At 40.4% G+C, this 284,115-nt stretch overlaps 15 protein-coding genes and 3 long non-coding RNA genes across 32 annotated transcripts; 12 read left to right on the top strand and 6 right to left on the bottom strand.

Moving 5' to 3' along the window:
• The first annotated feature begins 8,681 nt into the window (after positions 1 to 8,681).
• Positions 8,682 to 10,279, top strand: LOC120720899. Its single transcript, XR_005693086.1, has 2 exons — positions 8,682 to 9,039; positions 9,228 to 10,279. It is a non-coding gene; the product is annotated as an uncharacterized LOC120720899 (long non-coding RNA).
• A 5,291-nt stretch (positions 10,280 to 15,570) lies between these two features.
• On the top strand, positions 15,571 to 22,414 carry LOC120720876 (interleukin-1 receptor accessory protein-like). Its single transcript, XM_040010721.1, has 10 exons — positions 15,571 to 16,094; positions 18,353 to 18,608; positions 20,280 to 20,463; positions 20,578 to 20,722; positions 20,807 to 20,869; positions 20,966 to 21,089; positions 21,206 to 21,348; positions 21,446 to 21,592; positions 21,713 to 21,865; positions 21,976 to 22,414. Exons 1-10 carry the CDS (start codon positions 16,037 to 16,039, stop codon positions 22,293 to 22,295), a joined length of 1,593 nt encoding a protein of 530 aa, XP_039866655.1. The 5' UTR covers positions 15,571 to 16,036; the 3' UTR covers positions 22,296 to 22,414.
• An 8,571-nt stretch (positions 22,415 to 30,985) lies between these two features.
• LOC120720896 lies at positions 30,986 to 37,174 on the bottom strand. Of its 3 annotated transcripts, none has more exons than XR_005693077.1 (4): positions 37,063 to 37,174; positions 36,215 to 36,315; positions 35,584 to 35,725; positions 30,986 to 33,205 (listed from the first exon to the last, which is right to left on the bottom strand). It is a non-coding gene; the product is annotated as an uncharacterized LOC120720896 (long non-coding RNA). The 3 variants fall into 3 exon arrangements; XR_005693078.1 differs by having other exon boundaries at positions 30,987 to 33,205; positions 35,584 to 35,696; XR_005693079.1 differs by lacking the exon at positions 35,584 to 35,725 and having other exon boundaries at positions 30,987 to 33,205.
• A 5-nt stretch (positions 37,175 to 37,179) lies between these two features.
• Positions 37,180 to 44,361, top strand: LOC120720869. 2 transcript variants are annotated; one of them, XM_040010708.1, is made up of 19 exons: positions 37,180 to 37,267; positions 37,365 to 37,427; positions 38,349 to 38,604; positions 39,356 to 39,539; positions 39,621 to 39,765; positions 39,864 to 39,926; positions 40,022 to 40,145; positions 40,256 to 40,398; positions 40,580 to 40,642; positions 40,738 to 40,861; positions 40,971 to 41,113; positions 41,296 to 41,358; positions 41,454 to 41,577; positions 41,687 to 41,829; positions 42,003 to 42,065; positions 42,160 to 42,283; positions 42,390 to 42,532; positions 42,667 to 42,798; positions 42,914 to 44,361. In XM_040010708.1, exons 2-19 carry the CDS (start codon positions 37,385 to 37,387, stop codon positions 42,970 to 42,972), a joined length of 2,139 nt encoding a protein of 712 aa, XP_039866642.1. In that variant the 5' UTR covers positions 37,180 to 37,267; positions 37,365 to 37,384; the 3' UTR covers positions 42,973 to 44,361. The 2 variants fall into 2 exon arrangements, with proteins under 2 accessions (XP_039866642.1, XP_039866643.1); XM_040010709.1 differs by lacking the exons at positions 40,022 to 40,145; positions 40,256 to 40,398; positions 40,580 to 40,642 and having other exon boundaries at positions 37,244 to 37,427.
• A 3,278-nt stretch (positions 44,362 to 47,639) lies between these two features.
• On the top strand, positions 47,640 to 56,861 carry LOC120720872 (interleukin-18 receptor 1-like). Of its 3 annotated transcripts, none has more exons than XM_040010714.1 (11): positions 47,640 to 47,867; positions 48,703 to 48,778; positions 51,007 to 51,247; positions 53,401 to 53,584; positions 53,700 to 53,844; positions 53,927 to 53,989; positions 54,086 to 54,209; positions 54,326 to 54,468; positions 54,631 to 54,774; positions 54,893 to 55,045; positions 55,144 to 56,861. In XM_040010714.1, the coding sequence occupies exons 1-11, from the start codon at positions 47,853 to 47,855 to the stop codon at positions 55,500 to 55,502; spliced, it is 1,647 nt and encodes a 548-aa protein (XP_039866648.1). In that variant the 5' UTR covers positions 47,640 to 47,852; the 3' UTR covers positions 55,503 to 56,861. The 3 variants fall into 3 exon arrangements, with proteins under 3 accessions (XP_039866648.1, XP_039866649.1, XP_039866647.1); XM_040010715.1 differs by having other exon boundaries at positions 47,641 to 47,867; positions 48,671 to 48,778; XM_040010713.1 differs by having other exon boundaries at positions 47,642 to 47,867; positions 48,671 to 51,247.
• Positions 56,862 to 56,985: 124 nt separating this feature from the next.
• On the top strand, positions 56,986 to 73,827 carry LOC120720873 (interleukin-18 receptor accessory protein-like). Of its 2 annotated transcripts, none has more exons than XM_040010717.1 (12): positions 56,986 to 58,082; positions 58,221 to 58,413; positions 59,522 to 59,672; positions 59,754 to 59,922; positions 66,314 to 66,376; positions 66,524 to 66,635; positions 66,722 to 66,897; positions 67,298 to 67,435; positions 67,672 to 67,779; positions 67,858 to 67,998; positions 68,074 to 68,189; positions 73,471 to 73,827. In XM_040010717.1, the coding sequence occupies exons 1-12, from the start codon at positions 58,001 to 58,003 to the stop codon at positions 73,621 to 73,623; spliced, it is 1,602 nt and encodes a 533-aa protein (XP_039866651.1). In that variant the 5' UTR covers positions 56,986 to 58,000; the 3' UTR covers positions 73,624 to 73,827. The 2 variants fall into 2 exon arrangements, with proteins under 2 accessions (XP_039866651.1, XP_039866650.1); XM_040010716.1 differs by having other exon boundaries at positions 73,399 to 73,827.
• Positions 73,828 to 75,126: 1,299 nt separating this feature from the next.
• Positions 75,127 to 78,089, bottom strand: LOC120720892 (PEST proteolytic signal-containing nuclear protein-like). Its single transcript, XM_040010749.1, has 5 exons — positions 77,963 to 78,089; positions 77,150 to 77,376; positions 76,361 to 76,435; positions 76,211 to 76,266; positions 75,127 to 76,124 (listed from the first exon to the last, which is right to left on the bottom strand). The coding sequence occupies exons 1-5, from the start codon at positions 78,006 to 78,008 to the stop codon at positions 76,013 to 76,015; spliced, it is 516 nt and encodes a 171-aa protein (XP_039866683.1). The 5' UTR covers positions 78,009 to 78,089; the 3' UTR covers positions 75,127 to 76,012.
• Positions 77,290 to 85,525, top strand: stk16 (serine/threonine kinase 16). Of its 2 annotated transcripts, none has more exons than XM_040010743.1 (8): positions 77,290 to 77,403; positions 78,517 to 78,642; positions 79,619 to 79,838; positions 79,922 to 80,055; positions 81,280 to 81,367; positions 81,964 to 82,092; positions 82,212 to 82,333; positions 83,764 to 85,525. In XM_040010743.1, exons 2-8 carry the CDS (start codon positions 78,557 to 78,559, stop codon positions 83,900 to 83,902), a joined length of 918 nt encoding a protein of 305 aa, XP_039866677.1. In that variant the 5' UTR covers positions 77,290 to 77,403; positions 78,517 to 78,556; the 3' UTR covers positions 83,903 to 85,525. The 2 variants fall into 2 exon arrangements, with proteins under 2 accessions (XP_039866677.1, XP_039866676.1); XM_040010742.1 differs by lacking the exon at positions 77,290 to 77,403 and adding an exon at positions 78,038 to 78,144.
• Positions 85,526 to 106,551: 21,026 nt separating this feature from the next.
• Positions 106,552 to 110,680, top strand: mnx2b (motor neuron and pancreas homeobox 2b). The gene is made up of 3 exons (XM_040010737.1): positions 106,552 to 107,333; positions 108,491 to 108,651; positions 109,533 to 110,680. The coding sequence occupies exons 1-3, from the start codon at positions 106,901 to 106,903 to the stop codon at positions 109,947 to 109,949; spliced, it is 1,011 nt and encodes a 336-aa protein (XP_039866671.1). The 5' UTR covers positions 106,552 to 106,900; the 3' UTR covers positions 109,950 to 110,680.
• Positions 110,681 to 115,733: 5,053 nt separating this feature from the next.
• atic (5-aminoimidazole-4-carboxamide ribonucleotide formyltransferase/IMP cyclohydrolase) lies at positions 115,734 to 123,320 on the top strand. The gene is made up of 15 exons (XM_040010712.1): positions 115,734 to 115,926; positions 116,116 to 116,242; positions 116,368 to 116,511; positions 117,765 to 117,853; positions 117,956 to 118,107; positions 120,467 to 120,623; positions 120,703 to 120,828; positions 120,920 to 121,027; positions 121,140 to 121,225; positions 121,316 to 121,405; positions 121,650 to 121,775; positions 121,849 to 121,941; positions 122,023 to 122,205; positions 122,678 to 122,833; positions 122,954 to 123,320. Exons 1-15 carry the CDS (start codon positions 115,908 to 115,910, stop codon positions 123,071 to 123,073), a joined length of 1,776 nt encoding a protein of 591 aa, XP_039866646.1. The 5' UTR covers positions 115,734 to 115,907; the 3' UTR covers positions 123,074 to 123,320.
• Positions 123,321 to 123,693: 373 nt separating this feature from the next.
• On the bottom strand, positions 123,694 to 142,148 carry fn1b (fibronectin 1b). 3 transcript variants are annotated; one of them, XM_040010665.1, is made up of 46 exons: positions 141,800 to 142,148; positions 141,459 to 141,584; positions 141,103 to 141,234; positions 140,729 to 140,860; positions 140,258 to 140,395; positions 140,028 to 140,174; positions 139,762 to 139,929; positions 139,384 to 139,566; positions 139,032 to 139,208; positions 138,489 to 138,644; positions 138,243 to 138,371; positions 137,963 to 138,106; positions 136,687 to 136,808; positions 135,772 to 135,940; positions 135,506 to 135,682; positions 135,271 to 135,399; positions 135,091 to 135,180; positions 134,807 to 135,001; positions 133,712 to 133,990; positions 133,339 to 133,602; positions 133,151 to 133,245; positions 132,749 to 132,917; positions 132,437 to 132,523; positions 132,068 to 132,259; positions 131,076 to 131,354; positions 130,672 to 130,863; positions 130,498 to 130,587; positions 129,680 to 129,946; positions 129,442 to 129,558; positions 129,192 to 129,353; positions 128,949 to 129,104; positions 128,720 to 128,836; positions 128,270 to 128,539; positions 127,989 to 128,176; positions 127,823 to 127,910; positions 127,550 to 127,729; positions 127,375 to 127,464; positions 126,614 to 126,802; positions 126,426 to 126,515; positions 125,605 to 126,041; positions 125,385 to 125,523; positions 125,126 to 125,287; positions 124,914 to 125,039; positions 124,711 to 124,817; positions 124,521 to 124,613; positions 123,694 to 124,389 (listed from the first exon to the last, which is right to left on the bottom strand). In XM_040010665.1, the coding sequence occupies exons 1-46, from the start codon at positions 141,939 to 141,941 to the stop codon at positions 124,312 to 124,314; spliced, it is 7,359 nt and encodes a 2,452-aa protein (XP_039866599.1). In that variant the 5' UTR covers positions 141,942 to 142,148; the 3' UTR covers positions 123,694 to 124,311. The 3 variants fall into 3 exon arrangements, with proteins under 3 accessions (XP_039866599.1, XP_039866601.1, XP_039866600.1); XM_040010667.1 differs by lacking the exon at positions 131,076 to 131,354; XM_040010666.1 differs by lacking the exon at positions 141,459 to 141,584.
• Positions 142,149 to 152,800: 10,652 nt separating this feature from the next.
• LOC120720898 lies at positions 152,801 to 159,844 on the bottom strand. Of its 2 annotated transcripts, none has more exons than XR_005693084.1 (3): positions 159,703 to 159,844; positions 156,612 to 156,697; positions 152,801 to 155,985 (listed from the first exon to the last, which is right to left on the bottom strand). It is a non-coding gene; the product is annotated as an uncharacterized LOC120720898 (long non-coding RNA). The 2 variants fall into 2 exon arrangements; XR_005693085.1 differs by lacking the exon at positions 159,703 to 159,844 and adding an exon at positions 156,914 to 157,577.
• Positions 159,845 to 170,492: 10,648 nt separating this feature from the next.
• On the bottom strand, positions 170,493 to 174,160 carry psmd14 (proteasome 26S subunit, non-ATPase 14). Its single transcript, XM_040010741.1, has 11 exons — positions 174,031 to 174,160; positions 173,187 to 173,249; positions 172,898 to 172,969; positions 172,684 to 172,803; positions 172,449 to 172,519; positions 172,088 to 172,238; positions 171,824 to 171,931; positions 171,191 to 171,265; positions 170,982 to 171,107; positions 170,799 to 170,861; positions 170,493 to 170,669 (listed from the first exon to the last, which is right to left on the bottom strand). Exons 2-11 carry the CDS (start codon positions 173,232 to 173,234, stop codon positions 170,571 to 170,573), a joined length of 933 nt encoding a protein of 310 aa, XP_039866675.1. The 5' UTR covers positions 173,235 to 173,249; positions 174,031 to 174,160; the 3' UTR covers positions 170,493 to 170,570.
• Positions 174,161 to 178,101: 3,941 nt separating this feature from the next.
• On the top strand, positions 178,102 to 194,509 carry rbms1a (RNA binding motif, single stranded interacting protein 1a). Its single transcript, XM_040010733.1, has 14 exons — positions 178,102 to 178,701; positions 180,639 to 180,778; positions 183,375 to 183,433; positions 184,433 to 184,524; positions 185,492 to 185,649; positions 186,341 to 186,420; positions 186,558 to 186,658; positions 186,891 to 186,940; positions 187,041 to 187,131; positions 188,572 to 188,622; positions 189,434 to 189,535; positions 190,144 to 190,212; positions 190,471 to 190,545; positions 192,480 to 194,509. Exons 1-13 carry the CDS (start codon positions 178,651 to 178,653, stop codon positions 190,537 to 190,539), a joined length of 1,113 nt encoding a protein of 370 aa, XP_039866667.1. The 5' UTR covers positions 178,102 to 178,650; the 3' UTR covers positions 190,540 to 190,545; positions 192,480 to 194,509.
• A 5,298-nt stretch (positions 194,510 to 199,807) lies between these two features.
• Positions 199,808 to 213,082, top strand: itgb6 (integrin, beta 6). Of its 4 annotated transcripts, none has more exons than XM_040010704.1 (16): positions 199,808 to 200,049; positions 202,146 to 202,215; positions 202,541 to 202,620; positions 202,799 to 202,997; positions 203,097 to 203,343; positions 203,476 to 203,641; positions 203,742 to 203,903; positions 204,039 to 204,134; positions 204,386 to 204,475; positions 205,636 to 205,770; positions 207,377 to 207,791; positions 207,879 to 208,101; positions 208,578 to 208,672; positions 210,809 to 210,925; positions 211,008 to 211,174; positions 212,543 to 213,082. In XM_040010704.1, exons 2-16 carry the CDS (start codon positions 202,161 to 202,163, stop codon positions 212,639 to 212,641), a joined length of 2,346 nt encoding a protein of 781 aa, XP_039866638.1. In that variant the 5' UTR covers positions 199,808 to 200,049; positions 202,146 to 202,160; the 3' UTR covers positions 212,642 to 213,082. The 4 variants fall into 4 exon arrangements, with proteins under 4 accessions (XP_039866638.1, XP_039866635.1, XP_039866637.1 ...); XM_040010701.1 differs by having other exon boundaries at positions 202,538 to 202,620; XM_040010703.1 differs by lacking the exon at positions 199,808 to 200,049 and having other exon boundaries at positions 201,990 to 202,215.
• A 1,095-nt stretch (positions 213,083 to 214,177) lies between these two features.
• Positions 214,178 to 243,588, top strand: pla2r1 (phospholipase A2 receptor 1). The gene is made up of 30 exons (XM_040010688.1): positions 214,178 to 214,755; positions 215,869 to 216,249; positions 216,334 to 216,507; positions 216,643 to 216,807; positions 217,252 to 217,365; positions 217,711 to 217,857; positions 218,359 to 218,553; positions 218,649 to 218,812; positions 219,212 to 219,322; positions 223,303 to 223,415; positions 223,515 to 223,690; positions 223,802 to 224,010; positions 225,010 to 225,155; positions 226,864 to 226,948; positions 227,030 to 227,165; positions 227,268 to 227,303; positions 227,605 to 227,765; positions 229,697 to 229,761; positions 230,770 to 230,873; positions 230,958 to 231,094; positions 234,715 to 234,832; positions 234,950 to 235,089; positions 235,869 to 236,010; positions 236,196 to 236,431; positions 238,736 to 238,928; positions 239,054 to 239,188; positions 240,141 to 240,263; positions 240,339 to 240,515; positions 242,410 to 242,445; positions 242,687 to 243,588. Exons 1-30 carry the CDS (start codon positions 214,608 to 214,610, stop codon positions 242,902 to 242,904), a joined length of 4,485 nt encoding a protein of 1,494 aa, XP_039866622.1. The 5' UTR covers positions 214,178 to 214,607; the 3' UTR covers positions 242,905 to 243,588.
• A 1,260-nt stretch (positions 243,589 to 244,848) lies between these two features.
• On the top strand, positions 244,849 to 270,977 carry ly75 (lymphocyte antigen 75). The gene is made up of 35 exons (XM_040010687.1): positions 244,849 to 245,201; positions 246,577 to 246,948; positions 248,285 to 248,458; positions 248,954 to 249,115; positions 250,133 to 250,252; positions 250,849 to 250,989; positions 252,173 to 252,361; positions 252,637 to 252,797; positions 252,932 to 253,039; positions 253,458 to 253,546; positions 253,650 to 253,819; positions 255,243 to 255,442; positions 255,707 to 255,849; positions 257,686 to 257,764; positions 257,850 to 257,921; positions 258,185 to 258,308; positions 258,535 to 258,570; positions 258,685 to 258,854; positions 260,126 to 260,193; positions 260,289 to 260,365; positions 260,735 to 260,868; positions 261,220 to 261,328; positions 261,490 to 261,650; positions 262,863 to 262,992; positions 263,396 to 263,616; positions 263,699 to 263,861; positions 264,439 to 264,603; positions 264,685 to 264,807; positions 265,564 to 265,749; positions 265,859 to 266,082; positions 266,227 to 266,419; positions 266,658 to 266,819; positions 268,784 to 268,900; positions 268,985 to 269,164; positions 269,443 to 270,977. Exons 1-35 carry the CDS (start codon positions 245,105 to 245,107, stop codon positions 269,613 to 269,615), a joined length of 5,193 nt encoding a protein of 1,730 aa, XP_039866621.1. The 5' UTR covers positions 244,849 to 245,104; the 3' UTR covers positions 269,616 to 270,977.
• Positions 270,978 to 271,939: 962 nt separating this feature from the next.
• Positions 271,940 to 280,906, bottom strand: marchf7 (membrane-associated ring finger (C3HC4) 7). 2 transcript variants are annotated; one of them, XM_040010695.1, is made up of 11 exons: positions 280,690 to 280,906; positions 278,771 to 278,985; positions 276,578 to 276,721; positions 276,259 to 276,430; positions 275,847 to 276,038; positions 274,607 to 275,738; positions 274,243 to 274,412; positions 274,041 to 274,144; positions 273,537 to 273,641; positions 272,781 to 272,829; positions 271,940 to 272,644 (listed from the first exon to the last, which is right to left on the bottom strand). In XM_040010695.1, the coding sequence occupies exons 2-11, from the start codon at positions 278,960 to 278,962 to the stop codon at positions 272,553 to 272,555; spliced, it is 2,352 nt and encodes a 783-aa protein (XP_039866629.1). In that variant the 5' UTR covers positions 278,963 to 278,985; positions 280,690 to 280,906; the 3' UTR covers positions 271,940 to 272,552. The 2 variants fall into 2 exon arrangements, with proteins under 2 accessions (XP_039866629.1, XP_039866630.1); XM_040010696.1 differs by lacking the exon at positions 280,690 to 280,906 and adding an exon at positions 280,277 to 280,482.
• Positions 280,907 to 284,115: the final 3,209 nt, after the last annotated feature.

Raw genomic sequence — 284,115 nt, 5'->3', positions numbered from 1 at the left:
TGCAGTTACTGACGGTTCAACATGTCCTCAACATTTCATCTCAGTATGGCTGTCAATGATCAGAAACAGTGTGGGATCATCTTGACAGAGACGAGAACAAAAGCCAGCCAAGATCCAAAGGAGAATGTTGAGTGTTCTTCAGGAAGACTAGAGACTTCTTACAGAAATGACAACAAAGCTTGCCTACGAGAGTTCAAGCTGTGGGGAATAGAGAATAAATGTGGTCAATTGATCAAATATTGACTTTTAAGCTTGTTAGATTTGTATAAACTCTGTTTTTGCCTTATGTACTGTATTTTCATGTTTGTTTGTGCATGTGTCAATGAATCAGGCATAGTAACAATCCATTATTTACACATCAAACAGAACCAGAGTTGCATAGTGATAAACTGGTCCAGTGCAGCTCTCTTTTCACTCCGTTTATTCTTGGTAACTTTTGAGGGAATATCCTCTTAGAAATGATAATATCCAACTATGTGTTATTATTATTACAAATTAATTGTCTCTGTCTAAATAGGTAGTATTTTTAAAATAATAAAATCTACTGCCTGAAAACGATGTCATGTGAGTAGTGAAAGTGGATGAAAACAACAAGGTTACTAACAGGAAAAAACACCAAAGCATAAGCAGAAGTGTATCTAGAACAGTCAAGGTGAGACAGTGCTAAAGTTCATGGTTACACAAATGCAGTGTCATGTGCACATACTTGCATAATGTAGCTATTTTCCATTTTCCTATCAAAATATAAAGGAATGAGAAGTGGTTAGAGAATTCTGGTCAATTTTTTCCAAAGGTACGACTGACGTTTTAACTTGTTGTGACATGTAACAGCGGCATAACATGACAAGTTTCAGCTCTCACATCCCATTTTTTGAATGGAGACATGGTTTTGTTTTTGACCACAAACAGTGGTTCCTAAGATACTCTCAAGTGAACTACAACTTTAAAAAAAAGTCATAATATAAAATTCAAAAAGAGAATATCTATTTCTTTAAGCATATTAAAAACTTTAAATGACCTGGGACACTCTTAAAATAAAGGACTGCACTGATCAACTCATGTATGTCTATAAGTGCTGTATTCGGTACTGGTAGTGTATTGGTTTTGCATTAGTTAGATCCCATGTGTTGTTAATTGTATGTGTAGCAGAATAAAGACAGTACTGCCGAGTCTGGTTATGTGCTCATATGATTGACAGTGTGACTGAGCTTTGTGACTTGAGACTTTGTGGCCTGACCGAACCAACGCCATGTTTTCAGTCACCGTGATGATGCTACGTCCATTATTTGGGTGACGCTTCAGTGCAGATTATATTGTCTTACTGAACCGTTGCATGTGTTGCTGAGAAATTAAATGTTTCTCAGAGGATGAGCACTAGTGTCTTTGGTCAAGTTTTACCTCTGGGAAAAGATCAAGTTAATGGATGTAAATGTTGCTTTATGGCAGTTGAAGTGTACACATGCTCCCACCTGTTCTTCCTCCATGTACTGCTCATCCCTCTCTTGTTGTTTAAGAAATAGGAGTTTCTCCAGTGCTCTCTCATCTGCCTGCTGCTGTCCCCTCAGATACACTGGGACATTTCTTTGGGTCCACTGCATACACTGGTAGCACAGCTCCTATAGTCATAAGGAATCAAGCAAGTGACTGATACTGCACAGTGTACACTAAGCTTGCTAGCAAACCCTTATTTACACATCCAGCAGAAACCAGGGAAACACTGGAGCCTTGTTTGAAAGACTAGTGTAATGTAACGATGTAATTCCCTTTTTACTCTATTCTTTAGTAACTCCTTAAGGAATCTGTCTTTGGAGCTACTAATGAGCTGCTAATACAGTCAAGCCCATAATTATTCATACCCCTGCAAATTTTAACTTAAAGTTAAGTTTATTTAACCAGCAAGTTTTTTGTGTGTGACTGGAAAGACATAGGTGGCTCCCAAAAGATTATAAGATGATGTACAAGAGGCATTGTGGATTTAAAAAAAAAAAAATTCTCAGCTTTTATTTACATTTGAGCAAAAAGTGTCATGTCCAGAATTATTAATACCCTTCACAAACTGTCACTGTCTCTGAGAAAGTTCTATACCATTCCAAATAGTCCAAGCTGTTCTAAAACATCCTAATTACCTGGATTAACAGCTGTTTTAATCAACTCAACAGGTGAGCAGCATCTCTCTGCAGTTGGTTTGTGGACAGCAGAGATGGGCAGTAACGCGTTACTGTAATCCGATTACTTTTTTCAAGTAACGAGTAAAGTAAGGGATTACTATTGCAAAAAAGGTAATTAGATTACTGTTACTTTCCCGTAAGCATGCTGCGTTACTGCGTTACTAAAACCATGATTTTTTTGCGAGAGTGTCTCATGACAATGACGTAAGCAAGTGTGATGTTCGTGGCAACAGTTGTGTGCTGATGCTACTTCCGGTGCGGAAACTCCTGTGGGGAGCTTTGTTTCCGGTGTCCTATTTGCGCCTTGTTTACGGTCCAAAACAAGTTAAGCAAATGAATGAATCAAGCGGCGATTTACATTTCTATAGATGTCTTGGGCATTTACCCAATATATCTGTAAATGATGTTGATCGACTTGTCAATGTTTTTTTCCCCGCGCCCCAGAGCAAAACAGAAAATGGATTCAAATGTTATATTTCTCAGTATCTGTAAACAGCGGTCCCTCGTTTATCGCGGGTGTTATGTTCTAAAAATAACCAGCGATAGGTGAAATCAAGTAGCCAATTTTATTTTTTGACGGTGCAAAGCGTTTCGTCGACATCGTGGACATACAGTACTACACTTCAGAGTCACACTGCTAGCGATCGATGCAGCGATTCTGTACTGTACAGGAGAGACGTCATGGAGGAGATCGTCTGCAGCGATCAGGACGCAGGACACAATGTGATGTAAAAGAAAAAAAAGCTTGCACTAAAAATCTGCGAAACAGCGAGGTGAAAGGTGAACCGTGTTATAGTGAGGGACCACTGTAATTTTGAAGGGAAGTCACAACATACCCTTCGTAAATACTAATGTATAGAAACCCTTACCAGCAATCATTCATTTTTTGTGTGGCTTTTTTTCAAGGCTTGTTGACATGCTGTGTAGGTGTGTACTTGACGAGCTGATATCGACATAACGGGGGAAACATCTGGTTTGACTATTCTTCACCTGTAGTTTGAATGCTGAACATTTGCCTGTTTAAATCATAAGACCAGTCACTATACAGAGATGTGCTTCTGAATGTGGACGATGTGTCTTCTGATTTTGTAATGCAGTTCTGCTTGTGTTGAGTGATGTAAACAACTGATCGATCTAAACTCTTTAAACGGCAAAATTGATCCTTTATGACACAACAGTGGTGAGTGTTCCTACCTTCTGCTCTTTGTAACTTAACGTGATCTTTCAGTTTTCAATTTTTGGACATGATTTTGGAGTATATCTTCGCAGTGGCGAACTGGAAATGTACAACCCTACATCCGGTCTCAAACCAGGAAGTTAGCATTTTCTCGTGCACAGGGTCTGTTGCTACCCGATCGGTGCCGGAAACCCAATCGGTACCCTGCATGCGCAAATCTTACGTCACTTCCTCTCTTTGCCAACATTGCGACATTCAATATATTTGAATGGCATTTAAACAATGGATAATCCATATACAAACAAATTCATACTTTTCTGCTCAACAGAGAGCGTCCCCTGATTGAACAACAGCGCCATAAAATAAGAAGAATGGCGCCTAATTACAGAGTTAATAATACAGACTTATTATGTCTATTATGTTAATATGTCACGTGAAGATTCATCAGCCAGATGAATTATTTACTGACAATTGACAGTGATAGCGGACATCATCATCACTATTCCAATCAATCCTCTCCACATAGACAAGCATAAACACACTCGACTGTCACTAAATCAAATTTAACACAGGTTTGTAATGATGCTAATTCAGTTTACAATAGGGTTCATTCGCTCGGTCAGCAGGTGGCAGTATCCTCGTACACTGGGGAGTAAACTGCCATTAAATGAACAGAAGAAGAAGAAAACCCCTGCACATGCGTGGTACGGATCGGGTAGACCTGATTTGTACGGTCCGACTTTGCACATGCCCAGTAAGGATCGGGGAGTCCTGATACGTAACTATCTTTTTCTTTTTTGTCTACATTATATTGAAATGTTTCATTATTGGAAATATTTTAAGAGATACTTATTATTCTTAACATCTTAACAGATACTCTGACCCGTAACTATCGTAAAACGCTTCAACCGGAAGTAGACACCTTTCGCGCATGCGGGGTACCGATCGGGTTTCCGGTACGGATCGGGTAGTGACAGGGTCTATGGGAAATTCACAGACAAACTCGCGGATTCTTCCACTGACCGCTGCGGCACACCTAAACCAGGGCAAACATCTGCCTGCTATACAGGTGAAAATAGAGCAACAGAACCGCTGAGTCTTTGATTTTATCTATTTTCCGCTGTGTTTCACTTGCATTTATTTGAAAGACTGAGTGTAAACACAAAAAAAATATTTTATTTTATGTGCTGGAATGTGCAGAAAATAGGTTTAAATGTTAAACAAATTTCTTCCAGTCAGAGAATGTTGCATATAATTTAATTTTTGCTTGATGCATAAAGTTAAAAGATTAAAACTAATAAAACAAGTTTTAAAAAGAGACTTTTCCATTTGATTACATTTTGTATGACGGATTATGCAGAAAAAGTAGAATTGGACTGAAAGATCTATCGCTTTATCACCTATTCAGGTTGTAAATCGTGTTTTTAAAAAGTAACTAAGTAATTAATTACTCTTTAAAATAAGTAATCAGCAAAGTAACAGGATTACCTTTTGGGGGAAGTAATCAGTAATTAGTTACTGATTACTTTTTTCAAGTAACTTGACCAACACTGGTGGAAAGTCATGGCTAGGAGAAAGGAGCTCAGTGATGACCTCTGGCTGCGCATTGTGGCTGTTTACAAGTCAGGAAAGAGCTACAAGGCCATATCTAAATGTTTTCAAGTTCCAGTGGTTACAGTGGAAAGTATTATTAAAAAATACAAGATGTTCCGCACTGTGGAAAATCTTAGAGGACGTGGTCAGAAGCCAAAAGTAACACCTGTGCTGGCCAGGAGGATAGTGAGAGAGGTGAAAAAGAATCCAAGGATAACCACCAAGGCCATCCTGGTGAATCTGGGCTCTGCTGGTGGCAATTCCTCAAGGCAGACAGTCCAACAGATACTGCACACTGCTGGGTTTCATGGATGCAGACCAAGGAGGACACCACTTCTCCAGATAAGGCACACAAAAACTTGCTTGGCCTTTGCAAATGCTCATCTGGATAAAGAAGAAGACTTCTGGTCAGATGAAATGAAAACGGAATTGTTTGGTCACGATGATGTTTCCTTCATTTGGGGTAAAAAAATAAGAAAGAGAAGCCTTCAACCCAAAGAACACCATCCCCACTGTCAAACATGGTGGTGGGAACCTAATGGGGGTCATTTTTCAGCCAATGGACCAGGTAACCTAATCACAGTAAATGACCACATACCCAATGAGTGGTGTGACTACAATAACCTAACTCTCAACACCAGGAAAACCAAGGAAGTGGTCATGGACTTCAGCAAGATAAAAACTGCACCCTGGACTCCAATGCCAGCACTAGATATTCCTCAATAGCAAGGGCAATCATAAAAGACCGCCTCCATCCTAACCACCATCTACTCAACATCCTGCCCTCTGGAAAAAGGTTCAGATCCATTAGTTGCAAAACCAACAGACTAAAGAACAGCTTCTTCCCAGAACATAAATACAAACTGAGAGTTTCTTACAATTATTCTGTTGATGCTACTTGCTATTTATTATTATTACTATTTGTGTGTGTGTGTGCGTTTGTGAGTTTCCTTTTGTTTCCATACATTATTCTGCTCCTCCTGTGCAATATTTCGGCAGATGTGCAATCCATCCATCTTCTTCCGCTTTATCCGGGGCCGGGTCACAGGGGAAGCAGCTTAAGCAGAGAAGCCCAGATCTCCCTCTCCCCAGCCACCTCCTCTAGCTTATCCAGGGGAACACCAAGAGATGTGCAGTCTCCATCCCTTAATCTCCATAGCCCTTCCACCCTTATTTATTATTAACAATATTTTATTATGAGGTCTACATCGTGTACATAGTGTTCCTACATCGTCTGTTCTTCTTCTTTCTTGTTTTCTTTACTTTCACAACTTTGTGGTCTTGCTTCCAAATTTCAGTGTGCAGACCAAGCGTTTGATTGATGTAATAGCCAATAAAGGCATTTCTATTGATTATTGAGAAGGGATTGAATAATTCTGGACATGACACTTTTTGCTCAAATGTAAATAAAAGCTGAGAAATATTTTTTCACAATGATGCCTCTTGTACATCATCTTATTATCTTTTGGGAGATGCCTGTGTCATTTCCAGTAAAAAACAAACAAACCCTTTAATAAAAGTAACTTTAAGTCAACATTTACCAGGGGCATGCTGCCTGAAAAGAGGATGAATAATATCCATTAGCTTACCAAGATAAGAAAAACATCTGAAGCAGAAAGATAAAATTATACAGTGCACTAGTGTTGTCAAGTTGAGACAGTGCTGAAGTGCATGTTTACATGAAAGCAGCTACACATGCACATACTTGCCTGCCCAGAGCAGTTCACAGAGTGCTCTTTTAGTTTAGGCAGGGCTTCATGGGGTGACTTGGTGGTGGCGGACCTGAAAGACGACAGACGACAATGAATTCTTTGTAAGTATGTGGTTTTGTCATTTGATATTAACCACTGTGGGTTCCTTGTTAAAAGGAATTTCTAATTAAAATAGTAAACTTTTTTATGAAAGCTTTCATCCTGGTTAATATGTTTGCAATCCACATTACTGCCAAGGCACATTATTGAAGTACTTGATGATGGAAAAGTAAAAAAATAAAATAACATCAAAATAAACAGCAGTGGTGCATTTAAAATGACACATAATGAACCATATCTACAATTTAGAAATTACAGGTTTTAAAGTTGCCTTCTGGTGGGTTTAGGATCGTATATCATGATAAATCTTTCACCTTTACAATTTAGCCAGATTACAGGTTTGTGCGTGGAAGGTAGCTGTGCATCATTAATAGACAAGTATACATCCCCAGGGCAGAGACAATATGTGCCAATATACACCAACACTGAGTGCTCAGCTCTCATGTACTCATCAACCTGTAAACTGACACGCACTGTGAAGAGAGAGAGAGAGAGAGAGTGTGTGCGTGTCTGGGCCTGTCTGTGTTTTTGTATCACTGTGTACAGGGTACCTGTCTCTACCCTCCACAGGGGGTTTTGGATGTAGTTTCTCAGTCTTCAGAATGACAGTTTTCACCTTTGCAGGATGCAATGTCTGATGGGAATCAGGTTCTCTAAACTGGGGAATTTCTGTAGAGACACACAACACTGTGAGCAGGTTCAGTGCCATGGGTTCAGTTACCTATCTATTCCTTGTTATCAAAGACGTGTTCATTGGTAGAAAATTTTAGGTCGCTCTATATAGTGTCAGAAAAAGCTGTGGGTGCAACCACTTTATCTTCAAGTGTAGCATATACAATATGCTCATTGGCGTTCTTAAAGAAAATCAGCCAACAAAATAAATTTCCCTTTCACTTCAGTTCAGCTTGTTCTAAAACTGGAAAAGAAGAAAACAAGTCAGTGTAACCACAGACTAATAGTTTTCCTGCATAATATCTTCTTTCTTTTATTTTTCAATACCAAACTGTCATAAAACACATAGGTACATATAGAAGTAATAATCTTTTCCTGTTTTCCTGCATAATATCACCATAAAATCACAATCCTGCAGGCAGTTTGACAGATTTAACAAACAAGACACTACATTTTGCTGCCGATAGTATTTTGGATTTTTCCATCTAAAGCTAAAGCAATCATATGCATGCTCAATGCCATTTATTTTTAATACCATTTAATCTATTTCTGCTTCTATAGTTACTGCAGCTCCAGCTCATCCTGACTGTGGGAAAAGAATTTTGTTTTTTCTCTGTTGTTAAGCCGTTTAGAACAACCTGTATTTGATTCAGTGCACTGTCAAATCCCAGCTCAGCACAGAATTGTTAGGCTTGTGCAAAAGGCTCATTCACCTCCTCCGTTCCTTGGGTCTGGAGCTGATGACAAGCGCCATCCATTTTCATCTCTGGCTTTGTTGCCTGGCTGAAGACAGCGGACAGCTTGCAGGGTGACAGGGTTTGCAGTATGATGGTTTTCAAACCTGGATAGTTCACTGGGCTGTAAAGAAGTAGTGCTCCCAGGTCTCTGCGGGGAAGCAATACCAGAGTACATGTATAATGCATTAATTTTACACTGTAAAACTGAAAAACAAACATTTTAGCTTACCTTGTTAAAGGCTAAAGGCAACATACCGGTTCCATCCATGGCATTAATAAAAGCTCTATTAAATTTCATCTGGACCTTTAAATTGATGAGAGATTAGTTAATTTTCAAGAAAAAAAAGTTGTAATGATTTCACATAATAAGAAATACTATGAACAACCACCTTGTTGTTCTTAAAGGAACCTTTGAAGAGCAGCAGCAGAGTCTCCCTAACGCATCCCTCAGAAGGTTCTCAACTGAATGGAGTCTCCTGTGATACAGCTGCACCACTAATTGATGTATTGCTCAAAGGGACACACAAGTGTCATCTGTGCATGCACAAAATGTCAAAAAAAAAAAAAGTACAGGACAGGTTTGACATCTTGACAAATGTATTTACTGTCTTGAGAGGACTTAAGGAAACTGCAAAAATGCAGTGTCAATGCCTTGTAGTGGAATCTGAAAACAGCAGAAGAAGGAGAACAATTTGCTGAAAAGAGCTGAAGAAGCTGAAGTTTGGTCTGGTCTCAAGGCAGCTACCCATGTCACTGAGCCAAACTGGTTCTCCAGAAACTGAAAAGAGATGGAGAAACTGACAATTCTGCTAAAATGAGCAGAAGAGGCTGAGATTTGTGCTGATAAGAGGTGAAAAAACTAAAAATTCTGCTGAAAAGAGGTGAACTTTTTGAAAAATTTTCCCGAAAAGAGGTGAAGAAAGTAGAACATTTTGCTGAAAAGAGGTGAACTTGTTGAACTTTCTGCTAAAAAGAGATGAACACACTGAAAATTTTGCTGAAAACAGGTTAAGAAGCAGAACATTTTGCTGAAAAGAGATAAAGAAGCAGAACGTTGCACTGAAAAGAGCTGAATCAGCAGAATTTCTGCTGAAAAGAGATAACGAAGCTGAAGTTTCTGCTAAAAACAGCTTAAAAAGCTGAAATTTGTGATGAAAAAAGTTTAACTGTTAACTGAAAAAAATGTTGCCATAAGCGGGATTTCAACCCGGGCCTCCTGCTATGAGAGCAGCTGCTCATCTCACTGAGTTAAAACACAACTAACCCTGACACGCAAAATCAGTGGCCACACTGGTAATGTGCTCAATTCATTTCAATGGGCAAAAGAAATTGCATAAAAAATGTAATATCTCAAAAAGTATAGAAGTTATGAGCACCAAGAGATATAGCCAGCATAAGCAGAAAGGGCAGATTTTTTTAAAGTTTGAATGGCAAAAATCGCATAAAAACTGTGGGGCCAGTTAAGGGCCAAAAAACGTACGGAAGCAACAAGAACTAGAAAAAGTTGCATTTCCTGTGAAAATGCAGTGTGAATGCCGTGTATTGGAATCTGAAAACAGCAGAAGGAGAAATATCTTCTGAAAAAACCGTAGTGTTTGCTGAAAACTGCTGCATTTGAAAGGGTACACTGAACAGTGTCAATAAAGCACAGTGAGAGCAAATGGAGAAGATGTGTGACAGCCACAGATAGGATTCGAACCTGCACCACCGTGTCTCACGGCGGCTGCTCATCTCACTGAGCCAAACTAGCTCTCATCCCAAAGAGAGATATGATGAGAGAATAAATGTTCAGTTTGTGCTGGAAAGAGGTGAAAAGGCTGAACTTTCTGCTGAAAACAGATGAAAAAGCTGAAATGGATATTAGAAAATTTGCTAAAATAATTAAACTTTGCAGAATTTTAATAAATTGGCAGAAATATTGACCAGGCTGCACAACCTAAAGTTCTGCCAGCTTGAAGTATCTGCTGAAAACATGTTGCCATGGGCGAGATTCGAACCTGGGCCTTACGCTCTGAGAATGACTGTTCATCTCACTGAGCTAAAACACAGCTCGCTCCAGCGAGCAAAATCAGTGATCACACTTGTAATGTGGTCCATACATCAAAATGGGCCAAAAATGGCATAAAAAGCTTAATATCTCAAAAAGTATAGCCGTTATGAGCACCAAAAGATATAGGAGGGATTAGCAGAAAGAGCAGAGGAAACATATTATATTAATCTGTCACATTAAAAGCTGCGGATGCGTTACATAATCCTCCTTTGTCTGTTTTAAATCACTGTCCTAAGCAAAGCTCACTGGAGCACTGCTAATAGCTTCAAATACAAACCAAGCATAGTACATATTTGTGAAAAAAAGAAATAAAAGAACACTTACAGTGTGCTGTGATAACAATGCAAGATACATGATCAACAGTATAAAGAGAGGTTCAAGTTTGAGTTATGTAAAATATATGAATATATATCTAAATAATGGATTATGCCAGTCTATGCACCCATATAAAGTGCAAGTTCACTCTGTCTATACACTGATCGATGATGGTATCATAATAACAGGTTATGTGCCAAGTTTGCACATTATTTTTTTAGTCCAGATGCACTGCAGCCCTGTTCAATAAGATAATCCACAATCTGGCAACCCAAAGTCAGTAAATGATGATTTAAGAGATGTAAGCACTTCTTTAAAATTAAACTGCAAAGTTTTTTCTCGTTGGGCTTACCTGCAGCCAGAGGTGTGGTCTCTTTTAAACCCCAAGACTGGAGCAGTTTCCCAGCCAGAAGGACGTTGGGATCACATTGGATCACTTTGAATTTGTTTCCCAAATCCAAGTTCTACTGAGAGATGCTAAAGGTCCACAGTTCTACCAGCTGGACCCCTTTTACAACAGATCAATCAACTGAACAAACAGACACACACACAGAGAGACAGACAGATGGATTTAACTTCCTTAAAGTCGTCTGGTGTTGAATGTAGGAGGATACTTTTGCCCAAATGTAGTCCATTTCTAAAAACAAGCACAAACATTAGGTTAAGATGAAATAGTCACTTTGTAGTATTAACATAAACTACCGCCAGATGAGTCAGTCATTTCTGGGAAAGACACTCAGAAGGTGAAGTTTGCCAAACTGTTCCTGCCTGACTGCAACTCCAACAGATCAAGACAAGCATGTCCTGGCCTCCAGCAAAGCACCCCTGCAAGGATGCTCGAGTCAGGTTTCCAAATGTCCGAAACTTGAGCATCAGGTCAAGCTTCATGAATGTGCAGAAGATAAAGCTGTTGAACACAGTTTAAAAAGCAGGCAATAGTCAGGTGGTGCAGCCACTACAGAGTCAGGTATTTATTTGAACTAAGCTAGTAAACTATCTTAATAATCTACTAACTTTAAAATTTCAGCTTATAATAGGCTAATAATAAAGAACCATGTCTGGACATGCTATTCAAAATGAACCACAAACTGTATTTGAATAATGTTTTTGATGGCCAATCCAGATTAATTTCAGTGTTGACTAGTGAATAATGAATGTGTGTAACACATGGAATCACAAGTCATTTTTTCCCCGCACGCAAGTAGTACTTCTGCAGAAAACAAGACTGAAATCCCCATGCGTCATCTTCCCATTTAAAACTGGATGCTATGTTGTTTTCATGTTGAATAGTGGTCAGGTCACACCGTCTCTTACAAAGTGACGACTATAACTCAGTTTTGCCTAGAAGGACTTTTTTAAATAAGCACAAGTGATATTCTGATATTCTGGTGGTGGTCAGAGGGCCCGGTGGCGCCAGTGTCCGGCAGCCTCGCCTCTGTCAGTGCGCCCCAGGGCAGCTGTGGCTACAATGTAGCTTGCCATCACCAGTGTGTGAATGTGTGTGTGAATGGGTGAATGACTGAATGTAGTGTGAAGCGCTTTGGGGTCCTTAGGGACTAGAAAAGCGCTATACAAATGCAGGCCATTTACCATATGGTTAGTACATGCAGGCACTGGGTTTGGCAGAGACAGGACCAGGTGAGGCAGGACCAGGTGAGGCAGGACCAGGTGGTGCCCTGACGTCTGGTGGCATGGCAGCCACAGGCGGTGGAACTGGTGATGGTAAAGTAGGAGGTGGCTGAACAAACTCACTAGAGCCATCAGCGGACATGAGGATGTGCTGGAGCGGTTTTCCTGAACCTGAACTGAAAGATGTGAACACACACTGGACATGCGCGTAACTACTCTGGGGATGGAAGTCTGTGATCAGACCTTGGAGTGTCCATCCTAAGTGGGTTTTGACCGCTGCAGGAGATCCATATGGACCGTGTCTCAGTGGAGTAGTAGGCATGATAAGGTGAGTATGATCAGAGCCTATAAGCAGTAGTGGAGCTACTTTATTAACAGATGGTAATGGGATACCTTGGACTGCTTGTATTTCCTTTGGAGCGAGGATATAGGGTAGGTGTGTTCTGAAAGTGCTAACTGACTTGTAGCGAAGGCATTATTAATTGTGAAAGTTTTCTCTGGGTGTGAAATGGGCGAGATCTTGAAACTTAAAGAACCTTGAATGCTTTCAACTTCTTGACAGACAGTTCTGAGTGATATGTTTTCAGCTTTCCCAGTTAGGTGGAGATGCTGCGCAGCTGATGTCAGAAGCATGGTACATTGACAATGTCCTCCCTACAGGATTAACTTCAGTTCTAGGTCTCTGAATCACCTCACACAGGATCTGTAGATGTTGTCCCATGCAGGTAGCACAGTCTTTTCCCAGATCGCACTTTGCAGCCTGATGAGTCCTAGCACAACCCCAACACCATTTGTTCCTCTTTATCCAGTTTATTCTCTCATCCTTTGTTTTGTGAATAAACTCAGGATACTTGCTGATGTGGTGTTCAGGTGAGCAGCAATATGCGCATGTTGCCTTAGTCGTTATGATGGGCTGTGCTGGCTGTATCGGATCATCAGATGTATTTGATGTAGAATTGTTGTGAGTGGAGATGAATACTTACGGGCACATGGCTGGTTGAAGGATGAAACAGCACGGTCCTTTCTTGGTTGACACCTGCACTCCATTTGCAACCAGGATGAGAACAAAGGTAAGGTATACGTCATTTCTCCTTGTTCCCTATAAACATGCAGTTTAAAGCGACTAGAATGCTCTGCAGGCAGCTTTTCAAGCAGGCGATCAACATGGGACCCACAATGTAGTTCTGTCCTTGATCACCCATGGTGCTAAGCAAACCAACTAGAGCTTGTACACGAAGAGCGAAGTTATCCAGAGTCCGACCATCGCCTGCTCTGATAGGAGGAAGCTCTAGTGTATTCCATAGTTCTTTCAATGCTAATTGTCTGGGTTGCCCGTAATGCTCATCGAGGGCTTTGATGGCTTGAGTATATGGGTCAGGAGCATAGGAAAAGGCAAGAGCTAATCGTTTAGCTTGGTGTACTTTCAGATGATCGAGAAGGACATGATATTTGAAGTGCTCTGTCTCGTGAGGGTCAAGAAGGTTGGTAAGGGCCATCCGTAACATACTGTATTGCATTTCATCTTCTCTGGTAAGGTCTGGGAAAGAAGAACCCTCAAGCTTATATACATGTGTTCTGGTAGTAACAGGGTGACTAGAACTAGCAGTAATGGGTACTGAAGGTTTCTGTGCATGCAAACCATAGATGTAGCTGGTTGCTGCTTTAAAGGAGGGTGCTGCTTTTATTCTGGAATGCAAATGAAAGGTTCATCTAATGGAACAGCAGGTTGAACACAGGGGATCTGGTAAGGATCCTGCAGCGGTGTGGCTGGGAAGTTAAAGGGAGTGTCATCTTGTGTAGGAAAAACTGGTCTAGGCAAACCATTCGAAGGAACTGCAGCATCTAATATTGATGAATTCTATGAAGGAGGGCTGGCAGCAGGAACTGTACCAGAATGACGACTAATCTGTGGGAGCTGAGAGGGTGATTTACAGGTTGCTGAATCAATCACTGGGAACTGCTCATGTTGCAGATGCGTTTGAGGAATGGAGGATTTGATTTCATCAGATGAGACAGTGCAAATTAAAGATCTGGAGGAACTGCAAGAACGGGGAGGAGATAAATGAATCATGAATTGCCTAATCTTCCTCATCGTAATCAGGAGTTCCTCATCACCTCATCTTGATTGGTGGGTAAAGGAGCAGGGTGTGTCTTGTGGGATTATAATATTATTTTATGCCATGTTAGACCCCTAATTAAAGATTGTGAATTATTATGTAGTTTTAGTTTGCATTATTCTCCTGAATTAGAAGAAGGTGATAACTATTACATTTGTTAAACTGATTTGATGATATTGTTTTATGATGCATTATACTGCTGAGTTATAAGAAATACTGTTCGCAGAAAGTCATCGCCTTATTTGTCTGATTAGAAGAGAACAGAACATACTGGAGAGGTTTTCTGCCCCATCTCAGCAGGAGCAGATAAACAGGGAGCCAAGGTCGTAGCTTGGGCGCTGTGTGAGAGAAAGAATGTGAATGTTTAGGCTTTTATGATTAGGTGGGGGCCACTAGAGGCTATAAGAGTTTGATCAATGCTCCACCATTTTGAGATCTGATGCTGTCTGCGTACGGTGTCCATCTCCCACGCGTGTGATCATTAAAATCATCGTTTGACTCAACCCTGCCGGACCAGTGTTGTTATTTTGGTTTTTCCTCTTGTATCCATCCCCAATATTTGAATCCGTAACAGTCTCTGGCTGGATATCTGCCTGTCCGTCAGGATCCTGCAGGCCATGTGTGTCTGTGTCAATATGCTGGCGTTCAGTTTGACACCCTGTCTCACATCTAGCACTTCTAGCTCCAGGATACTGAACCTCATACTGTTGTAGGTAGGCAGGGGGTTGCCTTTCACGACCAGAACATCTTAAATCTTCAGTTAATGGAAGCAAGATGCATCTGGTGAAGTGATTGTGCTGAAAGGTGAGTCTTTACAACACTAATAATAAAGAACCATGTCTGGACATGGTATTTAAAATTGACAAGAAACTGTACACGCATTAGTGTACAGTGCGTGTACAATTTTGTTCAGTTTTATTTTTCAAGACTTGGTAAATTGACTTTCTTTATAATTTGGCCTGCCCTTTTTATTTTTTTATTTTTTATTTTTGTTTTGGCAATAGTGAGTAATTTTGGGTTCGAAAATATTTGATATAGTATAATTAAGGTAAATGTTGTTATTAGTTGTTATAATCTGATAAGGAATATTTTATGTCATTTTTTTGTTGTTTTATTTTTCAGTTTACCCACTGAGAAAAAAATAATTACCAATAAATACCATCTTACTGTTCAGTGCGATTTATTCCAATTTTTTGCAGGACTGTTGCATATTATTATCATTATTATCATTATTATTATTATTATTATGGGATTGTGTGTGTATGTGTGGAGGGGGGATTAATCACCATTTTATCATCATCAGCCTTTGAAACACGGATCGTTTCATGTTCATGTTTCACGTTTCATGAATTTCGTGATCCGCAAATATTTACTTAACTTAAGGCCACCTACACACTCTAAAGCAGGGAGTCAAGCTTAAAGGATAAGCTTGATAAGACACCTACGAACTGGGATTTTAGGTTTTGTTTAGCAAGTTAATCCAAAGAAAGCTTGGCAGTTTTGAACTTCATTTGCTCCCCAGATAACTGGAACACTGCTGTTATGCTGAACTGACTGCATACAGCACCTAGAAACGAAAGCATGAAAAACAAAATCATTTACGTACACAGATTACGTCACATAGTAGTAGTAGTCCGGGTCTGCGCACTCTTCACTTTTTTTTCCGAACTTTATTTGAAATTATAAGCGAACAGTCAGACATTCCAGTTCAGTTCTCTTCACTTTAGCTCCTAAGAAGATTCGTGTTGAGTTTTGACGTGAGACGATATGAACGGAAAAATAAGCCTTCTCCTTCTTTTTCTCGTCTTCCTTACATCGACACCAGGTAAGACCTCTTCATGTTTTATGGGTGATTTTTTTTTTTATTTAGAACATAAATCTACAGTTCATAATCTAAAAAAACATTGCTCTTTTACATTTACAATGAAACTTATTATTAAACACTGTTGGAAATGTCGAGTTTAAACTGAGTGGTTAACGGTGTTTTGAGCGTGAACAATACAACAACAACAACAAAAAAAAAGACCAAAATATGTTTATTCAAAAAATGAATTTGCAGTGTTGTTAAAGTATACCAAGCTGCTAAAAATACACGCACAATATTAGGCACATAAGCGTGTGTAAGTACTCATTCGCCTGGTTCCTTACAGCCTTGTGAGTAATATAAATGTGATGCTGACAAGTGATGAGATTATTACATTAAAAAGTTATTTTTAAGCAATACTGGTGGAAGATAAATGACTGACATTCCAAAGCTAACATCTATAAAGAAATTAATTCAATCAGAACATCTCCTTCCAACTGACTTTTATCAATTACAAACAAAACAGTGAACAAAACTGATGAAAGTCTGTTGGAATGAAATGTGATTCAATAAAATGGTGACAAGCAAGACAGTGCGGGGAAGTTGTATTTTTCCCTCATAGGCACCTGTTGTTTCTTCAGGTGTGCAGAGATTTTATTTTAAGGCAGTTTAAAGAAAGCTAAATACAGGCAATGTAAGGCATTTTCATCCTCAGTTTCGTTTTTACTTTGTTCCTCTCATTTCTTTCATTATGTGTGATTAAATTATTTTAGTCCCTTCCCTCCCCTTACAAAACATTGCCCCTGCAGTGCCCCCACTTTATCCAAGCACTGCTCTTTGTGTTATGGTTTCATTATTATTCAAATGCGTATCTGACTTCCAGTAAGTCCAGTCTGTTATTTATTAATTCTGCTTCCTAACACCGTGTTTAACAATGTTATCAGTGACATCACGACCTGACCCAGCAGCAGTGGCGGTCCTAGCCTGTTTGGTTGTTATTGATCCCTTTACCCCTAGTCCTAAAGTGTATATTTATTTTCTTACTCTTATATATATTGTTTGTTTACTTGCACTGCTGTAAAAGGAGCCTCGTCGTCTCGTCTCTCTGGACTGTATGTAGCGGAGATGACAATAAAGTTTACTTTGACTTCAGCAGCGAGCAGGCGCACACTTTTCGCATATAGAATTTCGATAAAACATCGGTGCAGATTATAAGTCTGTATTATAATGTCTGGTGTTTTCGTGTTTGTTGTTTTGTTTTATTTTGCGAGTTGGTTATTAGATGCCGCTCCAGCCACCAGTGAATCCCCCGCCACCCCGCCCTCTCCTCCCTGTGCCGCAAGCAGCAGGGCGCCCTTACTCCCAGGAAATGGGTGATAGAAAACCGACCTGTACCATTCCCAATATGCGCTGGCTGAGTACGAGCAATTTTTTATTTTATTTTGCCGATGCCCGTGATGCCGATGTACTGGCAAAAAATTACCAGGACATTTTCCGTTTTTCTACGGAATTCTTTTTTTACAGTGTAAGTCTACAGCTGCCTAAAGCATTCATGGTCCTGCAAATGTGTCCATCAGTGTACATGTGTACATTTGTTTTTTGTTTTTTTTTTGTATTCCAGTTTAGTTCTTTCTCGTGTCCAGCAATAAAGCTGCCCTTTTGAGTTATGTTTCATCTCCTTGTCTGAGTATGCATTTGGGTCCTTTCCTGTCTGCCTGCACACAGATCATGACAGTTATGCGCCTCATAAGCCTTTTAAAACCCCAGAATGGCAGCCATTGCCTGAAGGAGCGCAGTATTCATCAAATTCCTTTTAGGTAGCAAGAGCAGGCGCCAACTGGAAGAAGCGTGGAGAGAATTCACAGAGCAGAACCTTCAAAATAGGACAGCACACAATAACCATTTACATTCTTTTACATTATTAGGGGAATCTAAAACATTTTTACATTAAACGTCATACTTATTTCTCTAATTCTGATTCTTTAGGGAGCCCCTCATTAATTCCTCTGTCTGCAACAAGTTATTATAGCCCCTGCACTCCCCCAATTTTCTTATTACCCAGTTTCTGGAAGCCTGCTAAGGGGCACCAGGGCTGTACTGCCCTCCCTTTGTGGTTATGCTGTGGCATTTAAAGATATCGGTGACATTGGCTCAGGGTAAAAGCAGAATACTGCTAGTGACTGCACTGTGAAGCCCGAGTTTCATTAACCAGACAAATATGATCATTTTAGACTAAAGCAATGCTTTTTTTCACATGTCATTATGAATGTCATTGACAGGTGTGTGCCCACTGAGTTTCCAGGAAGTAAATGTCGAGGCAGGTGAGATGGCGGTACTGCAGTGCCCTTCTTACAGAGGGTACAGTGATGGAGATGCTGAGGTGTTCTGGACCAGTCACACCGTGGATGAAATGAAACTCTTCAACATGTCAACATCAGCTGAGCAGAGGCAGATGGGTGTGCTGGTTCATGGAAGAATCCTTGTTATTCTCAGAGCTTCAGTAAACCATCAGGGGAATTACTCCTGCTCTTTTCGGTAAAATGAATGGTTTCCTTGTCTAAGACTGACATCAAACAAAAGTCGTGCCCACACACTGATGTAAAGTACTATTTCCTATACGACAGGATAGCAGAGCAAGTTTAACTTGTATTATGTTTTATTATAACATTTTAAGGTTGTTATTGAACATCACGGCATCAGAAAAGCACTTTTTATATTTGTACTGAACCAGGTTGCTTGTTGGCATTATGGTATGACAGTTTCCCTAAATGCTGGTAACATATATGTGAGGATCCTGTGTTTGCAAATAACAACCTGCCATCTGAAGTTAGCAAATCCTGAAACACAACTGAGGACGGCGGGTTGTTGTTAAGGTACAGAAAAACTGGGACAAAGCCATATATTATTCAAACTAGAACATAGAAAACATTCATTTTTTTATAAACTTAGATGGTTTAACAATTATTGTACAATTTTAACTAAATTTTAAGAAAACAATCATTTTAATCATTCTTAATAATTTTCAATTAATAACTTTGAATTTGACGGCAGCCGCATGTCTCAAAAGGTGGGACAGGGCCATGTTTAACACTGTGTAGCATCACCTCTTCTTTGAACAACAGTCTGTGAACATCGGGGAACTGGGTAGAGCAGCTGCTGGATATTTGGGAAAGGAATGTTGTCCCATTCTCAACAGTCACTCTTCATTGCCCTATTTTTTTTGTCTAGTGTTTTGATTGGTGAAAGGTCTGAACACCAGGCAGGCCAATTCAGCACCCGGACTCTTCTACTTCAAAGCCATGCTGTTGTAATGACAGCAGTATGCAGTTTAGCATTGTCTTGCTGAAATATGCAAGGCCTTCTCCGAAAGACATAGTCACAGAGTATATGTGGCTTTAAAACATGTATATACCTTTCAGCATCCATTATTACAAGCTGTGTAACACGTTGCCAAAAAATCTTTCAAGTTTTGTTTCGTCTGACCTCAGGACAGTTTTTCGCTTTGCCTCAGTGAATCATAGAAGATGATTACGTTGTTCTTTGCATGGTGGTGCATTAGCCTACATTAGTGGATGGCACAAGTGTCCCTGAGCCCATGCTGTGATTTTCATGATAAATTAAATTTAAACCAGTGCTGCCTGCAGGCCTAAAGTTAAAATCATGATTTTCATGTGTAACACAAACACTTCCTTCTCAACCTTTTATTGGTTGAAAAGTGTTTTGTTGAATTTTGTTGAGACATGTCATCAAATTCAAAATGAGTGTTTTCCTGAAATGGTACGTCTCAGTCAAAACATTTGTTTTCTGAGTTCTGTTGTGAGTAAAATAAATAAATCAGGTAAAATAAAATCAGACAAAGGCACACAAGAAGCATGAGTGTATCAGAGGTTATTAGGTTTCATCTTCTGTGGGTCAGAGAAGAGCCTCTCAGTAATCCAGCGTTAAAGAAATGGATTACTGAAGGCGAAGCTGAGAGGGATTTTTATACAGAATGCCAGATATGTTAGTTTCATTTCACTGTTTGCAGCACAAAACTTTCTCAGCTAATAATAAATCCTGATGGACAAATAGCCCGCTAAGTAGATGAACACCATTTTAAAACTAATCCTTTAAGTCTTCTCTTACTTTCCCATTTTTTTGTTTCATTTTGCTTGTTGCTCAGAATGAAAGTAAAAACTTCCTGTTACTGTTTTCTTTCCTTGGTAGGAATTCCAGCAGACGGTCCTGGATAAGCCTCAAAGTATACATAGCGCAGTCCAGAGACTCTGAGCAAATGAACCAGATCTCTAAAGAATGTTACACAGAGGAGTACTGCAAGTTGTATTGCCCTGAAAAATTTTTTCCCTTTAGCACCCTGAATATCACCAGAAGCGGCATCACATGGCACAAGGTAAACAGAGCAGATTATGTGAATGAGATCAAACTGTAAAATATTGTTACAGGGTTTTAATGTTTTTCCAAATTTGACAGCTGACTACTTAAAAATCGAGCTTATATGTTGTAGGAGGGCAAGTCATCACCAAAAGACGGCTACTTCCCAAGTGTGAAAAAAGAGGACAGTGGCATCTATACCTGCACCCGGTCTTACCTTTATGATGGTCAAATATATAACATGACCTCTACGGTGAAACTTGATGTCCAACCAAACAGTAAGAAAAACACATTTTGCAGATATTTATTTGTAATGATTTTAATACGTGCTTTTCAAAAGGTTTTTTTTTTTATTTCCACAGAAATAACTAAGAAAGCAGTGATAATTTCACCAGAGAACAAGCAGGTGTTTGAGGTAGATTTAGGTGAGTTATTGTCTATATTCATACACCTTCACACTCTTGGCTAAAGCTTAAATGTTAATCATTTATAACAACCTGTGTTAACTCTGCTTTTTCTAGGTTCAACAGTGGTGATTGATTGTAAAGCAGTTATGATGTCAGGCACTGATGACTTGTTTTGGTTAAGTGGAAGTTCATTTGTGGATACAGACACTAGTCTACCAGTTTTCTATAATGATACACGGTAAATATTTCACACACAGGTCCTCTGTGGGTCACACTGATGTTATATGTAGTCACATCAGCTCAGATATGAATTCTGTTTTTAGATCTGCCTCAGTCATTTCCTTCTTTTCTCAGGGTCATCAGCACAGAGGAAATCAGAATGAGAACATCTCTAATCTTCAGAAAAGTGTCAGAGGACGATCTGTCAAAAAATTATACCTGTAAACTGCAATCTGCCTACCAAACAAGCTTTGTCACTATCACTCTAAAACAAAAAGGTATGGCCAGCTGAACATTTTGAGTACTTAATAATACTCTTTAATGTGTTTATTTATTAGATGAGCTAATTTAGAAAATCCCCATCACTCCCTACAGCTGCTCCTTCCTCTTACTTTGTGGCTTTATGGATTGTGGGCTTTGTGCTGATGGTGATGGTACTAACAGCAATTATTTATGCAAAGTTTAAAGTCGACATCACGCTTTTCCTTCGTCGAATTCTTGGCTGCCATCGAACCATCCCAGGTAGTATTCATACATTTTGCTAATTCAAACATTGTCTGTGTTCACATTTTTGTCAGAACGGCAAAAATCTGCTTTTTTCTATCCACTTTTAAAACAACATTTTTATTTTTTTCCATTTAGATGGAAAAAGCTACAACGCCTGCTTGATGTATTACAAGAGTAGCACAGATCCAGGACTAAATGAAGATGACAGAAAAAGGCTGGAGAGTGAAATGAAGTACAGACTTGGTTATAGTCTCTGTTGCTACAGTCCTGATGTTGTACCAGAGAGAGGTGCTTACATTTTTCATATTTTTACAAAATTTTTATTTTAAATTTTGTCCTTACAAATTCAATCAAGGGGAAAACAACACACTCTGATCTGTGCTTGTCTGCTCCTGTAGGAGAGGCTGTGTTAGACTGCATAAAGCAGAGTCAGACAGTGGTTCTGGTCCCCTGCTCAGAAGATTCTGGTTCAGGAGTCGACCTGCTGAACAGTATCCAAGCATCCCTCAAGAAGTTGCAGACTCACGTGGTTTTGATTAAAACTGAGACAGCCGGAGTCTTGAGCACAAGTTCATCTTCAGAGGCCTTAAAACTCTGCAAAGCTGCAGACTGTGTCACCTGGAAGGGAAAAAGCTCGATGCTGCCCTCTTCTGCCTTCTGGAAGCTGCTATGTTATTACCTACCTGCCCCGCAGAGAGCACCCAGAGCTTTAATATGACTGTACAGTATTTAGGACGTAAGACTGTATTTCCTCCACTGAACACACACACATGTAAAGGAAGCTCTTAAAACATGTGGTTATCCTATTTGGTCTTTCATCAAGTCAGCAAAGAGGCACAGAGAAGACGATCAGACAGAAACTAGGGAGGATCAGAAAGACTAACACAACAATATTGTCACCCCCTATGTAGCATCTTTATCAGAAAAAACTCAGGAGAGTCTTCTCCGAGCACAACATCCCAGTGTACTTCAGACCCAGCCACACAAAAACTGGTTCATCCCAAAGACAGAACTCCTAAACACAAACTTAACAATGTGGTGTATGCTGTACAGTGTAGCGAGGAATGCCCAGACCTCTACATTGGAGAGACCAAACACCCACTTCATAAACGCATGGCACAACATAGAAGAGCCACTTCCACGGGACAAGACTCGGCAGTCCATCTGCATCTATGACAAAGACACTCCTTCGAGGACACCAATGTTCACATTTAGGACAGAGAAGACAGATGGTTTGAAAGAGGAGTGAAGGAAGCCGTCTATGTCCACTGTCAATGACAATCTATGAACAGAGGAGGTGGCTTACAACACCAACTGTCTGCCATCTATAACCCAGTTTTGAGATCCCTTCCCAGACGCCTTAACGACCACTCACATCCTGGGCCTTTTGACCTCAGGAAATTGCATGATAGGGTTAGGGCTAGGTTTCACTATGAGTACACCCGAAACCCTGCATGATTGTGACCCACACCCGTTTTCACACCTTGGCTCATGTGATTAGGTAGAGGATCAATAGGGGGCCCATGTCCCTCTTGTTGGGTTACTCCCATAGAGCTTAAATCTGGGACTCTCCATCATTTGACCCTAGAACTGAAGAAGCTTTTCGGTTGAGAGGTGAAACGTCTTCAAGCAACTTTAAGAAGTCCAGACACTTTTCTTTCCAAGCTCCTTAGACTGCAAGCTGGAGAGGAAGCAGCATCTCACTAATCCAGAAGATCTTCATTTAGTCTGGATAAAAGCATAACATTTTAACTATTAGAGGAAATATTTATTTATAACTATCACACAAATGTATCATTATATACAGACACTTTTATTGCTGCTGATATATATATATATATATATATATGTAATACTCTGATAAATATCAGTGGTATTTATTTTGTGTTTTCATGAGAATAAGTCGAAGAGAAAATAACAGTTCATGGTGAGGTTAAGAGTGGTATAAATATGTGATATAAATGTTTGTATTAAAATGCATAAATAGTGTGTGAAAAAATCAGTTACGTAAAAAAAACATAATTTCATGGAATGTGAATGTCTGTTAAAAGAGAAGAAGTGTAACTTGTTTTGTATTCTACGTCACGAGAGGTCATGACTTGCAGATGACTTCCGGGGGAAAGAGACTCGGGAGGGAGAGAGGAGAAAAAGAAGGATTACTAAAATGGCAAAGACAAAGCACTGCCTGAAGACATTCTCTTGCAAGAAGAGGACACTGAACTTAACTCTGAGACTAATCCTGACTTTGACATTAAGGCCAGACCTCAGCGGTTGAAGAGGGCTCCTTTGAGGTTAACTTATGATGAACCAGGTCATCCCAGTGTGGTAGCCGCCACTACAGTGAAATATGTCTCTTGTTTTTATAAGTGGATAGGCACACCCATCTCTGCTTAGTTGTGTGTATAATTCACCTGTTGTGCCATAATGGTTTATGTTTTCAAGGTGCAAAGCCATGAGGGCATGCTTTTCTTTGGTGGGGGGAGAGTGTAATACTCTGATAAATATCAGTGGTATTTATTTTGTGTTTTCATGAGAATAAGTCGAAGAGAAAATAACAGTTCATGGTGAGGTTAAGAGTGGTATAAATATGTGATATAAATGTTTGTATTAAAATGCATAAATAGTGTGTGAAAAAATCAGTTACGTAAAAAAAAACAATTTCATGGAATGTGAATGTCTGTTAAAAGAGAAGAAGTGTAACTTGTTTTGTATTCTACGTCACGAGAGGTCATGACTTGCAGATGACTTCCGGGGGAAAGAGACTCGGGAGGGAGAGAGGAGAAAAAGAAGGATTACTAAAATGGCATAGACGAAGCATGGACTTTGGGACTGCTTATGTCACCAAAGTTGTTCGGCAACAACATATCACCCGTCTGCGGACTTCCCGGTAATCATTCGGAGCGTTTGAGCCGGGCTTCCCGTATCTTTTGTGCTTGGCTAAGCACGAGGCACGTTTGGCTACGTTGGCTAGCTGGAGCTAGGCTAACGGAGATTCCGCCGGAGCGGAGAGACGGAGTTTGAGAGTTGTCTCGGGAGAGAGTCGCTAACCGTGGATGATTCGCTGCTCGCTGCCGCGAGTGGAGACGGTTGCTACCACAACGAGCTAGTTATTCATCGGAGGAGGTGGAGACATCACGGATACTCGGAGGTATTGTTGTTATTATTAAGAGCTCCAACTAAAGCGCGCCAACAACAAAAATAGACTAAGAGTGCACTCTGGGAAAAGAATAACATTGGACAGGTTAAGGGAAAAAATACTAAAATCTATCCCCCGGGGGTTTATTGTATGTTTTGTATATGTGTTTTTTTTATGAAGAAAAAAGGGTTGGATGTGAATTTCCTGCAATTGTTTAATACATTTTCTAACCCTGAGATCCTGTGTTGGGTTTATTGCATGGTGTCTTATCATTTGAGTATTCACATGTATTAGCCTTAATCGGTTAAGTGTATTTCCTTAGCCTCCGCTTGTCTGTGTAGACACGAGAATCATATGAACCCTAGACTGATATTTATTTTTCGAGATGTATCTTTTATCACAGAAAGTAAAGTAGAGTCCCCCCTTATGCCCTCGGGTGCAGTCTTGACTCTACTTTACTTTCTGTGATAAAAGATACATCTCGAAAAATAAATATCAGTCTAGGGTTCATATGATTCTCGTGTCTACACAGACAAGCGGAGGCTAAGGAAATACACTTAACCGATTAAGGCTAATACATGTGAATACTCAAATGATAAGACACCATGCAATAAACCCAACACAGGATCTCAGGGTTAGAAAATGTATTAAACAATTGCAGGAAATTCACATCCAACCCTTTTTTCTTCATAAAAAAAACACATATACAAAACATACAATAAACCCCCGGGGGATAGATTTTAGTATTTTTTCCCTTAACCTGTCCAATGTTATTCTTTTCCCAGAGTGCACTCTTAGTCTATTTTTGTTGTTGGCGCGCTTTAGTTGGAGCTCTTAATAATAACAACAATACCTCCGAGTATCCGTGATGTCTCCACCTCCTCCGATGAATAACTCGCTCGTTGTGGTAGCAACCGTCTCCACTCGCGGCAGCGAGCAACGAATCTCCGGTTCCTTAGATAGCAGCGAATCATCCACGGTTAGCGACTCTCTCCCGAGACAACTCTCAAACTCCGTCTCTCCGCTCCGGCGGAATCTCCGTTAGCCAGGACCGTGGCGTTAGCCTAGCTCCAGCTAGCCAACGTAGCCAAACGTGCCTCGTGCTTAGCCAAGCACAAAAGATACGGGAAGCCCGGCTCAAACGCTCCGAATGATTACCGGGAAGTCCGCAGACGGGTGATATGTTGTTGCCGAACAACTTTGGTGACATAAGCAGTCCCAAAGTCCATGCTTCGTCTATGCCATTTTAGTAATCCTTCTTTTTCTCCTCTCTCCCTCCCGAGTCTCTTTCCCCCGGAAGTCATCTGCAAGTCATGACCTCTCGTGACGTAGAATACAAAACAAGTTACACTTCTTCTCTTTTAACAGACATTCACATTCCATGAAATTATGTTTTTTTTACGTAACTGATTTTTTCACACACTATTTATGCATTTTAATACAAACATTTATATCACATATTTATACCACTCTTAACCTCACCATGAACTGTTATTTTCTCTTCGACTTATTCTCATGAAAACACAAAATAAATACCACTGATATTTATCAGAGTATTACATATATATTTGTCATGTTCTGTATAATATTGTACTTTTCTGTTAATAGTGTTATTTTGTATTTCCTTATGCTGATGGGTTTGTTTATTGTGTTATCTTCTGATATCTGGTATTGGTTCTTTTTTTTCCTTATTTGTGCCTCAAGTTTTTAGTTTGATTATACAGTTATGTTCAAAATAATAGCAGTGTGTTTTAAAATGTGAGTAAAGCTCAAAATCATCATAAACACGTATGCCAGCCAGGATGATTTGACAACCTTTCACAATTCCTCTGAATTTCTTGGTTTTGCCTCAGAAACAGCATTTTTGATGTCACCCAACAAGTTTTCTATTAGATTAAGGTGTGGGGATTGGGCTGGCCACTCCATAAGCTTCATTTTGTTGGCAGCATGACCTTATCAATTATTTTGATATAAGCGAATTGATCCATGATCCCTGGTGTGCGATAAATAGTTCCGACACCATAGTAAGAGAAACATCCCCATATCATGATGCTTGAACTACCATGCTTCACGTCTTGAGAGTGTACTGTGGCTTGAATTCAGTGTTTGGAGGTCGTCTAACAAACTGTCTGCGGTCCTTGGACCCAAAAAGAACAATCTTACTTTCATCAGTCCACAAAACGTTTCTCCATTTCTCTTTAGGCCAGTCGACATGTTCTTTGACAAATTGTATCGTCTTTAGCACATGTCTTTTTTTTTTAGTAGCGTGACTTTGCGGGGGCTTCTTCCTGATAGATTAGCCTCACACAAGCATTTTCTAATTGTCACAGTACTCACAGGTAACTTCAGACTGTCTCTGATCTCCCTGGATGTGATTATTGGCTGAGTCTTTGCCATGCTGGCTATTGTTCGATCCATTCGAATGGTAGTCTCTCTGGTTTGGCTTTCCATTTTAAAGCATTGGAGATCATTTTAGCTGAGCAGCCCATGATTTTCTGCACTTCTTGATATGTTTCCCCCTATTGAATCAACGTTTTGATTAAAGCACGCTGTTCTTCTGAATAATGAATGACCTCACTGATTGGACTCCACATTCTCCGCTTGTACTTTGTTGTTGTCTCTCTAAGCCTTCTGGTTCTGTATCCATATGTTTAATGATTTCTGGAGACACGGGATTCCCAGGCTTTCATTTACATATTCTCTGGTTTTCTGGACTTTGTAACTTGACACAGTATTTCATATTAAACCTTTGCGTTTGCGATGGCACAAATGAAGCGTTCGAGAGATCAAATCATTTGGAACAGCTGTTTTGGAAAAAGATTTGATCTTTTGGAGAATTTGGAACACATTACTACAGCGACATCTGGTGGCCAAATAAATGTGATTTTAAATTATTGCACTGAATAAATGTGAATGTTTTCATGTGTCTTTGTCTTTTTGTCTGTCACCTTTTCTGTTGGTTTATAGTATTATTTGTATGGAAGGATATTTTGTTTGAATCAGTCAGTAATTGTAGGTTGTGCTTCTGCACATAAAGACATCAATCAATATTTATAGGGTGTGTTTTTATGCATGTTTAATTATTTTTATTAAGAAAAACAACGTTTTCAACAGTACTGGGACAATTTTGTCTTTTGCACAAAATCTCCTGCTTTGAATGATATTCTCTCTTGGGAGACTGATGTGGTTGAAGTGGAAAGATTGGCTAGCTGGAATAGATGAGGGAATATGATGGCATGTTGGTCCAGTAATCTAGAGGGTCATCTCCTCTTGGTACATATAGGGCTTAGAGAGTGTGACATTATCTGTGACACCCTATCCATGGTTGGTTCACTTACTCTGCTGTCAAAAACATTGCAGAGCTTGTACTGTAGTGGCTGATAATTTTAGGATGTGCACATCTTTCTTGAGGGTTAAGATGGATAAGCCCTTTTTGATGTCTTCAAGGCAGGCTGTGGCTTGGGCTACCATTATTTGCCTCCTGACATGATGTCACCCTGTCAATGATCCCACTTTACCTGTCAGTAGACATCACTCCTCGATCACGATTTTGAATTGATTACTCCACAAACACAAGCCACAGCTTTTCTGTCGCTGCAACTTATCATTGATCATGTTCTTCATTTAATTCTTAAATTAAATGTCTGGCCACAAATGAAGACAAGTCATTTTAATTCTCCCCAAAGATACTGAGGCTGAGCTTGGGGGCCACCTAGAGGCTGTGGAGGCTCAATGTATCTACAAATTCACCACCCAACAAAATATGGGTCTTAGTAATGTGGAACCGGGTGAGCATAGGCAATGTGTCTGCATCAGAAGACAGAGGAGCTGAGTCACACAAAAGAAGTCAAAGGAACACTGCTTCATACAACATTGGAGAATTTTATCCACATTACTTTTGTAAAGTGGATATTTGATAATATAAAATACATAAGATACACTATGTTTAATTCAAGGTTCCATCAGTTTTTCCCTAATGAAATGAATTTAAACAAGCACCTGTTTGGAAAAATCTGGATGTGGAAACCATGTTGTAGGTCTGGAATCTGTCCTTCATGACCATTGTCTCTCTCTCATTTAAGAAAAATCCCACAAACCTGTTAACATCAACTAGACATGTTTTGTTGTCTTATTGTTAGCAAGTAAATCATGAAAGTGGTTCTCAGAAGAGGAAGGAGAGCAGAGAGAGGATGAGTTTGCTGTCAGGACTTTGGATCTGAGCAATGCTGTCATTGACTTTGCTGTGAGCAAGGCTTGAAAGACGAAGTTCTGATGGGTGAGTTGTTTGCCTTTGTGTCTATGTGAAGGACTGAAACATTGCTACCAATTTATGTTAAAAATAATATGTTGTAATACATGTGTGAGTGCGTGCTACATCTAGAAGCTGGTCCACTGGAAAAGCTCATTGAGCGAGCAACTCTTTAAATGAGTGTGATTGTTTGTCATGATGACCTCATCCAGTCTGCGAAGACCTGTTGTTCTCTCTTTTTTTCTGTGCTTGTAGAGATCACAGTTGTCTTTGTGTTACTTCAGCAAAGCTAAATCTCTTTGGGGGATTTTGGTAGTTTAGTTAAAAAATATGATGTGGGATTAGAGCATAAGCTTAGATATGTATGTCCACTCACCTCACCTCCAGTGTTGGTCAAGTTACTTGAAAAAAGTAATCAGTAACTAATTACCGATAACTTCCCCAAAAAAGTAATCCCGTTACTTTACTCATTACTTATTTTCAAAAGTAATTAATTACTTAGTTACTTAGTTACTTTTTAAAAACACAATTTACAACCTGAATAGGTGATAAAGCGATAGATCTTTCAGCCCAATTCTACTTTTTCTGCATAATCCATTATACAAAATGTAATCAAATGGAAAAGTCTCTTTTTTAAACTTGTTTTATTAGTTTTAACTTTTTAACTTTATGCATCAAGCAAAAATTTAATTATATGCAACATTCTCTGACTGGAAGACATTTGTTTAACATTTAAACTTATTTTCTGCATATTCTAGCACATAATTTTTTTTTGTGTTTACACTCAGTCTTTCAAATAGATGCAAGTAAAACACAGCAGAAAATAAATAAAGTCAAAGACTCAGCGGTCCTTTTGCTCTATTTTCACCTGTAAAGCAGGAGTGAGGTTAGGCGGAGGTTTACCCTGGTGCAGGTGTGCCGCGGCGGTCAGTGGAAGAATCCGCGAGTTTCTCTGTGAGTTTCCCATTATGTCGTAGCGCACTCGGTGCTCGCTTGGAAGTTTAGGGGGGGGGGGGTTTCGCTGTAAAAAGAAGTTTTCTTCCCACGCACAACGGAGACTAATGTTTTTTTTTTTATTATTATCTCTTTTATTGGGACAGCTGTTGAACATAACAGTAGTTTGCCTTTTTACATTTTCTTTGCTGTCACCTTTTAACTTATAATTAAAAAATAAAGAAGACAGAAAAAGAAGAGAAAAGAAAAGAAGAAGAAAAAAAAAACAAAAAAACAAAAACAACCCCCCCCCCCCCAAAAAAACAAAACAACAACAAACAAACAAAAAAAAAACTAGGGTTAGGTGGCAGCAGGGCAGGTAAGTTTACGTAGTACTCAGGGTTGTAACATCATACACAAAATCACACCTCATATGCTTAACATAGTCTGTCCATTTAGACCATATTCCGTAGAAGGTATCCCTCTGAAGTTTAAGAGAAAATGACACTTTTTCCATCGTATAGATCTCTTGTACAGAATGTATCCAGTCTTCTATCGTTGGTGGTTCAGGCTTAAGCCATCTTCTCGTAAGAGGCTTTTTACTTGCGGCCAGAAGGATATACAGGAGTCTTCTGTCGTTGGAATTCAGTTTATCCACTGGTACATTGCACAAAAATATGGTCTCAAAAGTTGAAGGAAAAACAAATGAAAAAACATTTTGTAAATGATCATGGATTAGAGACCAATACTGGCGAATATCTTTACAGTCCCAAAAGATGTGGAAATGGTTAGCTCCATCTCCCCCACATCTCCAACATTTATCACGGAGACTAATGTTTTTGTCACTTTTTATGGAATCAAACTCAAAATAAGGTCAGTACTTCCACGCTTTAAACGCTGCACGCTCATACTCTCTCCCGCACTCGATATATGATCCACTGTTGATCTGCACACAGCTGTTGTCACGAACGTCGGACTCGCTGTCATGAGACATTCTCGCAAAAAAAATCATGGTTTTAGTAACGCAGTAACGCAGCGTTCCTACGGGAAAGTAATGGTAATCTAATTACCGTTTTTGCAATAGTAATCCCTTACCTTACTCGTTACCAGAAAAAAGTAATCAGATTACAGTAACACGTTACTGCCCATCTCTGCTCACCTCTGACTGCAGTTGTTGTCCATGATGCTGATCAAAAGCTGAAATTATACTATTGATTTTATTTATTATGCTACTGCTGTGTTTGCTCCAGAACAATATGAGCCCCAAAATATCTTCACTGGGACCTGTCATACAGTTGATATGCCCGTGGAAGTAAAATGAAGCGCGATGAATTCAGAAGCATGCTCACACATTTTGCTAAAAAAAACAACAACAAAAACAAACCAAGACAAAAACAAAACAAGCAAGAACATCCCACTATTATCTCATAAAACACATGCTCATGTACTGATTTCTTGTGGTCTCATGCACAACTCTAGTGTATCCAGCATTAACACATCTTTGGACTTCATGCTCAGAATTCCAGGGTAAAGTAAACAAATGAAAGTTGAACTCCAAATCTTTTATCTGCTTGATTCACCGTGGAATAAAGCGGTAACAGGCTTCACCTGCACATGAAAATCAACCTAATTCGTAAGTTCACTAAGGAAGCTCTCATCTGTCTGCTTTCCTGGGTCTTCTTTCTGACAGCCTTCTTCTAGCCAGTCAGCCTCCATTCTTTGTGCAACCCACCTTTACCCAAACTCCATCTCATACAAGGATCTCAGAGCTCCATCCAAGCCTCCATCTTTATCTTGACCACCACCAGCATCTAGATTCCAGGGTCTCCTGCCCTAATTCCTGTCACTGCTGGGATTCAGTCTCATTGTGCTGAGCCATATGAGTCCAATCACCAAATAGCTTTGAATTGAACTCTATATATTAGTAAATCGCGCTCAGTTCCTTCTTATGATACCTCCTTATAAACTGCCTTTGAAAATAGTTAGTTCGTTCCACTCTTCACGTGTACACCACTCTGTGTTGGTCTTTCACATAAAATTCCAATAAAATTGATTCATGTTTGTGGCTGTAATGTGACAAAATGTGGGAAGGTTCAAGGGGGCCGAATACTTTTGCAAGCCACTGTATCATGAATTCAACCTGTCCCAAGCTGCAGTTTCCAACTACTAATGGCTTTGACAAAATCGCATAAAAAGCACATGCAACAATAAAAACATTATGATCCAGACACATGCTCTGTCAATCTGATCGGGCTGTTCATAGCACTTCCTACATTGGAATAAACAACATCACGTTGTCAGCACAAACAATCACATGTCTGTCATTACCTGCGAAAAAAGGAAGTGACATCATTTTCATGGGAAAGGTAGTTTTTTTTGTTGTTTGTCTTTTTTTCCTCTCCAGGAAATGAAAGTCATGTTTGACTTTCATTTCATTTGCTAATGAAAGTCATGTTTGACTTTGTGCCTCTTTCTGTATTGTTCCTGGGATGCTTAGGTTTGATTGCACTGTTGGAAATAGTTTATTTTGATGCACATGCTGTTTTTGCAAATTGTGCACAATAATATCCATTTTCATGTTTTGCTGCAGTTAATAAAAATTAGTGCATCTCAAAAATGAAATTTAAAGACACTGTGCATTTTTTTGCATTTGCAATTTTGAGTAGAAGAATGTGTAAAATCAAAAACAATTTTCAGTTTCTTTGTAGTTTATTGCACTCTTTAGCAATTTATTTAGTTACTATGGACTTAATGCATACATATTATTAAGATTTAGGATATAACAGTTGTAATGATGCATAGAAGCTTGAAATGCTCAAAAAAAATGGCACTACAGCATGTAAAAATCTAAAGATGAGATCTGGTGGTTCTATGTTGGGCTTAAAAAGGTTAAATGCCTGTAGTAAGGAGCCTGTTAACAGAGATAAATTGATCAAATTTTAAAAAGGAGTTATACCATTAATTAATGCTATGACTTCTTTGAGCAGTCTTGTAGGGATGGGGTTTAATAGACATGTTGATGGTTTGGAAGAAGTAATTATTGGAGTCAGCTCGGAAAAATCAAGTCCTCTCATTTTAAGCTGTGTTGGTAATTTTGTGGAGCCAGGAGTGTGAGCATAGCACGAGCCACTGGGTCCAAGTCCTCCACCACATCTGACACCAGTTCCACAGACAATTCCAGGACAAGTCCCCTTGGCATCCATCTGGTCTGACCTGTCCATCCTGTTGCTCCTGTTGAAGCTCTGCTGTCTTCATTCTTGTGCCACTTCTGCACATGCTCTGTGACTGCCCGACTGCCGTCACCTCCCATCTTTTACAAAGAGTGAGCACATGTGATGATTTCTTTGATTAAGATGGGGTAGGACATAAAAACCTTTTAAAATAAAAGCATGCAAAAATATATACAAACATGGTCTAAGGAGCTTGGAAAGAAAAGCGTCTGGACTTCTTTAAGTTGCTTAAAGACTTTTCACCTCTCATCTGAGAAGCTTCTTCAGTTCTAAAGTGAAATGGTGGAGAGTCCCAGATTTAAGCTCTGTGGGAGTAACCCACCAAGAGGGACAAAGGACCACCTAATGAACCTCTACCTAATCACACAAGCCAAGATGTGAGAACAAGTGTAGGTCACAATCATGCAAGGTTTCGGGTGAACTCATTGTGAAACCTAGCCCCACCCTGTCATGTGATTTATGAGTTTTCCTAAACAGAAACTTAACAGCATAGTGTATGCTGTACAGTGTAGCGAGGAATGCTCAGACCAAACAGCCACTTCATAAACGCATGGCACAACATAGAAGAGCCACCTCCACGGGACAAGACTCAGCTGTCCATCTGCATCTAAAGGACGAAGGTCCCTCCTTCGAGGATGCCAATGTTCACATTTTGGACAAAGAATATGGTTTGAAAGAGGAATGAAAAAAGCCATCTATGTCCACTGTGAATGACCATCTTTGAACAGAGGCAGCGGTTTACGACACCAACTGTCTGCCATCTATGATACAGTGTTGAGATCCCTTCCCAGACACCTTAATGCCCACTCACATCCTGGGCCTTTTGGCTTCAGGAAATCACATGATAGGTGGGGCTAGGTTTCACTCGAAACCTTGGCTGATTGTGACAAACACCCGTTTTCACACCTTGGCTCGTGTGACCTTAGAACTGAAGAAGCTTCTCAGATGAGAGGTGAAACGACTTCAAGCAAATTAAAGAAGTCCAGACGCTTTTCTTTCCAAGCTCCTTAGACTACGATGACCTGGATGACTGAGAACCTTCACAGATATCTACAAACATGCATAAAACCATACGATAAAACCAAACCAATAAAACACACTAAATAAAACATTAAAACCACTTCCACCCCATAACAAAATGTTGAGGAATATGGACAGTTTACCTATTACTGTCATTTTCTTAAGGTTTCAGGTCTTTAAATCGATTTTTTTTATTCAGGAATCTGGTCTTTTTTCTTAAAACTTAATAAATCGATGAATCACTAGGGATCGTCTTAATAGACTTCATAATGTTCTTGAATAAACAGATCTACTATTAGTGCGTTTCATATGGGGACTTCTGAAATTTGATTTGAGAGTACTCTGGGAACTTGTGGTTTCTGTTTAAAAAAAAGAAACCGTTTCTTCTTTCAAATCTAAGGTAAGATCCACTTCGTTAGATCTGTTATGCTATTAGATGTGACAAAGTGACATGACAAAATGAAAAGTAATTTAAAAAAAACAACTAAATGTAAAGTTAAGGGGTAACAACTTTTCAAGACTAGTTGTCTCCTAGAAGATATATATATATATATATATATATATATATATATGTGTGTGTGTGTGTGTGTGTGTGTCTGTCTGTCGGTCGGTCGGTCGGTCGATCGATAGATATATAAAAATAAAACCACAAACACACACACATCTTTATGTAAAGTAGATAAAGGTGTTATACATATGTGGAAATATGTAGGATCTTTCTCTGGCTTAGGGCCAATGTGCTAGCAATGACAAATGTAGCTTAGACAAGAAATGGCCTGATGTTGGACTGCATGACTAAATTAACCAGTTCCTCATTTTTACCAGAGAATCATTGCTCAAGTTCAGTGATCAGTCATTCCAGAAAGGAAATACAAATTTCCTTTTAAGATCCTCTAACTCGGAAGAACAGCTGACCAACGTATGTCCTCCACAAGTCAATTCCAAAACAAATCCATCTGTAGGTATCTGTGTAAACATGCTGTTACAGACAGGAGAGCCTGGAAAGCATCATCTTCTTCTAACTGACAAATGTGGTGTACGTGTGGTTTGATGGAGGTGTAAAACACTGTAAGAATTGCTTTGAAAAATATCATGCACCATAGGAAACTGCCTTTGTTGTGGCTTTCTACCATTTCTTCATGGTCTCGAAATAATCTAGCTTGCCTCCCCAGCATGCAGGTCACTGCCACAACACGTTACAGGTGCTCCCTACTTTCATGTATTTCAGTGAAACTTGCATTTTCTATCTGATGTAAAACACTGCCTGAAACAGACTTGCTTTAAAGTTGTTTCAGGAAACTACATGTTTTTTAAAGAGGTCAATGTCTTTATCCAATTCTTAACTTTAAACCTTCCTTAGGACCTAAAAATAGCCCGTGGAGGGGAAGGGGGGTCTGCAGTTTTTCATACAAGTTTAACATTTCAGTGGTGAACTTACATATGGCTGTAGCTCAGGAGGTGTAGCAGATGAGATCTACTAATCAGAAGGTTGGTGATTCAGCCCCTGGCTGCTTGGGCAAGATGTTATCCTGAAGTTGCTCTCCTATGCAACTGTTGGAGGGTGAATGTTAGAAAGTAACCTAAACAGAAAAGGTGCTTCTTTGAGAATAGGTGAATGGGGAATGCTGTATAAAGCTCTTTGAGTGCTCAGCTATGAAAGAACTATTCCAGGTTTGTCCTGATATGCTGCATTTGGTTACGCCAAACATCTCTACTTTGGCCCTGCCTGTGCAAGGGACATTGCTCCAGACATCTTGTGGTTTGTTCAGATGCAGTTTTTCTAAATCTAAGCCATGTTGCCATGCTCTTCTTAGAGAGAACAGGCTTTCTCTTTGCAAGCCTGCCAAACAAGTCAGTCCTTTTCTAACTGTGCTATCATGAACTTTAATATTTCACATGGTAACTGAGCCCTGAGATGTAGCTCTTGTTTGCTTATTGTCCCAATCTCCCACCCAGCTTATTTTTTAAGTGTTCCCATCTAAGCATAATTTTTTTTTTTTTGTATCTTTAGTGATTTGTTAATCACAGATGATTTGAAAGGCATCCTTATCTGAATTTATTGCTCTTACTTGTGATGGTATTTTCATATTCTTTTGGTTTTCGAAGGAAAAAACCACCAAAAACCAGTTGGCAGAAGCAGGGATGTTACTGCAGAGGTCACTTTCACGTCCTGAAAGTAAAAGGATATGAAAGCTGATGGGTCAAAAAGTCTTAGTTCTAAAGCTTATCAAATCACAAACACTGCAAAAAAAAAAAAGAAAGAAAAAGAAAGAAAAAGAAAAAAAAGTGTTGCATTACCACTGTGTTACTGGACTGAGAGCTGCATTTTTTAAAGTATTCATGTCAGTGTGAAGCAACTTTATTCACTGGCCAGGCTGCTACTGCAGATTTGTTTGCATGGGACTGACCACGTCCAGTTTTTGTATGCATTCAAAGTAATACGTTTCTGGAACAATTTTCAAACTTCCCATAACCATTTAATTACCTATACAGGACTCTGCACTTCACACATATTAGGTGCTGCACATGTTCTAAAGCCCTTTATGGCCACTTTGTCCCAAGTAAAGCTCTCTCTCTCTCTCTCTCTCTCTCTCACACACACACACACACACACACACACACACACACACACACACAAACAACACACAATCCGGGCAAGCTGTGCTTACAAACAAAGCGATATGTGGGTGGAATCATATCTCTGTCTAACGTTTCGAACAAAACACACGCGCGCGCGCGCACACACACGCACAAATCATTCACCATAGGGACAATTGTCGGTATATCCACTGCTACACCGCAAATAATAACTGTTGATAATAAATTCTGCAAATTGTATTTTCATAAAAGGTGCACAAATACGGTTTAAAACAGGTTTTTGTTGCAGCCTGGGTGTGACAGGATTAAAGGAACTGACCTGAAATGGCCACCAAAGTGACCAACCACATTAGGACCTCTTCCTTTAGGCCTCGCCCTCCACACGGCTCAGTTGATTCGCGCGAAGCATTCTGCTCCCAGGCAGACACCTGACAGTGCCAAGCTCACAGTAGGCACTCTCGCGCCTGCGATCTCTTATTTGTGCACGCCCCTGAGTTTTACCCTCGAGGATCTCATTTTCGCTCGTGATTATGGTTTTTTTTTTTCCTCGGGTGGATATGTTTGTCACTATTTCTTTCTTGGGGAAGTGAAAAGTTTCACTTTCTCTATGTGTCTTCATAGGTGTTCCTCAGACTGACGATATGAAGGGGAAAATACTTCTGGTCCTTTTGTTATTCTGGCCAGGTAAGATTTAGACCTTCACATTTTATAGGTGAAGTGAACTTAAGCAAAGGGTATATAAATCTGTTCCTTTAATAGGCCAGTCATATAACTAGAATTCCAGCACAGGAGGTCACATACTTGATGGCTTAATATCTCAGCTAAGGTTTACTGTGTACTTTACCACCTAGCTTTAAAAGGACAATTAATAATTTTGCCTGAATATAAGCACTGGACTCATTTGGAAGAAAGTGGTACAGAACTGTACACCAACATACTGAACTGAAGATTAAACTGATTGGTTCAACAGATATCTCTAAAATGCAGTAGACATAACACTCACTGAACACAAAAAAGAATTAAATAAAAAAAAAAAAACAGGTCAGATGTTAAAATGACTTTCTTTATTCCTTCAAAACCTATAATGAATATGTTCCTGCTTCCACTAGAGGGAGACGAGTTCAAATATATCTAGCATTAAATGACTTGGCTTCGTTTGTGGCTAGCTAAGCTCTACCATGTAAAACTAAGCTGCAATGAAGCTGTAGCCTGTGTCTACCTGCTAGTAAGAACCTTCCTTATGTTTCTCCACCAAATCACAGTGATGCTCATATGACATCAAAAGGGGCTTATCCCTCTGGTGATGAACAAAAAAAAAAAAAATGAAAAGAAGAAAAGTGAAACAGAAAAGTGCACAGGATAACGGTTAGTTGTACATTCACAAGGATGAGTCTGCACCTGCTTTATGATGTGTTTGTTAGCTGTGCTGCCTGCACTCTGTGGTTATGTGGCATTTAAAGATATCTGTGACATCAGCTCATGCTAAAAGTAGAATACTGGTAGTGACTGCACTGCGAAGCCGGAGTTAGATTAATCGGACAAATTTGATCCTTTTAGTTTACAACGGTGCTTTTTTTCATATGTCTTTACGAATGTCATTGACAGGTGTGTGCCCACTGAGTTTCCAGGAAGTACATGTCAAGTCAGGTGAGATGGCGGTACTGCAGTGCCCTTCTTACAGAGGGTACAGTGACGGAGATGCTGAGGTGTTCTGGACCAATCACACCATGGATGAAATAAAACTCTTCAACATGTCAACATCAGCTGAGCAGAGGCAGATGGGTGTGCTGGTTCATGGAAGAATCCTTGTCATTCTCAGAGCTTCAGTAAACCATCAGGGGAATTACTCCTGCTCTTTTCGGTAAAATTTAATACAATTCCCACATTAACGGTTTAATTATCTAAGACTGACATCAACCAAAGCCACAGGCCTCATTTATGAATAGATGTCGTGCCCACACTGATATAAAGTACTATTTCCTACACTACAGGATACCAGAGCAACTTTTATCTTGTGGTTATTTTTGAAAGCTTGTTATTGAACATCCTTCGGCACCAGAAAAGCGATTTTTATCTTTGTCCTGAACCAGGTTGCATTATGGTGTGAAACATCTATGTGACAATCATCTGAGGTTAGAAGAATCCAAAAGCACACCTGAGGATGCTAGGTTGTCGTAAATGCTAACATCTGCAAAGCAAAGATGCAGGGAGTTGAGGTCATGAACTTGGATGAGTTTAAATACCTGGAGTTAACAATTCAGAGCTATAGACAATGCACAAGAGAGGGAAAGGAGAGAGCACGGGAAGGGTGGAGCGGGTGGAGACTAGTGTCAGGTGATGTGTGACAAAAGGAGAACAGCAAGAGTGAAGGGGAAGGTTTTACAAGATAGGAGTGAGGCCTGCTATGATGCTTGCTTTGGAGACTGTGGAGCTGGCAAAAATAGAGCAGGTGTATGTTTTCACTGGACATGACCAGCATGGCGAGGATCACTAAAGTCATTCAGATTCATCTTCTCTGAATTGTAAAGAATCGCACTAATCCAACATTGAACTGATGGATTCAAAAAGAGAAAGAAATTAAACACTTTATATATTTTTTATTTTCTCGACAGTAATTCCAGCAGGCGTTCCTGGATCAACCTCAGAGTATACACAGTGGAGTCCAAAGAGTCTGGAAAAATGATCCAGGACTCTAAAACATGTTACACAGATAAGTCCTGCACTTTATATTGCCATGATGAAAATATTCTCTTTGATACCTGGAATATCACCAGAAACAGCACTACATGTCACAAGGTAAACAGAGCAGATTATGTGAATGAGATCAAAGCAGTGTTTTACTGTTTTTCCATATACAACATATGTGCTATGTTGTAGGAGGGCGAGCCATCTCCAAAAGACGGCTACTTCTCGAGTGTGAAAAAAGAGGACAGTGGCATCTATACCTGCACCTGGTCTTACCTGTATGATGGTCAAATATATAACATGACCTCTATGGTGAAACTTGATGTACAGCCAAGCGGTAAGCAAAACACATTCTGTAAATTTTTATTTTCAAAGACTTTAATATGTGTTTTTCAAAATATCAGCCTTTTTTCTTTTTTTAAAAAATTTGTGCAGAAATAACTAAGAAAGCAGTGATAATTTCACCAGAGAACAGCCAAGAATTTGATGTAGATTTAGGTGAGTTATTGTCTATATTCATACACCTTCACACTCTTGGCTAAAGCTTTAATGTTAATCATTAATAAAATCTGTGTAAACTCTGCTTTTTCTAGATTCAACAGTGGTGATTGATTGTAAAGCAGTAATGTCTTCGGACACTGATGACTTGTTCTGGTTAAGCGGCGATTCATTTGTGGAGACAAATAGCACTCTGCCCGTTTTCTTTAATTATACATGGTAAATATTTCACACACATATTATGTAACTGATATGCTTTATACAAACGTCAGCAGCTATCAATTCTGCTTTTAGAGCTGCCTCAATCATGTTGTTCATGTCCTTTTCAGGGTCAACAGCACAGAGGAAATCAGCATGACAGCATCTCTAGTCTTCAGACAAGTGTCAGAGGAGGATCTGTCAAAAAATTATACCTGTAAACTGCAATCTGACTATGAAACAAGCTTTGTCACCATCACCCTAAAACAAAACGGTATGGTCAGTTGAACACTTTGAGTCATTTTATAAATAAATATGTCGATGAAACTTGATGTCCAACCAAGTGGTAATAAAACAAGTTTAGTGACATTTTATTTTCAAAAACTTTAACGTGTGCTTTTCAAAAGGTTTTAGATTTTGGCGTTTTGTTTTTTTTGTTGTTTCTTTTTTAATAGAAACTTTTATACCACCAATGATCATTTCACCAAAGAAAAACCAAGAATTTGATGTAGATTTAGGTGAGTTATTGTCTATATTCATACGCCTTCACACTCTTGGCTAAAGCTTTAATGTTAATCATTAATAAAATCTGTGTAAACTCTGCTTTTTCTAGATTCAACAGTGGTGATTGATTGTAAAGCAGTAACGTCTTCGGACACTGATGACTTGTTCTGGTTAAGCGGCGATTCATTTGTGGAGACAAATAGCAGTCTGCCCGTTTTCTTTAATTATACATGGTAAATATTTCACACACATATTATGTAACTGATATGCTTTATACAAACGTCACAGCTATCAATTCTGCTTTTAGAGCTGCCTCAATCATGTTGTTCATGTCCTTTTCAGGGTCAACAGCACAGAGGAAATCAGCATGACAGCATCTCTAGTCTTCAGACAAGTGTCAGAGGAGGATCTGTCAAACAATTATACCTGTAAACTGCAATCTGACTATGAAACAAGCTTTGTCACCATCACCCTAAAACAAAACGGTATGGTCAGTTGAACACTTTGAGTCATTTTATAAATAAATATGTCGATGAAACTTGATGTCCAACCAAGTGGTAATAAAACAAGTTTAGTGACATTTTATTTTCAAAAACTTTAACGTGTGCTTTTCAAAAGGTTTTAGATTTTGGCGTTTTGTTTTTTTTTGTTGTTTCTTTTTTAATAGAAACTTTTATACCACCAATGATCATTTCACCAAAGAAAAACCAAGAATTTGATGTAGATTTAGGTGAGTTATTGTCTATATTCATACGCCTTCACACTCTTGGCTAAAGCTTTAATGTTAATCATTAATAAAATCTGTGTAAACTCTGCTTTTTCTAGATTCAACAGTGGTGATTGATTGTAAAGCAGTAACGTCTTCGGACACTGATGACTTGTTCTGGTTAAGCGGCGATTCATTTGTGGAGACAAATAGCAGTCTGCCCGTTTTCTTTAATTATACATGGTAAATATTTCACACACATATTATGTAACTGATATGCTTTATACAAACGCCGCAGCTATCAATTCTGCTTTTAGAGCTGCCTCAATCATGTTGTTCATGTCCTTTTCAGGGTCAACAGCACAGAGGAAATCAGCATGACAGCATCTCTAGTCTTCAGACAAGTGTCAGAGGAGGATCTGTCAAACAATTATACCTGTAAACTGCAATCTGACTATGAAACAAGCTTTGTCACCATCACCCTAAAACAAAACGGTATGGCCAGTTGAACACTTTGAGTCTTTTTATGAATAAATATGTAGATGAAACTTGATGTACAGCCAAGTGGTAATAAAAACAAATTTTGTAACATTTTATTTTCAAACACTTTATTTGTTCTTTTTGAAAGGTTTTAGATTTTTTTTTTTATGTTTGTTCTTCTTTAATAGAACCGTTTATACCGCCAGTGATCATTTCACCAAAGAACAACCAAGAATTTGAGGTAGATTTAGGTGAGTTATTGTCTACATCCACATACCTTCACACTCTTGGCTAAAGCTTTAATGTTAATCAGTTATAAAATCTGTGTAAACTCTGCTTTTCTAGATTCAACAGTGGTGATTGATTGTAAAGCAGTCACATCTTCAGACATTGATGACTTGTTCTGGTTAAGCGGCGATTCATTTGTGGAGACAAATAGCACTCTGCCCGTTTTCTATAATTATACATGGTAAATATTTCACACACAGTTTCTATATAATTGATATGTTTTGTATCTGTCACAGCTTTGAATTCTGCTTTTAGAGCTGCCTCGATCATGTTCATATCATTTTCAGGGTCAACAGCACAGAGGAAATCAACATGACAGCATCTCTAGTCTTCAGACAAGTGTCAGAGGAGGATCTGTCAAACAATTATACCTGTAAACTGCAATCTGACTACCAAACAAGCTTTGTCACCATCACCTTAAAGCAAAAAGGTATGAATCATCATCGCAGAATAATCTGTATTTTTTGTTTGTTTTTCAATAAAGGGTGTCACCGTCATTCTGACCAAATAAAAGTGTCTTAGTGTGTTGTTAATGTTCTGATTACTCTCCATTACTCCCTACAGCTGTTTCACATCTCGCCATGGGTTTATGCATTTTTCTCACTGTGTTGGTGGTATTACCAGTAGCTATTTATACTATGTTTAACATCATTCTTTGGCTGCAAAGAAATCTTGGCTTCTACCACAGAGCCCCAGGTGGGATACTATTTTAAACATGTGTTACAGATTCATATTTTTTTGTCATTTTAACAATAGCATTTTACTGAAGTGAACTTCAGTGTGATTGTTTGTTTTTCTTTGTTATGCTAAGACAGGGAAACTGCATCGTTTGAAGACTCGCTTCTAAACAGAAACAGCAGGAGGCCTTGAGTACAGGTTCATCACCAGGGGCTTACAGCTCTGCGAGGTTGTGTCACCTGAAATGGCTCCATGTTGCACTCCTCCTCCTTCTGAAAGAAGCTACGCCATTACCTGCCTGTCCCACAGAGAGCACCCAGAGATTTAATATGAGTATACAGGTAGAGGTACATTCAGAGTTTATTTTAGACACCTGAACATTGCCAGGTGCCAGGCATCCGCCTAGCAACAAAAAAAAATTAAACATATGTCTCTCTTTGTGATATATGGGCCTGTACCAGCTCATATAATGTTTATGGACAGCACACATACTCACACATTGCGTGAGTATGTGTGCAATGCATCTGCAGACATCCACTCATGTGACAGCCTCAAAGCTGCATTTCCCTTTACTAAGGAAAATGTCACAATGTTTCCAGAAAATGTTTAATGTGGTATATTAACCCTGGAGGTTGCTCAACTCTAATTCTGTCATGTATTTAACATGACTTACTTGCTTTAATTTATTGCATCGTAAAGAGCAAAAAGGTTGAAGTTTGTATTGCTCTGAAGTCATTTTCATGCATTATTATGCACGGACGCTCCTGGAGGTAAATAACTGGTCAGTTTTGCAACTGTTAATAATGTTCATGTTATGGCGGCTTATCAAACATATTGACTCAGCTTACTTTATGTGCAGGCATTTGTAATTTTTTAATAGTTGATATCATATTTTACTTTATTAGCCTTTCTACTCCTTAGGTTATGACACTGGTATGATTAATTTCCTTATCTAAGAGTAAGGATTAAGCTTGAAACTAAGATTTTTATCATAATCGATTTTTTATTATTTTTTCTTTTGTAGTGAATGTTATTACGGGTACATCGTTATTTAAAGGAGAAGTAAAACAAACAAGCAAAAAAAGCAATCATCGAGTCTTAGGAATGATATAAATGTTTCTTTAGCTTATTATATTTGTGTAGGTGTATTTTTATTATTTTCTTTTTTATAAAACATAAAACTGTGATGGTTGTCTTCAGGCTCTGATGACATCAACCACTGTGCCTTAAGACTCAAAATACAACATACATCAGGAGAAGCAATTGTAGAAGAAATTGTAGAAAAGGGGAAAAAAAATAGTGGTGGTTTTACAGAAACACTAATATCCATTGATATTCGTTCTTGGGTTTATGGAGTTCATTATACAAGTCCTGGTGTGACTCTTTAATAGTGGAAAGATTTACCTATACACTGACCTACCTAGTGTGTTTTTACTGATGAGCACAACTGCAGTAGGAGTAACAAATTAATCAATAAAATCAGATTTTGTAGAGAATAAAGATGTGTTGATTCCCAGCCAATTTGTTTATCCATTTATTATTGTCACAGTAAATGTCTCTCCTCTGTATGTGGAACCCCCCCAAAAATAATCTCTGCGTGGCATCTTACTGGATGTCTAATTTAATGTTCGTGTTTCTTTGTATTTATACATGATAAACTCTGTGACCAAACTTTATGCCCTTCACCATCTGCCAATGTAACATGTACTGCTTTTAATAACTGTGAGACTCCAAAGTTAACATATCTCATTGATGTTGATATCTGGACTCTCTCCTGCTCTGCTCACTTCAGGTGAGACAAACTAAGACTTGCGGAGAGGGACTGGGTGTGTGTTGTACCTTTATTGCAGTTTATTGTTTCATAACAGCATTTTGATTATTTTGTAAATGATTTAATTGCTAGCCACATGTTTAGTGAGAGCTGTTAATTATAGATTAAATTTTCTGTCAAAAAGAGCATTTAATACGTATTTTCATTAGATACTTCATAGAGATGGAAGTTACTCATGTTTAACTAGGAAAAGAAAAGTTTTCAGGAAGCCATTATATTTTGCTCTGATGTCAGTTACTTTATGTGTTGTACACCCTTTTTTTGAAGTCCTATATAAAAACTATCGTTTCTATAACTGATGTCCGACCCATTTTTCGGGCTAAGTGGATTTGCCACAACAGTGTGCAACACTATACCATTATACCAAAAATACCAGTACTTCCACCAGTAACTGGGACAGCTCTGTTACTAAACTGAATCCCACTTGCAGTGTTGTCTTTCATCAACTACTTGGTATCAACTGCACTGCATGAAACACACATTCAGTAATCTGGGGGGGTCATACATATTGGCCAATCAATACATTTTACTACTTGCCAGCAACTTACTTATTATACATGCAAAATTTAGAGAGCATCAAAGACCACTTTTAATATGAGAATCAAAAGAAAAACAAATGGCCCTAATCTTTCAGGATTTGGATGAATCTCTGCAGAGAGTATAAACATGCACACTGGACAGCTCATCCTGCTACTTTGTATCAGCAGTCACATCATCAGTAAAGACTAGTTACCTGGTTCCACTGACAATGGCACCAGGTAACATACCATAACATAATCTCCACAAGTCATGAGGCTGCAGAATGTGTGTGGAGGACAAAAGTGCAGACATACGGGGCTGAATGGAACTGAAAACTGTTATTTGGCTGAAAGCGGTAATTCCAATAAAGCAAAACACAAAGTTCAAAAGCAAAGTGAAAACAATAACTGTAAGGGGGCTGTAAGGGATGTAAGTGTGTAAGAATGCTGCAGAACACGATAAATTATTGTTGCATGGTTTGCTGTCGTTGTGTTTCCATTTATAACGATTCTCTCTTCCAGACTGCAACTGCAGGCCTACGTTTAATGTTTTTGACGTATGGCCTATTTATTTATTTAAAAATAAATAAATAAACAATCATTTATTTATTCCTGTCTATATGTATGTGATTTTCTGATTACAACTAGCATAGTGCGCTTGTTCTGTTGGTGAGTTACACGCAGCAGAATATCATCTCTTATTCTGCAACCTTGCTTCATACTGCATGGCTCTTAGCAGAATGAGCATTTATATTGAAATGAACTCTGTTTCGCAAACAATGCAACTTTTGCAAATCACCTGCAAAACTTACCACACTAACGACCCGTTTTTTAATAGTCAAATGGGACCACAAGGTGGCAGTAAGTCACTGGATGAATGCAAATAAACCTTAGAAGATCATATAAGGGGCAGAATGCTGTTCTTGTGTAATGATGACTTCACATTGACAGTGTTTAAATTAATCTAATGATTGTTTATCTGTTTATAGCTATAATTGTTCAAGCTCATGGGCATTAATTTCTTCCACACAAACCCTCTCAGATATGCTGATTATCGCATTTAGTCTCATGTACAACATCAAGAAAAATGCTGTCATTTCCAACCTTCCCTGCAACAGATTAAAGACACAGTACAAAACAGTGCCGTTAAACATACTCTGTAAGAGTAAAAAAGGAAATTCAACTCAAATGCTTCAGGAGTGGGAGTTGGTGTGGTTCAACATGTTGTGGATACAGAGATGCTCTTCTGCATAACTTGGTTAACAGGAGGTAATTTGAGCCGTTGTTGCCTTCCTATAAACTTGAAGGATTCTAGCCATCTGCCCTCCACACACCAATAAGCCATTTTAACCCAGGATTGCACCATTGACATCCAGGAGTCCGAGTTGCAAGAAAGGATTTTTATTTTATATTCGTGGTTATGGTACATGAAGGTTAGCTATGGCAGGGGTTTCTAAAAAAGGGGGGGAAAACCCATTACAATAAAAATAAGGACTAAAGGTCAAGGTAACTGGATTCAGACACTCACATTACAATCCCATTAAGAAGGTGAATTATCCACATTTTGCTGTACAAAAAAATGCAAATATATATTTTAAACAAGCATTAAGATGGTACTCCAACACAAAGAATGACAGTATCTCTACCTAGGCAGCCGGTCAGTAGTCAAACCTTCATCTTGTCTCTGTAGATCAGGAATATTGTTCCATCTCCACTTAACACTGGCACACAACACAGTGCATTAAACAAAAGTCACATTAAACACTGAAGTTGATTACTAAACCCTGAATAAGGGGAGGAAACTATCAGGTAATTCTACAGGTAATTAGACTAATTAGTAAGTAAACTAAAAGTGTGAAAAAACTGAGTAATTAAACAATACAGTCAAACTCATGTTCAGATGATGTACACTAGGCTAAACAGGATGGACTAGTTCCCAACAGCTCTCTGCTTCTCCCTCTGCCCGAGAGCAAATCACACCAGCCTGTAAGTATAAATACACTGAGTAATGTAGTTGCAATAACAGGATTTTTTCTACAGCACTATTCAGAATCAGAATTTCAAATAAAAGAAAACTCTGGGTAACCATTGGAAATTTGAGCCGATCAAGGAAATTCCTCATGGGGTGTACTTGCAAGTCTGGTAAAACTGTTGCATCAAGTGTGCCTTGTCTAAGTGAACTTAGTCAGCTCTGTTAAAATGTCCCCAAATGGAAAGGTGTAACATCACATGGAACATCTGGGGCAATACCCAGTGGGCAAGAAATGGGAGAGGCCCACTCAAAAAACTGTCAAAGAGGCTCTTCCTCTATTGGATTGTTATATTCATAATTGGACACATAAAAGCTCCATTATATGTGTAAGTCATAGTTCTAAGTCATGAACCAAATCCTAATCCTTTTTATAAACTTTTAGCTGTTATTTTAACTCCACTGGTTATAACAGGAACCTGTTGTGAAACTTTTGATTGCAGAGGGGTATGCTGGGAAATAAATTGCATATACTTCCTGACCTTGTTCCCTGCCATCTATGCAACATGCCCGCAAACTGTGCAACAATTGTTTTGTTTTGTTTTGGGGTTTTTTGTTAGGCATGTGTATCGTTTTAAATTATGTATCGCGAAGCAAATCAATAAAGTGGCGCTAACATGGGGAAGAAGAACCCACCGGGGCTTTGGATCTGAGTGGTGCTGTCGCTGACTTTGCTGAGCGCAAGGACTGAAAGATGAAACTGTTGCAGGTGAGTAGTTTTCTGTGTTTTTGTGAAGGATTTAAACATGACTAATGCTAAATAATGCGCTGAAATTATGCGCTCATACGGAAATGCTATGCGTGTGTCATTAGAACCTAATACACTGGAAATGATCGTTGAATAAATGAGTATGCTTGTTTGTAAATGTGACCCCATACAGTCAGTCTGTGAGGAGCTGTGGTTAACGGGTTTTCCTCTTTTGTTCTTTCCTTGTAAAGATCACAGTTTTCTTTGTGTCACTAAATGTGTTTTGGGGCCTTTGGCAGATTAGTTGAAAACGATGATGTGCGGTTAGAGCATAAGCTTAGATATATGTGTCCACTCCACTGACCTGTGACTGCAATTGTTGTCCACGGTGCTGATGAAAAGAGTTATGCTATTTTTTTCCAGTGTGCGTGTGTGAGAACAGTACATAAACACATAACTGCTAGTTGAAAGAAACAGTTTGGGGGGGGGGGGTTCACACCATGAGATTCATGTCACAGCGGTTACCACCTACCTGAAATGGTGTGAAAAAAACATCGTCCTAGCTTTCGCAATGACATAAAGGCTATGGGAAAAGGCACATGGTAGACTTGCGTTCTTGCAGTTTCTTGTAGTTTGATGTAAACGGCTTTAGGGGACCGCAGCAACACTTGTGGTGAAAAGATATCATACATCATAAAAGCAGTGAAGCTCGCGGGGCTGTTGCACCCGCAACTTGGGGCTTTTCCTTCAGTTTCTTTTTACCTCCCTCCCTTCTTTTCATCATTGCGCATTTTTGGTTTGGTTAATTCACATCTGGAGTACAGCAGAATTGCATCATCCGCTGTTTTCGACGCAGATAATGAGGGCTTGGAGTGCTCTGCCGAAGGATACCGCAATGATCCTGTCGTTGATCTTCATCACATTTTTATCAGGTAAGCGACTAATATCGCTAATTGTCATTGCCTCGGGACAGGAGGATATAATATGCTAATTATGTAATGAGATGGAAATTACGTGTAACACAGCAGAGAAACTAAAACGATCAAATATCAGCTCCTTAACTCTTACTTAACTGTAATAAACTAACAGATGGCTTTCATATCAGTCTGACCGAATCCTGATAAACTTGCGACAGTTTTAATTACAAAGTCATAAATAATGAGCCAATAAGGTTAGTTTTATTTACAAAACTCGTTTATAAGTCAGATTACAGTTTACGGATATAACTTTTTGACAGATCGTCCTCTGACACCTTCTGAAGATTAGAGATGTTGTTGTCCTTGAATTTGATCCTCTGCAGTGCTGTCCCTGACAAGAGAAGGAAAGGACTGAGACAGATCTAGAAGCAGACCTGTGCTGATTGTGGCCACATATAACATCAGTGTGACCCACAGAGGACCTGTGTGTGAAATATTTACTATGTATCATTATAGAAAAAAACTGGCAGACTGGTATCTGTCTCCACAAATTAATTTCCTCTTAACTAGAAAAAGTGATCAAAGTCTGACAGCATAGCTGTTTCACAATCAATCACCACTGTTGAGCTTAAAAAGCAATGCTTACACCGATTTGAATACCCATTAAAATTTAAGCTTTAGGTGTACGAATATAGACAATAACCCACCTAAATCTACCTCAAATAACTGGTTGTTCTTTGGTGAAATTATCACTGCTTTCTTAGTTATTTGTGTGCAAAAAACCCCCCAAAAACTATACCTATGGAAAAGCATATTTTCAAATGTTACAAAATAATCGGTTTTAGAGTAACTGATTCATTGATTTGTGATAATTTAATGTGTGACAGTTTATCTTTGCAGCTGGAAGATTTAGAAGCAAATGTAAGTATTTCTTAAGCCACAAACTCCAATGTTTCCCTGTGACAACACATTATTCTTCATTTAGCTGTTGTTTTCATTATTAAGCATTAAGTAAAATTACTGTGCTTAGAAAAATAGACATAGAGGGGAAAATGCAAAATATATTTTATCTAAATAATAATAATCTTAATATCGATATAACAGATAGAAGAAGCAGAGTATAGTACACCAGTATCACACCCTATCTAAGAAATAAGCATTTGAATGTGTTTTGCATCACTGGCTTGCTAATTACTTTATTTTCTTGCTCCATGCTCAGTTCCGTCAGCTGCAAGATGTTTGTCTATTTTATTGCACGTATCATTGCATTCTCCGTGACACTGCCAGTTATGGTTGGAGGGTGCTTATCTGGTATAGATCACCTTTCATCTTCAAATTTCAGACTCATAGCAAGCATGATTATGTTGTAGTGCCCTGTAACCACTAAAAAAGAGCATGCACGTACATACATAAAACAGCGGTTTAAGTCAAGGTTTGCCTTTGTGACTAATATCATTTTATAAATGAAAGTGATGACATTTACTAATATATATGAGTGACTGATGCTTCTCTATGGTATCGCTGCAATTACAGATAATTAAACAACAAAACCTGTTAAGCTATATAATGACAAAAAACACGTTGAAACATGTTTTCTAGTAGAACATGTTAGAGTGTGAACACTGGGCTCATGCAAAGTAATATTAACTCAGTTTTTGCTCAGAGTAAAAAATGTCATCAATCGTTCAGGCTCTGCAGAGGACTAGGATCAACACCTAGACCAGATGCCCCTCGAGGGCCGGTGCCCTTCAGTTTTAGATGTGTACGTGATCCAACACAGCTGATTCAAATGGCTAAATGATCTCCTCAACATGTCTTGCAGTTCTCTAGAGGCCTGGTAATGAACTAATCATTTGATTCAGGTGTGTAGACCCAGAGTGAGATCTAAAACCTGCAGGACACCGGCCCTCGAGGCCTGGAGTTGGGGACCCCTGACCTAGACTGTAAACGATTCACTAAAGCATAGCCAATAAACTGCACAGCAAAACTAAATCTCTAAATCATGTTGTTCATTTTGTTCATAATGTCTGTTGATATGTTGGCTGATAGTGAGACAGAGCAATGAGTTTACGTGCAAGCTTTATCGATAGGCAGGAAGCACATGTTCCCCGGAACTTTAAAAAAAAGTTTTAAATCAGCCAGATTTCTGTCTGATATACTCAAACATTTTGTTCAAGCAGCCCTTGAGCTAGTTCATGTTATAATTTTAATCAATGACACGCTGAAATTATTTCACTTTGCAGGTGTCTGTCCCCAAAGTACCAAAGAAATACGTGTCAAGGAAGGGGAAATTGTGGCAGAGTTCTTCAAGGAGTGTGATCATAATGAAACACTCTGGAGAAGTTTCACCAAGCAGGGGATGCATCTACACAACAACACGCCTGCAGCTGAGCACAGGCAGATGGGGGTGATGGTTCAACAGGGAATCCTTGTGATTCTCAGTGCCTCTGAGAAAAATGAGGGAAACTACTCATGCTTTCTCAAGTAAGATACAAGCACTCCTACAGTAATAACATAACTGACCTTATCATATGTTAAACTTTCATATTTCAGTGTATTTTCTTAAGCACGTGCATTTTTAATCTATGAGTCATTCAGGCAGTGATTTGTTTGCAGCAGATATCTCATTCACAGTTTTTAAAGAAGTAGCAGTATTTCAGGAAACTGTGTTTCCTCTGCTACTGCTGTGTGTCAGCAAGTTCATGGATGTGAAATTACAAAGTGCAGACTGTATTTAAAGGATGGAATTAGCTTTAAGCTCTGAATATCTCTGTGATAACACTGACAGGAATTCCAGCAAGTAGATTAGCCTCAAAATACACACTGAGCAGATCCAGAGAGCATGAAAATGGACGGTGGGTTGTTTGGTACATGCTGCTATCCTGACCTAGAACATTTGGCAGTAAGATGCAGACAATTCAAATAGGTTAGGGAGTTCTGCTCCATCCTGATCGTAGCTGCCTATATTCAATGGTGGGCTAATGCTAAATTAGCACTGGAGGATCTGTACTGCCTGATCAACAGGCACATGAATGCAACTCCGAAGGCGGCTGTGATTGTGGCTCGTGATTTCAACTATGTGGAACTAAAAGCAATGTTTCCAAACTTCCAAATTGATAAACTTCCAAACAAGAGACAATAGTATTCCAGGTTTACTGTAACATCTCAGGTGCATACAAGGCAGTGGCAGTTCCACACTTAGGCAGGTCAGACCAAATCTCTGTGCAGCTGATCCCAACCTAAAAACCTCTGATCTGCAAAGCTCGAGATGCTACCTACAGGTCAGGTAACAGGCTGGCGTATAACAGGGATGGGAAGGAACTGAAAAAAACAAATCCAACAAGCAAAGTTAAGGTACAAACAGCGTATTGAAGAGATCTTAAAAAAATAGCAACCCACAATATATGTGCAGATGCATCAGGAGCATAACAGACTGTAAACACAGTAACCAACAGGCCAGTCATCATCCAGCTCTCCCCGACACCTTGCACAGTTTCTTTGCATGCTTTGACTCATCCAGCAGCAAAGAGACTGTACATCTCCCCTGGAGGAGCAGCACCAGTCTTTCGTCCTGCAGCTACACCAGCATAATAAAATGCACCACCAGATTGAGAGACAACTTCTTCCCCAGAGCTGTGATGATCCAATTCAGAAAGCTCAGAAAAATGCACAACCGGATTTCCAAAAAAGCTGGGATAAAGCTATATTTTATTCAAAGTAGAACATAGAAAACATTTATTCATTTGTTAAAACTGAAATGGTGGTAGGATGTTGCAATCATATTCTGCCAAAAAGACTTTCAACTTTTGTTTCATCTGACCAAAGAACAGTTTTTCACTTTGTCTCAGTGCACTGAAAAAGAGCTTTGAGTGAAAGAAGATTGTGGCGTCTCTCGATTATGTTCTTCTCTGCACGGTGTTGCTTTTACCTGCATTAGTGGAGCCCATGTAGTCGTTTCCATGGTTAATTCATTTTCAATCTTGATTTTCGTCCTTGTCCCTGGCACACAGAGATTCCTTCACATTCTTAGAAATGTTTGATGATATTATGTAGATGATGATACGTCTCTGCAATTTTAGGAGGGGACATTCTTCTGAAAATTGCAGATGTAACACTAGAAACAATTCATTTTCAACCTTTTATCGTCTCTCTCAATTTTGTTGAGACATATCATCAAATTCAATTTTCCTGAAAATTCACTCAAAATTTCACTCAAAATATTGGTTGTGTTTTCTGAGTTTTGTTGTGAGTAAAATAAATAAGGTAAAATAAAATAAGACAAAGATACATAAAATCACGAGTGTATCACAGGTCATCGGGTTTCTGTGGGTCAGAGAAGAGCCTCTCAGTAATCCAGCGTTAAAGGAATGGATTACTGAAGGTGAAGCTGAGAGGGATTTTTATACAGAATGCCAGATATGTTAGTTTCATTTCACTGTTTGCAGCACAAAACTTTCTCAGCTAATAATAAATCCTGATGGACAAATAGCCCGCTAAGTAGATGAACACCATTTTAAAAATTATCCTTTAAATCTTCTCTTACTTTCAAATTAATTGTTTTTTGTTTGTTTGGTTTTTTTGCTTGTTGCTCAGAATGAAAGTAAAAACTTCCTGTTACTGTTTTCTTTCCTTGGTAGGAATTCCAGCAGACGGTCCTGGATAAGCCTCAAAGTATACACAGCGCAGTCCAGAGACTCTGAGCAAATGAACCAGATCTCTAAAGAATGTTACACAGAGGAGCACTGCAAGTTGTATTGCCCTGAAAAAAATTTTCCCTTTAACACCCTGAATATCACCAGAAGCGGCATCACATGGCACAAGGTAAACAAGAGCAGATTATGTGAATGAGATCAAACTGTAAAATATTGTTACAGGGTTTTAATGTTTTTCCAAATTTGACAGCTGACTACTTAAAAATCGAGCTTATATGTTGTAGGAGGGTGAGTCATCACCAAAAGACGGCTACTTCTCGAGTGTGAAAAAAGAGGACAGTGGCATCTATACCTGCACCCGGTCTTACCTGTATGATGGTCAAATATATAACATGACCTCTACGGTGAAACTTGATGTCCAACCAAACAGTAAGAAAAACACATTTTGCAGATATTTATTTTTAATGATTTTAATACGTGCTTTTCAAAAGGTTTTTTTTTATTTCCACAGAAATAACTAAGAAAGCAGTGATAATTTCACCAGAGAACAAGCAGGTGTTTGAGGTAGATTTAGGTGAGTTATTGTCTATATTCATACACCTTCACACTCTTGGCTAAAGCTTAAATGTTAATCATTTATAACAACCTGTGTTAACTCTGCTTTTTCTAGGTTCAACAGTGGTGATTGATTGTAAAGCAGTTATGATGTCAGGCACTGATGACTTGTTTTGGTTAAGTGGAAGTTCATTTGTGGATACAGACACTAGTCTACCAGTTTTCTATAATGATACACGGTAAATATTTCACACTCAGGTCCTCTGTGGGTCACACTGATGTTATATGTAGTCACATCAGCTCAGATATGAATTCTGTTTTTAGATCTGCCTCAGTCATTTCCTTCTTTTCTCAGGGTCATCAGCACAGAGGAAATCAGAATGAGAACATCTCTAATCTTCAGAAAAGTGTCAGAGGACGATCTGTCAAAAAATTATACCTGTAAACTGCAATCTGCCTACCAAACAAGCTTTGTCACTATCACTCTAAAACAAAAAGGTATGGCCAGCTGAACATTTGAGTATTTTTTTTAAACAATTTAAAATATAAGTTAAGCATGATTAGGACAGATTGAAAAGGCATCTTTCACGTTATTACAATTAAATAAGAGTTAAGTAGCTGATATTTGATCATTTTAACCTCCCCATTATTTCCCTGCAGCTTCCCGTTCGTACATGTCTCTTGGTGTCTGCTTTGTCATCATTGTTGTGGTGACATTTGTGACTGTAGTTACCTATGTGAAGTTTAAGATTCACATCACTCTTTTCCTAATAGACACTCTTAAGTGGTCTGGCAGCATTTCAGGTGAGAGAAATGCTTTTTGTTTCTTTTTACCTGACAACACATGTTTAAGCATTTGTGCTTTTTGTGTGGGCTGCAGACAAAGCAACAACAGTGACGGAGTTTATTGTTCTTTGCTCAGATGGAAAATGCTATGATGCCTTTTTAATGTGTTACAAATGCGACACGGCTGGAGGATTAAATCCTAGCGACAAAAGATGGCTGGAGAGTGTTTTGGAAGAGAAATTTGGTTACAGTCTCTGTCTTTATGATCGTGACGTCTTACCAGGGAAAGGTATGGATTGAGAAGGATCCTCTGCAGAACTTTTACTTACATAAATAAAGATAGAAATTCATGAACTGATTTGCATTCTGAAATCTGGTTGTTTGCAGCAATCGCAGACGCTGTGCTAGACTGCATAGAGCAGAGCCGGGCGGTAGTTTTGGTTCCCGTCTCTCCAGACCCTGATCCAGAATCTGGCCTGCTGAGTGCGATCCACGAAGCCCTAGTGGAGCGGCAGACTCGCTTGGTTTTCATCACCACTGAGACATCAATGGCTTCAAAATCGGATTCCTTTCCAGAGGCTTTACAGCTTCTTAGTAAGGCTGGGAAGTGCATCACCTGGAAGGGCATAAGCTCCATGCCGACTTCCTCCTCCTTCTGGAAGCAGCTACGATATTGCCTTCTTGCACCACAGCAGGCGCCAACAGTAAAGCTTTTACCACAGACAATCCAGGATATTACTTCATGATAAAATGTTTAGCCAAGTCAGAATTAATAACTTCTATCTGGTCTTAACATATGAGTAAGTTTACACACGTCACCAAGAGCTTATATTTTGAGTTTAAGACAAATTAATATTTATGTTTGTTTTTTTTAATTTGGCATTGTTATTTTATTCTATTTAATCAATTTTATTCCTGTTTTTGCAAACATTTCTTCTGTACAGTATGACAATACCAGCAACTGTTTTAGTAAGCTACAGAGAATTTAAATGTATGAAGTTTATGTGTAAAATTGCTTCATCTTGTTGTGTTATTAGGCATCTTTAAATCAGCCTTTAGGCTGTTCCTCCTGATGAGTTCAGTCCAAGTACTGTTTTCATAATGTTTCAGTGAATGTAAATCCTAGTTTTCATCATACCATACTTGAACTTTTCTCATTTATTATTACCAATGCCATATCATCCTACTCTTTGTCCAGTTTTTATCTTCCTTGCTTGTACATACTGCTTGCACTTACTGAAACATAGTGCCGTGCCTTTTGGCCAAATATGTTCAAAGCACATTTCATCTTATATATTAATAAAATTAAAATAAATGTATTTTTATCCTACCTTATGTATGTATAGCCAGTATAATTCCAATAGTGCTGTCAGCGTTAATCTTGTTAAAATGAGGTTAACGCCATAACTGCATTAATGCGACAATTTTCCGTTAGCGAGTTAGCGCGGCTCACCCCGTGGGTGGGGCTGCATGGCACTAATGCATTAACGAGCTAACCACACTAACCTGTTGAGGCCCTGCAGCCCCACCCACCGGGTGATCCGCGCTAACTCACTAACGGAGATTTGCCGCGTTAATGCGGTTATGGCATTAACGAGATTAACGCTGACAGCACAAAATTCCAATTAAAGGACTGAATAAAAACACACAAAAACCTCTACTGCTCCCCTGTTTCTTTTAATAACTGTAATCCCAACACAATAATCTTATTGTCAGGTTGAGGTCTACAAAGGTGGTCATGAAATACTCTGAATACAGCCAGTGTCCATGAATTAGACCATTTTAAATTTTCTTACTGAGAACGTGGCATGTGTAGATTAGGGTAAATACTATCCACAATAAGCATCTAGTTAGATAACATGTTTCTAAGGTTTTTAGGGCTGAGTACAATAACCTCAGTTTTGTCTGAATTTAAAAGCAAGAAATTAAAGGTCATTGAGGTCTTTGTGGGGTGGCTGTAGCTCAGCAGGTCATCTACTGATCAAAAGGTTGGTGGTTTGATTCCTGCATGCCAGATATCCTTGGCCAAGATACTAGCCCCAAGTTGCTCTTTGATGCATCCATTGGAGTATGAATGCGTGTGAATGTTAGATAGAAAGCACTTACGTAGAAAAAAGTTTGCATGAATGGGTGAACGACGCAAGTTATATAAAGTTCTTTAAGTGCTCAAATAAAGTAACGGTTTAACTACTGTCAGCCTGAAGACCTGTGGTACAGAATAGAGAATGGCTGATCATATTTAAGATTCAAGCTTTAATTAATGGTAAGACGTCTTTGAGCAGTTTTGTAGGATTGGGGTTTAAAAGACACATTGATGGTTTGGAGGAAATAATTACTACAATTGTTGTCGCACATAATGCAAGGATAATTTTAGTTTCGAAGTTTGTACAAGGTTCACAGTAACAGTCAAATTTACAGTCAAATTTCTTGAATGTGTATTTCAGGTAGAAATGTGAAAAAAAAGAATTCCCGTTTTAACCACAGATCTTACCTAAATCTCTGTGGCAAGTAGATATTGGTTGCGGCTTGCCTTTTAGCAGCGAACTGTTTCCAGCGCTTTCAAGAATCCATGCACACATAGCAGAAAAGTCCTTTTGGATGTGATTCTTGTCATCTAGGTTTTCCCTAAAGCTTCAAGGTTATCCTTATCCCTGACACATATATCTCCACTATGATGCCCAATAAATATGCATGCCACCACACAGCAGATACCATCATAAACTTGTATGTGCATGTAGCAGCGCAACAACAATGAGCCTGGATCACACCATTTTGCCGTTTTCAACAGATGATGTGTAGTTCTTAACACATCTGTTCTAAAAGATCATACAGTGGTAATTATATATATACAATTGTGTTTGGGGTTTGCTTTATTTATGTATTTATTTATTTTTTGCACTAAATCCTGAAAGGGTCCCCTACCTCTGTCAAACAGGGTTTCCCTTAAAACACAAGTAAAATATAAGCCTACAGACAAATGTTGTTCTGCTGTTCACACAGGAAGTGGCTAAGAAGTAGCAGGAACTCAAATATTAGAGTGAGTTCCAGTGAAATGATGTTCGGGTGTAACTAAACAGGAAATTGTATGACACCACATGCTGCAACATATGTCCTGTGAATTGCTTCAACCGCAAAATTTTCCACCAAAGAAGAAGAAAGAACATGAAAAGTAGGAAATACTAAGAACTCCATCACTGCGACGCCTGACACCAACAACCGGCTTTCTCAGATTCGAAGACGCAGCATGGAAACTGCATATTTCCTGTTTTTTCTACACCTTTCCTTGAAGGGATACTGTGAAGCAAATCATCAAACAAACAAATCAGGTATTTATCATAATACAAATTGTAAATCATACATTACAGCAGAAGTGTTTTAAAATGTTGTATTTTTTTAGAGGAAGTGTGAAGAGTGACTATTTTAGATTGATATATGACAACAACACGACTCATCTGTGTGTCCAGATCTTCAGAAGCACTACAAAGCTGCGGAGGGACAAAACTTTACGATGCCATACTGTAACTGTTCAAAGATGGTGGATATGAAGAGTACAAGTTCCAGTGCTGAAGGAGGAGGAAATGAAGAGCAATTCCTAGACTGTGGAAAACTGTTTATAGCTGAAGCTAAGCATTCTGGAAATTATTCATGTTTCACAAAGTAAATAATGCTAAGTTCAAGTACTGATATGTTGTATACAGTGATATATTGTTCCTATTTTAGGTATGTTTAAAGACACTGCACCCCGGAACAGTTTTTTGTTTTTTGCTGCTGTAATTGTTTCTCTTGCCCATAGAGACCCTAACGAGGACTCAGATAAAAATAGCACAAAATGCCAAATGTTACTAAAAATCACTGTTTAATCAAGGAATCCATGCCCTGACCCTCCATGCCCTGACCAGGGCTCAAACCATTCCTGAACCATTTTGGTTTTGTAGCAGGGAGCATTATCCTGCTGAAAGAGGCCACAGCCATCAGATAATACCATGAAAGGGTGTACATGGTCTGCAACACTGCTTAGTTAGGTGGTACGTGTCAAAATAACATCCATATGGATGACAGGATCCAATGTTTCCCAGCAAAACATATCCAAATGCATCACACTGCCTCTGTTGACTCGACTTCTTCCGACCAGGACCCTGTCGCTGGTTTTACCAGTGATTCCACACGAGCTGCAGGTTGGGAGATGCTCTAACCCAGTCGTCTAGCCATCACACTTTGGCTCTTGCCAGACTCACTCAAATCCTTACTCTTGACCATTTTTCCTGCTTTTAACATCAATTTTGAGGACAAACTGTTGCTCCCTAACATATCCCACCCACTAACAGATGAAGTGATAATCAGTGTTATTCACTTTTCCTGTCAGTGGCCATCTTATGTCAGATTGAAGTTTATTAGCATAGAAAGATGTCTGTGGGTTTCACCCTCATCATTTTCACTGTAGGTGTTTCAGCAAGACACCTCTTCTCAGCCACTAACAGATATACACATGAGAATGCGAAACCTGTTTTCACTTTAAAAGTGTCAAAGTGTGAATCACACCTCTGAGATGTTTAAATGTTATCATTAGTCAATGAAACTTCACATTTATAGTACCTTTCACAAATCTGAATGCGGCCCAGTTCACTGAGTGCAGTAATTTAATCAAAACTTGTTTAAAACCTTTTTTTAAAACTATCTTCAAATGCAAAATAAATTGTTTTCAATGAGTGTAAATGACTTGCTGCTTCACAAATTTCTGTTACATGTTTGTGTCGCTGCTATCCAGTGGCAACAAGCTGTTCTTCCGTTTGCAAGTGGAGAAAATGAGATGCCTTTGGCGTAATGAAAGCATTAAAATCCTGGTTGTGTCTGCTGGTGGTCAAATCTCCTGCCCAGGCTTCGGCTGTAGTAACAACACAAATGTCACTTGGTACAAGGTGAGTTCCATACAAGATAGTAGTAACCACTTCACAATCTAAACATTGAAATCACAGCAAAACAAGTGTGCTTTCTTACAGAATAAAAAGAAGGTTTCAGACCAACACAGGCCGTCCCGGGAAGTCAGAGAGGTGTTATATCTCGAACCAGTCCATGAAAAGGATGATGGAGTATTTTTCTGTCACACACAAATAATTGAGGGAGGAGTGACATGGACTTTGAGGACGGGGGTTGAGGTCATAGTTATACGTAAGTGCTGTCTTCATGTTCTCATATGTATGTGTATTTTTGTTTTCTTATATGATCAAGATATTATCACTATGGTTAAAGTTCATGATATATATACAGGGAGTGCAGAATTATTAGGCAAATGAGTATTTTGTCCACATCATCCTCTTCATGCATGTTGTCTTACTCCAAGCTGTATAGGCTCGAAAGCCTACTACCAATTAAGCATATTAGGTGATGTGCATCTCTGTAATGAGACGGGGTGTGGTCTAATGACATCAACACCCTATATCAGGTGTGCATAATTATTAGGCAATGTCCTTTCCTTTGGCAAAATGGGTCAAAAGAAGGACTTGACAGGCTCAGAAAAGTCAAAAATAGTGAGATATCTTGCAGAGGGATGCAGCAGTCTCAAAATTGCAAAGCTTCTGAAGCGTGATCGAACAATCAAGCGTTTCATTCAAAATAGTCAACAGGGTCGCAAGAAGCGTGTGGAAAAACCAAGGCGCCAAATAACTGCCCATGAACTGAGAAAAGTCAAGCGTGCAGCTGCCAAGATGCCACTTGCCACCAGTTTGGCCATATTTCAGAGCTGCAACATCACTGGAGTGCCCAAAAGCACAAGGTGTGCAATACTCAGAGACATGGCCAAGGTAAGAAAGGCTGAAAGACGACCACCACTGAACAAGACACACAAGCTGAAACGTCAAGACTGGGCCAAGAAATATCTCAAGACTGGTTTTTCTAAGGTTTTATGGACTGATGAAATGAGAGTGAGTCTTGATGGGCCAGATGGATGGGCCCGTGACTGGATTGGTAAAGGGCAGAGAGCTCCAGTCCGACTCAGACGCCAGCAAGGTGGAGGTGGAGTACTGGTTTGGGCTGGTATCATCAAAGATGAGCTTGTGGGGCCTTTTCGGGTTGAGGATGGAGTCAAGCTCAACTCCCAGTCCTACTGCCAGTTTCTGGAAGACACCTTCTTCAAGCAGTGGTACAGGAAGAAGTCTGCATCCTTCAAGAAAAACATGATTTTCATGCAGGACAATGCTCCATCACACGCGTCCAAGTACTCCACAGCGTGGCTGGCAAGAAAGGGTATAAAAGAAGAAAAACTAATGACATGGCCACCTTGTTCACCTGATCTGAACCCCATTGAGAACCTGTGGTCCATCATCAAATGTGAGATTTACGAGGAGGGAAAACAGTACACCTCTCTGAACAGTGTCTGGGAGGCTGTGGTCCTGCTGCACGCAATGTTGATGGTGAACAGATCAAAACACTGACAGAATCCATGGATGGCAGGCTTTTGAGTGTCCTTGCAAAGAAAGGTGGCTATATTGGTCGCTGATTTGTTTTTGTTTTGTTTTTGAATGTCAGAAATGTGTATTTGTGAATGTGGAGATGTTATATTGGTTTCACTGGTAAAAATAAATAATTGAAATGGGTATATATTTGTTTTTTGTTAAGTTGCCTAATAATTATGCACAGTAATAGTCACCTGCACACACAGATATCCCCCTAAAATAGCTAAAACTAAAAACAAACTAAAAACTACTTCCAAAAACATTCAGCTTTGATATTAATGAGTTTTTTGGGTTCATTGAGAACATGGTTGTTGTTCAATAATAAAATTATTCCTCAAAAATACAACTCGCCTAATAATTCTGCACTCCCTGTAAGTACCACCAATTTTGAGCAAACACAGTAGCATAAAGTTAGGACCATAATTTTTGGGGATGATGACAAATTTGTGTCATTTTTCTTTGTGCTACCACAGTGGATTTTAAAATCAATCAAGATGAAACTGAAATACAGACCTTCAGCTTTAATTCAAGGGGCTTAATAATCAATATTTTTAGATTAGCTGTAAATTACAGCATTTTTTTTAAAATAAATAACCCCCTATTTAAAGAGGATCGAAACTAACTGGGCACCCAAACAGAATTTTAAATACAATGATGATTTTAAAAAATATGGAAGAAAATCCTTTGCAATCATTGTGTAGCCCACCCGTACTTACCATGCCAGGTAAGCACCTTGGGTTCTTTAAACCAAACAACTTTAATCCAATAAGAGTATGTCAAATATTACTTAGTGTCTTGAGTGTTGTTAGATGAACTTTAAAATACTAGGATACCTATTTAAAACTATCAAATGCAGGTATTGTAAAAGTAACAAATTTAGTACGCTTACAAATCGCTAATGTAACACTTAGTCATCAAATGCCCCAACCTTAGTAACTAAGGAAATAAAATGACTCGGACCAGTTTCAGAAACAATTGAGTTGAATTAAATTATCTTGAAAACTAAAACAGAGAATTGTGTAAAATGCCGGGTTACAATTACTTTAAAATGTCTCATTATGTTTGGTATGGTCATTTGGATAACCCAAATTCAACTTCAGTAACACAAAGGTGGGTCCACACTCTCTCTGTGCACACACTCAAGCCAGCATATGTTAAAATAAAATAACACCAACAGAAATGAAAACTTGTTGCAGGCCTGAAGTGATGCTTGGGAGCAGTGTGGCCCAAAACGTGATGGTCACTTCACTCAAAGACGAAAAAATACATAAAATATTGTACCCTATAATGCCAAACTTGCAGTCTTTATGCTCTTGGAAGAGCATGATGAGGAAAAGAACTCGCTGTTGGAAGATATCTGGCAGTAAAAGTCTCTGCACCTCTAGCTTGTAGTCTCTCAGTCAGTTCAAGGAATGAAGAGTGATCGGCAGACATCCAAAGATGGTGCGGGCTCCGTATTAGTATCACATGCACTCTAGGTTGTCTTGGCATCTCTTAACTAACTGATGAATATTCACAGTTTCTACATATTTAGCCACTCAGCTAATGAGCTGACACCCGTGTGTGCTGTGATGCTAACTTAAAGCTAATGCAAACATGAGCAGCTGCACTGTGTTTTTTAGGAGAAATGTCTCCAGCTTCTCACAGGCAGTTTGTAGAATGTGCATATCCACAAAGACTGTTGATAGTCCAATTCATACATACACTTTCTGCACTTAGTCCAATCACTTCCGCCCAAGATTACGTCCACTTAAAATTATGAGCTCTTCGCAACAAACAGGATGCTTGTAAATATGAATATAATAATATTTGGGTGCTGCTCGTTTGGGGTCTCTCTCTTCAGTTACAACAAAGCATGCTCTGTTGGGATTACAGATCAGCTGACTGACTTAAATAGTATCCCATCTCTGTTTTTGCACTATGCTTTCCATCATTATCCATTTGCACTGTAATGTGGAGTTTAATCAGTTTTGTATCATTTGGCTTAACCTGAGCAGAGTACAGAGAAAGAGTATAGCCCTGTACACTTCATCCTGCTACTTCTACGAGCAGTCACATGATCAGTAAACACTAATTACCTTTTCTACTCACAGCCATACATGCCCGTAACCATTTGCACCACCTTTTCTGACACATAATGCAGTATGCTTTGAATCATGAAGTTTTCTGCCTGTCTAATTTGGCCTTCCTGTTCTTAAATGCAATCGGTGGATTGCGACTTTTTGTAATCTCTTTGTACGCACATTCATGAGGCAATTTCTTGAATGTAGATGTCAGTGATATTCCTACCTTCTTGACAAAGTTCTTAATTTAGCTGGATGTTGCGAAAGTTTTTTTTAATTTTTTGTTTGTTTGTCTTAACCAAGTTAAAACTTCTGCAATCAAGAACTTTAGTTGTCTTCAATGGTCTTTAGGATGTTTTGGTGTTGCTGAACTGGCCAGTGCATTCATTTTTATTTATTTTTTTTACAATCTACCATACTGGTTTTTGGCACATGATTAAGGCTCAACATGATGGCCTCCTTCATTTGCACCTCTTTGGACTGCACACTAAGAGTTCCAGTGAACAGCATCCAAATATGAGAAAAAACAGTATGGGAATATGTATAACAATGGCTGTAATTCCGAAACAGTTTGTGTAACACATTTGTCAAAGTCCTTAAATTAAAGCTGAAACTGCACTTCAATAGCATTTTGGCTGTTTGACTTTAAAATCCACTGTAATAGTGAACAGCAGGCAAAAAAAACAAGCAAAACTACAAAAAGTTGTGTCGTATTGACCTAACTGTAACTCTAGGGTTGTTAATCTTCACCTAACTGCTGGGCATTTAAAATTACATAGTCCAATTCATACATACACAGTTGCACAGACTTCTCGTCCTTTCTGTGCATCTCAGTGCAGCTACCAATCACAACATTCATTTTCGCCCATAATTCTTCCGCTTAAAATCATGAGCCTCAACACCAGCATCTTTAAGCTTTCATTTATTCACTAAAACATTTCTGCACTGAAACACTGATTGGCACAGCATCAATAGCTGCCAGATGTTTTATCTGGTTAATGCTCTATACATAGTCTAGCTATTAACATTCAGCGACTGCACTATTCCATTCCTGCTATTGCTATGTGATCCATAGCTATTAACAGGGGTGCACATAAGTGGTCCACAGGTGCGCATTCGCTGTCAAAATACAAGACGCACACCAGATAAGAAGTTGCAATGCGCGTTTGCGTACATAAGATTTTCTGGAGGAGGACAGACATTTGTTTAGAATTCTTAAAGATGTCGAAGAAGCTCCTTTAAGCAATTGCTTTGGTTTTCCTCCACCTCCAAATAAATGTAAGAAGGAGTCCGAACCACAAAAGAAGCACGTATTCTCGGAAAAGTGGTTGCAGGAGGTGAGCTGGCTTCAAACAAAAGATGAACGCACAGAGATGTGGTGCAGAATATCCCGTGAAAATCCCACTCTAGCAGACAAAAACAGTGGCTTTTATATGTACGCAAATGCGCGTTGCAACTTCTTATCTGGTGCACGTCTTTTATTTTGATGGCGAATGCGTGTTGTTTCCCAACAGTGTCTTGTCTTATCTTGTTGTACTCTTGCTATTGCACACTTGAGTGACCACATTGATCTCTTATGGTGCACTTGCAAAACAGCAGACATCACACACAGAGCTTATCCTATCGCCCTGCTCAGTTTTATGTCACAGTTTCCATCCTTCCAGCTTCCCAGTTCAATTGCTAAACTGTGAAGTTAAACTCATGACCAGTTGCACCAATTGTTTTATTCACAACAGTTTTTTTTTCTGAAAGCTCCAATACCATGCTTCATGTCAGCTGCAGCACCACTCTTAAAGGTTATTAAAAGGGGAATTTTAATATAATGCTTTATTGTAATCCTTACATAATGTAACTCAGTGGAAGAAAACACATTGGTTACACAACTTGCATCTTTCTGTTTTGCTTTGTTTTGTTAGGTTATTTATTGCAGTCGTCTTGCAAAAGATTGTGCCACTAAAGGCTAGCAAACAAAAAAAATGCAAAAAGATATATTTTTAAATATATATATATACATATATATATATATATATATATACACACGTATGTATGTATATAAGACAAAGTTATGTGCGTCCTCTTACTTGCTTTTAATAGATAGTTTGGCCAATTAGAAATCTGATACTACAGTCTAATAAGATAAAAAAGTAATACTAAAGTAGGCCAGCGCATACTACCGGATAAAACAGCATGGCCATATCTTGCAAGATCTAATGTCTGTACGTACTCATTTACACATTTGCACGTCAAACAGATGTCCCAAATTTATGCATCCATTTTAACACACTTTTGAAAAGTCAGATTCTATAAATTGCAATAATATTTTTTTTCTAGGCCAGGTCAGACAAATCTGTTCTTTCACCAGTATGTCATTAGTGTATTCATTTACACTGATGCAATGGCATTTCATCCATATTCCAATCCCATAATTTCAAGAAATATAAAATTACACAAGGGACACCTGAATGTCACTGTCCTATAAGAAAACCATTTACATCCCAAACTCAATTTGTACATTACACACTCTACCAAAAAATGTTATTTGGTTCATATGCTGCTCAGAAACTGAATACCACAGGGCCTAACCCACAGTAGGTGGTTAAGTGGTTAACTGTTTGTGTGATTGTTGCTATCATTGCTTTCCTGTGTAAGAACAACTTAGAATGCATGCAAATACATATGGTGATAGTACATTTCATTTATCTGTAGATTTGTCTTATAAAAGAGCTCTGGGTATGCAGCTAGCTATAAGTTAGTGCTGTTACAGTTAAAACTTAGCATACTGTGCTCTGAGCCCCTCTGTAGCTTGCTGACAAGTGTTGTGATGCCAAAATCAGCCTGACAGAGCTGCCTGCATCTTGGCTTATTTCTGCTTGTTTCTTGCTGAATTTTAAGGTGTCGGTATGTCTTGATATACACAGATTGCAAGGAGTCATTTGAATTGTTGTAGTGGCTGTTTCAAAGTAGAGCTCAGATCTATATGTGTATGACTGTTTCTGTAGTAAATTAGGTACACATTTCTGACTTTATTTCCAATCGCCTTCACAGCACCGCCATCACGCAGTCCTCCCAGGATTCCTGTTGATAATGAGCCAAAGGAAGTGGAAATTGGTGATTAGTTACATCATTCTGAAAAACTTATTTTAAAGAAAAACATGTACAGGAAGTGAACACACAAAATCAAGCAGCCCATTAGTTGTTTGTGTCACTTCTAGTGACCTGCTTTTAATGGCTTTTTTTCTCCTCCACTCAATTTAGGCCAGCCTTACACACTCTTATGTAAGGCACTTTTTCCTTTTGAACTAAATTTTTCACCAAAGATAGAGTGGTACATGAATAATGATGGTAACATGACTCTACTAGACAGTAAGTAAGTCGCATCAGTCCCTTACTACTAATGTTATAAAATCCATTCATGTAGCATGCAAAGCTCTCAACATCATTTCTGTAATGCAGACAGAATTCCACAAACAGAGAGTCTTTGAAAAAGTACACGCAAGAGTACGAGGTCATACAGGTAGCTACGATAAATGAGGTGACACCACAGCACTTGACGTACACGTACACCTGCATCGCCAGTAATACATTTGGAAACATCAACGCCACAATCAAGCTGAAAAGGAAAATTAAAGGTAATAATGTTCTTATTGTTACTTCATGTGTTCATGTTTTAGTCAGACTATATTTGTAATAACACTGTTATATCACTGTGCTTTAGTCACTGTTGTGGTCTGCTGCAATAGACAATATTTTTGCAAAAAAAAAAACAAAAAAACTAATCACCAAACAAGCAAAAAATGTGATGAAATCCAATCTAAAGCTAAAGAGAAAGCTATTTAACTCATATTCATCACAAACAAAATTCTTAAAGCACGCGAGGGTTGCTCTGTGTCTGCTTAATGTGTAGTTAAACTGTTTCAGTTTTGTGTTCCAGCTTCTACCCATCCAGCTTCCCATGTCAGTCACTCCTGCTTTGAAGACGTAATACAATCTAAAAGTTGTTCTTTTGTTGTTGCTTTTTTCTTCTTGCAGAGCAATGGCCATCACTGGTTGGGTATGTAGTTATAGCCTTCCTGCTGGTGTGTGGGCCGGGAATCATCGTGCGTGTAAAATGGCTGGAGATACAGCTCATCTACAGATGCTACTTTAAAAATGGAAAACACAATGGAGGTTAATGCAGATGCACATAGACTGGCACACCTGTCTCTCCTCTTTATAGGACATGGCATTACTTCAGGATGGGCATTAAATCCATAGGCTAACTGAAACGCTGTGTCAATGCTTTAAAATAGTCACTTTCTGTAGTAGTGGCAGTCAATATATTGTTTTGTCTCCACAAAGAAAGACTGTTATCATATGTATTTTTTTTTCTCACGCTGTCTTTCGCAACTTGACACCTCTACCAGATGAGAAAGAGTTTGATGTGTTTCTGTCGTATGTGTGGAGCCCTGCATCAGAAGAAGTGTTGGGAGGTGAGATCATTTCCTCCAGATCACCTCTTAATGATGAGGAAGGTAAGCCAAAGCAAGGATTCTTTTTTCACCCTATTACATTTTTAAAAAACATAAAGTAACAGTTTCTTTTGTTGACAGGAGACCTGTGTATCACCGACCTACTTAACGAGGAAGTTAAAGCTACCAAAAAGCCACTAGAGGTGCTGCTGCCCCAAGTGTTAGAGGACCAGTGGGGGTATCGCCTCTGTCTACTGGAGAGGGATGTGATTCCTGGAGGAGGTTAAAAGATCATATATCTGTGTCTGTGTGAGAGATGTTTCCCAAAAAGGTTCCTAATTTCTTTTTTCTCTACAGCATACACAAATGACGTGGTTCTTGCAATAAAGAAAAGCCAAATGCTTATCTGTGTCCTGTCAGATGACTACTTCACCAACAGTAATGCTGTGTTTGAACTGGAATCAGGAGTTCAGGTAGGATTACATACTCACAAAGCAGAACTTTTTCTTGTTTTGTATAGTTTCTGTAGTAATTAGAGATGGCACGATATCACTTTTTTTTCCCAATACCGATTCCGATATCATAAATTTGGATATCTGCCAATACCGATATGAATCCAATACAGCGCATTTTGTAATCAATAAAACAGTTTTTAATAAATATCTTGCTGCATTTTGTAGAAGTTCATACTCAAGTTTAAAAAAAAACAAGAGACTGAAGCTATTCTGTTATACCTGTATGCAAAAAATACACTCCACCCAAAACATTTTATAGTTCAGCAACACTGATTGTTAGAGCCAATCTATAGAGAAATATTTTTGATACTGTTTCAGTTATTATGTTACATGTTTAATTTTGTATGATATGTTGTTAGAGAATAAATGCTGCGCGTTTAATTTGTGTCGGGTAAGAAAACATTACAGCGCATGTGTGGTAGCAGGTTAGAGTGAGCCAGGACGGCAATGGAAATGTGCGCTGTAGCAGCAAATCGTTTTTTGACCGTGACATCTTTTGTTTGTATGTACGAGTCAGAAATAAATCTGAACAGCTCACATTAAGAAGTGGAAGAATTATTTTTTCGAAGCTTGGGACAGAAATTTGCCACTACACTGATCAATCTAATAAATTTAAACCTACACCATCCTCCCTATTCTGGTATTTTATAGAGTACTTACCTACCTAACTAATAGGGTTGCCAACTCCCAGCAAAAATATTAGGGAACCACCCCCCACCCTTAATCGATGATATCAACTTTAATTTAATGCATGTGTAAAACAAATGCACAGAAATCAATTATTTTTCTACAATATTTAAAGAGATTCAACATCTTTCTTCAACAGAATTGCAGACTGCACAGATGGTACCTTCCCAAAGGAAAACGTACTATAGCTTACTTGGGTGTATATTACACTTATTAGTTACTATATACAATAATGGATTTCTGTACATTTAATCAGATGACCACTTTTGTTGTAAGATTCAGATAATTATTTATTCAAAGTTTTTAAATGACATAACAAAGAAAAATATTTCTTTGTGCCCCCCTTTCCCTGTTAATGCCCCACCTGGCCCCCGACAAAACCTTGCTAGATCCGCCCCTGCACAGTTACCAGCCGTCAGCTACTTAGAAAAGGATCCTGTTGTTATTTGTCTCTCAGAAACAGTTCATAACTTCCCTTCAACTCATTCATGTCACCTAAAAGGTAAACCTGTTTCTCCATCACCTGTTCAGCTCTGATGATTCAGTAAGGACATCTCCTGGTTTCATCTTCATGTTTCCCTCTCACCACATATCCAAACCGATATCATGACCAGCAGCTTTTACAGCCGTGGCTCCAGCAAACCTCAGCTGATACTACAAAGTAATATTAAATACATTCTAACAACAGCTTATCAAGCTGAAAGACGGGACTTGCTGCAGAAAAGCCGATCAGCTGATTATTGATCAGTTTCATGTTTGAAGTAATAACAGGAGAGGAAGGGAGAGTGAATGAGAGAAGTAGATGCAACTGCGCAGCAAAGACAGAATAACTCCAGCTTTGTGTCTATTTTTTAATTCTAGCTGAAGTATGGGACAAATCGCTTCCTTTTCACCTCAATATGGAACTCTGATGGCCAGTCCAGCTGTGGATCCATATATCAGTTGTTAAGCTTAACGTGGAAATACTATGCAAATATTCAGGGATGAACTTACACACTTGCTTTACTTCTCTGGGAAAGTTTTCGCCAAGATGAAATGCCGCGGTTAGGAAGCATGTAGCGAGGCTCCAAATGCTCCAACAGACCACCGACAGGTCTGGCAGACAACAGCCGCTCTATCACGTGACACATACTGCTCCGATGCACCGAGCTGGGTTACGCCAATTAGCGCGTTTTGTGAGGTTATTTTGTGATACTTCGGATCGGATTACATTTTTTATTTCTCTCCGATATCCGATCCAGTAATTTAAGTCAGTATCGGACCGATACCGATACGTAATATCGGATCGGTCCATCTCTAGTAGTAATCAGACCAGATGGACTGTTACATGTAAGACCGGTTAAAATTCATTGATTACTGATCCCCCCGGGATAACCTGTGGCAAAAACGACTCTCACAATCACACTTCTAGGTCACAGTTTTAAATCTCTTCTGCAATCGCATACAAAAATTGTTAATAACTGATATTATTGGATTTTATATTTGAATACCCAAGTACACTACATTGCCAAAACTATTTGCTCATCTGCCTTCACACATATATGAACTTGAGTGACATCCCGTTCTTAAACCATAGGTTTAATATGATGTCGGCCCACCCTTTGCACCTATAACAGCTTCGACTCTTCTGGGAAAGCTTTCCACATGAGTATGTTTATGGGAATTTTTGACCACTCTTCCAGAAGTGCATTTGTAAGGTCAGACAGTGATGTCAGACTATGTTGCTTTTGGAAGGCCTGGCTCCTTAAAGACATATACCATAATCTCCACCTCCATCACACTTGGTAGAATGCAGTCAGACAAGTACCGTTATCTTGGCAACTGCCAAACCACACTTGTCCATTGGATGCCAGATGGAAAAGCGTGATTTATTTACTCCCATTGTACATTTTCTGCACATTGGATGCATGCATGTGGAGATTGATCCAGATCCGCTTCCGTACCTGCAACTAACACACTAAGACATTTTGATTATTTGTCATTCACTGCTATCATTCTCATCACCAACACTCCTATTTTTTTCTTTTGTGTCCACTAGGGTAGCTGGTGACCTGCAGTATCACCCTCTGCCCCAGCTGGAGACAATTCTCACGCACACTTTGACACTCCTCTCCTTTTTTTCTTTTCTTTTGTTTTCCTTGTTTTTGTTCCCCATTTTCATCATTTTTAAAACCCATTTTTCACTGTTTTTACACCCACACATCAACCTATTAACTCACTTCTCCAACATCTCTTTTCCTTTCTCCCCAACTGTTCTTCTACCTTTCAACTGGTTCATGCTCAGTGAACCCTTTCTCACACAACCATTCTCTGCCATCTTACAACCCACAGTTCTTACCATACAGTCACATCTTGAGTTTTGTCCCTGGCCACCTGGTAGAAGGCCCGCCCCCTTACTGGATCCAGCCACCTTACTGAATCCAGCCACCTTACTTGCTTCAACAGCTTTGTAGATATTTGACGTTTACACAGCTACGTTCTCCCCTGAAAATATGTTAAAAGTTTATTTTGTGACCCAGAAAGAGTAATAAGAGTAATATTAAAAACTTAGTAGCGGCCGCTATTGTTGAAAACTGGAATTGGCTGATCCACGCTATGAATTCTGGGATATGGTGGGCCATGAAAGACACACCCCACCCATCCTTAAAATTCGTGGAAAAGGAGGACGCATTTGTCTGCATTCGGAGGAGTCTACGAATTTGGACAGCCTTTGTCGCATCGCTGTGGCGTAATCGGCCTACAAATGCAGCCCATGAATTTAGACACCCCCAACGGTACCTTTTCCCTCAGGGGTGATCAGCCCGTCCACGGAACCGTTGTTCAGCGATCACACGGACCATCCTGTTTGTGACATCATCTTATTGCGGAAGTTTTCCATTAAATAAAGCCTGCAGACAAGTGGTGAGCGGTAGCTAACATTCTTTAATCAAATCAAAGAACAGAAAACTAAGCTTGGTGGAGAGGATGCATGACCGTGGGGCAGACGGTCAGCAGAGTCCCTCTCTGAGCCTTGCATGGCTCTCAGTTAAATACCTTCTCTAGGAACAAAAGGCAGTACACAGCTGTTTCACACCTTAAGGTTCACACTCCCTTGCTACCTCCCAGAGTCCTCGAAGAGACAAAAGCCTCTTCCTGTGGAGTTGTCTGCTTGCCCCCAACTTCCTTACCAGACCCCCACCATCTGTCTAACTGCTTGAGTGTGAGACATGCTAAAATCCAGTGGCACTAAGGCATTATATAATAAAATAATGTGAATAATACATAAATAAAAGACATTCTTATACACATCATATCACGGTACCGCACTGGAGTTCACTGAGCTCCAGATTCCATTCAATTCAATTCAAAATTTATTTGTATAGCACATTTAAAAACAACTAACCCTTTGGTTAACTAACAGTTAATCAAAGTGCTTCACAATCAGTTAAGAACAAGAGAAAGCAATAGGAAACAAATATGGATAAATTAGAAACAAATACTGATAAATGAGAAGACAATGAATTAACATTAAAAACATAAAACAGGTACTCAAACTGAACTCGAATTAAAAGCCAAAGTAAAAAAGTGAGTTTTAAGACGCGACTTAAAAGACTGAATAGACTCTGAAGTACGAATCTCCTCTGGCAGATTATTCCAGAGTCTGGGTGCTGCTGCTACGAAGGCCCGATCTCCTCTATGCTTCAATCAAGGTCTCAGTTGTGCTAAGAGCATCTGGTTAGGTGATCTCAGCCCTCTTTTGGGGTCAAACATGTTGAGGAGTTTGTTTAAATAACTGGGCGCCATATTATTTAAAACTTTAAAAGTAAGTAAAAGAATCTTAAAATCAATACGATACTTTACAGGAAGCCAGTGTAAATTTGCTAAAACTGGAATGATGTGTTCATGCATTCTAACACCTGTTAAAAGAAGTGCAGCATCATTTTGGACTAACTGCAAGCGATGGAGAGATGAGTGTTAAGGACCCAAATAGAGTGAATTGCAGTAGTCCAGTCTAGAGGTGATTAAGGCATGAATAAGTGTTTCTAGGTCTCTTGGAGGAAGATGAAGCGGTCTCCATGCCTAGATGCTTGGTTTTATACACCTGTGGCCGTGGACTTCATTTTAACAAATGTTTTGATGGTAATTGAATACTTTTGGCAGTTAAGTGTACCTTCTAAAGCTTTATTTCTTCCCTGGACACATTATGAAAACATGCAATTTTCCTTCCAAACTTCACACTTATGTTTAGCAAATAATGACTATGTAGAAGTTGCCAGTGGAAAACTTTCATTTTGCAAGAAGCACAACCCGAATACAATCCTGTAAGTTTCATTTAATCACTTCAGTGACTTAAATTGAAACCAATAGCTGTGTGAATCTTCTTTTACGATAAAGGTGCAATTTTTTTAAACAAGAAAATATTTATAATTTCTTAACAATTAGATTGTTATCGTTTATTTATCATTATTGTTTTGTTTTGGGGTTTTTTACACATTTTTAGGCTTTGCTGCAAAACTCTGTCCTAAAACTCCTGCTTTTATGGACCACTAAAGCCTCGCCATCTCTTATCCAGCCTGATCCCCCCCTGCCCACACTTGTGCAAAGGGCCTTGGGAGTGCTACCCAGCCTGGATTGGAGGTCAGGGGAACCTTCCCACAGCAACTTCTGGAGATCTTTAAGGAAGACCATGCCCAAAAACAAAGTGAAGCTAGTTTCAGTGAGGTAGCATTAATGATTTTTTTTGGTGTTGGAAGAAACTATAGAATTTATAAGGTTACTCTTCTTTTCTTACTGTACATTATATTTATTTACTGTGTACTGTAAAGGTGAAAGTTCTCTTAATATAGTTTTCATTAAAATGTTGCAAGCACTTTCAGCAAAAGCCATTCAACCACAATTAACCACAGAACGTCAACGGAAATCATCATAAAAAAAAAAAACAGAAATCCTTATGATACCTGAAATATTTTCATGTGTATACTGTGTATAGTATTTTTTTAACTTTGAAATACTGTTTAACACCTTGGTTTTGCTTTGTACTTATTTTTCTTATATAGAGCTTACAGTTTATCATTCATATTTATTCTCTGAGCGTCTGCAATAAAAAAATAAATTCTTCCTGGCTTTAATAATGTATTTTGATTCTAAAGGTCAGAACAAAAACACACGTTAAGGAAATTTCCATGGCACAGATGTAGATTCATAGCTATCATTTTAACATTTTGGGAGGGAAAAAAGGGTGAGTCACCTCCTATACTATAGGGCTGGGTATCGTCACTGATTTCTAGAATCAATTCGATTCTTTTTCATAATCTCACGATTCGATTCGATTCAGTCAATTTTGACTAAGTCAGAAATATTATAAGTCTGATCAATTGTCAGTACTGACACCTATAAGACTTTATCAGAGGTGTGAGCATCACAGCAGATGCATTTGTGTCAAAGTAACTGAGGATAAAACACAGAAAAACATGAAGGAGATTTTCCTGGCCTGGCTTTAAAGCAGATAACCTTAAAAATATTCTGCAGTAGAACAAAAACCGAAAAAAAACATGAATCAGCATACGATCATTACCTAATGCTGCTGAAGTGAAGCAGAGCAATGTTAGAGGTTTTATTAGAGACACAGCTAAGCGTTTTGCAATTTGGCATAATTTTAAAAAATTTACATTTCTTTGGTATTGAACATAAAAAAAATGAGGCTTTCTTTTTTTTTTAAAACCAGTCTACCGCTGTAAACGACAGACTGGTGGGTAATAAGCAAACGAATAATGCAGAAAAAAAGAGATTTGAGATGGGAAACTGTTCTTGAAATACACTGAGAGAGAGAAAGCTCTGTAGGAAGTGTGATTTTATTGTGGTAGAAGCCAAAAAAAGCAAAAGTAAGAGGAAACTCACAATGATGTTTATGTGAAGTGAAATGTGAAGCATAGTTTGGATCTTCTTTTGCTGCTGGTTCAGTCAATTTTGGATGGAGAGTGACACAATCTGCAGCATCAGGATCTGTGAGCTGTCGGCTTTCAGCCCCAACGGCGTGTACGTGCCATCGGGTGAGAAATGAATCGATGTCGCTTTATTCAAGGTGAAATTGATTTTAATTGGAAAATCGATTATCGAAACTCAGCCCTACTATACTATAGTCACCTCCTATACTGACTTTATTAGTGTCCGTGAGTATTTGTATGTACCTGGTTTCACATGTTACAAAGTATAGACTGACTTATAAATACACATTTTAAAAAAGGAAATATTTAATGGAAACAGATTTCAGCATAATGTTGATTGAATTTATTAGGGGACGTTAACAGAACACTCAACCCACAGAAATTCAAAGTTCATATTTCTCATTAAGATGGATTTCCCCCAGACTGTAAAGCACAATGTATATCAGTGAGGTGCAACTTAAAATGGGCCTGATTAACATATCAACAGCACTGTTACCCGCACCCTGGTATCCACATCATGCCGCATTCAGTCTGGGTTTCACACAGAGGTCAACTACAGACATATTAGTTTTGGACATAAAAATGAAATCAGACATATTTCTACAGTAATTAGCCTGAATGGGTAAAAGAAAGCAAGCATAACATAAACACTGAGGTGGCACAGCCGGTGAAAACCAAGGATCTGGAACTGACAAACTCATGCCATGTCTAGTGTACTTCACACTCAAGACAGCATAGGTCTCACACTCTGATTTGTGGCATTTTAAAAATAAAACACTGTGGCACTCCTATTTACATTTTTACACAGAAATTAAGCAAGCAGCACACTTGCTCACCAGCTTTGGAGAGGAGCAAAGGAAAATGTGGGGCGTAAGGTGAGAGTTTTGTTTTTTTCATTAACCTGAAAAAGCAAATACAATTGTAGCCATCATACTGGGGAATTTCTTTTCATCACCAGTTCACACCTTTTACACAGAGGTCAACCAGTATTTCAAAGTGGAAACAAATTCAGTCACAATCAAAGCAGGCTTAAAGTATTCATCATCACAGACCCACAGAGAAGTTGGAAAAACTAGGACTCTAATGACTAATTATCTGAGCCTTCACTGATATTTAACATGGTTAACCTATACAAAATTAGCTAGTAGTGACAAAATTTGCTGTAGTTATTTACAAGTTTTCTGCTTGGGACTTTAGCTTCCTTTCCCAAAGCTTTTGATGATCGGAAAATCCCTGTTTGCCCTTGTTGAAGGAATTAGGTCCTGCAGATGTTGGCGTTTCCCTAAAAAGGTGACAGAAGTAAAGAAATTAAAGATTTCAAAGCTGACCACAGAAGCCAAGTGCAAAATTGTAAAGTACAGTCTGTACCTCCCAATGTTCTTCATCCTCATCTTTGCTTCTGGAGGCATCTCCTCAGGTTCACTCTACATGACAAAAGAAAGTTAATATCAGCCTCTGAACATCTACTGTTCAAGCATTTTTTGTGATCGTGACATGCCTGCATGCACAGACACTTACATCATCATCTTCGTTAAAAACAGACGCTAGGCCCAGCTTTTTTGCAGGAAGTGATGGCGCAGTCTCTTTGGGCTTCTAAAAACAGGTTGGGGGACATGACAATTAGGAAAACAAAATAAAACACCACAACTTAGCATCAAGCATCACACCTCCATGCTCAGAAATCACAATCCTTCCTTTCTCAGCTTCTGAATTATAGCAGTGAATAAAGAAGTTTATGTAACAACACAGAAGGTCAACGTGAAACTGACCTCTGATATTTTGGATATTACCAACACCAATATGCATATGAATACATTCATAAAATGGAGAAAATAGGGATGAAATGTGTTTTGTGAGGCAACCGTCATAGTGATGGCTGATCATCCAAAACTAGTCATTTGATTCTTATGGTCTATTGACTGTTAATGACAATTTTGAAGAACTTCACTCAAGGTAATAAATTGCGATTGCAGTCACAGTGTCTTTTGGAAGCATAAACACAGCAACATGCAAATCTTGGATGAGGTAAATTCCTTATTCTTTCAACACCTTTCACACTGGTGGCCAGATTCAAATGACATGTCTTTTTAAAACTTTTAAAAACTTCACTACTACTTTTTAAAAACTCTTTAGGACTTTTCTGAGCAGTGTGCCATGATTATTTATAATCCCATGCTCTAACTTTTATGCTATTCAGGCACTGTGTACAACAATTTCATGGGTGTTACAACACCCATTATATTAATAGGGTACAGATTTTTAAATAACAGCGTTGCACAGTGTTAGTCTACAGTCTCACATACTCACCGGTGCTCCCAGTTTAATAGATATGGGGTTTGTTTTCTTCCCCAATTGACTGCTCATGCTGAAGCCTATTTTGGAGACTTTGGTTGGTGCTGGTGGGTCTGCTGAAGACTCGTCTTCATCTTCGTGGGTGAGATGCTGGGATGTGCGTTTGACTGCGGTCCCTTCTCCCCCCACAGTGCTACAAGAGACAGGCTTAGTTTTCACTCTGCCTCCCTCCTCCTGCGGCCCTGCTTGAGGCAAGACAACTCACCAAGGTGAACAACTGTTTTCTGGGCGTTATTAAATCCATCATCTTTACCTGTATGGCTAGCCATTAATGAACCAACGAAACATAAGTACCACTCTACCATTTAATTTGGTGCTTTATCAATCCACGTGACGACTGTGTGCGTAGTAAGTCGCAACCTTATCAGAATTTGGTGTTTGAGGCACTCTACATGATGTATAAGACCAGGTAACCCCAAGCTAAGATGCCAGCGCTAACTAGCATTAGTTAGCTAATAGCACACCAGCTATTCCGGCGAGTTATGAAGCTGAAAACAAAACAGTGGACTGTAGTAAAGAGTGATGCCTTTGGATTATCAACTGTTAATTAATAGTACATCTGACACGCACCTAAATAGGTTAACGTCAACACAATATTAACTGCTAACTTGTCATTAGCAAGCTTATCTACTTAGCATGAAGTTGTCTTAAGACACCTTCTGCTAACGTCTCTTCTTAGTTTTAATAAACAGGGGGCATATCAAGCTAACACTGACTACTTTATATTTTTCAACCACATTATACACTATAAAACAGCACACATATCACCTCTGTCGTCGGTGTTACCCCTCCTTTTACGCTCGTTATCCGCCATTTTTTTTCTCCACTCAATTTCACCGCTAGTCGTCTTCTGGCGCTGTTAGCAGTACAACCCTCCCACTCTGATAATAGAAGAAGAGGAAAATGGACGTAGCAATATGACAGCGAGCTAATCTGGTAAACAGAAACTGGTAAGAATAAGGAACTTAACGAGTTTAATCGCATAGCGTGTTATTTATAGCTTGTAGGTATTTAGGTAAAGCTACAGGTCGACTTGAGTTAATATTAAAAGTTGACCCTAATGTGAAATATTACCTGTTGTAGCTTTGCTATCCTCAGCTATGCTACGTGTTATTGTAATACTGTGTTGGCTAACCTAACATTTATGTTACAGTTCATTAGCGCTGTAAGACCCAGTGTGTTTTATATACACGGCTGATATCTTTTAGATTACTTCCAGTAACGGTTATTTTACACAGTTAACACAATTGATAGACTTTATGCATTTCCGTCACCCTTGGATAACTTTCTGTCTTTTGTTTGTTTGTTTTTTAAATTCCCAGGCCCTTTAAAAGCTTGCCCTAAGACAATGTACCAGCCAAGATGGGACAGACAATGTGCGTATGCTCCCGTGCCTCCATCACCATTGATAACAAAAAGTATTATTTTGTCCAGAAGCTCGACGAAGGGTAAGAAAACATTTTCACACTGTATGACTTTAACTACGCAGAAGTATATCATAAGATTTTATATTTGTCACCAAATCCTAAATTAGAAAAAGAAACAAATGAATAATTAATCCTCTAAGAGTTATCCTGATGTAGCTCATTACTGTGACCTTCATTCATGAGTCTCACTGCTGCACTTGGTGACCGCATCTCAACTTACAGGGAACATGGGCACTGGTTGTTAGTTTGTAAACAGATCCTATACACTCTCTTCGTTATTTTATTTTATTAACAGGGACGAATCAAGTTTATAACCTCAGATTTGCTGGGAAATCATAAGGCAATGAAAGATGGATTAATGCATTGTTGATTATTAAAACTTTTTGGCTCCAGTTTCTTCTTTTACCTGTTCCCTTTTAGGATAACAGTGGTTATTTCCCTTTGTCTCACCTTAGCCATAGTCTTCCTCTGTCACACAAACCCTTTGTATATCCTCCTTCACTACATCCATGAGTCTTCTCTGTGGCCTTCCTCTTTTCCTGCTGTCTGACACATATCTACTATCCCTCCTCTTTGCATGTCCAAACAATCTTTGTTTTCTAACTGTGTTTCCAAAGCCGTCCCTCTGATCTACTTATTTCTAATCCTGTCTAATCAGGTCACTCCCAGTGAAAATCTTAGCATCTTCAACTCTGCCCACTCTTTGTTTTTATTTTGTTTCTTTTTGTGGGGGTTTTTTTTGGGGGGGGGGCAGTATCACAGGCTCCAAGCCATACATCATAGCAGGTTTCACTACAATCTTGCAAACCTTCACTTTGATTAATTTGCTATCCTTCTGTCATAAATCCCCCTGATAGTTGTCTCAACAAACTCCAACCCACTACATGCACACTGTTCTTCACCTCCTTTGTTCAAACAAAAGCAAATATGTATGGCATGTCACTGTTCCTTTCCTTTTAAGTCAGTTTTGCATTGATAAACCTTTTTCTCTTTTCAGTGGGTTCAGTTTCGTTGATCTGGTTGAAGGGGTAAAGGATGGGCACTTCTATGCCCTGAAGAGAATCCTATGTCATGACCGTGAGGGTCGCCAGGAGGCTCAGACAGAGGTGGAGATGCACCAGATGTTTAACCATCCCAACGTCTTGAGCCTGGTTGCACATTCCTTTGTTGATCATGGAGGCAAGACTGAAGCCTGGCTACTTCTGCCATATATGAGAGTAAGTTTTTGCAGCAGTTATCATTAGCATAATCTTGAGAGAAATGATCTTGGTCTGATATGCTTGCGTGCTTATGCAAACAGAAAGGCAGTCTGTGGTCTGTTCTGGAGAAGCTGAGAGACAAGGGGAGCTCAATGCCTGAAAAACTAATTTTGCAAATCTTTCGTGGTATCTGCTCTGGACTCAAGGCCATTCACGACAAAGGCTATGCACACAGGTAATCCCCAACTAACTGAGATGTTGAATAAGAAATTATATGAAAAAAAGAATAAACATCATTGTGCTGTTATGCATTATTTGATTAAAACTTTAATCTTACTTCCGATCTGTTTATTTTTGACTTGGGGTATGCAGTTTTTCAGCAGCAGTGCATGGTGGTGCAGAAATGACAAGCGAGTGCACTACATGCATATCATGTTTCACACATTTCAAAAGAAATACCAGATTATTTTGCCATATTCAGATTCATTACTCCCATAAAGGGGGAAAATCCATAATTTTTATCTTTTAGAAAGCTCCACAATACTTATGCATTTAGAAACAAAAACATTATTTCACCACTTAAATAAGTTGAACCAGTTGTGTGTCTTGCAGCTCATTGCCATATTGTCTTTATTGATGGTCAGCTGCAAATAGCTTGACCACATTCCAACAAACATATGGGACAAACACAGTGTTTGTGTGGGTCAAAGTGGGACACGTTTACAATGCTGGGACGTGTTCAAATGCAATATATTTGAACGTAAACTTTCTTGCCAACTTACTAAATAGTTGTCAGTAGCATCTGTATATCTCATATCTGACAATTTTAGTAATTTTTAACAAGTTATGGCACATGCACACAGACGATGTCACTTCACAGAATAATTGTTCTTGTGCAAAATGTAAAAATAACTTTAGAAAAACAAATTTCTCACTATATACTACCTTTTCATTTTCTGTGTTGTAGTTTCTATCATTTTCACAAAATTTTGCAAAGCTTCTTACTTTTTGGTAATTTGGAACTTTAGCCTGACTAATGTTATACCCAATGTGACTATGCTAAAAATACTTCCCTTCATACACATTGACTAAAAGCCAGGCTTTAGAAAAGTGCATGTATTGAAGAACCAGTCAAAATGTAGCACATTGTCTCAAGATTATTTGTCTAAATAGTTGTACTTCTTTTGAAAAACAAACTAAAGGTAGTTTGGTTATCGTCAAAATGGCAATTTCAGCTCGAGTGACCAGATGTTCCTCTTTATGTGAGACTGCACAGCATTTTTACTACTTGTCCAACGTCCCACAGCTTACCCGAGTGACTGGTTGTTGCCAGATGGTCAGCAACAGGCCTCCAGGCCTGAGTGACTGATGCAACAGTCAACCTGCTTTTGTGCTTTTTGTTTTTAACTCGACAGAGTTGTCTACATCTAAATGCCTGCTGTGTGCTATAATTTGACAGAGACATAAAGCCCACAAATGTGCTTCTTGATGAGGATGACAGGCCAGTTCTGATGGACCTTGGCTCAATGAACCGTGCCAGGATTGAGGTAAAATCCAGGGTCTAAGAAGGATTTTTAAGATTTGTGGCTTTATGGGGTTTTTTTGTGGAAAAAAAGACTTAGTTAGTTTAACTGAAGCCTGAGGTGAGACTGGTCACCACAGCATTTTTGTGCTCTGAATGTGTAAGAACAAAGTGCCATCCTCACTACTTTTATTGTGTTTGTTTATACTGAAAAGTAATTTTCAGGCTTTTATTTAATTGAATTCAATTCAATTTTATTGAATTTAATTTTATTGAATTTAAATGTTGCTGAGCTCCACCACTAGATGGCAGAGTAGTGAAGCTCATATTTAGGTTATACAGCTAAATGTCTGGGTTTTGTCTTTAGTTTCTCAGGACACAGCTGTTTTCTTTCTAGATTTTCTTTTCTTTTTTTCTTTTTTTTTTAAACATAATTGACTGTGTAATGAGCAATGTCACATGTGACTTTTAACATTTCCATAGCTTTTATTGTTAGATTTGGTTTTTGTATGTCTCTGAAACTACTTTGTGGTTCTTTAACACATCCATCCAACGTCTTACCGCTAGAGCCCCTAAACTACTTAACCCACGAAGGATTTAATAAAAATGACTTCATTGCAGGTAAAAGGATCCAGAGAAGCCATGACCATACAGGACTGGGCCGCCCAGCGGTGCACCATTTCGTACAGGGCTCCTGAACTCTTCAATGTTGAGAGCCACTGCATTATAGATGAGCGCACTGATATCTGGGTAAAGCTGTGTAGACCTTTTTCCTCTTGGCTTGTCTGTGTTGCATATGTTTTGTTCTCAGTAAATGTCACTCACAGATGAAACCTCTTTCTTGTGCTTTGCTGTCCCCACCGTTCCAGTCACTTGGCTGTGTGCTTTACTGTATGATGATGTTGGAAGGGCCGTACGATCTGATATTTCAGAAGGGAGACAGTGTTGCTCTGGCTGTCCAGAATCCAGTATCCATCCCTCCCTCTTGCAGGTCAGTCTTCAGGCTGTAGCTTGAAAGTTTCCTATTTATTTAAATGTTTGTGTTACTGCTTTGCAGAGTAGTTGGAAAAAACAGTTGTTTTGAATTGAGAAGCCCTGGAGAATAAAAGCATGTTCCAGTTCTAATGGCGTGCAACTGATTTTAGGACCGATAGTAACAGGAATAGGTACCTTACCAAGATTTTTGTATGCTTGAATTTTCTTTGGTACTGTTCAGTTAAGCTAACACAACACTGACCTCTCAAATGTAGTACAAAAAAAAGTTTAGTTTCTCTTTCATTTAAAAAAAAAAAAAAAAAAAGCTATGTGGCTGTGAGCCTGGCTACACCCTGGAAACCTTTTCGCTGTTAATAAAAATTGTGCATGCTTAACACCGCACATGCTTTACAGTGCGGTGTAGAAGTCTTAAGCTACCCCTCATTTCATCATATTTTCATAGGAAGGAAAAGGTATTGCAGTTCTTTGAAGTTCTTTCAAAAGTTTGAAAGTCAAGATTTGGTATCACCACCTTTTATTCTTCAACACAGCTTGAACTCTCTTAGACAAGCTTTCTGTCATTTTTTTTTTTTTTTAAAGTAGTCTTCAGGAATGGTTTTTCAGTAATGTTGAAGTTTAAGCTTTAGGATCATTTACATGCTGAAAAATGAAGCAGTTGCCAACCAGATGCTTTCCTCATGGCATTGTATGGTGTATCTAACCTCACTTTTCTGTGTTGATAATTTCAAAAATGTTGTTCTCCAACACCACTGGTTGAAATGCAGCCCCGAATCATGATAGAGCCTCCACCATGCGTCATAGATTGGTGTGGACACTCTATTGTACCTCTCACCTGTACTTCTCCAAACATACTGACTAAGATTTGAACCACAGTTATCAAATCTGGATTCATCACCCCATAAGACCTGTTCCTACTGATTTTCAGTCCAGTTCTTGTGTAATTTGGTCAACCTGAACCTTTTCTCCATGTTTATTCCCTTCTTTAACAATGGCTTCTTGACAGCCATCTTTCCCCAAAGACAGTTTCTGATTAGGCTTCAGTGAACACTTTTTTTTTTTTTTTTTTTTTTTTTTTGAAGATTGAACAACTAAAGTTGTGACATGCTGCTCTTAACAAAGTGCCTAAAATAACCATTTAGAATGGGTTCTGTGCTGAGTTGTCTGTTATCTATAAAAAACTAGTTCATCCTTTGAGTTAGGTGCCTTTTTCTGCTTGAATCATTCATATGTCAGTGTGAAGTGGCTTAACAAACAAAAAAGATTCCTCTGAAAATGCTCGGTACAAGGACTGGACTGAAAATGAGTGAAAAAAGCTTACAAGAAATTCTGACTCCTTGGAACCAAAATCTAAAGAAGCGAGGGGGTAACTCAAGACCTTTGACAGCACTGTATCAAACCTAAAGTTGGTATTTGTCTTGTACCCAGATACTCGGAGGGTCTGCAGATGCTGCTGAGCTCCATAATGGTGTCAAATCCTCAGGAGAGACCGAACATCAACTGGGTTCTTGATCAAGTACAGGACCTGCAGAGTCGCAGCCCAAACACCCAAACCAACATGGTCTGATCCTGCACAGTGAACCAAATGTGTGGTCATGTAGACCTTTGAAAGGAACATCTTAGTTCCAGGTTAAAATTCTTTGATTTATTTATTGACTCTAATATACCAATTTTCACTCATCTTGGGGAGCTTGGCATGAGTTTAGTTTGAATGTTCCAGTTCAGTTTGGGTATCACAAAACATTTGTATAGTCCTCCTAAAGCTCTGAAGAATCAGAGAAGCCTGACATGTAATTACACCCAGAAGCCAATTATGGCTGAGGTTATGTGCATCTGATAATGAAGTGGGTCTGTTTTGTAATCTCAACGATCTTCCAAGAGTAGAATAAAGAGGACACCACTCTGTCAATTCAGTTTGAGACTGGAACTAGCAGGGTGGAATTTTAGTTTGGGACTATGATGAGGGCAACAGGCTAGCTTTATTACTCTATATGAAGGTTAAAATCAGTGTACATTAACTTAAAATTCAGTTATGAAGAAAAGCTGCCTAGCTACTGGCTGTGGCCTTACAAAATAAGCATATTTCTATAATAATACTTTAAGATATTCAACTTTGTGTTTTCTCAGTTATAGTGTGGTTGTTTTTTGTTTTCTTAATGACAATGGTGATAACATAAAAGCTTTGCCAAAATTTCCTGTGAGTGAAAGCTGCCCCAGATGACATTCCCTAGCAAGAAGGAATATGTTCCACTTTCTTTCTTTATTTTTCCCCCTTTAATTCCTTATTATTCCTTATTATGTGTAACACTTAGTTACACGTGTGTACCGTAATCATCAGCTTTCTCGTTTTAGCAGAGATGGAGAAAAGAGGCAGGAGTCTCCTCGTCTGCATTTCTCCACATATTCAATTACTTGCACACACAAAAAAGAAAAGAGAATGATTGGAGATGTCAGGTTCTAATGTTACAACGGTAAATTCAAATTTTAATGACACTGAGGAATCACTTCATGGCATGCTTGTCATCAAAATTGCAATTTTATGTGACCTTATAGGGTTGGTTTTTGTTTTGTTTTTATTAAACTTCACTTTTCACTGTATTGTGTTTTAACAGTTAAATATTTTCCATTCCAGCTATGTTTGTGTTGAATCCTGCGTTTTCACTCATGAGTGATTAGTTTGTCACTTTTGTTTTCTCAGGGTACGCAAACATCTCAAAGGGTCTGATGGTGTTTCTCATTAGACCCTAATGATACTTTTTAAATGGTTACTAGACACAGTAAGTTTTTAGGCATTTTAAATTTCATTTGTGGCTGTCCTGCAGTGATGAAGTACATTATAATAAAACTAAGAAGTCCAGTTAATTGTTGGTATGTACTGGAACAGTAATTAACACAGCATTTAACTGTATCACCACCTCCTACTAAGCCTGTATATGTAAACTGACTATGAACTTCTGTGTGGCTGTTAATGGCACACAAACTGGCTTGATGCCTGCAGTAAGAAATCTCTCCTGTATTACAGACACAGTGGTGAAGATCACAGATGAGTGTGTTATTTGATTTTGTAAAATCCTTTTGAAGTTGTGTTTATTCACTGTCAAGTAAAAGGATAAATGTGGTAAATATGTAGCACTATGTACACAGTTTTTAATATACTTGTGAAATAAAATGGCATCGTGGCATTTTAAAAGTAGTCTGTCAAATAAATTATGTGAATCTGTGTTTAAGTATAGTTACCTCTACGACACATCGCCCGATTTAAAAAAAAAAAAAAAAAAAAAAAAAAAGCATTCTGAAAGCATTAATTAGTTGGTTGAACTTCATAAATTCAACCTAGGGGATCATCAGATATTTGCATTTCAATTGTTTTGATAACCTGATGTTTTGTGATGCAGCATCAATTTGCAGCCTATAAAATTTTATTTTTAAATGTGATATCATGGTGGATGATCAATCACAATTCGTAGATAATAGTAATTTATGATGTACAGAAAGCAAGTTATCAATTTCGGTGTCATTAGTTGGCTCTACAAATTAATGAGAATTAAAATTAGTTTGCTTACAAACAGTCTCCTCCAGTAAAAGGTTAATCTCATTCACCACCAAATTAAAGTGTTTGAGTTTAGGAGTGTTATGTGATCATGTGGTCAGTAGTAACCATGGACACAAAAAGCATGAAAATACGTGAATGTATCAGCATGTCATAGCATTGATTACATATTACTGATGAAAGCCCCAACCGTGCCTAATTAATGTGAGAGTCAACCACTCCCTCCATGATCATCACCACCTAACACGACACCAGTGGTATGCACTGTGTGGCAAAGCAATATTTTAAGTTCTTCCTTTATCATTTTTGCATGCGTAATTTTATCAGCAGTATGTTAACGTCTTTGCTAAATGGTTTGAATTTCATTTTGATACATCAGGAGTGAGAATCTGATGAGCTTGTAGTAGGAAGGGATGTTATGCTATGAAATGGAAAAGTGCCCAAAAAACAACAAATAGGACCTTGAGCACAATTTTGGTAATGATGCATTAGGTGTCATTGTGTCCAGTACTGTAGGGGTCTTGTGAACTGTGGGCAGTTGGATAGATGCCTTACCATGAGCCCATCAGTGTTTTAGCCAAATGAGCTAATGACGAATAAAACCTTTGTAATTTCTACATTTGAGGTTACATCTTACCTATATTGATTATCAAGCTACAGAAATCACTGAGGTATCACATGACAGTGCCCAAATTAACTGTGTATGTGGCGTAGCACAGAATATCCGGGTTATGAAAATCGCTAAAATTGTCAGATATAGCTAAAAAAAAAAAAAAAAAAAAAAGGGTAACAATCTTTGGACACACCTAAAGTGAAGGGCAAAATTTGTTACGGGACAAAAGAGCAGCTGAGATAACACCAAAATATAATCAAAATATTTAGACTACAACATTGTGTCCCATTTGTCCCACAGAAACACATTTGTCTACCTCACATTTAGTTTTCTGGGGGATCTGGCCAGCACACTTCTGTGGTGAATCCATGTAGTGACTACAATGCATCAATGATTAAAGTGGCCAACGGCACTACCAAGTATTTATACCTGTGTTTTTGATGGTGATGTGTAGTCGTGGTTACTATATACCTATATGTAGATTTAATGCAGAAGCATAAATCTCCCGTAAGCATCATATTCACTGCAGAAGTATAAATTAAGTAGTGGCTGAACAGAAATGCCTGCTGCCTGGCTCCAAAACCCGACCTTTAAAAGATTAAACTGCGGTGTTATGTGGTTTTCAAATACGTTTTTGGTTTTTTGCGCACACTTTTAAATTAAAAGAATTCTATATTTCAATCAAGCTGTCTCAGTCTCCGTTAAATTGTATCCAGTGGCTGACAATCACAGCCTTCATTTGATGGCACCAAGCGCTTGTGGCCGTTCTCTGCATCTTTCCTCCTGCGCTTATGTTCGCAAACAAATATCCAATCGCACATGTAGCTGAATTTACAGCCTTAACACCCACTCAGATCACTGAGGTGTCACACTTCACGGCTGCCCCAATTACTTTCAGAGGTAATGTCTACCTCCGCGGGCGCAAACACACAAATATGACCAGCCGTAAAGTTCACCCGCCTCGCATATTTACAGTGCGTATGCCCTCTTATACACAAACACCCTAAGGAATCATTACACTTGAATTAATAATATTCCATCTAATTTTTTCCTCAGGCCCACCTACAAATCCCAGCCTCCCCTGAGTGGGGGTGCTGGGTTCAGGACAGAGCTGTTTTTATGGGTTCAACAGGGATACAGACACACTCTGGGCCTACCTTTTATATTCACGATCATGTCCATGTGAGGGGCTGAATGATGTCATACAACACAAGTGCAAGGTCAACAGAGCGGCCGCCTGTGTTTTAGCACAGTTTCACATGCTTTTGGTTATCACTCATTAAGTGGACCCACACCGCTGGTTCGGATGCTGTGTGTGCCTGAGTGATCTGCATTCCCCCCTCCAAGACTTGAATCACAAGCACACTTTAGCTCTCACACCATAAACCATCTGCAGGCTTTATTGATTTGGCGATGAATCAATTAGTGAATTATTTAATTAGCAAAACATTATGGGTCAGTGCAGGGCTGCTCCCACCCCGCAGTGCTCCTGGGTCTCTTTAAATCATTTTGCACATATGTTTGGGATCCCGTGTGAGTATGTGCACTTCATCATATCTCTGCAAAAATGACCACACAGAAGTCACGTGGTCTTTGTTTTGGACCTTGAATTCAGACACGATCCCGGGGAGACCTTGTAAAGTCGCCCAGTAAGTTCCTGTTGCCACTTGCCAGATGAGGGCCCGTGTTTCTTTAAAGCTTTATGTGTACAGACTGAAAACTTTTGCTGTCACTCAAGTCCAGATTAGTCTTGGCTGCGGCTGAAAGAGGGAGAAATATGGACATTACGTCTCCCTCGTAGAGTGGATGAGTTACAGCCCGGGCTTGTGATCGGGGCGTCCTTTTGAAGAAGGAGCTTTCTGTGCGCTCATTAATTCATGGGAGTGTTTGGGTTAAAATGCATAATGAGTTCATTAAGGGGGATTGGCGTAATCAAGAAAGGTATTGGCTTAATTACTGGCACAGAGCCAGACCTATCCCTTCTCCCTGAGACCGGCAACCCACCCTGTCCACAGAGCTCACTAATTTAATTAAGTGTACAAAACAGTACACCCTAACGTCGCCCTTGGGGGCAATTATGGCACCAGAGATTGAAAGATCTCCGCCGGGGGTATTTTACTTACTGGCAGGAGATTGCCTGTGTCAGTTAGCTGATTGCATTGATTATATTGATTTGTAACAGCTTTTCGGGTAATTTCATCTGCAAAGGTGAGAGCAACACGTTGGCCCGGGGACTTTTTTATTTATTCTTTTTTTATCTAGACACTGGACTCTTTTGCCAAGTGATTAGATGAAATGGAGCTCCACAATAAGTCTTTTAAAGTGGGAGTTGGGGGAGGTGGATCGATAGTTTTTATTTGCTGTATAAGGTCAACACAGGTCGGATGTTATGAATTCTTTTAAAGGCATCACAACTCCTTCACCAGCAGCGTGGCCACCTTGTTGTGGTTGTGCTGAATCTGCAAGAGAGTGGCTTAAATGGGCAGCTATAGGACTGATCTTCAGCTCATAACAGAGACATGTGGGGCAGGTTAGGCTACCTGAGTCAAGCAAACCAGGACACAGAGCTAGGTTGACTCTTTTTAAAGTGCTGGAGAGATACCCCCTACAAGTGCGCATGCTACTTTTTCTTCCTCTTTTTTTCAAGCAAACTCACTGTAGCTTAGCGGACCCTAAATGTAGGAACTTTTAGTTTTAGCCCTCACAACGTGGTTCCAATCTAAAGGGATGACATCTAGAATCACTGCTAAAGCCATATTATTTGATTTACATGCATTGTACAGTTTGCATTTCCATCAAAATTAAGCATGTTCCCACCTCAACATGAAAAAGCCACACAGATAAAGGGCTTAAATTTAGTTTCTGATGTCTTTAAATGTGTTTATGAGGAGCTGTGTTTGCTCAGTTTTTAGGCAGACATACACAACCTCAGACACACAATGACATCATCTTCACAACTGTGTTCTCCAAACTGGGGGATGTCTTGGCTGTTGTAGAAATGCTTCCTTTTCTGTCAATTAAAGAGAAGAATGTGCTCTGACATATTAGTTTTAATTGCAGGCCTATAACCTTTGCTAAGTGTGGCAAAGGTACAAAGAGGCTAACAGTTTGATGAGCAGTTCATCAGCGAGAATTAAGAGGATAGGATGACAAGATAATCCAGAGGTGGCATGGTCATTAAAGGTGGCCAGAGGAGAGCAAATTAGCTGATTAAACAACTTCCCACCCAGCCTGTGTCATGCAAGCAGAAAGGAAGGCCTTCACAGTGATGGACGAGGGGGCGTGGAGGAGGCGTTCATGTCGCTTGCTGGTAGAGTTGTCATCGAGTGAGTGAAGTGTCTTCATCAATTTGGAGCCATTATCATGTCAAAAGGAGAGGGTGGCACTTGCTGGAGGGGAACAGATTGGGGGAGGAGAGACACTGAAAGCCCATCTGCATACTATAAGCTTATTCATTTTCTCTCTCACACACACACATACTCTCCTTGCTCCTCCAGCCCCTCCTCCCAAGGCAGGCCAGTTTACCGTAAGGCCGTTTAATTTTCCTGAAATAGGGCTGTGACAGCTGTGTCATGCTGATGAGAAGGTGCTGAGAAGAGTGGCAGCCTGTCACATCTCATCTATCTCAGCTCACACTCTGCTGAACTTTTGCTGCCTTCACCTCCCCTCGTTTCGCTTTACTTCTTCTGGGATGTCACACTTTTTTTCTTCTAATGAATGCAGACATGTCAGTCTGTTAAATCTGCTGTTGTGGAAGGGAAGGCTGATTGGTGATTGGCACAGAAAGAGTACAAAAGTAATAAGTGGGAGCTGCTTTTTATTTTACTTGCATAGATTGTTATGGGTCCCTTTATCATCTGACCTGGCTCAATTATGCCAATTGGATATCACAGAGACACAGAGAGGTTGTGGGGACAGCCAAATGAAACGCAGAGAGTGTGTGTGTGCGTGTGTGTATGAAACATGGAGTAAAGACATAGGGAATGAGAGTAGAAAATAGCTTGTTGGTGGAATATGCATCACTTAGCGTGTATTACTTTGCAGAGAGAAGGACAACAATTTAAATGTTAGTGATGTCATTTCCACCTGTCAGTCATGTCAGCGGCGATAAATGTGGAGCCATTACATAAATGAGATGTTGGCGTGACCCTTTCTATGCATGCATGCAGATACACTCACCCGTGTCGCTTTAGTTTTATGTCAATAGTAAACGAGCCTAGAATAGAAAAAAAAAAACCATCTCTTTTGTTATAAAAGTTGTTTTGCTTTGTTTGTTTGTTTTAAGTGTAAGTCCTAAACCAAAATTGGGTTAGCGGCCGAGATTATCGTCTTGTGTAGTTTTTGGCTATTTGTAAAGTATTTTCAGAGAAAAGCTTATAATACAAAAGAATGTACACTAATACAAAAGTTAGAGGTTTACAAGCAGCAAATATATTTAGAGTTAGGACCAAAAGTTTTTAGGCAATGGCACTTTTTCTTATACTTGTGTCCATCACTACAGTGCATTTTAAATCAACCAATCAAGATGTGCAGACTTTTAGCTTTCATTTAAAGGGGTTTTGCAAAACGTTTGCATAACTGTGTGGGAGTTACAGCCTCGAGCACCACAGGGGATGCACATTGGAAGAGGAGTTATTTGTAACATGGTGGACTAATGTTGCCTGTATCAATTCATCTCCATGTTTATTGTGTGAAGTGGGAGTGGTTTTGTGTGTCACATTTGCTGTTTGCCTATGGCTGTGATGGGTTGGACTAATTGAAGGCAGGTGTAGTTGATTGCACTGATACTCTAGTCTACTTATAGCCCACACTGCAGACACTGCTGTGATATTGTCTCTCTGTGCAGGTATGTGATATGACCTGATGTGTTTATGATGGATAGCTTGTTACTCTGTAACTTGTATGATGAAACTGGGTGATATTTTGTCTCTCTGTGCAGACCAGGACCTACTACATGCCACAGCCTAAAGGCAGAGTTGAGTTGCTGAGGCACAGAGTGATTACTGGCATTCTTCTTACAGGGTGGTGGGTCTTGGAAGACAATTGCTGATCCCTGTTAAAGCAGTCAACATGTGAAGTGCAACTGGCTTGTGACTTAGCTTGCTCTGGCCTTGAACTGTGTGTTTTATTCTGTACTCAAGTAGGACACTGGACTATTTTAGCCTTCATTTTTGAGTCATTGTATTAATAAATGATCTCTTAGAATTTTGACTGTCATCTTTTGCCCACGACTGAGACCGTTGGTCAGACCTAAAATCTCTGTGTTGCATACAAACAGCATCAAAGTCACAAAGTTCCCCAACATTCAGCATCCAACAAGTGCAGCGAAGAAAGGTCTTATAAATTCCAGTTTTTAGACAATCATGAGCAGTTTCTCTCCTTCTCCATACTTTCTTTTTTCACATCCCATCATTCTGGTCCAAGTTGTTCTTGGTTTCATCAGTCTGTTTTGATGGAAAGTCTAATATCGACATACCGTTCTTGAGGGTAACCAGAAGTTTACACGTTGCCTCCTCTAGAGATTTCTTTGATTTGGTTTTTCTTAAACAAAGAAAGATTTTTACAATCAGCAACTTGAAATATCTTCCAGGTCTTTGTGGCAGAGGTGGCCCGTGCATTCCTCCTTTTTACAATATACCTGTTAGGATGCCTGGGTCGTTGACCCAGGGGTTTTGAGTTTATTATATTATTTATACTTTCTAGTCTTTGGTTTCTTTGAGTTCTGTCTTATAGTTTATGTCTCTGTCTTCTCTAGCTGCTCTGTCTCCCCTGTCAGCTGTATCCCCTTGTCTAGTTCGTGTCTCTGTGTGTCCTTAGTGGCTATATCCCCGTGTCCAGTCAGTGTCTGTGTCTGCCCTGGTCCCACGTCTCTGTTCCCTCTGTTGCAGTGCGTGCGAGTCTGTGTCTTTGTTTAGTTTGTGTTATGTGTTTCCTGTTTTACTTTGAAAGTCCATGTCTGATGTTAATGTGTCTGGTTTTGCTTCCCCTTGTCTCGTTAGGCCTGATTTGCCCCAGCTGTGTTTCCCTCCTGTTACCCATTCCCTGATTGCTCCCTCTGTGTATTTAAGCCCTGTGTTTCTCTGTGTCCGTGTCGTGATCTACCGTTTATTTTGCTGTGTGTTTTGTCAATCCGCCGGTGTTAGTTTATTTTTGACCTTTTTTCCCAGTTATGTTATGTTTGAGTTCAGCATTAAAGCTGTTTTGGTTTAAGTTCTGTCTGCACCTTGGGTCCTATTCCTGTCTGCACACAGCCACACCTAACAATACCAGGTCGTTCATTTGGCCACCCCTTAGGTTTTTGTTTGTTTGTTGGGGAGGGGGGTTTTATAGTCTTAGCTGTATTAGGTTTGTTTTTTTTTTATTTTTTTTTAAGGTTAATAATGGGCTCCCTCACTTTCATCAACATCTCTTGGGACTTCAAACACAGCTGGAATGTTTGATTTAAAAATGCACTGTGGTTGTGTACAGACACAAAAGCTAGTTACTGGTTAGCTCGTACACGGGCACAAGCTGATCAAACGGTGCGCATCAATTTGAAAGCAGCTTTTGCAATAATTTACAGTAACATGGATAAGTAATTTAATAAGGGTCATCTCCATCAGTCTTCCAATGTGTAGTTAAAACAGCTGAGGCTGCAGTTGTTCTGCTAACCTGTGCTTATTTCTGTGCATATTCAAATACCAGTACCTGTGCCTACATGCGGACACGCAGGTTCAGCCTTCACAAACAGTCGAGTGGAGCCGTTGCGGCTATAGCCTCAGCCCGGGACTGTCACTGTTAGTGATCCCAGCCTCTTTGATGCTGTCAGCCAGACAGATTACCCTGCTTTTAACCATCTTTTGAACTAAGCATGCCACACAAAAGCCTGCAGTACACCATCATGCCAGTGCAAACACTTATTCACATTAATGCCATTTTATTCGCTGTCGTTACTTCACAAGTGGAGGAAGGACGCATTTGTTCTGAGTCATTATTTAGATAATATGTCACTCACACTGAAAGCGGGCTGAATTAGAAAAGGTCAACAGTTCAGTGAAAGTATCCATAGCTGAAAGGAGAAAACCATCATCATCATATGTTGATTAGCCAAACACACCTGGGAAAGTATGTTTATTACATCAACAAAAAAAACTCCCTTGCTTACAGATCATAATAAGGATAATAATATCCTTTTATTCTAAGAGTTGCCAGCTCATCTATCTGCCTTACACTCCACATGCCTTTATAAGACACAACTGCATGTCATCAACAATGTTTTTGTCCTCTCTGTCACTGCACGTTTCTGCAGATGTCTGTGGATGGGAGTTTCATGTTTATGAGCTGCAGGTAGTGGCCTGACCAACCTGCTCAGTGTTTGTTGTCTTTTGTATTTCAGAGGTTTGCTTTTTTCTCTCCTTCCCCTAATCACTTCAACCACTCGAGGCAAATGGTTGTCCTCCGTGACCCTGGTTCGACCACCGGGTTTGTTCTTGCTAAAAGTGGTTCTTTTTTCATTTGTTTCATTCAGATTAGTTGTTTATAATGGGTTTTTTTTTCCTTTTTTTGTTTTTTGCAAGAGTAAGAGACATGAAGTTCGAGATACAAACACTTCTTTAGAACATAAAGACATTTTTGTGTCACTTTGCAGTTTGCAGCGCTGAGGTAGGAGGGAAGGGAAGGCAGGGTTGGAAGGTCAGTGTCTCTGCTGCCGGAGGAAGGGAAGCAGTCAGCATAGGTTCGAGTGGGTAAGAAAGGGGGAATTTAATTAGAGCAAGTGCCTGCATCCCCCTCTGGTGTCCTGCTCCGAATTACTATTTGCTGCCAAGGGTTAACTGGCCTGATAAATGGGATCAGTCACACTTGTACACACACATACAAATACAAACACCTGTGCTGTGGAGAGGAGAGGACTAAGGCCTGTATGATACAAACAGAATGAGTGATGATACAAATATCGAAATAGCATGTAGTTCAAACACTGCGTTCACCTAAGCAATGACCTGTTTTGTGTTTGGATCCTATTGAAACCAGATTTTAAATTTCAATCTATCTTTATGCTTAAGGTTAATACGTTAAGCCTTTTATCATAGTGCGTTACTGAAGGCTTGGTCAGTGGTAATCCCAGTTTGTATGCCTGCTGGATTTGAAGACACTTAAGTGGATTTACTAAATGTTAATCAGCCAGCAAATTTTTTACAAGCCTGGATGCTGTTTAAAGCTACTTAATGTTCTTCTGATGGATTTCCAGAACCTTTAGAGTGCCCTCGAACCCTCAGGATCGCGAATGGCTTCCTTCTGTTTATCTAATGAGTTATTTGGACTCAGACTCAAAAACTAATTCTAATCTTATTAACAACTTCACAAAAAAGTTTGCCCATAACCTAAGCGTGGATAGGTCAATGATGACAAATTTCAACATTATCTTGAAGAATTAAGAATTAAGGGCCAGACTTACTGAGCGGGGCAAAACAGCGCGCGCGTACAATTCCCAAATGCTCATAGGCTTGGATCGTTTTATGGGGATCCTATCCTATGTTTTCCTTTTGTCAATCCCCAAACCTGTTCATTTCAATATCGAGCACTAAAAAAAAAAATTCCTCCTTAAATGTCTGTGCAGTTAGCACTAAGTTGTGTGTCACAAATGTTAGGAAATTAGTTTGCACACATGATTTAAAAATTCTCTTCTCTATATTTTGCACTTTGAGAAAGGATTTCCCAAAAACACATATGCAACAGGGTCAGTCGCAAGATCCCTCGTCTTACAACGTCAGAACCCAGTTTAGGCTAAATCTGGCTGATAATACCCAAAAGGTCAGAGGCAAGTTTCTACCTCTAGGTCTTTGTCTCTTAACCGTTTCATGTGGCTCTAAGATGTTTGCATCTTCTCCTCCAGGGTCTTCTCTGTGTTATTGTAGGATCTTTACCTTACACTATAAAGCATATTGTTGTGATTTGGTGCTGCATAATTAAAACTAAACTGAAATTGAATTGAAATAATTGAATTTGAGACTTCTGACTGTCATTGAGATTTCATCAGGTGTTTCACTGAGTAAAAAACATCAATTTGAAAAGTGTCCTTGACACTACCTGTCAAAGGTTTGGTGACATTCATAAACTCAACACACCTCAGTGAATAAATAGGATTGTGTGAAAGGCTGCATTGTGTTTTTGTTTTTTTTATTCAAAGCAAATATTGTGTCCAATAATAGCTTAGCGTGGTTCCCCTGATAGCAGAACAGAAAGTACGTAATGGAAGAATTTATTTCGATACAGCTCTGTTGTAGGGTCAAGCCAGTGGGAGGCAGAGGAGATAGGGGTTAGTGCAGGAAAGGGAGTTATTGCAAGAATATAGGAAGATAGTGAAGGACATTAAAAACAGTTCTGAAAAGATTAGTAAGTGTATCCGTACGTTTATACAATGGATTCATATTTCTACTCAGTCTTAAGTCAGTGCAAAAGTTGAATGTTTGGCCACAAGACTGTTTCTATTTCAAAGTGGAAATGCTTTTGTATGTCAGACGGAACAAAAAAATAAAAAATAAAAATGATACGAGCATTTAGTTGGAAGAAGATTAATGAAATTATCATGTCATTAATCTTTAAAACCTGAAACCTGAAATAGTGAAAGTGGAGCCTTATGACAAATTCTGAAAAATTAAAACAAAAAATTTTTTTAATTAAATCTTAAATATGCATATATGAAGTTTAATTTATCATATTTGCTACATCTGGCATTTTTTTAGCCAGCAATTTATTCCCAAACACATATTGTGCAATTTATTTAGGTTTTTCAGAGAGAGAAAAATCAGGTTGATGATGTAGGAGTCTCAAAAACTGTATGTATATCATATAAATATGATACACTAGGGGTTAAGGAGATAAACCCTTCATTGGCTTTCCCCAGAAGCCATTTAGCCTAGTTCAGCATGAAATATGAAGTCAGGTAAAAGTTAGCCTGGTTCTCTCAAAATCTTTGACATACACAACTGACCAAAACCTCCCAAATGAAGAATTTTATTGACGTGCTCGAACATCTTTACTAAGTCATAATTCAATAAATATTGCAATTTGTATAGTGATTTAAAAATAAATTAGAATACAGGTATATCATGTTCATGTCGGTGCTCTGCAAGTGCTAATATGAAAGCAGGGCTACCATAACTTAGCATAAAGCTTGCCATAAAGGCTAATAATATACACCTAAATAAATGAATTAATGATGTTAGAACTTTATTTAGTTGTCACTGTCAAGTTGCTGTTGTGTGCATTGCAGCCCACTGCCACAGTGACCCAGCAAAGCTTTAATGACACTTTAAAGGTATGTGTAGAGTGTGGTGTGAGCCTCAGAGTGAGACACAACAAATCCTTTAATTGTTGACTAACCTTTGCTTCGAGACACAGTGTGAGACGAAGCAGAAGACAAATTTCATTCTCTCATCAGGTCAGAACCTCTAACAGACCGGGCAGTTACTATTTCGGTTAGTTCACACACTGAGCGAGTCCCACCATGGCACATTTCCCGAGTCGCAACACGTCAGTACACCAAGAGCAAACAGAATATAACAAACGGCACTAATCTCATAAGACTATTTGTACAAAACCAAATGTCAACAAACATGAGATATTGAAATGTAAATATGGTACATTTTCATTTCCCAGAATCATTTTTAGAATATAAACAGATCAGCACACAAACAGCTGGATTTAAAATTTACACCACACGTCACTAAAATACAACTTACATGAGATAGAATCATAAAGAGTGAAACACAGGATACAATATGAAAGTATACAAGTAAGTTAACCATATAATCTGTTCTAAAATTTAACCAGCAACCAGTGGGACAGTTAGATCCATCATTTGTTGGGAAAAAAGTAAATGTTGGAATTTTGCCTCCAAACAACCACAGTGAAGTTTTTTCAGTCAAACAATCAAGATGTGATTGAAGTGCAGACTTTCAGCTTTAATTCAAGGGGATTATGAAAAGTTCATTAACTGTTTAGGAGTTATAGCAATTTTGGTGCAGGTCTCCTTTTTCTGAGGCTCAAAAGTAAATGGACAGTTCACTGACAAGCAATTTATCATGTCATTACTGGGTTTAGTTCTGATAGCTGCTAGTATGTATCTGTAAAATCCTCCAAAATTATAGATGAAAATCGGGTGCATCTTCTGGCAATGCCGTGTCTTAACAAAGCTAATCCAGACGCACCCTGAAGTCTAGTCTGGTTGTTCTTCGGGCCTCTCCACAAACTTTCCTAAAATTTGGCCTCTATAGTATGTTGACCTTGCCATGGCAGTGGAAAAATGTCATGCTAAATTCTAACTATCCTACATATTGACTCAAAAGCACAGAGTCTCCAGTTATTTGTGACAGGCTGTGTAAAAGTGATTTAGCCCACCTTAAATATTGAGCATGTGTAATTTACTGTGAGGACGGGCCACCTATTCACCTCTCTAACCTTTGGGCAGTAAATACGACAAATTTGAAGTACAAAGAGTGAAGGCGAGATGAGTCAATGAGGTGCGCGCACGCACACACACACACACACACACACAGATGTTTGTATTTAAACCACTTTACTTGCTCCCTCAAAACGGGTATTGTGTTTGTCAAGAATAAAACTTGAAAATTTACTTAAAGTCAAAAAGGGCCAAAGCTAAGGTAGATGTTTCTGATTTCAATTTTTTATCTAATCTTGTATTTCAAGCTGAATTTATAGAGATCTGTCAAGTGGGAATTTATGGAAGTATTTTGACTGCCAATTCATCAGGCCTGTGCTACTGACCATTCTTTGTCACACCTCTGATAACATTTTGATCAATTCAGAGCCATTAAAATATACCCTGCTGCTGTGATTTACCTCTACTCCAATTTCAAAGATTGGTCAATCTTGATAGTGACCTGTTAGCCAATTGACAAAGTCAATAGACTAAACAGGTCTATTGACCAGTCAAAAGTGACCGATCAATTCATTTCACTTTTTGAAATATTAACTTTGTCCTCACGGAAATCATGTGTTGGGAGGTGACTCTCCTAGTATTAGTCAACAGAAACGCATTTACTTAAAACTTTACCCTCATGCAGGGTCTAATTTGTTGTCCGGGTTACACAGAGTATTCAAAAACTTAGTATGCATGCTTATGAAATAGCAAAACTTACACCTGGCCTCTATTTCCTTTAAGGCCGTCTCCATGTGGACCTCTGCACCACAATGCTTAATTTAGACCACTCTGTGGGGCATGCCATTCTGCCAGTTGCATATGGGATTTTAACATAGGTCTTCATGTTGAGCATCATTATTAGTAATGGCCTGAATCTGGCATGACCCACCACTCAAAACTGGAAGAGTTCGTAGTCCATAGCCAAAGCCCTGAGGTCTGTATCGTGTCAAATGTGGTGCAAAAAAAACAACAACAACAAGGAGGAGGGTGGTGTGGCCTCAACAACAGCAAGAAGGTCCTGGGTTCAAATCTAGTCTGGGGCCCTGCCTTTAGTTTTTCTGTGTGGAGCATTTTCTCTCCATATCTGTGGGGTTTACTCCAACTTCCCCCCAGGCTGCATGTGGTTAGGTGATTCTAAACTGACTGTGAATGCAAATGCGTGTCTCTGTGAGTTGGCCCTGCAACAGACTGGTGATCTTTCCAGGATGTACTTTGTCTTTTATACTATGACTGTTGAGATAACCTCCAGCCCTCCTGTAACCCTGAATGGGAGAAGAGGATGGATGGACACTATATTTGTTTGACAAAAGGCAGCCTGTATCCTTTCATCCATTCTCTTTTTCTTGTCCTTATCAGGGTCACAGGGGCACTGGAGCCTTTCCCTGCGAGATGCAGGTGCACCCTGCACAGGTCACAGATCTGACAATAACACATAATGACAAACAACCATTCACACTCTCACCCACAGACAATTTAAAAATCACCAATTAACCTAACCCCACTAATTGCATGTCCTTGGACCGTGGGAGGAAGGTACCTGGAAAGAACTCACACATACACAGGCAGAACATGTAAACTCCACGGAGAAAGGCATGACGGTGGAGTCTATCTCTGGAGTTTCGTGCTGTGAGGCAACACTGTGAGCCATCACACCATCGTGCTGCCTGCAGGCCACATCCTTTTAAAGGAAAAAAAAATGTCAAAGTTGATTATTCAAGCTCATAAATTGATCTAAAAAGAGGGTTGCCTTAAGCTTTATGGCACTTAAAAGGTGACAGTAATTTATGTTTGTTCATTTTCATTTGAATTCTGTTCTTCTATATGCAAACCAGAAAAAAATCGGTTTGGGTCTTGTGAAGTTTCTTTTGAAACAGACTTCTCACACATACAACCTCTTTCCAAAGTGCTTTTAATGTCAGTGTGGAATTCAAATGTAACGCCCTGTTGTGTCTGCTGGAGAACTTTCAGTACAAACGCCCTGAACTGTCCTCACAGCATGCTCAAAAGGCTATTTGACAGCAACAACTGCTCACCATCCGAACTTTTAATCTCTCTTCTTCTCTCGCTCTGTGTTAGTCTGCATGTTGAGTTTGTGCAGGTGCAAATTAACATATAGGCACTATATTACAACACCAAATCTAACCTTTAACTTGACTGAGATATAAACATAGTGTCCAAACTTTGGGAGTTTAAAAGTAATGGTGCACGTGAACCATTACTGGTACATTACAGTTACATTTGTGCACAGAGTTAACACATTATAACTGATTCAGCTAAGAAAGCTTTAAAAAGAAAGTCTCCATTGCTCTTCACAAAAATATCTAAGAATAAACAAGCAGATTAATGGAACAAAGTTTCACAGAAAGATAAAACAAGAATAAACTCAAACCATTTATCTGATGAAAAGAGTCTGAATTGGGGATTTCCAATCCTATGGCCAACTGACTGAGAACATAGCACCTCCTCTGTCAAACATGGTGTAGGGTCGCTTATGGCTGTTGGTGGTTTATGGGACGCTGGAATTTACAAATGGTTTAACAGCTGAGAGGGGAACAGCAGAATTACTACTTAATATTCTGCAGATTATCTAAACCGAAAAAAAGAGCATGATGGAAAAAAAGAGTCAACTTAATATTTTTAGCATATTTCAAATACATTTTCTGCAAATGAAAAAACCTTCAGTATCCGGTATGTTGCTCTCACATCTCCCGCTGCTCTTCTGCGGTTTGCCTTCAATAACCTTTGGTTACAGTTAACATGCAAATTGGGCAATAAGAAGCTATTACCTGATTGTTAATGGCAGCAGGCGGCTTCCTCACAGCGGAAAGAATGGCAGAAGAATTGCTATCAGGAGCAATGAGCTGCATCTCTAAAAGTGCAATTAGATGTAGATTTATATGTCACTTTCGACAACAGAGAATCGCTTACAGTGGTGGTAAAGACACAAAAATTTATAACATAGTTGAAACTGAATTGATCTGTAGAGGCGGAAAACCAAAAGCACAAACCGCCAGCTGGCGGAGATCTTCAAAGCTGAATATCCTCATAAGTGGCCTGATAATGCACGGCGGAGAGGGCTGGTGAGATAGCAGGGTGAAAGTAATGATGTCTTGTTGTGGCTGATAAGGTGACTTTATCTCCTATCTCCCATATCTATGCACAATGGGGCCCTTGTATGGGTGATAGTAAAACATGGGGCTGTTAGATGGAACAACCCATTAAATGGCCATAAAAGTCACACTGGACTGGATAATGTGAAAGAAAGCTTTGTTTTCCATTGTGGAATAATGAAACAGGTGAGCAGGGAAACAGACTGAAGAGTCATAAGGTTGGAATTCCCCGAATCAGACTCTTCATGAATTAAGCCTCTGAAGCCGATGTCTCTTGTTGTTTTATCAGATATCTCCGCATTTCAAGCCATTAATCGCCTAAGATCAAACTGGAATGGTGCAAAGGGGCTATTCAGATCAGGCTGTAATTATTATTTTCTATTTTTAGAGATCTTTATGTTGCATATTTTGCATATGTGGTGCTCAAAAGGTGTTACCTAACCTAAAAGCCAGATAATGGTGTTAGAGCTATCACATGTCAAATCATATTAATCTGTGGTCCATGTATTTAAGGCCTCTTGTAGACTGATTATATCTAAATATGGAGAGTTTTCATTATCCAGGTCCAGATGGGTGGTAGTTTCTAACAGTGGATTGAATGTGATTGCATTCACACTTTTCTTAACCTGATAGTGCTGGGATTGGTCAGCTGTGAAGTGGTGAGAGCAGAGCCAATGATTGCACTGTGATTCATCCCAAATCAGTCTAAATGTTGCCCTCTGGAAAACATTGACCTGTGGAAAAATTTTGGTATAAACTAGTTTTGATTATAACCCAGACCTTGGGCCTTAAAGTAATGGATCAGTTTAGGAAAAGCGGGGGTTTAAAATAAGTATTTTTCTAGGGAACAGTTATGGTGATGACATACTGTCGTCTGGTAACATGAAACAAAGCTTGGCTTCCAGCGCAGCCTCCTACTTATGCAGACTTTGTTGATCCCTTTCATCCTTTGCACCTGTCATAGTTAATGCAGATCTTTCTTCTCAGTGGGAGCTTAACAGCATCCTCTGACGCTGAACATTTTAAGAAAATGTGAAAGTGCTAAAAGATGCAGTTCTGCTAATGGCTACTTGAGGATCTCCAAAATCAGGCCAACACCGAATAACTGTGTTAAAAATGCACAAATATACAGTAGAAGAATATATGACCTTACAACTCCCTGGGTCAAATTATATTAGGGTGTAAGGTCAGCATTTTAAGCCATTAGTTGTCCAGAGTTCTTAATCTCACCTTATATAACCTCTGAACTGTGGTATTGGTCTCATTGAGAGCATTTTATTGCACTTATCAGAGAGATAATAGGGCTCAAAGCAAACCCGTACATGCTGTCACATTAAATATTTTGGGTCTGTTTGTGTGATGAATGAAACTGACCAAGTTAGCTTTAGCCAGGAGTTTGGCTAGCAAACCAACATGAGTAATGTAAATTTGGCTAACAGCAAACCTAGCTTGATAATAAAGACTTTATGTTGTATAAATTAATAAAGAAAATACTTGAATTGGTTACCATTTCAAGAGGTTTAGGTTATTGTAAGCCTTTTGGTTGTCAAACATCATACATTTGCAGAATTGGGGAAATTTCCTGGTTTCCCGAACAGGAAGTACCTCACACACACTCGCCCTGCTAACTTTCCAATTACGGTCAGTTTGCACCTTCTGTACCAGCCGAGGATGTGATCGTCTTTTCATTTGGCTTCTTTTACTCTTGTCTTAATGATATATAAAGTGTACACTAGTTTGCATAAAAACAAAGCTTTCACACAGAAACATCCAAAAGTTCAAAGTTTTTTTTATCATTGCAGTGCATTCCAGCCTTGGCCAAACACCTGTGTTATCTCTCTGCTAGACGCTCATAAACATGCTAATGCACAATGAAAGCGAGAGAGAGAGAGAGAGAGGAGAGCGAAGGGGCCAAAGTAGCAAAGACAGACAACGGAAGATTCACATCCAGCGGGCTAGATGTCATATGGCAAAGCTCAATATTGGTTAATAAATGAAGGGGGACAGGATACAGAGACAAGGAGGAGAAGTAAAAGTAATAAATTACTTTTATCTCCTTAATGAGACAACATTAATTTTGGTCTCAAGGTCTGGCAGAAAAGTGAGTTGATTTATCATCTGTCTTTAACGCTGTGGGAATTAGTCTAATTACCAGAGCTATGGAGAGCTGATTTTCACTTCACAGTAAGCCCATTGTGCACCACAACCATTTATCACAGCAGCAGTCTGGTCGTTGTACTCCAGACCTGGTGGGAAAGGTGGTGTTGGTCAACAGCGTCCCTGAAACCTTTGTGTGTCACAACATGCCTGAAGAGAGGGCAGATCCAGGAATGTGCACACACAATCAAAGTAAGCTGGATTAGGATCAATCACAGTGCCTGGGTATTGTATCAATGACAGCGAATCAAAGAAAATATATCTTTCAATGTCCATTACGTTGCTTTGTTGATGTTTTTCCATGTTCTGTGTTGTTCTGACAAACTATAGAAACGCCTGAACTTTCTCCGTTCTGCTCTATCAGCAGCTGGAAAGATCTTATCAATACCTCAAACCGCCAAGAATCACTGACCCAGTGGAGGTGAAAAACATAATGACTGGTCCAGCATGCAGATAGAACAAGAGCACACCTGACTTAGTTTAAGGACAGGGTGAGCTGTGTCAGAGCTGTGGTAATGATTGAAAAATATGCCTGTAATTGCTGATAAGCTCTTTAATGTTTCAGTAAACTCCTGTTAGCCGCTAGGTTTACTGACGCATAACTCGTCGATAAACTCTGGCTTTGTAGTCAAGGGCTCGCGGCTCCTTTGAACCAATTGTCCTCTCACAGAGAGAAGGGTGTGCACTGCTTTTGGAGAGTTCCACTAAAGGTTCAAGGGGGCATGTGCATGTGAGGACATGTGTCACAAGGAAAGAAGGGAAAGGAAGTAATGATAGTTTAGATCTGAAAACATTTATTATTAAGCCTTCCACCGCATTAAAATAAGACACTTTCAGCTACACCTGCTGTCAGATATTTCACCTGCAAACTGCAGCCTGGAGTAATGTTTGCTCTTACTGACTCATTTTTAACAACAGTGTAATTAAGCTATCATGCTATTCCCATTGTCCTGCATTTTACCTAGTTTTGACCTCTGAGAGGTTTGCCCATAACTAATCACAAGACAGATCGCATTACTATATCTGCTGTTTATAGTTTCAAAGTAAACAAATAAGAAGAAGCCATCAGCTTTACAAGAAGCCATGTGACTATATTCAGCACTGTAAGCTAGATGGTAAAATCTGCAGCCAAGAATTTGTGCTTGAAATCAGTGCTCGAAATTGCAAGAAACCCAAGAGCTACATTTCAAACTCTACAAACCTCAGTTAGCAAAGTTGCACATGAACAAACCACATGACTTCTGGAACAATGTCCTTTGGACAGACAAGAACAACATGAAGATGTTAGGCTATTATTCAAAGTAGTATATTTGGTGAACACAAATGACCTCATACAACCATCTAACACGGAGGTGGAGGGATGACGATTGGGGCTTATTTTGAAGCCATGAGCCACAGCAGCAAATCTACAACAGATTCCCCAAAAAAGAAAAGAATCAAAGTTTTGTAATGGCCTGGTCAAAGTCCGGGCCAAAGACCTCGACCTGATTGAAACCCTGTGGCGGGAACCTTAAGAGGGCTGCGTATGAACAAATGCCTGGAAACCTCAATGAATCACTAGAGTTTCTTTTGATTTATTCTACTATTAAATTCATGAGCATCTTGCAAAAATAAAAAATAAAAATCATAGCATTCTCTCCAACAACATTCAAATTTATATCATCAAACAGGCACTTAAGAAATTGCTGAGCTAACCTCAACAGCTTCTTCTTCTAAACTATTAAAGCTCTTTAGACCCCATCTCAATTACACCAGCTCCACCTGTTCTGTCTGTAGACATTTATATTAATCAGTCTTCTCTTCATTAATAAGATTTGTATTATAAGTTCTTAAAGCTTCTGATCCAGCTGTTATATTCAATTATTAACTTATTTAGGGTTAGCAGGACTTATGCACATATAGCAGCAAAATTTCATCTTTTAAAGACCATCCATCGTCAGAAGAATGCACCAGACACTGGAAGCAGGCGCTGATTTAATTTAATTCGTGGACCTCTGTTGGCAGACTCGAGTGACAGGTTTAGCGGTGGCCTGGCTATTTAAATACTTTCAAATAATAAAGGCAAAAGAAAAGAGGGGAGAGGTTGCGAGAAACAGGCAGAAGGTAGCACTGATTACCCAGGAGCAAATTACCTCTATATCAGCCCCGGAGACAGACACCAATCTGCCTGATAGAGAGAGAGAGAGAGAGCTGAGGATGAGAGACACCGCAGTAACACGGGTAAAGGAGAAAGAGAGAGTGAGAAATAGGCGGACCAGCAATTTCCTGGAGGTCAACTGCACCGCACATACACACGTGTGCACACAATTTTACAGATTTAAGAAGGGGGTGTCCTCAAACAGGTGGCGTTTTTGTTCACATCAGCAGAACGAAGCACACAAAGGCCCACGTGTGCTTTTATGTGGAAAATGTAATATTGTGACATGAGGAAAAGATGACTATTTGTTAGTGAAGGTGTTACAGCCTAAACATATTCTTGGGAACACATAAAACAAATAAATATAAATATTAGATTGTTAGTATTACACAAGCCACAACTGCACAGGAAAAAATCACATTATTTATAGTTATTGTTGGGTTGGATAGAGATCTGTAATGTCGCATTATCAAAAGATGGAGTTTTCCTTCTGGTGCAGCAACATGCAGATTCCACTTATTATTCTGTGACGGTGAATTTTTGATAAACTGTATCTCTATCGATGTTGTGGTACCATGTCTGAGAGACGAAGAGAGACGGATGTAACCCGCCTTTCTCCAGTCTTAAAACTGCATTAGTTCACATTAAGCAGAGGGCCAATTAACTTATAGCCTCTTCTGCCAAGTCATTACACTTTTATACGGTTTGTGTGCAATTCCTGATCGTAAACTTTAATAGCATCGGTATGGCCTTGGTATAGGAATGAAACAAACCATTAATACTAATGATTTAAATACCGTACACAACGTCTCTAACGTCACACCAATCAGAGGTAACCAATAACATTAGCGTTGAAAACAGGCCAGTGTTTGGCTCTAAGGTGTGGAGGATATTAGCAGCACTAATAATTAGTCTGGACAATGAAAGCAGCGTATAATTCTTTGTTTATGGCAGCCAGGTAGCCGCAATCTGTGGAGAGTACGATGAGCTGGCAGTAAGATAGATACTGAAAATACAATTGCCCAATCTTCTAATGTACTTCGGTGCTTTGATGCAGTTGAAGGTGTTTGCAGGCGGGACAAGGGTTGGACATTACCTCACTCTGAATGCTTTCTGGGGGGAGAAACGAGCGAGTAATTAGCTGATTAGAGGCCCGTCAGAGCAGCTCGAGCTCCAGCCAATCCCCAGCTGGCAGAGGCCTCCAGGGGTGGAGAAGGACGGCTGATGTAGAGAGAAACATACCTCTGTGGGTTAGTTTTCCAAGAGACTCGATGGTGCGGACTGACATAAAGGCGCAATTTAAAGAAACCGGTGCACGCGCGCACACGCGGATGTCAGTTAGAGTGGCATTTAGCTGAAACAAGTACAACGAGGAAAAAACCTGCCAATGTGTTTTTTAAACGAATATACAGTTTTCGGGTTATTTTTCTTTATAAAGGGGGGAAAGGAGAGCTTATGATTTTGTGACTGAAGAGCACGGCACAGGTGCGCACCTGGAGAGAGCTCGACTTGTTTTTTCTAAAGACTCCTCAGTCCCGCTCTCTCTCGCTCTCTCTCTGCTGCTGTTGAAGCCATCATGGAGAAATCGAAAAACTTTCGAATCGACGCTCTTCTCGCCGATGAGACCAATCGGTGTGGTCGAGACCTCTCACCCGGTCTGAGCAGCGACAGCCCGGCCGGCAGCCCGGTCTCATGCCGCCGTGGGGACACTCCGTCCCCGCGAGGAGCGCACCTTCAGACCGGAATAATCCCCAAGCAGAGTGTCCTCAATCTGCCCCATCCGGGGCTTGCATCGCTGCCTCAGGGAGCGATTCCCGGCATGTATCCTGCACCCATGTACCCACTGTCGGCGTTGGGTGGACAACACCCTGCGTTCGCCTACACTGGCTTCACGCACCTATCGCAGACCTACCCAGAGCACCTGAAGGTGGCTGCCATGGCTGGATCTCTGCCCCTGGAGCACTGGATCCGCGCTGGGCTCATGGTGCCACGACTGCCGGATTACAGCTGTAAGTGTGATGACATTAGATAAGCAGAGGTCCAGAATAATCTAACTTTAAAATAAATAAATGTATAAATAAAAATAAATTAATTTCACAGGAGAATTTATCTGTTAATTTATTTTATTTTCAGACAGCTGTGTGTTACACTGAAAGAAAAAGAGTTTAGGTCAAGTTAATCTTATTATTATTATTATTATTATTATTATTATTATTATTATTATTATGCTGCTTAATTAATAACTAAATAGTTGTCATTTCGGGGGTTTTATGTTTGCTTATTTTTTCATGATATCAAGCACACAGCACCGATTTATTGTTTAAATCACAAACCGGACTAACGAATCTGACATAGATTTTTTTCTATTCTCCAAAGTTTTATTACATTTAAAAACCTTAATATTTAATAATAATCTGAGAAAGAAACGGGCAGCATTTTGATTTGTTTATTTATTATTCATAAATACATTTCACTGGCAGCGTAATTTAAAGCCTTCGGTTAGCTTTGCTTTGTGCGCCTTCTGTTGTTTTTGTTGTTGTTTTTTATCTAACTAAGTCCTGTATGTCGCGTTAATGGCAGTCATACATCGTCCCTCACAGTACAGTGGCACCTGTTTTACTGCGTCTCTGTCATATTTTAATTTTGCCCCATTTATTTCTCTATAAACGCCAGCCCGATGAAAACTGTCTTTGTGTGACGAAGAAACTATAAACAAACACCTAAAACGTTCTGTAGTTCATCAATAAAATCCCAAAAGCCTTCATTGAATTTTCATTAAGTTAATGGCATGCCTGTGTTTTTATGGCCCCTGCGCCCGCTTCTGCCGTGTCCCCCCCGTCAACAATAAACTGGAGTAAAGCTATTATAGTTAATGATGGCCGGAGAGTGCCGGCATATGTGCGTCTGTTCCCACCCACAACATTACCATGAACTTCTGATGTCCTTGATGTTACAGTATATAAATAAGAGTGGTGGCAGCCAGTGAGCAAATATTCCTGGATAGAGCCTTAAATGAATCCAAATAATTAGGAAATAACTTTATAATATTAATATTCACATATTCACCCATCCTGTTTTTAGGTGATTTAGGTTTTTAAAATATACACTTATAGTCATCTTGCATCTGACCGCACACAAACTGATAACTTTGCTGTTCCTCTTCCAGCGGGTGCTCAGTCAGGCCTCTTGGGGAAATGCAGGAGGCCCCGCACCGCCTTCACCAGCCAGCAGCTCCTGGAGCTGGAGAACCAGTTCAAGCTTAACAAATACCTGTCCAGGCCCAAGCGCTTCGAGGTGGCCACTTCACTCATGCTGACCGAAACACAGGTGAGCCAGACCAGAGACTGCAGAGCTCCTCTTTACATCTCCAGATCACGGTGCTCAACAGATGCCAGCACACTGTATGTGTGTAGTTACAGTTATAACATTTATATCTATTTTTTATTTTCTTAATAAGAATAACTTGGTAGAGTTAAAGGAGTGTGAAACCCATCACCTAATAACACTAAATGAGCCACAATATCAAAATAGGGAGAAAAGAAAAAAGAAAACAACCAATCAACAGATTTCATCTTCCTTTTTCTTTTTTTATTGTAGCCTTAAATAAGACCAAACCATTTTTATACCATGAAAACAGCCAGCAGCACTCTATTAGATCAGCTTTAAATGTTACACTTTACTAAAGTATCTTCATTCTTGTTGCAGTTAGCTGATCAGCAAACTGCTTCTCATGTCCACAGATGTTGTGTTGTCAATCATCTGTGGCAGTTTTCAGTGTTCATTGTTTACCTATCTTCATATATTCATGTGTGTAAGACTCACATGTCTTATGTTTCTGTTAATATTTATTTGTCGCTGATTGTTTCAGTGTTATGAATGCTAATACCTCTGGTAGGAGGAGGAGGGATAAAAAATTTGTGATAATAAAGAGTGATGTCGTTAATGATGACCACAGCATGAACCCCAAAATAACACTTTTTATCCTCCCCAACACTGACATGCAATATGAAACATATCACCTTAAAAATGAAGGTAAAATAGAATAAAAAATTTATAAAGCAGCTTTTATCTAACAAAGAAAAAAGAAATAGGAAAGAGAGAGCTTCTGGAGCTGTGACCAAATTTGTCTTTGTTTCTGTTCAGACAAACCCCAGGTTGCGTTTCTTCTTTTAAACATGCGTTCTTCTTCTACTATGATCACTTCGCAGGTGAAGATCTGGTTCCAAAATCGGAGGATGAAGTGGAAGCGCAGTCGGAAGGCAAAGGAGCAGGCCACTGCCTCCACCCAGTCTGAGGCAGAGAGACTACGCAGCTCGGGAAAGACAGGCTCCGACAAATCCAGTGAGAGCAGACGAGCTTTGAACCCGGACGACCGAAGGATAGCTCTCGAATTGGAGGATGGAGAAGAGGAAGAAGATGGAGAGGATGAGGAGGAAGAAGTAGCGGAGGCGCCCCAGCGTGGCTTTCCTCTTTCTGCGGGTAACCTAGTTGGGATCCAGCAAACCACGGACTTCTTGCAGCGTAACGATGAAGCTGGCTACAGCTCCCACAGCCCTTTCTCTGATGATGAGCTGGATGGGGTGGAAGTGGGTGGGGGTGACAGGAAAATTGGGGCAGGACTGTGAATACACACCCAGAAAAAGGTTTTTAAAACACATGAGAATTACCTGAGTGTTTCAGCGACATCACAACAGGAAAGTCTGTGTTTGTGAGAGAGGACAAACCTAAAGATCTTCACCTCGTATGCTCTGAGAAGGTTTTTCCAATCAAGACATTTGTTGGACTCATTCACACGATCACACATAAACAAATGCAGGATTATGACGTGTGTATAGTGCTTAAACTATTTGTGAATAGAATTATCATTAAGTAATTTACATTGCTGCAGCATGCTGGAAAAAAGTGCTTCTTTCTTTCCCTAAATTTGCTCTTTTTTAATGCGCCAGTGGTCCTCTGTGGCAAACTTGTGTTTCCTCCATCCACTCACAGCCTGAGCTCCACTCAGTGAACACATTTTTTAGGAATTAAATGTTCAGAGGAGTGAACTGTAACACATTCAAACAGTTGGATGAGGTTCAGGAGGCGCACGAGCCGTGTGACCATTGATAGAACGGACAAAGGCTCAGAAACAGCTGCAGTTCCAGATGTTTTTGCTCCCAGACTTTGCACAACATCCCATGTAGCGCATTTCCATTTGTGCATTTAATGTGAATATTCAGATTTTTTTTTTTCAATAATATTTATGACTTGGTTGTCGTCACTTACATGTAAATAAATGAACTTAATTTATTTGAATGATTGAAGGATGAATCGTACGTGTATTTATCTCAAACTTGTGTGGTGTAAATGTGAAATAAAGAAAATGGCAACAAAAGAGGTGAATTATTTCCATTTGATGTGATAGAAATGTGTATATATATATATATATATATATATATATATATATATATATATATATATATATATATACATTTGATTTCAATTGTTTTCTAAAATACATAAAAGAACTCACACAGGGATGATGCTGAGCGTTGAAGGAGCTGCTTACCTGCTGCCTCGTGATTAAATTACCAGCTGAAGTCTGCAAAGCAACGTCTGCTAACAGCTGCTGTGGATGGAGAAGATATACTTCTATTTATTCTATTATTAAATTCAATTTCAATTTTTGTCACAGGGCTAATACACAGAGAGAGAGACAACCTGTTATGCTCACATTCACACCTAAGACCTATTGATAATCAGTCTAACAAGCAAGTCTCTAGACTGTGGGAAGAAGCTGGAGTACCCAGAGAGAGACTATGGAATTCTTTCTGAAAAATCAGGGAATCATTTGCACAACTAAAATTAATCCAGAAAGCAACAAGAATGTAATTATGATGTGTTTTTCAGTCTGGACCAAAGTGCTGGATAACCACTCTGAGAGTTGTTGTGCAAAAGAAAGGAAAAAAACACAAACAGCTTTATCTCACTCCCGTGAAAATGCTCCTTGGCTACAAAAGCAATTCACTGTTCATGTTTGCGTCTTTTTCAGCTCCCACCCATTAGCTCACATCCCCGCTGCCTCTGGTAGTAAACCAAAGCACAAGTACGCCTCATTTCACAGTTTTAATTTACTGCAGAGGCTCTCAGATATTAATTACTTGGTGAGGTTTACTGATGGCCAAATAATTAAGCTAATGAATAGGAAGTAAAGCAATCAAAAGCCTGATGGGGAGCGGTCACATAGGCCCATTTTAATTTCCAAGAGCAACGGCATGATGAGTTTGTGCAACCGCAAGAGGCTTTTTATTGGACCCCCATGTAAGGGCTGTGATTAAGGAGCAGACTGGAGGACATGCAGTGTGGTGAAACTTAACCCCCTCTCAGACCACGGTCACATATTTATATAGTGATTAAATGCATTCTTAACTGGTGGCAGTGATTTAGCAGTGCTTTTAGCACCCTTATGAGGCTCTTGGCTGTTCTGTCTTATATAAAAGAAACTTAAGAGACCCTTAAGAGCATCACTTGTTAAAAAAATATACTTTTAATATGAAAATCATGTATATGTTTGTGTAGGATAAATAACAGAATAATTACAGCTGACATCAAGTACAAAGAATCACCTTGACATCAAACTTTATCGGAACAAATCTGATAACATATTCATAAAACTGTGTTATGAGACCTCTGCTGAAATATTCCCAGTGCATCTGGGAATATTTGCATATCTTTTAAACTTCACTTTGTCAAAATTTGGAATTGCCACCTTTTGATTAAAAGCTGACTTTTTCTTAAATGCAACTCTTTGCGTATTTTATTTATCTGTCACATCCTTACAGCCAGCACAAAGTAACTCAACGTCTAATCTAAACTGAATTAGTTTGATTTGTCTGGCTTGGAATTATACTTCATAGTCAAACACAAGAGCACAAATACATAAGCATTCATGCCATTTGTGCAAGTTTTATTTTCTGTGACAGTAAAGGATCAACTTCATGAAAAAAAAGGAGCTCCAGAGCTTCTGAGGTGAGGCTGTGGTTAACTATGACGACCTTCTTAGTGGCAATACAGCGGAAATCTCTACTCAGAGAGACCTCACAGAAGATCAAAGGTTTTATAACGAAATGGATCAAATAAAGAAAGGTGGAAGCACACAAGGATACGAGTTTTAACACGTGGTCAGGGCTTTAACAAATCTGGTTAAGATCGAAATGATGATTAACCTGAAGCAGCATCAAATCCGCTTTTTTATTTATTTATTTAGCTCGCCAGTGTTTAACTCCAAAGAAGTTTTCGTTTAACTTTGACTTGATTTAATAGGAGTGAACGTAACACGCCTGCAGAGTGAGCCTCTATCAAACCGCAGCTTTTAATTTGGCTGATGAAAAATCTCACGAATCAATAGGAGCTCATTTAGTTGTGTGACTTGTCAGCTCTATGACGAATGCCATTTGGCCCATTTTATGACAGAGGGCCCTCTGACACACACACACACACACACACACACACACACACACACACACACACACACACACACACACACACAAAATCACAGCTAATTGATAAGGCAGCGGAGGAATATATGGAGGTCATTGATTCTGTTTCTCCTCTAATTTAATCTGAATACACTGTGCGTGTTGATTAAAAAATTTCCCCCCTCGCGTAAATTACACTCACCGCTGATAACGCTGTCACTTTCCGGCAACAAAAAGTGCTGACGGGCTCCTGCCTCTCTCTGTTTTTCCCCAATAATGCGCAGAGAGCCCGCGTCTTTCTATAAAAATCTTTCACTGTCTATTGAATCACTCAAGTCAGCCCGTGAGACGTCAAGAACGGTTTACCAGAAACCCCCATTTTCATGGTTAGACAAATAAATTGGCCTTCTTCTTTTTTTCTTTTTTTTGCTTTGTCGGATTATAAATCAGCGTGCCCTTAAAATATTTACACCCTGTAGTTTAATCAATCAGCAAAATGCCGGACTCATTACGTAAATATGAACAGATTGTGCGATCTTTTAACGTAATCACACGTACCGCCGCAGGTTTCCCTGGGCCCTGTCCTGTCACTTAACTAATGGACAAGTAAGGCTGCAGTGAGCGACGGGGTCCCATAAATCCACATCTGTCCGACTTAAAACGCTGTTCTAAAGCACGAAAAAGGGCACTTTTTTTCTTTTTTCTTTGCCAGTAAAGTTTATTGAAGAGGCGTTTTAGGGGTGAATGTATTCATGGGCGTCATTTATTATTGCAGGAAAAGTAGGGTGAATTAAGGCTGATTGGGACAGTTTTTTTGAATTTCCGTCCCGTGTAAATGTTCGTGTCATAAATTTACTGAATAAAAAAATAAATAAAAATCATGATGGATTTCTGCAACAATGGAGAGGCCGTCCATCTGTGTGAGGAGGAATGAAGGTTATCTCACTTTTCAAGGAGACGTAAACTGACACCAGGCCTGTTTTCTCTTTAAGTGTTTGGATCTTCTGGATGATTGTGACAACGTTTATCATTAGTGAGGAAAAGTTTTTTCTTTTGTTTTTTAATTATAATACAATCTAATTTTTCGGGCATATTAATTTGCTTTCCTGCTCATCATAATTTTTCTGATTAACTTTATTAAATTATAAAGCCACACTCTCACAACACTTCCCTTACAGTGACAGCTGGATGCTCTGATGTCAAAGCTTCCAGTCATGCCAATCCAGAAAAGGGCCGTGCAGAGGTCCAGTCTGAACTGTAGAAGCATGGGTTATGATAACATGGCTGTGGTTAAGGTCAGCAATGTCTTGCTTGAAAAATTCAGCTGATTCAGGAAAATTTTCTGCATACAAGTGAAGTAAGGCCTGTTCCACTCTGGTGTAGACAAGAAACAAAATGTAGGTGGAGTGAGCTTGCAGAGCTGACACTGTTAATATTGTCACTGGTGTGACCATCATGGACAGGATTAGAAATGAGTCTATCACAGGGACAGTCGTAGAAATAGAGGCAAGGCTGGGATAGTTCAGACATGTTCAAGGATTAGTGAAAAAATTGGACAAAGGATGTTGGAGATGGCGCTGCCAGGCAGGAGGAAAAGACGAAGACCACAGTTTGCCATGCAGTTCATGGGTGTAATGACACCCGCTTCAGATGTTATCAGTCCATAAAATGGGCGTTATTAGCAGAAATCAGCCCCATATTTATGGGCCAATAGGGGGCCATCTCCACCTGCTAGTTTGTTCCGAATGTTGTTATCATCCATTCAGATGGAGCATCGCTAACAGAAGCATGGGAAGACTCCAGATCTACTCTCGCTGGAATCCAAGGAGGACACTCGGAGGGGTGGTGTGACAGAGGAGGATGCTGGGACAAGGTTAGATGGAGGGGATGATGATCTGCTGCCGTGACCTCTAAGGATTGTATCTGCATGAAGAGCATATGCAGAATATATGCGTCTTTTATATTTTTGTTCACTGATAAAGCAATTTAGTTTTTTCCCAATACTAGAAACACCACATTAACACATATTTACTGGTTTTGTTGCAGTAGAACATCACACTCATGTTTCTATCAGTGTTTTGTGGAATATATAAACTACAACAACTTAACTTAAACTGAATCATGATGCCTTCGCGAACAACTTCCTGGTTGACACCCACCTGTCACAACAAGGAATTTTTACTTCATGTTTTTACAGATGATCTTGGTAAAATAAATTAAGAAGAAGAATTTTTAATTTTCTGTCATCAGGTAAGAAATAAAGCCTGTTTAGGTACTGTTTCATTCAGTCCCTTCTCCCAACCACTCTTTAATTTATATACTCTCTAGCTTAAACTAAAATTCATGCTGGTCAGAATATACTAATAATAATATGTTGTGTTTTAATGTTATTAAAACACAACATATTATTATTAGTATATTAATTTATGTATATTATATTTTTAATTAAATCTATAAATCAAGGATAAACTTATTATTAGGAGAAAGCGCTCTTCGTGTCACCAGGTGTATGATGTCAGTGAACTTTGCCAAGCTTCGGATTATTTGTTAATAAAATATATGAAATGCAAAAAACAGAAACACGCTCACACGTGTACGAAGAAGGACCGTGTCTGCCCTCTTGTGGCAAAACCAAGAATGACACCTCGTCTGGGTGACATTAAGACAACATAGCTAGTTACTGCTGTACTGGTGATATGAATGTGAAATTCATAATTTACACAGTCTCACATTTCAAGACATAAATCTAAAGGTAATTAGAAACCCTGCTGTCTATCAGTGAGTGTTTGTGGTCATTCTTATTATTTGCAGTAGTACTTATTGTTGTTGTTGTTGTTGTAGTAATATTTTGTGTTAATTGCGTTTTTCTAATGTAAATGCGCATTTTCTGCGCCGTTTTGCTCTTTTGGGTGCGCTTGTGTGCGAGGGGCGGGCCGGCTTCAGAAGGGCGGGTGTTCGTAGTTTTGAAGCGCATGATGAAGCCGTGAACAGCCTGCAGCTTTGCCTCAGCCTCCTCTGCTTTGCTCTGCATCGTTTGCTAATTGTGAAACTGGGAGAAGCGTGAGAAGAGAGCCAGCCGACGCTCAGACAGACAGACTGCCCACTGTGAACACTGTGACCGTGAACATGGCTTCCTCGGAGCTTGGTGAGTTTCTCTGAGCATGAAGCAAACTTTCTGAGTTTTGGTGTTGCGACATGCAGGCTGCTAGCTGACTGGCTAACATTAGCCAACGTGGTTAGCTCCACTTCACTAAAAACAGGCATTTATTCTTCGTTTGCGTTTGTAAAATGACAACAAGTCCTGGGTTAAAGCTCTGCTCATCTGTCTTTGCAGCACTTCTGAGTGTTTCTGACAAAACTGGACTGTTGGACTTCGCTAAGAGGCTGGTGGGTGTGGGGCTGTCTCTGGTGGCCTCAGGGGGCACAGCCAAAGCCCTGCGGGATGCTGGACTGGCCGTCAGGTGGGTGCTCCACTAGAGCCCTTAAAGTCAAAGCCGTAGGCGTCCACATGTACTACTGCAGTACTGTAGATACCTGCAGCATATGAGGCCTTCTCTAAGTTCTCAGAGTCTCTGCTTTGTGTCAGGGATGTGTCTGAACTGACTGGACATCCAGAGATGCTGGGCGGCAGAGTGAAGACCCTGCATCCTGCAGTGCATGGAGGTATCCTTGCCAGAAAAACACCCAGTGATACCGCTGACATGGAGAAGCTGGGCTACAGCCTGGTAAGGTGAGACAAACACAGCAAACAGAAATGGGCAAAAGCTTTCTCAAGCATGTAAAATACTCTGATGTGTACAGTATGATGGATGTTTGTGTGTACTTGCAGTAGAAAGAGAAAAGGCTGAGTGGAAATGAAACCCTTGTGCACATGTGACCCATGTGGAGTGCAGGCACGTGCTTTTTAATCAAGAAGCATGTGGAGTTGATTTGGCTGCCGGATAATTGGAAACCTGCTGCCCGTGCATGCTCATCCTGTGACTCCTGTTCGATTGGAAGAATGATTCGATTTCACTGTGTCCTCAGTGGAAGATTAAACAACACGTGATTGAAGTTTAGCAGATGACTGTTTCTTAACAACTTTTTTTTTTTCTTTTAAAGACAAGAAAATCAGTGGATCCTGTTGTCAGTGTGCAATACTTGCTTCTTTTTTTTTTTTTCCGGATTTTTTAAAATGTTTGGCAACATATGAAAAAATGCTGAAACTGCAGTAAAGTTAATGGATTTAATGATTTCATTTACTGACTGTTTACACAAGTAGTCATAAGACGTGCTCGAGCAAAGCTTGTCTTGCTTTGTACTTTCTTTGGTAGTGGTCTCAAATAAAGAAGCGCAAAAATGTATTGCATGGACACACGATTAACCCCATTCAGTTTGTAACACCGTGCTGCAAAACACGATTTTGATCATTACAGGTTGAACATTAGAGCTTTTCAAACAGCAGGTGACCCTGCTTACTAATACCTACCACGAAAAATGCTCGGTGCCCACCAAAGATGTTTTATCCAGAACCAAAGGGAAGCACCAGCACGTCGATAAAACGATCTGTTTAACCAGTTGTGGTAATTTCATTCACTTAAGTATGTCAGACACTTCTGCTCAACAGAATCCGAGGAAATACGTGGATTTCTCTCAGACAAGTTGCAATAAGTTCGAGTTTATTATGCCTATATGCATAGACTGAAAACACTATGCATGTATAAGAGAATTAACTGTGAACAGCTTGTTTTGAGCATGTGGATTCCCACAAACACCTTAGGTCTATGTAGTATCTCCCACTGAACTGATCTCCATCTTTAACTTATCTGAAGCTGGCAGAACTGCTGTGTAGTGTGCCTGCACAGCTGGATCAGTAAGAAGCAGCTGTTTAGCTAGAAAAATGCACCCACATTTAAAATGTGAGGGCCCTCAGTTCATTATTGTACTCCAGTGTTTGAAAGTTTTTAAGTATGAAAAGATTTTCCTTTGTTTGCCCTTTTCAAGAGTGGTGGTGTGCAACCTGTACCCATTCATAAAGACCGTCTCTAACCCGGATGTCACGGTGGAGGATGCCGTAGAGCAGATTGATATCGGTAATGCATAGAAGTGCACTCTTTGCTTGCCTGTCTTACTAATGATGAAACACTTATTTGTGTACTCTGCGTGTATTGATAAAAACTGTTCTTTCTTCTCAGGTGGTGTAACTCTGCTCAGAGCAGCAGCCAAGAACCACGCTCGGGTCACCATTGTGTGCGATCCTGCTGACTATTTGCTGGTTGCCAAGGAGATGGAGAATTCGGCGGACAAAGACACGACCCTGGAAACTCGCCGGACTCTGGCCCTGAAAGTGAGTCTGTTTTGTTGCAAGCGTGTGACCTGATTTTCTGAGAAAGGAATTTTAGGAAAATACACACTTGTAGACTTTTTGAGGTGGGCTTTTAGATTTAAGGGTTTTAAGGTTATAATGCAGTTTTGGGGGGGGGGGGCGGGGTTAAGGTGAGGGTTGGTTTTGGATTATGTTTTGAAAATGGGGTAAAAGGGCACGAGCTGTCACCTCTCCAAACGCATAATTTCTTTATGCGTTTCTGCTTTATCATACCTGTCAGAGGGAGGCCATTTAAAGTTTGTCATTCAATTCAATTTTATTTATATAGCGCCAGATAAGACTAGACAAGATAAAAACCCTACAGTAATATAGAGAAAATCCCAATAATTGAACAACCCACTGTGAGCGCACGCTTGGTGACAGTGGGAAGGAAAAACTCCCTTTTAACAGGAAGAAACCTCCAGTAGAGCCAGGCTCATGGAGGGGCGGCTATCAGCCGTGACCAGGTGATCACATGAAGTCACATGTTTGCCTGTTGGTTGGTATACTGCAGTTTCAGAAATTCACATATCACTTTTTATATTTTATAAATTGCTAGCTGCTTATTTTGTTTGGGGGGGTAGGTCAGGGAAACATGGCCAAAAATATTTATCACAATATATTTGAAAATTTGCAGTAAAGATATAACTGACGATATAATTGGCGCGAGACAAAATACTTTACTTTATTTTAAGTCCACAACTTTATTAGTGCAAAAAAAGCCCCATCAATGTATTTTCACTTAAACAAGCAGCTGTTTTTTATGTGCATTAAAGATATATAAAAATTTTGCAGTGCAAATGCAAAATCCTTGCTGACAGTTTAACCGAAAGGCATTTCCAGTGGAAATTGGCCGATATATCCTCAGCATAACCATGTATAATATCCACAAAACTTAAATAGAGGTTATACACACACAATACGGTAATATTATGTTGAAGCACAGTACGTATCACTCCGCCAGGCTCCTGCCTGCGGTTGCCGTAATGCTCCGACAATCCATCAAGCGGTGTGGGTTCGTAACTTACGGAAGTCGTACTAAAACTTTTTTTTTTTTTGACAGATTTTCGAGCACCGTGTACCACATAAAATCGGTTCGAGGTCAGTAAACACAACCAGAATTCATACATAAGGCACACGGGATTATAAGGAGCACACAAAGGATTGATTTTAAGTGCGTCTTATTTTCCGAAAAACACGGTAATAACAACGGCCCGCTAGCATGCTCTACCAAAAATTGTCCTTTGGTGTGTATCTGACTTGCAAAAGCCAAACCATTTCCACACCACTGAAGTTGCAGCATTTTTACAAACCAATTCTGGTTCATCTGTTTCATTCAACGATCCTCATTCTCCGTCACCGCCATGCTTTTTCTGCCATGTGCGTATGAAAACAAAGACACTGCGCATCTGCGTTTTTCCCCATATTCTATCGCCATATTTCATTTTCTTATCATTGCCTAACATTAAACCGGTATTACAGTGAACGGTATGATATGACCCAGCCCTATTTTTTTTTTGGGGGGGGGGGGTGTCTTTAATGCCTGATCATGTATTGAAGGAGCCATATGTTACAGCTAGTTGCCTTCAAAATGATGTTGCTTAAACTCAAATCTAACTTTAATAACCAGTTGAGTCAAAGACCGTTTCCTGATGGGATTAGTCATAATCCTGCGTGGAGAATTTTAAAAGTGCCGTTTCAGAGTTGATCACATGAGCCTCGAACATCCATCCATTCTGTTCAAACTTGTTCCACTTTATGCTCCATGCTGAAAAGAGACTTTTTGTTTGGAGTGAGAGGGGAAATCAAGCCTCCGGCTCTTTTTTTATAAGGTATCGTTGCCAAAATAGCTGCTGCTGCTGTTGGAGTCTTGATGTGTGGGGACTTCAGGGAGTTTGCTTTCTTTTGATCAATCCTTTATAATCACAACATTGTATTACCTAGTGCTATTTTAAGCTGGCTTATGATTGACAATAAAAAATAAAAAAACAAAAGCTTGAGGGTGATCATTAAGGAGTTGCTACTCCCCCCTTGACTATTTGTTCTGGTTTTGCTATTTGCTCAGAGATGAGGGTCAGCGAGTCGAAGTCCAGGCTGTTTATCACAGAGTGATGAAATGTGTTTAACATTTGAGGAGCAGTGAACTCTAACCTCACAGTCTGACTGCACTGAGCTTTGAGTTAAATACTGATAACTGTCCCACTTTGCCTGCAGCCCTTTTTTCTTGTGGAGAGATGATTCCTTTCCTAAAACATCAGAAAGTGATGTAAGCAGTTTTTTTTTTTTTGTTTTTTTTCTTCTTCTTCCTAACCTTTCTCTACTCGTTCTGCTTCCTGTGCAGGCCTTCACACACACAGCACAGTATGATGAGGCTATATCCGACTACTTCCGCAGGCAGTACAGCCGCGGCGTGTCCCAGCTGCCTCTGCGATACGGCATGAACCCCCACCAAGCACCCGCTCAAATCTACACTCTGCGCGCGGCTCTGCCACTCACAGGTACCCTCACACCACGCCATGCCACGCCGCAATCTGTCCGTTAATGTCACCCATCCTCTTTTAACGTTCCCTCTCTTAGTGGTCAACGGTGCTCCTGGCTTTATCAACCTGTGCGACGCTCTGAACGCGTGGCAGCTCGTTAGGGAGCTGAAGAGAGCCCTCGGCATGGCTGCAGCGACTTCCTTCAAACACGTCAGCCCTGCTGGTAAGAAAGAAAGACCCCATTCAGACGCACTCTTATAGTTAACAGTGTCCGCATAGGTCTGACAATGAAAGCTGTCACCTTGTTTCTGAAGGAGCCGCAGTAGGAGTTCCTCTGACCGAGGAAGAGGCCAAAGTGTGCATGGTGCACGACATGCTGAAGGACCTCAGCCCACTCGCCACCGCCTACGCAAGGGCAAGAGGTTAAAAAGTCACCTGTATAGCTGATGCCCTGAAAATGATTGTGTGCTAGGCGCTCTCTCTTTTTCTTTTTTCTTTTTTTTAATATGTTATACATTTACTCTGTGCCTCCAGGTTCAGACAGGATGTCTTCATTTGGAGATTTCATTGCTCTGTCAGATGTGTGTGACGTTCCCACTGCTAAGATCATATCAAGAGAGGTAAATAAGAGAGCAAGCTTTTTAATTTTTTTAATCATTACTATTATTATTATCTTTATAATTTTATTTTTTGTGATGTAACGTTCTTAGGTCTCAGACGGTATCATTGCTCCTGGTTATGATGAGGAGGCACTCAAAATCCTTTCCAAAAAGAAGAATGGCAACTACTGTGTGCTTCAGGTGAGGGCGCTGTTTCCCCACGTCTGTATTTGTCTCTGTTTTTGGAAGCATGTCTTTGGAAGTACTGATTGGCTTAAAAGCCTCATAATTCTCAGACACATGCAGATTGAATAACCAGCTCTTTTTTTTTTTTTTTTCTAGGCAGATAATGTAACTGGAGTAGTTGCAAGTCATACTGAAGATAAAAATGTGTACAGTACATGCATGCTATGTAAACTGGGTTATGTCCGTGCTTGTGTCTCAGATGGATCCTGACTACGAGCCCGATGACACCGAGGTGAGAGTGTTGTTCGGTCTCTTTCTCAAACAAAAGAGGAATGGAGGACGTATCAATAAGGACTTCTTCAGCAACGTTGTTTCCAAAGGCTCGGTAAGACACTGAAGTGTGTTAACGTTTTACTGACTCGATCCAATCTGACAGATTCTTCTCTTGTGTCCTAAAGCTCTCTGAGGAAGCTGTGCGTGACCTCACCGTGGCAACCATCGCCGTCAAGTACACGCAGTCTAACTCTGTGTGCTATGCTAAAGACGGACAGGTAAGAGGTGGCGGATAAATGAGGAAGGAATCCAGAGGAGCCTCAGTTGTTCCCCAATCTTTCTTCACCTGTGTTTTCCAGGTTATCGGTATTGGTGCAGGGCAGCAGTCTCGTATCCACTGCACTCGGCTGGCGGGTGACAAAGCTGACAACTGGTGGCTCAGGCACCACCCTCGAGTCCTGAGCATGAAGTTTCGCAGTGGTGTGAAGAGAGCAGAGATGGCCAACGCAATCGACCAGTATGTGAGCGACACCATTGGAGAGGTGAGGGAGTAACATTTGGAGACGTGCACTGTAGTTACCAGTGAGGAAAAAGTACAACTGTGTTTTTATTTTGTTTGGATGTAAACATTCCAAGACTGCATTTGTGTTTATGTGAATATTTAAAATGCGTACATGCAACCCTTTGTGTCTTAAATGCAAAGGGGAACTCAGCTTCTGACATGGACACAAATAAATATGCAGTTTTATGAGTGTTTTGTACAATAGATGAAGAATTACTGTATTTTGCGAGATGTAAACACATCCAATGTTCCTGTGCATATTGAGGACTGAGGCACAAAGCAGCAGATTATTTTATTACGTTAATAGATTCTGACTTTTTGTATACAAAAGATTTAAGATGTTCCCACCTCTGATGTTCAATGTCATGTCTAATCCAACAGCATGCCAAGTTTGAGACTGTGTGAGTAAATGAAAACCTGTGTCTTGTGTATATTCTGTCCTGTGCCGGCAGGGCCCAGACTTGGAAGTTTGGAAGTCGATGTATGAAGAGGTCCCTGAGCTACTGTCAGAGACTGAAAAGAAGAACTGGATCAGCTCACTGCAGGCTGTGGCTGTCAGCTCTGACGCCTTCTTCCCTTTCAGAGATAACATAGATCGGGCCAAAAGGGTAAGTGCCTTGCACGAAGAACGTGTACATGCTGCACACACCTTGTCAATCTCACTGCAACTTAAACCCTGGTCTTCCTGTCATAACTCACATTTCCTTCCTGTGTGTGTCTGTCTCCAGAGCGGCGTTCAATACATCGCAGCTCCAGCGGGCTCTGCTGCTGATGAGGTTGTGATCAATGCCTGTAATGAGCAAGGCATTACTCTGGTGCACACCAGCCTGCGACTCTTCCACCACTGAGTTCACTAAGCGTTGAGTTCGCTCTCAGTTTCGTGTCTTTACAAAGACGAAATAAACGTGTGCAACATTGCTGATCTTCAGACATTCCTACATTTAGCTGTACTGTAGAAACAGACGCACAATTTTGTAACACACTAAATACATTCCTGACTTGTGATCAAAATGTTCAAGAGTGTAATACTGTAACTGCAGCTGATCCTCGTAGGTCAGTCTTGCAACACTATGAAATAAACTTGGAGTTTGACTATTTCGTCTCTTTCATTGTGCTAACTGCGTGGCACTGTTAGTTTATTGCATTAATCCAGACTCAAGGTCACAGTGCTTCATTGGGATTGCAGTGAGTCATTCAGCAAAATTGAACTAGCGTGAAAAAAATGTGGTTACAGTTAAATCATGATTCAGCAAAGGGAGCAATATATTTTTCACATGGGGCCAACCAGATTTGGATAAATGAATAAATGCAAAATATGAATAATCAAAAACCTGAAAATGTAAGTGTGACAAATATGCAGAAAACTAAGAAATCAGGAAGAGGGCAAATATTTTTTCCTGCCATTGTAAGCTTATTGTTGGCACCTTAACCCACCCCCCAACCCTAATAAGAAAGCAAAACACCGTGGTAATGTTTAAGAATCTCTCCAGCTTTATTAAAATAAGGGACTTCTATCTGTCATCGGTAGAAACACTTTGGCACAAAGTACAAAAATAGAACGGTTCACATCCTTGTTCAACACATTCACACGATGAGATCAAAGTGATAAATTACCAGAACTTCAGAATGTGTCAATCACACACAGTGCGACCCCTCTGTAATGGAAGAGGGGCTACAGAAAAGAGAAGCACATTTTTGAGGACAGTTTGAGCAACACTGGTAACAACTACATTTTTTAGCACAGTGCGTACTTTATGGGTTTTGGTCAGGATATAATTGAAAAAAAAAAAAAATTAAATGGGAAACAAATGCCAATTTGACAGATGCGTAAATCTGACTGGACAAGTTCTAAATAACTTTAGAAAGTTGGGGGTTTCTGTTTCTAATACATCACAATTTCAGAAGCCTGGAAGTCGACAGTGAATAGACTCAAGTGAAGATTAATGATGAGGGCAGCAGGGCAATGTGTCAGCAATGTGATAAGGCAGTTAGTTTGTTTCATCGCAGACAGCGTGGCTTCTACAAGGTGAGACACTGCAGCAACTTGACGGTAAGGGAGCAAAGCAGATGTCAGATGACCAGTTCATCATTCCCGAGGATTGTGAGGAGCGTGTGCATCTGCCAGCAGTTCAGGCCGGAGGCACTCGATGGGGCAGTGAATGTTCTGGAGGATGAACGGTGGCACAGTTTTAAACTTTGACACGTGCAGACTGTTACACAACAGATTACTGCAATTTGAAAACTGATATTTACAGTTTGTATTATATCTTCTGATTTTCAATACATTTCACTTACTTTGCGCAGTGTGTTGTCGCCATATCTGATTGGCTGCAGCAGACCGACATCGACATCGCCACCTGGTCTCCTGCAGTTCTCGCATCGCCAGCCCTAATAAAGGCAAAAAAAGCATTTAACCACGCCCTCCGTATCTCTGGATGATCCCGTATGATGTAACGAGAACACGAGGAAGGCTCACGTGTCTTACCTGTTGTCCTCCAAAGCACGTGCAGGTGCAAATAGAGCCCAGGTACTCCTTCTGCCACTGGTTGCCCACCCGGTAAGTTTTGCCATCATCGTAACACGTGGACTCATCTGCGTGAATAGATATTTGGGTTAAAAATGACACGCAGCTCATTCACTTTGTAACAGCCACAGAACATTTCAATTAAAAAGTTAAAGAGGCCTTACGCGGTTCACACTTAAACTCTCCTTTGCCGTTTCCTAAACAAGTGCAGCTCATTAAGTTCCCGTTCTCTGAGCGACGGTCCCATTTCTCTCCAATTCTGTAGTTGTTGCCATTGTCGTGGCACCACTCTGAGAAGAACATACAGTAACCGAGTGAAACTTATTCAATTTCCATCCATGTACACGTATTGGGGAAAGATACCCTAAAAACCTACTTGATGAATCACATCTGAAGTGGCCGCTGCCCAGGCCCAGACACCTGCACGACAGCTTGAAGCCTGTCTCAGACATCCGCTCCCATTCAGCACCGACGTCGTGATGGGTGGCAGTAAAGGCATCATAGCACGTGTCTTTATTTGAGGAATCTCCCTCTGTAACTGAAGGAAGAAGAAAGTGGGGGAAAAATTAACCACGATGGGCTTCATTCAGTTTCCTTTAATAATATATTCAGATACATCAAAGCTGGAAGCTTACTTGTGTTTCCAGCAGTCACTGTCTGCTCCAGAATCTTGTGTTTGAGGGCCCCCAGGAGTGCCTCCACAATAACGTTATAGTCTGCTCCGGGAGTGAGTCCTAGCAGGGTAGCAGTAGTGGCTGTGCCTGGCAGGCGGACCTGGGTAGAGAGGAAGAAATCATAGCTTATTCTCATAAATGGGAATAATGAGAATAATTGAATAATGGACTGGCCCCTTACCTGGAACATCTTCTCATTTAGCTGTGTCATGGGATGACAGGACACCAGGTAGGCGTTGCTCTGCCTATAAGGCTTCCAGGAGACGGTGGTCTGAGTTTGGGCCTCCAGCGGCACACTTGTCTCGTTAAAGAGTATGGGTCCAACGGGCATGTTTAGCTTCACAATGGGCTTTCTGCGGCCTTCTGCATCAGGAAGGGGCACAAACACCAGGGGCTCACGAACTTGGCCATAGGGAGAAAGTGGATTCCGATTATATCCGTTGTCTCCATTGTTGTTGTACTCTGTGTACTCCACATGCTGGCTCTGATCACCAAACCTATCCTGGTTATTGGTGCCCACTAACTGGACGTTGTTGTCCAGAGATTCAGGCACATCCAGCCTGCCATTTCCAGGGCGGTTAGGCTGGGGCAGAGGCAAAGGAAGCAAGGGGTCTTGAGCTGGCGGGAGAGACGAGGTTACGGAAGCAAGCAGGTTAGACGAGGGGGAGTTAAAGCAGAGCAGCTCTAACACATCTCAGCCAAAAGGGATGAGGGATACGCAGCAATGCAACTCACTGCAAAGTGTGTCATAATGCACTATTACAAACACACAAGATATTTTGAATGACATTTGCGAGGACATTCAAAATAACAAAGTGGGTATTATCGTTTTAGATTTTGGAAACACACTTGATCTAAAGCTTCATACAGCTCCAGCTGAGCAGATGAAAGCTGCCGTTCCACCCCTTAATCTTACCAGTAACTGACTCGAACTCTGAATGGATCCTTTTTACTTCACATTTATCACCATACAGAGAAAAAAGTATCAGTATAAGTACTCACGAGTCCTGCTCCTGCCCACCAGAGGTGTGCTTCTCTGCGTGTTTTGGATGGCGATGATCTTGATGATGTACTCCGTGTCTGGTCTTAGATCTGAGCAAAGAAAAGGAAAACTGTTGTTTTTCCAGGGCATAATTGGTGTGTCAGGATAATCCTGCGTGAAGCTTTAAAAGTCAAATAAAAGTACGTACCATTGATGGTGGCGTAGTTTTGGCCAGCGTGGGGTCTTGGTAAAAGCTCCTGTGGTCTTCCTCCCGACTCTTCATAGGTGACATAATATCCTGTGATTTGCGTGGCAGGTGGCTGCCAGGTGAAGGAGATGGAGTAGGGGGTGACGGACGTAAACTGCAGGTTGGTGGGCGCCTGGACCAGCGGGGCATCTGTAAGGACAAATACGGCTGTTAAACTGCCCGAATGCTATTTTTTTTCTCTGTGTGTGCAAACTAGGATGTGACCTGTGTGAGGCTGAAGCTGCATTTGTTGTCACTTAACCCTTTATCAACATAAGATCATACAAGCATCCTGGATTTATTTTGTAATTTTGGCTGTAAAATTACAAATTATTTCTCACTTTAACGCTGTAATGCCAGAAGTATCATATCTGATACATGCATTTCTGTGACCTCTACATCACGAGTGTGATTTTTTAATCTTTGAAAAACTGATGTACACAATCAGATTAAAAATGCAAAACTGCCAGAGATTTAGGTGACCTCAAGCTGCTAGCCCCAAACAGGTCAGGAAACCTTGCATGCTTCTGCCTCTTCTAGTTGCAGTTGTCTCTTGAATTACATAACTTAAGGAAACCTGGCAGCAAACTGTGATGTGCACTATGCAGATCAGTAACATTATGTAATGACAGAAATCAAAAACCAGAATATTACACTGAAATTAACATTTGTTTTAAAAAAAAAAAGAAGAAGCAGTTTTTAAACCTGGATTTTTGCATTACCTGTTTGAATTCTGAGAGTGAATGGGTCGCTCCTTGTGTTCCCACTCAGAGTGTACATGTTAACATTGTAAATAGTGTTGGGCCGCAAACCTACAACACAAAAACACACTTTAAAACAAGACTGAAGCTCCAAAATCACTTTTTAAGACCTTAAATGCGTTAAAGTGTGGCGTACCGGTGAGGGTGTAGGTGTAAGCTTCACTTGGGATGGTCTTGGTGATGGTGGGATACGATCCACTCTGGGGAATGGCTTCAATAAGGAAACCAGTGAAAGATTCCAGCTTGGAACGCCAGGTCAGTGTGAAAGAACTATCCGTTACTTTGGTGACACGCACGCCGCGAGGAGCACTCAAAGCTGCGTTGAGGTGAAACAGAAGCAATTTTAAAAGGATCAGTTACACCGCGAGTGAGGTCTGCAGATGTGTCCATTTATGGCGCAGCACGTTACCTTGCAGCGTGGTGGCTTCTGCCTCCGCTGGTCTGCTTGTGACTGGGTTCTTCAGAGCGTAAACCTGCACCTGGTATGTGGTTGCCACCTACACAGTACACAGTTCATATTTACTCACTGACCCATTGTGGATCCATGTAAAGATTCACACATGAACTCTGCTTACCATGAGCCCTGGCACCACAACACGAGTGGTGTCCGGAGCAACGTTCATTTCTCTGTGAGGGCTGTTGATGTTCTTGGGGCTCACGACTACACGGTAGCCGGTCAGGCGCGCATCTGGAGCTCGCCATGACACAGTGAAGGAGGAAGGATTGACCTCTGAGATCGCCAGGTTGGTGGGAGCAGGGATTACTGAAGCACAAAGACACAGTGTCAAGGCCAAAGTTTTAAGACGGGGATATCAAATGGAGACAAATGCTTTGGTGTATTTCTGCTTAGCGCTACCTGTGGCCTGAGTTCCCACCAACGGTGAGCTGGGTGTTCGGTCATGGAGGGCGATGACCTTAACAGTATACTCTGTTCCAGGGCGAAGGTTTCTAAGCACCACACTGTCCTGGTCCCCTCTGGGTGCTGGGCGCAGCTCTCTCTCACCTTCCTCTGCACTGGTGTACAAGACGCGGTATGACGTTACTGCGCCGTCTGGGCTGTCCCAGGAGATGCGCATGGAGGTGGAGTCGATGTCAGAGAAGGTGAGCTCCTTCGGACGGTCCATAGCTGCAGAAAAAGAGGAACAGGAAGATTCCTCAGTGCTAAATAGATTTTTCCTGTTGGCTTTGGAGGAAATTTACCTGAATTTCCTGTAGTAAAACTGCAGAGTAAAGCTTTAACATAGTGCAAGGGAATCAGGACAAATAAAGTTAGAGCTGAAAGAGAAGTGAATTAAGTGAGACTAACCAGTGACTGCATTTTCTATTAGCGGGGAAGACGGCTGTCCATTATTGCCCAGGGCATAGACACTCACAAGATACTCAGCAGTGGGCATCAGACCCGTGAAAGTCACCTCGGTCTGATCTGTAACAGGAGAGCAGAAAAGGAGCCAATAAGATGATGAGTGTTGTGTGTGAAAAATTAAATCATCATGGCAATCTGATTGTGAGCATCTGGCATTCCTTGCAGGCCTTACCAGGAGCCAAATCCTCAGAGTAGGAGGGTCCCACGCCATTTTTGGGAATACTTGTGACTCTGTAGCCTCTGATTGGTCCCCGAGCAGGAGACCAACGTACTGTGATGGCATTGTCACTTATATCAGCCACCCGCATGTCAGGGGGGGCCTCGATATCTAAAGGAACAATGGATAAAGCTTTAGATTTACCATAAACACTCAACATTAAGTTGCTTTTCCAAATATTTTCCCGTATTTCTGTACCAGTCCTGTGTGTTATGTAGACGGGGACACTGGTGGCGGGGTTATCGCCTCGTCCGCTAATTGCATAGACTGTGATGGTGTATTCAGTGCCGGGATTCAGTCCGGTGATGGTGGCAGTGGTCTGAGTGCCTGGGACATTAATCTCCCGAGGAGTCTCGCCGCCTGAGAGGACAGTAAAGAAGGCCCAAGTGTTAAACTTGTGTGGCTGACGTTAGAGGAAACCAAGAATTCAAAAATAAAATGTACAGACTTGTTCCTGCATAGGTGATCCTGTAGTTTCTCACTGAGATAGAGGGAGCATCCCAGCGTATGGTGACGGTGGTTGGGGTGGATCTTGTTACCACTAGGTCAGTGGGCGAATCAGAGACTGAAAAACATTAAATAACAGAATAGAGAAAATCACAGAGGATAATTATGGAGGGAAAAAAAACATTAAAACAGATGAGGAATGATCACGCCCACTAACTAAAAGAATAGGTGGGACTCACTTGTTGCCTGTGTGCCAGTCAGAGGCTGACTCTCCTGGCTGCTGCTCACAGCATACACATATATCATGTACTCGGTTTCAGGTGACAGTCCAGTCAAAGTGTAGTGGGTTCTGGTTGGGGGGAGCCTCTCATCCTTGGCATGTCCACCACTGGTCTTCTGATAGCGGATTCGGTAGCCCGTGATTCTAGCCTGTGGAGCTTGCCAGTGAACTGTAAAGGAGTCGGTCCGAATGTCGGAGAAGTCCAAGCCAGTCGGGGAATCCAGCGCTGGAAGAAAAATGTAGTGAAAAACTGAGATACATTTTCAGTTATATACAAAGATAATGCCAAATACAGTCTTTCTAGTAGAAATAAGCAAATGTTAATGTAAAATATCTGAAATGGATCAACTGATATTAATAAAAATCACACAAAAAGTCACCAAATGCAGGCAAGCTTTAAATAGATTAGGTAACTCTGGAATAAGAGACCAAATATTTATTGTTGATATTATTTATAGTAGCATTGTAGTTATTCTGTTGTAGTTTATTCTGCAGGATATTACGCACTCATACATCTTGTCAATCACACTGTATTCACACTCTCGTTTAACACCCTTTTTACCCTAATGAACATCACATCAAGAAACTAGTGACTGAGATAATAAACTAATACCAGTGAAGTGAGAATTGGGATCTTTATAGACTCTTATGCTTCTTTTCAGTTTCCCCCCACCCATCATTAGAAAAATGATGGACATTTCAGACTCGGGGGCTACATCCATCTTTTATTTGCAACACCCTTGGTTCTTCTGTGAGGCCACCTGTGTAGATACTCACTGGTTTTTTGAGTCCCTGTGGCTGGTCTACTTTCTTGTTCACCATACACACACACCACACTGATACGATAGTCAGTGTTGGGCTGCAGGTCTGTGAAGATGATTGGTACAATTAGTATTGTTCGAGATGGAGCACAAGTCATTTTGCCTTTTCAAGACTCTGAGTTCTTCTTACTTTGCAGCAAGTAGGTGTTGGTAGCTCCTCCAACATTGACCTCCTTGATGTCATTATCAGTGGATACCGGGTGATAACGGATAACGAAGCGAGAGATGTCGTTTGGTGTGGCAATTCTGGGGACTGACCAAGTCACCCTAATGTGGTCAGGGCCCACTCCTCCAAACTGCAGGTTGGTGGGAGCTGGAATGGCTGTAAAAATGAGGAGTTATAAGCTATAGCTATCACTGGTAACGCAATGAGTTTAAGAAAATAACGGAGGACTTCCAGTGGCACAAAGAAAATATCACAGAAATGATTAAATTCAGATATTTGCTGCAGTGTGGCACACTTAAAAAAAGAATAAAGGTGCCTCAGATCAAGACCCAACCCCTCCCCAGTGATGGACTGAAAGAATAAATCACCAGCATGCGTTTGCTTTGTGTGTGTGGCCGGCTCGCTGTCCCCCTCTTCTGTAACAGTGAAGATACTGATGTCATAGTCCACACCGGGCTCCAAACCACGAATCGTGTAATAACCAGCAGATGCTTCCACCATATCTTGAAAAATTGGCAAGCTCTGGCCTGAAGCTACTACCACTATCCGGTAACCAATAATGGTAGTACTGTTCAGAGGGATCCAGCGTAGCCCAATGGTGGTGTCAGTAATGTCGACAAAGTCAATTTGACTTGGAGCAGGGATGTCTGAAAGGGTTAGGCATGTTGCAAAGCGCAAGCAAAATTAGACAGACAGAAAAGCCCCAATTATTTCATTGGTTATATCAAGAACATTCATTTAATTCCAGATAAAGCTTTCAGAGAACCTGGGTATAACAGTAACCATGCAAGACAATTACACATAACTGGATTGGAAAACATTCAGAATTAAAATTATAATTAAAGGTAAATATAAGGCAGTAATAAAACTACTAATGGACGTGCAAAAAAATCCCAAAAATATTCACCCTACCAAGTGACAAACACGATTTCCATGCAAATGGTCAGTTAGCCAATAATCATGCTAGCAGTAGATTATAAAAAAAAAAAGCTGCATTAGACATTTGAACCAAAACTGAGCTTAAAGAACACTGACATTTAGATTTAAATTGGTTGCCAAATAGTGAGCTCCAGCACACAGTCCCATGGCTACCAAATGTGGAAATGGGTAATCTTTTCGCTAACTTCAAAATGTAAGTGTATTTTTGTACATAATGACATTATTCTTCTATCTAGTGGGTAAAAATTAACTAATGCAGCTTTAGTTTCTTCTGAAACTAGGCCAAGCTCTGTGGGGATGGGAGTAGCAGGGTCCATTTTCATTGAATGGGAAAATTATGTCATTTGTTCCTCACGATGAACCAGACACACTAGTCTTTGTGGCTTTCTACCACGTGTAAATGACTTCCTCTGGCTCCTACCTGTTGTGACAATAGCGGACACTGGACTGCTTTCCACATTGTCCTTGGTAGCGAACACGCTGATGTTGTACTCCATACCCAGGGTCAAGTGCTCTAGAACAACTGAGGTCTGATCAACTGCAACAATCTCTTCAAGGGAGTATCCTCTCTGGCCATTAGTTGGTCTGCTTGTCACTCGGTAGCTTGTAATACCTGCAGAGAGACGGGAAATATAACAAATTCATGAATTAATATTAGAAATCAAAAGGAAATACCAGGAACAGCTTTTTGTTCTGGTGAAAAGAAAAAAAACTATTTGAAGGCCAAGGTCTAGAGACCTTCTGTGATCCAATGGGCTGTCAGTGCGTGGGGAGCAAAGTCAATATTTACCTGGTGTTTTGGAGGCTACCCAGTAGGCTGTGAGAACTCCTGTGTTCGGGTTGGACTCAAGTTTGAGGTCAGTGGGAGGAGATAGAGCTGCAACAAGAAACAGCAGACCATGACGCATTGAAAAAAAACTTTAGCGCAGCAAAAAATGTCTGGCACAAAATCACGCCAAATGGTTTTAACGGCACTCTGTCAGCTCAGAGCAGCATCAAATCAACCGGACGATCGGTCACACAACTGGTTTTACAGTTGGTTTTGTTCAGCAGTCACCACAGTGCCTGGCTTTTTATTTGTGAAATTAAAACAGATACGCACAAGTGACAACATTGCGGGTGATGGGATTTCCGCGGTTCTGTCCATTGTAGATGGGCTGAATGCTGTAGGTGTACTGAGTTCCTGGAGTCAGACCATCTACATAAACACGTCCAGAGGAAGAAGTTTCTTCTCTGGGAGACTCGCCTTCCTCGCTGGGCAGCACAGACAGCTGGGGGAATAAAACGGACATGAGAAAAACTGGAGAATACGCTTAAAAGAAAAAAATTAGAAACAATTAGCAATGGCCTAAAATCTGCCCACACCAGAGAGTAAATATTAGACTCTTTGGCTCTTTACGGTTCCGCTATGTTCACCAGCTAGCTTCTAAATGTGCTTGGACACTGCTTGGAGATAAGTAGTTAGTAAACAGCTCCAGTGATTCCTTTAATGTAATGAGCTAACCTTGTAACTGAACCTGCGGACGGGTATCCAGGTGACGATGATCGAGGTGTCGGTAACCTCAGTACTGAAAGTGGGAGCATTTCCCATCTGGGGAGCTGTAAGAAAGGGAAGGGGGGGGGCAATATTTTAAAATGATTGGAGCAATTTATTCCCGTCTTTACTTGTGTTCGGTTTCTCCAAATACCGACCGGTGGTAAAGTATGTGGTGACGCCCTCGCTGAGCTCATTTTCGAGATCAGAGTAAAGGGTGGCAGTGTACTCCGTGTCTGGAAGTAGATTCCTCAGTAGGTACTGGGTGACCCTGCCTGGGATCCTCTTTTCAATGGGACTTGAGCCTTCGATGCTCAGGTAAAGGCGGAAACCACTGACAATGGCACGAGGAGCCTCCCAGACAATCAGTGCGCTGTCAGGGCCGATCTCAGTGAAGCGTACATCGGTGGGTGCATCAGGTTCTGGAGGAGGCAGAAAGCATAACACATGTAAGGCAAAAAAGATCTGTTGTGTTTTGGATAAAATCCCTGCGTTTATGTATTTGGGCTTTTTTTCCAAAGTGGCACTTACTAGTAGCCTTTTCTCCTACAAGAGGCTCACTCTCCACTCCGCCGCTGATGGCATAGACGTAGAAGCGGTAAAGCGTGCCTGGCTGCAAGTGGGTTATCTCAGAGTATGCACTGGTGGAGACAGGCAGCCCCAGGGGCCTTACGTCAGTGCCATCAGACCCAACGGGGGAGAAAGTGACTCTGTAACCTGACACCTCATTGGGTGGACCGGTCCAGGTGATGGTGACCTTCGTATCCGAAACCTCGTAGAACTGCAGGTCTGTGGGGGCTTGGACCACCTCTGTGGAGAGGAGAGTGCTAGTTGACTAACAAGGGTCACAGTCAAACCTTAGAGTCTCCTCAGGAGTTTTTTTACTATGTCATTGGTTATATTTGGAGACAGATGTGAACTTAATATTTATTTTACATTTATTAGGCCCCATAGGTAAAAACATAACCTTTAAAAAAAATAAAACTCATACCTAAGTTATATATAATAAGTATACAGAGCTAAATGTGCATTATTGGGTGCAAATATTACTGCTGCTTTTTAAAAATCTTTAATTTAATTGTACTTGGCTTAGATAAAATAGATGCTGTTAGCTTAGAGTCTAAAATGGAAATCCATTTAAAAATATTCTCAAAGATATTAGAATGATTTATGAATGATTTATGAATGATTTATGAATGATTTATGAATGCATCCTTGCCTTTCTAAGTGTTTTAAACTAAGTTTAAAGAGGTCACTGTTTTGCGGCCAAGTCTGATTTAAAAGAAGTCATCTGAGGTCCATAATATTTAAGGAGACAGGAAGAAAAATATTACAATGGCATGGCTATAACCATAAAAGCACATTTTGACAAAGCCATGTTTTGACAAGCCCTCTTAACTGAGCAGTGAAAAGCCCTTTCTAAGGCCCTATAAGGAATCTCCAGCTGCAAGTATAAACTGAATCTGTTCAGCCTTCACAGACAGCCGAAAGGCTAAGAATCACCTAAAAAGAATCCTGAGCGATCTAAAGAACAGCATATTGTTCAAATCTTTCACAAAAAGAAAAATTAAGTTTTACAGTGCTAACTCGTGAATTGATTCTGTTTAAAAGGCATATTATGTCTACCTTGCGTAGGAGATCCAGCAGTGTTGACCTGTACAAAAACAGGCTCACTCTCCTGGTCCTCTTCCACGGCGTAGATGCTGATGTTGTAAAGCAGACCGGGGCGAAGGTCAACCAGGGTCACGGACGTCTCTGACTCTGGGAGGGTCAGCTCTGTGCTGCTGCCTTCCACTGATGGTGTGTAGACCACACGGTAGCCTGCAGGCACAAGTATACAGTTATACACACAGCCAGGATAAGAAAAAGGATTTATATCTCAAACAAATACAAAATAAATGGTTTGTTACCAGTAATTGGAGCCTGAGGTCTGGACCAGCTGATTTGGATGGAGGTTTCTCCCACTTCATTGACAACATGCCTAGTAGGTGCGTCAGGAGCTGCCCAAAGGATGAGAGGATCATTCTTTCAAACGCACTTGGTGACTATGAGTGTAACATCACGACAGTGGAGAAGAGAGCTTCTCCTACCTGTGGTCTGTGAGGTAGTGAGGATGAGGTTCGGCTGCCCCCGACTTGGGACCTCGAAGACGCTGACGTTGTATCTGCGTCCAGGCAGGAGATTACTGATGGTGACAGAGGTGGATGTGCGAGGAACATCTGGAACACAGTCAAAAGTCAGAACTCTGTATAATAAAAAACTGAATTGATCTGCAGGAAATATGGAGGCATTACGGAGGTTTCAGAGATGGTCAAAGGCTCTCACCCAGAACTTTAGGCTGGGACCCCTCCTCACTGAGCTCATACTCCACCCTGAAGCCAGAGATGGTTGTATCAGCTGATGTCCAGGATACAACAAAGCTGTTTGAGGTGATTTCTGTCACAGACTCGGAGGTGTCCAACACAGGTGGAGGTGCAGTCGTCTCTCCCTCATATGTCTCCACTTTTGAAATTAAGGAGCATGGCATTATTTTAAATATTTCTTTAGATGTGCTGCTTTGGTGTAGCCATGTAGCTGTACAGCATACTCACAGGAGCCAAGGTTAGTAGTGAAATCAAAGCGCGTGACCTCACGGCGTCCATAGTTCTGAATGCTGATGAGCTGACCCTCATAGGTGATGCCTGGACGCAGCCCGCTAATGGTGTAGGAGTTGATGTTGCCCGGGATGGTGACCTCTCTCCAGGGAGAACGGGTGTTTTTCTGCAGATTAGCGATAACGAGAGGTTGACAAGTTTAAACGTTTTAATCTGTGAAGATAAAGAAGAGGTACTCAACAAGAACTTTTCAAAAGCGCTTAGGGAAAAAATAGAGATTTAAACATCTATATTTACTTTATAATGAGGTACAATCCACCTGTGGGCAAAGACAGTTATGACTAAATAAATCAAAAGGGTGTGCAGTGGAGTCATTAATTAGCTCTGGGAAATAAACCTGTGGTCTGTATATATTGGAGACTGGGCAGCCATTCAGTGTCAGCTCTTCCATTAGGAGTATGTCAACTGGCTTTGAACTGTTAGAAAAATATAAACTTTTCAAGCAGGTTTTAGACTTTGAGTGGCTTTGCTGTCCAAGAAATACAGTCCAAACCCATAAAGCGGAAGCAAGTTTGACTTCAGTTGAAGTTCATTAACATCTCAACCTGCCTCAAGACGTCTTTGAGGTCTTCAAAGAGAAAAAACAACAACACTGGATGTTTATCTGGGAATCTGCTAAAAACCGGTGTCTGCGTGTACAGACTGCAAAGGCAAGTAAGTTTACCCTCTAATCACTTTGTTTGTTCAACCTTCAGACTTCACCAGAGGCACTCACCCTCAAACACAAATGTATCCGCCTTTACTAAATGCTACTATTCAGCAAAATTAAAGCCCAATTTTGAGCAAAGAAATACGACTCGCTTTCATTTCTGGAGGCAATTTGTAACCGAGGGGAGTGAAAGTGAGACTCACAACTCTCCATTTCAGGATGTACTGGGTGATCTGAACAGATGAAGGGGCGTTCCACTGAATAGGGCGAGAGTCGGACTGTTTCCCAGCCTCTGTGATGATCACCTGGATAGGTCTGCGGCCATCTAAGGAGAAAAAAAAAGATTTAGGAGAAGATATCAGGAGTAAAGGAAAGGGTAGAAGTGAGAAAAAAAAATTTCACATAACTTAACAGCATTGTGTGTAGGGAGTGTGGGTGAAAGTTGGCTACTTTTCGGTGAGTTCTGTCAGAGGGAGTCATTGCTCGGGGACAGAATCAAACCACCAGACGATGCTAAACCAGCTCAAACACCCACAGACATTTTCAAGTCAGATATAACGTCTGCATACTATATTCATCATGGTTTATCTCGTCTCTGTTCCCTAGAGAACACACACACACCCATAGACAGACAGACAGACAGACAGACAGACAGACAGACAGACAGACAGATAGATAGATAGATAGATAGATAGATAGATAGATAGATAGATAGATAGATAGATAGATAGATAGATAGATAGATAGATAGATAGATAGATATAGGACTTTCTGATTGCGTGAGATTCATTTAGCAAGGTCAGTGTTGTTTGATTCAAGGCTCACAATGCAGTACAAATTCCCCCAGTAAACAACTAAACAAAGGCAGGAAGTGACTGCCTTCTAAGCCCCTCTCCCTTGTTCAGCAATTCACCTTGTTCCAGCTTAGCAAGTCAACAAAACATCATTCAGCATCAGACAGACAGGGTAACTCCAGCTTGCCAAAATTTCAACATTTGGCAGACTTTAAAGTTACGCAAAAAAAAAGAAACCCACAAACCCCCACTTCCCTCCACCTGTCTGGCAAGGTTAGGAGTAAGTGGGAGGAAGTCAATAATGAATGGGAGTTGGTTTAGTACAGCAAACATGAACTGAGCACCAAAATCCATATAGGTCGGTAGAAAAGCTAAAAGAAAGGACATTCAGACCAATGGTTACAAATGAGAAAAGCTTTAGGTTTAGGCTGTTCTTCAGGCTAAATTTTCTACCTGTTTGTTTACATTCTGGCTCATTTTCGACCACAGAAGTCCCTTAGATGCTGAAGAAACTATTTTGAATAAGTCGATCTGGCCACGGTGGAACACCTAAAATGCCAAAACTAAGTATTCAGAATGGCAGTCCAAAAAATCAAAGGGTATCAAAAGTAGCTACGCCCATCTTTCATGTACTCTCTATGACTCAGAACATGTGGACTTTTAAAACAGAGCTGTGCATTTTTACCTTGGTAGGTCTGCTGGGGCTCGCATCTCATTTCTCCAATCCCATTGCCATAACAATAACAGCGGTAGTAGATGCCATGGATGGCTTTGTCCCACGTCTCGCCGATCTGATAGAACGTCCTGGTTTGTGGTTCTTGACACTGATCTATTGCAGAAAACACAAGGAGACAAAAGAGTGGAGCAGATGGGACAGACGACAGCAGGGGTTGTTTTTCTGAAGCTGCAGCAGTTCTCAGTATTTAGTCCCCAAAAAGCCAATCAGTAACGAGCCGTGAACGTACCAATAGCGTCACACTTCCAGTATCCACGTCCTTGTCCGAAGCAGGTGCAGTTCATCATGTAGCCTTGGTCGTGGCGCTTGGTGAATTCCTGGTTTACTTCATAGGTCAAACCATCAACTATACACTGATCTGGATGCACAGAGAAAAGACAGGAAGATGAATTCACCTTTTATTTAAACTTTCACATTATTCGCAAAGTATTTGAAGACAAAATATAAAAGGTTTTGTTAGATTTAGCCCTCTGACCTAAAAGCTGTGAGTAAGCAACACAGTTCCACTCCCCACGGCCGTTTCCCAGGCATGTGCACTGCATCATGTGACCCAAGACGTCATGGCGTTTGTCCCACTTGTCGCCCACACGGCGCATCACTCCATCACTGGTGGTGCATACCTCTTCATGAGCTAATTAAAGAAGGAAACATAAAAAAGCTATCAGTGTGTTGGTACACGTATACATTCACATGGTGCTGCGTATGTCCAGACACAGAGTTTTTCTTGGTCCACTTCAACCCAGAATTTGTATGTTACTGTTACGTAACAGCCTTAATAGCATCATCACTCTCCCATGACCTCTTTAAGTGCCAATTATTTACTCCCCAATTGTCTACAAGTGAACCTTGCAACCAAATCATCATTATAGTCTGTGAGAAACGACTTGATGAGAAGAAGACAAAAAGCTTTTTGTGCAATCGGAACAAAAATGGCAAAAGTATTTAAATGCCCAACTGTGTTATATAACAATATACCAGTTCAGTACCTTCAAATGAGAAAAACAGCAAACACACTCACCAGCCATGGGACAGAATCCAAAACGCTGTTCTGAATCATAGTCGTAGGTGGTGCCACACCATCTCATGTTGTCACGGCGCCCATCGGTGGTGCAATCGGTGTAGTTGCGACCGCTGTAGAGGAAGGGAAAGTGGCACAGGGCCCCATTGGAGTTCCCACCCCGTGTTGTCACAATTGCTGGATTCAAGAAAGTACACATACAAGTAAATGCATGCTTAATTGGCTCTAACCACACAATTATTCACACAATCTTTATTATGTGAGTGGCAAAACTAAAGATGCTAGACAACAGTAACTGCACATCAATTTTTGGGGCAAAGTTGCAGTTTACATCTATGTTCCTGAGTCTCACCATTCTTTTCAGTGCAGAAAGAGTACTGCTGGTCTCTCTGATAGTCTGAGGTTGTAGAGCACCACAGCTGCCCATCTGAACGCCCATCTGAGGTGCAAGAGTAGTAGGTCTTCCCCATGAAGACAAAGGGGAATACACAGGGTTGGCCATCAGAGTTCCCACCGTACACCTGGTTCCTGGCCTCTGTGGGAAAAGGAGAGGGAGGGTGGGAAAAATGACTTCAGTATACCAATCAAAGAGCAACATGCAGAGCTGAATGGAACCAACAGAAAATTACAAAAGACTGCAATTTCTCTGGGATTGACTCCAAGAGCCACTTGAGCCAGCCTCAAGACTTCTGTATTAAAATACCCAATTTTATTTGCTTCTGGTACACACCCCATTCTTGACAGCTGACTCCATTGCCCAAACAGGTACAGAGCATCTGTTTGCTGCCCTGGTTTTTGATCCAGCGCTGTCCATCGTAGTAGTAGGCTCCAGAGTCGGTGCGACAGGTTCTCTCAGCGGGAAGCTCAAGCTGCCGGACTGGGGTCAACACAACTCTGGCTGTAAACACATTTTAAAAAACAACCAACGTCAGGTCTGTTAACAGCGACAAGCTCAGAGCTCTTGTTGAGCACTGGTTTCTGATTTTCAAGTCTCACCTCTTCCTGAGCTGTGTCTTTCACACTTTGATTCTCCTCTGCCGTTTCCTAGGCACACACACTCCAGGCGATGTCCGCTTGTGTCAGTCCTCTTCCATGTGTCTCCAATACGGTAGGACCTCCTTGTATCCTGGTCATTGCAGCGGTCTGGTTGGTGTACAACAGTGGTTAGTAGCTGCCCCTGAAGAAAAGCTTGCATTTGTGCTTGTGTATGTTTGGATTCTGCTTACTTCTTGAGGTGCATGTGATGCGTCCATTCCCCTCGCCCATACAGGTGCAATCCAGCATCATCCAGCCTTGGTATGGCTTCTCCCAGGTGTCTCCTACAGCATACGTGGCAGCTAAGCTATTGTCATAGCACCTTTCCCCTGCAGAAAAATAAACAAATCTTGATTTACTGAATCTGCAGAATCTAAATCACACTGGGCAATTTGTATTAGACATAAACCAAACAAAAATCAATAGCTGGAGTGAAAGATGAGCAAATCAGAGGACATGCTGTCTCACTCGCTTATCTTGTTTGACTGGACTCATGTCAAATATTTGCAGTGGTATCAAAGAGTCACGCTTCTGGGAAATGTGTGTGTGTGCATCCATGTTTGTGTGTATGATGAATATATAAACTTTGATCTTTTGCAATATTTTACATTTGTCTGCTTTTCATAGTTCATTTGTGAAATTTTCTTTTCTGCCCTGCTCACCGAGAGGTTTGCATGTCCACTCTCCTTTGCCATTTCCAAGACACACACACTCCAACATGTAGGCACCGGTGTCATGAGGCCTCTGCCAAGTGTCCCCGATTTTATAAGACCTCCCACCATCGTGGCATCGATCTGTGAATGACAAAATGTGAACTTGCTGATTTCAAAGACCTCTTGTATATGCGAGATGGCACACATATACAAATTCTGGTTCAATAATTTAAACTTAATTTCAGGAATAAACTGAACCATGCAGAGGTATTGCCATGTGTGTCATGCACTTTGACGAAGAAAAAACTACCATGCTAAGACATACCACTCCAGCACATTATGCTGTTTCAACAAGGTTAGTATTTGGTATTCTAGGAACTCACGCGCTATTGTGCAGCTGATCTTGCCGGAACCAATGCAGGTGCAGTCCCAAGTCATCCTCTCATGTAATCTCTCATAGGTTTCACCCACCTGGTATGTCCGGTCATTGTACTTATCATAACAGGATTCCTCCACTGAGAGGAAAAAACAAACAGCACAAAGTTAAAGAGGCTCTTACCGAGAAGCTGTTCTGGAGTCTTCTCTTGCTGCGTAAAAACGCACAACATCTGTGCTTTTCTCCGTGTATTCGTTGCTTTTTGTGTGTTTTGTTTTTCTTTCTTTTTTTATTATTTTCACTTGTCGGGATCAACACAAGAGTCGTGAAACAAGTGATAGTGCACTACAAAGACGCACTAACCTTCAGGCTTAGTTTTACACTTGATGCCTGCTGCTCCACTGCAGGTGCACACCAATGTGCTACCAAGGTAAGGTTTCTCCCACTGTTCGTTCACTCTGTATGAGCGACCGTTTTCCTCACAGCCGACTACAAATAATATATTATTAAACATTTTAACAGTAGAATGAACATTAAACTTTTTGTTTGCTTTGGCTCACATGGAAAGAAACATATCGAAATCACGTGTTTCTTTGTTGTTGTTGTTGTTTTCATTTAACACAAAACGCACTAGAAATATCTTTCTAATGCATGAAGTTACACAGTCAGGCCCCCTGAATTCAAGAATAAGTTCTTGTACCAACCTGGATTAATAGCCGATGTATCGTGAAGCTCGGGATACACCTGATACTGGCCAGTTTGTCTTTTGTTCTTCTTTGGCAAGCCGTGAACTGCGCTGCTTACGCACAGCGCAAGCAGTAACCCTGTGAGCGGGCTACCCTTCATTTTATGGAACGGAGATTTCAATGAAAAGCAGAAAAAACTTAGATGATGGGCAAAAAAGCAATAGCAAAAAATAAAAAAAAAAGCAAGTGAAGTATTAAAGGGCTTGGAGAGAGCTGGTTCCTGCCCCTTATTCTCAGCTACCTCGGCTGCTCCTTCTCGGCAGTTCACTTGGCCGAATCGCAGCTGGTGCGCCAGACCTAGCAGAGGGCTGCGCGCTGGTTTTATACTGGGACCGCCACAGCAGCAGAGGAGGGGTTTAACGGGAGACTGGAAGACCCGCCCGACAAAGTGTGAGCAATACTTATACTCCTCATTTTGAAGAAAAAACATCAAGCAATGAAGATAAATAAGCTTCTGTAATCTGTTCATCTGCACACATGCTGCCCTGTGTAGGGTTGGGAAGTCACGTTGAGGCGCAACAATTCAGTGCGAGTCTTACATAACCGCCAAAAAAAAGAAGGAGAAAGAAATGCCCATAACATTTGTTATACTGTAATCCCAGAATTACACAGTAATGGCCTCATGCTATAGTTTCTATAATTCCCACACCACTCTCCTACATGGATTTGTGCAGCTATTGGGACCTATGGATCTAAACTACGGATTGAACATATTTTACATTAAATTATAATTTAAAAAAATAAAAATAAAACTGCAGTATGTGAATTTTACCCAGCTCGGCACAGAGTCGATAAGTAACAAAAAGTGGAACTTTATGCCTCCACCATGTCTGCTCACGGAGTTCACAGACGTATATTTTTTGTCCATGCTATAACATCTGGTATAATCATCATTTTTTCTTTAAATTTAGGTAATTTTGTTTTAATCTTATCTTTATTGCTAAAACTGATGCTTCTTTTCGAAAATACTTAAAAGTAAGTAACTTTAAAATACCAGAATTCTTTAAGGATTAAATGGATATGCCTACTGCTATTTTTCTTTTCTTTTTTAAAAAAAAAAAAAAATTATGTTCTTCTAAATGTTAAGAAGTACATTCATCATTGGATGCACATGTGGTGTTTTATAACCACATTCTTTTACCTAATGAAATCATGTTAACCCAAATGTTACCAAATTACCTCAAATCTGGTGTGATCCTGGGGAATCAAAACACACTTATCTTTACTTTTACATTATATATATATATATATATATATAATTAATTTCCATGACATGAAATAAAATATATATATTCATATTAAATATCTCAAAAATGAAGTGAAATAACATTTCCAAGGTGGGCGGAAACAGTAAACCAGAGCACATTGTGCTGTTTTGGACATGTCCCGCTGCATGAGCTGTTACTCATGGGTCTGGTCAGGAGATTAGCTACTGTGTGCGCGACTGCGGACTGTAATAATTCCTGCCTCAGGTTCAAGGAACTAGTTATGCCAGAGGACTGAAGAATTAAACAGCAAGCAGATGTTTTTTGGGAAACAGAGGAAGAGAAACAGCAAAAGCCAAAAGCACAGGGAGTGCAACTGAGTCACCAATCTCCCCTGTTTGAAAAAAGCCTCTGAATTCTTTCCACGTGTGCAACAGCGCCAAAGCGTGGAGACTTGAAACACCAGAGAGTTTCAAGCGGCGAGCCTTAAAGTGTTACTTAACATCAACTTCCATATTCACTGCTGTGCAACAGGTTTCCTGAATGTGCACTCATGCATTTTCGGGAGGGTGATCCTGGTGTAAAAGAACGCATAAATATTTGAAAGAGAGAAACATTTACTCCATAGAGTGGTGCATTTTGGGTATGACTTAATTTCTTGGGTTGTTATGTCTCTGTCAGATTTATGAGCTGTCTCTGTCAAAGCCCCTGGAAGGCCTCCTGGCTTATATCATCTCTTCTTTGCTCACTGTCTCTGTTTTCCATACATAAGATCTATTTTGCAGCAAAGATTTATCCCTCACGCTGGTTGTTTTCATAACGATTTCTTTGTTCCCAGAATGATTTGTATTTGAAAGCTCAGTTGGATACCTCATAATCTCTGAAAGCTGGAACTGCTGTGACTGTTTTCTGAGTATGATTGATTTAATTTAGTGTCTGTCATCTTTTTCCACTGATATCAAAACAACACTTTCTTACACAAAGGAATACAGTTGAAAGCAAGACAGAGGGATGTGGAACATCTTCATTGCATTATACCCTAACAAACCTGTAGTTGTCAAAAAAGCCCACAGATTTAGATCACCTAAACAAGTATGTACGCCTTGATGTATGCACTGCACAATATTGTAAAATATAAAATGTTGAACTTTCCTAAACAGTGTTTGCAGTTTTTTCACTTGTATTTTTATTCCCAAGAGTTTGTGAGAAGACCTGGGAATTTGTTTCTCTTTCATGGTAGAAAATTGTTCACTATCTGCCCCAAGTCATTGTTGGAGTGATATGTTTCATCCTTATAGCCACATTTACCGAAAGTTGATCAATATTGGAATTACTGGAATACTTTTTAGCTTTACTCAAGTTAAGTCAGCATTCGTTAAAATATGTTCAACACCATTCGTTAGTGTTCGTTGGTCTTAGAAGATGGTTACATTGTAGTTGAAAAGGGAAAGACATGGTCAGCAACAATACTCAGGTAGGCTGTGGTGTTTAAACAATGCTCAGCTGGTACTAACAGGCCAAAAGTGCACCAAGAAGATATCTCCCACACCATTAAACCACCAGCCTGAACTGTTGATACAGAGCAGGATAAATCTGTATTTCATGTCGTTTATGCCATTGTGGACTCGCTTTCCTGATCTTAGCTGACATAAGTATCACCTGGTGTGGTCTTCTGCTGCTAAAGCCCATTTGCTTCAAGGTTCAATGCGCCACGCATTCTAAGATGCTCTTCTGCATTAGTTTAAAGGAGTCGCTATTTTTGAGTTACTGTTGCCTTCCTTTTAGCTTTAAACAGTCTGGCCATTTTCCCCTGATCTCTGGCATCAACAAGCCATTTTCACCCAGAGAAATGCCACTTGGTGGATATTTTCTCTTTTTCAGACCATTCTCTCTAAACCCTAGAGATAGTTGCACAACAGTCCCAACAAATCACCAGTTTCTGAAATACTCAGTGCAGTCCATTTGGCGCAAAAATCTATTTCAAAGTCACTTGAACCACCTTTTTCCCCTATTCTAATGCTCAGTTTGAATTTCACCAGGTTGTCGTGACCATGTCTGCATGTCTAAATGCATTGAGTTACTGCATTAATTGAAGGGGGCAGGGATTGTTAAAGGTCCACAGTGCAGAGTTGGTCAAATCTGTCCTGAAGGTTTCTGACAAATATGTACAAAATCCAAAGGGTAGAAACAACAGCTTGTGAACTATTTGTTGCTAAGCTTATCAGTTAGTTGCTCTGTAGCCTTAGGTTAAGTAGACAAAACTGGTGTTAATTTCATTATTAATTTCCTCATCTAATTATTTTCTGGTGAACTACTCAAACTAAAAGCTATAAAATGTGAAATTAAGTGTTTTGTGTGGAGTTTCCTCCTCCAAATCTGGAAGGCAAATTTGTTTTAAGGTGTGCCAATCGGTAACATATGTACAGCCTTCTAGTACTTGTTTGTAATGCGGGGTTCTCCATCCTGGCTTCACCAAACTGTGTACAGCCAATTTGGAGAAAGAGAGCCAAATGGCCACAGCTGGATGGAAAAACTGGAGAGATGAAATACATAGGGGTGTGTGTGAAATGATAGAGAAAGATGGAAACGAAAATGGAAAGTGTTTGGAAAGAAAAAGCTGGAGGGTAATATGTCTGGCTTATAGACTGGAAGAGTGAAGGAGGAGATGAGCAGCAATCGTGACTGACTGACTGTCACACCCACTTATGGCTGTTCTTCCACTGTTTGCCTTCAGCTCTCTGCCTGGAATAGAAATGCAATGAAAATCTGAACATGAAGAAGGCACCGCTCTTCTAGAGGAATATAAGAAACATAGAAAACAAAGTTGTTATGCAGAAGTTCATGCTGCAGACAGTCAGTGGATGAAGACAGTTGAGCAACATAATTTAAGGTTGTCAGCATTCTCAATGATCCTCGTCATTGCTCACGTCTGAATCAGTCAGAATTTTCTGCACAGGATGCGAAGAGCTGCTGCACTCCTGGGAACAAATGTTAGAGGTCGGTGAGGAGGGATGGTGGTTGTGAATGCAAACTGTGACGAAGCACTTACCAAAGATTCCACAACACACTGCTACAAAGCAAAGTTACTGTGGAAACCAGATTGGGTTGGGTCATTTAAAGAGTGACAGTGAGGGTTGGATTTGACATGTGAGGGGTACTAATAACTTCGCCTGAATTATATGTTGAGTCACACAAGAAAGTCACACGCCTGTGAAATGAGCTAACTTCATGGTCAGGAGTCCAGAGGAGCAAAGAGACCAGGCAAAATGTTGGACACATCACAAAAAGCAACTGAGTTTATAAGCAAATGACAACTTAAATGCAATTTTGTCAGCCTTCTGGATGCTACAATGGCTTTTTTTTCTAATGCTTTCTCATTCTTACTTTTTCAACTTCAAGGCTGAAAAATGCCAACATGCCAGAATCTGTCCGAAAAAGTTGACTTTTGGGGGATTTCTTTACCTGGCTGTTAGGGCTTGCATCAAGACATGCCACAATCTAGTTTCTCAAGTGGTTACTGGAGACTCACTCCTAAAGTGAGTCACCCCCATAGACTCTTATGTGAAGATTTTCAGCTTTACACCAAAAAAAATTCAATTATAAAAACATGTATAGGTAACTATAACTGATAGCTGTTTACTGTGCTTCACCTAAGCTGGTGGAAAACAAGGAACTTGGCTACTTAGCTTTGTTGGTAGTTAGTTAGCAAGTATGCTAACATTAATGCTAAAGTATTTGCTAACTTAGCAAGGTGCATTTATCATTTATCATTCATTCATTTTTGTCACTAAGTTAGCAAGCACGCTAGCATAAATGACAAATATCAACCAATAACAACCTATAATGCTAATAACACTCTGCTTAAAGGGGGCAAAAAGAATCAGATTATTGTGCTCAAAGGCGCTAAAAGTGAGGGAAGCTCTTGACAGCTTTGACAAAGAAGGTCTAAGAAGTAGACCCAATCTGTCAACCCAATTTGGGCTTTGACAGTCAGGAAAGATTCGATGGATTAATGAATTTTAAAATACTGGAACCTGCATAACAGATGCCATTTAAATGTAAGCAGTTTGTATTTGGTGATGAATGTTTAGGGTCTGTTTCAATCTAAGAGCAGCGTTCTGCTACTCTCACTAAAATATTAACTATCACCTCCCCTTCTCCAGACAGCTGTGTTTCCTCAGGCCAGACACCGTTTATACAACAATTCCAACTTAATCCTATCTGTACCGCCATTTGCAGGGCAGCAGTCTTTCCTGATACCTCTCTTTCGAGCGTGGAAACCTTGTCTGTGTTTTTTACACTATGACATCAGATGTAAATAAGGACACCGTTAACAGGGCAGCAAATGTTTGTTTCCATTTCGGCAGTGAGTTGGTGTCTTTGTGTGAGAGAGTAAGAGACAAACTGGGCCTGATCAAGAGGACCTGTGGTCTTCTTTAACCTGTGTCCTCACGCACGCCATCCACAGCCAGGCCAATGTGAATCACTCCACGTAGAAAGGAGAAGCTGACTTCCTTTGGGGTTAATTTGCCCAGACTGTGCCCGTTATTTTAATAAGGCTGATGGGAAAAGTCTGCATCTTGTTTACCCACTGGAGTGAAAAAATAGCCACTTTGTTAGGGTTGCAAGAATGAGCTTCACAGACATGCACAGAATTTGTGACCCATGCGTAAGTGTCTGTCCCTTTTCCTGTTGTCACACCAGCTAATAGTGATTAATTTGTTCATCACATTAATGAACTCGTGATTCTGCCGCCACTGAAAAGGTGATGATCTTCACATGGACAGGGCACATTTCCAAAAGACTTGCAGGAAGCCCTAAAGGCAGCGAGGTAGAGAGTCACTCAAGCCTGACCAGTTACTCACACTGTTTGGTGTGTGTCTGCAATGTGCGTTTGCGCACCGCTTGCCGCAGCTTGCTTGCTTCGTCATCTCTCATGGAGAAGGAGGTCCTCAGAAGATGCTGGAGGAAGCAGACAAAGAAGTGCTTTGAGTGGTCAGGACTTTTACTGACCTCCTGGAAAAGTGTCTGAACAGACCAAGAAAGAGTCAGATGTGCTGCTGAGACAGAAAAAAAAACACACACACAAACACACACAGGCAAACACAAGGATGGCGTGGTTGCTACTGAGTAAATATAGTTATTCCATTCTGCAATAAAAGCTCATTTTGCTCAAATGCTGATTGTTTTACTTTTAAAACCTTTAGATTTCCACTATTTTCTGTTTCACAATGTGTTTTACTAGTCATAGGGTTTTATTTTCTAAATCGGAGTAGGCCAGTGGTGCATACATAACATTCAGCACCTTAGAGTGATCCAGGTTTCCTGTCTGCATCATGATGCTTTCCACATCCACCACGTAAAGCCTTTTCCCAGTGTGAGCCCCACAGGGAAGCCAAAGGAAGGTTTGCAGTACCTTCATAAGTTAAAAACAAAGTATTTCAATCTTATCAGATCTCTTTCCTCTGTGTGTTTTCTCATTGTCTGCTCTCTGCCTATGTTCATTTTAATGCATAAAGATGACTATTCCCTCAACTTTGTGTGCAATAAATACCCAACATCAAAGATTTTTTTTTCAGCTGTACCATGATGATGCAAACACACTTTCCAATCCTGTTAGGGGAAATGTCATTAACTGTGTTCCTTTTCTTAACCATCACCATTAGTCACTCTCCTGTCTAGACAGCAGGGACATGCCAGCTCACCTGGGGCCGTATGGCGAAGCAGGACTACCTGCTTTATCCCAGGTGAAGTCAGCCTACGTAGGAAAATGTACGACATACATCATGATATAACATGCAGCACTGTGGCTCATAACATTATCAGCTCACAGAAACAAGTACAACCAGTGGAAGGTATGTCTGTTTGGCGTTTGCATGCTCTCACCTTGTCTGTTCGGGTATCCATCAAAACCATGACAGGTAAATTGGCCTGTTAAGTGCCCCTGACCAAGGCATACACTCAGTGCTGGAGCTGTTCCCCAGGCACTGCAGGATGACTGCCCACTGCTCCAAAAACTTGGCTTACAAGTCTGGTTAAAAGTTTACATACACATACTACTCTTTTTTCCAAGTGGAGTGATTGTACATTTACTTTCATGACCTTAAAAAATAAGAATCGAGTGAACAAGTTAATTTAGGGGGATCCACACAGGATCAAAACTATACATACAGGCTCAAATATAATAATATTTGGTTAAATGTCCTTTAAATTCAAATTCAAATTCAAATTCAAATTTTATTTGTCACGTACACAGTCATACACAGTACGATATGTAGTGAAATGCTTGGACAACTGCTCGTGACCTAAAGAAAACAAAAAAGGAAAAGGCTATGAATAAGATAGGAAATAAATATGAAAAATTAAAAAGGGTAAATTTAACTAGGAAGGAATAAAATATAAATTAAGGTTAAAAATGAAATAACTGTACAACACAAATTAGAATGAAGGGTAAATTTAACTGGGAAAGAATAAGATAAAATATATAAATTAAAGTTGAAAATAAAACAACTGTACAACAAAATACACAATATAGAACTATATAAGAATGTATGAAGAAATATAAATAAATAAATATATATATACACACAATAACAGCAGCTGTACAAGTATTAACTGGAAATGAAGAATGTAGTGACCAGTGTTGTGCAATCCACATTATGTCTTGTGCAGTGCAAATATGCTTAAAGTGATTTAAGTAATGAAGTGAAAACAATGTCCAGAATGTCCAGTGTGTGTAAGAACTATATGTGTGGGTCAGTACTGTGTGGTGGTGTGATTGAGAGACCGTATCGCCTGCGGGAAGAAGCTCCTCCTCAGTCTCTCTGTGTTGGTCTTCAGGGAGCGGAATCGCTTTCCTGACCTCAACAGAGAGAACAGTCTGTTGTTGGGATGGCTGAGGTCCTTCACGATCTTCCTGGCCTTGGTCCAGCACCGCCTGCTGTAGATTGAGTGCAGGTCAGGGAGCTTGGAGCGGATGGTGCGCTCAGCTGACCGCACAACCCTCTGTAGAGCTCGTCTGTCCTGCATGGTGCTGTTCCCGAACCAGGTTAAGATGTTTCCCGTCAGGATGCTCTCTATGGTGCACGAGTAAAAGTTCCTGAGCACCTTGGAGGGCAGTTGGAAGTCTCTCAAGCGTCTGAGGTGGTAGAGACGCTGACGGGCCTTTTTCACCATGGTGTTGATGTGACAGGACCATGACAGGTCCTGCGTGATGTGAACTCCGAGGTATTTGAAGCTGTCCACTCTCTCCACTGGGCACTCGTTGATGACGGGGGTCTGGTAGTTCCTCTCCTGCTTAGTGCTGAAGTCCACTATCAGCTCCTTTGTCTTACTGACGTTTAGAAGGAGGTTGTTCCTCTGGCACCAGTTCTCCAGATTCCTAATCTCCTTCAGGTAGGCCGTCTCGTTGTTATCAGAGATCAGGCCCACCACGACGGTGTCGTCAGCAAACTTGATGATGGTGGTGGAGCTGGTAGTGGCCACACAGTCATATGTGTACAAAGAGTACAGCAGGGGGCTCAGAACACACCCCTGGGGGGCTCCAGTGCTGAGAGTGGTGGAGGCTGAGACATGTCCGCCCATCCTTACTGCCTGTGGTCTGCCAGTTAGGAAGTTGGAGATCCACTGACACATAGATGAGCTGAGTCCCAGATGCTCCAGCTTGGTGGTGAGTGTGGAGGGAATTATGGTGTTAAATGCAGAGCTGTAGTCTATGAAGAGCATTTTAACATAATTCCCCCTTCTAGTGTCCAAGTGAGTGAGTGATGTGTGGAGGAGATGAGAGATGGCATCGTCTGTGGAACGATTTGGACGGTAAGCGAACTGTAGTGGGTCCAGTGTGTCTGGTAGTGAAGAAATGATGAAGTCTCTGACCAGGCGTTCAAAACACTTCATCACTACTGAGGTGAGGGCTACAGGGCGATAGTCATTGAGAGAAGCAGGGTGGGGTTTCTTCGGGACAGGAACAATGATGGACTCTTTGAATCATGTGGGGATCACCGACTGAGATAAAGAGATGTTGAATATCTCAGTGAACACAGGAGCTAGCTGGTATGCGCAGTCTCTTAGGATACGACCTGGGATGCCGTCTGGTCCTGCTGCTTTCCTGGTGTTCACTCTTTTGAAGGCTCTCCTTACTTCATGCTCGGAGATGACGAGCATGTTTCCGGTGCTGGCAGTATCTTCCTGTCTGCAGCCGTTAGCGCCGCTAGCACTAGCATCGTTGGAGTCCTTAGCTGCAGCCTCGAAGCGAGCATAGAAAGTGTTCAGCTCGTCTGCCAGAGTCACGGCCGCGTTCGTCATACCGGTTGTTGGTGCTTTATAGTCCGTTATTGTCCTTAGTCCCCGCCACAGGCTCCTAGAGTCACTCTGTTGGAGTTGTGACTCTAGTTTCCTCCCGTAGCGCTGCTTCGCCTCTTTCACCGCCCTCCGCACGTTATATGACGCGGCTTTGTACGGGTCCATGTCCCCCGTCGTGAGTCCCGTGTTGTAGGCAGCGGTGCGGGATCTCAGAGCGTCGCGGATGGTTTTATCCACCCACGGCTTCTGGTTGGGAAACGTTGTGATAGTCTTTGTCTCCACGGTATCATCCACTAGTTTCCCGATGAATCCCACAACCGCTTCCGTAAACACGTTGACATCATCATCGGAGCTGTTTCTGAACATGCTCCAGTCTGCGTCGTCGAGTGCGTCCTGTAACGCGGCCACCGATTGATCCGTCCAGCGCGCGACCTTCCTCTGAACCGGAACTTCCTGTTTCAGCCTTTGTTTGTATTTTCGCATGAGGTAGATGGCGGCGTGATCAGATTTGCCAAACGGAGGGCGGGATTGTGCCTTGTAGCCGTCCTTGACCGTAGTGTAGCAGTGGTCCAGTGTCCTTTCACCTCTGGTGGGGCAGGTGATGTGTTGATAAAAGTTCGGCGCTGCGCGTTTGAGGTTGGCGCTATTAAAGTCCCCCGTCACAATAAGCGCAGCGTCCCGGTGTTGTGTCTGGTGCTGTGTGAGTGCCTCATGCAGCTCGCATAAGGCGGTGACCGTGTCCGCTTGTGGTGGAATATAAACGGCACTTACAATGACCGATGTAAATTCCCGAGGTAGATAAAAAGGACGACACATGATGGACAGAAGTTCCAGATTTGGTGTGCAGGAGCGTGTGAGAGGAACAACGTTCGCACTGTTGCACCAGTTGTTGTTCACCATTAAACACACGCCGCCTCCCCTTGACTTCCCCGAGTCCCGTGTCCTGTCCATGCGGTGAACCGAGAAGAACTCGGCCGGCTGGATGGCGTGGTCCGGCACCGCTGGGTTCAGCCATGTCTCGGTGAAGCAGAGGAGATTGCAGTCCCGAATGTCTCTCTGGAACTTTACCCTGGCCCTGAGGTCGTCAAGCTTGTTCTCCAGTGACTGGACGTTGGCGAGCAGGATGCTAGGCAGAGGTGTGCGGTGTGCACGAGCTCTCAGCCTGTTCCTGACGCCGGCTCGCTTCCCTCTAGGCCGCCGCCGCTTCCCTTTGTTCTCCCTCAAGATCTCACTCGGCCAGCTCGGATCCGGAGTTAAAAACTTCGAATTGTGAGTACATTGTATACCAATAGAAACAAGAGTGTCACTGTCATACCTAATGTACCCAATGGTGATGATTTTGCAGATTTAGAAACGCTGAAAACTAACTTAAAAAACAGAGACAAAGAAAAAGTGGTCGGAGCAGTCGTGACGGCAGCCGACCTCACCGGCGCCAGTACTGTACAGTAGTTGCAACTCAATTAAACACTTTGGTAGCCATCAACAAGCTTCTGGCAAAATTTATAAATTCAGAAATGGTAGAGTTCATTCAAGTTAGTTGGTTGGCTTTGCAACATAGTCTACAAATTTTCAATAGGTCTGAGGTCAAGAACATAATTCCAAAGGCCTAATGTTAGCCTGACTTTTCCATTTCAAAAAGCACGAGTTTTTATGTGTGCTTGGGATCATTGTCCTGTTAGAAAACCCAACTGTGTCCAAGTTTTAACTGTCTCATGCTGATTTGGCATGAAGTTGAAAAAATTTTCGAGGTATGCCTTCTTCATTATACCATCCAGTTTGTGCAAGGATCAGTACTACTGGCAGCAAGACAGTCCCAGAGCATGAGGCTTCCACCGCCATCTTTGACCATGTATGGTGATTTTAAGATTGAAAACCCTCGCCTTTACTCCTCCAGACAAACCCCTTGTTATTGTGGGCAACTGCAAATTTCAGTCAATTTCAAATGTGTCAATCAAAGTTTGTGTCTTTTTCCTGACCTTGGCCAAGTGACACATCAGTTATGCTGATGTGTCACCACTTTTGGCAAATAAAAACTACCAGGTATCCTTGGCCTTGTCAAGTTAAAAGACACTGTAGAACCTTCAGCAGCACTTGTTAAAAGACTGAAACTAGTGCATATATATTTGAGCCTCTATGTCTACTCCTTACCCTAGATTAGAGAAAATTCTAAATAAATTCACATTTCTGCACCCAATTTTTTTTCAAGTCATTAAAGCTGTATGCTGTACAATTATTCCAGTCTGGGAAAAGAAAAGTTCGAAGAAATAATGAAAAGCCCAAAATTACAAGTACACACCTCGACAGTTCTTTCAAAAACTGACACACAGTCAGACACTTCCAGAAATATACACACTGCAGACACTTCAGCAAACATAGTCCACACAGTTGTTTGTCCTCTGCCAGAAAAGTATGTTAGATGTGGGCACCCAAGGATCAAAAACTGGACTAGTTTGAAGTAATCTTACTTTTCTGACTCTTTACTACTCTCCCAGAGGATGTTATACAACCTCCCTCATCCACCCAAGCACTTTCTTCTATGCTTCAAGTGCTTTCACACTCCAATGAATGCATCAGAGAGTTAGTATCCCAAGGCATATTTGGCACACAGTCTGGGGCAGCCAGGGATCGAACCACCAACCCTTCTGATCAGCAGCTGACCTGCTCTACCTCCTGAGCTACAGCCATGTCTCACATTGTGCAGACACACAGTGTTTGCATTCTGTTTTGACACCACTACTTGAAATAATTCACTGGCTTCCATATCTGCAGTGCCAGCGTGGGCACAGCAGGACTGGGCTGCTTGATTCAGAGATGTTAAAGAGAGGTGAGAGCAGAAAGGGTGTGGATGAGCAGTCTGCTGTAGTTGGTGAGTGAAGCTTGGATCACAGTTCACACCCACACAGTGATTTTACCAGTGGCTAACAGTGGGGATATAATGGCATTTCTTCAGCTTTGGTAGGGTCATGAGGATGTTAAGACTGTAAACTGTGACCTCTCATGCAAAGAGAATCACAATCCTATTTCTAAACCAGAAAGTCAATATTAAAGGAGTAAGCAAACTCGGATTTGGTCAGTTCTACATTTCTATTGCATTTATTTCCACCGCTTTTGAACGTCATACTTCTACGGTATTTGGATATGGCATCTAGAGTAGTGTTAAACTAGAAGAATTATGGCTGTGAGCTATGGTTTAGGTGAGCTTGGTTAATGTTAGTGCATTATGCACAGAGAAACTTTGTGATTAAGGGAAATTAGAAGGTGCCTTCAAAGACAGAGGCTTATCCACCATCCCAGCCTCCACCCCTCTGCTTTTTAATTGGATTCTTAAAGGAATTATGTATTTAATATTTAATTGTTTATCAACACAAGGAACAGTGTTAACACCAACTACAAATTACCCCTGTTACCTTTTTTTAGTCTGAATTGCTTTCAGTAATTAGAGTAGAAACTGGAATCATTTGAGGGGAAAACTTTCCACAAAGAACTACTAAAGCAGACGGCAAGATTGTTCACATTTCCCTGAAGTGGTTCAAGTCCCATTTATAGAGCAGAAAGTAATTTGTCCCATGTTTTGTCTAAGTTACACATTCAAAAGGAATATGACGTAAAGCAATCTCCCAGGCTTTTATTCTTGTAATTTCGTTACGTCAAATAGTTCAAAGAACACTCTGAAATCTCATGTTCTTAATGTGTGATTTATCATGAATGCAACAATAAGGTTCTAAGAGGACTTAGCTGTGTCACTATCAAGATAATGATAAGGTATCAGGTGATGAACACATAATTTCTTTCCATAATAGCTTAATGGGATGTTGGAGGTGGAAGGAAATGTGTTATTTATTGATTGATTGATTTGTTATGATATTGTTGATTTGTTAGGATTAAATGTCCTGCCAGCGATTCACCTGATGTTATAAGCTTTCATCACAAAAAAGCAACATTATGAAAGCTGGTAGATACTTAAGATTTCACCAAGTGCATCTTGGTCTGCTGTACGTTTCACGTTTGCTTTGTGGGGCAGTCATGCTGCATGTAAGTTTATTATAAACTTGTTTTTGAGTCAGGGATTTCTTTGCAGTTTCAAATTATTTGTCTTGCGATTTCAACTTACTGTTACTTATAATTATGCATGTAATTTTTGGAAATGTGCTTTTGTGAATACTTTTAAGAAATTATCGGTCCATATTTTAAGAAGAGGGTAAGTTTGTTTGAAGATGTTGGTACTAACAACAGTATTAACAATATTTGCTGAGCGGGCTTAAGACCACCATTTCATCCATTTCGTACATTTGTGTGGCAACTACATTCCCGGGGAAACAGTAATGATAACTGTAGTGATTTAGTGATCTGAAAGTTGATTCTGAGTTTATATTTGGAAGTGTTAAATCAAAGAAAACTGGATTTACTGGATTCGCTTCTGAAGAACTGGGCATGATTTATTGACATAAAAAATTCATCAGTTTAAAGAATTTAACTGATGATCCATCACATCAGAACAGAATCCCAGCGGTGACAGGAATTAGGACAACACCCTCAAAGTATAGGCGCTAGTGGTGGTGAAGATGATGAAAGAGACCTGGATGGCGCTCTGAGTGACCAGGGTGAAGCGGAGAGGAGGTGGGTTCAACAAATGAGAGCCTGAAAGGGAAAATGACAGAAGAGCAGAGAGATTTAAAGTATACAGAGTGGAGGCTGATTGGCTGAAACAAGGGGGGAAAGAAAATGATAGTCAAAGTGATGTAAACAATCTCACAAGCTTCTTTTTTTCAGCCACATAAATTGCCCCTTTCTGACATTTAAATCCATCTATCCATTTTCTTCATCTTATCCTATTATGGGTTGTGGGGGAGCTGAAGCCTATCCCTGCTGTCGTAAGGTGCAACCCGGACAGGCTGCCAGTCTGCCACAGAGCTAACACAGAGAGACAGAAAACCATTCATGCTCACATTCAAAATTTGGAGTCACCAGTTAACCTAACATGCATGTCTTTGGACTGTGTGAGGAAGGAAGGGGGAACCCACGCAGACACGTGCCAGGAAAAGTGTTCGACCTAAATGGTCCTTCAGACCATCAATGGTTCAAATAGCGCTAAAGCAAACAGAAAGTGATGACGCAGTAGCAGCCGCATCATCAGGGAATAATTTAATGTGGGCGAGATATCATTCCACCTTTTCGTGTTTTATCCCTCCTTGTTTTGTTTTTTTTGTTGTTGTTGTTTTGCCAATTTCACCATCCCCCACTCTCCTCTGCCCTTCTTCAGTTACCTTTTTTGGTCTCAGTCTGAGTATTCCTCTCCATTTGGCTCCACTGACTGCATCGCTCCTCTGACCATTTGCCGTAGTGCTGTTGTCTGAAGGAAATGCCAGAATGTTTTACTGTCTGTGGCACAGAGACCCAAACTCTTTAACCACAACACACTGAGCTCACAGAATGTTTTGTACTTGAATGTGACTATTAGTTGGTTTACCGGAGCACATTTTCTGATGTCCTAAATAGACAAATAAACCAAATTTACTGTAATAATAAACTTTCTTTTGGGTAACGATAAGCTGCTGCTATGACTCACGTGTATGGCAATGCAGCATGACAAAATCATAGCCAAGCTGCGGGAGAATGACTCACAGTCTGTGGACGGGCACATTGACGGTCCTGATTACATTATTTCCCAGCAGAATAATTTTTTGCATGGAGAAAACATTAAGAATGAAATGAAAAGAGTTTCCTAAAGCTTTCCCTGTTTGGCACAGCACTACACTTCACCACAGCAGAGTGGAGTTACAAGCCCTTTAAAAAGCCTCACTCTCTTGGAAAGGAAATTCTTTCATAATGAAACTATAACAAGCAACAACACAATGAAGCAAACAAACAAACGAATAGAGGCCTTCCTAACAACATCTGAACCCTGCCTCACATCCACCCTCCCTTACTTTGCAATTATTTTTCAGACACAATACAAACTCACAGTCTGTCCCACAGCACAGCTTTGAAGGCTATTAAACAGATGAAGATAGGAGCTCGGAAAAAGTGTGACATCATCTCACCATGTATGCGCGTGCATTCGTTTGTTTGCACCGGTTTGATGTCTCTCTCCCTTTCTTACCTCCTATAATTACAGCTCTTGTACCCCCTGAAGACAAGCAGCAGATGTTAACATCATCTGAGTCATGTTATTTATTTCAAGGTGAAAAGTTGGAACATCTTGACTTTCTCACACATTAGACTGGAAACAGTGACACCATAAGAGGTGTGAAGCATCGATCCAGGTAATAAGTCATATATAAGTGATCAGCACATGTTCCAACATGTAAAAGAAACTTTTGTCCTTGTGTTTATATCGACACAGTATTTCAGGCTAAACTACAATTGACCTAAACACTGCTGAAGTTGCAAATGGAAAACATCTTTACTGCATATATATATATATATATACATACACACACACACATATATATATGTGTGTGTGTGTGTGTGTGTGTGTGTGTGTGTATATATATATATATATATATATACACACACACACACACACACACACACACATATATATATATATATATATATATATATATATATATATATATATATATATATATATGTATATATATATATATATACATATGTATATATATACATATATATATATGTATGTATATATATATAGTAAAATACAATTAATTCACAGGTCAGGTGTTGCAATGATCTTAAAAGCACCATGAATAATTCAAGATCCCACCAAATTCATCCCAAGGTCAATGTTGAAATTCATGATCGTACAGTTAGAGAAAGCAGACAATTATAGCTTGCTAAGGTTGCCTGGAGAAAAAGGAACATTATAGCACCATGTTCCTTTTAGGTTTGCAAAGCTGAATCTGAAAAAACCAAAGGACATCTGAAAAAATGGCATATGAGACCAAAGGGGAGATGTTCATCTATAATCCACAGCAGCAAAAAAACACCACCAACAACAAATGTCATGTCAGCTCACACCTAGCACCGTTTGTTTCGCAGCCATGGGACCTGGACACCTGTCAGTCATTCTGTTGATCATGAATTCCTCTGTATACCAAAATATACTTGACTCAAATGTGAGGACGTCTGTCTGACAGCTAAACTTGGCTGAAACTGAGTCATGCAACATGGCAACGATCCCAAACATTAAGATGTTGATGTTTGATGGATGAATAAAAGTAAGTTCCAAAAAAAGAAAAGAAGAACCACTTAAGGTACTACTCAACTTTAGGATGTACTTGGTTTTTCACACACTGCTTCTGTGTTTTGGTTTAGTTTTTGTGAAATAAATAATACGGTGTACATGGTCATATATGTCATGTGTTGTGGCTTTATTGTGTCCTCACACATACAACCTTAAAACTGGCAGAGATTATTCTTTCTTTTTGCCATGACTGTAAAAGATGGACATAACCTTTGGGTCTGAAAAATGAAGCCAGAGCAGCAGTAAACATGTGCCTGGTCATCTCAGAAAGGAGTTTATAGTTTTAATAGCTAGTTTCAGGCTAGAAGTCCATTTTTCAAAGCTATTTTAGTGGACAAACAGAAAACTAGAAGATAAAGCAGGGTGTGGTTTAGTGAGTAGCATTCACGGTCTCATCATTAGCTTTCCCATTCTCTTCTGTTCATAAACTAAAGCAGTGGCGGGAGAACTGGTTTTCGCGACAGGAGCATGATTAAAATTGACCCTGAATGCAACTGGGAGAGAGTGATGTAGGTTACGTGGAGTTTAAATTTTGAATCTCAGCTGTACTTCTGTCTCTTTCAGGTTGTTTCTGAAAGAGACAAGAGGTGTTAATATTTTCTAACTACTGTTTTTTTAATCCTCTTCATCCAAACGACTCTATCAAAATATTCAGAAAGCATACAAATGTATTACCCAGCATATCACATGCCACAACATCATTATCTGGCAGAAATATTAGGCTTAATAAATCCATGCACTGACATTTTAGATCCACTTGATCTGTGTAACAGAAAACTTCCCACCAGTATCTCCAGACTTCCCCGAAACGATCATAAGCTGTTAGGAATTCCAGCTATAAAATAAAAAATACAATATTTCATGCATCTAACTCAGAAGGACTTTTCTTTATTTGGCTGTACTTCCACTGATATCTTAAAAGAGAAACTTGTGTGCGTGTGTGTGCGTGTGTGTGCAGGAATATGCGGGAATATGTCACGAGTTCATTGTTGACTTAAATAACACCAGCCCAGACGGTGAGTCCCTGAAGGCTAGACCAATGAAAAACAGCACCTCTGTTTTGTGGTTCTGTTCGGCAGACCCTCTTCTCTGTGCAAACGCAGCTGGTCCGACTGCACATACAAAACCCACACACACCCACTCACTTCCCCTCTGCAGGCTCTGTGCTGTGGTGGAAACTCTGTGGACGCTGACATCATCACTCCGAGACCACTGAGGAACTTTACAGACGGAGAGTGGAAATACAGTCCCAGGCAACGACATCACACTACGGTTACTGTCATTGCTGTACCACAGAGACGGAGGCAGAGACTGCAGGATGCACCAATCAGGTGCCCACCCCACCCCCCACCCCCCGTCCTCCTAAGGACCAGCGTACACAAACAAAGTGCAGAAATGCAGCAAATCAGCGCTCTGGAGACACAACTCTGAGCCCTGTGAAGTCCTCACTGCTTTCCAAGGATGTTGCTTCATGATAAAACCATCTAGAAACGAATCATCGTTGCTGCTTTAATTGCATGTTCTTATGACAGCTCCGGATGGCTTTTGTGTACTTGTTCACTATCGAATCCCTCCCTAACAATCATTTGTCCATCCAGTATCTCGAGAGGCACCTTTAAACAAACACTCTGGTGGGGGTGAGCTATTCCCTGATGTGTTTATCTGCCTTGAAAGATAACAGTTTCTGGTAAATTCCTGCACTTATTCGCTCTCTCCTGTGGATTGGAAGCATATGACTTCATTGCATAACGCTGACAAAGAAGGTAATCAAGGGGAGAAATGACTTCACGTTATTAGAAGAAGGAGTAGGTATGTAGGCCCCCTTTGTGAATTTTAAGTTTGGCCATTAATCTTATGAGTATAACCTGATCTATTTTGCACATGTCTGAACACAAATGAAGTCTTAGTCAGTGTTTCCGTTTCCAGGTAATTGGCAGTTTAAAAAAAGCCCAGAGGACAAAGCATTCCCCATCAAAGTAGAACGAAAACAAATCGGGACAGTAACAAAAAGTTTAAGCCAAAAATTAGTCTCTAAATGTGACGTAGTTCTAACACAGATGGTTAAACATAATAATTACCATGTTTGCCTTTTGGTCTGGTCTGCTGTTACACCACTTCACTAAATACAGACCAGAAGCTTCATTTACTGGATAAGTATATTTAAAAAGAGAACAAATTCAAACAATTCAGTGTTTACACTGAGTCTGGCATAACACTTGAAGCATTTTTTATGTTATATTTTTAAACCTTTAAACGTTCACATCATTTGCTACTATGGCCTTACTTTCCTTCTTATTTTAACCAATGTTCTGCATAGTACCAGGAGCACAAGCAAATCTATCTGATTTCATTCAGCACTCACAGTCCTTAATGAAAAGATCTAATCAGCCAATCAAACGGCAGCATCTCAATGCATTGTTCACTTCAAAATTCTACACAAAATACTAATAAATAATGACAAAGTGAAAAATGTTAGATTGAAATAATGCAAATTTATTAAAACCAAGAGACAAACGTATAACATTTACCTAAGAATTCATGGCCTTTGCCACAACACTCAAAATTGAGCTCAGGTGCATCCTGTTTCCACTGATATCTGTCAGATGTTTCTTCAACTTGCCTGGAGTCCACCCATAGTAAATTGAGTTAATTGGACATGATTTGAAGCAACCAGTCTACATAAAGTGCATGTGAGAGCACAAACCAAGCCATGAAGTTCAAAGGATTTTCTGTAGACCTCTGAGACAGGATTGTATCAAGGTGCAGATCTGCGGAAGTGTATAGAAAAGTTTCTGTAGCACTGACAGTCTCCCAGAGTCTCGGTGCATAGTGGCCTCCATCAGTCTGTAAATAGAAGAAATTTGGAACCACCAAGACTCTTCCAGTATGAGTGATTAAAGTTAAAGTGTGTCAGTAATGGAGGTGACCGAGGAACCAATGGTCACACTGACAGAGCTCCATTCACCAATATTTCTGCAGCACTCCACCAATCAGGGCTGCCTGGTAGAGTGGCCAGACAGAAGCAGTAAAAGGCACATCACATCCCAGCTGGAGGTTACCAAAAGGCACCTGAAGGACTCTCAGACCATGAGAAACAAAACTCTCTGGTTTGATGAACTAAAGATTGAAGTCTTTCGAATGTGAAGCATCATTTCTAGACTAAACCAGGCACTGCTCATCACCTGGCTAATTCCTCCCCTACAGTGAAGCACGGTGGTGGCAGCGTTATGCTGTTGGGATGTTTTTCAGCAGCAAGAACTGGGAGACTAGAAAGGGTTGAGGGAAAGATGAATGCAGCAATATACAGAGACATCCTTGATGATAACCTGCTCCAGAGCACTGTGGACTTTGGACTGGGGTGAAGGGTCATCTTCCAACAGGACAATGACCCTAAAAGCACACAGAGATGAATGGCCAGAGTGCCTCAAGCTGATATAAAGCCAACAGTAACTCAAATAACCACTTGTTGCAACCAAGCAAAGCGAAACATTATCTCTGAACTCATAGCACACTGAACCTTGAAGCAGATGCGTTGTAGCAGCAGAAGACCAGACTGGCTGCTAATGTCAGCTAAGAACAGGAAACTGAGGCTACAATTTACACAGGCTCAGCAAAATCTTTCAACAGAGCATTAAAAAAAACTTTGGCTGATCTGAAGAGCCTCGGTTACCCCTGCAACATTTGGATAGTTAGGTCAGAATTTGGAAGAAACAACATGAAAGCAGTTCAGGCTTCTGGCCATTTTCTTGGCGCACTTTGGGTTCCTTAATACCAATGGGCATCATTAAAGCGGCACAGCCTACCTGAGTATTGTTGTTGACAATGTCCATCCCTTTGTGACCACAGTGTTCGCGTCTTCTGAAAGCTGCTTCCAGCACGATAATGCACATGTCACAAAACTCAAATCATCTCAAAAGAGGAATTAAAAACGTTCTACAAAGAAAAGTGAATAAAGCCTGGTGTCTGGTGCATATATAAGGGACGAATAAAGTCATAAAACATGAATCCCTAGAGGTAGAATAACTACTTGCTTCCATCTTTGCAATTCATTTGTTCTCTCTTATGCGTTTTGGTGAAAGAGGCTAGAAGGCAGGTGGTAACTGATGGTTTAAACTATGATCATTTCCTCTCTGACTTTGATTAATTAAAAGCTTAAGAGGAAGATAAACAGGGCTGAAATTTTACTAGCAGAAGTCACTGATGTCTGCTTTGTCAGAATGTTGGATGAAGCCAGGTTCAAACTTCTGCTTCTTTTCACTGACGCATTAGAGTCAAAGGTCTAATTTATTTATTTGCCTACTGTGTCACATTATTGCTTAAAGTCCATAAAGTATAGCCCAGCGATGTAATGCCTTGTTCTAACAGTGGCAGGTACCATCTATCACATCCTGTATATGTTTGAGAGAGAACACTGCAGGTACAAAGCAGCCTGAGCTGAACTAAACAGGATGATTTAAGAGTGAAGCTCTGTTTATTTCTTGGCTGAACAGATTTGCTGAGAAGGGAAGGACCTTTGCAGGTTAAGGGCATTCTGCCTGGAGGGGCAGGCTGCACAAGAACAGACACCAAGCTGACGTACCACAGCTGTCTGACAGATTGCATTGCATTTAAAACGTCCAAATGTTTCACATTTACTCTGAATCATTTAAAAGATGAAAATGGAAATACAGTTGGGATTGCTCTAGGAAGACTCTGGAAAATCAGATCTGGGTTCACGGGCGGGTCCTTATCGCCTCAAAGAGACGCTCCTCCAGATGTGCAGACCACTGGCCAAACTTCACAGCTTCGTGCAATAACGAACAAGTAGAAATATTTATTCACACCTTCAGCGTATTGTGGAGATCTCCACATGTGGAAGACAGAGAGAGGGCCGTGATATCACCCAAAGCTCCAATCGCTGGCTGTTCTGGAGTTTTTCTTGTTTGTCATGAAAAGGAAAATGATGCTTTTCTTTCCGAGCACTTAAAGTAACTCAGTTTAGAGCTTAGTGCTAGCAGCTCTGTGAGGTTTTACAAAGGCTGCGCAACACTTTGTGCTGAATGTCAGCCTAATACCAAAAGACATAAAAGAAGCAACATGATGCTAAAAGAATTTCACTGTGTAACAGTGGAGGTGGTAGAAGTATAACTTCCAGGCATAAAAAGACCTAAAACCTCACATTGGTGCAAACTCAGCAGTGTTTGAAAATAACTGGACATTTCAAAATAGATGACACAGTCACAACCTCCGTGCTAACTGATTGTGCAATTTAACATACCAGCATGTGATATAGGAGGAATTAACTCAATAAACTTGTACACATGTACACAGTATATATGGATCAATAATATGATATTTTTGTGTCTGAACGCATAATTATATAGGTTCTAAAACATGTAAAATATTTTCAGTGCAAATAATGTATATTGTTTTATATTTTGCTATCTAAAAACCATAAATATAAGATTACAAATTAACTTTGCTTCTCAGATTTTTTTATTGTTAAAATAGTCCCATATTATAAATAATATTAATTCTAAAGATATTGAGATAATTTAATGTTCACCATCACTGTATGTCCTCAAATGTCATGGTGGCACAACCATAAACATAAGACTTTTATTATGAAGCAAAACAAAAAAAAAAAAAATCATAGAGAGAACTCTATGTGACTAAAAAGGTTGATAACTGTCCTGTGAATATGGATAAAAAAAAAAAAATACCCTGCTGCTTCTCAGGTTGTAGAAGCAGTGTAAATCTGGGAAACCATCAACTTACCATAAATATCTGTGTGTTCTTTCTGCCAGTCGCAAGTCTTAATACATGTGTCCAAGTAAAATCATGTTTAAATTGAAAACAGCTGCCAAACTCAGGCGGCACAAGTGCAAGAAATGCTGCTTACATAAATCAATAATGTTATATAAACTCTGAGACGATCTACTTGGTTTCTAAAACATATAAAATATGATCATTTATGGAAAAGAAACACCTACAGATCATGAACTGAATCATTTCATTTAAACAGAACAGCTGCACTCAGACATTATCGCACCAGTGAAAAACTAAAAGTATTAAGCAAAGTCAAATCTTCCCCAATGCTGGCATGAGATCAAAAGCCCAAGAAGTTTATTGCAATTTATTGTTGAATGTGTGCACTAAATTTAATAGCACCCAAGCTGGTGAGATATTTTACTAGAAATTCTTAGTTGTGCTGGAGAAAAAGGTATTTCAGATTTATTATCTGGAAACCAAATATGTCCATATCACAGTTTTTGCCCATTCATCAAGATTTTTCCCAATTTTCCAGAATCAGTAAAACATTCGACCTGATATTGGCTGGATGAAAAGTCTCTGGAGTCATCGTCTGCAGATGGTTTTGGCAAAGTTTTATGGCAATCAAATATTTGTCAAAATATTTCTGATTGGATCAAAGCGGTGAGTAACTGAACAAAAATCCTAAGAGCCATTTATGAGTATGGCTAAAAAAAAAACGAGGTAAAGATCATGTGAGATGATGAAAACCTCCACAAACCTAATAAAAGTTAAAAGTTATGAGATGTGATTTATTGATTTATTTGTCAACAGCATTTTAAGAATTTTTAAACTGTTCACAAAACCTTTTTTTTTTGTTGCTATAATTTAAATTGTCCATCTGGCAGAAGCAGACAATTAAAAAGCTTTAACTCTGTCATCCTTTGGTTCCAGTCCACTAAGGTGGAGCAGAGTGCTGTGTGCTTGGCCGTGGCCCCGTGGGAGTAATCTGTTTTCTTGAACCGCACCAAACAGCTCCAGCATTTATTAAAGAGCCTGCCTTGTTTTACGCCTCCCTCTTTAGCTCATCTCTTTGGAAGTCCTTTGGAAGCAGGGAGAAAAACACTTTTTTATGAGAGATACCAAAAGATGGTGTCTTTTCAGTTTCCTTGCAGGAGAAGATGTTGTTAGATTTGGGGAGGCAGAGAAGATGATGTCTGACCACGAAGGATCAGCTGCATGAATACTCAAACATGGAGAGGCAGCAAACTTCCCAAGTCTTCTAAGAAAAAGAAAGCAGACTTTTCTCATTCCCAGAAAAAGTGTCCAACAACAAATACATTCAGCTCAGACTTGAAGTTTGGAAGTTTCTGGAGGGTGAAGATAACATTGTGTTGTTGTTATGGCTGCTGCTCCGTGCGCACGACTGGTTTTGTGCTGTAATCTCAGGGAGACATCTCCTGACATTTGCAGAAGAATATGTCTGAAAATGCTTCCAGTGCAAGCTAGCATGATTCAGCACTAGAAATATGAAGGTACACTTTGTACCTAAATACACAGACTTGCTGCATGTGAATTGGCCCTTCATGCTGACTATGTTTTTAGGTAAGTGAAGGTAAGTGAGTTATTATTGAGATATGGTGATATCCATCTGTTTATACAAGAGAATCAATTATAATAAACTCCACTGAAATGCAAACATGTTATTACAATGTGATAATAATGCAATATTCATACATTTGAACTAATATTACAAAAGAAGCTATGCTTCGATGACTTATATAAATAGTAATTAGGCATTTTATTGCTACTTCTGTAGGCTTGTATTTTTGTTTCTGAATGTACGTTGTGGTGTAAATACACTGTGGTTTACAACATTGTTATCTGGAACTATAACTATGTCTTTATTGGGTGTGGAAACATAATATTTTTACAAGATGGTCTCTGTTGGTCTAATAGCTGATGAAAGATAAAAGCTCACCAACATGAACCTCACAGTGTAGCTTACATCGGAGGTCTCTTACGGAGATCTTTCACAAAAAGTAAACATTTTGGCCTGTTGGTGACATCAAAGATCTGAGAGAATCTGCGTCAGTAATCACTGATGTAATGTTACGGTTCATCCTCCAAGCACTAAGGAAGTTACCAACTGAAATCTTTCACCCTAAAGCTGTCAAGATGTTTGGTTGAGTTCTAAAAAATGGTGCACTACATGAAAGCGTGAGAGTCAAACACATTCAGTAAAAAAAAAACTAGATGTTACAGTCCCTGATAATGCATTGCTTTAGATGGAGAGACTCTTGAGGGATGGCTGTTATGAGGAAAGGCAGCCCAGAAACTTTGCCAGCAGCACACGTTGTTGTGTGCCTCAACTTTCAGTCTTTTACCCAGGCTAATCTGCCATTTTCCTTCCTTAGTTAGGATTAGGGATTAGAGATCTGATCTAGTTTATCATTTTAAAATTTGGGACACATCGTCAGTAGTGGACATTGTATTCATCGGGTGTTTCGACCATTATCACTAGACACCCTCATCCAAGGAGGCCCTGCCAGGGTTGATCAGGCCCTGGACTGTGTCACTGGTATATGTTAACTTGTTATTTCTCTTCTTCTTTCTTCTGTTTAGTTTCCTACAGTTTATTTTCTATCTATTCACTGTAACTGAGAAATAATGCTTACCTTTTTAGCATTTATGGAGCCTAATTTCTGCAAAGGGATAGATAGGCATAGATTCAGTAAGGTGATGGTAACATATCCATGTCCATATTGACATGACAACATCACACAGTCACTGTGTGTCAACTGCACCCTTGGGATGCTCTATGCTATGGGAAGCAGCCATAAATATGTATAATCTGCATTCATAATGAGATGGTCATGGCATCTGCTTCTGCTTCTGTCTATTTCAGTTATTATTGCCTTTCTATCGCCTCTAAGCAGTCTGGGTATTCTCTTCTGACCTCTGACCCTCATCAACTGCTTCTCACTGGATATTTTCTCTTTTAAAACTCATTCTCAGTAAACCTTAGAGATGATGGAAAATCTGAATAAATCAGCAGTTTCTGAAATACTCAGAACATCCAGTCTGGTACCAACAACCACGTCACATTCAAAGTCACTTAAATCAACTGCACTGAGTTACTGCCATGTGATCGGCTGACTTGATATTTACATTAACAAGCGGTTCAATAGAGTGCTGAGTGTGTGATTGCATTAAAATAACCCCATGAAGAATTTCAGGAAGGGAAAGACAAGGTAACGTTTATAACCAGGGATTATCATCCTTCCACATTCTTACATAAACTGACACTTTGAAATGTTTATAATTTTATACATTTACAGAATGTTACTGATACTTTTTGATGTTTGCAAAGCTACAGCTTGAGTCGTTATCAATTATTAAGAACGCCAGGCTTTTACTGATTTCCTGTTGGCTTTTCATTAATTTTTCATTAATTTAGGTCAAAGATCTTGAAAGGGTACTCCAGCTTCCTCCCACTATCCAAAGATATTTAGTTAGGTCAACTAGTGATCTTGAATTGGACATTGAGGTGAATTTGAGTGCACGTGTGTGCGTGCGTTAGCCCTGTGATGACCCGGTGACCAGTCCAATGTGTGCCATGCTTCTCACTGTATGACAGCTGGACGAGGCTTCAGTTCCCAGCAACCATGAACTGGACAAGCAATTCCAGTCAGCTGCACAGCTGTAAAATACATCTTGGAATATTATGTTTTTGATATCAAACTCTTTTGAATTATGTGTGGGCTTGCTTTGTCATTTCCAAATGTCTTTGAGTGTGCTGTTTAATTGAACAGCCCTTTTTATAAAAAAAAATCATTTTTCACAGCTTTGGGTTGCAGAGATTTTGGTGAGGAGCAAAAATGACGTAGCCTGAAATACCTTAAGGTTGACAGAAGGGCAGGAGACCGTGTCTGTCATAACTATCTGTCCAGTTAGTATATATTAGGTAGAGAGGAGCGAGACCATATGCTCCACGTTCTTCGCCATCACTGGAGTTGATGTGATATATGTTGTTTGTCTGGCTGAGATCCTGTGAACCCATTGTGTCTTTTTCCCTTTTTAATGAACTAAGACGAGCATCGGCTGTTAGGCTCAGCTTTTGCTGTTAGAAAATGAGTTCTCCCACACATAAACACGCCTTTGCATAAGCTGAGAATGAGGTCTTTGTCAAGATGCTGTATGTTCAGCCATGTAATTTGTAAACTTTACAGTTCGTGCAGCCTCTCAGTTCATACCAAGGTCTAGTAATACATCATTACTTTATTTGTTCCTCCTTTCTAGAAAAGCTGTTATCTGTGCAGTTTCTTTTCCATGTCCTCATCGCTGATTCACATACGAAGTGACGCAAATGTCAGCAGAATCACACTAAAAAGGACCTTTCAGTCTCACTGATTAGGTCCTTTTTCTAAAAACAAGGAAACATAATTATTACTCATATTTTTCCTGTAAACTGACTTTGTGCAAACAAGTCTTGCCTTGGTCAAGAAAAACCTTCCACAACATCTGGCCAGTTATCACTGTCAAAGTCTACAACTGAGAGATGCTTTCATAAAGGCAAGCACAGAGGGTTTACCACAAGGTGCAAACTGCAGAGCTGTACTCTACAACAAATAGGTCAGCTTAGACTTTCCCAGAAAACAGAGTCTGCACAGTTCTGGAAAAATTCTTTGAACAGATGAAACCAAGATTAACTTGTACCAGAAGGGCAGGGAGTGAAAAGGAGATGACGAAAAATATCCTGTAAAACATCTGTCAGTGTTGTAGCATGTGTGGATGCCAGTAGTATTCGTTTACTGGCAGTGTTTATGGATGATGTGACTGAGGATAGAAGTCACAGGATGAACTCTGAAGTGTTCAGAGCTGTACTCTCTCCTCAGATTCAGCCAAATGCTGCAAAAGTGATCCCACAGCACTTCACAGTGCAGATGGATAATGGCCGAAAGCAAAATGTGAAAGCAACACAGGAGTTTAAAAGAACACAGAAATTGGATATTCTTCAATGCCCAAGTCAGTCACCTCATTTCAACTCAACAAAGCATGCTTTGCAGCTCCTGAAAACAAACCTGAAGGCAGAGAGGTCCACAAACAAGAAGCACTTGAAGGCAGTGAAAAATATACTAATGGTCCAATTAACTTTGAGCTCCTGAAAATGAAACCCTTCATATAAAAAAAAAAACGTCAGTCCAAAACTTTTTTAAAACCCCTCAAAATAAAGCCTCAAATTAAGTCTGCGCCTCACAAATGGTTTGATTTCTTTACTTCCATAAGTACAGTACAGAAGAAAAAAAAGAATTAAAGTTCTCTCTGTGTGGATAAGAGCGTGTGTATGCATATGAACCTTTGTTTCTTCATTAGTTGAATTATGTAAATGCATTTTATATAAGAGCATTATAGTTTTGGGGATTCTCAACCATTTCAACAGAAACCCTAAGGAAGGAGCCCATTTTTTACCAGGTCAGCAGTCAAATGATTTTAATACTGAAGGTGGGGCTATTGGCCCTGTGGCATGTAACCCTGTCCCCATCTAATGGTCAAGAGAGGCGTTACATGAACATAGAGAGTCTCTGCTGAGTCAGCTCAGTGATATTAGAAGCTTTGGCACAAAAGAACAAAGTTGTTTGCCCTCTGTGATGTCTGTAAAATATATTCTGATAAAAGCAGTAACTTCATGGTAGCTTTTTTTCCCACTTTTTGTTTTAAGCTACTGAAACCTCCAACAACGGAAAACATCTGGCTGATAATACTTGAATGTTCTGTAAAAGCTACAGTAAGGTGGTCATGTATATTGTGCTGGCACTTATTTATCAAATGTTCAGAGTTGTTTTTACAATCTGTTTTAGAATAACTGATTAATAGACTGCACTGCTTGGTGCAAACAGTCAACCGGACTCCAGTTTCTGACAGATTACATCAGCTATAAAACCTAATCTGACATTTCTGGTTCTTTCCAATAAATAGTCGGGTATGTTTTTGCTTATTTACAAGTGGGCACTTTTTGCGTCGCGTCATCTGACAGGTTACTGTTCTTATATTTGTAACATTGTATTGGATTAAGCTTTTCCAAGTGCCCTGCTTTAATTAAACTAGATTTCTCCCTGTGGTGTATTTGCTGTGGTTCAACTTCCTCCAGTAACTGTTAACAAGTTCAGTTCACTACAAGTCAGTCCAGACACAAGCACAGGAATTACTGTCATACATACATTTATTTTATATAAAAGAAAACAAGGGTTGTAATATTAACAGTTATACACACACAGCCCAATCACTGGAAAACTACTGTATCCAACATGGCAGCTAGGCACTGAACAATGTTGGAAGTCATTAAAACATCTACGTGCTCCTCCAAGTGCCTCTTGGGATCCTGTAGATTAAATAACAAAAAAGTTTTAAAAAGATGAAAAATGTAAACCACAGGGTCAAGATTTTCAGATCCTTTTTGAGAATTCCCTGGTTTCAATAAAGTTTACAATAAATACAAACAAAAATCTACCTGTTTTCCAACATTCTTGATTGCCAGCTGCTCAGGGGTCATTTTGTCCTCTTCTTCAACGGCCTGAGGTGGAAATAGATGGAAACATGACAGTATGTCAGTATTGTGGAACAGTATGGTAAAAAAAATAATAAAAAAAATAAAAAAAAACATTATCTGCTGCTGAATTATTTCAAGTCGCACCTTATTGTAGTTCTTAGCCAGCTCCAACATTTCTTTGACGATGGTCTCATTGTGCTTGCAGTGCTCGCTGTAGTCCTGCAGGGTCAGACCCTCCATCCAGCTCTTCTTATGCAAGTTCAACAGCATCTGAATAAGATAAGTCATGTGTCATATGTTCTACCACAAATTAACAAAAGTATTAACTCTTTAATAGGTTGTGAGACTCAAACCTTCTGCTCCAGCTCATTTTTCCTGTAATTGATGGTGATGGAGTAGTAGTGTCTGTTGAGTCCGTGAATCAGGGCCTGAAAACACAAGAAACATCAAGTTTAGCATTTTTTTTTTCCTTTTTGGATAATGTCAACAAACATTGCACAAAAAAAAAAATCCCTAACACTGGATTTGTTTTGAATTTTTACAAAAAATCCTCTTTAGATCTTTTACACTGATTTAGTTTCAATACAATGGCTGGAAATGAAGTGTGATGAATGGCAGGGCACACAGCTGTTCCTGTTCTTCACGTCTCTCTGAATGCAACCTTACTAGTGCCAACTGCCTCAGGTATATGCTGTTATGCAACGATTTAACTGCATGTAAATAAAGTTAACTGAATTGTGTTTGATCATGTTATAACAAGCTGATTGTTGAGGCTAACTGAACACTAACAACAAAACATCAAACAGCTGATGTTGTCTGCAAATATTCAAAGAAAACTCTGAACATAATTTTATGGAGAAGCATGAGTGACTATTACTTTGCATATGATGTTCAGAAACTGGAGATAACAATACACTTTGCTACCATCTGTTAGGAGATTTTAAGAAAAAAAAACTTATGTTCTAAGAACACAAACAGCAGGTTACCTGGATTGAAGGCTTGTTCAGATGACCCAGGTTGGATGTGGTTTGTCTTGGTTCATGACCCAACACCATCATGTTGGCATTGATCAATCTGAAGGCATCAATAACAACCTGAAGATGACAGTGGAGGAAAAAACGTTTCACAATTAAACGATCATCATCACTAATTCATTATGAATTCTCACTTAATAACTGATCTTGTGCGCTGCACTTGAAATAATAAGAGGCTGATTAGAGGGTTTCTCCTTGGTACCCACTCATCCCTACCTTGCCTTTGACACTCTGAATTGGATCAACAACCACTGCGACAGCTCGCTCTGACAGAGCCTCAAAGCTCTGCTGTGTGTTGATATCCACACCAGATAACCAACAACCAAACCCAGGGTGACTGTGGTACCATCCCACCACCATCTCTGGTCTGTTAAACAGCACGGGAAGAGGACAGCAGACATATGTGAATATGATTTTAGAGACATTTAATGTAAATTTTTTTATAAAAACTTTTCATTTTCTCTTCTAAGCCTTCACTTTATGCATCAATTACTAGCCAAGCAGGTATTTGATCAAACTGTCCTTTTGAAAATGAGTTTTTATTCATTTTATATAGTCTCAAGTATTAGCGTGTTACCTGCCGGTCTGCTTTAGCATGTCCAACATCTTGGCCTGAAACACAGGATCCACTGCTTCGACACTCACACCCTGTGAGGCACAAAATTGTGATTTTGTGAAAAAGTATAAAGTCAACATTAATCATCACAAATTTATTTCAAAATTGGTCATATCATGATACAAACAAGGTGTTTATTATCCAACTGTGCACTCCTTGGTAATCTAGAGGAGGAGATTGGGACAAATGAACTTACTGTTCCTGACTGCGGCATGGCAAACACATCAATCACTCGCACTGTGTAGTCATCAACAAATTCTCCCAGCATCAATCCCATGACCTCCATGGGTACACCAGCACGCCCGTGTTTCAACATCTGAGGAATAGCATGAAAAGTCATTGAGATGTTTTGTTTTGTTTTTTATGGACATCATATATTTACTGCTGATGATGTGGTACAGAGGTGTTACCTTGAGTAGGGCAAGAGAGGAGATGTACACCTGCTCTGCTGTGTCCACAGCAGGTGCATCTGTTGGGGGGCCCTGAGGAGGCGGAGCAGTGTTTTTTTTATTAGTTCAGGCTTTTGTAAGACAGCAGCAGCTTTTACTAATCACCACAATCCAGGTATCAGTTAGATTTTTTTCTGGTAATATTTATTTTAATGGCAGTAACCATCTGATAAAACCTGCAGTACACAAGCACTCCCCTTTAGCCGTTTTTTTTTTTTTTATGTAATACTGTTGGCTATCTTTATGTTACCTGGCCAAGACCTGGCATTCCACCTCCGAGCCTAAGCAGCCGGTCCATACTGAGATGTGTTAACTGAGAAACAGAAACAAACAAACAAAAAAAAGCTTTGTTAAACTCGTGATCAGGACATGGTTTGTGAAGATACAGAGTTATATGTAATAGTTCCTTGAGTCCACATTTATTCAAAGCAAACTTATAGAGATCAGATTTTACTCCGTTTGGACAATCTCCAAATTAATAAGATTACCCTATATGTTATTTAAAATTATATTTAACTGCTCACATTAAAATAAATGTACCTTATACATATTTTATTTTAATATTTTGGTTATATTTTGTTTTTATGAGATTAGACGTTAAGTGTAGTCACGGTGTACGTAGGCCGAACGAGTAAACTCGAGTAGAGAATTCTGACTATTTCTAAGCACTGTGTGCAGAAAATGAGCTAAACTGCACTGCCAGTAACACAAAAAAATACATTAATTAATCAAATATCCATATTCCGCAAAAAGGCTAATGACAGTTAGCTTCAATGTGCTAATTCACCCATAATCGTCAAACACAATACGGTAACATAATAAGCCTGATAAAACATTATCGGCTCGTATGTTTTAGTTAATGTATCATTACATGTCTGTGGCTGATGACTATAGTTTTAGCTTGTTTACTGTTTTAAGCTGCTTTTAGCTGAGTTCAAAGACACAATTAGCGTGATGCTAGCGCTAGCCTGTTTGTGCTAACTTAGCCTGTACCGTTTAGTACAAGAAAATGATTAACAAATTGTTTACAGTAATCCCCTTTCATCAGATTTAATGACTTCTGTGAGCTGTGTTGAACGTCTGCCTCCACTTACCTGCTGTCAGACCTGTGTGGTATTCAGAAGAGTTTGTTTTTCTGGTCGTAGCCGAAACAAACCACCCGGCTACAATGAATCAGCCAGAATCGTCTTTTTTCAACAGAGTAACTGTCGCACTAATGACGTATATTGGTGGAGCCCGACTGGCATTTGCAACATTGAGACACTAGAGGGAGCCACAGTTATATATGTTAAGTCATTTAGAACAACAAATCGATTACTTACAGAATTCGACAAGAAGAAGAAGAAGAAGAAGAAGAAGAAGAACCAGTTTTATATCAAATTTCTTTATAATTTATTATTTGTATTAACTTTTCTGTTAATATAACCAGCTGAATTATGGCTATTTATATATCAGCTCTTTCTGTCAATATATACATATTTTTGAAGTCAAATCAAAATCAAATCAAATCACTTTTATTGTCACATCACATGTGCAGGTACATTGGTACAGTACATGTGAGTGAAATTCTTGTGTGCGAGCTTCACAAGCAACAGAGTTGTGCAAAATACAATAACGTAAAACAAGCAAAATATAAGAATGGCTAAATCTGAAACTAATAAATATATGTACAATATATATATATATATGCATACAGTATATGCATTTCTGGATGTGTATACTAAATATGTCATTTACATACCCTCATCATGGACATGACTGTCATGTTGATTTTGGACAACTCGGCCCTTGTGTATGCTGTATAGTTTTCCAGGGAGGAATGATTGTACAGGTTACACATTTAGTGACTCAAGAAACAATAATTGGGTGTACAGGCTTGAATTTATTTTGTATTTTCTCTAAGTCACATAGGGTCAGATATAAACATACACATCAACTTATATTAAAATGTCTATTAACAAGCAGCACCTTGACCAGATGCTTTTGCTAGCCATCAAGTCAAGCCAAACTAACAGTAACCAAGTTTGAACTGTCTCACTGTTTTTGATGTAATTAGATTTGAAGAGAAGTGGAAGAATTTGGAGGTAGCCCTTCATTATTATTCTTCCATCCATTTTGTGCAATTTACCACTGACAGCAAAACAGCCCCAGAGCATGACGCTACAACCACCATGCTTGACAGTCAGTCCATTTTTTTTAGTTTGAAAGCCTCACCTTCACTCCTCAGTACCTATATACCTCTTGTCATTGTGATCAAATAGCTCAGTCTTTATCTAATCTGACTAAAAGGTGTTTTTCTTGCTTTAGATTTTTTTGGAGCAGGGGCTTCTTTCTCTCTCTCAGCCCATGGCCATGTAAAACTAGCTTCACTGTGGACAGTGACGCTGGTTTTCCAGCAGTTTTCAGTTAATAGAAGGCGTGAGCCTTGGTTTCTGAACATCCAAACCTATTTACTCTCATCTGAGGGCAAAAGTTTCTTTTTCCAGAACTTGCCAAAGTGGCGACGCATCCAAATTACTGATTATCCTGGAATCTGCAGCTGTTTACAAATGGCCCAAGAGACCTTCCCAACTTGTGTAACTCTAGAATTCTCTTTCTTAGATCTTCACTGAGATCCTTGGATGTTCCCATTGCTCTAAGTGTTGATCAATCCAGTGAGTGCTGTCAAACAAATCCTTTTTATGTATTTTCTAAATGTAATGAATCTAACCAGTTGCCACCTCTAGCCCTCACATCAGTATCATTTCCATGGAAAACAGTAGTGTATAAAGTAAATAGTATTTTTATATAAAGGCTGAAGACCGCTGTGATGTTTTCATGGTTTCTCCTTTTTCAGCAATCAAGCATTTCATTGCTCCCAAAGGAGCCGCAGACGCTGAGCCAAACCACACCATTACTGGAGTTGTGAAAAAGCTTTTCTGTTTGTTTCCTGTATTCTAGCCAGACAGGAGCCAGTTCTACAGAACAACTCGTATGATCTCACCCAGCACCGTTACTAGCTACACTGCGACGCTAGACGCGTCAGCTGCCACGCTCATGGCGCCAAGGGGGTATTTCAAATTCCTTAATTCTTTGGTGGATGTGGACAGAGCAGATAATCATCTACATTCCTCAGCCCCTCCCTCTTTAAACCCTCAGGACCCCCTGCTACATCAACACAGTTCAATACACTCAGCAGTCTTAACCAGGATGTGCTTCCTTATGATGGGTTTCTCTGACCTTTGGGATCAAGGGCTAAATTAGTAGGGCGTACATTATTAACTTTGCCTCAAAAGTACATTGTTTCAAGGCTTTCTGCTGGCTTATTGTTTGTTATAGTTTTAATACATACAGTCATTATTCTACCAAAAATGATGAGAGTCAAAACAGGGAGAGAAGCAATTCTTAAAACATCTGGAGGAATTATTCAGAAAACTAAAAATAAATTCTATGGAACAATCGACCTACTGGATATTTTAATTATTTATAAAGAAGAGCTTTAGAAAAAAATTAGAATGAAAAAATACAGAGATTTGATTCATCTACATTTGAATCTTTTGTGAAACCTCATCTGTCACCAGCACATTGGATGTATTGGGTTTATTAATCAAACATGGCCTAACTTCATAAAAACAAGTGCACAAACACATTTATGAAAACAAATGGTGCAGCTGACTGTTCAGATAGGAATGATTGGACTTTTCAAGTCACATCAGAAGTGGCTTGTAACTCAAAACCAGCATGAAACCTTAATCCTACCAGCAGAGGAAATAAGGAAGAGAAATTTGATGCTTTAAGAGCTTCCCTGCACCCTGATGGGATTTGGATTTAGAGCTGCTTTATAAATCTCCAGCAGGACTTGCAGCAGGATGACTACTAGAGGCAGGCACTGCTTTGAGCCTTTAAACATTTGTATGTGAATGCAAAATGAGTGTAATTAGATCAAAGTAAAAAAGGTAAAATGGGTGCTCTAAAAGTTAGAACCAACAAATCCACAACACACATCTACACGTGTGTGGTCTCTGATACCATTTCCTCCTTTTTTCCTCCTTTTTATATGTGTGAAAACCTCTTGGTAATGGTTCAGCTTGGGCCCGGGCTTGTATGCCATCATTTTCCTATTATCCCTTCATAATAATAATAATAATAATAATAATAATAATAATAATAATAACGATGCTGAAAATATAGCAGTTTCCTTCTTTAGAACCCCCCCCCCCCCCAAAAAAGAGCATCATACCGTTTTTCTACGTGTTTATTAATTGTTATTATTATTATTATTATTTATTCCTTTTCTGTAGCAGCTTGTTTCTTTTCTACACTGAAATCCCCTGCATCATTTGCACAGGTGAAAAACTCAAACTTAGTCCTGAAAAGATTCTGATGACCTGCACACTGCTGTGGACTCGTTTTCTTTCACAATTAAGGCAATGCACTGTGGTAAATGTGGTCATTTTGCGGTACTGTACTTACTATTTATGTCAAACTAGGCTACCATGACTGTAAATTGACCCATATTCAGAAGCAATGTGTTGCTTCTGTGGATGTGAAGTTTATTTGTCCAATAAATAAAAGATTTCTTTACTCAAAATTTCAGATTTTTGTACAGACATTTTGGTTTTGTTTGGTTGTTTTTTAGAATAAAATTATCGCCCTTAAAGGTAGGAGACGGGGGACGGGACTTTTAAAGCGCTTGGTCTTTAAATAAAGTCTTCAATACACAGTGAAGCCGCTGATGAGAATCTAGAAAGGTACAATTCCTGTTTTCCCATCATTCAGTGAAGTGGTTAGTGTTAAAACGCACTTTTACGAAGGGTTCATGAACTCACCAATCATGTAAAGCCGTTCAATTAAAAAAAAAGTATTTCTTCTTCTGACTCATAATTATGTGATATGAAGTACACGAAGCCTTCCAGAAAACATCAATAGCATGTTTTTATGTTTTTTGAATTCAATATTTGTTCTGTGTTCTTGCCTCCGTCCCACATTGTGCGGTTTACAGGGAAACTGTGACCTCGTCTCGGGGCCGGTGGCGGCTGCTTATATTTCACTGCATCCTGACTTCTGTGACATGTACTAGCCTATGTTGGACGGGGTGTGTGTGTCGGGGGGAGGCGGGGGGAAGGGTACAAAGAGGAAGAGGGTGTGTGTGTGTACAACTCTGTGTGTGTGGTTTCAGGAGGTGGGGGTGAAGAATGCTTGGTATGTGCGGACGACGACAACATGAAAGGCGGCGAGGGTTGAGCCCAAACTGATTGTGCTTCCCAAAACCAAACCCAAACCCGCTTTGTGTCTGAATTTCGACCGAGCCTCAGACACCACACGTCCGTTTATCGCAATAAGCAAGCGTCCGCTGCGAGTTTTTAGGTGGCGGCAACGCAGTTTATTTGATGTCAAACACCCTGCAGAGGCGGAGATGGTTTAGTCTGTAGTAGGTGGGACTGCCGAGCGGTCTGCAGCAGGACGTCGTAGATCAATGAACCGGACCGGAGGGCTGGTCCATCGCCTGGTGTGCATCTGACTGTATAGATGTAACAGTGTACCTATGCGGGACCGAGGCTTCTTTTTTAAAGTGTCCAGCAGCCGTTCATGATGCGGATGTTATAAAGCGACTGGCTATTTGATAGGCTCCCGAACACCGCTCGGATTTCGTCTCTATAGTGGCTCTCATCGGTGCGATTTTTTTTCCTTTTTTTCTGGGGGGGAGGAAGTAAAATCCATCTGTAACCTCCAGGATGATCTTTGCAAACACGGGCAACCCGCCGAAGACAGCCAATCGTAAGCAGGTAGGCCAAAGACACACACATACACACATTGGGTTTTTCCCCCCTTCTTCCTACTTTTTTTTTTAAATCACACTTTGAGGGGAGAAAATGGGGTGAATAATAGCACATGACATTGGAAAGCCATTTCAGGATTTACATGCATTCACGCCACATTCTGATAATAATTAAACCCCGTTTGGAAAGCAGATCATCTGCTCTCAGCACTTGTCAAAAGGGGAAACCTAATAAGATGAAGATATTTAAAAAAATAAAGATAAAATCCGAGCCGATCTGTAGCTGTACAACCGATACTTTAATTATTACGTTCGTATAACCTTGCTGGCCAACTCTGGTCAATGTGCATGACGGTTGTAGTCCATTTTATAGGTTAATGCATTCTGGTTGGATCCAGAGAGGGGGAGAGAGAGAGCTGGGATGAATGTCAGTGTGCTGGGTGAACTATGCAGCCTGCCTGCCTGCATTCTTCTTTTTGACCTCTCAGGTGAAGAGAAAAGGCTGGTCTGAATGAAGGCCGTGCCCCTGTGCTTTTCCATCTGAAGATGGAAGATGGAAGGAGAGAGGCGACGGGTGTTTAACCTCTGCCGCTAACGGAAATGTGAACCCTGCTTCAGATAAGATGGAGCGAGGGTTCAATTTTCTTGTAATATATATTCATCGGAAGGTACTGTACGTTACTTTGAGGACGGGGATGTGAATCCGATCTCCTATGAATCCCTTCAGGGGGAGAATGAGTCTTCAGTGTAGGTGTTTAATCAGCTATAAGAGGGCCCTGCGAGTAAAATATACCATAGCTGCCCTCTAATGGAGAAGCTTTGATGGGCTTTTTTTTTTTTTTTTTTAGCTTTAAGTTAAGCTTTGTAATTGCACACCAACAAAAGTGTAAGGCCTCTACTTGAACACATAAGAGACCTAACAGATGTTCCTGTGGCAGGAATCAGGTCTTCATGTGTGAAAGAATAATACCTGCTATGAACATTTAGCCATAGTTGGCCTTGTTTGGCCCATGTGCACAGTTTTGGCTCCTAAAATGTGGATTGTATTTCGGTTATGGACAGATGGTGTTATTTCGCCACGCTTTGTCTTTGATCTGATCTGGAGAGGGTTGCGGTGGCTGGTGGGGGGGTTTTAATGAATGAGTAAAGGGAAGGAAATGCTTTGCAGGGCAGTGGTGTGGTTTGGTGTGCAAGTAAGAAAAAAAATGGAAGTGTCTGTCTGATGTCAGACCCAAAGGCCCACCTATAAGAATGCAAAAGAATGCACAGGAAATTTGTCTTTTTACACCTAAGGGGTTAAAGGGCAAACCTTTTACTCAGTTTAAGAAAAGGAAGAGAATTCAAGGAGTTCCTCTGTGACCCTAAGTCAGATAAGCGAGTTAAGAACACGCATGGATCGATGGAAATATGGAAACGTACAAAATTATTATAAGAACATATTCAAGATGTAGGAAAGCTGCTTTTAGGCTGCTGTCCCTTTAAATAATTTAATTTGTTTGACTGCTTAATTTTAGGTACCTCTATGCACAACTGGGTAGTTAATTAGTAACATTTGTTAATATTTGTTGAGGTTTCTGTGATCTGCATCACTGCAAACTCACCAAATGTTTAGCATGCCTTATTCTTTAAAATGAATGTGAGTGGCATACAAGCAAATAACCTAAAAGCAGCTCAAAGTCGGCCAATCCTTGAGTCCTTCTTCTGCTACCAGCGGACCTGTTGTGGTCTCAGGTGTGTCTCGCTGTAGAAAACCAACTGAAATGCAGCTCTTTAGCGAGCAGTGCTTATTGATGTTAGACGAGTACTGCATGGACTAGTGCAGACAGCGTTTTCCCTGTGTGTTTGTCACACTGATGAAATGTTCTTGTGATCACGCTTGACCTGAGTTTAAATTAGATAATCCAGCTCCCGTACATTTCCTAACAGTGTGTTTCCTGTGTGCAGTCCTACCCCATGACTCCGTCCAGTCCCAGCAGCAACAGCAGCAGCAGCACAGGCCTGGAGCAGCTCAGCAAAACGAACCTTTACATCCGTGGCCTGCCTCCTGCCACGACAGACCTGGACCTGATCAAACTCTGTCACCAGTGAGTTTGTGCTCATATACGCTTATGGCTGTGCAAACGAATGTTTTGTCACTTATTGTACTTTGCAAATGAAAAGGGGTTGAATAGTAGCTCTAAAAAAGGACAGCAACAGTTTCTAAAAATACATTTTAATTGAAAGAACATCTGACAAATTCAGGCTCAGATAATGGCCCAGAAAAGGCAAAATATAAGTAGTTTGCGCTAAAATAACTCACAAAATTGAAAATTATTTATTAATTTTTTTATGTAAGGGATTTCTTATGGTACACGAGCGGCACTTCAGTGGTTCACCAGGTTGATAAGCCCCACACACTGGGAATCACTGATCCACAGGTTACTGAAGTCCTGCTATTGACCCATGAGTGTTTTCGCCATGATGGTCCTGCTGTTTAAATTTGCAGCATTAATTTGATCTTTTGTTCAGTGTAATCAGAAACTAGCAATTGTGACCATAAATGTATCAGGAACATGTTAACCGAGGTCCCAGTCCAGGGGTTTCTATCCAGCCCAAATTTATTTTGGAACCACAAGAGTCGTCCCCTGCTGGCTGTTAAAGACAATCCAAAGTAATTCCACCTTAGATTCACTTTTCACAGCTAGAAGCTAGCTCCATTGTTCAAGAGCTGTCCTCTTTATTGGACATCAAAAGGGAAAAAAATTATATTCCCCAACCATTTCGTAAGTAGTTGCTTTCTTGTACTACAAGAAAAACCCTTTAGCAATTGCTTTGGTCACTAGCAGTAGCTTGTCTGCAAACACTTGTTACCTACTGGCCAAGTAGTAAACCCTGAAAAAGTGCTGCACAAACTGGAAAAGAATAATGTTCGTCTAGCTAAGACATTTTAAAAGGCGCATTTTTCACAGTTCTACTGCCATTTTTAGAATAGTTGGCCAGTGTTGGTAGACAAGCTAGCTGGGTTCATGCAGACTACAGGCGACTGCAGCATTCTGCTAGCAACCAAAAACCATCACAACAAAGGTTTTGCCTATCGGTCAGGGAATCCATTTTTCCCAAGAAATGGATGGTTGTCAGATGGTCGCAGACCGGTCTTTAGGCCTGTGTATCTGGGGTTTTATTCACTTAACTTTAAATTGTCAGCATGATTGTCACACGTCCAAAAATGGCAGATAAGTTGATATCTCATGGCTGCAAAATCTCAATACTTTCTATGGTCAGGGTCAGCTTGTCTTAGGACAAAGAACAGAAAATAGAAAGCTAACATCTGTACCAGCACAGCATGAAATTGTTACATTTAAGGTTTTTAAAGCTAATTAGTAAGAATTTAAGAGTGGACATGAGACATATTTTGTTCTTTTGGGCAGAATATATATTTATTTTCAATTCATCACATTGTAGTAAGCTAAGCAGATTAACAGATAGCGTTAGCCATCAAACACCACCTGTGTTGTGTGGACTCCTGCTTTGATATTACGGCTTTTACAATCTTCAGTTTTTGAAGCCAGAGGTGACCATATTTGGACAGGATGATTGGATTTTTGCTACTCAGTGCTTGGTGACAGGAATATTTCATTCACCATATATTCAGCACACTTCTTAAAACTTTCTCCAAAAGGCACCAACACTACAAACACAGTCATTGTCGTTGTCGTTGGATAGTAATTAGTTTAAGTAAATCCTAGCAGTCTGCCTGTTATTGCATAATTTTAAGTGTGAATGCAATATAAAGAGGTGAGTTATGATTTCTTGTTATTATTTTGTGTATAACTGGTTTCCTACACAATAAGAAGAGACCTTTCCTGAATATGCTAAATAAATAGCATAAGTGGTTTAATAGTTACTGAAATTAAAGTAAAATATTACACTCTTAAAAATAAAAGTCTGTTTGATGCCAAAAAATCAACGCAGACATGCAAAAACCATGCTGGTTTAACCGTAGTGTCCACATAAAAGGTGCCAACCACCATAAAGAAACATATAGAAAAGTCACAGCTCATCTTTGGTATGCAAAGCAGATTGCAAAACCCTGATTCAACTGGTGAGAATGCCTTATACGTGCTGATAGTACAGACGCCAGTCTAAGTGGTTAATGTGGTGGGTTGCCATAATTAGTGCTGTTTTGTCCAATCTTTTTCCTTCTGATTCACAAGCAAATGGAAAAGGACGTCCACTCATGTAACCCGCAGCAGCAACAGCAGCTGTTTGTGTCATGTTTGCTTGTGTTTTGTTCGTGTTCCCAGTGGTGTTTGGCAGCACAAAGCAGAAATGAAAGTGCTTTTCATAGCAACAAGGTCTGAATGGTGATGTAAGCTAGGCATTCAGTGTGTATGGCGTGCGGGTAGAGAAGCTCACAGTTTGTGTCAGAGTTCAACTTGAGTGGAAAGTCAGAGATAAAGCAAAGCCTGAAACATGTCAACTGAAACCAGTTACACAGTGTGTGGTTTAATCGTCCTGTGAACTGTTCTTTTCTTTAACCTCACTGTAAAGTTGAATGAAGGCTCTCCATGTAGAGATTTCTCTGGAAACAAATCCAGAGAAATCTGGATCTGGAAATCTTAAATAATACACAATGAGAACAGTCTCAGCTGTTGATTCATCGTTGTCTTTAACAGTAGTCCACATCTTTTGTGCACGCAGGTATGGAAAGATTCAGTCTGCAAAGGCAATCCTGGACAAGACAACCAACAAGTGTAAAGGTCAGTGAGATCAATAAGTTCTAGCTGCCAAAATATACTAACAGTTCAACTTTAAATTAAGTACAGAGACCCACCTAACACGTGAACACTGTTGAATTTCCACACCTATAAATCAGGTGACCTGAAGCCAACTGCGAATACGCCCGGTTTATAATTTTGTCACACAACGTGTGCTGTTGTTTTGCTTCACAGGTGAAAGTGTAGATTGATTGGTAAAATCTTCATTGCATTTTAACACTATGAAGACAGAAGTGTGATAAGTATCACAGAGGTTTCACCGAGTCTCCGCAAATAGATTTAACAGATTTTTACACTTTATGGAAATAAATGGAAAACGGTGCATAATTGCTGGCTGTATAATAAGAAAGCAGATGGTAAGATTCAATGCACTGTTAAAAAATACGGAAAAACTTTCTTCATTTTAAAATGCAGAACATACTGTACTGCATTTTTACAGATCTTTTTCACACTGTTGGAATGCTCTAGAAAATGGTGAAAAGGCATGCATAGAATGTGGGTGAGACATAGATACCGGTTTAAAGGAATAGTACAGCATTTTGATTTCAATACTACAGAAAGGTGGCTGAAAACCAAAGGTTTTGCCCAGATAAACAGGATACAATGCATTAATTATATCCTGCTCATTCTGAAGAGGTCCTGGTAGACGGTTATCTTTTTATCTTTCAACAAAGCCAAGTATAGTTTTTAGTGTTTATTCTTAGCCGAGCTTACCCGCTCAAGGATCTTAGTGTTATCGAGCTTCTGGTCTAACTCTGGGGAAGGAAATGAATAAGCAGACTTCCCAAAGCAATTCCTTTAAAAGATTTCCCACACATCTCAATTACAAGATTTCTTTTATGAGTCTTTCACGTATAAAATATGTTGTTATATTTACGAGAATAAGCAATTTTTATATATATATATATATATATATATATCTCAGTAAGTGATGTTATCACTTACTGACTGCTGATGTAAATACTATTCTGCAAACTCCAGGTTACGGCTTTGTGGACTTTGACAGCCCAGCAGCTGCTTTAAAAGCAGTCCATGCTCTGAAAACCAGCGGCATACAGGCCCAGATGGCCAAGGTGAGTTTGGTACATGCACATGTGCATGTCTGTGCATATTTGTTATGCTTGCGAACATCTCTTTGGGGTTGTGCTTTTTTTCTTCCTTTGTTTTTTAATGCGTGCACGCTTGTGTCCACTGTGTGTTGGGGAATGACATTAGACCGGTCACATGACCTCAGCTGACAAGCTGTTCTTCCCGTGACCCCATTTACTTTCACTGTAGAAACCAGATGTCACATCTCTCTCTGCCAAATAACCTGTCAGTGCAACACATTACCCACTCTCCTTTATACACTATACAGAATTTTACCAGGAACTTTACTGCTATTGGGTATTTGCAGTTGCTATTTATACATAGTGATATCTGCAGCAGTGCTCTGTTATAGCAGCACTTTAAGCGTTGAGGCATTCCCGAGCCTCTGTGGCCAATTGAAAGTAAAGTACACAAGGATATTTTTGCATAATATCTGTGATTTCTCTCATAGTGGGCTAATGTCTTCCAGTCCTTTCCCTTTCACATGCATGCTGCGTGTGATTGAATTCACGGGTTAGAATTCACTGGTGTGCGGTGGCTCACTGGAGACCTGCATGTAGCTGCTTTGTTTGGAGCAAACATGGCTGAACGCAGTTTGTGTGTTGCGGTAGCTAGGCTACGCCGCTCTCCTGCTGTTTCTAGGGAAGACTGTGGAGGCGCTGAGCTGCTGCACAGTGCGGATGAAGTGTGTAACACTGTGTGTGTGTGTGTGTCTGTGTGTGCAGGAGAGCTTGTTTAACCAAATGTTCCTCTAGCCATTAACCACACTTTAGCTGATCTGCGCCCAGGCAAGTTTCATGCAGAGAATTTATTTTTTTTGTGTCGTGCATTCATTTGTCAGTAGAGAAATGGCACAACACAGCCTTTGTGAGTGTTGATTTCATTTCATCGTGACATGATGCTAAAGCATTCAGTGCATTTCTTCTTTTCTGTCTCCTTCCACACGAGCAGCAGCAGGAACAGGACCCCACAAATCTGTACATTTCCAACTTGCCTCTGTCTGTGGATGAGAAAGAGCTGGAGAACATGCTGCAGCCCTTTGGTCAGGTCGTCTCCACGCGGATCCTACGAGACTACAGCGGCAACAGCCGAGGTGTGGGCTTTGCCAGGTCTGTCACAAGAGACTCACAGAAAGAACATTCTTTTCTTTTTTTCCCCTGTTTGATCGGTATTAAAGGAGGTGCAACATAAACCTTCAGCAAACCTATGATGATGAATTGCGTTATGAAGTAGCAGTGGCACTGTGCAGCTCCTGTCCTAGCACAGCAATCTGTAACCTGCCTTCCTTTATTAGACATAGAATTAACAGTGCATTAGTTACTGTTACCGTTTGCTTTTGACATTGTGTAATACAATAGCTCACTTGAGGTACCATTTTATTACAATGTAGAGCAAACAAGCCTGTGTTCTGCCCTCAGACTTATTAAATAGAGTCAGTTATGGCTCATTGTCTGTGTAAGACATGCTTTTGCATAACACTGCTGTCAGTAACAGCAAACACGACGCATACAGGCTGTGTTTGTGTTGTCTGTGTTCCTCCAGAATCTGGCGTTACAGTGCAAAACCCAAAGCAGTCATCGATAACTGGACATATAACCCTATACTGCCTCCTGTTTCACTTCACATATCTATGCCGGTTGTTGGCTATAAACCCTACAGAATGTAAATGGTCACAAAAATGAGAATCCGAGTTATTCCAGTCATGCCAGCATCACTGCGTTAAAGAAGATTGCACTTTAGATGATCTCTGTGTCACTTGATGATGAGTCTTTGTTGTTGTTTCATCCTCTCCTCCATCAGGATGGACACAACAGAGCAGTGCAATGCAGTCATCTCCCACTTCAATGGGAAGTTTATCAAGACGACTTCTGGAGCTCTGGGTAGGGAAGAGTTTCCCCTTTCTGGATACTTTCCCACAGATGAAAACCGCAGATGCGGTGATTAATAATTGTTGAGTGATTGTTAACATGTCAGGGTTTTTGTTTTTGTTTTTTTTTTCCACATCCCTCCTCCCCAGCACCCTCTCAGCCCTTGCTGTGTAAGTTTGCTGACAGTCAAAGGAAGAAACATGCTCACGGCGGATTTGTTCCCAACGGACAGACAGCGGATCTCAGATTAGTACGTAATGTCATCTATCTTGCATGTATGCGACCTCGTTTTTATTACTGAGAATCAATCTTCTTCTAACAAGTCTATCAAGAATATTGTATGGGTCTGTTGAGCCATACCGTTGAAATGAAAGGGTAATTTCACCAATTATGGTTTCATGGTGTTTTACTGTTACGCTAAAGTAGTAAGAACTAATAATTCAGTTATGTAATTCTACCTTTTTGATGGTTTTGTCATTTAGGGGGCAATGACTCTCACTTATGACCCCTCCTCAGCAGCTATACAGAACGGGTAAGTTGCACTCTGGTTATAACAGTTCATGCCCTCATTTCACACTTTACTAGCCTCATAATTCCCAAGCTTTGTTGTAAAATACTGTCTTGTTTCCTAGGTACTATGCTTCTCCTTATCCAGTCACCAACAGGATAATGACTGTGCAGCCCACAATGCCTCCCTACATGTCTCCAGTCTCTGCTTACCAGGTACTGCACAATATCCCTTTAATGGGCCAAGAAAATCCTTTCTAAGAGCTGAACCGCTTTCTCGATACTTGTCCGCTCCTCTGTATTCCACATTTGAGGTTACAGTGTGTGGGCTGGTGGATCTTTTTGCTTGTATATGCAACTTACACTGGCAGCCTAGTCACTGTGTACCCCACCTCTTGCTCAATGCTTGCCGGGATAGGCTCCACCCCTCCAACCCCCACATCCTAAATCAGTTAAGATGGATGGATGAATGTAATTTTCCTGGGCTGCCTCAGACGTTGGAAGCTCCATGTGGTTTTACTTTTTTTTTTTTAAATGTGTGAACAGAGCTTGTGTTATCTGACAGTAAGCTTAGGAGTTCGCTGGAACAAACTCGTCATTTGAGCAGGCACAGTCATCATCTCTGAGTCAAGGTTTCTCTGAATTCTCACGTCTTCCTTCCTGTTGCCAAAGAGTTTTAATGAATGACATTCTGTGTGGAAAATACCTCAAACCACTGAAAAGGTCTGTCACTTGCACAGGAGGGATAAATTTAAGTTTTGATTTGAGTTTATTTTTTTTCACCAGCCATCTGCCAGATGGTCGCAGATAAATTCACTTCAGAGTTTTAAGAGCTGTGTAGTAGATACTCGGATCACGTGAGGAGTTAATCACGAACTCCAATAGATTCTTAACCTGTTTCCAAGAAAGCAATGCCTTTACATTTGCAACACTATGATCTTCTACTGCCAGAGCTTTCCTGTATATTGCCCATACCAAATTTAAATGATAACTGTTTAACATCTAACAGGCTTACATTTATAGTTAAACGAGGAAGGCAGCTGATTACAACAACAAATCAGCTTAAGCTTATAAAAAACTGTAAAAACAAATCTTTAAAAAAAAGGGTTTTCGGGGAAAGAGCAGTTCAGCAGAAGTAGGGTGGACCTCACCCAGGCTGTTAGTAAGGCATATGAACTCCTTAATGGAGATGATTAGGCTCAGTACTGAAGGCAGAACTGGAGTTATGAAGCCACTGGTGTGCTTAGTGCCACGCAAGAGAAGCAACCAGGCTTTTACTTAAAAAGATGATGGCTTTGGATATTACTGGGGCTCTTATGTCTGAGCAGGAGTGTGCTGTCTTTATGATGATAGATAGCGTTTATGCTGATTCGCCTGTGGCTTGTGATTCAGACTGTTAGAATCATTCAATTTCTATCCTAGTATGCATCCTAGTTTCTTTGTCATATATATTAATTCTTAAATGGCCAAAGGTTCAAATGATCCATTACTTTTGAACTGTAAATTGTGCAGAGCTACTCTTATACAGTCCACAAATAAAACTACTGAGGTGGAGATGAGATAAAAATATTTTGCATTTGTAAATGGGCGACACGTTTTGCTGCTTTCATCCTCTTTCTTTGCATCTGTCTCTCATTCTGCCTCTCTCGTCATTAGGTGCAGAGTCATTCTTGGGTGGCACATCAACCATACATCATGCAACACCCGGTAAGGCAGCTGCAGCCACGGCTTTATAAACTGCGTCGTGTTCTGTGCACAGGAAATGGGTGTGTGGTGCCACTGCAGCTAAACTTCTGAGCTCATAGCCGCTCACAGTGTCACTTTATTCCCCCTGTTCTGCTGATGCAGTCAAGTCCAGCTACAAAACTTCCCCAAACACATGAGAAGGCCAGAGGCTGAGACAAGTTCTGGGAAATAGCTGCTGCATGCTTTAAGTGTGTGTTGGACTGCGTATGAAAGAGAAATGGAACAACTAAAGAGGCTTCCAGCCACTGCCCCCCCCCCCCCCCCTTCTCCCGCTTTCTGGATCCAGCAGGAAATGCCTGAAGCAGAGACAGTCTTGTGACTCTTTGACTCTTCCAACAGATGGTTTCCAGTGGAACAAGTGTCTCTGCTGATCTGCCCCCTCCCCCATTTTTTTTTTTTTTTTTTTGTTAGGAAATGGTCCGTTCCCTGAGGGCATCATGTTTAAAGCAATACTCCATCTGAAAACTGGCTAGAGCTGGCAACACCACACCTTTTGCATAATTTACTAGCATAGAAGACAATGTTCTGAATGTGCAGCGTTTTCTTTTGACCTGAAACTACTACACCGTCACAGTTAGTGTTACGGATGTGTTTCGAAAGCCTGTCCTTTTCCCCAGCTCGCTGGCCTGTGCTGACCCGTATATATGTCAGAGAGTAACACTTGTTATTTTTGTACCAATCACTGCCTTCCCTGTGTGGTGTTGTTGTTTTTAAATAAATGACTTGACTCATGTGACGTGTGCCACAAAACTGAGCCACTTTGTGTTTTCAGGCCTCTGTGATGTCGCCCTCTGTGGATCCCTCCATGTCACTGCACCCAACAGCCATGATTACTCAGCAGATGGGCCAGCTGTCATTGGGAAACACTGGAGCGGTGAGTGGAATTCTGGGATATCTTCCATCTCTCATGCACACACACACAGCACTAATCAAATGAAATCTGTGCTACCATTAAACAGCACACTAGCAGCAATTATGATTATGATTGCAACACTGTGCACAGATATCTGTGAATTGGCAAGATGAAATCTTTATTTTTGGTTATTACCAGCTGTAGTATAGCTGGCAATTGCACCTTGTGAGTGTGTGTGGTGTGTGTGTGTCATTATTGCAAATAAGGTCATGTTAATTTTTTAAAAAAAGGGCCTTTGGCACACTTTTCTTATTGAGCCTGAGCCAGAAGACACTTTTTTTTTTTTTTTTGTGCTTTAAGGAAGTTAAATTCATTCATACGTGACAGATGTTTTGGGTTCTTATAACTGCATCTGGGGATATGCAGATGCAGTTATAAGAACATAACATGAGCATCTAACTGCTACAGTTACAGGAGGTTTTTTTGTCAACCAAACTTTGACATTCTCCTTTGGATAAACGTCATCCTGAAAATGCTGTGCACATAAAGTTGAGTTGCCTAACTGTCTTTCATGCATCTCCATAGGTAATATACTATTGAATTATTTTCATTTTTTTCTTATCTTTCAGTATATTCCAGCAAACCCAGGTGTCCAGGGAGCTTACATGCCTCAGTATCCCACCATGCAGGCAGCACCGGTAGGTTTATTCTATCTTTATCATATTCAACTTTTCATTTAAAATGTTCAGCTTCTGCCTTAACGGTGTCGTACGTCTTAAAACAATAAACCGCTTAAGCAAAATTGAAACAGCCAGTCCAGTTGCCTGTCCTTCATAAGGGCCTGGATTGTTTTTGAGGTGCTTGTCCTCTAAAACTATCAATTATCTCAATGCACACACAGCGAGGATGGTTATTATCAGATTCTAAATGAGAGATGCTGATGTTTTGCTTTTCAGGAAAATGGCACGCCGCAGCAAGTGGATTCCTCCAACAACTCGTCCCCTTACAGTCAACTCAGCAAGTAGATGCAGGTATGCTTTGGTTTCCCAACGTAAATCTCAACAACTTGAGTGTTTACTTCAGCAGCTTCACTGACACGTAACAGTCAAGTGGACATCCTAATAAAGCCCCGGGATGAATTTCTGTAATGATACAAAACTTTTGAGGAGAAACCTTTGTGCGAACGCAAAGTACTGTAAATGTTTATATAAGCTACTCTGTTACAGTTGTCTCTTTTATTAAGTTAAGCGTTGGGCCTCACTCGGCTGCCTGAGTGCACACATAACACCTGAGCAAAGGCATGTTGAGTCAAGCCCTACTGACTTATTTACCACAAGATCACAAACATACTGAAAATGTAGATTACAGACTCGTGGGAATGTATATGTCTGAGTTCAAATCATTAATTTAGTCGGTTGTGATTGTTATGTCTGCTATGCTCCATTTAACCTTTGACTGTTGTGTTTGTGCGACCCTATGGTTTAGCTAGCAATGGGCCACCCTGAACGACGAGACTTCTGTAGTGATTAATTGCACTGTTCAGGATTGTTGTTCAAATCTCAAGTGTGTTTATAGATATACACCGGCCACTTCATTAGTTATACCTTGCCTGTACCAGTTTGGACCCCCTTGTGTCTTCAGAGCTGCCTTGAGTCTTTGCGGCACAGATTCAACAGGTTGCTGGAAACATCCCTCTGAGTTTTTGGTTCCATATTAACATGATAGCATCACAGCCAGTTTCTTCACTTTTGTCATATTCACATGGAAATAAGTTGACTGCGGATTGCATTTGAGTACAGTCAACTTATTTATGTTATTGGCCAATTACCATATTTTTCGGACCATAAGGCGCACTGTTGATGAACGGGTCTGTTTTCATTAATAAGGCACACTGGATTATAAAGCGCATTAAGCGAAACAAAATCAGATAAGTCAAACTTTACTCAAATCATTCTTCTTGCTTCCTCCACTTTCGTACCATTGATTCATTAATGTTAAATTCACTCACAGCTGCTCTATTCTCATGTTGTTGCAGTATATTAATGACTAACCTCTTATTGTGGATGGATTATCTCAGTTGTTCTCCTGACTGAAGTTTGTTCCATTTACAGCAACCTGCAATGCGATTGTGTTTGTCCCTAACCATCGGGAACCCTCACGTTAACTTTTATAGAGTGGAAAAAGTTAGCATTCATCCTCCAGCTTCACTGTGCTAATGTTATGCTAACATAGCTGTGTTGCTATCGATCACGTAGCACATCATTGTATACCAGCTAGCCCAACTTCAGTAACTACTACAAAAGTCACTGCTGTGTAGTTTTCTGTCTTCATTTATGTTGGAAGTGATAGCAGAGCTGTACGTTTTAATTCTTTCAGCAATCTCTCAGTCAGAACATGCTATATCATGTTTAGGTGGAAACTAGCGAGCTAACTTCCTGCTAATTTCTAACTCCGTTAAATTTAATAAATTCTGGTTTTATGGATGCCTGGATGTTAAACTTAATTGTTACACCCGGTAAAGCAGAAACGCTGATCATTTTATTAAAGATGATAGAATTTAGAGGGTTTTTAACTCGAAGCGAACGGAGTTTTGGACCCAGATTACTCCGCAAGGCTCCTGACTATGGGAGCCGTAATGCTCCGACAATCCGGTGCGGCTTCGTAGCTTACCAAGGTCGTACTAAAACATTTTTTGACAGATTTTTGAGCACCGTGTACCACATAAAATCGGTTCGAGGTCAGTAAGCACAACCAGAATTCATACATAAGGCGCACCGGATTATAAGGTGCACTGTCGATTTTTGCGAAAATTAAAGGATTTTAAGTGCGCCTTATAGTGCGGAAAATACGGTAGATATTTGCGTTAAGGAGCAGCTGACCTGTAGCAGTTGAGTGTATTTTTGTGGCCCCTGTTTAGTAAAAAATCAAGTTTTATATCTCTGTTTCTGCTTTCTTTGTCTTTCAGGCCACATTCCTGTTTTGTGAGCCAGTTGGCAGGTGGGAAGTTGCTGATGACATCACAGGAATAACAGTCTCTGTCTGCTGATTGGACCAGAAACATGAACTTTTTTTTTTTTTTTTTTTTTGCACAGCCCCAACATTTGTAGTTGAAAATGAGGACAGTGTAAACAGACTCAAGCAGCCAGCGAGTCACAGGGGGGGAAAAGGAGAAAAAAAAAAAAAAAAGAAAAACCAAGATTTATTTTGATAAAAAAAAAAAATACAAAATGCTGTTCTTGTTTTCCTCTTTTTCAAGGATTCTCAAACACTTGCCAGATGACCCCCGTACCTCCCTCCATCCCCACCTGTGCCCATTCACCCTCACCTTCCCCATTCAAGTACGATGTGGTAATAAATGCATGAGATGGAGATATCACTCCCTCCCTCCTTATCCCATCAAGGTTTCTATGATTTGATAGTTCCTTTATTCGTGGTATATGGACAAAAACCTTGCAGACCTCGTTTGCACTGAATTTTGAAGTTTTAAAATAACTTCACTTTGGTTTTCGACTTTGCCACAGCTCAGAAAACTGCACTCGACAGTTGATACGAGTGACCATTTCATTAGGAATTTACTATTGGAAAAGGTGCCTTCCTTACGTGATATCGAACATTCTCCAACCTTGTTTCATCAAAACTTGATCAGGTGTCACATTTCTTATCGGACTGAGCAAAATGGTGTGTGTGGAATCACAAGGCTTTCCATTGAGCGTTGCGCTATCTAGTCGTCTGGTAGCAATAAAGAAAATGAGAGTCCCGCGGCAATACTGAGAAATGAGAACGGTGACAAACTCAGAGCAAGGGAAATCCTTATATTCTTCTTTCCTTTTTTACAAAAATAAATAAATAAATAAACAAAACAACAACAAATTCATGACATGATTTGAAACGAGAGCTGTACTTTTATGAAATTGCATGTATCTCACCCAGGCGGCATCGTTTTTGGGAGGGTTTTTGTTTCTCTTGTGGTCACTTTGACCCGTAATCTACCTCATGGTTCTGCTAGCGTCCGCTGGGGTGGTGGGGTTTGCAGGTAAAGCCCCTTTTCACCAGGGTGGACAAAAGGGGAACAGAAGCCACGCTCAGGAGCTGGCTAAACAGGACTTCTAACATTTTTCTCCCACATGCAGCATTACACTTTCTGATCTTCAAAAAGGCAACATTGTGCTTTATTTTTTATTTTCCATCCGTATTTGTCATTGCTTCTGTTCCGGGTTTTCTTTTTCTAGACATTACGAGTGCTTTTCAGGTGCGATGCTCCTCCTTTTCAAAAGCAAGACAAATACTGGCTTCTCTGTAAAATAGATGGCTTAGTGTGTGCTTGAAACATATGAAATGCAGGCAACAGGAATTTGCTGCATTCTTCTGACTCTGACTTCTATTTTCCCTCTTCAAAATTAATATTACGATTTTGGTTACTCTCCATTTAACAATGTAGATCTCAAACTATTTGGATGAGTGGGGGGAAAAAAACCCAAATCTTGCCTTACCTTGTGCAAAACAAAATATATGCAACAATCATGGATGGAATACTTAAAAAATAAAATAAAAACTGCGATATTTCATTAATATTAGATGGATGGTGAAATCACACGGCTGATGTGTTTCTTAAGAATGCGATGTGTAAATTATATGTTCAGGGCCAAAAGTGAACAGTTTTGTGTTCTTAGCTTTTCTTCTTGACATTTACGATGTATTACTTCTACACCACTCTGAGACAAGAGAAATGGTAAAAGATGTATGGTCACCGTTCATCTGCCCACAATCAATAGTAAGCATTAAATGCTCAACGTAGAAAAATACAGCCAGGCCTTACCTGAGTGTACTTTCCCTTACTGAACATTTGTTGCTGGAAAAAAAAATGTAAAAATGAGGAAAAAAAAGAGAAAAAAAACCCATTGCTTTCACCTACCACCTTCTGCTGATTCTCAAGTTTCCCCTTGCTCTTTCCTTGGAACAAAACCAGTGCTGAATAAAATGCTCTTTTCTTTTTCAGACGTGACTCCGATCTCTTTAATTTAATTGACTGACAGACTTTACGCATTAGTTCACGTCTCTGTACTGTACTGTACTCTGGGGCTAGCTAACTGGACTTTTTAGGTATGTTACACTCACAAGGATTCCTTAATTGCCACATTTGAGTTACTGACGAGCACTGTGCTTGATAAGTAAATAGATTATCATAATAAATATAAATTGGTACAATATAATGCCTTGGGACCAGAATCAGCCTGGGAAAAACTTGGATGGCTTTGGAAAAAAAAAAAGATGGAGGGCATAAATTCTGGAGTTTTATCTGTATTTTTATAGGTTTTATAGCTTTTCTTGCTGATAAATAGCTTCCCCGCAGCCATCATACCACACAGCTAAATGTAGTTAAGTGATAGATAAAGAATTAAATGACAGGAAAGTTCTTGTTCTTCATTTTCTACTATAGAAATTTAGCTTAAAGAAAAAAAGGAAATACTTTATCAATCAGCAAAAACTTTTCCATTTTATAAAAGTGAGCTACCAGAACCATTTCCTCTAGTTTTACACATTTATCATGTAGAAAAATTGAGACGTGCTGTTGAGATTGCACTTCTTCTTCCTACATAAAGATATCTCAGAGATTAAATGTATAGTTAAATGTCTTTAACTACGTTGTATGTGGCTCTTGATGTAAAATGAGTTTGACATCCCTGTAAACTGGACTCAAACCCTTGAGTAGAGGCTGTACCAATTATCTGCCAGCAGAGGGTGCTGAGAGCCAAAGCTGTCCAGCATATTTGAATCCAGAGATCATTTCTGAAGGACTGTAAGTCTGCTCTAATCTATGTAACTTATACTGGATCAAATTAGCAACAAGTGCGACATGTGTGCTCGCACCCCAGCCCTTTCCTGCACTATTTCGGGCACCCAGGCTTTGTAGTCTCACTCATGTGCCGGATCTCCCTTCTTAAGCTCTGACATAGCACAGCTGATCCCAGGGACATAAAGGCACCATGCGCGCATCTCTTACTAGTTGAAGGGATCAAAAGCACTCGGGGTGCAAGATTAGCCATCATCCCCACACCTCTCCGACCCCCACACCAGGAATATATATACATACATACATAAATACATGTAGTTCATGCACACTCTCATGTCAATCAAATGCTTATTGTAAGGGAATCAGACCTTTGAACGTCACATACAAGACAAATCCCTCTCTCTCGTTCTCCACAGCTGAGAGGACACATGGCACTGATCCCTTGGGAAAGACCAAGGTCAGAGTTGGGGCATAGACACAGAGAGGACTCCTACAGTACTTGTTTTCATGCATTTAGTGAAATATGCATGTACCCAAAAAGTGAGATGCAATCAGGCTGAATAAGCCTGGTAAAGACTCCAATCCAGACCACTAGAGAGTGTTGGAAAATGTGTAGGAGATCATATATTTGTTATATCCTTTTTAAGTTTTATATTTTCTCTTGCTGATAAAGACCTTCCCCATTGCCATTCAAAAAAAAGTAATTAAGTAATAGATAAATAGTAACAATAAAAACACAGGCGGCATTTTCTGTCAATTAGTCTGGCTAGTGAGCCACCAGAACTTTATATATAATTAATCCTATATAGTTGTATACATTTATTTATTTGTGGTGACAAATTCCTTCATTTAATACATTTACTTAACTGTTAAAACTGCACTACTTTTTTCTCAAATGGGATGAAATGTGTAGTTAAATATCTTTACACTGAGAAAAACGAGTTTCACTGGTACAGCCCAGATAAGATCAACAGTGCAAAAAGATCAGTTTTAAAGTCTCATCAAAAACAAAAAGAAATCTATTCCAGGACCAAGAAGCTAGCAGAAGCTAGCTAACGGCGACTATTTGAGGGTAGAACAAAAATTATTATTATTATCTTTTAGCTATTAACAATAAAATTCTAATATATATACATAATTGTTAAGTTTATACGAGGTGCGGGCTCTGGATTATCATGTTGACTTCATCATTAGTTTCAGTTACTGATAAAAGCATTAAGAAAAACTTGCTCGACCATGACCAAGTAAAACAGTAAAATGATCTATAGAACAGACACAAGCAACATTTTTCTTCATCATAAGTTATTTTAATAGAGAAACTATATTAATATGTTGTTGTTGTTGTTCAGTCTGAATACTTTCACTGTCACTGGTGAAGGCAATTTCTGGCATAAATGTCGTATATATGTCATTTTATGATATCTAATGCTATGAATAAATGTTAGTGCTGCAAGCTCATGTTCTGCTTTTACATCACCGGGTAAAAAATGTTTTTATGATGGATTGTTAAAAATCTGTCAATCAGCTTTTTGAGTTCTGCTGCTTTGCCTAAACATCAACTGAGCTCAATTTTTTAAAATAGTTTATATTTAAAATATACTTCCACATCTGAGCCAAACTTTATTTTGTTTATAACTAGTTAAAATATTAATATTATAAAGAACTAATAATAGTCAGAGAAGTAATCATTGTCTTAAATAAATAACGCCTTTATTGTTTCACAGCTGAAACCAAACCTAAAGTAGAAAATTTGGACTTATGATGAATTGCGGTTTTCCAAATGTAGTCAACACCATTTTTCAGAAGTATCACAAACGTCAAATGCTATTATAAACAAAGCATTGAAGGGAACATTTGTTATCATTTCTCATTCCTAGTTCCTGTTATGCAAGTCATGTTTATACATTTCCCCATGCTGAGTCACAATACTTAGCCATTAAAAGTATAGCCAGAAGCACCTTCTGACAGGTTTGCATATATACATATATGTATACATATACATATGTATGTTTTTACTACTTTCTACATTGTAGATACTTACTGAAGACATCACATACTGTATATGAAGCAAGATTATGGAATTATATAGCAAACAAAAAACTTTCATATTTTATATTCCCTTTGTTTTGTTGACAGTGATGCAAACTTTTGTCCTTCATAATGGGGTTGGGACCATCAGTTGTGTTGTGCAGAAGTCAGGTTGGTACACAGCTGACAGCCCTATTTGACAACTGTTAGAATTCATATTATGGCAAGAACCAATCAGCAAAGTAAAGACAAACGACAGTCCATCAATACTTTGTAGAACTGAAAGTCAATTAGTCTGGAAAATTGCTACAACTTTAAATGTGTCCCCAAATGCAGTCGCAAAAACCATCAAGCGCTATGACGAAACTGGTTCACATGAGGACCACCCCAAGAAAGTAAGACCAAAAGTCCCCTCTGCTGCCAAAGATAAAATCATCTGAGTCCCCAACCTCCAAAATTGCAAGTTAACAGCACCTCAGATTAGAGCCCAGATAAATGCCACACAGAGTTCCAGTAGCAGAGACATTTCTAGATCAACTGTTCAGAGGAGACTGTGCGAATCAGGCAGTTATGGTCAAATAGCTGCTAAGAAACCACTACTAAGGAAAAGCAGCAAGCAAAAGAGATTTGTTTGGGCAAAGAAACACAAGGAATGGACATTAAACCAGTGGAAAACTGTACTTTGGTCTGATGAGTCTAAATTTGAGATCTTTCGTTCTATCCGCCGTGTCTTTGTGTGACGCAGAAAAGGTGAAGGGATGGTCTCTACGTGCATGGTTCAGTCCACAGTCACCTGACTTAAACCCAGTCACGATGGTTTTGGATGAGATGGACCGCAGAATGAAATGCAAAACAGCCAACAAGTGCTCAGCAACTCCTTCAAGACTGTTGGAAAACCATTTCAGGTGACCACCTCATGGAGCTCATCGAGAGAATGCCAAGAGTGTGCAAAGCAGTAATCAAAGCAAAGGGTTTCTATTTTGAAACTCTAACATATAAAACATGTTTTGAGTTATTTCACACTTTGTTTGCTACATAATTCCAGATGTGCTGATTCATAGTTTGGATGCCTTGAGTGAGAATCTACAATGCAAATAGTCATGAAAGCAAAGAAAAACCATTAAATGAGAAGGTGTGTCCAAACTTTTGACTGGTAGTTTATATATATGTATGTATTCTCTTCTTTTTCATTCAAATCAAACAATGGTCCAGCAAAAAAATAACATGTACAATTCTGTGAAACACTATGTGCTCCTTCCTGATTTCTTGTTCTGCTGCATATTTGTCACCCTACATACATTTTGTATATCATCAAACAAAAATAATAATATTAGACAAAAATAACCAGAGTAAAATCTAAATACAGTTTTTAAATAGTGATTTCATTTATTAAGGGGGAAGAGCTGGAACTCCAAAGCTTTCCTTCTGTAAGTTGTGGACTGAATGGGTATTCAACCTAAGGACATTCACACTGATGTACCATCCAGTTAAATATCAAAAGAATAATCTCCACTTTATGTTTCAGTTTTTTCCACAGTGAATCAGACTACTGTCAAGAGAAAGAAACACTGTCGATGTACATGTCGGCACAGCTCCTCGGCTTGACCACCTCACATCAGTTTTGTTTGGCAGACAATGGGTATTGTTTTGTCAGTAAGCAGACTTCAAGACCAACAGCGATTCAGACTTCTGGAATGGATCATAATTAGGAACAACCACTCCTGTGACCTGATCCCTTCTTAATCTCGACGCAAACCGCAGCTTATCCTATGCTCAGACGTTTTTATATTTTTTATATTTATATTTGCTGAACCCCCTGATGAGGTTGACTTTTTAGCCTCTTTTTAGCCTCACATTACATGGCATGCTGTGAAATTTGGTAATATGGTGATGATTAGCATTCAGCTCAAGTGCATTTGTTTGTAGACTCTTTAGATCAGAAATGAGGCTCAAAGAAAAGAATCCTTTGTTGTTGTCTTAACAGTAATAACTTAGGGAAACCTAGAAGACTTACAGTTATTATTTTTCTCTCTAACATATCCATGTACACCTGCATTCCTACCATACCACTGCAAGAAGGAGGCTGTATTACGCTCTGACACTCCTTCTCTTAGCGTCCTCCTCCTCCTCACTGCAGGAAGTAATTGTAGCAAAACACACACAAGCGCACACACAGAATCCTGACTAATCACAAGGTCTTTGAGTCAGAAGTGTTGTGATCCAGTTCATAAAGGGTTTAGCCTCTAGAGTGCAACACTAGCACATCAGTCAGATCGACTCTTAATAAAGAAGCTGGATCTGGAGGTCTCACAGCCAGCAGTTGTTACCGTCACTCATTGTCGTTGCGGCCTCCCCCTACACATACACACACATACACTCACACACACACACGCGCAAGCTAGAGCTTGTACAAACACCCACACACGACCCCAGAATGCATACATGCACACATACTTACAAACTTCCAGACACACACACTCACACGCGCGCGCGCACACACACATGAGCCAAGGAGCATGGGCAGCAGGGTCATCCTAGCGCCATGCTTCATAAAGGGCGCCGTTACAATAGGTTTACTGTTACTCTGCCAATTGCTGGGATACAATAGGACTGAATGTGCTGGGCTGATGCTTCTCCACTTCTCTCCATTTTTCACTTGATGTCAAGGAAGAAAGACTGAGACGGGACAGCATGTTATCAGAGGACAGCCTTGAAGGTGAGTCGGCTCACTGCAGTATTACACTTGCGTATAATGCTGAGAGAAGAGAGATAGGGGAACGAGATCTCTGAATTTGTAAATATTGATTGGCCTGATACTCACTGAGAATGCTACTTTATGGTTTAAAGAGTCCCACTGGGTTTAAAAAGCCTGAATATCTCTGAAATGCTAGTGAAGGGCTACAGGTTTTAAAGTCATTTTGAGACATGAGACAGTGAGGTGAGGTGCAGAGGCAGTGATGCTGCAGTACACCTCTCACACAGGACAAACAGCAGGACATGACAGGCTACAAAAGTGGTGTTGGACTGCATCATGTTGAGGAATTCAGAGGAGAGGAGAGGAGTGAAGTGTGAGACAAGGGGAAGAATTAAGCTGAAGGAGGCATGAATTAAATGGCAGAGGCTACTGGAAAATATGGATCACAACACAAAGAACTTGGGAGAAGAGAGCCAATGAAAGACAAAAGGAGAAGAGGCATTAAGGGGTGAGAGGGTTTGCTGTAAGAGGAGTGGAGGTGGGGTTTAACTCGGGGTGGCAGATGGGTCTCACAGATTCAGAAGGGGTGTGGTGCTGAATTGTGAGATTCCTCTAACTTAGGACATGCGGGGATATCTGCACTGCAGCTGTCAATAGTTCAACACCTACTCAGCCACACCCCTCCTCCCCTTCTATTACACACACACAGACACACTGATCATATTTCATATCTTGCGATAGGCCTGGTTTTCATCGTGAGTTAATCGTCAAGCTGGAAAATTCTTGTGAGACAGTGACACTGACTCATGTTCTCTGAGTCGCTGTGTTAAATATTAACATAACTTCTGTTATAGAGCCCACAGAATAGAGTTTTGAAGGATTTATTTGCTCATGGCGTGCCCTGCCTGCACTTTATTATTCCTCTCCACACACAATTTCAGCAATCCCATTTGACTGTAGCTTAATTCTAGCCTATTACACTGTAGCAGCAGTGTAATGAGGGTATAAACAATCTCATATTTCAAATCCAGAGTGACAAGGTGCGCCGCCAGGGCCTCACAGAGAACAACAACATTTTTAAAAGCACAGAGACTTCAAGGGGATGGCCTAACAGAGAGAAAGAGAGTACATTCAAAAGCAACACTAGTTTGCTATCATTAGCTCATAACAAAATGGCATAGCTTAATATGAAGTATTAAGCCACATTTAATGCTTCATTACAACAGAATGTTGTACTTTTACTTCAGTTTCAAATTTACAAGCAATCTAGCCTTAACAAGAAAATCACTCACACTTACATAACACAAACACGACTATTTTTTAAAGGCCATTCATTCTACAGAAACACTGTAGCTGATGCAAGGTGGAGCTAATTTTACCTACTTTATATACCGCTGCAGAGTTTAGACCAACGCTAAGCCAGGGTATCTACCAAAGGTCACAAAGTCAAATTGAGGAGTCAATATCAAATATATATATATTTATATATATATATATATATATATATTTTTTTTTTTTTTTTTTTAAAGTAGAAAAGACATTCAATTACACATTTGTGACGCCTGAATCTGTGATGTACTGTAAGATTTTACCTCCTGATATTAAAGGGGAAGTACACATTTAGCTTGAAATAATAAGCTAATTATTTCTAGGAGAAAAATAGGCCTTTTTAATATTTTTATTTACCTATTAATTTATTTGCAATGCCGTTTATTTTTGGCTTCAGGTTACTTTTAACTAAGAATTCCTATTTCCTATCTTATTCCTTACTAATACACAGACACAGACGGTGGGAACAAACCTGATTCATTAACGAACAGCTAAATAAGAAGGGGAGACATCAGCTAGCGGTCGCGGTTGTTTGCTTGCGGTTTGTTTTCTCCTCGCGCCCGCCTCGCGTTCTCACCTGGACGGAAGTTGACTTAAAAAGGCAGGGCAGGTAGAGGCAGCCCCTCACCTCCTCCTCCTCCTCTATCCAGGTGGTGGAAAGCAAACTCCTCTCTTATTGTAGCCTACGTTTGGCTGAAGAGAGGAGCCATGACGCTGGATAGGCTTCACTCCTGTTAGCGCGCTATGAAATAACCTGAAACATTCACCTTGTGTTTCTTATCAACCAGTAACCTCACGGACTCATGGGGCTTCTACTGCTGAGCCTGATTCTCCGGTACTGGATCAACGCCGTGGAGGGTAAGCTGAAGTCCTGGCTTTCTTTTTAAAAGCTCATTTGCAAAGTAGTAGTCACTCAAGAGCAAGTCAACAATGCTGTCTTGGCACTGAAGAGTGGTTGGGATGTTTTATTGTGAGAAGGTATTAAAATTTGAAACCAAGAATTATGTTACATTTACTACACTGGACTACACATTTACTACTACTAAGGATTAGAATAAACACACAGATTAAAATAATCATATCAATAAGTAAATAAAAAATGACACCATAAATGCAGACTTTTTCTAGTGTTGGACTCTGGTCTGTGCTGACAACCCTTACCTGTTTATGTGCTGTGCAGCAGGTTTGTGTTCAGCCGGCAGTACTGTGACTTGTGATGACTGTCTGCAACTCAGCCCCCAGTGCGCCTGGTGCACACAGGAGGTGAGCAGCTATACGAGAAGACAGTCACATTTAAAGTGAAGTGATTTTTTGCAAAATATCTTCTCGTGTTTGATTTACATGATGACGCTGATGACAAAGTAATAATCTTTATGGCCTGCTGTAAAACAGCCTGCAAACTGAGGTTGCTACTTGTCACATGTTCCCATTTGTTTGTCAGAATTTCACAGACTGGTTTTCAGTCACACAAAGATGTGACACACTGGATGTCTTACTGGAAAAGGGATGTGCCAGGGACCAGCTGCAGTTCCCTGTTTCCAAACACCAGATCCTCCAGGATCAGCCACTTGGGAAGAAGATGGGCAGCACTAATAGCACACAGATATTCCCTCAAAAAATGTCCCTCAAGCTCCGACCTGGTATACAGTCTGACATCCTCTGAAGTGACGATTTGTCTTCTGAAGCAGTTTTTTGAGTTCAGAGAGATAAAACGTGGCCTGATTTTGTTTCTCGCACAGGCAGTGAGGTGACCTTCCAGGTGAAGGTTCAACACACAGAGGACTATCCTGTGGACATGTACTACCTGATGGACCTGTCAGCATCCATGTTCGACGATCTGAAGATGATCAAAGACTTGGGCTCTACTTTGTCAAAAGAAATGGCGAAGCTCACGAGTAAATTTCGAATGGGCTTTGGCTCTTTTGTGGAGAAACCCTTGTTGCCCTTCATCAAGATCACAGAAGAAGAACTGGCCAACCCGTGCAGGTTTACAATAAAATAAAAATCTAAACATGAGTAGAAGTTTGTTTCTTTTTGTTTTTTTAAAGTGCTCTGATCTTGTAAATCTGACACTCTTACTCTTCTAACGCTCGCTTTTAATGTCTTGTTACATTACAGCCGTGTAGACGACACCTGCTTGCCGACGTTTGGCTACAAGCACGTCTTGTCTCTGACGAGCAACACCAGCAAGTTCAACGAGATAATCGCCGTGCAGCATATATCTGCAAACATTGACGACACGGAGTGTGGTTTCGACGCCATCATGCAAGCAGCCGTTTGTGGGGTAACATTTCCCATTTCAAGGTTCCAAAGATGCCGGCCGTTCGTTTGTGACGCCACCTCGCCAACTGTTTTTTTCAGAGCAGCTGTGTGTCTCCTGCTAGGACAAGATCGGCTGGAGGAACGACTCCATGCGTTTGCTGGTGTTTGTCAGCGATGGCAACTCACACTTCGGGATGGACAGCAGGCTGGCCGGTATTGTGATTCCCAATGACGGGCAGTGTCACCTGGATGCCAACAATGAATACTCAAAGTCCACAGTGCATGTAAAACCTGATTTTATCATTTGATTAATCTAGGATTATTATTTTTCATTATTATTTGGCTTTCTCCTTTAACACTGTGGTAATTCATGGTAAATAATCACCTGAAACCTCTTATAAATGTAACCTTTTTTTCAGGAATATCCAACTCTTGGTCAGCTGATTGATAAGCTGGTGGACAACAACATCTTGCTGGTATTTGCAGTGACAGAAGACCAGAAAGACAACTACATGGTAACAGCTCCCTAGTTTTTTTTCCCTGTTAGAAGAGATCAAACTAGAGAGCTGAATAACACAAGTGTTTGTGAGGTTAGCATATTTATCTTCTGAGTTGCATTCAACTTGTTACAACTGGCCCCGTTTCTCTTCCACACTCCTTTTCGTACTGTTCTTTTAGGGAAGATGTGTGGCGATGAGCTTCCCGTATTTGTAACAGTGACATTACTGTTTATCTGTTTTTTTGTTTTGTTTTCTGTGTCTCTTAGAACTATGCAGATCTCATACCTGGTGCCACCGTTGGAGTCGTGGCGAAAGACTCGCGGAACATCCTGGAACTGATTGTAACAGCATACAAAGTAAATAAAAGGGCCTGATAATCAGGATGTGCTGGCAGAGTGGATGTGTGGCTTTGTGTGTGTGTGTGTGTGTGTGTAAAAGTCATAAGACAATTTTTTTTTTTTAAAATCAAGTAATATTTAATGGTGCAGGCACGAAAAAGTATCTATAGCAAACTGGTACATTACTATTTTTATTTTCTCCACCCCTTTGTTATTATTTCTTTTCCTTCTTTTATTCTTTCTTCTATCACATTTTCCCCTCTACCTCCCAACACTCTGCATCAGCATGTTGGCCAGCATGTTTCTGCTTGTCCCAACCGTTTCATCTCCTCGCCCCCTCCAAATCTGATTTGCTCTAAACTTCCCCTCCCTCTCCCGCACACTGCCTCTTTTTTCTCACTCTTGGTCGTTTTCGTTCTGCCCATCTCATCCACCGTGCGTCGTTTTGTAAATCCCCCTTGGCGGCGATGACTGGTAGTTGTGCAGTCCTCTAATTACTTCATCGGTTGCGTCATTTAAACCCACATTTAGTCTCTGCCGCACTAGCAGAGTCCCTGTCATCACAGTGATTGTAGATGTGGTGCTTAACTGGAACGCAGTGCAAACAGGGGACTATTTAGTGATACTGCACAGGTGATGAGTACTTGCACTCACCTGTAATTCTGATGAGTAACAGCGAAGTCTCTTTAGATGCGTTTTATCTACTTAATCCATCCTCAGCTGGGTGTATCCCATAAGTGCTCCGGTTTTCTTCTTCCTTACCAACACCAAAGCCAGGAAGCACACAATATGCCCTCTGTTAGCAGTCAGACGGGCCGTTACAGAGTTCATTAGTCAGTCAAGCACAGTATTTTCTCAAGCTGAGGTTAGCTGTCACACTTTCTTCAGGTGCTTTATACAGTGCAGCGCACCTGGGATGCTGACTCACCTCCCCAAAAAAGAATTAGACATGAGGTGTCAGGTCAGGTCAATGCAGGGTGAAAAGTATAATTCATCTGACAGCCCTGGAAATCCCACTTCATCTTGACTGAACAAAAGGAAAATCTGATTTGATTTTAGTTAACTTAGTTTTGCTTTTTTTTTTTTTGCTTTTTTTGAAGGAGAAACCTGATCAGTACCGAGGTGTGCTGCCCATTGTGTTCTCATATGGCTCACAATACACATAATCTGTTTTCCAGGAACTTCGCTCAGAGATTGAACTAGAGGTCCTTGGAGCCACGAAGGAGCTGCACATGTCTTTCACAACCGTTTGCCCTAATGGAACTATCCTCCCTGATCTAAAACGCTGCTCCAACATCAAACCAGGAGAGACGGTGAGTTGCTGTTGTTACAAATTGCTTCATTTTTTAAAATTTTTTGAAGTGCCTTTCATTAAACTATCTCATCAGACAAGAACAGTTATTAACAATTCTAGTGAAACACCAAACATAACATAAAAAATGTAGATATTTAAGATTAAATGTGAACAAAAGTTGAAAACTTAAAGGAAACTAAACAAAGGCATTACTTCTCACAAGGCATCAGGAGGGCATCATCCCTGGGTCCTGAAGGTAGGAGGGCCCTCTCCTCTAAAGTATACTGGAAGCTCATAATCATGGTGTTATGATGAAGTGGACATACTATAGGAGTTCCACTATGCCCATGGTCTCTGTCTTGTGAATCAAAGCCTAGCTTTTATGCAGTGTACATTTTTCCTCATGAACTGAAACAAGGCTAAATCTGTTTTGAGTTTGTGGGAGCTTAGCTGAAGAAAATAGTGTTAGCGTTCATTCCCATGACATCTGACCCCGGATGTTGTCCATGGTGCTGATCAAAACGCTGGAATTATACTATTAAGAGTATCGATTATTATTGTATGCTATTTTTTTGCACTTGGAGCGTGTGTCAGAGAGAGAATGGGATGCTGTGTTTGTTCTGTTGTTGTTACGCCTGTGAAACGAAATAATGGAAGGGACAAAAGACTATTCTAACACACAGACAGTCCTAACAGCTCAAGAGTGTTAGGTCTTTCTAACTGTGTTAGCTCTTTCACTACAACAGTAAAAGCTTAATTTTAGGGTATGCAGAGAACTTTGCAAGACCTGCAGTGCTTTATAAACTTGTAAAAGTATGTAAAAAAAAAATCTATACACAGACTGACAGGTGAAAAATAACACAACGTGCACTCTGCCTCATCAACATTCATGCCTTAGTTGTACCTGAAGAATTGTTTGGATTGGGTCAGATAGGAATGTGTTGTGTAAATCTGGAAATTTTTAAGTTGTTTTTTGTCAGAGACTAATGTTGATTAGAGGGAGACCTGGTGAATTTGAGGCTTTAGCACTTGTAACTGATAGATCAGGCAATATTTCTGAGAGAGAAAAAAAATCAACCAGTTTGTCTGTCAAAACACAAATGCATAAAACACGCTAGGACAGGATAAGAACTTAGATTAGATAAGACTTCATCAATCCCTCGGGTGGCTTCCTCCGGGGGCATGTGCAGAGGAGGGATGGTGGATATATTGGACAAAGTTAAAGATGGAGGAACATAGGAAGATGACAGAAGATTCATGGATGTAGTGAAGGAGGACATGCAGAAGGTTGGTGTAACAGAGGGCGATGCTACAGATACGTGAAATGGAGATAGGTGATCTGCTGTGGCGACCCCTAAAGGAAGCAGCTGAAAGAAGAAGAAGAACGGAGGAACTAGTTTACTTACTTTCACCAACATCAGGGCTTAATGATCTTGTTTAGCTGGTTCAAATCCAAAGTTTTTCCCCTCTCTCTTAGCTGTGCTGTCTAAAACAGATGAAAAAGCCCCCAATTATCAATGGCGTTCCTGTGGGGATTAATAGCGCTGACTTTTCACAGGCAGAATATTTGCAGTCTGTTCTTAGTTTGATCTTAATTTGATGCCCTCCTTGTTTTTGCTCCTCAGGTAGTGTTCAATGTGTCTGTGGAGCTTCTGGGATGCCTGTCAGGAGTTCGACACTTTTCCCTCAGACCTGTAGGCCTTCAGGACAGTTTGGAGATAGAAGTGCAGTCCCTTTGTTCCTGTGACTGTGAGCCTCCAAAGTCAGACAGCAGCCAGTGCACTGAAGGCCAAGGGGTTTTCCAGTGCGGCGTGTGCATATGTCAGCCGGGCTTCCTGGGAGCGCAGTGCGAATGCAATGAGGAGAGCACTTTGTTGAGCAACTGCCTCGCAAACAATCAGTCTGAAATATGCAGTGGTCAGGGGCAGTGCTACTGTGGACAGTGTGTGTGTCATGCATCCAGTTTTGGGCGCATCTACGGTCCCTACTGCGAGTGTGACAATTACTCCTGTGTTCGCTTCCGTGGGGAGCTCTGCGGAGGTGAGTAACTTCGTGTGAATGCTTCTGACTTATTCATGTGTTTTTGTGGAAAGCCTTTTATTATAAATGAAGATTTCTTGTTTGTAGGCCATGGAGTGTGCGACTGCGGAGAGTGTGTTTGTGAACACGGATGGAAAGGGCAGTACTGTAACTGCAGCACCAGCATGGAGGCGTGCACATCTAAGGATGGCTCACTTTGCAGCGGCAGGGGGAAATGTGTGTGTGGCCACTGTGTCTGCACTGTACCCGGAGCATCTGGGGACAAGTGTGAGAAGTGTCCAACCTGTGGAAGCTCCTGTACATCTGCAAGGTGAGAGCGCAGTCATTCCATCGCTTCTTTCGGCCGAACGAGGGTGTAATGTCGAGTATTTTGTCAGCGTCACCTCGGTGATTGGTATTTCTTTACCTCAGAGATACAAGATATCGTCTCCTTGCGCCGCGTGATCTGTCTGCTCTTTGGAGTTCAGGCATATCAGGTTCTGGTCCTGTTGTTCACATGTGTCTACACCTTCCATGTAACTTCAAAAGATACTAATGTCCCCAACACAGCATTGAGAGATTTCCTTTCTTCATTGTAAAGCAGCTGTCAGGGCCAGGACCATTTGATACTACTCTTACTGTGGAGGGGGGGAACCCGTGATAGAGAGTGAGAGAAGCCTTGGGAAAAAAGCTGATAAGTGACCACGACTGTGATTTCTCCTTTCGCCCCGTGTCAGTGATTGAAGCCTCAAGAAATGCTTGCTGCATCATCTTAACCTTTCGTTTTCCTGCTCATTTCAACACTAGGACCTGTGTAGAGTGCCATCTTCAAGATCAGGATGATGCTGAGTCATGTGATCAAAGGTGCAGCGCTACTACAATTTCCATCAATACAACAGGAGGTAAAGGATTCCCTAACTTACCTGTTGTTACTTTACTTTCATTCAGCTTCTTAGTCTAACTCACTGAACTCTAACCGTAACCTAAACTAAACTTACTTACCTAATGGGGTAAATCACTAAATCATCACATACAAACCTTCCCATTTGTCTCTCGTAATGTCGCTCTACAAGGTGCAATCGATACATTTTCTAACTCTGCCTATAAAAGTCATAAAACCTTATCTGCTTTAAGTTCGGCCCTTCCTTATTCAATGTTATCTTGTTGGAAAGCCCCGCAAAGGTTTTCAAGACTACTGTTATTTTTAGATCACTCCTCCACTGAGTCAAAAATGATGACCAAACAGTTTGAGTTGCATTTCAGACAAAAGGACAAAGTCACAGTGAGAGTAATCTGGCAAGTTGAGCAGGTGGTGTGGCTAAAAAACCCAGTCCTGCCTTTTCAGGGTGTTACATCAGAAAGAGCTAGCTGGTATTTAGGCCTTCCAGGTATTCCTAGTTCAGTAACACAAAACAATTATTCTCTCCCCCAAAGAGAAGGAGGATGTAAGCAGCCTAGTGTCCACAGTTTTCAAGACATCATTTTCAAATATTTTTTTGTGATTGTAGATGCCAGTATCAGCTTGAACTGATTTCATTTTGTTGAAAATCGGATCAAGGTCACTCAAAATGTGAAAATCAGTAAAAACTATCACCCACAATTTTTTATGGACCATTTTCAAACTTCACAACAATACACTAGGCTTTGGGGAACATGAGCACCAAGGTTGACTAAGCATTTGACCTTGACCTTCATTGTCAGCACTGAAGGTCAAATTTCACCTTGAAAAATTTCAAGGTCGACTTCAAAGTTTCAAGAAACCACATCAAGTAATATATTAGTTGAAGGACATGCATAGGGCTGTATAACACTTGTCTTTTTTTTTTTTTCAATATGACGCTCTACAAGGTCACAATGATGGCATAAAAAGTTTTAGTGTAGCCCTTGCCCTTCAGAGGGAGTTGCGCTCTCTGAGTGCTTTTGTTCGAGTCCTGTGACACCTTTAAATCCACAGGTCTCTCTGGCCTGATAGTACAATACACTGCAAGCGACGGTATGAAAACTGTGTGAATCCACAGCTAGAAGGACAGCCTGTTGACTGTTGAGAGAAATTGCTTTTTCACTTCTGTTTGGTTACTTTTTGCAATTCATGTTCACAAACTCGCTGTGGGGTGAACGGCAATTTGACACCTAAATCTGTATATCAGACTCTCTTGTATGATGTTCACAAGGAAGAATTTGCAAAACAGGACCTGCTTGCAACTGTCAACGAATGTTTCAAGTCTATGCATGTTAACAATCCTTAGTTACTGGTATTGATTTAAATCAATCAAATAAAGCTGGTTTTTAACTGCCACCAAGAGATACTGGATCTCATGCAGGTTTTAAGTCTATGCAGGTTAACGCCCCTTAGTGGGTAAATAGTAATTAATGAAAGAAAACCTTCAAAACATATATGACATATTTTGAAGAATGGCCAGGAGCAAAATATTTAAAATAGCTTTTTTTAAAATGTGCTAAAATGTAGCAACTCCTTAAAACCAAGCAAAATATATTAAAATCAAATAACATCAAGTTTTTGCCTCCCTGTCCTGCAAGGGTTCTTATTCTTGGTGGTGCTATCAACACAGAGGCCTGCTAAGTTTCAGCCAGGGTCGCTGCTTTGGAGGAATGCTGACCTCCATTGACTCGGGTGTCTCTGTGAAGTCTGCACCCCCCCTCTCTAACACAACGCCATCCATGTCCTTTTGGGGAGTGTGGAACAATGGGGAACATATTATTTACCTTGTTGTACAGGCAAAGCTATTATGGTGCCTGTGAATAGCCAAAGAACCTGGTCTTCCTTTGTAGAGGAGTTGATTTTAAAGCCGCTGTACTTGTGCAAGCTGAGAGGCATATCTGATTATCACAGAAGATTTTCAAGCTTCAGATGTGAAACACAATGGTTCGGTCCACACACACCAGATTCTAGTCTTAGATAATGAAGTCACACTGACAGCACAACAGAGCAGAGTATATCATCTGACATTCTCAGCACAATGTCAAAGGGAAGATGATAGCCTTTCCTTATGGATATGTATGTTCACATTTCCTCACAGATTATGACAAGAGTCCTTCTATGTCATGCACGTTTATGATGAAGAATGAGTGCTGGGCGTCATTTAAAGTGGTGGAAGGTGAGACGGACACCACTGCCTATGATCTGCAGATGTACGGTAAGCTTGACACCAACGTAGACGACTAAAGTGAAAGATACTCCCGGTGCAAGTCTCATCTCGCTCTCATGTCCTGTCTCAGGATGTCCAGAGCCACCCAACATCCCCATGATTCTTCTCGGGGTCTCCCTTTCTGTCGTCTGTATTGGCCTGATCCTGCTGGGTGTGTGGAAGGTGTTGGTGTCAGTCCATGACCAAAAGGAGGTGGCCAAGTTTGAGGCTGAGAGGGCAAAGGCAAACTGGCAGTCGGTAAGACCGTGGATGACTTCGCTTTTATTCTTTCTAATATCTTTTTGTTGGGCTCAGATGAATAATTAAAAAGCAAAATAATGTATTAGACATTCATTAGATATTCAAAAGGGTGGACAAAGTCTGATGGTGAGGTGTCTCTCATAACTAAACTGTTCCCACTAATATTCACTGACATACATCCCGTGACTCGGTAGCTTGTAGAAACACCTTTGGCAGCAATAAATAGAGAAAAAAATTCTGTGTGACTTTATCAGTCTCTAAGATTGTTGCGGTGGAATTTTTGTCCACTGTTTTTTACAACTGTGCTTCAGGTCATTGGGGCTTGTAGGTATTCATTAATGCACAGTCACCTTTTCCACTCTCTATGTGTTTATACACGTCTCTGGGTTTAATCATTAGTTATTATTAATCTCCGGCTCTCTTCCACAGCATGTCTTTTGTCTTATCTTCCTCCCTTCACCCCAACCGGTCGCGGCAGATGGCCGCCCCTCCCTGAGCCTGGTTCTGCTGGAGGTTTCTTCCTGTTAAAAGGGAGTTTATCCTTTCCATTGTCGCCTTGCTCATAGGGTATCGTGTGATTGTTGGGGTTTTCTGTGTTGTATTGTAGGGTCTACTTTACAATATAAAGCACCTTGAGGTGACTGGTGTTGTGATTTCGCACTATATAAATAAAATTGAATAGAATAGAATTGAAAAGTTACTGTAACAGCATTTCAGGCAGGTCGAGGTCTGGACTTTGGTTTAAGCCATTCTGTTGTGGATTTACTGATCTACTTGGGATCACTTGGCCCATCTCTCTGAAACTTAGCTGTCAGAGAGATGGCATCACATTTGACTCTAGAACACTTTGGTATACAGAAGAGTTCATGGTGGACTCAATGACTGCAAGGTGCCCCGGTCCTGTGACTGCAAACCGAGGCCAAATCATCACCCCTCCACCACATTGTTTGACAGTTGGTATGAGGTGTTTGTGCTGATATTCTGTGTTGTTGTTTTTTCCAAATGTGGTGCCATGCATTACAGCCAAACATCTGCACTTTGGTCTCATCTGTCCACAGGACATTGTTCCAGAAATCGTGTGGTTTGTTCACATGCAACTTTGCAAACCTAAACTGTGCTGCCGTGTTCTTTTTAGAGAGAAAAAGAGGCTTCTACTGCAACCCTTCCATACTTGTTCAGTCTTTTTTTAAACTGTGCTATCATTAACTTTAACATTAAACAAGCTCACTGAGATTTCTGATTTGGGCCAAATGAGCTTCAGGCAGTTTGGAAGGTTTACAGGACTAGTGTGTTGTTGGTTTTGATCTTTGTGTGGCATCTGTAAAAATCTAAACGTCATTGTGTTCTTTCTTTGTTTTCTTTCAGGGGACCAACCCTCTGTTCAGGAGCTCAACATCTACATACAGAAATGTAACTTATAAAAATGCACAGAAAGAAAAGACTATCACAATGAATCACTACTGATGGCGAACTGGATGCGTCTGAGTGCACTTAAGTGTGTGACTTTGTGTGTGTATGAGACAGAGAATAGTTTTTGTACGAATCCCTGTGTTAATTCAGAGATGTCCTAGCACAGTAGACAACACTGTGAACAGACGAACACTGCGAGATGAATTTGCTGCTGTAGAAGTGCACTGTACTGTCAAACACTGGACATTTCTATTGCATGGCCCTACATGTACTGCAACTTGCAACTTGGAAAGGAGAAGTCTACACTACAAGTGATCTACTACTGAATGAAAATGTATAAATATACAGGTGTAAGAGATGTTTTTTTGGTAATAATGTGTCTATTGTTTTACTGTAAAACAAGGCTGAGCCTTTAATTTTAATAACTGTTGTTCTGAGTTTTTTTTAATGGTATGTGGCACATAATTAAAGTTGGATTTGGCATTTTTGAAATGACTCCTCTGCAATTTGGGTTTTAATTGCAGGTTACAACACAGTTCTCACAAAGAGTGAGCAGACTGATTTGATTTACCTGCAAGAAACAAAATTTAAAGTTTGTTTTTCTTACAGTGGGATCACTCAGTGCTCAGTGTTTCCATTTTCTAACAAGGCAACTTGCCCTGGATACTAAGGCCCTTTATTCAATGTGTGTCAGTTTGATTACTTGTTTGCAAATCTGACTGAAATTGCAATAAGCTAGGGTGCTTTATTTATCCCCACAGATGGGAAATTCCTTTCACACACAACCTTTAACTTAGTATAAAGGAGCAGGTTTCATAGGGATGAGGGGATGGGGAACGGGGCTGGAACAGACGAGGATTCAGCGCAAATAACCAAAGTGATGTTGATCGAGAAGGACTCAAGGTCTCACAGTACAGAGGCTCTGGCTGTCCCATGGGACAGGGAGTCCAGGAAGGAGACAGAAGTGATGGTGATTCAAGAGACAAGGTAGAATTTGAAGGCAAAAACAGGAATAATCAAGCAAACAAGGCCAATGTGTGCATGTGAGCTCAATGAAATAAATAATTTACTTATAAATCAATTAAAATACAACTTCCAACATGATAATATACAAGACAGTCACCTGTGAAATGGAGCTCTCCATAAAGCTTAACTTGCAGATACACGTGAATCTCAACATAAATGACTCAATATCCTAAAATAGCCAGAGGAATCCTATCATAAAAATAACACTAATCCAATACATCCAGAGAGTGGCACACAAAAAATAATAGCATAAACTTCACATAGAGAGTTGTTAAAACTTTTGAGAGATCCTTGCCATACAAGGTGCAATATAAGACATATTTTAGCAACAACTGCTGTTATAGGTGTTTTTAGCTATTCCAAAGTTGTGTACCTTTACAGGTCACACCAAAACTTGTACACTTAATTTTGTTTTTTGTTTCTTTACGTGTTATATGTGTTGGAGGCATTACACATTGTGACAAGCATACAAAGTCTTTTGTTAACTCTAAATACATTATACATAACAGAGGCAATATGAAAGATAGATTTGCTTAGCATAGCCTAACTCCAGAGTACTTGTTGATATCTGAGTGCCTGTCCCAGACATGACACAGCTGTAGGCTACAGTTTGCTGTGTGTAGTTTACCTGAGAGCAGTCTGTTCACAGTCATGTACTTTACACAGCTTACAGACAAACTGTCTGTCTGCCCTCTGTCTGTTTTTTTTTTTTCTTCGGTCAAGTCTAAATACAGACTTGTGGTTCTGCCCCAGCGAAAACAGTCCTGAGCGGCAGGAATGCAGCTTTCAGGCCGGACAGCAGCGGCTCCTCCGTCAGACGTGACGTCGCTGCTTCCCCGCTGAAAAACCAGACTCGACGGAGGAAGTTTTTGTACGAGGGGAGGAAAGAAAGAAAGAAGAAGGGAAAAAAAAGAAACCCCCAAAACACCCCCTGCGCCTCTGATCTTCGGAATGTGCGGACATTGGCTCTCCAACGCTGCATCCCGCTGTCGAAATGTTCATCCAGTTGTACCGCTGCGTGGACTCCGCGCCTGTTCTGGCGATTATTTGCGTGACTGTGTTGTTGGCGAAAGGCTGTGTGTGTGTCACTGAAGACGAGGACGACGAAGTCCTGGAGAAAAAACAGCTCGTGGAGTTTTACAGTAAGTTACCAGCTGGTCCCTTAGTAAAGTTTAATTGCCTACATGATGGGACGCATAACGCATGTAGTAGTTCCCTTTTTTCATATTTCATGAAGATGTTGTTTAACATCAGGGAATTGTGCATGGAGGGGGTGATCTAAAGACTCACCTAAACTCTCCTCAGGTCTGAATAGAGGTCTGTGGACCACAGTTTGAACCCCACAGCTGCACCAGGCTCACATTTCTTGCTGTTTTTTTCTCAATTCCCCCGTGTTTGTATGTGTGTGTGTGCATGTGAGCATGCAGTCTGTTTATTATGAGCACAATAGGCCAGTGAGTCATTCGAGTGATAAGCAGTTGGGTTATTCTGGGAAAATGTCAAACATTCACCTTTGCATGTGTGAGACTGTGCTGATTTTCTCCATCTTTCGCCATCTTACATCCCCGCGTTTTAGAGAGCTTTGCATCAATTGGCATGTTTCAGCTTCTTAAAAATGAAGATCTGGGCATGTTTAAACGACGAGTTAGTCAAAAATATCTGCAACTTACTGAACTGTAAGGAAAGTTATGAGCAGCAACCACAGTTTGTTCACTTTTGTTCAGATCAGCCCATGTTCTCGTCCAGAATGCAATCAAATACAGTGTGCACATTAAAAACGCAGAGGAAGAATATCTGGACACTGAAAATGCCTTTTTGGTGATGGATGTGCACACCAGCATCTTTTTTTTTTCAAACCAATTGAGCCATGTAAATTCTCAGCGAACAATTTTAGTTATTTGTTTTAGATCCGGTAACATATATTGCTGATTTTCTTTGTCTGTACAAACTAGCAAGATGCAGGAAGAGATGATTCCTCACACTCTTTTCATCTCCGCTGCTTGGAATCATCCTCTCTCTTTGTTTGAGTATCCAGTTACAAAAGACCATGATTTGTTTCTAAACACAAGGCCTTCCTCGAGCTTGAATATTGCTCCGTCAGATATGGAAATGCGGAAAAGCATGTCTTTGTACTTTACTTTTTGATCTCTGAAGCTGAATGCATTCCCTGTTGTTTACGGCACACATTCACATGAATTGCCCCACATTGCCCCGTTTTATCCGCTTCTCCTCGTCTCTCAATCACTTCCTACCAGAGAAAGGTCTGTTTATCCTGGAGAGTGAGCCGCTGAAGCAGTGCATCTCAGCAAATCGCTCGAAACTAGTGCTGGAGGACTGCGAGCGTCCGACGCGCCGCATGCTGTGGAAGTGGGTCTCCCAGCATCGTCTCTTTAATCTGGGCACCAGCGCGTGCCTGGGCCTCAACATTTCCGACTCGACGCAGCCCCTCGGGATGTTCGAGTGCGATGTGTCCCTCCCCGTGCTGTGGTGGCGCTGCAGCGGAAACACGCTGTATGGAGCGTCCCAGTGGAGGGTGACTGTGGTTCGAGGTTTAGTGGCGGTAAAGAAAAACATTTACCATCAGTGGAAGAGGTACAACACTCCCAGAGAAGGTCCCTGCTCATATCCATATGAAGGTAAACAACCCAAAACTTCCCGTGTGCCTTGTCTGCACAAGATATTTCTGACCTCAAGTGAAACTTGGCATGTTTTGTTTACAGATATCCACACTTTGTTGGGGAATGCACATGGAATGCCTTGTGCCTTTCCTTTTAAATACAACAACCAATGGTACTCTGAGTGTACTACTGAGGGGCGTGAGGACCATCTTCTGTGGTGCTCAACCACCCCTCGCTACGATAAAGGCGAAAGATGGGGCTTCTGTCCAGTGCAAGGTAAACCAGACACACAGACGCACCAGTGCAAGAAAGGAAGACAAGTCATCACAGGCCGTTGTTGCTGCGTGCTCATGTTATCTTTGTCACTTTACCTTTGTGCTTATCAGTTTTCATTTGTCTGTTTTTTCATAGTTTCCGGTTGTGAGCACTTCTGGGAGTCAAACCAGGAGTTGCGCGCATGTTACCAGTTCAACCTGTACACTATCCAAACCTGGAGTCAGGCGCTGTCTACCTGCCAGGCCCAAGGTGGAAATTTGCTCAGCATCACCAGCCTGGCAGAGCACAAGTATATCAGAGGTACCGCACATGTTAAAAAAGACACTAGAACTGTTTTTATCTAAGATGAGTGCCACCCAGCGTGGTCTTCTGCTGCTGTAGTGTTGTGCATTCAGAGATGCTCTTCTGCATACCTTTGTTGCAGTTACCTGCGTTACTCTTGCCTTCCTATGAGCTCAAAGCAGTCTTATCATTCTCTGCTGACCTGTGGAATCACAAAGGCATTTTCATCCATACATTCTCGTTAAACTACCTTTCTTCCCCATTCTAATTATCCTCGTGAGCATGTGCACATGTCTACATGCATTGAGTCGCTGCCATGTGATTGGCTGATTAGATATTTGCATTAACAAGCAGCTAAACCAGTGTACCTAAAAAAGTGTCCCATGAGTGTATATTCAGTTATGTCCGAAGTGTATTTTAAGAACTACTACAACACTTTTCTGTGTTTGCATCTTGTGGTAGATCGAATGGCGAGCGTTGGGGCGATGGTGTGGACCGGGCTGAACCACATTAAGGATGGGCATGGATGGCAGTGGTCTGACGGAGCCCCTCTGTCACTGGTGAATTTCACCACAGGTACTGACTACTGGTTTATCCAGGACCAAGTGAGACGGAAATTTAAAAAGTACCCCACATTTTCACTAATGAGAATATTAGAAATGCCTCTCCAACAAAGGCAAAAAAGAAGTCATTTTATCATGAAAATAAAGCATAAAAGACTTATTTTATAAAACCTATGTTATAGAAGTTTCATCTAAAATAGCCTTTTCATCTGATGTACATCGACAGCTCTGTCAGGACTTAAACATCCTTCCATGTTAACACTTTAATGTTTAAATATGTCTAGCTGCAAAACTTTAACTTGTGTAACTGATGAGGAAATAAAGCCAACAAAGCTTTTTTACCATTTGTGCCCGTCAGATCTCCCAGCCAGCCCGCTACAGGACAATAAACAGTGTGGGGTGTACTCAGGATTCGAGGGTCACTGGCAGAGTCTATCCTGTGAATCTGCTCTGCCTTACATCTGCAAGAAGACACCTAACGACACGCGTGGAGCTGAGCCACTAGGTGAGAACATGTTAACGCACAGGAGACACAAACATATTGGAGACCTCTCTGCATCCTTGGAGGTATCTGTGCTGTGCCCTCACATATCTGAACCCCCAAAATCCAGTTTGTTTGAGTTGTGAGGGTAAGACCAGCTGCAGTTCAGCTGGACTCTGGCACATGACTCTATCCATGCCCCGACATGGATCTCAGATGTTTCCACAGCCATAGCTGCATCTGTAAATACTGCTTTTTTAAGTAAGAAATTAAAAAAAAAAGTATAGGGCAGTGAGAGTGCAAGCCAGGGGAGGAATGTGGACAGGAAACAGTCGTGCTCGAGCTCAGTACAAGGCAGCTGCGTCCAGTGTGAATATGCCCTTAGAACGTGACTCGGCAGCTGCACTGCACCTGAGGGCCGAACCTTTGGCCTTCCTCTGTGTTGCGCTGTTGGCAGCTAGACCAAAAATAATGTCTGCAGCTTTGAATACTCTGGTCTGGCTTATGTCTCCTCTCCCTTTGCAGAGAACTGGCAGTATTTCGATACCGAGTGTGCGGATGGCTGGTGGCCTCACAATGGTTTTTGCTACCGAGTGCTGCCAGAAGCAGAAGCGGGAAGCTGGGAGGAGTCTTCTCAGGAATGTCATTCTTACGGGGCAAATCTCACCAGCATCCACTCCTTGTCTGAGGTGGAAATGCTGGTCAACCTCCTGGCTAACTGTAAGGAGTGTTATGCAATCCAGATATTTCGTGCTGTGTTTGTTATCCACCCTAAATGCTAAATTCTGCGGTGTGTGTGTCCTCATATTTGACAGATTCTGGGGGGAGTACAGAGGTGTGGATTGGACTTTGGAAACAGGCGTTATTGCCAGCTGTAGAGTGGTCTGATGGCTCACCAGTAACTCTCACTCTCTGGCACCAGTATCATCCTCTTCATAACCTGACGGATGGAACACTGTGTACCAAAGTGGACAGGAAGGTGGGAAACCCTGTGTTGGTGTAAGAACGCTGCAGTATTTGCATTTCTGATTAAGCTGCCCGTTTAAAAAACAAACAAACATCTAATTAAATGAAATGTTAAATATGCCCACTTCTAGCCTTTTATTATTACCAACACTTGAACAAAGGATATTTCACCCTAATCTATTACCAGGAAAAGTGCCAATCTCATTTTTCAGTAGCTGAATGCATTACCATCAGACTCCATTAAAGCAGGTTTTAATGGACTCGTGATTAATAAGCTACAGAAATAGCCGCCAATTTATTCTCTGTCAATCAGCTAATAAATTAACCATCTAATTATGTCAGGGTTAATCACTTTATAATGTTTGAATGCATTCATCACGGAACGCATCATCTTTGAAAACATCTTTCACAGAGTGGCAACTGGCTGCTAGCGTCTTGTGACGAGCGACTGGCTGCTGTGTGCAGAAGAGAGAGCCAGAATGGCGTTCAGCACCATGGAACCTGGGAGGAGGGCTGTCCTGAGGTAGGGAAACAAGAATACCCACAAACACACACAAGTTCAAATGTGCGATTTCTTTGAGCAAGATAAGAGAAGTCATCTTTTGGCAATATGTGAGCTTTAAACTTTGTCACATTATATGACGGCATGACACTAAAACGACCTCTGATAAACATTTACTCACAGCAGGGCAAAGCTGAGAAATCAAAAGAAACATCTACAAGACTTGGGGTTAGAACTGAATCATTATGGTACTTGTCTTTACTTTCAAACATGAAAGTATTGCTTTTTTACAGTAAAAAATAGCTATATAGTGAACATTGTAAAAATTAATATTAATATATAATATTTAAGTATTAAGATTTTTTTTCATTCTGATGAGAAACTTGACATTAAAAAAACAACTTATTTCTAGTTTTTCAGGCATATTGTGTGCTGTGTAGCATTAAAATAGCTCCACAGAGATCAGGACTTGTGTTAGAAAGTGCCACATGTCTGCTGTGGTTCAATTTCTGGGCATTCTGCTCCTTCAAATGCACAATTAGCTGACTCATTCAACCTCTGACGTGTTGTCTGGCATGCATGTTGCTCCTTGACTGTGTTCAAAGGAATATCAGACTCCTGAGTCATCAGGGTGCTTCATGCCCTGAAACAGGAGGCCAGAAATTACCCCGATGACACAGTATCAGTGGACATGCTTGAGTAGTCTGTGAATTTTTCTGACAATATTTAACGAATCAAAACAAACTAGACAGGAAACAGGAGCGACGGGGGGGATTAGGGGGTTTTCTCACCTCTTGTCCAAACATGCTCACCACATTACACGCACACGCACAGGCGTGTATTCTTGCTGATATGCATATTATTACAGTATTATCATGTTAGAACAGATGTAACAGGTGAGTTTTAGCAGTTATGTTAAAAGGATATTTTATTTAACATAACTGGCTTAAGTGCGATTTTTATAAGGCAGAAATATGATTGTTGAGTGCTTTAATAAATAGAATAGAATAGAATTCAACTTTATTGTCATTGCACATGTCACAGGTACAAGGCAACGAAATGCAGTTTGCATCCATCCAGAAGTGCTTTAGCCATGATATAGATATATTACAATATATATTAGCAATAATATAGATATGTAAGTATATTACAGAAATGGGTCTATTATGGTATGTTATAATGTACACGGTATGAAGGTATGTTATGAATATGCTATAACTATAAGTATGTACAGGCTATGAACAGGATATAAATATGAAAAACTAAAAACTATACAGAAATGTGAACTATGCAAGTTATAAACAGTTGTAGAATTAAAAATTATCGTATTATACAGAATGATAAAGACATATCGTTTGACTTATTTATCAGCCAGTATTAGTTACACTATATTGCTAAAAGAAGCAGTCTGCGTGTTGGACCAAAGAATTGATTGTGGACTTTAGGCGGACCAGGAAACCCTTGACCCCTGTTTCAATCCAGGGGTCGATGTGGACATTGTAGAGGACTATAAATACCTCAGATTACACATAGATAATAAACTGGACTGGGTTAAAAACACCACTGCGCTCTACTGGAAGGGCCAGAGTCGTCTCTATTTTCGGAGGCGGCTGAGGTCTTTTAACATCTGTCCGACAATGCTCAGGATTTTTTACAAGTCGGTTGTGGTCAGTGCTGTCCTCTATGCTGGTGCATGCTGGGCCAGCAGGTTGAGGGTTGCAAATGCCAACAGACTCGATAAACTTATCTACAAGGCCAGTAATCTTGTGGGGACGGAGCTAGACTCCCTTAAGGTGGTGTTGGAGATCCGGATGTTGTCCAAGATAAGGACAATGCTGGATAATACCTCCGACCTTCTCCATGACGTGCTGGCCAGTCACAGGAGAACATTCAGTGAAAGACTGAAATTACCCAAACGCACCAAAGAACAACACAGGAAATCAATCCTGCCCATCTAATCCACACTACAGAGTGCAATAGTTACATCCTTTTGCACACGCTCTACAGTAAAATAGCAAATCACAAGTTTTACAGGTTAGAGTAAAATGTCAATCATATATATTTCATCTCTGTAACCACATAATTTCATTAGGGATTAATAAAATATTGTGATTCTGATTCTGATGATTGATGAGAGCAGAGTCAGGCAAAGCATAAACAACTAATCTACAACTTGTAACAATTAAACTAGATTATTTTTAAACTGCTCTGTCGTCTTATCTTAGCAAGGACTCATAAATAGCAACACATAACAAACGGTAGGAAAATCTATTTATGTTTCATGTGTCTGAAAGAAAAAGATATCAGCTGACATACTGTATTGTCTTCTTATGTCATCAAATATCTATATTGGTTTTGAAATTAGTCAGGCCCTATCTATCTCTGAGTGATCAGTGCCACCTTTCAGTTCCTCTAAAGCTACAGACACATTTCAGTTGTTCACTTTTAAATGATTTAGTTTGTAAAACGCCTTAATTTGTGTGCACAAGCTTAATTTTTGGAGATTATAGAGAAAATAGTAACTGTAGCACTATTTGGCTGAAATGATGTTTTCAGTGGCACAGAAGAAGCATCTCAAATTCTGCCTGTGCTGACTGATCTGTTAATAAAATCCTCATTTTTTTTCTAAACCCTGAATGTATTGTCCGTGTGTAATAACCGTATATGTAACTACAGCAACCGATCGAGCAGCATGATAATTAGAGATTACAGCCTCTGCGGTAAAACCAAAGATCAGTTCCAAGCACCAAAACAATAACTGCAATGTTTTTTCCAATCTCGTGTTTTGGAAAACCAAATTTTTCTTTTTTTGGTTAACAGTAGCGGCTTCGAGTGTGGTCTTCTGCTGCTGTAGCCCATCTGTTTCAACTTTCTATGATGTGTAGCAAATACAGAGATGGTCTTCTGCATACTTTGGTTGTAACGAACGTTTGTTTGAGTTACTTTTGCCTTCTTACCAGCTCAAAGCAGCCTGGGAATTCTCATCTGACCTCTAACATCAACAAAGCATTTTCTCCCAGAAAACTGCTGCTCGCTGGATATTTTCTCTTTTTTTCTCGACCGTTCTATGTAAACCATGGAAATGGTTGTGTGGGAAAAAACCCAGCAGATCAGCAGTTTCTGAAACCAGCCCATCTGGCACAAACAACCATGCCACGTTTAAAGTCACTTAAATCACCTTTTCTCTCTACTGTGCTGCTCAGTTTGAATTCTGCAGGTCATTGTGACCATGTCCACAGGACTAAATGCACTGAGTTGCATTTAGATTTTTGCATTAACGAGCAGTTGAGGAGGTTTGCCTAATAAAGTGGAACAGGACTGTATGTGTGAAACTGTCATGCTTTTACTTACATTACCATAACAACGACTTTAACAAATTATATGAACTATAAATCTGTGTGCAACAAGTACAGAAATGTATAGAAAGCCATATTCTGTTGCAGTCTGTACTGAGGTCCTGACCACTCGTGTCTACACGTCAGGGATCATTATTCACTATAAGTAAATAATAGCTGCTGTGCCATGTGCTTAAATATACCTTTCAGCTTTCTCTCTCTGAAAATCCCGTTGCTTTATAAGAGCTGCCTCGATTTAATAAAGAGAGGGAAAAAGACTCCTACAAACAGCTGTAGGCAACAACCAAAATGTCAGCTCCTGTTAAGCTTCTGGCTAAACCTGGATTCGAATCAGTGGCATGAGGGGATGATTGTTCAGCCTCATTAATCTAACCTGTTACGGCATCAGGGACATTTCAGCGAGTAATAGATGGAAAGCTGTAGAGCAAAGCACATGAGGCAAAACCCGACAATCTGTAAATAGAAGCACCATGCATATTTACCTCTATCGCTGCTCTTTAGATAGTTTATTGAACAGGAGTGCTGAAATGTGAACAATGATGACGAAAGGCAAAATATGTCTAACCTATAAATCCGATTTTTCTTATTTTGGAGTTAAGCAGTGAGAGAGAGCCTGATAACGGGTGTTTTTGTGGGGGGGTTTAGGGCTGGAAGAAGCACGGCCATTCCTGTTACATGGTGACAGGTCAAGAACAGAGCTACGAAGATGCCCTGATGGGGTATTACTGCAAGGGTTCTCTTCTCACTGTGGAAAACAGGTGATTTATCAATTCATTTTTGAATTTGTCATTTTAAGTTTTTACTCGCATTTTGCCAGTTTTCTTACTTTTCTCCTCTCTTGCTCCACCTGCTGGCAGGTTTGAGCAGGCGTTTGTCAACAGTCTGCTGAGTGAAAGTGGGGCCAAAAGTAGCATGTATTACTGGATTGGTCTCAGGGACCAAGACCAGGGGAGGAAGGGAGAGTACAGATGGCTTCATCATAACGGCTCCTCTCTGCCTCTCACCTTCACAAACTGGAATAAACACCAGCCAGGTAGCCCAGTGTTTGGAAATGTTTGTTTTTTAATTTGACATTAGTAATAAAATCGGATTCGTAAACATTTTCACTCTTTTTTTTAACTCCTACATCTTCTGCTTTCACTAGTCAGCACCGGTGGCTGTGTCGCTATGTCAGGAGGACCTGCTCTGGGCCGCTGGGAGGTGAAAGACTGCAAGATTCACAAGGCCTTGGCTGTGTGTAAGCAGAACATCAGGAGCTACCATGATGTTCAGCTGCCAGAGCATCACATTGATGCCTACGCCCCGTGCCCCCCAGGGTGGGAATCAAACTCTGGGCTGCTCCACTGCTTTAAGGTTAGATTATCCTCCTATTTTTTTATCACACTAAACAAATCACCATGCGCTCTATCTGATGTGGATATTTGCTTTTTTGTTTTGTTTATCACGCTAAGGGTCACTGGGGACGGTGTCCTATCCCATCATGCACTATGCAACAGGCAGGGCTACCTGGGGTCTCACACATTCACACTGACAGGCAATTTATTTTCCTGATTTCCAATTTCAACCAGCTCTACATTTAATAGTTATTTTCATTATCAGTTAAAATGTCTCCTATAGTATCTGTTTACTCCAGTTTACAGCTGCAAGATATTTACTTCAATACAATAGACAGATCCTAAAAGACATTTTAGGGTCTAGAGCTTATTAACTGTCTGTCGCTTGACTAATGAGTCGATCAGCTTACTATCCCAGCTCTGAAAATGCGTCTCAGTGTGTGTTTGTTTGATCAGTACTGCACTCCCACACTGGTTTTATTGAAAACCCATCCCCCAGATGGCTATAATTTTGCTGTTGCCTGCCTTCTATGAACATCTTCTTTGAGCTGTTCCCTTATAAACGAGGGATTGCGGCATATTTGATTTAACACATGTTTACACCACGCTGCCCTTCTGAAGCAACTCACAGCAGGATCAGTGTCCCCCCCGCCCCGGTCTCAAACTGGAACCTTTAGGAAGTTAGGCAGATGTGTAAACCACTTGTCTATCCCCGCCATACATCATGATTACTAATAGGATTGATGTTTTGATATGTTTCCTCCTCTTTCTTGTTTATAGAAAACGGTGTGGAATAGCTGAAAAAATAGTTAAAATGCAGCACATCTTACTATAAAACTGACGCAGCGCTACAAATCAAAAGCGGGATGGAATAAACCATTATTTTTAGACATAACACCCCACTGTCAAATTGTACCCCAGCTATCAGCATGTTTCCGAGCAACGAGCACATAATGGGATACACTTCTGTTCTTTGGACCCTGTAACCCTCAGCTGACTCCAAGTGTTGCTCTTCCAGGTGTTCCACAGTGAGAAAGTCCTGATGAAGCGCTCCTGGGTGGAAGCAGACTTCTTCTGTCAGGCCCTCGGGGCTCAGCTGGCCAGTTTCCAACACTATGAGGAGCAGGTGTTTGTTAAACAGCTCCTCAGTACCATGTTTGAAGGGTTGGTACTCATCAGTACAGGAATGTTATGGGACGATTGAGATGATTTTGTTTTATGTGCTTGGAGGAGTGAATATAGAGTTTAATTATTTGGTTTTGGAGAGCAGATGTCCACCTTTTTTATGGTGTTAGTTGTTTAGTTGTGTGTAGGAGACTTAGATTTGAAAAGTTATTTATCGCAGCAATCTCGATATCAAGAACAAGGACAAGTTGACCACAGATTCTGAAGTTACATCAGGGCGTCTTCATTTCCAGATAAGACTGATTTAACTCTCTGACGCATATTTCTCAGATTCACGTAAGAAAGACGTCACTCAAATTAGAGATAATTAATCTCAGGATGTCTTTGGGGTCACTTTGACTTTTTTTTTTGGTTCATGTTTTCTTAAAAATATGTTTTACATTAAGCTTAAAAAATGAGCAGACACAAGTTGTAAAATGAGTTTCTCATGTAGATCAGAGCAGTCCAGGACTTTGAAGCCCTGAAGTCATACATTTGTCTATTTTTACATGTAAACGGAAAAACAGTCATCAGGTTCTCATGTTTGTTTTGTGGCAGCAGCTCGGAAATATAAATATGAAACAAATGGTTAGCCAATGCAGTGTTGCTAAGGGGGTGGGCTATGACTTCATTTCTAGGTCTTGGGAAAAAATGAATCAAGGTTTATTTTGTATGACTGCAGAGGATGAAACCAAAAAGAAATTAACACATTCAAGTCCATTTTACAATCTCAGTTTAAAATAGCACACAGCTGTCAATCTGATCATTACAAAAAACATACTTATCTATTTTATATAAATGTTTTTATTGATGTGTATAAATGTTCCTCTCACATATTTGTTAGTTTTTCTTACATGAACAGATACAATAATGCACACACACACACACGCTTATATAAAATTGAGAAAAACAAACAAAACAAAACAAAAACTAAGATATTAATCAGCTGGTAGAACATTTAATTACTTGCAATAGTTTACGAAGGGGCCCCAGATACGATAAAATTCTCTGTATTTGCGAAAAGGGCTATCGCAGTTTAAGAATGGCATCACATCTCTAAAAAAAGGAAACGAAGGTGTTTGAGATGCAGAGGAGTAAGATGGAACGTCACCAAAAGTGACAGGATATTTTGAAGGTGTAGGGTTTAGACCATGTTGACTGGAAGCCCAAAAACAGCAGAAAAGGGTCGTGCGATTGGGTCCAGAGCCTTGAAGAATACTGAATACGCTCCAGAGCCTGGAGCCTTGGGCACAGAAAGACAGTGACCAGGTCACATGGGGTGCCATGACATCGCTCACACTCCATCACTTGTGGGTAAATCTCAGAAAGACGAGACTTTGAATAGTAAACCCTGTAGCACTTATCTATTTTGATGTATATACACAGTTTTGTTTTGCACAGCGAAGACTTTGATGGGTTTTGAGGATTTTAATTGAAGATCATTTGTGGACGGAGGATCTTTCACTTCTAGGAGAACTGCCTGGCTCTGTGGCAACAAACTGCACAATCCAAATAAGATCGAAATGATGAGATTAAATCTACAGCTAAATCCAAAATATAAAACAAGGGAAACTGTTTCTCCTCACGAAGGCTAGACAGTCTTCCAAGGGGTGATGGGAGGAAAATCATTGCCGAATATCCGAGTCCTAAAAGGTTAGAAGACCCGTTTATCTGTGGCTGTGTTTGTACTGTGCTTCTCTTTTTTCAGAACAGAGGTTCGTCGGTTCTGGGTGGGTTTAAACAAGAGAGACCCTGAATATGCCGGAGCTTGGGAGTGGTCTGATGGTTCTCCTGTGAGTACACAGAGACATTCACTGAGTGTCCTGGTGACCCATCAACGCTCCATGCAGTGTTACAGATTTGTCTTTGTGCAGGTGGTGACGTCGTTCATTGATGATAAGAGCGAGGAGGATGACAGGAGGGACTGTGCTGCGTACAGTGACCTGACCAACACGTTCATGCCGCAGCTGTGCGACTCCAAACATGAGTGGATCTGTAAGCTGTCCAGAGGTAAACACGCACAAACACATTCACCTGCACTATCTACACGCACATGCTGCTTATACACACATCAGGACTGCATCATTTACCAAACTCTGTTTTACATTGCAGGTGATAAACTGAACAAACCCTACTGGTACACTGAGCGTAAGTAAAGATTGTCTTTAATTTCAACATTTGGGAACTTCATAGAGGGTTTCCTTTGTGTGTCTACAGTCTGCTGCTGGGTACGACTACATCATTATCATGTGACCTGCTAGTTTAAAAAAAAAAGTTTTGAGAGAAAGTGCTAACCGACCATTTAATGAGCATAAAATCCAGCTCTGGTAGCAGGCTAAGCCAGAGCCACTTTTTCTATATTTGTGTCATAGCCAGGAGTTTGTCTATATGTAGTCCTATCTTATTACGTGAATTTGTGTCCTGTTTCTGTGCTTGTCCTCGGCCACAGAGAGCGAGCCCTGGGTGTTTTACCGTGGAGCTGAGTACCTGCTGGCCAAGCAGCCCTTTGACTGGCAAGCTGTCTCTCTGGCATGTCAGATGATGGGAGCCTATCTGCTGTCCATTCACTCCAAAGAGGAGCTCAACTTTGTCAAGGAACGCTTGCGGCGGGTCTGTTACTGCCGCTGCTCATAGACATGGATTCTACTTTAAATCTTTAAATTCACAACCTGTTCAATTCAATTCAATTCAGTTTTGTTTATCTAGCAAAAATCACAAAAACATATTGCAAGATAAAGACCCGACAATAATAAAGATCATCAAATGACCCCCCATGAGCAAGCACTGGGTGACAGTGGGAAGGAAAAACTCAGACAGAACCAGGCTCAGGGAGGGGCGGGGCCATCGCAGGCTCGGGGAGAAAGACGGGACAAAATAATGAGATTCCACAGAAATCAGTTTTTATAATCACTTTGAGGTGGTAACAGAATTCATTTCCAGATTACTTGTTAGCATTTTATTTATTAGCATTTATTTCTAACATTAATTGTATTATAATAGTATTTGATGCAATTAGTTAAAGCCAATTATATTACACAATTTCTTCTTTATTATATTCTAATTCCTACTCCACTTTAATAATTTAATTTAAATGTAATCAAATGGAAAATTATTCAATAATTTATTGAATACATACATAAATACAGTAAATATATATAAAAAATGTATTTTGATCATTTTAATACTCCTGATGAAGCTCGAATGGGCTAAAAAGTTGATTGTATTAAATTGTTTTTTTGTCCCTGCATCACACCTGACCCTCAGTATACATTTTGCATCAGATAATTTTAATTTGACAATTTTTTTTTAACAAAGTGGCATCAGCTGTTGTTGTTATTTTTTAATTATTGTTATTAAATTTTATTTATTGAAGTTGCAGGTCTAACATATCCCCACTACAGAACATGAAAGACAGACAGACTGTGTCGCTGTTGTTGACTTCCAAACCTTGTTGGGCTTTTATAGCCACAGTAACCAGATAAAATTGAAAGTATTCAGTTAAATAAATCCACAATACATTAATATTGTAAAGCTACAATAAATACACATTAGCTGCAGAGGAAAAAAAATGCAAAACTGTTAGGAAATACAAAAAAAGGAAATACATTTTTATTTTATTTTGATGATTATGATGCTTTAGTATAATTAATTAAAATGGCTGCAGCTCTAAATGTGCTTTTAGCACTAACCTTTGACCTGAACTGTGAAAGATGTAATATTTGTGACTGGTGTTAGTTTATTTCACAGATGGCAGGCCTTAATGGAGAATGCTGATTGTCCATATTTAGATAAGCGATGTGGTATTTCACAGCTACTGTTCACCATGCTCCTAGCATCTCTAGCACTCTCTTGACTTTGGATGAATCTACAAGGAGGCTCCAGGGCTAGATTTTTTTTTAAACAGTTGAAATGTAATTTAAGAAAACAGAAATGAATGAAACTCAGAGCAAAGTGGTTTATATTTCCTTAAGATGTGTTTTCAATGATTTCTAATGTTAAACACTATTAATTCTCTTAGGATTAATGGTCCAGATGAGTAATCCTACTTCCTAATTGCAGTGATTTCAGTGAAATCAGGACCTTTTGAGGCATTTTCTTGTTTTCAGAGATCCAGACAAACAAGCCAAATGAATGCGCTTAATCACAGAGGTTTGTCTCCATTGAATGGGCCACTACATCCATTCTTCAAACAGTTTACGCACACACTGATTGTACAAGCATGAACACAATGGATTTCCTGACTCGAGTGTTTACAGACGCATAGAGACAAGCTAAAATGCGCCTCATATGTGGACCCTTTAATGCTCGAGCGCTCCCAAAAAGCCTTTTGGATCGGACTAAAGAAGTCTCTTGTGGCGTCGAGGCTTGTGAGAGGATAATGAGAACAAAACAAGGCAGTGAAAGAGGCCAAGAACAGACTAAGCAGGGTGCCTGAAAGGCCCCTCATGTCAGGAGCTCTGAAAAGCCAATCTTCCGGCCTGGTGAAGGATGGCTCGCGAGTTTTCTTTGTCATTTATTTTCTGTTTACTGTGTCTCTTCAGCTCTCGCTGGGCCCGACTGACTGGTGGATTGGCCTGTCCATTGGTCCGCCTGGACAGGAGGTCAGGTGTGTGGGGATTTTTTTTTTTTTGGAGCTTGTATCCTGTTTCTGTTACTGTGAGTGAAAAAAATGCTGATGTTATTTTATAAATGTCAGACGTGATTTATAAAATGCAGGTCTTTCGAAGGCCTGTGCGTAAAGGTGTGGTGTTCTGTTTCAGTTTGTGAAACTTGTAAAAGCGAGGAAGAAGAAATGAACTCACGCTGCAAACTATTGCAGATTTGGTGAAATGGGCCTTAGATGACTAAGGAAAAGCAGTATAAACAACTGGCCTTTAAAGTGGGGGGAGGGACATAAAGTGGGTGAAAGACAGTGGAAAAAACAGAAAAAAGCTCATTTTTTTTAAAATAAAAAAACTTAAACAGAAGTTGGAAAAAGTCACAAAATTGCAAAATATTTCAAACGTTAATAAATTAGAATTGTGAATAAAATTTAAAGCTAATCTTCACTGTCCATCACTTAAGTCTCTACTTAAATTACTTCTAGTCACTTACATAAAGTGACTAGAATAGCTGCAGTGAAATCATCTGTGTGGTCTCATGAGGAGACAGTAACATAAAGAACATGTTTCCATCAGTAACAACATCATCTCTTTAAGTTGATGTTTTGACGTGGAGAAAATCACTGCGTTCGTACCTCAATACTGCATTTTCTTTTTCCAATTTTGGGTTAAAATTTGTCCAATATTTACATGGAAACATGACCGATATCGAGGCTCACAGCTGCAGCTTCAGGCGTTTGAGGTACGGTGGCTCACAGCACAGTTTGTAATGGGCAAATCTACTCCAGTTCACTTGTATGAGCATGACTGCATTTACTTATTGGCCAGCAGTTGTTAATGTTAGCTTTAAAACCAATTATATTAAGTATGAAAACAGCAGCAGTGAAACCCTGTCAGTCACAGGTAATGAGGTGGAGGTTAGTGCCAATGAAAAATGGGGTTATTAAGGTGAGAGCACTCAGGCGTGTAACAATCCTCATTAACAATTTTTTTTTTCATGTATTCATTTGCAGGTGGAGTGACAAGACTACAGTAGACTTTCAGAAATTTGATGAAGTGGCTGTTGGCGATGATCTTCGGAGAAGAAGGGCGTGTGTCACCATGTCTTCTTCGTCAGGTAAGCGCGTGCACATGGAAACGCTCGCCCTCGTTCGCGTGTATTACCCTATGCCAGCGCTGAGATCTGCTCTGTACGTTGCAGGGAAGTGGGCACTGAGCAGATGCAGTGATCTCCATGGATACGTGTGCAAGAGAGAAACTGTGTCTGTGGTGGAGACCCCTCGGGAACCGCACTACATTGGACGATGCCCGGAGAAATGGCTGTACTTTGGACACAAGGTTCAGATAAACGCTTGCTGTCTGTGAAGGTTCTCAGTCATCCAGGTCATCGTAGTCTAAGGAGCTTGGAAAGAAAAGCGTCTGGACTTCTTTAAGTTGCTTGAAGACGTTTCACCTCTCATCTGAGAAGCTTCTTCAGGTCTAAGAGTCAAATGGTGGAGAGTCCCAGATTTAAACCCAGTGGGAGTAACCCCCCAAAGAGGGACATAGGACCCCCTGATGATCCTCTACCTAATCACATGAGCCAAGGTGTGAAAACGGGTGTGGGTCACAATCAGCCATGGTGTCGGGTGAGCTCATTGTGAAACCTGGCCCCACCCTATCATGTGACTTCCTGAGGTCAGATTGCCCAGGGCGTGAGTGGGCGTTAGCAACACGCTCAGACAAAAACTGGTTCACCCAAAAGACAAAACTCCAAAACATAAACTTAACAATGTGGTGTATGCTGTACAGTGTAGCGAGGAATGCCCATACCTCCACATTGGAGAGACCAAACAGCCCACTTCACAAGCGCATGGCACAACATAGAAGAGCCACCTCCACGGGACAAGACTCAGCAGTTCATCTGCATCTAAAGGACAAAGGTCACTCTTTCGAGGATGCCAATGTTCACATTTTGGACAGAGAGGACAGATGGTTTTGAAAGAGGAGTGAAAGAAGCCATTTATGTCCACTGTGAGCGACCATCTTTGAACAGAAGTGGTGGTTTACGACACCAACTGTCTGCCATCTATAATCCAGTTTTGATTTCCCTTCCCAGATGCCTTAACACCCACTCACACCCTGGGCCATCTGACCTAATGAAATCACATGATAGGGTGGGGCCAGATTTCACAATGAGCTCACCCGAAACCCTGGCTGAAATCTGGGACTCTCCACCCTTTGACTCTTAGAACTGAAGAAGCTTCTCAGATGAGAGGTGAAACGTCTTCAAGCAACTTAAAGAAGTCCAGACGCTTTTCTTTCCAAGCTCCTTATAAACACTTGTTCACACACATGCACGCATATATTCAAATACAGATAATGAGACATTTGCATTAGTCTGTGGTAACTCTCCTAATCTGGTGACTCGTGCAAGGACACTGCAGCTTTCTAAGCTTGTTAAGTTGGCATATCTTTAATAGCAGCAGCTCAGAATGTGTGCATATGTGCGCTTTTATTAATGCTGTTGTCGGCAACTAAAATTTCAGATATATATCTATAATACTTTTGTGCAGTGTCATACCTAAAATACATTATATCTTCACGTGCAACATTGTAATTTTTAGTTTATCCCACCAGATGAATTTATGCCACAGTCAATTGCTGCTCCTCATGCTGATCAGGACTGAATCAAACTTGCACACAGCGATTGCCTAATGCGAGGATATCAGAGCCATTTATATGAGGGACCACACACAGCGGGCTATGATCTTAAGTGGGCCGGACCAGTAAAAATCCCCTTTCTGTCAGTATAAATAACTTTAGCTGCATATTTAATCCCTGCAATAGGTCAGTATAAGAAAAAGAAGTGCAATTTCAACAGTTTAACCACATGTTTAAAAAAGCAACCAAAGCAATCTGTCAGCATGACTGTCAGGGCTTCAATTCTTAAAATAAATATTTAAAATTACAGAAAAAACTTCTGGTAGCTCATTGCCCAGACTGTTCTGTTATTATAAAGCTGGAAGTTTTTGTTAATTCACAACACTTTTCTATTTTATTTATTTATTGTACTGTGGACACATTGTAAAAAAAAACCCCAGAAATTTCTATTGTGGATAGATTATATTCAAATATAGATTTATGAAAATACAGTTAAATGTCCAAAGTCTTTTCCTCCTTCACATTTCCCAAAGATGTCCAGTGGGTTGGGTTGGAGTATTGGCCGATTCTGACCCCCGGGCCTAATGTTTGACACCCATGGCCTTTCACAGCTTTCCCCTTTTCACAAAGGTGAGAAGGTGAATACTTGCAAGATAACTTCCCAAAAACCTGCAGCTGCGCTTTAGCCACTTCTCTACAAATGCATTTCGTTTACTAGAAGAGCTCACAGATGCTGGCAGGGATACCAAAACCAAATGTGTGCAAGTATTTCCCACAAGTAGCCTAAACACCGTCGAACACCGAGTAAAAACCGCTACAGCGAACATGAAAGGCAGGAAATAATAGTCGCTCTTTTCAGTAAATCATCTGCTTTGGCAGTTACTGCCTCTCAAAGCAAACCTGCTGTCACCGCCCTAATCACAGAGGAACCGGGCAATCTGCCAGTTCAGTCACCTCAGCAATCTGTAACTGTTCACTGTTAAGTAATATGTACAGTATATCTTATTAATAAACTGTGTTAGGTGTGTAGGAAATAAAATGTTTGCATCTGTTGACAATCCGTGTATTGCACACTACTCGACACTGCTACGACATTATTATTACGAAGAGCAAACTGCACAAAAGTGGCTCATTTTACCGTCTGTGCTTCCTCTAAATTCCCAGCTGCATTTGGGTTTAAAGCAGGATGTTTGTGTTTCCATTCACTGTTTCTGGACTGTTGTGTTTTTAAAGAGCAGCCCCCCTCCCCCCACCCCCCACCCCCACCCTGACAGCACTCGAGCTGCATCAACCTCACAAGAACCAGCACATGCTCACATGAAGCAATATCAATCGATGATGAATGATTGTTTAAATTGTGGATTTTTTGGCGTCATCGAAACCATTATTTTGAAATAAATGCAATAGGAAAAAATCTGGTAAAGACTTGACACAGGATCTGAGAGATGCATCTGACCCTTCAGTTCATCCATCTACTTTTCACTGAAGCTTCAGCAGAAATGTTATCAGTGGAGGGGTGGCTGTCAAGAAGCCATTCCTAAGGAAGGGAAACATGGAGAAAAGGCTGAGGTATGCCAGATTACACAAGAACTGGACTGATGAAGTGAATCCAAATTTCAGTGTTTACACAGAAGATCAGGAGAGGTACAACATCTGTAACATCTGGTGGCATCTGTAAAACACGGTGGAGACTCTATTGTGGTTTGGGACTGGATTTCAGACAGGGATGTTGGGAATGTTGTCAAAATTAATGCAATTATGAAGGCAGAAAAGTAGCGTTGGAGTTTGATCCAACATCTAATGCCATCTGGAAAGTATCTAATTGTTGTCTTTCTTATTTTTTTGCCTTATATGCTGTAATTCCATGTATGTTTATGCATTTAAAAAATTGCTGCAATTATTTCCTACTTTCCTCGAAAACTCAAAAAAAATGAGAGGTGGCTTAAGACTTTTGCACAGTACTAGAAGGGAGAGAAACACGATAATAACAAAGAGACTCAACCTTTTGGTTCATAGTTAATGGGGCTTGAACTCCTTAGTCAGAGAAACCTTAACTGCTTTCAAAATACAACAGAGACGCTGTCATTTCCTCGTGTAACGCGACCATATTTCTCTCAAATTGAATCAAGAAGCAGAGCTCTTGTTGCTGAAACTTTCCCTTTTTGTTAACCAGTAACATTGTGGTTACATTACCTCCTCCCTCCTACATGCTTTGACTTCTGTATCTTTGAGTCGTGCACACTCCAAACAACAGTCCTGTCAGTGATCTGGGATTTGCATTCATGTTTTGTGTGTGTGGTTGTGTGTGTTGGCAGTGTCTCCTGCTTCACCTCCCTACCAGTCCAAAAGAGGGAAAGAGTTGGAAAGATGCCCAGTCCATCTGCTCTTCTTTTCAAGGCTCGCTAGTTGCCATAGAAGATGAGATTGAACAAGGTAGAGTCTTAGTGAACTGCACAACCATGCGTCAATGATTCGCTGCACAATCACTGCCTGAGAAGACAAACAGCTTTATTTCCACTTTTTTTTCCTGTCATGTCATCATTTCTGTAGCCTTCATCACCATGTTTCTCCAGGGAAGTGCTGTAGGTGTGTGGATTGGGTTGCGAGATGAGGACACCATGAAATGGACCAATGGGAGGCCAGTCAGCTACACCAACTGGTCTCCAGTAGAACCAAAGAACCCTCTCAATGTAAGCTGTAGAAAATACCTGAAGTTCACTTTATTAACTGCTAGAACTGCTAGCATATTCTTAATATATGAGCTTGTGACTGTGTGAATATGTAGGACGTACCTTGCTTTTTGTCCTGTGAGAGCTTAGTACATCCAAATTACAGTCATTTTATATTAGATAAGGAGAAATGGCTCCTCCCACTGCTGTAAAACTGGCCCTTCCAGTGCAGAGATTTGAAGGAAGGCACAGATGATTTGGGCATGTGCAGAGGAAGGATAGCGGAGAAAGGATGTTGAATATGGAGCTGCCAGCCATTAGGAAAGGAGGAAAACCACAGAAAAGAGTAATAGATGTAGTGAAAGAAGACGTGTAGACTGCTGGTCTGATAGAGGAGGATGAGGGGAAAGAGTGAGATGATGGCAGGTGATCCACTGTGGCGAGCCCTAAAGGGAGCAGCCAGAAGAAGAATACAAAAAAAAGAATAATTCATTAAAGCTGTGCAAAATGTATTCGTTCATCTCATTACTTTGGCTTTAGACACTTGGAGTATGAATAAAGTTGATTTGATTGCAGTTTTTGGGCTCAAGTCGTGACATTTTCATAGTTTAAAGTTTTGTTTGACTTTATTAAATATGCTAAAGTTATCGTATTAAAGAAAATCTGGTGATTCTGGGGCAGTCAACTGGGAGGTAGTGATTCACTGTTCCTGAAACGAGCTTGTCGTGAACAGAGGTGACACATGCTAATAAATGTGCTATTGTCAGTAGTTCTTTAGTAGTGGTTCTTTATGTTCTCAGGAAGACACGTGGCTCCAAGGATATACTGATGAGCCTCTGTGTACTGTCCTGTCCAACAACCACAACTTCCACCTGACGGGGAAGTGGTACGACGAGAAATGCAGCGAGAGCGGGTATGGCTTTGTATGTCAGAAACCTCAAGGTAAGGCTCCCTCAGGTTCTCTATCTTTGGTTTTTGTTTTTTTGCTCTGAAGGTTTGGATGGATGGATGGATGGATGGATGGATGGATGGCAAAGCTAATTAGCGATCCATTAGCTGTGTATGAACTAATCCATCATGCTGAACCCTGAGTTCTCCCCACACTCCTCCCTGCTTTCTTGTCACAGATCCATCCAAACGCCCCACCCACTCGTATCACCACCTTCTCCCAGAAATTATTGAGTACAGGAACCGCAACTACAAGGTTGTGACTGGCAACCTGAGCTGGTACGACGCGATGAATAAGTGCAAAGGCCATGATTCTGACCTTGTGAGCGTTACAGATGCCTACCACCAGGCTTTCCTTACTTTCCTTGTCAATAGATTGGGAGCGCCGCACTGGATTGGACTGTACAGTGTAGACGTATGTACCTTCTATCCTCTTATCTGTTATGTACTGTATACCTCTGTAGTGTGTTTGTGTGAGATATTACTGTGTGTATCTTTAAACAAATTCTTTTTGGACATACACAGACTGCTTCCGATACCTAAACGGCTTTCTTAGTTATGTGCGCCTGGTTAGCCTAAAGGCTAAATCACAATCACCAGGTTTTTGTCAGCTGTTTGGGGAATACACATTTTTCCCTAGCAACTAGATTGTCACACAGCAGTCTCTAGGCCTGTATGACTGGGGCCATCTTCACGTGATCCTACACACATCACACATCAAGTTAGCGCCACATGGTTAGTGGTCACATGTCTGCAAAACCTCAGTGTGAAGAGTTCAGAGTTATGCAGTACATTTTTTGTTAAAAAGCATTTCTACCAAGCTTCTGTCTTCCGATTTAACGCATTCAATTTAATTGTTATTAAGAAGGAAAACTTCAAAGATTTAACTTCAATTAACTTACATTTGTTGTTTTTTGGTGGGTTTTTTAAAATGTTATTATCTTTTCCAGCAAAGCTCACTTTGTCCTTGCACACTTTGTTTTTTTGCAGAAAAGTCCACTTCTTTGGACAAGACTAAAAGGTTACAGATCATTAAGCATGCAGATGAAAAGGTTGCAAGTTGTGAAAGCAACAGTGAGAATGAAATACTGAACAAAACAATCAGTATTAACCTCAAAGCACAACCACATATGATGACACAAAATGACAGCACATCCTTATTGCTGCACACTAACAGAATAATAAGCAATAAACCGAAGACATTACACCAGACGAAGCACTCAGAGTGCAAACCTTTCCCAAGGCAGCTCACTCAGTGGACAGTATTTGCTTTTAAGTAAACAGTATTTGTTTTTGTACATATATATATATTCACTTTGTTTTCCTTGTTCCTTTTAAATGTACTTTAAGATCTTTGTAGTCCAGAAAAAATAAAGCATCTTGGGATCTGCTTGAAAGAAAGGCAGACATGAAATGCAAAAGTGATATCAGACATCAAATATGACATGATATTTGAAGGAAAACTAAAACGTGATACTTAGAATCCCCATACGTTATTCTCTGTATGCTTCTATGTTGTCGGTACAAACATTGGCAGTAAGAAACAGTCTTAAATAGCTCCATAAAGCTGTTGATCTGTTGATCTCAAAGAGAGGTCAGAAAGTGTGACATGACATTTTAAATCTTTATGCACTACTTTCTATATGTTACACACAACACACTTATAAGGCTTTTTGTGAGTTTTAAATAAATCATTAAGTTGGCCTTGAAGACTTTGGTGGATGGAAGCCAATCTTTAATAGCTTCTTAACATGAACCCACACTACATACCTTTTAGCAGAATGCATTAAAAACTTTTCAAACCGTTATGTTTACAACCAGAATGAGCCTCACACATGTAAACACAACCAAAAAAATATATCCTCCTTGGTGTATATATAGTGTACTGCTGTCACACAGTTGAGATAGCATTGTGTGCCAACTTCCTACTTTCTAACAGTCTGAACAATCAGATTAAAGGGACCTGTTTCAGTGTCATGGGATCTGATTTGTGACTCCTGATAGGTGAGGCTGTGGACTTCTGCTGACAAAGGGAAGTGATATTTAGACGTTTCTGGGTGTGTGGGATTTAGCGGAGTTGAAGCAAAAGCATTTGATTATCGTTTACTAGAGGACGTCACTCTAGTTGATATCACTGTCTTATTCCTTAGTGAGATTTCTGTTGGCGTGTTGCCCATGTAGAGATCTCGTGGGCACGTGTTTTCCCGTCAGTCTTCCTAGCCACTGTAAAATATCGTGAGCGTCAAGACAAATGAACACAGTGTGTGAGGAGCTGATTTCCTCTATTATATGTATTTTATTAATCATGTTAAAGATAAGCCAGCTACTCATTTTTATTGTAGGGTCTGCCTTACAGTATAAAGCGCCTTCAAGCGCCTGTTGTTGTGATTTGGTGTTGTATAAATAAATTGAATTAAATTTTAGCAAATTTTAGTCAGTAATACATTGACCAGTAGCTAGATGCTTCCTCAGAAACATATATCTCCTTAAATAAAGTGTTTTGATTTTTAAATATATAACACAACAGATGGTTTTATGCAGTAAAATATAGAATAAAATGTGTGTTGGTCTGAAGAAATACACCTGACACACTGGTAGAAAGCCAGCGCTAATGACAGTTTATCCACGCGAGCGTCAGCACTGATTGCAGGAACGTTTTGGTTGCTTCTTATTTAAAGTTAAGTCATGACTGACACTTTGTGACTGTGCTTCCTTACAGAGCGGCATCAATTATCAGTGGTCGGATGGCAGCGACACAGTGTACACGCACTGGGACGCAGCCGACGACGATGACGACTTTGAGACCGGCGAGTGCGTGTACATGGATGTGAATGGAGGCTGGCGGCGAGCTGACTGTGAAACACTGCTGCCAGGAGCCCTGTGCCATGTTCCCCAAAGTCCCTCCAAGCCAAGTCGGTGCTACTTCAGTGAAAATCCGTGCACCCGACATTGCATCTATTCAGCTTTTGGTTTCTGTAGTTCACAGCGGAATGTGTGAAAATACCCATTTCCTGCCTTCTCCTGCTGTCCCTCGCAGGCAATAAACCGTTAACCGCGAATGTGATGGCGTGTCCCTCCACATGGGTGAAATTTGGACATGGTTGTTACAGCTTTGAGTCCGTGGCGGAGAAACGTAGTTTTGAGAAGTCAAGAGAGCACTGCAGGAATAAAGGTAAGCTATTCGTCGGATATGACTTACAGTCACTACCAACGCAGCTGCTATCTGTTAATGTTTCCAGACCGATAGCTGTAAATGATCTTATTTCTCAGCTGTTTTTTCAGACTGTGACATGACGTGTTGCTTTTTGAGTTTCTTTAACCTGCTTTACTTTGTCAGACAGGTTCTATTTAAGTGATTTCTTGATTCAACAGGTCTGCCAATAATCAGGCCTGGGTGTGGCTAGTGAAATTAAGTGTGGTTAATCCCAGTTCATTCATGATTCACCAGGGAGAGAAACTACTTTTTCAAATAGGGACAAATAGATCTGAAGAGCTTTTTTCCCTTAATAACTGAAGCCATCATTTTAAAACTGCATTTTGTGTTTACTCAGGTTATCTTTCTCTAATATTAAAATGTGCTTGCTTATCTGAAACATCCGAGTTTGACAAAAAATCTCGAAATCAGAAAAGGGGGAGATACTTTTTCACAGCACTGTAGGACCACATGCAGCACCTAGATTAATGAAGCTTAGCTGAACTTGGCAAGAAGTTCAGAAGCAGGATGAAACAACGAGCCTGTCTCTCTGCAAAGATAACATCCACCCACAGCAATAAAAAGTAAAGTGTAAAGTTAAGCTGTGTTTTGTTTTGTTTTTTGCGGCGGGTTATTTGTCTGGTATTTTCTTTGATTTTTTCCTTAAGACGTCTCTTCTCACCTGCCAACTTCACAGTTATAACAGGACAGAGCCAAGTTGTTGTTTCACCCTGCTTCCTATCTTCTATCTCTTCTAAGTCAGGCTAGCATTCTCAGCTTATCTGCTCATATATTACATTCAAAAATGAAGGTTAAATTCAAATGTCTGCCTTTTAGTAAGAAAGCAAATAAATATTTTCGTCATATTCACATTCCTTTACAACACTAATTATCGTGAGTGTGTCATGTTTCTGTTTTTGTCACCCACTAGTCAACACCTCCGATGTCCTGACCATTGAGGATGAGACAGAGAACCGTTTCATCATGGAGCAGCTCTGGTCATCGAGGTTCCTTCCCCAGACCTTATGGTTGGGGATGCACTTCAATGTTGACAGTAAGAGTCAGTCGCTTTTCTGTACCATCAGATAAACACAAAGTCGTGTCATTAAAGTGAGGAATCTGCTTTTAGCTGACTCTATGGCCTGGGTAGATGGTTCACCAATGGAGTTCACCAACTGGCCCCACAAAGGTCCAAACCCCAAGCTGCTGACTGAGGATTCCTGTGTCACTACTAGGGTAGTTGATGGTACTTGGCACTTTACACCGTGCACAGAGCGGCTTGGCTTCATCTGCAAAATCATCTCAGGTAACGTGAATCACAGGCTCCCAAAATCTGCACCTAAGTCACAAAGAAAATAAAAGAACTGACATTATAACAAAAGTGGAGTACAGAGAAGATTAGATACAAGACATAAAAGTAAACTCCTTGTTCACTCTGCTGGAGGAAGATTTGAATCAAACTCTAAATATTATTTCTACATCTTTCAGCTCAGTGTTTTGGTTTTCCGACTGACAGCCAGTTTTCAGTGTTTTGGGTGAAAACAGTAGAGCAGTTCCTTCTGAACACAAATCAAGCAAGCAACTATTTGGTGAAGTATTTTGCTTTCTCTTGGAAATCCATCCATCCATGCTCATCTGTGTTTGCAGCTCATTTTAATGCTCTCAACGTGGACAAGTCAAACTTCAAAACAGGGAAGGCAGGATAGTTTGGGATACATTGTAACACATCCATATATACACACACAGGCAGACTCTTATATATACTTTGTAGAAATATACATGTATGTGTACATATGCACATGCATATACAAAAGTGTACACATACACACACATTCACACACAAGCACACATACGTGAACATAAAATACATGATTACATATACACATGCATACATCGTCCAATGAGATAAAAGATGAGAATAGCTAAAACAGAATAAATGAGGTGTCAAAGAGATCCAAAAGCCTTTGGAAATAGATAGGTCTTTAAATTTGATTTGAAGATTTCCAAAGAGGAAGAGGATTTTTTGAAAGAGGAAAGACTGTTTCAGAGCCTAGGAGCGGCAATGGAGAAAGCCTTGTCACCTCTAGATATTAACTGGGAGAGTGGAACCAGTAAAAACATCTGACTGGAGGAGCGCAGAGTTTGAGTGGGTAGGTGCAGGCTAAGGAGATCAGAAATCTAACCTGGAGCCAAGCTTGGTGGGCTTTAAAAACAAATAATAAAACCTTGAAATCAACTCTATATTTAACTGGCAGCCAATGTAAAAATGCGAGTATCAGAGTAATACTCTCTCTCTTTCTGGTACCCCTCAGGAGCTTTGTGGCTGCATTTTGAACAAGTTGCAGGCGGGACAGGCTTGAGTGACAGATGCCTAAATAGAGAGAGTTACAGTAGTCAAGACGTGATGATATGAAGGCATGGATAACGGTTTCCAGATCTTTAGATGACAAGATATTTTTGAGTTTAGAAATGCTCCTGAGTTGGAAAAAACTGCCACAAACAACTGAGTTTATTTGTTTGTCCAGCTTGAGGGTAGAATCGAAAATGAAACCAAGATCTTTTACATGGGCGTGTACATTAGCTGATAGTGGGCCCAAGTCCTTTCTTATGAGACTAACAGAGTCTTGCTTACTGAAAAACTCTGTCGATGTCAGAGGTCAGAGAAAGGTAGTCAGACTTGTTCAAACTTATAAAAAGGCAACAGTAAGTCAAATAACCACAGGTTACAAGCACATCTCTGAATACACAACAAAGGGTTACAGCAGCAGAAGACCACACCAGGTGCCACGCCTGTCAGGCTACAGTTTGCGCAGGTTCACCAAAATAAGACGTTAGAAAATAGGAAAAATGTTGCTTGGTCTGATGACTCTCAATTTCTGCAGCAGCATTTGGATGGTGAGGTCATACCATGGACTAAACAACATAAAAGCTTAAATCCCTCCTGACTTGTATTTACTGGTTCATTGTGGTGGATTCACAGGTTTCTTTGTTTGTCTGTTTGTTTTATATATTTAGCTCTATAGAAATGGTTAGAAATCATTATTGAGACCTAAAATATATCAAATGTTCATATTGATTCTTTTGATAATTGTTGCTGCACCGTAACATAACATTTGAAAGCATAAACTTTTCCTATTTATTGATCTTTGCTGCATATTCTCACCTGATGAGTTCAAAACGGTTGTGCATTTCTTTTCCAGATGGAAATACTGAGGTGGAAGTGAAACCGCTGAATGGTAAAGTGCATTTCAAGCTAAATAACTTAAAAACATTGAATGTTTTTCCGTAGGTTTGATATGTGTGAGGACGCTGTTTCATGTTGCAGGGCCGCGTTCAGCTGGAAGCTCAAATACGTGGTTAAACATGCTGACCGCGATTCCTGCTGCAGTGTTTAAGCCCTTTGCATGCTATTTAATAAGAGGTTCACACATTAAATTTAGAGCACGACTACATAAGAGCTGCTGTTGTGCGTTTCAGGTTTGCATCACGGTGTCATCCCCGCTGCTGTGCTGGCAGCGTTGCTAATCTTTATCCTGCTGGCAGGGGTAATGTGGTTTCTGTACAAGAGGAGCTCCGGACGTTTCCAGCGGCTCCCCACGCTCGGCAGCGCTTATTTCAGGCAAACGGACTCGCAGGCTACGGAGTCAGATGGAAACGTTCTCATCGCAGACCTGGAGCCTCCCTCGGGAGAGTAGGACGCGTTGACTTGTTTCTTCCTCGAAGCCTCTGCTGTCCTCCTGTGCTCCGTCACCTTGTCACCGTCAGGTACAGATGCCGCGCTGCACTGTAAAACTGTGATGCTGACTCCTCAGGACAGTGGTGAGATGATGACGGCAAGCAGTTTCGAGCGCGTCTCTAGTTTTCATTTACTCGCACCATTTAGGTCACCAAACACTTGCAAAGACACTTGAAGACCACGGACTAAGAGATCACACAGACCAAGAAGGGACGCTAAAGAGCTTTGGACTTGTTTGAAGAGGTTCCGTTTGATGTCATCCAGGATTTATTCTGTTATGATTTGTAAACAGTGTTAAGGAGAATAATTTAAGACATGCTCTTGGGTTCTTTTCAGGGCAAAAAGTCACTTTCATTGTCAAGCATGAGTACGATTCATGATAAAATATTCTTTACAATGATGCTTTGTTCATTCAGACTTCTGTTGATGGGTCTGTATGCGTGGTACAGTATTTTGTCAGTATTACTTATTTTGTCATTTTTTATTCTCTCATGTGTACGTGCTGTATGTTGTTCATGACCAAATAAGTTCTGGGACTGAATGGATTTGCTTGGTTCTGGCTGCTGACGAAAAGAACACAGAGGGATATATGTTTTGCACAGTTTTATTTGTGTTTTAATAAATCGAATTTGGTTGAATGGTTCCTGTTAGTTTCATTATTACTTACTTTCAATTTGCCTGGTGTTAAACCCACACTTCCTCTTAGACGGCCAACTTAAAAGATGCCAGCAGAAACTACAGTGAGGTTGTGCATCTCGTATTTAACTATGTTTTGTCTTTTGGGCATTACTGTTTTTACCAGAAAGAAATCTAAAAACGTAGATTGACGTGAGGGACAGAGATCAGAGTCCTTACAGACTGCCTGGGGAATAATGTTATTGATATAGTAATGATGTAGGGCCATAAAGGTCATTGTCCTTTTTTATTATCAAAGGAAACCATTCGTGCCTATCGGTTTCCCTTGAATGTTATCTGTTATGTTTTATGATCTCACCCTGAAACAATTTCTTGATAAATTTCTTCACTGTCCTGAGGGCAAACTTTAATTTAATAATCACCCGGTGTTTTGTTGATCTCTGTAAAACGCACAAAGGTCTCGGTGTGTGTGCAGTAATTATCGGTAACGAAGCTGGTGAAATAATAGAGAATAAACAGAAATGAAAGGACAGGTGATCAGCTGTTAGCTGTCACGGGACTTTCACAGTAGATGAAAAAACACCCGAAAGCCCGATTATTCAGGGAAACAACCGAGTGGGTGCGAAGTAAACCGGGTAAAATACCTTTCTGGGCAGGGTATGTGAAAGGAAGACGCCAGAAAATAACCAGAAAGTTCACGGTACTTGAGGGCGAAACCGGAAGAAGAACGTCACCACCTTCCAAATTAAAATTTAACGGTTGACTACGTCAACTTTTTTCTTTAGGTTTTTTTTTTTTTTTTTTTACAACACCGTAATTTAAAAATATCCGATTTTTGGCTGAGTATTTAAATTTCTAACATAATTCTGGAACATGTTTTACTCCTTTGTCCTATTTTTATTTTTTATTTAAAATTTCTCAAATGGGATAGCCTAATATCATTTTTGAACTCGTAATTTGATATGTTTTTAAATGTAAATGTGTTCTAATTTTTTTTTTAATTGTATCTGATAATACTGATTTTGGTAAAAAAAAAAAAAAAATTCAAATTTGACTTGGGGTTTCACTTTATAATGGAGTTGGTTTCATTTCTTACCATGTTGGAAATACTCCTTTTTATATTTATGTAAATTGCATAATTATTGCATAAAAATGGGCCTGAGCTGTAATATTTTATTTTATGTGGCTGTGGTTTTACATATAGATATATATAATTTTGACTTCTATTAGAGTCCTTCTGCATGCGCCTGTAGTGTCTGCTAGTCTGATCCATCGTGCGTAGCAGCTGTTTATTTCATAACGCTCCCTCTGAAAGGTTTCTCGTTGCTGTTGTTTTATTCGTTAAGCGGAAGTTTGTTGCTAAATTGACTTGGACTCAGTGGATGACAAGACTTTCAACTGGGAGAACTGGGTGGCGTCGGCGATCACTTTCGCTTTGGAGCTCAGTTATCAACCGGCCTAAACTAAGTGCGCCACGCTCAGAGGAGGCTTTATGATTATAACACAAAGAGTCGGTCGTGACCATGCCGAGTCTATCCAGAGCGCCTCTTTGTCTTTGTTTGTTGATATTGTTGGAGGCAGCTGTTCACTGGGGAACTGGTTCACCAGCTGCAGGTTTAGGTGAGTAGATCCGACACTTTGCTTTCATTTCTGTTCACTTGCCACACTCTCATTAAAGTCGCGTCTTCATTCCTCACTTGGCGCAAATGAGCAAAAACTTCTCCCATAAAAGCGCGAACCTAATTTTTAGGATGCGAAACACTTTTAACTGACAAGATTTTGGATTGAGATACAAACTCGGCGTTTGCTTATCTAGATGAATGCTTGTTTATTATTATTATTTTTACTTTGTTTGCTTGTTTTGTTTTTTGTTGTTTTCTTGCCCCCCAGTGTTATGTCTGACAGGTCAAAGAAATCGCTAACTCATCCTTCCCTCCCTCCCGAGCAGCTCCGTAGAGCCAAAATATCGGCATATTACTGCCGTGACACCAAGTCGAAACTGTACTCTGATAGTATTCTTGCTCAGTTGTTCTTTAGCTTCAGCCTGTAAACATTTACCCAGATCACCTTGTCCCCGCCTACTGTCCTCATTTATAGTTCCCCTCTCTCAGCATAAATATGAAACTCTTTTATGAAGTCAAATGAATAATTCTCCGTGCGGGGATATTTGTGTGTATATATATTTATTATGTATTCATTTAAACGAGTAGTTTCACTCTAATAGAGCTGTATTGGTATGCATTTACACTGCATATATAATTTTTTTTAAATAGCATTTTTTTATGTGTCAGTCTCAGATCTCTAAGTGGTGCGTGCCCACATTAATCAAGGAAACAAGGTCAAAGTTTGAAACGGTGAGGTCTGCCTGTGTGCAATTAAAACCTGTGAGCTAAAGTGTCACGCTTCAGACTGGTTCAAAGGCTTGGTCTCCTTTGAAAAAGAGATGTGGGACGAGGGGACGTCCCGATTAAATAAATGAATAAATAATAAAGTTTTTGTCACAGCTGTTAAAATTTAGTGAGACACAGTAAACATGTAAGTTAACTTCCATGCAAGGAATGGAATCCAGCTCGTTAAAGGTGCTTTCCGGACCTTTTGTTTACAAGTGTCAGCCAATCAGAATAAAGTTGGCTTAGAGAGGCTTCAGGTTTTATTTTGTGCTGAGTCATGCAAAGCTACTCTAGAATTAAGTTCAAAAATCAGGATAAAGAGCTGCAAACATCTTCACTTTAATTATGTCTGAGAACTGGTGACAGTGTGGGAACACAGTAGCGATGAGGGGCTGCCGATCAGAGCAAGGCTGCCTTAAAGGGAGTTGAGGGGGCGTTGAAATGGATTGTTTGAGAAGTGGAATGAACTCAGGGGAAGATAAATGATGATTATTTTTGAACTGTGGCTCATGCCAAGCTACTCTAGCACCGTCTGGGGATTAAAAATGCAAAGCCAAGCGTAATAAGTCCCCTTTAAACTTGTGTTTTCTGTCCTGTCATCACAGATGAGGATGCTTTCACCATTCAGCACCAGAGCACAGGGAAATGCCTGAGTGCATGGGGTCCAGCAAACCTGAGCCTCGCCACCTGCAACTCAAACAGCAAGTCCCAACAGTGGAAGTGGGGTTCAGGTCAACGGCTCTTCCATGTGGGAACATCGCTCTGCATGGCGCTGGACGTCAATTCCAAGATGTTGACTATGTTCGACTGTGGCTCCAACATCCTGTTATGGTGGAGCTGTTTGGATGGAGTTGTTTACACTGTTTATCAGATGGGCCTGGCGGTCAACAAAGGCAAAGTAGCGCTCAGTCGGGAAACTAATGACACTTGGGTAAGAGGAGAATCCCAAGACAACATCTGCCACAGGCCATACCGCGGTAAGTGTGGATTCCTTTCTCTTATCTAAGAGACAGAATTGCTTACATGGACTGGCTGTTTTCTTTTCTTTCTTTCTTTTTTCTGAATAGTGCTTCAGGAACTAATTTGTCAAGAAATTAGTTAAAGTCAGCTTGTGCTTCTGTTGTGTTCACTTCTTGAACTAAATGTGAAGACAGTCCAGGCTTGTAACACATTACACCTCTGGCTCTTGTGTCACCTGACCATACAAATTCTGGTCCCTTTTAAACACACCCTGTCAGCTTAATTGTTGTCAGGCCTCTCAGTTATTGCTTCTTTGCGCTGGGCAACAACACAGGGTGTCAAATTCCAGGTGTTAAACTTGCTCTGAAAACGTAGAGTCTGCCTGTTCCGTTTCTTTTGTTTGTCGTTGTGGTCGTGCAATCGTCTGCAGCATGTTTGCAAGGTGCAAAGGCTCCGTAACGCAGACTTTTACTTTCTTTTCTGCGTTCATTCCTGTTTTGATACACATTCCACCGAACACTGCAAGGTTAAAGAAATATTCAGGTAGTGACTGAATGTTTGGCCATAACATTTTAAATAACTGTGTGTTATTAAAACAGTTTAAGCTCTTGATTAAGGACACTGAAGCTTATGCAAGAAGAGGAGGTGCTCTAGAAGTACATGATGCAAGACCAACCAGACCTGATCGACTGCCATGTCTGATCCACGTATTTGAAACAGAAGAGCATCTTGTTTATTGTCATTTTTCATGTCTGCAGTAACATTTAGAGAGAATTTCTTCTTCAAATGGTCCATTATTATGTGTTCAGATCCTTTTTGTGGCAATACAGGAAAATTAGTTTGAGTGCAGACAGCATGAATACTAAATTCAATCACAATGATGATGCAGACTGAGCTGAAGATGCACTTACATGCTACGTTTAGCATTTAACTGAATCAAAACTCCTTTCCTGGGACTTTGTTTCTTTTCTGTCACTTTCTGTCACTGAAGCAATAAACAAAGCACAATTTTTGCATCGTCTTTGATTTCAGTTTCTGCACAGACTTGTTGGGGGTGCAGGAAAGAAGAGAGACGTTGGCTTATAAACAAGCCTAACCTCCCCTTCTTCACATTCATTTATTTATCAGTATACAGGAATTGATCTAAGGAGTAGGATGAGCTGTCTATATTGGAAGCTCACGTTTGATTGTGTGTATTATGGTACGAAGAAGGTGCTTTGGTGTTTGCAGGAGGGTGTCATATTTCATCTCATCCGTCACTGCTGTGAGATGATTTACGAGTCGTCGAAATGAAACGACTACCACGGGCTTGAAATAGATCTTTGACTTTGTTCACTTCTTCTCTCGGTGCAGTCATCCATACCATGGATGGGAACTCTGCCGGCAGCCCCTGTGAGTTCCCCTTCAAGTACAATAACAGCTGGTATCATGGATGCCTCCCCGATGCAGAATTCCCTGGAATGTCCTGGTGTGCCACCTCCTCAGACTATGACCAAGACAAGAAGATGGGACGCTGTCTGAAACCTGGCACGTTGTATTTTTATTTACTTGTAGTTTTAATGGTTTAATGGTTTTTTTAACTGTTTCTTTATTCACCAAGCCACTAACATATTTATTTTTGAGAGCATTTAAAGCAGAAATTTTTTTTTTGGTGTGGTCATTTCCAAATGATGTCGTTGCACAGTTTAACCAACAGGGCGGGGTCAGCTCCATTAATAGTTAGCACTGTCTGCAGCACATGTAGCGGTATAACTTTAGACTCATATTATATATAAAGAATATATTCTTATATCAACATCAAAATATTTACCCTATTTAAAAAAGTTACCCTAATAATCTTTTTGTATATTGTTATATTAATATAACAGTTCACGTTCATGATATTAATGACTTAAACATTCTCGTTGCACATAAATGTGTCCAAGCTTAAATCCACTTTTATTTGTTAATATTGAATATCCGAAGCTACATGAAACACAAACTGTTGATACTGATACTGTTGTTGTGTCTTTGACTTTGCAGAGGAGGGCTGCCAGACTCTTTTTACTGGTCCAGACGGCGATTCATGCTATGAGTTTGTCACCAACGGTGCGGTGACCTGGCACGAAGCTCTGGATTCGTGTCGCAGTCAGGGAGCAGATCTGCTTAGTTTCTCTGGGCCCGATGAGCTCAATTCTACAATCTGTAAGACTGACTTACTACTAGTACTTCTATTACTGCGGCTACTTCCATAATACAATTAAAAAACACAAAGGTTTAAAAAAAACAAGTACATTCAGATTGTCTTTGTGACAGAAATGCCTCATTTACAACAAAAAATTGCAATAATGGTGACATGAGTAATGCTCGAGATTTTGATTTTAAAAGAAGTATAAATAAGTAATGAGAAAAATTATTCAGATTGTCACTGTATGAGCAGGCCTGTGCTTCTCAAGGTCTTGAACTATTAGTCACACAACCTGGAAATAAAAAACACACACACAGAAACACACTTTTTCTACCTTTAGTCAGTCAGAACTAATCCTTCTAAAACAATCCTGTCTTAATGTGAATATTTTCTGTACTGTGGTGATTTCTAAATGACTTTATTTAAAGTTTCTTTCTCCTTCCTTCTATCGCTTTGTCTTTTAGTAGTTTATTAGTCTGCTTCTCCTATTTAGTGTTCCTTGTGTGACGAGTAGAGACGTACAGAAAGGAAAAGAATCTGTGAACGACTGCAAACTTTCAGTCTAAATAAGTCCTGGGATTTTTGTTCTTACTTTTTTATTTCTGAATTTTCCAAGTATGATGTCATAGAAGCCACATATTTTTCATTTCCTCAATTTGTTTTATTTATGTCCTTTGCTTCTTAATCGTCATTCTTTGGGATGTTCAGTGGATGATTACAAAAGGGTGAACTGTAAAATGTTCGCCTATACAACCCCATTTCCAAAAGAGTTGGAGCACTGTGTAAAATGTACATTAAAGAAACTGAATTTAAGGGTTTGCAAATCTCACAAAATCTTACTTTATTATCATCAGCCTGCAACTGGATCCATGTGATCTTCAGGCCATCTTTTTGGAATTGAGATTGCATCTAAAGAGTAAATGAAACAGCTGTGGAGGCTCAAAGTTCCAACTTGATGATTGAAACTGCATTAGACTTACAATTTCCTTTATTACATTTACTTGTCCTGTGTGCTGTGGTGTTGCATTGTGCAGTGTTGGGCGGCCTTGGCAGAATGCCGGAGAGGATGTGGATCGGCCTTCACCAATTAGATACTTCTCAAGGATGGCAGTGGTCAGATGGCTCTCCTCTCTCCATGTTACGCTGGGAACAAGGTAACAGTGAATATGAATGTATTTTTCACCTGTTACTTACTACTCATTCTCTCTGAGAACTGTGCTGCACATGTTCTCATTTTGCAGCCTCGTTTGTAGGCTTTGTTTCCACAAAACCAGAATAACACAGTTTCACTTGCCAGAAACACCTGGTCCTCTCACCACACCAAATCTTGCATCAACGCTGTGTTTCTGCTCGTCTATGAAAGGGAGCGTTGGTGTCGGTCAGAGAAACAATGAAACTAGTGTTGTGAAGAAACCCACTGTGCCACACACTGTGGCACTGGGACTGCTAATGTTGTTGAATGACCCATTTATAGTACTGAGTAATGCCTGCTAGCTTTTGTAATGTGTATTTCTTCTTAACAAGAGCAAGCATGAATGTAGCATGAAGTATATTGCAGTCATTTAGTTTTCTATTGATATAAACTCTTTGTGATTGCTCTCATCAGCAAGATTGTGCTGGATCAGAGAACTCTGAACTTCTATGTAAAGCACAGTTGATATGCTAAGCTTTGAATGATACCCACATCTCTTGTTCTTCTCGCAGTGACTATTTATTTTTATTGATATTTGTGTGGTTATATATTTAACAGGAATGCCCTCCACCTCCATCATCATTCTGTCAGACTGTGGAGTCCTGAACTCCAAGAACAACTATGAAACGATGGCGTGTAACAGGCGGCTGCCATACGTCTGCAAGAAGAGAGTCAATGCCAGTGAGACAACAACAACAGGTGAGCTGGCTGCTGACACTCAGCAGTTACACTTCTATTGAGTCATACTTACAAAAAAAAAAAAGATTTGAGCGCCGATTTGGTTCACCACATATACCGCAGGGCTTGTTGCGGCAGTCTGGGTTTGGTTTGGGGCTCTTTGTTGCGTTTCTTCCCCCGCTTTCTTTCATCGCTTTCCTGTCTAAATCTTCACTGTTCTGTCAAATGAATGTAAAAATAATGTGCTAATCCTAATATGGCCCTGCTAAGCTGTGCTGATACGCAGTAGATGAATTCTAATGTTAGCATGCTAATAAATTTACAATAACAATGCTAACAAGTATTCTTAGTTTAGTTTGTCAGCTTGCTAAGGTCTCAATAACAGAGGGCAACTATCTGGCAACTACCACATACAAAAGAAAGATGTATATTTCCCAACTGACCAGGGGTTGCAGCAGGTATACAGCGCTGCACCAAAGATCTTTTCGTGATTGCTTTGACTGCTAGCAGGTTGCCACGGTTGCTGATCGTTTGTCTGGAAGTCTTATCAGACTGCAAACAGTCTTTTAAATACTTCTCAGACATCGAAAAGTATAATGCAAACTGGAAATGGACAACATTTGTCTTCAAAGTCAAAGCTGAACCTTTTGAAATGTGCTGGTTGCAGTGGGGAAGTGTTGTAGAGTTAATGGCAAGCATCTGAAGTCAACTTGGCATCTTCCAACTGTTGGCAACTAAGGCAATCACGATCTGTTGTTGGTGCAGCACCCTCTTCGTAAACATTTTCAGCCCAGAAGCTTTATGACCATCTGCCCAGCCAACAGTCAGCGAGTGTTTGCAGACACGTTGGTGTCTTTTATGCAAATAATGGGTGAACACTGTAATCTGCTAGCAACCAAAGCAATCATAACATTTTTAGTGCATTTCACTAAGCAGCTGGCAGCAACCTCAAGCATCCATTCACCAACAGATTGGGGAATATACATTCTTCCTTAACATAATACAATAATATAATAAGGTTGAGCCTCTTCTGTCACTTTTTTCTCACAAAACATTTTCCTTTTTTTCTTTCAAAGTAATGGTTTAAGGATAATACAGCACTGTGGATGTTGTACAAAATATGAAGCCCTCTAAGTTAAATAGTCTTGATCTAAAACGCCCAAATCCCCTCAAGGCCTCTGTGTGACTTGACTTCTCTCTACAGATTCTTTTGTCTATAAAGAAACGTTGTGTAAGGATGACTGGGTGCCGTGGAACGGACTTTGTTACAAGTTGATGGAGCAGCCAAAGAACTTCAACACTGCCCAGGAACAGTGTAAAGCTGAGAGTGGAGTGTTAGCCAGTTTCCACACCATTGACAGCAAAGAGATGATCAGCACTAATTTCCACGGAGGTAAAACTGTCCAAGTTTCTCTTGTGTTATAAATAATTGTATAATTAATATATTAATGAGTCTTCCTAACATGTTCTCCTTTTCTCTATTTATGTACAACATGTATTTTTTTTATTTTATAATAGAGCCATACAGTTAGTACTGAAGTATCGTGATTTACACCCTACTGCCTTATTTTTGATGAGACTGATTTCCAGGCCTATGCTTTCACTGTTCGAGTCAAATTTCAACAAAGCCTGAAATTGAAAATGTTTGTGTGTGTTACTGCTCATCAGATGGCAAGACTTTAGATGTGTGGATCGGTCTGGTTGGTGTTGGCACGAACCCCACCGTTTTCAACTGGACGGACGGAGCACCCATCACCTTCACTTACTGGGCTCCATCACAACCGGTCCAGCCCACTTCGGATACCAGCTGTGTCTCCTACACTGGAGAGGTCTGTGTGTGTTGGTGTAACACACATCCACTGTACTCAAGCCTTGTGTGCACATTTGTGTATGTACTGCCAAGAGCATTACATTTGTCCTGTTTGAGGTCTTACAGAAACGCACGCTGTCTGTTTTTCCACAGTTTCATAGTTGGCGGATTGAGGATTGCACACAGATGCTGGCCTTCATGTGCCAGAGGAAAGGAGAGGTCAATGAATCAGCAGCACAGGTCGGATGTAGCTCGAAAGATGTGAGTATTCTCACAAACAGCAGTATTTTACATTTCCTACTAAATGTGTGGTGAGATACTTCTACGCCTCCACACAAGCAATTAAATTTCATATGTTAGAAGGATGTAGAACCCATGCATATGTTTGGTGGTGTTATAACGAGAGCTTACTGTAAGGGTCAGATGATTTTTATGGCACTATGGAGTCATAAAGGAGTTGAGAAGCAGATGTCGAGCTCTATTGGCAGCTGTTGCGGATAGAAGCAAATAGATTTGTAAACTGAAAACAAAACTGTAATCCTTGATGGTGGGGGGAAAAAACACTCATGCGACTGTTGACAAGAAATCCTGTTGTGAAAAACCGCATGCATGTCATAACTTGAATCGTGAAAGAGACGTAGTTCTAGCTTGCAAAATTTGACTGTTTTTAACCGACCAGGGTTGGAAGAGACATGGAAACTCCTGTTATAAAGTGAACATGACGCAAGTGTCCTTCAAGGACCGTTGCTATGTCACCATAAGAAACAGGTAATCAAAAGGGGTTTTGTTATCAGTCCAAAAGATGACCTATATTACATTTCTGTGGTTTTGCAGTTAAAGAAATTCACTCACATTTGACTGTTCTTTCCAGGTTTGAGCAGGCCTTTATTAATAGTCTGCTGCAAGAGACGGCAGGCAAGGAAACTCAGTATTTTTGGATAGGGTTGCAGGACGTCAACAGCACCAGAGAGTACAAGTGGGTGAGGGCAGATGGGTCAACGGATGTGGCAACATACACCAACTGGGGCGTGTTTGAACCAGGTACAAAGACTTGGGGCTAATGGCGAAAGTATCTGTATATAAAATGTTATAGCAGACTATAGTGTTACAACACATTGTATTTAATTGTGAACCTCTAATAGTAGTTTCTTTATACTGTGGAGGCTCAGATTTACTGATTTTTTTTTTTTTTCTCAACCATTTAGGTTTTTAGAAATGTGAAATTTACCAGACACACTCATATATTATACCCCTATAGCTTGGTCATTAACAAAGAACCTGCCATGAAATGAGAAGGCTATGACGTGTGAGCCTAAAGTTTGATGAATCTGGCCTTTATAATCAAAATCCATACCTAGTGTAAATATGGCCATCTCCCTTTTTATATGTTCCGTATACGCTATTCAGAGAAATGTCTGTGCACCTCAGAATACTCACTAACATGCAGTCAACATAATAAAAAATGATCTAGTTCTTAGCATTCCTTAAAAAGAGGTAAAAAAGAGGTAAATACAAGCCAAGATGTTTACATTTTTCCATTATTTATTTAGCAAAAACAAAGCCAAGATGCAGAAGTGGCGTAAAAATCAAACCACTTTTAGCAGCAGTCACTTTGAAGTAATTATTATTTGACTTTACCAGTCTGCCATGTTGGTGAGGAGGAATTTTGGCCCATTCTTCTTGACAGCGTCGCTTCAGGCATTTGTTTATACACAGCAGTCTGAAGGTCCCACCCAGCATTTCAATCAGGTTGAGGTGTGGATTTTACCAGGGAATTGGAACATCTTGAGTCATTTCTTTTTCAGTCATTTCGTTGCAGATTTGCCTCTGCGCTTTGGATTGTTGTCCTGCTGCATTATATTATTTTGGGACAAGCTTTAGCTGTTGGACAGATGTCCTCATATTTGACTCTAGATACTTTGATATGCAGAGGCATTCACGATTGACTCAATGATTGCTAGCTACTCAGGTCCTGTGACTGCAAAACAAGCCCAAGTCATGACCCCTCCACCACCGTGCTTGCCACAGTTGGCATTCTGTTGATGTGCTATGTTTGGTTTTCACCAAACATGGTGCTTTGGATCATAGACGGATATCTTTACTTTGGACTTGTCTGTACACAGCAGATTGTTCCAGGGGTCTTGTGGCTTCTGGCTTGATTTTGGTGACTGTAAAGATAAATGATATAAATCCCTATTGGGTGATATTGGTTACACCAAAAGATGCAGAGCTGAACTTTCTTTTACTTCTATCAGTATCTTATATGTTTGTGTGAGAATATATGTTATATATAATCATATATGTTATAATAGATGTTTAACAAATGAAGACCCAAGTAACTTAATCGACTGCTCCACCACAATATGTCATAACATCAATGAACTGGTTATCGTAACAGACACAATCTACGTAATAAATGTCACTTTTAAAGATTGAATTTCATTTTGCTTCATTTTCTTTATAGATCGACAAGGAGGGTGTGTTGCAATTTCCACTGCAAAGCCTTTGGGTAAGTGGGAGGTGAAGAACTGCACTCTCTTCAGGGCCGGCACCATCTGTAGAAAAGACCTCATTACACCTCCTGCCCCAGAACCAGAACCAAACCTTAATGCATCGTGTCCTAATGGCTGGGTGTCCAGGCCAAACATCAAATACTGCTACAAGGTGTGTGTATGTGTGTGTCTCTTTAAACAGCACCAATAAGAGATGGTTCTTTTGTTTTGGTTTTGGTTTTTAGCAAAAGTGAAAATGGTTGTAAGTAGGAGTGGTAAAAGCACTGCACTGATTTTACATTTTGTAGTCTTTTTACAAGGCTTCAAGATCATTTCTCATGAAAGGAAGTAATATGTAGTTCGGTTATAGCTAAACTGAGTTTTTTCACAATCTACACCATCTAAGCTGTCTTAAATTCTTCTTTCACCTTGTCAGGTGTTTCATGAAGAAAGGTTGAGCAGGAAGCGCTCCTGGGAGGAGGCCATGAGGTTCTGTCAGGCTCTAGGAGCCAATCTTCCCAGTTTCACAAACTTGGATGAAATGAGAGCCCTACACTTCATTATGAGAGAGACTATCAGGTAGGCACACAATCAACACAACTTGTGTTTCCTGTTATAAGTAACAAAGGACTACTGTCATGCATCACTGTCACAAGAAGTGTCACATCATTTATGGAAGTCACAAGTCAAGCACAGGAACACAATACTATCTAAACTATTGTTTGTATACCAGCAGAAAGAAATGTATTTGTTTTTGTCACATTAAAGAAAAGAAATTACCCAAATTGAATTATTAAAAAAAAAAAGAGCAAATGAGGTTTCAAAATTGTGAAAAATGAGCATCATTCCTCGCTCTGGATTTCTCTGGGGTTGTGTCTGTTAAGATTGCTGATTGGCAGCTCTCACCTGAATCTCCCTGAATCATGTTCTACTAGAGGTTTCTTCCTGTTAAAAGGGAGTTGTTTCTTCCCATTGTCACCAAGTGCTTGCTCATAGAGGGTCATCTACCGGTAATTCTTGCCATTTTCTCTGTGTTATTGTAGGATCTTTTGTAGGATTTCAGCTGACTGTTTTTGTGAATTGGTGTTCTATAAATAAAACTGGCTGCTGAAACCAGCAGGCTAAAGCCCGGTGAGAGCTGGCTCACCAGTAATAGCGGATTGTCTGTAAATCTCATCTTAGTTAGTGAAAATTTCCAAGTGTAAAGTCATTATTAAAGAGACAGCTGTCAGCGTGGCTCTTCTCAAAAGCAGTTCTGTTCTGTATTCATAGAAAATGTGTGACCAGTTGCAGGAAAAAGGCAAATCTGTATAATCAGGCCCCATCTTTTCCTAAAGACCTCATAATACTGGATTATCCCAATAGAGCACTTAGTTCTCAGACTGCTGGCTCCCTTGCGGCTCCTTGAGTTAACGGTAGAATGGAAGGCAGAGACTTCAGCATTCACATTGCTGGGGTTTTGCCCAAACACTGTAGGGTCCTTAACCTACCTACATTATAAAATGTGTGAGCCTATATTAGCGCTATATAAATTTGAATTAACTGGCTAGTTAACCATATGGTAAATGGCCTATATTTGTATAGCGCTTTTCTAGTCCGTAAGGACCCCTTTACACAACATTCAGTCATCCACCCATTCACACACTGGTGATGGAAAGCTACATTGTAGCCACAGCCACCCTGGGGCGCACTGACAGAGGCGAGGCTGCCGGACACTACAGCCCCACCTGGCCCACTGACCACCACCAGTAGGCAACGGGTGAAGTGTCTTGCCCAAGGACACAACAACGAAAACGGCTCGAACCGTAGTAGCTCAAGTTCTATTAATAGAAACACTAATGCTAAAGTGGTGTAGCATTTATAACAATTATATTGTTAATGGCTTGGTCATGCTGAAGAATCTGTCCTTCTATAGTTTTCTGTTTTTCTAACATGTACAATGTGTCAAACTCATGTCTGATAGTGTGATTGTTGGCAGGAGTCTTTGGAACTTTCCTGTATGAACAAATCAATATTCGTTATGGCTTTAACCTTTATACACACTTCAAACAAAAGAGTGTGTACGGGAGGTGGTGGGGCGTGTACCGGCAGCCTTTTCTTTATCGGACCGGCACATCTAGTCGCTTTAACGAGGAGACGACTTGTAAACATGCTGCTTCGTCTTCGTGGGAGCATACCTAAGAGTTCAAACTTGTCTCTTTGCTCACATAAACATTGAGCGCACTCGGCTCGAGCATTAAAATAAACACATACCATCTCCCGTCTCACATTTCGCACGTTGCAGTTGAGTCAGCGAGGGGGGAGAAATAAAAGCTTACGTGAAACATCAAACTGTCTTAATGTTTAATTCTAATTATTATCTTCTTACTTGAAAGAAGGCTGGTTGAGTAACACAGTGTCCTCCTCTTCTTGCAGTAATAATCGGTACTTCTGGATCGGCCTGAACAGGAGAAACCCCGCAGATCGCTCGTGGCAGTGGAGTGACGGCCGGCCCGTGAGCATCCCAGCTCTAAACACACGTACCCCAATTTTTGTAAAATCTGGCGGAGTGCTTCATATCATGTTTGTGTCTTTAATAGGTATCTCTAGATATTTCATACAGAAATTTCTACGAGGACGATGCGTACGATCGGGACTGCACTGCATTCAAGGTGGGTCGCTAAGCTGAGACTTTTAATAAAGATGGAAACATTTGGCTTACACAGTCGTGTGCTTTTTAGAATCTGTAGTCTCTATTCTTTCTCTTACAAAAGCTCAGCATTAAAAGTTGTTTCATGTTGTCAGACACAAACAGCTCCTGCATGTTTTTTTTCTTCTCAAACAGACAGTGAACATGATCTGTGATGTCAGAATTGTGTTGCCGATTTTTGTTCATTATTGGTGATGTTTGTGCAAAACCCATCTGTGTCCTCAGACAATGACGAACAGCTTGAAACACGTGTTTTACTATCTGCTGCACGACTTGTCTCCCATACCTTTCTACCCCAGACCCTTTCATTGTGACGCCCAGCTGGAATGGGTCTGCCAAATACCCCGAGGTGAGCTTATATCTGTGACCAATGACGTATAGTCTGTGTGTGCACCAAATAAAGGCTGGTACTGGTTTGGGAAGAGCTCAAAACACTCATTAAGCTAATTAACAGGAATTTGGAGGTCCACAAAGTGAAAGAGTCATTTGTACAGCACTGATGTCTCCGTATAATTTAAAAACCTGATGGACTTGACCGTAAATCTACTTGAATTCTTTGTTTGATGTCTCAACAGGAGTGACACCGAAAACGCCAGAGTGGTACAATCCTGGTAATGCCCTCATCATCATCTGTTCAGTGTGATTGCATCTATCATTAGTCTGACTTTTTTTTTTTTTTTATTCACATGTGTTGTAACGTTAGAGTTGTTTGTGTTGTTTTTCAGATGGGCATGATGACTCGTCCATCTTTGTGGATGGAGCAGAGTTTTGGTTTGTTAATAAGCCACTGCTCAGTTTCCAGGAGGCGAGGCTCTTTTGCGGTTCAGAAAACGGCACACTGGCGGCTCCAACTAGCACCGATGCTGCTATTAAAATCCAAAAGGCAATATATACAGTAAGTGGCACACTATTACAAGTGGCGAAGAACATCATCAGAAACGTTTGATTGAAGTTTTGATTTTATTTTGAAATATTGGACTGTTTATTTGAGACAAGCCTAACAAGAGCAGCATTCTCATTTCTTTTTGCTGTTCCTTGAGGTCCCGCATTAACATTGATGTTGAGGATGAGGTCCTGACTTTGACTGGGCCGTTGCAACACTTTGATTCTTTTCTGTTGTGGATTTGCTGCTCTGCTTTGAAGCATTGTCCAATTGTTTGACCCGTTTTGGGCCAACTGAACAAGGCTGTTAGAGACGCGGTGTCACATTTAACTCTAGAATACTTTGGTATACAGAAGAGTTCATGGTCAACTCACTGACAGAAAGGGGCCCAAGTAATTCAGCCCTCCACCACCGTGCTTGACAGTTGGTGTGTTTATGGTGCTGTGGTCGTTTTTCACCAGATGTGAATTCTGGCTCTTCTGTCCAAAGGTCATTTCCCCCAGATGTCTTGTGGTTTGTTCAGATGCAGCTTTGCAGTCTTAAACTGTATTTCCATGTTCTGCCAGCACCTGGCTGCTACTTACACTCTTAAATGCTATAGAGGCAGTAAGGTTGTACTTAGTTCTTCTTCATTTTAAGCAGATATCGGTATGAATCAGCAAGTTTTGTCAGGCAGGGGAAAAAATTAGTGCTGGAAGTTTCCTGATTCTAGTTATTTCATCCAGTCAAGCTTGAGTAGGCTTCAACTGCACATAAATTGTCTATGCAGAGAACTAAAGAAGGATCACATTTGCTGAAATACAACCTTGAAACCTCTGTTTTTGTTTCTTGCTTTGTTAAGATTTTTCATAATCATCATTTATAAAATCTAACTAATAATAAATGGGCAGCTAACAATGAAGAAGTCTGATCACAAGAGGAATTCTTCCCACTATATTCAGGTTGTGAAAAGCTGACAGTAAATGGATAACAATACGAATGACAAATCTTCCAGCACTAAAACGGCAAAAAAGAAAATGACTCATTTATGGAGCACAATATACGGTTAGCTACTCACAATTAAACAGAAGTCTCAACACTTTTTTTATTTATTTAGAGAAAAAGGGGGCATAAGTCCTATTAACCTGTAATAACTGTGATACTTGCTTCTAATAAAAGATATGTGTCAACATCATACTTCTTAGATACATACTTACTAAACACAGTATGGAATATAAGTCACCTCAGACGTTGATACCACCAATTTCAATTGTGTGACACTTAAACCTGCATGTTTTAAACAGATATCGGATTCCAACAAGCAAAGCTGGTGGATTGATATGAGCCAGCCTGGACGCATATTCCCTATGACGTAAGCCAGTCTCACACACACCTTTTTGAACGTTGAACTTGTATAGATGTGGTAAAATGTGATACTGAGCTTCATTGAAATTCTGTTTGGTTTAGGTACAACTCTATTTTCCATAACCATTTATTTCCCCTGGGTAACTGCACCTACATCACTCCTGAAAGTGTCTTTCCCGGTGAGTAAACACCAGAGAGTTTGTGTAAGGCTGAGAATGATTAAGGTTTTAAATTCATTTTGTTGTGAGAACCTCTATGCTCATATTGTGCTGAGGAGCAAAGAGCAGTCATATCAAATATTTACCTGCTAAAAGTTAAATAACTATTGTGTTAAAAAAAAAAATCACGTTGCTTTTAGTGCAATGAAATGATTGACCTTTTTTTTTTTTTTTTTTCATTTAAAAACAGTGAAAACACGTTTCAGCCAAATTACATAGTGCACGAGTGACTTCTTGCTTATTCTCTCCTTACACAGAGCTGTGGGGTACCCTTACAGTCACTACTTCTAACACTTATACACACATTTACTGTCCTATTTAAACTTGCAGACTCTGATCAGTGCTCACGGAGGTTACCGTTTGTGTGTGAAAAAGTGAACACGACATTAGTGGAGAAAAAACCCCTGGAGCCTCAGCCTGGAGGACTGCCCTGTGGGAAGGAATCTGTCCCCTTCAGAAATAAAGTCTGACACATTTATTACATACATATTACATTCTTGTCATTTTTTACAAGTCCTAAGTGATTAAAAATCAGGAAGCAATGATAGTTTATATTTTAGGAAAAAATCCCCATAGAAGAAAGTCAAATCAAATTTTCTACTGCAGTTTTATAGAGAGGATTTTAATGATATGTTTTAATGTTAATGCTTCGTTTAATGCTTGAGTGATAGAACATTGGTTGTAAAATTATTTCTGATAATGTGGCCTTTTTGCCATCAGTCGCGTATTTTATTTATAGATTAGTAACCCAGTGCCTGAGTTGCACTAATGGCATTTTCTGCTGTAGTGATTATGATGCTGGTGTCTTTTTGCAGTGCTACACGCTGATGAAGAATTCAAAACCTTTTAACTTCAAGGGTGCCAACGAGGAATGCCAGACAGTAAAGGGAACCTTGGTCACCATCTCCGATCAGATGGAGCAAGGTGAGAACGTTAACATGCTTCTCGTGACGAGCTTAAATATATTTGTTTGACAGAGTTTTGTAGTTTATGAAAAGCGTGACAGAAGTCCCCAAGAGTGTAAATGTGCACTCCTCGGTGCAAAATATTATACAATTCATATGTGTAACAAATGTGTGTTTCAGATTTCATCAACACCCTCCTGATGGACACAAAAGACATGGACAAAACATGGATTGGTATGAAAATCCAGAACAGTGAAGCTTCATGGATTGACAGTTCTACAGTGAACTACATAAATTTTAACCCTCTGCTTCTGGGCATGCACAAGGTCGTGGCTTTTCATGTAAGTAAATTGCTTCAGCTGATATCTCTTTTAGGCGCGCCACATATTTGACAGACGCATGTATTTGTACAGTTATGAACCATGACTGCATTATCGTAACACACCCAAATCTCCAACTACCTTATTTTCCGGACTACAAAGCGCACCTGAATATTAGCCGCACAAGCTAAAATCAGGGGAAAATCCTGTTTTGTACATACATTAGCCGCACCTGACTAAAAGCCGCAGGTGTTTCAATGTTGACTTATCATATGTAAGAGAATATGCACAAAGGGAATTGTCAGGAAAGAGATGGCTGTTTGGAGACACATCCCTTTTATTAATATTTTGAAAAACAAGTTACGGGTACATATTTGCATAACTTTTTAGGGTATATGTACAAGTACCGGTAATTACAAATACGAAACATGTACTGTGCTTCATAAATGAGTTACAAATGTAGTACATAACAATAACCTACAGCACACCAGAAAAATAGATTCGGCCTACCTTTTAGGCTCAGGTGCAGTGACACGGCTTTAACAAGAAGAAAAGTCAGTCATTCACCACCATCTTTCTCTTCTTCCTGCGCACTAAACCCACCAAAGTCCTCTTCTCCAGTGTCGGAAACGAACAGGCTCAGGATGGCTACGTCATCCACTCTCAGCTCCTTTCCTTCGTTGTCACTTTCAAAACCAAACCAAAACCAAATCAGAAGGGCTGTGGCGGTGTCCTCCTCTCCATCATGCAGCAGTCCAGCCCTTCGAAATCTGTTGGTGATCGTGGATGTTTTCACACTTTTCCACGCGGTCAGAATCCACTGGTGGAGTTGGGCATAACTTGCTTTTCGCAAGTTTATCGCCGCTCGTCATCCACACCTCCCACTGAACGCGTAGCGCTACTTTGAAGTTTGTTTTTCGCGCTACTTCGTACGGCACTACGTTGCCTGGCGGACGGACATGTGACCAACATACCACTCTTGAACCCCGATACTGTGTGTCTGATCACATGCCCTTCCGCCAGGCAACGTAGTGCCGTACAACAGCGGAACAAACAAAACAAATCGTCTTACGATATCACAAAAATCCTGGACAATCCATAGAAAAGCCGCACCTGACTAAAAGCCGCAGGGTTCAAAGCTTGTGCAAAAAGTAGCGGCTTATAGCCTGACAATTACGGTAATTATTTTAATGCAAACTTCAGCTGAATTATTTGCTTTGTGTCTCTTGATAGCCATGGGATCTGGAGAGTTTGGATTTGTGCGTGTTCATGCTCCATAACGCCAAGTCTGACATGCTGGGTACCTGGGACTACACCAGCTGCACAAAGATGCTAAATGTGGCTGTTTGCCAACACTATGCAGGTGAATCTCTACTCCTGTCACTTTATTATCCAAATCTCATCCAAAACATGCATGTTTATCCTGAGATTTAATTTTATGAGTGCTTAACTCGTGAACTTTGATGTACCTGATGTGATAAATCCTGATAAATGAGCAGCAAAAACTGCAGTAGGGCTCTTTTTAGAATAGTAGTGTAGGGGTTAATGTTATTAACTGAGACATCCATGGAGCAAAAAAAAAAAAAAAGCGTGGACCTTCCTTGCATGTCGTTTCCCATCGCTCTCGCCTATAATTTCCTCTCGTATCTCCATTAAAAGACAAAGTGCAAAGCAGATACATTTCTGTGTCACAAAGGCACAGAGAATCAGGTCTCTTGCAGCTCTGTCATGAGATGATAAAAGACATGTATTATTTCTCATTTCAGATAAGCTAGAGGAGCCGCAGGTCCCCATGAAGCCTTTCGTTGTCAATAACCACACCGTGCTGCTGCTTGTCAAAAATCTCACCTGGTTTGAGGCTTTAGAGGAGTGCAAAAAAAACGACATGGACCTGGCAAGCGTGGCTGATACCTACATGCAATCCGTCCTCACCGTGCACGTGAGCCGTGCAAAAACACCCATGTGGATTGGACTCTTTAGCGAAGATGTAAGTGGACCAAAAGGGACTTCTGTTTGAACTCATCACTTGTGCAGTCCTTAAAATGATTTCCCGTCTCTTTTGCACTCAGGATGGGAACCACTACCACTGGACTGACCAAAGTCACACTGTGTTCAGTCGCTGGTCTTCTGATGTCACTAGTGGCCAATGCGTTTACCTAGACACCGATGGCTTCTGGAAAGCCACTGAGTGTCTGGACAGTCTAGGAGGTGCTGTCTGCCACAAACCAAGCAGTAAGTGAGGATATAGTAATGGCTGCACATCAGTGCAAGGTCCAAAAAAACATAGATTAGCGAGTTTGGTGTGGAAGAACTTGACTGAAATGCACAGAATCCCAACTTAAACGTGACAGGACACCTTTGGGATGAATTAGAGTGGAGACTGTGAGCCAGGCCTTGTTGTACAACATCAGTATCTGAACTCACAAATGCACTCAGGAAATAATGGTCACAAATTCCCATAAAATGTTCTGGAAAGCCCACAAGACCTGAAGCTGTTATAGCTGCAAAATGTGGGCTGACAGTATATTAAACACTATGGATTAAGGATGGGATGTCACTCAAATTCATATGCATGTGAAGGCAGATGAGCGAACACTTGAGCGATATAGTGTAGCTTCTAGACATTAATATAAAAATAATTTGTTCCTGATTTCTTTGGCTGCAAAGCACTTTCTTCCTAATTTCTCTTGAAACGATAATTATCCTTTATCATCCTTTGCTTTTTAATCTCGTGGTATCAAAGCTTTTATCTATTTTTCTTGTAAGGCATCGTTACGCCATTTGTTTTTTGTCTTTGGTTTTTTTACAGAGCACAAAATCCCCACACATAAGGATGTTTTAGTGAAGTGCCCCCATAAAAAAAATGGTCCAAACTGGATCCCCTGGAAGAATAACTGCTACTCATTTCAGCTGGTTGGCTCCAGATGGGAGTCGTATAACCGAGGACGTATTGAGAATACCTGCAAAAAACTTCGTAAGAATTTGATAATATTAGTCACACGGCGTTCTTCAGCATGGCTAAAGTTACTAATGATGGTGTGTATATATGTTTCAGATGCAGATGCAGACATCCTCACTATCCGAAATGCACAAGAGAACGAGTTTATAAAGAGCCAGCTGCTGCCCTTTGAGTCATTGGTCCAGTTTGTATGGCTGGGACTGTTCAAGGATAACAATGGTGGGTATGAGTACCTGTGTTTAGTAGATGTTTTATTTTCGGTTGTCTTGTTACCAAAGCTCTTGGGAATTGACCCTTTTTTTTCTCCTCTAAGACAAATGATTCAGTCACACCAGGGCAAAGAAAAAAAACAGGAACATCTTTGTGACTAGAAAAAATTGGAGGTGGCCCAATCATTGGATTGAAATTTTTTTTGCATTTGGTGACTGATTACAAGCACATGCAGCAATGAGCTGGTTGCCCACACATTGAGCTTGCCACACTCTCTTTGAGAGATCATTTTTGATCGCAAGTTGATTGTGCAGGTCGCCCAGGAAGAAGCAATGTGTCCAATTAATCGTGGCCCAACTTGGTCCGACTGGATTCTTTCTCAGACAGATTGGTGAAGGTTTTTAATAACTGCCATCTAATTTATACACACAAATAGATTAGCAACATGCTGCAATCAATCCGAGTCAATCCGCCCCAGTGAGAGCGATTTATTTACAATGTGACTCTTTACAATAGGGCACCAGAATCAGCGGTTGTATTGTGGTTAAATTCCAATATAACGGCAAGGTTACTGAGTCCCTAGGTCATTTTGCAGTTACATCACCATTCTTTATCAATCAGTAACGATTGCAAAAATCCGATCCTGTGATAGCAGCAGGCTAATGTTACCTTGCCCCGTGTTTTACATACTATACAGACACTGACAATAGGTCCTATTGTGCTTGTGTATGTGCCAGAGCTAATAGTGATTATCTTTTGCCATAGATAACCAGACAAGGTGGTATGATGGCACAAATGTGCAATATTCCAACTGGGCGAAAGGCCGACCTAATTTAGAAAACCCATTCTTAGCCGGTCTCACGACTGATGGCACATGGATTCTCGTCTCAAAGAAAGAGCTACACCCCGTGTTCAAGCAGAGGACAATTGTGAGCTGCAAGCTGGATTATGGTATAGTAAACATCTACATTTTAATAGTATTTCCCTGTTTCTGTTCTCATGACTAAAAATCCATGATGCTAAAAATAACACTTTATGTGTTTAATCCTTCTCCCCTAAGAACCCAAGAAAGAATACAACCAGTCAGCCAAGGATTTTCAGCAGTACGGTAACTTAACATATAGGGTTGTTACCCAAAAGTTGAATTGGTCTCAGGCTCTAGTCGAATGTGATAAGCTTGGAGGCCACCTGGCAAGCATCCATGACGTGGAGCACAACGCACACCTGAGGCTCATTTCCAAGATGGATGGCTTCCCACTCTGGATTGGCCTGTCAAACTATGCTGTAAGAACTTTTGGCAGCCAGAAACTGAGCAAAAATATTCACTTCATCATAGTAGATCCAAACTCATCTTGTTTGCACTTCACCCGTTTGTTTTTACCTCTTAATAACATCCTGACATCCATAATGCTTTGTTTCTGTGTGCAGGTCAGTGGCTCAGCCTATGAATGGTCTGATGGAACAAAATTTGACTACCATCCCACCATCTCTGACTCCCAAGCCACACCGAAAACCAACTGTATTTATATAAACCCTGCTGGAGACTGGAAAAGGACCAGCTGCAATGCTATGATCGATGGCGCCATCTGTTACACCACCAATATTACCTCTTCTAGCCAAAGTGAGACACTAACTTTCATAGAAAAAAACTGGTACTTCTTTGGTTAAGTAAGAAACAGGGCTTGTCTATAATCCAACAGTACTGAATGGTTTACAGTAGTGAAAACACTCAGCTTTGAATCTTTTTTGGCTTTGGGTGAAACTGTACATTGTAAAAGCAGGATATCTACCTGTGATTTAGTTCATTTTGGTTAGTCATTAACCATTGTCTATCTTCTATTCTCCGTTTTTGTAATCAGGAGCCAAACTACAAGATGGCCCAGAAACTAATCATTGCCCTCAGGTCGATGGTAAGTCCAAGTGGGTTCAGCACGAGGATCACTGTTACGCCTTTGACATGAGCTTCTACAACTACAGACTCTACAGCATGGAACAGGCCAAGGCTCTCTGCCGGGAGATGGGTGAGTTGTTGTTTTCTGTGTAAAGAAACCCAAAAAGTCGAGCTGAGCTGAGAAGGTATTAGTGGAAAAGAAGCTTTAGACATTGAGGATTTTGGGGGGGAACTGTAGATGATGTCGCGAAATCGATCATTGTAGAGCAGTGTCACAAACCACGGAGGCCCCAGAAAAGTGCAATCAAACGTTGAGTTTATTAACAGCCCGGAGAAAACATCAACATATGTCTTCTGACCAAAATACATGTTGTGGACACTTATAAAGCAGTGGGGTACACGCCCCCCCATGGCGTCAATGACAGATTAAAATAGGTTCCAGACATTAGTCACAGTTAATCGTACATCTTGTACATCTTTAATAGCTATAAACAGACATAGAACTTCTCTTTTCTATAACACCTTCCATACAAGGTAATAAACTTCAAGCCCTCAGGGTCTCTGGGGCTAATTATTGACTCTGGTCATCTGTTGCCAAGTAGAGTAAAATATAGTGAGACACCAAATGAGTTTAAGGCCTCAGGCCTGACACATTCCTAGATTATATGTGTTGTAAGCATGCATTGCAGTTATCCTTCTATGTTCTAGTTTCCCTCAGCATGTATCACCTGGACAGTCATGCCAGTGAAGCTTAAGACCCTTAATGAACCGAACATCAACTCAAAATAAGCACAAATATGCAATGTGTATGAAATACTTCTGACCGTACTTGTAATAAAAGTTAACATAATGGAAGGATCCTCAAATGAACATCTTCAATAAACAACTGTAATGCAGTATCAATACTGTGAGAAATATTATTAGATGAAACAATGCTGTAAAGAATGTTATTAATGCAGTTATAATGATGCAGATTATATGGCAGCAATAAAAGAATTTCTGTATCTCCACATTCCCTCTTTTGACATTCCAAAAAAGGAATGTCACCACACCTCGTGTTGTATCACTCCTCGGCCCACATTCTGGCTTCCAAGTTCATCAGGTAGATTGAATCCACCCGTCCAGGGTCCGCAACCCTAGCCATCATTTTTACCAACAATCCTTTGACACAGGGAATGATACAACAACCACAGGTGACCAGTATCCCTAAAAGTGTAGCAAATGAAACCATTGCTGACATAGCCAAACCTTTCCACCGTCCAAACACGGATGCCACCCAGGACTCCACTGGGTTTCCGATACCCGAGTGCTCATGCATCGTTTTAGACAAATTTTCAGGCCCTCCAGAGCTCGGGTTACTGAACCACCTGGGGCAGTATTATTGGGGATAAAGGTGCAGCACATGTCTCCGAACATAGCACAGACGCCCCCTTTTCTCCGCCAACAACATGTCAAGGGTCATTCGATTCTGCACTCCCATCAGCGAAGTCGAATAATTCTGCAAACCCTTCCATGGCATCCCTGGTAAGGTTAGAGAGTCTCAGCAACTTGTAATGAACATAGTTAATGCGGTCAATATTAACTATGTTGACTTCAATTTTAATAGCACTCCAGTTTTCACACAGTCATATTTATCCTTTACACCTCATACAGCAACTCGAACACTTAAAGATGGCGAGACAGGGGAGCAGGCGAGTCTTCATATACCCCTATTTCGTGCACCCTGCCTGAGGCGGGGGGGTTGGATCCCAGATCTTTGCCAGTGCATATATATATATATATATTGACTTGCCTTTGACGGTGCATTATAATAAAATATACATAAATTCATACATAATATAGAATCATAACGAAACACATGTACACACATCACAAACAGCTGTTTAAAACACAAAGTATGTCCCATTCAGGGTGAGCCTTGGCAGCATTACATTTAAATTAATGATCAATACTGCAACGCAAAAACAAAAGTCTAATCAAAATTGTCCTCCTGTGGTCTGTCTGGTAGAATATTCATGTCTATCTTCTCTGATATTTTTATACAAAGTAAAATTTGAATTTTTTGTGTGAACTGCGGCTTCTCTTTACTGACAGATTCTCATCTACTAACAATCGAAACCAAAGACGAAAATGATTTTCTGGCCAACTACATCACTGAGCACCCTCTCATCACCAATCAAGTGTGGCTCGGCATAGATCTTGATACTCAAGGTAAGAATCGCAATTTAAAAATGAAAGCTGGACAGTAATATGACATTAATTCATTCTTTTTTTCATTTTTGTTTGTCCTCTTAGGTAAGCCTGTATCCTCGCAGGATGGCTCCCATCTGGATTTCTCTAACTGGTCATCTACAGCCGGAACCGGGAAGAAGTCCGGGTCCCAGTGTGCCGTCATGGTGGCAGGCAATGGTGGAAACTGGAATCTGGTCCCCTGCGAGAGTAGCTACAGTCGTGTTGTTTGCAAAACGAAAGCAAGTGAGTATCACAACAGGTGTCGAGACAAACCCTAACACTTTGTGGGAATTTGTTTTGCTGCTGACTGAAGGATGAGAGCATTCCTCTGTTATTTGCATGATAAACACAGAAAGTACGGCGACTTTTTCACTTTTTCTTCATTTTGCTGTAAAATTAATTCACACTAAAAAACCTGTAATAACAGGAGGTTTTAGTTGAAACATTTTTTGAACTTAGTTTGTGTCTAACACGCTGCCTCTTGGACTTGGGCTGATGATGTGCTAACGTTTGTTCCTCAGAGTCTGCAGGCTCCCCGGTGGCACTGGGCTTCTTCATCGTGGCGCTCATCGCTCTCATTTTAGCCCTCGGCTTTGTCATCTACAAGAAAAAACGAGCCCACTTCCCTTCTACCGTCCGCTACGAGAGGACCTTAGACGATATGGACACCACCAGTATAATTGATGCAGACTGAGCCTGCTTCAAGTTTTCAGCCTCAGGAAGTATTGATATGTCTGCCACAAGTGATTTTTTTAATGTAATCTCCCCCCTCCTCTTTTTTAAATTATTTATTTATCTTTCTCAAGCCAATTTTTTTCCCGTGTGAAGTTGTAAATATTGTTTGAGATTTGTGAATATCTCCCAATCGGTTTCTTAATTTGGGTTAACATTGTGTTTAATAAGAGCAGCACTGTATACTTAATTTTAATGCGTGGGCTTATTCTTCTTGGTCTTTTTTAAATTTTTTATTTCAATTATAAAAATGGGATTTTCAGATGCTTTACAAACATATGCAACCTGCAGCCTTAACAGCTAAAATTGCACTGATGCATGAGTGACTTCAAACATTCACAAAAGTGCTTTTAACCAATAATCTACTGTTTGATTTACTTGTGTGTGTGGGAGGGGAGGGGGTGTCAGTATATGAATATGATTTTTAAAAGCACGGGTCATCTGAAAATACAGTAACAACCTGTTTTCTTTCAAGCGTTTATGTATCTAGATGGATTGTATTTAAGATAACACTGCCACGTCCCCTGTACTTTTGACTTCAAGCAAAACAGGGAAACTAAAGGCTGTGGATCTTGAATCTTTTTTTTTGGGGGGGGGGGGTTTGTTTTATGCCAACTGCAACTCAGCTGTATTGAAAGCTGATTGGTTTGACAAATTAACACTGTGGCCTAAGAAAATACATGTGTATTTTAGTTTGACTGCACTTTAAAATAACATTTTTTAGCTTTTTTTTTTTTTTTTTTTTTAAACTTTAAAACGCAGTCAAACATGATCTAGTTTAATTTTAACAAAACTTAACAGATTGTTATAAACATGTATTCATGTCTAACAATGGTTTTATTAGTGTAAGGGCAAAAAGGAATTTGAAAAAAAAAATCTTAATCCTACTGATAAGCTTTGAAGGATACTCTCCTAGCTTAAGACTCATTTAATATAACTCTGACTATACTATATACTTGACTACTGACCAAGAACGCACTTTAATACCTTGTGGAGAAGCGGTTCCCAAATTCAAGCACAGTGAGTTTTGGAAAGAGTTTTTTTTTTTTTTTATCATGTTTGCAATTGAGATTGCACTGCTGTTTCTTGTAAATGCTCTGTAAATAAGTGATGTGTTTATTACTGAGAATGAACCAAAGACGCTCTGACTCATTTTGAATGTTAAAAGCCAGAAGAACTGCTTCCGTGTGGCTTGTTAACCTCTCTTTATATCAAACTGCAGACCAAATGGTTTTTTTGCTCGGTTTACTTTCATGTCATTGCTGCTCAAACTTATCAGCTTAAATCAGGTATGCTTCCAATAAAATGCACCGTTTTCAATGGCTTTTATTTTTCAGTTACCATTGTGGCCACTACCATTAGTTTATTTATACTTCAAACACACAAAATACCGAGGAAGGGACGTATCATCACAAGAAGACAACACATGAAACCATACACACCGTCCTCCCAGTCATCGCTCATGCATTCATCAGGCAGACTAAACATAAACATGGCCATTGCTACAAAACAAAGATCTCTCCATACCTTGTGACATACGTCCTCCAAATAAAGACGTAGATTTGTACCCTTTTCTAAAATTATCCGGTCTTCCCAATCATCTGAGAGATCTTTTTAAATGCTATAGCTTGTGTCATCTCCGCCAACAGTTCTTGATTAGTCTGGAACGGTATGGGATAAAAATCCCTACATCACCACAAATCATTTAAATAATTTCAAATACAGCACTGTGGAAAAGTCTTGAATCACCCCTCAAGATCTAAAGAATCAACAATGTCAAGGTGTGGCTGATTTTGATATCTCCAATTTAGTATCCAATTCAATAAATAAATGTGATTTTTTTTTTTTTTTTAAGGGTCAGTCTTCTCTTTTGTTCTTAATTTATAGTGATGAGAAACAGGCAGAAAAGTAAACGGTTGGGCCAGAACCTCATGTCACAGTGAGCTTTAAACATGTAGTTATAAATTATGGCCAAAAGATCTTTTTAAAATAAAACACTTGGAAAGTCAAAGCATGCTGCCATTTGTCACTAAATTCTCAAACATGGCAGATATGAAAACACTCATTTAAGGGTGATCCCATACGAGCAGTGTGTGCAGTTGTATGCTGCAATTTACCACTAGCTGTGATAACAGTGAGAAGCTTTGCTATAAGTGACCCTCATCTAGAAGTCTGCCAGGATCCAACGTCCCTGCACTTCACCTGCAGCACAGCTACCAAAAAAAAAAAAAAAAAAAAAAAAAAAAAGTTCCTCATGCTTGATAGTAAAGAGGACTGAAAATAAGGCAGTGTGCAATTATTCTTTATTCCCAAAATTAGAAGCATTAAACGAGATGTGTACATACACAAAGAAATTATGATACACCATTGACAAACTGTCCTTGCTTTGTACCCCCCCCCCCCCTTCTTCTCTATTTTTAACATATTCCTAACTGGGAAACAAAAATAATCAGAGAAAAACACAAAAGAATATTTTTTATTATTATTATTATTATTTTTTCCCCCAAAAGCTCGCACTCGCCATCACACCAAGTACATATCACTTGTTACCACAGTCCCATTCCATTTCTGCTCTTTCATCTCAACATTAAAGCACTTGTGGTATAACAATTTGAAAAAAGAGAAAAGAAAAAAACTTGCATTTTAATTGAATTATAACTGAATTAAAGTGCACTCTCAGGGAAACAAATATAGTGGTATTAACCTAAATATTTTGTGTACTAATTCATTCCAAGTTTGCATATCTGCAGAAAAGTCGAGACATGTTCTGTGCACTTGGTATCTGTAGCCGCTGTTGCATTTCAGATGTCAAAGCCTGTGTGAAACCTGGTGAGCCCCCTGGAATGAGAAGCCCAGTAACTGCAGATCGTCTGACCTACTTTTATTCTTTCCCACATATTTAGTACTCCTCTTCGAGATCGTCATCCAGGTCCGAAAACTCGATGGACGGTCTGTTGTCTCGCACCTCCTCGTCACTTTCTCCATGGGGAACTGCAATCCACAGACATCAAGTCAAATTATGTAGCCACAAAAGATCCCTCATGCATTTGTCAACACAAAGCTGGTAGCTTTAGACAAAAACAATCAGACAAAAGCTTGTTTGCGACAAAAGGGAAGAGCAACATACTTTCAAGATTGTCCATGTGTTCATGAAGAATTCTCACCAGGTTGAATAACTAGGTGAGAAAGGGAAGATGTGTCTCTTTTCAAGATTTCAAGTCAGCCACAATTCATCGTTTCAACATTTTTGAAATTGTGCAAGTGTTTTTGCTCAACTGCGCACAGCGAATGGGCAAACTCAATGTGCTGCTCAAATTCAAGAAAACATTTGTGAACCCTGTGAACTTTCACTGGTTATCTGGGTGGCCATCAAAAGATAACTGAGGAGTGGGTATCATGTAAAAGATCACACCAAAGATTACATTCATTATCAAAATGTGGAAAAGACTTAAGACACATTTATGTGTCTTCTTTTTTGTAAGTTCATAGTAACATCTAATTAGCTTCTCCCAAAGTCTAGCCAAAGCCGTTATACGCACAGATGAAATAAATGTTAAACTCGGCATCACTACGTTTGGCCCATCACAACAAATGCTCATCCTAACTGAAGCACAGTGAAGGGAGAGTCTTGTTTTGGGACTGCTTCTGTGAATCAGGGACCAGATGCTTTAAAAATCATTGTGTGAGATTAGTCTGGATGAATTTGTGTTTGCCTGTGACTGACTCAGATGACAGCAGCATGTTTTCTTTGATTAAAATCACAGCAGAAATCCTCACAGGTTCACAAGCATTTTCTTACAGCTGTGCTCTAACATAATTGGACAATAAGTCTTTCAGCGTTCAGGCTAATAAACACCACAGGTGAATTTGTTCGGTTTCTCACCCCAGCTGTATCGACCGCTCCGAGGACATCTGAGAACCTTTGCTCACAGAAATGTAGCAGGACCACTAGGTAGAGACCGCTACTGATGAACTCGTCATATTCAGACTGCAGAGCATGAAAAACACTTGTAAGGACATTTTACCAGAATACTGAAATAGGTAAACCCAAGAGCAGCTTCAATGCTGCTTGTTTGTGTTTAATCCAACATAGTTCAACTTTGTTCAGATCCAACTGCAGCAAACATAACAGAGGAATCACTTCAATTACACCAGCACTCATTGTGCTTTGTGGGGGTTTTTTTTTTTAAACTTGGTACAATGACATGTTTTAAATCCACTCAAATTAAAAAGGGCAGAGAACCCCTTGATTATGTTATTAATACATTTGCATAATTAATTAAAACAGTCACAGTAAATGAAAACTGCTTCTTTATTCATTTTAATTAGAGCTTTTGGGTTTGGAAATTCTGATTTTTTTTCCTCCAAGCGAGGTGAAATAACTCACTTGCACATGCGTCCTGTACAGCTCCTGAATGTCGAAGTTATCAATGTTCAAACGCAGCTTCTCCTTACAGAGTTCACACGTTGTGATGCCTTCAAGGTTTGCACCTGAGCAGGAAGGAAAAAACAAAAGATAAGACAGAAAGTAGTAATTATGAGACACTTTATTCATAAAAGCTGCACCCATATGAGAAGCCTGTGATTACCTGAGCCAATTTTGGAGAGAAGCCACCTCTTGATGCATTCCTGGTGGACATACTGCAGACTGCCCATACAGCGGCACGGCTGAATCAGAGGGTTGGATGAAGATTCCTCCCCCATCTGGCAGATTCGGCACAGATCACCTTCTTCCTCGTCAGAATCCTCCAGCAACAGTCTAAACAGGAAACAGGGCGTTCAGATCTACTCGATACAATGTATAACTTAATTTTTTCTGTTTTACATAGTGAATTAATTAGCACAGAGCTGCTGATAAACACCTTGAGAAAATAGAGCTGTGTTAAAGATCTGACACTGATCACTACAAAATAAGTGAGATCAGTCATGCGCAGACAGATCAAAAGCCATTACCTTTCTTTGATCTTGCGCAGCTTCTCTTGATCCCTACTGGAAATGTTCTTCTCTTTCTGGTCGTCAGACTGGCTCTCAGCCCCACCCAGAGGACCCACAGAAACTGAAATGTTTTCATACACCCTGACTCTACGGCGTGGTGAAATTTCAACTGAGGCATCTTCGAGTTCAGGTAATGTTTCATTCTCGATTGTATAAGTACGCCCAGCACCAAAGGCCTCTAAACCAACTGCTCCTTCCTCTTCTTCATTCTCTTCTTCATCCTCTTCATTATCATCGTCTCCATCATCCTGTGAGGTTTTAAGCTCAAGATCATCCCACCTTCTCAGTAAACGCGGAGGCCGTCTGTAACCTTCTTCTGAGGCCACGGTCGACTGCGTGCTTTCATCCCTGGCATGCCTTCTGAGGCGAGAGAGGAGAGGAGGACAGCGGCCTCGGAAGGAGGAAGAAAGCCAGGAGGAGCCGCTGCCGCCTCCATTGCTGACACCAGGCTCTCTCCACGACGCCATTCGTGGTCGAGGCAGGCCACTGTGATAGTCACCGCAATTGCTTTCCTGGATAGAGCTGAGATCTGCTCTGTTTTTCCTGAGGCTACCCATGATTGACCTTCCAGTGTCAGGGTCTACACTAGACATCCTGGTTCCTTCATCGCTGTCCACCGACTCCCCACCAGTTGACGGGCTGTCGTCATCAACTGAACGAACACTGGAAGATCCGCTTGAAGAGTCCTGGCTGGAGCGCCGTGAAAAGAGACGGGACAAAAGGCGGCGTGTAGAGCGACGGCCCTCCGGTTCAGCGCCTTCAGAGATCGGCCTCGGCAGCGTAGGCTCTGGTCTGGGCACGGGAGTGGCATACCAGGGGGCGTTGGAGGAATAAGAGGAGGTGGTATGAGAGGAGGATTCGGGCCTTTCCGTTTGTTCCTGAGATGAGTTGAGGGTTGATGAGCCATTCGAAAAACGGGTTGCGCTTCTGTTCCTGAAGTTATGCACCTGAGGAGAAGTCCCGTGAGAAGAGGAGAAGTGGTGATTCAAGTGGGAGCTTTCTCGAGTAGAAGAGGACGATGAGGGAGAGTAGGAAGTTTCTTTAGGACGAGCTCCCTGTGCATATGTGGAGGTCACCCGGTCTGTGTGATCTGAAACAAGGGTAAAGAAAAGAGTAGTGTGTGTAAGACTGGCGCCAAGTCGACAGGGTATTATGTGTTCAAATTATCAAAAAAAATAGAAAGAAAAACGAAGCCTACATAATGAGGAAACAAATCCAGGCGTCCCAACTCTTCTTTCTCCCAAACCTGAGAGACTGGGCTCATTCTTTGTCTCTTGGTCTCTTCTGGACAATAAAGGATTGGAAGATGAAGAGGATGATGACGATGATGACCGTGAGAGTAATCGGCATGAGCTCCACGAAGAATCAAGAGAGTCATTTGGTTTTTCTCCTATACATTTTAAGAAAGAGGGTATACAAATGTTGCAAATCAAATTAATGCTGATGGGAAGTAGAATTTAATCAATTCTCCCTGAATGCAACGTTTCTTTCATTTCACATTTGTTTTTCCTATTCGCCATCATGATGCTAGGTTCTTTTTTTACCTCATAGCCTTTGTATTACTTTCAGCTGGTAATGAGGAAACAGCACCGTGAACTGCTATAACGTACCTCTGCCACTGCTAAGCCCATTACTGGAGTAGGTGGATCCTGTAACTGAACTGCTGGCCATTCTTGAGTAAATTCCTCTGTTGGTGCTTGACAGTTTGGCCCTTTTAGAGTCACCATCGTCAACGGCATTCAACATACCCGAGCGCATCCCAAACCTCGCCTCAGAGTCAGTCTGGAAATAATGAAGGCAGACATCAGAGAATAAAATACTTCAATAGCATTCACCAGTCCTCTACCTTGCAGTCTTTCAGAAAATACATTTAACCAGGCTGCTTTTTTGTGCCTGCTGTTAGAAAATGGCACAGAACATCATCAGTACCAGTTTGCTCCTGCTGCTGAGAGAGGAATCGGCCCACTGGCAATCATACGATCTGCTGGACGATGTCAGAGAGGGCAACTTCCAGCTACTGGAGCGACTGTCAGAGTTACTGTAGTCTCTTGTCGAGCTCAGGAGACGAGAACTCTTTGAAAGGAGACAAGGTAAATAACTTTAGCATTAGTTAGACCATTGTCTGCGCATTGTTTTGATGAGTGGTTCGCAACTTGTGCTCTAGCAGCACAAACATATATACACATATGTTTTATCTAAAAGGTTAATCCCTGATTTAGATATTGGTGGGAAATCTATGTCAAAACCATAAACCCCTTCTAACTCTACACCGCAACCTTCCATCCCATTTAGCTGTGTTGGCAGTGTTGACCCTACGTTTAGTCGAATGTTTTAACCGATACATGATACTACAAATTTTTAGACTTAAGTTGTAACGGCCGCCATTTTCTTTGTGAGTATTTATTACACGGCGTGCTGCAGGGAAAAGCCTGTTCTACCGTTTTTGTCTAAGGTTTATTTTTTAACACCTGACGGCTCTTTTTTGCTTCTCATCCGTAACACTCTGCATACTCTTTCACGTGATTCAGTTTATTTTGAAGAGTCTCAACAGGATCTTGAGCTTTATTGTGAAAGGGAGTCTTGATGCATGCTCAATCATCCAGGTAAGTAAATCTCCAAAAGTTGATTCTGTTCATCTGGACGTCCAGATGTAATTTTCCACATAAGGTTTATGTGGAAAATAAACAAGCGGACACGCAATGGTTTTACCTGTCGTTGTTGCTAAAAACAGGCGCTTGTCCATCTGTAGTGTGGTTATATTAAATATAAGAGAAAGAGAGAACTTTAAGAAATTATAGTCACTACAGTGACCATCAAAACAGTGAAAAAAAATATTGCCGTAAACAGTTTATTTTGTGACACCACGAAACAAACGATAGCGTAAAATGAAACGATAGATGTTTTTATATTGTCATCCAATACATATCATTATATCGAACAGCCCTATGTGGAAGGTTGTGGCATAAGGTTAAAAGAGGTTTCTGGTTACATCGCAAGTTATGATGCAATTTCCTGTAGAAGTCTAAATCAGACATAAGAAACTTAGTGCTAAACTGAAAAGGAAGACAAACGTGAGCAGACCTACATGTCAACAGCCTGCCTTTAGATATCTCATACAGGAAGGACAATGACTCAAGTAGTTTGAAGTGATAGGCCAAAAAAAGAAAATGAGAATGTATTCATGTCCGCTTTAACACCCTTTTAAAAAAAAAAAATAAATAAAAATTAACAATCTTTCTTTAGGCTAACAAAACATGTTCATGTGTCTTAGGTTGGAAGAAGAACTTGTGCAGATTTAAGTGAAATATTAAGAAGGTGACTGAAATGACTGCTTATCTCGCTTCATGAGCAATAACATTAACATACACAAGGTAGTTTGTAGGGTGAAAGCACCAAGAGTCCCTTGAAAAAAAAAACAAAAAAAACAACAAAAGCTAGACACAGCCAGAGCCAATAGTAACACTCTCTTTTGAGATGGTCTTTGACGAGCATTGGGACTGAAATACGCACATCATGTGCCAAGGAATCTAGGCTACCCTATAAAAAGACCTCCAGAGTGTCTCCTGTTGCACTACTGATATACGTAGTTTGGATCATGCACTAAAGGGAACCTGTGAGAAAAAGAGCTGACTTGAATGCCATGGAATACGCTAGAAAGGCAGCTCACTAGAGCCCCAGGTAGTAGAGGAGAGAGTAGGGAGGCAGATTTTAGGAGCTGCTGCTGTTGTAACCGATCGTTGTATCCAATTTTAAACCAGCAGCTTTCCCGCTGAAATTTCACCCAATTGGGATAAAATGGTGACATTTAACTGCTGTATTCAAAGAAATAAAATAATAACACACACATGCATACATACATACACAGAGAGAGAGAAGTGGTAAAGGGTAGGGGTAGGGTAAAAGCTGCTGACTCCCTAAGTGCACCCAAACCATGAGAGCAAAATACAACCAATAACGTAATCACCCGTCACTTAGCAATCAAGAATTGAGGTTCTTTCTTTAACTTAGCACTTGGCTGTACATATTGTAAGCAAAAGGTCTGGAAGGGGGTGTGCATGGTGTAAAATGAAGTGTACGATTCCCTGCATTAGCCATTTTTTGCTGTGCCATCAGCCTACCTACCTGTTTGTCGACATCTGCCTTGTAAGACGATGACGCCCTTGGGAAGCGGTCATTATTCAGCACCGTTTCCCTGCTGTATAGTCTACTGGAGCCCAGCGATGAGGATGGGACTGTTGAATGCGCAGGACTGGATATGTAGGACGACCTTGAGCTGGACAGACAAAACGGAAGCCTGCGAGACCTCGAGTCCATTGTGGATTGCCTTGAAAATAAAGCTGATGGGGGAGAAGAGAGAGATATTGTTGCTGTAATACCACAGATGTCTTTTCAATGTTAACTTCCTTTCACAAGTGCCTATTATTCCACCTAAACACAAGACAGGACATGAAGTCCACACCTCTCAGCACAAACTTTTAAAGGGCCTGCAACTTCAATCTGTTAAGCAACCATGCTGTGCCGGGTGGTGTTGCAAGACCTCTGATTTGTTGATGGAGCACATGTGACAGTGTGTCTGTAAACACTAAAAACTTACCACCCAGCCACTTCCTGGTCTTGGTATCAAAGACACAGTGCCTATCTTAAGGACTGTGAACTCTGTTACAGGAACATGATACTACCAAGGAGCCAATTCAGCACTGCGAGCTGAGCCTCTAAGCAAACAAGATGCTCTGCAACACTTATAAGACACTCATTTATTATTAAACACCATTACAACAGCAGCACAGTGAGCACAGCCAAATAAACTGTATTACTCTTACATTTTTTAACGCAACTTTCAGCACCAGCTGAACTCTAGATGTACCAGCCGACCTAAAAACAGAGAGTCGAGCCTTCATGGCATAAACTTGTACAGTATGAGTTACTTCCTGGTATTGACACTGAGATTAGCTACAGCACCTGTGGTCACAGATAGTACAGTCAGCCAGCAGCCTGTCAGGTCCGAAATGAAGGGCAGTAAATCAGGCCAGAAGACAAAAACATTGAAACCAAAACACAGCACTGAAACCTGTTACACAGATTAATTAGTAAAACTCCCACCGAAATCCCCGAAACAGTCCAAATAAATATAAAGCCGAAAAGCAGAAACATTAGAACTTTCTGCAAATTTTGCACAACAACGACAAGAAAAGCGTGCAGGTGCATCCTACTAAAAGGCAATGCAGTTTAGCTGGATTTTCCCCCAATCTGTCTTTAATACGTTTGCATAAGCAAGGCCCTCGCTTTATTTATGGCTAACTTATCTGCAGATTATGTTTCTGGACAAATGGGGAACTAGCATAATGAGGACCTGAAACCCCAACACCCGTCGACAAAACCTCATTAGTCACCACAACCCTACCAAAGAATTTAAATAATCGTGTGGCTGCACAGACTCGGCAGCGGCCTGTGTTTTCGAGATGAGCCATGACTAACCCCGACTGCTTGACGTCTTGCTTTGTTGAATTTATCAAGGAACGCCCTCCTCGCCACAAAACCCTTAATCCATCTAATAGTTAGCCGTCTGACAGCCGATTAGCTTTAGCTGTGCGATAGGTAGCATTCAAACTTTCATGAATTTCCGTTAACCTGCGCTTGCCGTGTATTTCCATTTACGCTGGATGCTCGGAACTCCGCGTCGCTAATTGTCTTCACCAACTTATTACATTCCGCTGCACTTGCACGACGTTAGCAGTTTAATCAACACCCGGGTTAAAAGGGATGTCACTTTCCGTGTTTACATTAGCAGGTTAACCGTCGCTGGCTATTTACAAATCTTGTTTATCTCGCTAGCAGTCGTTCAGACTCCGTTACCGAGCAGTTTAGCTGCTGTTTTCCGACGACTCAGCAGACAGCCCTGTTAGCTTCAAAGCTAGCTGCTTAGCTCCCCCATAACCCCCACTTCACGACAGTCACTCGCTTCTTCTTTTCTGCTTCTTCTTCTCTTTACGTTTTAAACGCCAGGTTGCGTCAGCTAAATTCCCAAAACATTCCCACCTCACCTTTAGTTTCAAGCTTGCTTTTCGCACAACAGGAGCGATGGCGTCTGCTGCCTGCTGTCGACGCAGACTGTTAAGTGACTTTACCGTGACCCGGAGGGAGTGGCCTGACTGAAAGGTTGTTTTTAGGTGGTTGTTGGAGCATCCACCTGCATCCACCCCCTTTTTTCTGCCACCTCTGAGCCAGCTACAATTGTGCGGCCTGAGAAGAACACAAGAGTATTTATGGCACTAATTAAATCAAACCTGGTGCGACTTTGTAACGTCAAAAGTATCCAGGCAGAGCTGAACAACACCCCCGTGTGGCCGACAATTCAGTCCTGTTTTTAATGTTTTAGTGCTCAGACTGATGTAACGACTTCTCTCTACTTATAATGAGATTTACTTCACTAAAGCAGACTGCTTAAAATCTGTTTACAGTTACTTTACAAATTAAGACGCACATAGAAAAAAATAGAAATGAATTAATAAATAAATGATTAAAGACAGTACACCATTGTTTATGACATCCATACAAATCAATCAGCAATGTTAAAATGCTGTTAAAGCACTAATACCGCTGTAAAAAAGTTTCAACTAGGGATCATTCAGCAGTTATGACTGATGAGCACTTTAGCCTTTAATATTTAATGCTGCTGACTTAACTCTTGATTTCTTCTGCTTGTAATTAAGTGTTTTTGCATCAATTATGTTTCCATCTCCATTTCACGTCTGAGACAAGGCAGGGTCAAGAAAAAATGAACAATATTTCAGATCTCCATATCATACAAGTTTTTAACATCCTTTCAGATTCATCTCAGAAATGACAGAAATGTATGTTTCTTGGTCCACACAGAGTGGTCCACAGTGACAAAGCAAAAACAAAGTGCTTTCACTGGGGAAAGTTCTAAGGAGCAATCCTAGTTCCAGCTTGTTGAATTGTTTGATTAATATGCAAATATGGATGGTATCAATACCAACGCTGGTATTTGTATTGGACCATACTGGCGTGATAGGATCGATGCTTTGTTTCATCCAGGGGCGTAATTTCCAGACCCAGCCAATATCGGACTGATACCAAAATTTGGAGTATTGCACAACACTATTGTTCGAGCCCATTCTCCTAAACTAATAAGCCACGAAGCAGACAGACAATGGGAGGCATGGTTGCAAGAAAACTTTGGCTTATTTTTAAGTGAAGGGTGGCAAGGTTGCTGGAGAAATATTTAGACTGGGCATAAGTCTGGGGCAGATGGAGCAGGGAAAGGGGGGTGGGGGTAGGGGGGAGCTAGGCACAGCAGGGTAAAGAGAGTAAGGAAAGTTAAGTCTATCTGGGGGAAGCAGAGCTGAGTGTTGGTGTGCTGTGTTTGTTCCAGTGACAGAGGAGCTTTGGCGCAGACAAGAAGTGGAGAGCAGGGGTTGGAGATGAAGCGGGCAGAATCGCAGGGCAGATGGAGGAAAAAAATGAGTTCTGTAGCACCATACAGCAGAGATGGCTATACTAAGTGTTGATGCTTTGGTTCTCTTGGTCCTCCACATCTGCAGCAGGGCAGACACACACATATGCATAATACAACACAAGAGAGTGGCAACAGGTAAACCGTGCCCAGAAATGGATACCGAGGGAGTCGGAAGGATTTTCAGAAGTGCATGTGACACAACCAGTTTGGATGGAGCGTGTCAGTGTACAGGGATAAGCAGGTCTCTTCAGAGATGCTCTGTTTTGGTTCAGGTACTCTGACACTGTAGTGTTGAGTTGTGTTAGCACTCAGGAGTTTGCTGAAATCCTCTCCTGTGTTTCCACAGCAGTATTTTTCAGGTTGTGTTGATGAAGTATAACCTTTTTTGAATTCTTCAATCCCGAGTACTGTGAAACAGGTATTCACTTAAGATTGACATATATTTTACTGCATGCACGTTTTATCTTCACCAGTCTCCCAGTCCATGTCACAGAAGAGTAACCTCACAGTCTGATACCCCTACCACTGTGTTTGGCTTCTGGCAAGGTATTGATGAGCTGATGCTCATTGCCTGGTGTCCTTGACACATACAGATGGGAATAAGGGTCAAATGGGTCAGTTTTTTGTGTCTTCAGACCTGGGAATTTTGCTTTTCGTGATCTGAGAGTCATTTATTTACTTTCTGTCAAATATCCAGTGTGCTGACACGTGGTTTTAACTAAGGACTGGAATGAGTGATGCACAAACAGTTGTCCTTCTGTAATGTTCTTCCACCTCCACAAAAGGAAATCTGGAGCTGATTCTACAGAGTTCCAGATTGGCTTTTATGGCCAAGGCTCTTTCTGATTATTCCTTTTGACTGGGTAGTTATATTTATATAGGAATATGTCTCTTGATGATTTGACACCCAAATGTTAGTATTAGCTGTTATAAAGCTTATTGACTGCTGACTAATGTTAATCTGTTGTGTCCCATCAGTTTACAGTCATGTGAATAACAACATTTTCACATAACTGTGTGCAGTCATTTTCTGTATGACTTAATTAGTCTCTCACAGCAATGCAGAGGAAATTGGCCCACTTTTCTTTACAGCATTGCTGCAGTTCATTGAGATTGTGGGCATTTGTTTATACACAGCTCTCTTGAGGTCCCACCACAGCATTTCAGATGAGTTGAGGTCTGGGCTTTGACTAGGCAATTTCAACCCCTCGATTCTTTTCTTTTTCAGCCATTCTGTTGTAGTTTTGTTGTAGAAATCATTGTCATTTTGCGTGACCCAGTTTAAGCCAAGCTTTAGCTGTTGGACAGATAGCCTCGAATTTGACTAGGATACTTTGGAATGCAGAGGAGTTTGTGGTCGATTCAGTGACTGGAAGGTGCCCAGGTCCTTGCATTACTCCTTCACCACAGTTGCTGTGAGGTGTTTGTGCTGATGTGCTGTGGTTGATTTTATCCAAACATGCATTATGTGCACTAAGAAAAGACATCCGCACTTTGGTCTCATCTGATCAAAGGACATTGTTCCAGAAGGCTTGCGGTTTGTTCAGATGCAACTTTGTAAACCTAAGCTGTGCTGCCATGTTTCTAGGGAAAGCGGCTTTCTCCTGGCGAGTCTTCCAAACAAGCCATACATGTTCAGTCTTTTTCTAATTTTTCTTGGCATTTAATATGCCCGCAGAGGCCTGTAGAGTCTGAGATGTAGCCGTTGTTTTTCTTTTCAGTTTCTCTCAGCATTGCACGATCTGACCTTGAAGTGAATTTGCTGGGAAGATTGGCAGCTGTCCTGAATATTTTTCACTGGTGAATAATCTTTTGCACTGTGGAATGACAGACTTCATATTGTTTGCAAATGTCCTTATAAGCTTCCCCGCTGTGATCAAGTGCATTTTATTATCAGCACATGGCTACTACTTACCCTCTTAATTCATATGTAAGCAGTAAAGGTGGACTTTTTTTCAGAGGACTGCATACGACCAAATGAAAACTTTCT

Source organism: Simochromis diagramma, unplaced genomic scaffold (assembly GCF_900408965.1).
Source record: "Simochromis diagramma unplaced genomic scaffold, fSimDia1.1 OVJJ01000603.1, whole genome shotgun sequence".
Taxonomy (NCBI): domain Eukaryota; kingdom Metazoa; phylum Chordata; class Actinopteri; order Cichliformes; family Cichlidae; genus Simochromis; species Simochromis diagramma.
Note: the sequence above shows the minus strand (reverse complement) of the source record. Positions and strands in the feature narration are given on the sequence as shown.

Coding starts and splice junctions, on each gene's coding strand:
- LOC120720876 (XM_040010721.1), top strand. CDS start 16,037: ATGAACGGAAAAATAAGCCTTCTCCTTCTTTTTCTCGTCTTCCTTACA. Junction 18,609..20,279: donor AATTACTCCTGCTCTTTTCG/GTAAAATGAATG, acceptor TTTCCTTGGTAG/GAATTCCAGCAGACGGTCCT. Junction 20,723..20,806: donor ACTTGATGTCCAACCAAACA/GTAAGAAAAACA, acceptor TTATTTCCACAG/AAATAACTAAGAAAGCAGTG.
- LOC120720869 (XM_040010708.1), top strand. CDS start 37,385: ATGAAGGGGAAAATACTTCTGGTCCTTTTGTTATTCTGGCCAG. Junction 39,766..39,863: donor ACTTGATGTACAGCCAAGCG/GTAAGCAAAACA, acceptor AAATTTGTGCAG/AAATAACTAAGAAAGCAGTG. Junction 42,066..42,159: donor AGAATTTGAGGTAGATTTAG/GTGAGTTATTGT, acceptor CTGCTTTTCTAG/ATTCAACAGTGGTGATTGAT.
- LOC120720872 (XM_040010713.1), top strand. CDS start 50,865: ATGTTCCCCGGAACTTTAAAAAAAAGTTTTAAATCAGCCAGATTTCTG. Junction 53,585..53,699: donor GCGGCATCACATGGCACAAG/GTAAACAAGAGC, acceptor TATATGTTGTAG/GAGGGTGAGTCATCACCAAA. Junction 53,990..54,085: donor GGTGTTTGAGGTAGATTTAG/GTGAGTTATTGT, acceptor TGCTTTTTCTAG/GTTCAACAGTGGTGATTGAT.
- LOC120720873 (XM_040010716.1), top strand. CDS start 58,001: ATGGAAACTGCATATTTCCTGTTTTTTCTACACCTTTCCTTGAAGGGA. Junction 58,414..59,521: donor AATTATTCATGTTTCACAAA/GTAAATAATGCT, acceptor GCTGCTATCCAG/TGGCAACAAGCTGTTCTTCC. Junction 67,780..67,857: donor ACCTCTTAATGATGAGGAAG/GTAAGCCAAAGC, acceptor TTTTGTTGACAG/GAGACCTGTGTATCACCGAC.
- LOC120720892 (XM_040010749.1), bottom strand. CDS start 78,008: ATGGCGGATAACGAGCGTAAAAGGAGGGGTAACACCGACGACAGAG. Junction 76,436..77,149: donor CTATTAAACTGGGAGCACCG/GTGAGTATGTGA, acceptor ACCTGTTTTTAG/AAGCCCAAAGAGACTGCGCC. Junction 76,267..76,360: donor TTTTTAACGAAGATGATGAT/GTAAGTGTCTGT, acceptor TTTGTCATGTAG/AGTGAACCTGAGGAGATGCC.
- stk16 (XM_040010743.1), top strand. CDS start 78,557: ATGGGACAGACAATGTGCGTATGCTCCCGTGCCTCCATCACCATTGAT. Junction 78,643..79,618: donor GTCCAGAAGCTCGACGAAGG/GTAAGAAAACAT, acceptor TTCTCTTTTCAG/TGGGTTCAGTTTCGTTGATC. Junction 79,839..79,921: donor TACTTCTGCCATATATGAGA/GTAAGTTTTTGC, acceptor TTATGCAAACAG/AAAGGCAGTCTGTGGTCTGT.
- mnx2b (XM_040010737.1), top strand. CDS start 106,901: ATGGAGAAATCGAAAAACTTTCGAATCGACGCTCTTCTCGCCGATGAG. Junction 107,334..108,490: donor ACGACTGCCGGATTACAGCT/GTAAGTGTGATG, acceptor TTCCTCTTCCAG/CGGGTGCTCAGTCAGGCCTC. Junction 108,652..109,532: donor TCATGCTGACCGAAACACAG/GTGAGCCAGACC, acceptor ATCACTTCGCAG/GTGAAGATCTGGTTCCAAAA.
- atic (XM_040010712.1), top strand. Junction 116,243..116,367: donor GATGCTGGACTGGCCGTCAG/GTGGGTGCTCCA, acceptor GCTTTGTGTCAG/GGATGTGTCTGAACTGACTG. Junction 121,406..121,649: donor GCAACTACTGTGTGCTTCAG/GTGAGGGCGCTG, acceptor CTTGTGTCTCAG/ATGGATCCTGACTACGAGCC.
- fn1b (XM_040010665.1), bottom strand. CDS start 141,941: ATGAAGGGTAGCCCGCTCACAGGGTTACTGCTTGCGCTGTGCGTAAGC. Junction 133,991..134,806: donor TGCTGGATCTCCTACGCAAG/GTAGACATAATA, acceptor TCCTCTCCACAG/AGGTGGTCCAAGCCCCCACA. Junction 130,588..130,671: donor CAACACCTACTTGCTGCAAA/GTAAGAAGAACT, acceptor TCATCTTCACAG/ACCTGCAGCCCAACACTGAC.
- psmd14 (XM_040010741.1), bottom strand. CDS start 173,234: ATGGACCGGCTGCTTAGGCTCGGAGGTGGAATGCCAGGTCTTGGCCAG. Junction 171,932..172,087: donor TTCAGAGTGTCAAAGGCAAG/GTAGGGATGAGT, acceptor TGTCATCTTCAG/GTTGTTATTGATGCCTTCAG. Junction 171,266..171,823: donor TGAACAAGCCTTCAATCCAG/GTAACCTGCTGT, acceptor TTGTGTTTTCAG/GCCCTGATTCACGGACTCAA.
- rbms1a (XM_040010733.1), top strand. CDS start 178,651: ATGATCTTTGCAAACACGGGCAACCCGCCGAAGACAGCCAATCGTAAG. Junction 186,421..186,557: donor GACGACTTCTGGAGCTCTGG/GTAGGGAAGAGT, acceptor CCTCCTCCCCAG/CACCCTCTCAGCCCTTGCTG. Junction 189,536..190,143: donor CATTGGGAAACACTGGAGCG/GTGAGTGGAATT, acceptor CTTATCTTTCAG/TATATTCCAGCAAACCCAGG.
- itgb6 (XM_040010701.1), top strand. CDS start 202,161: ATGGGGCTTCTACTGCTGAGCCTGATTCTCCGGTACTGGATCAACGCC. Junction 202,998..203,096: donor GTCCCTCAAGCTCCGACCTG/GTATACAGTCTG, acceptor TTTCTCGCACAG/GCAGTGAGGTGACCTTCCAG. Junction 208,673..210,808: donor TTCCATCAATACAACAGGAG/GTAAAGGATTCC, acceptor ATTTCCTCACAG/ATTATGACAAGAGTCCTTCT.
- pla2r1 (XM_040010688.1), top strand. CDS start 214,608: ATGTTCATCCAGTTGTACCGCTGCGTGGACTCCGCGCCTGTTCTGGCG. Junction 216,250..216,333: donor CTGCTCATATCCATATGAAG/GTAAACAACCCA, acceptor TTTTGTTTACAG/ATATCCACACTTTGTTGGGG. Junction 229,762..230,769: donor CCGCCTGGACAGGAGGTCAG/GTGTGTGGGGAT, acceptor ATTCATTTGCAG/GTGGAGTGACAAGACTACAG.
- ly75 (XM_040010687.1), top strand. CDS start 245,105: ATGCCGAGTCTATCCAGAGCGCCTCTTTGTCTTTGTTTGTTGATATTG. Junction 252,362..252,636: donor CAGCACTAATTTCCACGGAG/GTAAAACTGTCC, acceptor ACTGCTCATCAG/ATGGCAAGACTTTAGATGTG. Junction 257,922..258,184: donor GGGACTGCACTGCATTCAAG/GTGGGTCGCTAA, acceptor CTGTGTCCTCAG/ACAATGACGAACAGCTTGAA.
- marchf7 (XM_040010695.1), bottom strand. CDS start 278,962: ATGGACTCGAGGTCTCGCAGGCTTCCGTTTTGTCTGTCCAGCTCAAGG. Junction 276,039..276,258: donor TGGGCTTAGCAGTGGCAGAG/GTACGTTATAGC, acceptor TAAAATGTATAG/GAGAAAAACCAAATGACTCT. Junction 275,739..275,846: donor TGGATTTGTTTCCTCATTAT/GTAGGCTTCGTT, acceptor CCCTTGTTTCAG/ATCACACAGACCGGGTGACC.